The 288,358-nt window shown below is 40.8% G+C and overlaps 1 protein-coding gene across 1 annotated transcript; it reads right to left on the reverse strand.

Annotated features, from left to right (window-relative positions):
• Window positions 1–26,654: 26,654 nt before the first annotated feature.
• LOC124595991 (leukocyte elastase inhibitor-like) lies at window positions 26,655–157,016 on the reverse strand. The gene is made up of 9 exons (XM_047134938.1): window positions 156,834–157,016; window positions 156,512–156,621; window positions 145,187–145,366; window positions 139,093–139,300; window positions 130,480–130,694; window positions 104,941–105,126; window positions 97,213–97,351; window positions 37,524–37,658; window positions 26,655–26,767 (listed from the first exon to the last, which is right to left on the reverse strand). Exons 1-8 carry the CDS (start codon window positions 156,889–156,891, stop codon window positions 37,531–37,533), a joined length of 1,224 nt encoding a protein of 407 aa, XP_046990894.1. The 5' UTR covers window positions 156,892–157,016; the 3' UTR covers window positions 26,655–26,767; window positions 37,524–37,530.
• Window positions 157,017–288,358: the final 131,342 nt, after the last annotated feature.

Raw genomic sequence — 288,358 nt, forward strand, 5'->3', positions numbered from 1 at the left:
TCTGTGCTGTTTAGGATTAAGTATGGAAGATATTCTCTAAACTGAGGTGCAATATGTCTTTTGTGAATGACTAAGATTGCATGTGGTTTAATTAGGTTAAGTTTCAAACCTATGTTCTGTGCCCACTCTGATAAAGTGAGTAAGTCACCATTTATGGGATGGATGGCTGGCACAGGTTTGTAGAGCTTGCATATGGGATGGATGGCTGGCATAGGTTTGTAGAGCTTGCCCTTAGATATAACTGAAGGCCATCAGCATGTAAATGATGATTGCAGTGGTAGATGAGAGTTGAAACATTATCAACATAAAATGAGAAATAAATGAGCTCAGTACCAATTTTTGTGGGACAGCTGATACTACATTCCTCCATTGTGACCTCTTTGTTCTGATCATTACACCATGTTGGCAGGTAGTAAGTGGAATCACTGTACAGCACTTGGAAGAAAGGTTTTTACTTTTGAGTTTAGTGAGTACAATATCAAAGTTGGCAGTGTTGAAAGCTTTGCTGAAATCCAAAAAAAGTGTGTAATAGTCACAACTTTTTTGCCCATAGATTATTTCAATTCATCAGTCACATTTATACGAGGAGCCAACGTGCTGTGATTTTTTCAGAAACCAGACTGGTATTTATCCAGAAGGTCATGTGATGGTAAGTAGTTTGTAAGCTGCTCATAGACTATCCATCCCAAAGACTTAGATAGTGCTAGTAGAATGCAAATTGATCTGTAGACACAGGTTTCTGTGGCAAATTACTTTTTGGGTAGAGGTTTAATGAGTCCCAGCCTCCAGCTATTGGGAAGATGCTGGAGGTCAGGGAATGGCTAAGAATATCTGTGGTTATGGGGAGTAATGGGCCGATGAAGACACTTATCATTTGCATTGTAATATTGTTGTGTCCTGTAAATGCCAAATGTATTCATACAAATGACTTTATGACTGTGTTCACGCTTGCTGGCTGCAGAAATTTTTTTTTCATTTGTACCAACCACTGATGCCCCAAGAAAATCGATGATATGTGTCCTAGTGCATTGCTCGAGTAGATATACAGGCATGGCAAAATACTGATTTAGATCCTCAATAGGAACTAGAGGTTCAGCAGTAGATTTGGGTTTGCTGATTACTAGGCCTCCTAGATTTTTTCCACAAGACAGAGGCCCTGTGAAAGTACAGTACTCAGTTAATGAATGGGTGTAACTGAATTCTGATTTTCTCAAAGACTGACTGACTCGGTTGTGTAGTAGCTTGTAGGTGAAATGATTCTCAGAAGTGGGGTGCTGTTTATATTTACAGTGTGCTGCATCTCTGATCCTCATAAGGTGTTTGTGTTGACTGGTGTAGGTTTTCTCCTGATTCTTACAGTCTTTATTGGAGCATGTTTATTGCATGAGTTATTGAGTCTCTCAGTGAAATTAGATAGTTCATAATTTACGTCAAAGTTATTTCCTGCCATTGCCTGCCAAGAAATGTTGTAGATGTCTCAAATGCTTCAAAGAAAAGAAAGTGTGTTATTCTGCTTTTAACCAACACTATGATGACTCTGTTGAAGATGAAAAGTAATATGAGAAACCTTCTGTAGTTACTCACAATAATGAGACTAAAGCAAAGCAGGTGTAGACATCAGTTGTATACTGAAAAGACAATACAGCTTGCAGGCGGCCTCCAACTGCCATCTGGTACACACCTTGAGAGTGACAAATTATGTATTTAATTGCTTCTGTGTTTTCTTAGTAGCATTTTTCTTAAATTCTGTGCATGGTTTTTTTTTCTATTTAAGAGATGTAATATCTTGTTTTTTGTATTTGTAAAGTGTGGTGAAGCAGTACATAGTGCAGTTTTCATTTCTGCTAAACAGCCAGCTACACAGCTTACAGGACATCAGCCTCCATTTGTGACATGTCAGGATGTTAGCAGGTTGCATGTTGAGTTTCCTGTCTGTGCTTTTATAGTCAGCACTTAAGTTCATACTACTGGGATTGGTAGGATGTGTGCACACTGTGTGTGGACACAGAAGAAGTGGCCACAGTTTGCAAACAGCTGATTGTGCTTTAGGCTATGGCCACTTGTCTTCAGGCTGCTGCCTTGGGGTTTACTGATGGTGGAGAATCTGGCACATTGCATGAGACACTTCAGGAGTAATTTGTTTTGCTGATAGGCTCTGCTGCCTAGACATCTCCCAGTGTACCTCATGCAGTGGATCCTCCCTTGCAGGAAGATGAGTGGTGGGTGGTAATGCATTCATATCACTCGAGGCAAAGGGCCATTGTGGACTCTGGCTGTCTGGCCTCACCCATTCACCCTGTGAGTGGATGGGTGGCCATTCCTTCAGCAGGGTTCAAGCAGGCACATGGGGGAGGGGTTTACTAGTTGTCAGGAGCTTGAACGTTAGGCATGTTATGGAGCCCCGTAGGTAGATATCATTTATGGGCAGGAAAGAAAGCCAGTGTGCACTTGGTATGTCTGCTGGGAGGCCTAATCCAAGATGGGAAGAGGCATTGCCTGCAGCTACTGAGTGTACAAGGTGTGGTCGCCTGCAAATTGTGGCTCACGTTGGCATCAATGATGCCTGTCACTTGGATTCTAAGGCCATCCTCAGTTCATGCAAGGAGGTGGCAGAGATGATGAAGGCAGCTGGCCTCATGTATGGGGTGTAAGCAGGGCTCACAATTTGCACCATTGTTCCCAGAGCAGTCAAGGTCCTTTGGTTTGGAGCTGAGAGGAGGGTCACAAACAAAGACTTGGTTGACTCTGTGATGGTCTTGGCTGCAGATTTCTGGACCTGTGTTATCATGTGGGGACAGGTCAGTTGCGCATGTACAAAAGAAGCAGCTACTTCGATAGTGGAGCACTTGTGGAGTACACATGGGGGTTTCGTAGGCTAGGCGGTAGGTTGAGATTCTCTGATGAACACAAACCAGACAACTTTCAAATAACAAAATTAGACCATATTCAGAGTACAGACATTTCAACCATCAAAATTTTATAAAAATTGTCAAAGTATTCATAATAAAGTTCGCAAATTTATTGCCCTCCAGGAAACTTCTTGCATTAACATTATTCTTGGGACTGAGAGCTGGCTGGTACCTGAAGTAGAAAGCTCCGAGATACTTAGCAATTCACAGAACATATATCAAAAAGACAGATTAGACATCATAGGATGGGTGTGTCCATGACAGTTGACAAAAATGTTGTTTCTTTTGAGGTTGGCTTTGAGTGTGACTGAATTTATCTAGTTGCGTCTTACAGGTTTAGGCAAAATCAGGATAATTATCAGAGGTTTTTACCAGCCATCCGTTTCCACTGTGACAGTTTTAGAATCATTGAGGGAAAGTCTATGCTCAGTGTCGCGCATATGTCTATATCATGCAACACTAGTTGGAGACGATTTTAACCTACCTGGTATAAACATTGGATGTCTATGGATTCATTACATGGGGTACAGAGAGGCAGTCTTGTGAAGTTATTTTGAACATATTTTCCAAAAACAGGCAGCTAGTTTGACAGCCCACATGCAATGCAAATATTTTAGACCTTGTAGCTACAAACAGACAGCTACAAACTGACATAACCAATGATGTCAGTATAGAGACAAATTTCATCATGCTGAATTTGGTTACTAAAGTTAATAAATCAGTCAAGAAGGTTAGGAGTCTTTCTACTAGAAAGAGCAGACAGACAGTTCTTAGAATCCCACTTAGATAATGAATTGACATCTTTTAGTTCCAGTATAATGGATGTAGGGGAATTATGGGCAAAGTTTAAATGGACTGTAAATCATACTCGGGAGAAGTATGTGCCTAGTAAGTGGATTAAGAACAGAAAAGACCCACCACAGTTTAACAATGGAATTCAAAAACTTGTGAGGAAGCAAAGGATGTTGCACTCTGTGTTCAAAAGAGAACACACTGTTGGCAACAGGCAGAGGTTTGGTAGAGATTTGTGTGTGTATGAAAAGATCCATGTGCAAAGCATACAACTACCACTGAAATAACTTAGTGAAAGATCTGGCCAAGAATCCGAGAAAATTCTGGTCCCATGTAAAATCACTAAAGGGATTAAAGGCTTTCATTGAGTCACTCATTGATTAGTCTGTGTGGCAGTTGAACATGGCAAAAGGAAAGCTTAACTTTTAAATTTCACATTTAAGAAAATGTTCACACAGGAGAATCAAAAATGGCTCTGAGCACTATCGGACTTAACATCTGAGGTCATTAGTCCCTTAAGACTTAGAACTACTTAAACGTAACCAACCTAAGGACATCACACACATCCATGTCCGAGGCAGGATTTGAACCTGCAACCGCAGCAGCAGCGCGGTTTCGGACTGAAGCGCCTAGAACTGCTCGGCCACAGTGGCTGTCCACAGGAGAATCATACAAACATACTGCCGTTTGACCATTGCATAGACTACCATATAGACAATGTGGTAATAAGTATCCCTAGTGTTGAGAAACAACTGAAAGATTTGAAAGCAAATAAATCACCAGGTCCTGATGGAATACCAATTTGTTTTTACAAAGAGTACTCTACAGCATTGGCCCCTTACTTAGCTTGCATTTATCGCAAATCCCTCCCCCAGTGCAAAGTCTCAAGTGACTGAAAAAAGTGCAGTGACTTCTGTATATAAGAAGGGTAAAAGAATGGATCCTCAAAATTACAGACCAATATTCCTAATATCAGTTTGCCGCAGAATACTGGAACATGTTCTCAATTCAAATATAATAAATTTCCTTGAGATGGGAAAGTTTCTGTCCACAGATCAGCACAGTTTTAGAAAGCATTGCTCATACAAAATTCAGCTTGCCCTTTTCTCACATAATATACTGGCCACTTTGAATGAAGGCTAACAGTCACATTCCATATTCTCAGATTTGTAAAGCATTTGACATTGTGCCACACTGTCAACTGTTAACAAAAGTACAAGCATTTGGAATAGGTTCCCAGATATGTGAGTGGCTTGAAGACTTCTTAAGTAACAGAACCCACTATGTTTTCCTCAATGGCGAGCGTTCATCAGAGACAAGAGTACAGTCAGAAGTGCTCCCGGGAAGTGTGCTAAGACCTCTGTTATTTTCAATGTACATAAATGATCTGGCAGACAGGATAAGCAGCAGTCTACAAGCTGTTTGCTGATGATTCTGCCTGTATGGGAATGTTCCTTTGTTGAGTGACTGTAAGAAGATACAAGATGATTTATACAGAATTTCTAATTGATGTGATGAATGGCTGCTAGCTCCAAATGCAGAAAAAAGTAAGTTAATGCAGATGAGTAGAAAAAAAACAAACCATAATGTTCAAATACAGCATTAGTAGCGTGCTGCTTGATACAATCATATTGATTAAATATCTAGGCATAATGATTAAATAGCTATGTGTAACATTGCAAAGCAGTGTGAAATGGAATGAGCATGTGAGGATTGTTGTAGGGAAGGTGAAATCAATAGTCCACAGCCTCTTTTTGTTTAAAATATATTTATGATGATAAAGATACAAAGTATTCCAAAACTGAGTCAAGAGAGCTGTTAAAAAGCCAGAAACTGAGTACTTTTGGAAAATGCTCAAAGACATGAACCAGAGCCACGTTTACACTACTTATGAGATGTATAAAAAATATAACACATTTTTTAACAATATTCTTATCTTGTATTAGTACTGTTTTCCCTCAAAAGTAGCTCAGATTAGGCCAAACTGGAAAAAAATATATAAGTAGACAAAAAGGATAGTGTACTTCTAGTCAATAACAGCTCTATTTTATCTGTAGCTTGATAGAAGGTGTACTGTGGAACACTGAATCAGCATAAATAATGCATTAAAGTGGATGTAACATTAAGAGTGCGTGTTGAGACTAGGCAACAAAATGAAGACAAAATTGTACATGGTGGAAGTGGAGATAAGGACAAGCGTTATGAAAGTTAATTGAGAGTGTTGTTCTCATTTAGTAATTTTTTTGTTATTTTTGAAGTCATACATTTGACATAGGAATTGTTACAGATTCACACAATTATTTGTAAGTAAAGTTTCTACATAATGTGTAATATTAGTAGGAAACAAGGGTGTCAATAAGAAGGTTCAGCATTAAGTTTTCATCCTTCATCTGACAGGGAATTAAAGACATTATTGTCCCAGAAAGACCCTTACTTTTGGTTGTGAATATTAATGATTTTATAGCAGTAACATCCGTAGATGTTGAATCTGTTTTGATTGCAGATGAAAAAAGGATGATGATGATGAGTAGAAAATCGAGTGCAATTTTTGTAAGAGCTATTAAATAATTGGTTTTCAATCAATTCATTGTAATTCAATTTACTAAAAACTCACTGTTTGCAGTTTAGAACCTGCAACAGGTTTCCATGTATCATATGCATAAAATACGACCACATGCAGGTATAAAGGTCAAAGTCATTGATAAATTTCTGGGATTATGACGTGTAACAAAATCAATTGGAGAAGCATCCAACAAAACTACTGAAACATCTCAATAAATTTTCATTAGCTGTGTTGATATTTTTAAATATGCTGTAGTTGCAAAAATGAAGGGAAAAGCTGGCATACTAAATTTACATCTGTACTACGGAAGCCATCTTACAGTGTGTGGTGGAAGGTTCCTCTGGTACCAATATCATTTTCCTCTCCTCCATGTTCCATTTGCAAATAGTTGATGGGAAAAATGACTGTCAATAAGGATCTGTTTAAGTTCGAATTTCTCTGATCATCTCATTGTGGCCATTTTGTGGGGCATATGTGGGTAAAAAAATCTTTGTTTGTATCAAAATTCCAAGTACATACACTCTTTGAATTAAAATAGCAGCCCCCTCCATGATACACAATGCCTCCCTTGTAGCAACTGCTAGTGGAGTCTGTTGCACATTTTGATAATTTTCTTGTGCTTACTTAGTTTCTTCAGTATCTCCATGAGACACTCCCATGGGTCAAACAAAACTGTACATTTTGTGCTTTCCTCCTTTGTGTACATCAATATCACCTGTTAATCCTATTTGGTATGGGTCCCAAAAACTTGAGAAATATTCTAAGATGGGTCACACAAGTGTTTTGTAAGCAATCTCCTTTGCACAGTGGTTGCATTTCCCTTGTACTCTACCAGTGAACCAATGTCTGCCACCTGCTTTACATATGGTGGAGTCTGTGTGGTCCTTCTGTTTCTGGTTCCAACAAATAGTTACACTCAGGTATTTGGATGAGTTTGTTTATCCCAATTGTGACCCATTGATGATACAATTGTAGTACACTATGTTTCTGTATTTTTGAAGTGCATAATTTTATATTTCAGAACGTTTAAAGAAAGTCCCCAATCTTTACACAACTTTGAAATTTTATCAAGCACTAAATATTTGTGCACTGTTTTTCCAGACTGTGCTTTACTGTAGATAACTGCTTCATCTGTGAAGTGTCTGAGGTTACTGTTAATATTATCTGCAAGGTCATTAATATACAACATGAACAGTACAGGTCCCACCACACTTCCCTGAGGAACACATGAATCTACAGCTAGATGTGTTAATGACTCACCCTCCAAGGTAACATGCCACCCCTTCCCTACCAAGAAATTCTTAATCCATCACAAATTTTGCTTGATATGCCATACTTTTGATACATTGCCAATAGTAACATGTATTTTGGCTACTACCAGTTTTGCTGCTTAATTGGTTTTTTATGACTTGCAGATGTGCCCAGGAGCACACTAAGATTCCCTTCATATCTCTCAGTTTTATGACACTTGTTTGTATTATGATTTCTTGATAGAGAAACATGGAAAAAAATGTTGTGTTTGTTACTCAGTGTGTGGCACTATTCACAACGTATTTCTCCTAACCTGTGACTCACAGTGTACATTGGTACATTTTCACAAACACATGTCCAATGTCATATCTGACTCCAGCACATCTTTAGCATGATAATCAACATGTGTAGGTAAGCACTGAAAATGATTTCTGTTTATGATGTTTGGCTACAATAGGGTAGCACTTGCCTTATGTACTTTAGAGAGAGAATATTTATGTCTTCATAATAAGTTTTATATTAATTTGAAAATGGAAGAAGGTTTACAATCTTTGACATCATCCACAGCCTTGAGGCCTATTTAACTTAGGATCTGAGGGAGCAAAATTAGCATATAAATTCTTATGTCAACGTATAATTTTGTTCTTGTGGCACATTCCACACCTTATGGCTATCCTCACTGTGCACCTATGGAACAAAAAATGTATCTAATCTAACACAATGTGATCTAATGTTAATATTGTTCTTCCTGTTACCACTGGATTCTGCAGATATGTTCAGGACAAAGGCCACATACAGTCATAAACTGAACCACGCCTTGACTGAGTGAAATATGGTTTAGTTTAGTCAATGTTATTGTGTTCAGTGGTGCAGTGTTGTGTGTATGGTCAACGATAACAAATGAGCCACAGCTGTCAAAACAGATTCTGTGCCAACCATTTTTATGTTCACTTGTGTTGTTTATTCTTTTGCATGGGAATTTTTAAACAATTTTGTATGTTCCATGTTTTTATGTTCCATTCTTGACTCAGTCACTCAAGAATTTGGTGCCAACAGCCATTTTTTCTCACTTGCCTGTTCGTGAGTTATATGCATGTTCAGGATGTTTCACCTATGAGTTAAACATTCGAAATTGTACTCAACTTGGAAAGTAACTACTTGCTCAATCTGTTCGGCAGACACTGTTACCACCATAAAGAATTTTGTTCCATTTGAAAACTCCAGATTCATTTTGTTCACACTAAGCAAGGATCAGTTTGCCCAAATAGTGCTAATCATGACAAGTGGTAACATCCATGTGACCTGGGCTGAAGAAGAAGGTTTGAGCAACGCAAGAAGTATGGCTGACTTGACAAAATTGGCTCTTGCTCTGAGCGCCAACTTGAATATCGCTATGCTGCAGAGATACAAGACGTGATCACAGCATGAAAATTCTTATGAAAAGCTTAAATTGGAATTAATCCAAAGAGTCGCTGTGTTGCATGAAGAGTGGGTCAGACAGGTACTGAGAAGATATCAGTGATTGTCAGCCATCCCAATACCTGCATCATCTGTGTAGCCAAGTTGATAAGAGTTAACATCCCTGACAAGCTACTACATACCTTGTGGAGCAGCTGACTATTTCCACAAGTCAAACCAATCATGGCATTGCAGAGGGAAATGTCATTTGACATGGTCGCAGAGCTCGCAGATCAGATTCAAAAGGACATCGCACCCACACACGTTAGTGCAGTGATGGTGCCATGGAGTAGTATGACAGTAGCACCCATGGAATTTGACTCAGTGGTAGCAAAAGTGGACACGCTATGCACATAGACTGGTGTGTTACTGTCTCAGAGCAGTGATTTGAACAGTTGAGGATATATTCACCAGAGATCCAGAAGCCAATCATCAACCAATGCTGCGTTATCGAACACAGAACGCCCTATATCCTGGTACCACTGTAGGTTCAGTGAACACTTATGTAAGTATACAGCACCGTGTTTGTACTGAAATACCAGAGGCAACTGGTAATAGGTGCAACTAACTGCTCAACACAGTCATGCCACCTTGCCTGTCTGTTAGTGATAGGAGATCCGGTCAGAAGTACTTAACAGACTCAGATTTAAGCATCCTGCCAAGAACTTCAGTCCACTGCTGGGACCACTGGCAGCATTCCATTTACCCTCTGTGAACAACTCTTCCATCTCTCTGTATGGAATGCAGTGGATAAAAGTTACATTTGATAGCCAACACCAAATTGGTTGACAGCATTACCAGACTGACAGCAGTGTTTTGGTCTGGCCAGAGTAAACACACAGGCCAAAGTATACTCACAGATAACTGTGGCAGAAGAGGGGATCTCCAAGACAGTGGTAATCACTCCATTAAGACTCTGAGGGCAAATTTATGGCATTTGGGTAACGGAATGCTGCACAAACCTGACAGAAGTTCATTCACTCTGTTCAACAGGGACTGCCATTTTGCTTTGCATACCTGGATGACATATTCATGTTTTTTGCCACCAGGGAGCAATGTCACCAGCATCTACAAGAAGTGTCCAACCATCTAGAACAACTGGTGTGATGTGGTGTGAAATGTGATCAAGAGTGTGTTTGGACAGCCTGAGGTGATGTTCCTAGGCCACCACATTTCATTTACAGGCTCCCTACCACTAACTAAGAAGATCAGAGCAACCTTGCAGATACCACAACCCACAATATGTCAGTTTTTAGGCATGCTAAACTGTTACCATCAAAACTTACCTTCCACATTGAATGCTGCAGTTTCTGGTCACAAGGTAGTACTCCAGTGCAGTGGACTAAAACAATGTGCTCCACTTTAAAGGCTGCAAAAAACAGCATAGCAAATGCACCACTGATCACACACCCTACTCTGGATGCACCTTTGGCATTAGTGACAGACACGAGTCAACCTGCTGTCAGCGCAGTACTGCAACAATGCTCAGAAGATTTGTGGCAACTGCTAATACATTTCTCCTCCAGGTTGTTGCCATCTCAGCATAAGTAGAGTACATATGGCCACAAACTCCCAGCTGTGTATGAGGCAATTATATACTAATACTTCTACTAATATTCACAATACACATGGATTACAAACTACATTTCCGACATTGATATTGTAGTGGCTGGCTGTATTTTGTGTGTCATAGCCATAGTGAGACCTATTGACTTTTTGAAACTGGCAAGTGCACATCAGGATGACTAAGAGCTCTGCATGTACATCAATGATGTAACATCTGAAATGCAGCTGCAGTTTGTTGACGTTCTGGGGGAAGATGCCACACTATATTGTGACGTCTCCCAAGGAAGACCACACCATTTTCTCCTGTCAGTTTTCCGACAGTGTCCACAATCCAAGTCACCCTGGAGCCGTCCCACCTTTTGCCTCATGTCGCAGCACTTCATTTGGCCAGATTTAGAGGGGGATTGCCAAGACTGGATGCAGACATGCCTTCAATGTCAGCTTTGCAAAGTATCCTATCATGTGCACATACCAGTGGGCAACATCTCAGATGCAGCCTCCCATTTCACTCACCCTACACGTTGATGTTGTGGGATAGCTTTTCCTGTAGAGTGGGCAGCAATATCTCCTTACAATGATCGACCAATTTACATGCTGGCTGGAGGCAAAACTTATAGACAACATCACTGTGGTAAACTTAGCCTCTGCCTTCACATCACCTTTGCCAGCTAGGTTTGGCCTTCTGCTCCACGTAACTACCAATCGAGGCAGGCAATTTGAGTCTTAATTGTTTGCCCAGCTGGTTAGATTCTGCATGTGTGAACATCATAAAAATACTAGCTAGCACCCATTAGTAACAACATGATCTAAGATGGCACCATTCCCTGAAGGCAGCGTGCATGTGTCATGGTGCATCCTGGACTTCCACCTTTTTGATAGTTCTCCTGAGCCTAAGGATGACTTGGCTGCAGAATTAGCCTACGGTGAACCACTGCATCTTCCCAGGGAATTTGTCGAAGCCAGCTCACTACAATCACCTACTCAAAATCAGTCAGAATTCCTTCAACAATTAAAGGACCATGTCACATGTATATGATTCACTGCAGTCTCCAGACACGGTACACCAACCACTTATATGCACAGCAACTTGGAAAGCTGCGTGCATGTGATGCTTTGAATGGGCTGTGTTAAGACACCACCGCAACTGCCATACACTAGCCTATATAATGTCCTACTAAGAAGAACACAGACTTTAGACATTGTGTCAAACAGCAAGCCTACGATTGTTGCCATTAACCACATCAACCCTCCATATGTATTCAAAGAAGGGCTGCGACCTGCAGCACTGAGACTACAGCAACATTCAGTACCAGTGTCACAATCCCTACTGCAGGATTAGTGAGCAGCTAAGGTCAACTGATGACAAGAGCACGTGACTCATTTTGGTAGCCACGTATACTTCCTGGCCCAGTTCCATAATAATGCTCCGCTTCTATCACTGGGGCTGATGTAATGTCTGGTACATAGGCTTGCGCCAACCAGCAATGTTTTGTGTCCAGCGGTGCGGTGGTGTGGTGTGGTGTGTGTGGACTGTGATAACAAATGAGTCGCAACTGTCTAACAGCTTCCACCCCAATATGTTTCTACATTCACTTGTCTTGTTTAGGCTTTGGTGTGTAAATATTATATGATTTTATATGTTCGTTGTTTTTATGTTCCTGTCTTGATTCAGTACACAGGGATATAGTGTCAACAGCCCATCTTTTGTCACTCACCTCAGAAAGTTATATGCACGTTCAGAATTTTCAGCTGTGAGATTAATGTTCTGAATCATACTCATCTTGGAAAGTAACCACTTGTTCAATCCGTTTGGCAGACACTGTACCACAATAAAAAATTTTGTTCCGTTGAAACCTCCAGATTCAGTTTTGTTCACTCCAAGCAAAGATTGGTTAGCCCATAGCATGTTAATTGCGACAGTAACATTATATTCAGAAATGTGACTCCTAAGGATATTATAAAATTCATAAGGTCACTAAAAAGTAGTAATTCTGCTGGCTATGATGGTGCTTTTATCAGGCTATAAAAATCTTGTGTTCACTTTATACGATTACTCATGAGTTAGTCAGTCAGTTTTATGCTCCATGGATCATTTGCACAATTAATCATGATCTGGAATGAGTCATTTTATTTTTATTTTTTTATTTATTTTATTATCCATCTTTAGGCATTAAAAAATGCAATTGATGTCATCATTTGTATACATATACAGTTTACATAACTAACAGAAATGGTGTAATATATTGTAGATCATTATTATACAATAAGATACAAAAATTTGTCCTTGATGCTGCACAAGGTATTTGCATTATATTTACATGTATAAGTTTAATCTAAGTGAAACTATATTAGTACCAGTACTTAGATCATCTTTAGTGCACATTATAAACTCTTCTATTGTATAAAAAGCTTTTTCTCTAAGCCATTTCTTAGTGATACTTTTAAACTCGTTCACTGACACATTATGTGCCTCTATTGGCAACATGTTAAATAGTTTTACTCCCATGTACCTGTAACTATCATGAGTTTTCTTTAGTCTAGCAACTGGGATGTCAATTTGCTGTTTTATACGTGTCATGGTGATGGATAGATTGTCATAGTTTGTGACTGTGTTGGTTTTCTTTTGTGCGTATCAGATAACTTAGTATAAAGAGGGCTGCAACTGTTAGTATTTTTAGATTTTTGAAATATGGTCTACAAGACTCGTTATTTCTGACTCCATGGATGCATCTGACTGCCTTCCTTTGCCAAATGAAAACTTGTTTTGCTCCGGGTGAGTTTCCCTACAATAAAGTGGCATATGTTAAATGGGTCTGGAAAAAGGCATAGTATGCATTGAGTAATAACTTACCACTAACACATGACCTTAGTTTACCTAACAAATATGTCACACGTGCTAACTTAGTACAAATATAATCGGTATGACTCTTCCATGTTAATTTTGAGTCAAGATGGATCCCAAGTAGTTTAGCTGAGACACAATCAATCTTTTCACTCTTAATACACAAGCTAAAGAGAATATTTACAGTTTTATCATGATTTATATGCAAGTCATTGAGTTGGAACCACTTGATGGCTGCTCTGAGATGAGCCTCACTTTCCTCATTTAATTTTCCTAAATCTTTCCCTGCTGTAACAAAAGTTGTATTATCTGCATAGAGTGTGGATTTACATAACATGGTGCTGGGCAAGTCATTTACATATATTATAAAAAGTAAAGGTTTAAACACAGAGCCTTGTGGTACACCCTGCATGATATCCAAGACATTTGACCTCATATTGTTAAAATGCACAGTTTGTTTTCTGTCCCTCAGATAGGATCTGATCAGAGATAGTTCTGAGCCCCTAATACCATAGCAGTTCAGTTTTTCTAGTAGTATCCTGTGACTGACAGAGTCAAATGCCTCGCTGAGGTCCACAAGAGTGGCATTAACTGATAATCCTGATTCGAATGATGACAATATATATGAAACAACATCTTCAACTGCTTTTGCCGTTGACAGGTTGTACCTGAAGCCATACTGAAAGTCACTGAGAATATTATTCACAGACAGATGTTGACTGATTTGGAGCTGTATGCAATGATGGGTACAAGGGAGATTGGACGGTAATTATTAGGACAAGACTTGTCACCTTTCTTGTGCAGTGGAGTAACGACTGCCATTTTTAAGGATGAAGGGAAACAGCCACTGACAAACAGCAGGTTCATAAGAGAACAGAGTGGATGTGCTATTACATCTGCTATTTTTTTTATTACAAAATTGGAGAGACCATAAATGTCTTCTGATTTTGAGTAACTTAATTCTGCTATTGCAGTTTTAATATCTGTTACTTTTACTTCTTTCCATTTAAACACAGGAACTATATCCTCAAAATTTTCTATTTTTTGAGATATGGTTGTTGTCACATTTATGGATATGTTCATTTGCAGCACTGTTATTCATACTGGCAGCATTAATGAAGAAGGTGTTGAAATCATCCAGTGTGATACAAGCATCACATGAATTATTTTTGTTAACATCTTTATTTCTACCCAGATGAGTCTTTATAACAGCCCAGGCTGCTTTGCATTTATTTTGAGACTTATTAATATAATCATCATTTGCCTTGCACTTGCTTAACCTAATTTCTGCCTTGTATTTGTTCCTCAAACTTATGTAGTTTGCTTTTTCAGCTTCACTATTTTTTGATTTGTCATAGGAAATCATTAACAGAGTTCTGAGCCTTTGTAGGTCAGGTGTGAACGAACCAGTTATGCACCGCTGTGAGACCATGTTTCCTCATAGTTCCCTTATTTTTTCTCATTACTTTAGGGCAGCAAGTTTTAAATGTATCTGACAATGCACTAATGAATAATGTAAACACTTTTTCAATATGATTACTTTTCAGCAGAATGTAATTCCAATTTGTCATCTTTATTTGTGTTCTGTAGTTATCAATGTTCTCTTCATTCAAAAGCCTAATGTACTTAATTCATATTAAAACACTCATATGTAAATATGGCTGCATGCTGATTGTTTACAGGGGTGTTTTGTTTTTGTTTTATATGTAAACAGAGATGTGAATTAGTAATTTCTGCTCACCACATTTTACACACTCATGAATGGAAATTCTTCTACACAATAGAAGAAGTTGTCAAGGATAAACTTTTCAGTTTGTTTTCAAATTTAACTTTGGTGCCTGTTGGGCATTTAATATCATTGGGAAAGTGATAAAAATTTTGATTGCAGCATTGTGCATCCCTTTTTATGCTAAAGACAATCTTAATGTGGAATAATGAATGTCATTTTTTTCCTTCTGGTATTGTAATTATGTACATAATTATCCTTTTTGAACTGCAGTGAGTTATTTACAACAAACTTCATGAGGGAACAAATACACTGTGAAGCAGTAGTCAAAATGCTTTACACCTTAAATGGATGTTTGCAAGGTGACTGTTGTTGAGCACTAGATATTATTCTTGTATTAGGTTTTTGAGCAATGAAAACTTCCTTTCTTGAAGATGACTTACTCCAGAATTCTATCCCATACAGTGCTAATCATCATCATCATCTTTGACAGTTTCAAGCCCTAGACTGGGTCTGTTTGGAAGATAAGATAAGCCTTGTCGTCTAGTCCCATCTTCCCACCACCTTTCTTTGTTCACACTGATCTAGTCCTCACCTCTTTTTTCAACATACTCCTCCACACCTTTCAGCCATCTATCCCTTGGTTTTCATCTTGATTGTTTCCTTTGCATCACCATTTCATGTTTTTTCTTAGGAATCCTCTTGTTTTCCATTCTCTTTAAGTGCCTGTACCATCTTGATGTTTCTATCCTGCTCTGCAAGTGTTCCTCACTCACTATCTAACTTACCATTTCATTCCTTATCCTGTCCCTCCTTGTTACTCCTATCCTACTTCTGAGGAACTTCATTTCACATGCCTGTAATCTGCTTACGCCTCTTTCCTTCATTGCTCATGTTTCAGATGCATAGGTCAGTATTGTGATGTAGTAACTTTTATATATTACTTCTCTGCTTTCTTTTGTCGGACGTCTTTGTTCCAAACAAGGCTCCTAACATTTCACAGAATACTTCTGTCTGTCTGCCACATTCACTGATCTCTTTCTCAGTTCTTCCATTTCCTTCTACCACACTTCCCAAGTAACTGACACTTTCCACCTTCTTCAATTGTTCACCTCCAGACCTTATTCTTGGTTTATCTTTCTTTTTCACATTTGTTTACATTAAATTTAATTCCATATTGCCTGGCAGTTTCTTCACAAACATTGAGCTCTTCCTGAATCTCCCCCTTCCTGTTTCCCCACATCATCAGGTGATCCGTGAACACCATTGCTTTCATCTTGTCTTCTCCAGTTTTTTCTCCCATCTTAGTCATCATCTCATCCAAGACCAATGCATTGCCCTGTTTCACACCACTTTTTTGGCTGGAACCAATCTGTCCTTTCATTTCCCACTTTCATATAACTCAAACTTCCAGAGTACATATCCTCTACTCTGCCTGTTGGCCCTTTTTTCCACTCCCTTCTTTTCTAGTACTTCCCAAACCTTTCTTCTACAGACTCTCTGAAATGCCTTTTCTATATCCAGATTGGCCTTTATGAGGTCTTCCCAAAATTCACAGTAGTGTTCCTGGAGCTGCCTCACTGCCCTTTGAAGCCATGCTGTTCCTCTCTTGATTTGTTCTTGACCCTTGTTCAGATTCCACTCTCCAGAATCTTATCATATACCTCGCCATAGTATGGTATCAGTGCGACTCCCCTGTACGTTCTACAATCCTCCTTACTCCTTTTCTTGAATATAGGGACTACTGGTGCCCTCTTCAAATCTTCTAGAGTCTTCTTCTCATTCTCTACCATCCTCTTGACACGATATAGCCACTGTTTCCCAACCTCCTCTGCTGCCTTCACCATTTCAATATTTACTTTGTCCACATCTAGTCCACAGTGTATGGGCTGTTGTCCCATCTTGCTCAAACAATAACACATTTAGATGGCAATGTCCCTGCAGCAGTGAAATGAAGAAATTGTTAATTACGGCCATATAGTACTTAGAATTGACAAACAAAATAAAAAGGTGGACTGCCCAACAGCATTCTAGATGATGACCTTCAGGCTACCCTGAGTCTTTTCGTGAATGAGCTTTAGGTTTGTGTCAGAAGTTTTGTTTATTCAGAAACCCATTCAAATGAAACTTTGCCTCATCAGACATCAGACATCACAATATTTATCAGAAATGCACCATCAAGTAATGTTGTACCCATTTATCTCTCAGGCATAACAGTTGAACCACTTGCAGCTTGAAACGATGAAACTTTAAATCCTGTTTCCCAATTGTCTGCAAAGACTATGTGATAGATTTGTAATGTTCTGGAGCTGCAACAGGCAGGTAGCTGTGGGCTTGGATACTTTCCTGTCTGAACTGTCATTTAAGGTCCCTTATGCAAATTTCTGCACACAGGTCATGCAATTTCCATAAATTATGGGCTTGTGGTTTGGGGTGCACAGCTATCGCCTGATAGCTGTGGCGTGTTTCATCGGGTTCAGACTTGGTGACCAAGATATCAATGTGAGTTTACTAATATGCTCCTCAAATCATTGCAGCACAATTCTGCTGAAGGTACCATCGCTGTCAGGGAAGATATCAAGTGTGAATGATTCAGGTCATCCACAATGATGTTCACTTAGTTCAGAGCTGTTTTAGTGTTTTCAATTCCTATAACCGGTCTCGTGCAAGGATATAGCGTAATGCAAGGCTATAGCACAGCACTGCCTCCAGCAGCCTATATCTGTGGCGCACCACATGTTTTGAGCAGCACTTCTCCTGGATGATGGCATATCCAAATTTGACCATCCACTTTGTGTACCACAGAATATGATTCATTGACCACACAAAAAGTTTCCATTGACCCATGGTTCAGCCTCCCACTGAAGTCATAACTGACATTGTCATTGGGTCAGTGTGGAAACACGTATGGTTGTATGCTATGGAGCGCCGTGCTCAACAATGTGCTCCAGAACATTTTTTCCAGCAATGTATCCTGTCATCAGACCTGCCACAGACCACTACCTATCCTGCTCTACACAGTGGCAAGCATCAACCCTCCACATTCTGTGACGAGGCATGGGAATCCAATACCATGTCGCCTACTCTTTGTTTCACCATGCTTCAAACACTTTCCATAGTTGCTCATGACAGAGGCACATGAACAGTCAACCAACTGACAGCTGTCCAGCTTGGCTGTTTCTGAATTGCTTGTTCCCAAGCTATAAAAAATGTTACCTTTGTCACAGCTGCTTATGGGACTTCACCCGTTGCAGCCTGTATCATTGCTAAAATGATTCACCATTTGTTTTTGTTCCACTTATATAATTTCCTTACTGCACAACATGCCCCCATCATCACCAGGAGGCATACAGTCACATGGTGAGTGGCATTCAGAATGTTTTGTCTTATCAGTGTTTTTCCCAATAGATTTACTGCTCAATACTTACTGTTGCTGATGGTAAAAATAATTTTCAACTGTACTGTGATTTGCACAATCACAACAGAGGATGAAAAGCAATTTTCTTGTAGAGTCTTTTACTTCCTTGTTTAGAATTCAAAGTGGAGTTATTATGTACTCTTGTGCACATGTGTTCAACAAGCCCCCATCTAACATTAAGTCACAAATTGGGAATCATGACTTATTTCAAAAAATTAACAACATACATCCTTAACAATTCCTACAAATTATCTATTTATCTACAGTCAGGGATTGAAAATTCCTGTTAGTTACATAGCAAGTAAAAGTGATATTATCAAGTTGCAACAAGTGTTATTATGTTATAAACAAGCTTTTGTTGTAACACATGTACGTAACTGTTTTATTTGAAAAACATCAATGAAATAAAGTAAATTTCAAGGCACCAATAGAAAATAAAAAGCAAATACTTAATACAAATGAGGTAGCAACAGCTTTTTTTCAGTATAGTGGCTTTGTCCCTTATTTATTACTTTATGTTTAGCTGGCATAATCACAAATACAGATCATTTATTGTTAATGTAGTATATAGCTTACATTTCTATGATTTGGCATGTCATTTGTTAGTTGCATCAAGACTTGCACCAAGTGACCAGTCTACCCAACGGGAGACCCTAGCCAAATGACATTTCATTTTCAACAGAGCTGTAGTATATTCTGTTAAAGTGACACATTTATTTTGGCTCCAGAGCCTTTAGAAACAGAGGATGAAAGTACGGGTGCAGTGTCAGGTGCTCTCAATGAAAGAGAGGACCTCTATTTGTGCTGCAGAAGAAGGTGAGCACACCACTAGTTTGCGAATTATATTTTGAGTATTGAAAGCTGATACAGTTTCTCATAAGAAGTGACCTATTTTAAAATTCGCCAATGTTTTTAGTTTCAGCTCTATATTTTGTGTGTATTTATTTATCAGCCTCAGTTCTGCACTTTATTAACAGTGTATTAACAGCCCTCCCATTGGCCCCTCGGACAGTCTATTGCTGCTGGCCACACCTGGAAATGTCCTCCCACTTAAACACAGGTGAGGCTTCACCCTCTGTGCGGGCAGTAGCTGGAGTGGCCACAGTAGTGGACCAATCGGGGTTACATGACTCATGCTGGACGTCCCTCAGATCACCCCACAGTGACGCCCTTTGACAACAGCCACAAGCTATGTGACCAAAGCCAACACTGCTTGGAATTGTGAGTAAAGGGTCACCCACTTGGCTCACATCTGAACATAGCAATCACAGTTCCTACCCATATTAAAGACAACGTGATAAATACACAGACACACATGAAATATAGGAGTTGAAGCTAAAGAACACAGACGAAATGTAAAGTGTATCACTTTTTATGACAAACTGCGTCAACTGACTGTTCTCTAAAGTGCTGCTGCTATGAGAGCTTTTATCGACTGGAAGATCTAACTACTACATATGACTCTTGAAACAAAAAAGTGTGATACAAACAGCGGATCTATGCACTACACTTTCAGAAAGACCACAGTTCATAATAACTGGTGGAAAGTTATTGAGTAAAACAGAAGTAATATCTGGCATTTCCCAAGGAAGTTTTCTAGGTCCTCTGTTATTCCTGAACCTACAAAAAGATTTAGGAGACAATCTCAGCAGTCCACTTACATTCTGTTGCTTACCATCATGTAATGTCATCAAATGATCAAAATGAATTGCAAAATGATGCAGAGAAGATATCTGTGTGGTGCAAAAACTGGCAATTGACTTAAATCACGAAAAGTGTGATAGCATCCACATGAGCACGAAAAAGAATCAACTAAATTTCTGTTACACAATAAATCACACAAATCTAAAGGCTGTAAACTAAAGTAAATACTCCGTCAATCCTACCTGGTAAGGATCCCACACCGCGCAGCAATATTCTAACAGAGGACAAACGAGTGTAGTGTAAGGTGTCGCTTTAGTGGACTTGTTGCATCTTCTAAGTGTCCTGCCAATGAAACGCAACCTTTGGCTCGCCTTCCCCACAATATTATCTATGTGGTCTTTCCAACTGAAGTTGTTCATAATTTTTACACCCAGGTACTTAGTTGAATTGACATCCTTGAGAATTGTATTATTTATCGAGTAATCGAATTCCAACAGATTTCTTTTGGAACTCATGTGGATCACCTCACACTTTTTGTTATTTAGCGTCAACTGCCACCTGCCACATCATACAGCAATCTTTTCTAAATTGCTTTGCAACTGATACTGGTCTTCAGATGACCTTACTAGACGGTAAATTACAGCATCATCTGAGGACAACCTAAGAGAACTGCTCAGATTGTTACCCAGGTCATTTATAAAGATCAGGAACAGCAGAGGTCCCAGGACGCTTCCCTGGGGAACACCTGATATCACTTCAGTTTTACTCGATGATTTGCCGTCTATTACTACGAACTGCGACCTTCCTGACAGGAAATCACGAACGCAGTCACACAACTGAGACAATACCCCATAGGCCCGCAGCTTGATTAGAAGTCGCTTGTGAGGAATGGTGTCAAAAGCTTTCCGGAAATCTAGAAATACGGAATCAACTTGAGATCCCCTGTCGATAGCGGCCATTACTTCGTGTGAATAAAGAGCTAGCTGCATTGCACAAGAACAGTGCTTTCTGAAACCATGCTGATTACGTATCAATAGATCGTTTCCTTCGAGGTGATTCATAATGTTTGAATACAGTATATGCTCCAAAACCCTACTGCAAACCGACATCAATGATAGAGGTCTGTAGTTCGATGGATTACTCCTACTACCCTTCTTAAACACTGGTGCGACCTGCGCAATTTTCCAATCTGTAGGTACAGATCTATCGGTGAGTGAGCGGTTGTATACGATTGCTAAGTAGGGAACTAATGTATCAGCGTAACCTGAAAGGAACCTAATTGGTATACAATCTGGACCTGAAGACTTGCTGGATCAAGCGATTTGAGTTGCTTCGCAACCCCTAAGGTATCTACTTCTAAGAAACTCATGCTAGCACCTTTTCGTGTTTCAAATTCTGGAATATTCCATTCGTCTTCCCTGGTGAAGGAATTTCAGAAAACTGCGTTCAATAACTCCGCTTTAGCGGCACAGTCATCGGTAACAGTACCATCGGCACTGTGCAGCGAAGGTATTGACTGCGTCTTGTCGCTTGTGTACTTTACATATGACCAGAATTTCTTCGGATTTTCTACCAAATTTCGAGACAATGTTTCGTTGTGGAACCTATTAAAGGCATCTCGCATTGAAGTCCGTGCCAAATTTCGCACGTCTGTAAATTTTAGCCAATCTTCGGGATTTCGCGTTCTTCTGAACTTCGCATGCTTTTTTCCGTTGCCTCTGCAACAGTGTTCGGACCTGTTTTGTGTACCATGGGGAATCAGTTCCATCTCTTACCAATTTATGAGGTATGAATATCTCAATTTCTGTTGCTACAATATCTTTGAATTTGAGCCACATCTAGTCTACATTTGCATAGTCAGTTCGGAAGGAAAGGAGATTGTCTCTTAGGAAGGCTTCTAGTGACACTTTATCCGCTTTTTTAAATAAAATTATTTTGCGTTTGTTTCTGGCGGATTTGGAAGAAACGGTATTGAGCCTAGCTACAACGACCTTGTGATCACTAATCCCTGTAGCAGTCATGATGCTCTCTATTAGCTCTGGATTGTTTGTGGCACCCACTTAAATAGGGAGAAATTATCACCATAATAAAATAAGAGAAATCAGAGCTCACACAGAAATATTTAAGTGTTCATTTTTCATGCTCTCTGTTCAAAAGCGGAACAGTAAAGTAGTAGCTTGAAGGTGACTCGAGGAACCCCTCTGCCAGGCACTTAATTGTGAAGTACAGAGTGATCATGTAGGTGCAGATTATGGAAGTGCTTGCATGTAGTATTGAGACAGTTCAAAATTTTTTTACTTGCTGTTCAAAAAAGTTTAGATTTTGCAAAATGAATGGCTTGAGAACATTATATGTGATTTGGGACCTACAAATCCTAAACAACAGCTGTGTATGCCTGCAAAAATATTTAACAATCAATTCAACAGCTATTGGATCAAAATTCAACCAACTATCAAGATGGTGTGACACTAGGGGACGTCAAATATTGTTAAAAGATCTAAGAAAGCACAAAAAAGTTTGACAGTAAGGATGCCATAGACCAAGAGGTATTTATACATGGAAAACCTCAGCTGGAGAAGTATGAGAAAGAAAATCAAATCAGCATGGCCTTCAAAGGATGGGTTTAGCAAAGATTGAGTCCAGAACATGTAAGTATATGCAGGTGAAATGACTGGAACTTAGGGATGGAAAGGTGGTGGTGGTGGTGGTGATGGTGGTGGTGGTGTAGGGACGGATTAGTGGAGCAGATAAGATCTATAGTGAGAGTGAAGTTCCCATGGGGGCAGGGATGTGGTGTACAGTACGAACAGAAGTGAGAATTGAGGCAGGAGGAGTACAGAAAAAAGAAAAAGATGAATAGGTGTCAGCTATAATAAATGAAGCAAGTGAAGGTTATGAAAGTGATCCAGAAGATGATGATACAGTTGTGACACAGCAACTGAAAATGAGTCAAGTTCAAGTACATGGAGTTAATCCCCTGATGAAAAGCACGCAGCTGCTTCCAGCACGATTGTTACAGCAAAAAGCTATAGGGAATATATTACCATGCCTCAGTACAAAATATAGTGAATTTTTGTGAAGGTTTGACTCATGAAAGCTTGACTTCTAGTGTGTCAGAATCTTTGAAAAAGTTTATAACTCCCGAAATAATGAAGATTATCGTGGACTATACAAACCAAGAAGCTCATAATAAAAACTTAAAACGTACAACCAAAGAAGAAGTGTATGCCTTCATTGGTATTTTGCTAATGATCGACAGAAAAAATGACACTAGACTGCCTCTTGAGGACTTATGGGGTAAAGTACTGGGAAATAATATCTACATAGCTACAATGAGTCATTCGATGTTGAGAACTTCTGTTGTTGATTAGATTTGATGATAAAGAAACAAGAACTGAAAGACGAAAGCAGGAAAGTTTTCCCCCCTACGAGAAGTTTTCGACAAAATTAGCGAAATGTTTGTGAAATACTACATACCAAGTGCAAATCTAACAATCAATGAAATGCTCTCCCTATTTTGAGGAAGATGTCCCTTTAAGGTCTTTATGAAGGACAAGCCTGGGAAGTATGGCATACTAATTAGAATGTTATCAGATGCACACACCCTGTATGTTCTAAAATTGGGGGTCTGTGCAGTGAAGGACGAACGATCTGCCGAGAAATGGAGTGCAAAAGCAGTTGTTAGATGCTTAGTGAATCCGCTGGCAAGAAGTGGAAGAAATATAACAACAGATTGTTATTATACATCCATAGACCTAGCCGAGGAGCTTTACACTGATGACAAGTTAACTTTGGTGGGAACATTGAAGAGTAACAAAAACACATACCAGAACAGCTAAAGATGATGCAGGGTCGAGAGCAGCTATTTTCCTCTACGTTCTTATTCACAGATCCAAAAACAGGCAACACACCAGTTACCTTGGTTTCATTCATCTCCAAACTGAAGCCTACTAAACATCTCCTACTTCTTTCCACACAACACAATGATAACAAGGTGGATGAATCAACAGAGGAAAAAAAAGACAAACATCAGTCTCTACTACAATGAAACGAAAGGGGGCATAGACAGCATCGATCAAATGATGTGACATTATTCAGTAAAACGAGGGACAAGAAGGTGGCCATTATCTCTCATTTTCACCTTGATAGATATTACCTGTCTCAATGCTGGAACAATTTTCATGATAAACAACTTAAACTGGAATAAGAAGAAGCATAACGTAAGCAGGCTGTATCTGCTAGAATTAGGTCAACAGCTCGTAAGGCCAGCTGTGGAAGAGAGAGCAAAGAATATCCTTGGTTTACAAAAGCCAATATCTCTGCAACGGAAAGTGTTCTAGGGAAAATGCTGCCCAGCACTGCTGCAACTGTTCAATCTGTTGAATTTTATTCAAGAGGAAGATGTCACATCTGTCTGAAGAGTAAAAACTCTAAAAAGGTAAAAGACAAGGTGACAAAAGTGTTTATAGTTTGTTGCAGGTGTTCCAAGTATGTGTGTTCCACTCATTCTGCAAAAAGAATCATATGCAAAGGTTGTGAAATTGAAAGTGAGTAGGAAGGAAAAACTCAATTGTAATTTCTGGCTTTGATTTTATGTTTTCTTATTTGTGGTTTGCTATTGTACATTCTTTTATGTTTTCTTAATATAAATCTGATGTATATGAAAGTGTTAGTTTCATGAAAAAAATATTATGATATTTCACATATTCATTACTTTATTTATTGTATTTGTAAATGCTATAATGTTCCTGATAACTATGGAAAGTATGTTGCAACCTGGTAAAGAAATTCCTAGTTCATTAAATAATCAAAACAAAACAAACAAACAAAAAATGTTAATAAGTGAAAAGAATGTGAGGGCAATTTTTGCCACCTGCCTGCTCCCCCTTCCTCCCTCCCCTCTTCCCACCCTTAGGCATCCATGTGAAAGATCCGAGCTTAGTGGTGCTAGGGTTAATAGACTGAATACCCAAAGGAAATTGACCAGGAGAATGCATTTGCAATCCCAGATTGTCATGGCTATAAAGTTACCAGCAGACAAACATTTATTAGCTTCCACCAATATTCACTCATCCACCACTCCATATTAGCGTTCTTCAATCTGAGGGTATAATGGTAGACAAAAGTCTCATCATACATATTGATTTTTGCCAAAAAAGCATCACCTCCTCCCAGTTGCTCATGAGAATTGGCCAAGAAATTGTAATTTGTGCAGATTTCTGCTCTTCATTCAGCGAATTAGGAGAAACCAATGAGCTGACACATTCTGGAATCTCAACTCATTCTGAATGATTGAACAATTTTCATACCTCATTTGAAATTTCCTAAGGATTTCAAACAAATTTAAGAGACTATCACTTTAGAAAAGTTCAGAAATAGCCTTATGTTCTGCAGTGTGGTACCGGTGCGAGAATGGCACAAGTATGTCTTTTTCAACACAATTTAGTCCTTTCTTACTTCCCCATACTGTGGGAGTAAAAGGACAAACATTTCAGCAGAATTAACATCCTCACACATGAAAAACTTGATTATGAAGTTATATGCAGTAGTAAGTGCAACCCCCTTTTGCTCATTGCAACAGCTACTGAACACAGGGAAAATGAAGAAGCATCCCAATGCCAGTGTTCCCAGCTAACCAGGTCTCCTCCTGTTGCGCATTCAGTAGGTGTGCAATTCAAAAAGCTTGTTTATATTTCATCCATCCCCGCATGTTAGTTAACTTATCCAAATCCTAGGTTTGGGAGTGGAGAAGCCCCTGTATTAACACACTGACTGTCATGAGGCCAGTAACAACCACAGCGAAGTCTTACCATTGACGTGTGCACACCAAGAGGCCTGAAGTTATGCGTGCAGCAATCAACATGTTAAGCAAAGTTAAGCTAAATGTCTGAATTACCTGTAGCTTACATAATTATACAATATTTAAGAATTGTGAAACTCTAAATCAAGGGTGCTATAAAAATAAAACCCGACCTGGCGAGTATTCCTGAAATGATTAGAGGTGCCATACATTGCTGTGTCTGAAAAAATCTCGCTTCACTTACTATCTTTCAAATTATTTATTCAAATTTTGAAAATAGGAGTTACGAATAAGAATGGAGAGAGAGAGAGAGAGAGAATAGACCCTGTTGGTAGAGAGAAGACAGGAGGGATGTCGGTTATTTAACTGCAGTACATATATTGCTCTTTGCACATACAATAATTTTTTTTACACATTATCAAAATAATTTATGAAGTAACAAACTAGACGACACAAACACTCTTGACTGTGTGCCCTTGCAAGTACTAAGCACGCGCGCGCGCACACACACACGCGCGCGCGCGCGCGCACACACACACACACACCCGCGCGCGCGCGCGCGCGCGCGCGCACACACACACACACGCGCGCGCGCGCGCGCGCACACACACACACACACACGCGCGCGCGCACACACACGCGCGCGCGCACACACCCGCGCGCACACACACACACACTCACGCGCGCGCGCGCACACACACACACACACACTCTTTCTTCAATTTGGTAAATGTTTTGATAATCGGGTAACTATATGAGAGCTTCTGCTGTGAACCTTTATTCAGTGCCAGGTAGCAGCTGTAGGAAATGAAAAACAAAAATGACATTAGTTTTCTTACAGCACATGACCAACAAGAAAGAACACAAAATAAATAATGATAGTCACAGACGAATGTTAAATGGTGAAAATGCTAAATGACAGTATGTACGTTTCACTAAGACTGTTTTGTGGAAAAAGAGACAGCAAACAGCATTTTGGAGAAGTTTCTACACAAAGACTGACACATATTACCACAGAAAAAAAACAACTGAAAATTAATATTACCCTTTACTACTCAATTTCTGTTTATCTTTTCTGAGTTACCACACTCTCAAAGCAGTTCACTCAAATTTATTCACTTTCTCATCCTTTTTATATCTTATTTGCTCTCCCAACAGATTGTTGAAATAAGAGATTGTACCAACTGTGTCAAATTTCAGTCTGTTACATTTTCATGCATAACTCTGGTATATACCGATATTATGAAAAGGGAAGTTGCCATTCACCATATAGCGGGAATGCTGAGTCGCAGATAGGAACAACAAAAAGACTGCCACAGATAAAGCTTTTGGATATTAAGGCCTTTGTCAACAATAGATGTAGACACACACACACACACACACACACACACACACACACACACACACACACGACAGCAGTTTCACGCAACTGAAACCACACTGCAAGCAACAGGATCAGTGCATGATGGGAGTGGCGACTGGGTGGGGGTAAGGAGAGGCTGGGGCAGGGAGGGGGAGGGATAGTAGGGTAGGAGAGCTATAAGTTCTTGAAAGGAATTGAAGTTTATATGTCTGTTATGTGATGAACTTCTCAGTAAGGTATGTTCAATATCAGACTAGTGCTTTGTGGTTCCACTACCATTTCTGTCAGTGTATTTATTACATTATGCCCATACAAGAACATCATATGTGCTGATAGTGAGGGGAAGAGGTCAGAGAAGTGGAATGGGAAGTTCACACAATTCCATAAAATTCTGCTGCTTCTGTTGTATTGCATAGAATTTTAAGTACTGGTGCTCCTATTCAACTGTGCTAACGTTTGGGGATAAGCAGTCACAATTCAGGAAATACATAAATGAAAATTCAAAAACATGTCACTTTTGTATGATTGTGCCTTTAATTTGTGCATGGAATAAAGAAGGTATTGTAATCATGATTATTCTTAAGAACAGTCAGAGGTCCGACACTCGGTGCTCAAACTGAAGATAAATGGGAGGGGCAGTTCCCTCACAACAGGTTTCTGAGAAAATATGGACATCAAGATTTCATAGAAAAATTGCACATATAGTTTACAATACGATTCTGACACATTGTCTGTTGATATACAGAACAATAGTACACAGTTTTTTCAAACACAGTAGTGGTTGGGTTACAAAGACATCCGCAAAAGAGCGTTTTGATCGAAAGTTCTTGATAACTTGCCGCGTCAAATTCAAATAAAATCTAAAGTTTTCAGTGATTGCCTCTTCCATCATCATCAGGCCTGACTTATGAAACTGGTGAGGCTCCCACTTTTATGCTCAGAGAATGGCATCTAATTGGCTAGATTATGTCACAGAGATGGCACACTCCACACCACCACCACTACTTACATTAGGTGGCAAACTATGAGAAGTCTTCCAGTGTGCTCTTTCTGTATCACGTGCAAGTTTCCAAACACACTGCGAAATGCATACCCAGTGCCTCTATAAAAGTTGTTGTCTCCTCACCCAGTTTCCACTGCTTCCTGAATCACGTAGTCCCAATAATTTGATGTGTTAACCACCATTATTGTATGTTCAAATATATTATTGTGTTTTATGTAACAGGCTGTGATTGGCCACCATACATTTTTTTCCAAAATCCTATATTTAAGGTGACCCTGATGTTCAACACAGTGACTGGTAATAGTCCATATAGACAGCACTATGTTAACTGCTGCCACCTTCACACGGATATTGTACGTTCCTGGTATGCTCAGGGAGAGATTACCTTCAACAGGTTGTGACCCATCTTTAATTTTCCTGCATGGCTGGAAGACCGGTCTGATTTCTTGCCTGTAAAGGACTCTACCTATCTTGCTGGTTGTTTCACTGCACAATGACAGCCATGCTATGTTTGGTCCTCCTAGCTTGGTTGAACAGCATCACATCTTTGTTTCCTCAACAGCATTGATTGCATATTGCTGACAGAATACCTGTGTACTTCTGAATACCATCACCAGATGATTATTTATCCAAAATAGTGCATTAGAGTGTTTAGCATCGCTCTCTTTTGAGCCAGATGACAAAAACTACAACTGTTGAGATATTAGGTCCACATGCATTGGTTTTTAATACACAGAATGGCTGTGTCATTCATCTGCTTCCCATTCAACACACACATCTAGGGAGGCCAACTTCCCATCCTCCTCCATTTCTGCTGTAAGCCTTACATTTGGATGTATCTCATTCATATGGCTGATAAACTGCTGCAGCATTTCATTGCCTTGCAGCCAGACTAAAATTGTATCATCAGCATATGTGAAGAAACTCATTCTTCAAATTATCCATGGAAAAAATCAGCTATGGTCAATGACAGTGGCACACCCATGGCTGTTTCATCAGTCATTTCATAATAATTTCCACCATTCAAAAATATGTTGAAGTTAAGGTGTGCCTAACAATTTTACAATTTTCAGAGGAGAAATGAGAGGCCAATTGTTTACTTTTTACCAGTAACTTCATAAAAAAGGAGACCACGACTCACCATGACTTCGCTTGGGCATATACTCATCTGCTTTTTAATGTCTGCAAACATTTATAAGTTCTTAGTATTGTCTCTGCAATGGCCTGTTAGTTAAATATTTTGCCAGCTTGTATATAGGAGAGCCAATAATACTCCCAGAGGTATATCATCTTTGTGTATTTTACACAGGCCATACAATCTAGCGTTGCTGCTCTTGGTCCTAAATTCTTCACAAGTTTGTCAGTGAGGCCAAGGTTTTTTATCAGCTGCCCTGTCTTCCTGTTAAGTGTCGATGCAGCATCCCATTCAAGAATCCAGTATGTGCTACCTTCCAATAATACACACATCCTTGTAACCTGTAGCATTGAGATTAAACATAGCATTCTTGTCAGCTGGTAAACTTTATCCTCCTTCAACAATTTAGGTGCTTATCTGTTTAGTCATCGAAAGTTTGGGACTTTATCCAAATTTCGGGGGGAAAATTAGCTCTTAATCCAAAGACTCCATGGCGAAATGCTTTGTAGCCATGTTAGTTTCTTCGATAGAGATAACATAACATTCAGCATCCATCAGCCTTAGAAGTTGTGCATAAGCAAACACAGCTCCTGAGTAATCTGACTCTTCATACCAAATTTTGCAGTGGTCAGGCATCATATAAGAGCTGCTGCAGTGAACAGAATTTTATTGAAGTCAAACTATGCTATCAACAAAAAGAGGTCATGTCTTATGAGGTATGAACTTGATGCCAATGCCTGTTCCTTATTTAGTTGCCATCTATTTTTGTCAGCAGCTCCCACCATGGAATTGGGAATGGGTATATATGACTTTGGCTGCACATAAACACTATAATTTAACCAATACAAGGGGGAAACAGGCTGATAAATTTTAGCATTTCAACCCTCAACTAGTATCAGATGTCTGTGAAACATCTATCGAATTTCCTGATGGTCATCCCCTCCCCTTCTTGTGTCATTTCACCTTTTCTCTCCGTAGACCTTGCAGTTGGAGTGTTGGTTTCTACAGTGAAAATAATGTGCTGTTTGTTGTATTTTATCTTCAGTAAATGCCCAGTAAATCACCAAGACATCTCACAGATGTACAACACCAGTTGCACGATTATCATCAGTCGGATGTATTTACCATTATTTCATGTTTATTGTGATAATTATGATGTGAGACATTATAGTTATTACTGACAGTGTCTCTTGATTAATTCACACAAAATGTATGCACAACTAAGTCCTTCTACCCTTCAAAACAACTTGAACAGACTGGTTATTCTCACTGAGTTCCAAGAGTAAATGAACCAAACTTCGGACTGCATTTGAAACTGCTTCACCAGGAGAAAAGGATAACCACCAACTAATATAAAAACCAGACAGCGTAACATTGTATTGCAGATTCCTGGTTTGCAACCTAGGGCTAATGCCTCAGGTAGAAATCCAGATGTTTAACAAGTATGAGGTCTACTTTTCACTTAAGACATTTTAGACGAGATCCTGCACTGGTTGAACAATGAAACTGGTAGAACTGGAATAAAGTGCTCTTGAAAGAACCTATCTTTCATACGTGACATTAATGTTCTTGAACTGAAAGCTTTCATATGATTACTCGTATTCATAGCACTCTTCAAATCCAGTAATGAATCTGCAGGTAAGCTTTCCTCAGCAAATGGAACCAGCCATGATTTTTTCATGGTCCTATGACCAAGGAAAGGTTCTTTGTTTATTGACAGCTCTTCAGTTCAGCAATCCAGGTAACAGGGGAAAAAAGGATGATGCAACTGTAACAGTGTAAACATTTTTAATATATTTACTGAGAACTGTCTTCAGTGTTATTCTCCAGGTTTTACTGTGTGTATTGATGAAATGGTTTTGAATTTTGACAGTCAATGTAGGTTTTAAAAGTAAATGCAAAGAAAACCAGTAAAATATGGGTTAAAGATTATTTATATGACATACAGCAGGACCCAGTACTTATACTACACCCACATTTATTCAATGACATGCAGTGCTGAACAAAGTCTCTCTGCAAGGTAACAGAAACTGAGCATTCCCACACAATTGGTACTGAAGCTCACCAGACCAATCCAAAAGATACCCTAAAATATCACTTTGAACATTTGTTCAGCTCTACTGAACTTGTCAACGAACTTCTGAAAATAGAACCAGTGTGTGGGAGCTGTGATGAAAAATAAGAAAGATACCACCACAGTTTCAACCAAGTAAGAAACATGCAGAGTAGTGTACTACTTATGGCTTCACAGAGAACATTATTTTCTTATGTACTTAAAATGTAAAAAGCAATGATTTTTCCACCCACACACCACTCCATGACTGATGATTTGGACATACGTAAGTCAGACTTTTTTTTTAATAATTTAACTAAAGATGGTGCTATGAGGCTAGATCAGAAGAACATGAACTACCCAGCCAGCAGAAGAGCTCATTTGCCAGAAATGGTACTATTTTTACAATTATTGATGTGGGATGTGGTTCCAGTGTTCTCATTCTTCACCAATTCTATTCTGATGTTTAGAAAATGGCCAAACTTGATTTTATGATAACACTTGGAAAGTTGTGGGTGTACACACATATACGTCAAAGCTCTAATGAGCTGAAAAGTCTTTCACGTGAGCTAACATTCTACTTGAGGAGAATTGTAAAGATGGATGAGGAAAGAAAGAGACATGAACATACTGTGGTTTTTTTTTTTTTTTAGAATTGTAAAATGTGCTAGTATTGCAGGCCCAAACTGAAGAGAACAAAATATCCATGCCAGAACTGTGTGAAACTGATCTGTTTGGATGCACCAAAACAATATGTGGAAAGTGTTTTGCTGATAACTGACAACAAAACACGTGTATTTTCATAAATTTTTGATGTGTATGTCATAGATTTTTATATTTGGAAAATGTTAGCTACTGCTGTTACACATAACATTGAAACTATAAGGAAAAAACTGTAGCATATTATGCAATGAAGAAAACTATATGGTCTCTAACAAGATACCAGTTACATTACAAGATTGTGTGATACTAGTTAAGGGTTAACTGTAAAGAAGGTACTACTGAGACTATCGCTGTTCACTGTACTATCATCAACGTCTCCACCAGGAACTTGACAAAGCCACTATTTCAGTTCTCAGCAAAGACCTGAATTTTGCTCCACCTCTATTAACACTACAAGTTGCTGAAATTACCAGTGGAGTGGAATAAGCAGTGTGTCTTCTCTCTTAGGAAGTGGCAGCTGAGATGAGGCTTGCCACCCCTGCCCCCAGAAAAAGTTCAGTATTAGCAAGGTGGGGAAACAAGAACTGGCATCACTGGAGAAGGATAAAAATTAGTTGTTTTACTGGCTGACAAGGGGAATGCAATGCTACAGTCAACCTCAATGCTACAGATTATCATAATGCTACAGATAATCGTAAGAAAGCATGTTTATTGATGGAAGACAGCGCATACTTGACTCTTAAATGAGATCCCACATTGACTCTTAACAGGACAACAGGGGGGCTACAAAATAACTCTGGCCTCTCTGATGAACTTGTGAATAATTTAAGGCCAAGTGCACCTAGGCCACCCATGTGGTATGGTTTCCTTAAGACACACAAATATGGTATACCACTGAGAGCAAATGTTAGTGCTGTCGGCTCTCTTGCATAAAAGGTGGAAAGTATTTAAGTAATTGGCACCTGTAATTGGGCACATAGACACCATATTAACACACTCAGGAAGGATTTGAGTTTACTCATGTTTCGTGCCCCGTTGGTTGCAGACGAATCATGAGATACCTTTGTTTACTACACACTGCCTGTAGACTTCATCTAGTTAGGTGTTTACACCCATAGGCAACATAGCAAATGTGATTCCTTTCATGTAGATTTTTCTTATTTGGCACTGTGAGTGTATTTTGGTATTTCAAATAGTTACTATTTCCATCAAAGTTCCTCCTGCCTTTAGCAATTGTCCTATTCAGAAAATGGAAAGGGATGAATGAATCTGAAACAATTTTGGAGGCTTTTACCAACAGGCGTTCACATGTTCCTGGTGGGAATGAATATCCAGTTGACTGTGTGAAGGAAGGAATTTGTGGTTTTGAGTACAGTTCCAGTGGCATTTTTAAACCTGTAAAAAAACATAGAGTAGCTATAAAAAAACATAGAGTAGCTATGTTGTAAAGTGCAACTGTTTGAAGGTCATTCTGGGGTCATTAAATTTCCAACACAAAGTGACTGTAGACTCTGTGATAAGCCTGATGCTTGGCAATTTCTTGTTTGAATTGTTTTGCAAGGAGTTGTGCACCTACCATGATCGGATCTCAGTAAAATGTAAAACTTCGCCTAATGCATTCAATTGGTCTCCCATTACACAAAGAGGCAAGAAGAAATTCCTTGGTCTAATGCTTCTAATAGGACACATAAGAAAAGACAGAAGCAAAGATTACTTGTCAACAGACCCCTAATAGCTATCCCAATATTTTCACAGACTAAGTAGCAATAGATCTGAACAGATTTTGACATTCTGCACTTTAATAACAATGCAAAATAGAACAACAGCTCTGGGAGACTCTTCACAGTTGAACCTGTGCTGGATTATTTCCTCGATAAATTCAGGACACTTTACAAACTAAAGAAACATTTGTCTTTGGAAAGGGGTGGGGGGGATGATTATTCATTGGAGAGAATACTTGTTAGGATTGTGTGTGTGAGTAACATGCCATGTCCACAATATGGATATTTATGTTGAAGAAGAGAAGAAATCTCAGCCCTCCTGGTATGTGGCACCAGTATAATTATTATAACAGTACCTCTTCTGCATAGATACTACTGAAAAACAAAATCAGTGTCTGTGGTATTATGGGGTGAACAGAGGTTCACTGCAAACTCTGAAAACTAAAGCATCAAGAGTGAAGAAAAGTGGCACAGTTTTTTGCAGAAATGTGACACTCTAGTCCTCATATGGAATTCCAGAATGATATCACCAATTTATAAGGCCTCTGTCTCATATACAGGGATGAAAAATAGAAGAACCAGAGAGGATATATTCAAGCCTGTGTGTGTGTAAATCAATACAGTGTGCATGTATAAAGAGTTGGCTGTGCAGATCAGTGCCTTTCATACTACCTGTTCTAAGAAAATTCATGAAATTGAAAAAAGTCATCCTTTTTAAATACCTGGAATCCAGAGAAGAAATACTGTATAACCAGTTTCTCCTTTTGGTGCAAAACACTGAATCCCTGACAATGATGATGGAGATTCTCCGCACCCAGGGAGAGAGATGTCCAGCCCATCCCCTAATCGAAAAGGAAGACCACCATGTAAACATCCATCTGGAAGGCTATCAGGTGAAAGGAAGTAACATAAACCAGTGTCTATTTCAAACAATGGGAAGAAGAAATTTCCTAGCCTGCAGAGTTAGTGCTGCCAGTGGAAAAAGAAGTGGAACAAGATATATTTGCAAATTTTGTACAGTTCTATTTCATTGAGATAAATGTTTTATGTAGTATAGTACATTAGAAAAGTATTAGGAACCTTTGTTCATATATAGCCTCTAACCTAAAAACAATATATGAAATAATAGTAACTGTAAAGGATAAGGTCACCTCGCCCTCGCCCAGTGGGGGCGCTGTCTTGTCACAACGTTTCGATGGGTTTTGTACCCATCACCTTAAAGCTTGAAGGTAATGGGTATGAAACTCATTGAAACATTGCAACATGATGAGGCCATCACTCAGCTGATCACCTCAGAATATTTCGTCAGTAGTAAATATTATAACAAAGGAACAGATCAACAAATGGGCATTGCAGAATTTGTGTGATTAATGCATTTATTGTTGTGTACAATAAGACAGTGGATTATGATGATTACTTTTAAATGTGGTTTACAATTACATCACAATTATAATTTACAAAAAGTGGTACTTTACTGCATTCATTAAAAATTATTGTTTCGTGATGTGGAGAAATATTTAATGTTCAAACACTGAACGTTTAAAATAGAAATGATGCAATGTTGATGAGATGTGAATTTATTTATGGTTACATGCAAACACAAAACAGTTAGCCAAAAAAGTACTGTTTTGTGTAGTCAAATGACTGCACCAAAAGGGGATTAGAGAACCTGCAAGACAGTTATGTTGTCTGAGCTGCATGAAACTCAGGCAGCACATAATGCCTGGCCACTGTGATAAGTTGGAATAAAATATCTGGTCCTTAATGTGTTAAAGAACTCATAAATGTAAGTAGACATCACAAAGCAAATGGAGCTATGTCTAAGTGAAGTTATGTCTCCCTTCTGTATGAACGTATCAGTAGAAGATAAAACTGATGCTTGCTCATTTCTCCCCTGAAAATTGTAAAATTATTTTGACACATAAATTATTATGAAATGACTGATGGAACAGCCATGAGTTCGTCACTCTCTCCAGCCTTATCTATTTTTTTCCAGGGAGGAATTCAAAGAACAAGTGTGAACAGTGCCTCCCTCCAAACATCCCACTTCTTCAGCTATGTTGACAATACATTCTTAATCTGACTGCACGGCAGTGAGGTGCTTCAGCAGATCACTGGCCACTTGAAAAGTATTCAGCTAAACTTAAGATTTACAACAGAGATGAAGAAGGAGGGGGAATTGATCTTTTTAAATGTGCTGCTCGATCAGAAAGCATATGGATGACTCACCCATTCTGTGTATTGAAAACCAATGCATATGGACCTGACCTATATCTCAATGGGTGTAGTTTTTATCATGGAGCTCAGAAGATAAGTGTGCTGAATATTCTAACACACAGGGCCAGGATTATTTCTATCAAAGATCACCTCAGCTTAAAGATTAATCATTTAATGATGCTCTTCAGCAGGAATGGGTATTCTGTATGTGAAATTAGGTCAACTGTCAAGGAAACCAAAACACAATGCCACTCAAATGAGCTCGGATGAGCAACACATGGCACAGCTTCCATTTTACAGTATAACAACTAGTAACATAGGTAGAGTCTTAAACAGGCAAGGAATCAGAACATTACTTGGGGCACTGTGTACAGACTACAGCTGATCACTGTGTTGAACATCAGTGTCACCTTAAATACAGTATATATGAAAAACACACAGTGGTCAAGGACAGCCTTTTAAAAATAAACACAAGATTATGTTTGGACATATGAGAACTTTTGTGTTAAAATATTGGGACTCTGTAACTAAAAAAGAAGAGGAAATTACACTATGTGACAACAGCTTTAGACACCAGATATGTCCTCAGCTATGTGTGGATGGCATGAACTTGTTAAAGCAAGAGTGCAGAGGATGACTTCTCTTAGTTTACCACATGATGTACATTGTGGTGATGTAAGCAATGCTGAACAGTGAGTGCAAATGTAATCTATGGAAATAAAGGATCCCATCTCAGCACATTTCATTTCTGTGACATAATGTAGCCAATCAAATGTCATCCTTGAGCATGAAAATGGGATCCTCACCAGCTTCATGACAGTCAGACTTAGTCCCTGATGATAACAATGGAAGCAATCTTTAAAAGATTGAATTTTATTTTAATTTGATGTGACAAGTTAACTGAGAATTTTTTATCCATAACCCTGGTCTGTTTGCAAGCTCAAGGAAGTAGTATTTTTCTGTTCCATTAAACTGCAATAATATATCCCACACTTCATGTTTTCATTAATACTAACATCAGCTGATAAACAAAATTCTTAAACAATTGGGGAGGGGGATACTTAGAAGTTGATCTTTGTTCACCACATAATATGACTATCTCCAGCATATAAAGTAATTATAACTTCTGTGTGACAAGTATACTATGAATAAGTCAATTGCATCATGCTAAATTCATTTTGCAGCCACACTTCCTCCTTCCTGCCAATACACACACACACACACACACACACACACACACACACACACACACGCACACGCGCACGCGCCCACACACACACACACACACACACACACACACACACACACACACACACACACACACACTTGAAAGCATGACAGTGTAAAAATCAACAATGTTAAATTTGCACAGTTCTATATTTTAATGCATTTTACATACCATGAAATCACAGTGTCATTACATGTCCCATGAAGAGAATGGTCCAGGTTGTTTTGTTAACTATCATAAACATGAATGGATGATCAGCCTTGAACACTTCCGGCATTGATAGAAACCGTGGCTCTAAAGACACTCCTATGAGAAAGAGAGATTCATTTTAATGTAAACCTCTTTGCTATTGTAAGTACAATTGTGATAGTATATGTAACTATAAATCCAATTGAGTTCTCCACAAGAAACAGTCATGTCTTGGGACTGGCATATACACTAAATAAAGGAAGTACTCTTTATGTATTAAAATATTGCTGCTGGCTCAAACCATGTTAACTGACACTTAGACTGACCATCTGTGAAATTGTCTATTCAGTCACAAACTGTGATGTGGTGCTGACTATGTTCATCACTATGACAGAATCCAGAGTGCATGAAGTACACCTCTTTTCTACAGCTACAAATGCATTCTGCAAACCACTATGAAATGCGATGCATGGGGTACTTTCTATTGTACAACATTGCACAGCAGGTACCATTAAATTATAAGTGTTGTAATCATGATTGAAACAGAGAGTGTGGTTTATGTAGAATTAGGTAACAATAATTAGGATAAAGGGCAAATAAAGAAAGACAGATACAGTGCATCCCACTATTTGTTTTATATATATATATGGTTTAGCAATAACTCTTTCATTGTAATTAAATTTAACATAGCACCCATTAGTGTTCTACATCTATCACTGCCCCACCAATATCTTCAGTCTTAGTGTTTTTTCACTAGCCATTGGGGGAAACACTGAACAGTGAAGATGAACTCTCAATCACCTACTTCAAATTGATAGAATGAAAAATAATGTTAGTCAGTGGGCACAACTACTTGAGTCACTAGAACTCATTTCAACACCTGACAGAGGTTCTGCCTAGAAACAGCTGATTGTTATTTGTTGTCCAATTGATTGATTAATTTTTTAAAAACAGTAATTCCTTTGTGAGACTATTGAGGTACAGTTTTCAGTTCCAATTACGTTCATAGTCACCCATAATAATCAAAACACTGAATTATTAGCATGCAACTTTCAATGAGTAATATGTATCAAATATAATTACACATTAGAAACAAACACTCATTATGGGTAATAGTTAGGTTAGGTTAGTGGTGTTTAACGTCCCGTCGACAACGAGGTCATTAGAGACGGAGCGCAAGCTCGGGTTAGGGAAGGATGGGGAAGGAAATCGGCCGTGCCCTTTCAAAGGAACCATCCCGGCATTTACCTGAAACGATTTAGGGAAATCACGGAAAACCTAAATCAGGATGGCCGGAGACGGGATTGAACCGTCGTCCTCCCGAATGCGTGGGTAATAGTCACATGTATTGGAATAAGTTCTTGTAAGATTATTTGTAAATAAAAAATGTAACTAACTGTTTCTACAGCATCTGTTTATGGACTTTAGAATAATTGTGTGCCATATGTCATGAGTTACATTGTACTTTGAGTTAAAAATGTGCAACAAATTGTCAAAAATAACTACTGTTTCATTGCTCCTAAAGTGATCACACCTTTCATGCTTTTTAGGTAAAATGTATAATTGCCAAGTTTCCAGGTTTGCAGCTGATTTAAAATGATCAATTTCCTTCACAATATTTTTACAATTTTCCTTTTTGTCTTCATTTGGTTTTGATCACAGATTTCACTGCTGTCTGTCTGGATTCCTAATCAGAAGTGATCACTTCATGGCTCTTTTCTTCTTCTTCAAAACAGTTGAATGAATACGTAAGCCAATGTTTAAATATCAACATTACACTGTATTACTGCACATTTCAATAAAAAAACTTTCTATAAAACATAAAAAATGAACTACTGCCATTACAAACTGCTTCTTTATGCTTACAGTTACAATGTTAATGTGATTTTTATCGACAGCATTAGTTGTTTCTTCTTCTGCTGCTATTCCTCCTGCATCATCATCTTCAAAGCGTAAACAACAACAAATCAAACAGTTATTCAATAAGTACGATCAACACTACTTTGAAGAAAGGTCCTTTTCAGTTATACTATATGTTGCTTTTGCCCTTCTATCATGTACTTTGTTAGTCAACTTATCAAAGGAAAACAAATGGCTACATATTATGGGAGAGGAGCCTTTTTATGCTGAAATGCAAATTGGGATCCACAGTCTACATAATGCATACACTGATGAGCTAAAACATTATGACCACCTGCTTAATAGCTTGTTTGTCTACCTCTGGAATGAAATACATCACTGATCTGCATATCAGGGATCCAACAGCTTGTTGGTAGGTTTGTGGAAGTATGTCTACGCACAGGTCATGTAATTACATAAATAACGGTCCAAAAGACCATTGTAGCATGGCTCTTGCTCTGAGAGACAGATAATTACACTGCAGAAAGATGACATCATCATCATCATCATCATCAGGGAAGACTTCAAGCATGAAGGGATGCAGTTGGTTCGCAGCTGTCAATGTGTCATCGATTACTACCACAGGTCCCATCCAAGTGGAGGAGAATGACTCACATAGCATAATCAGGGTTGCCACAAGTTCTGGAGATCAGGGAATGTCAGGGAATTTTGAATGTGTCAGGGAAATACCAGGGAAACTTGGGAAAAATAGAACTGGAAAAATCTTGTTTTTGTCTCAGTAGATGAAATGGTTAATCCAGGATGGAACGTAACAATATTATGGAAAGGAAAGTTGCTACTCACCATATAAGGGAGATGCTGAGTCGCAAATAGGCACAACAAAAAAGACTGTCACAAATAAAGCTTTCGGCCAGTAACAGTAAGGCCTTCATCATAAACAAACACACACACACACACACACACACACACACACACACACACATGTACATTCACACGTGCAGTCTCAGGGTACTGAGCCCACACACTGTGAGCAGCAGCACCAGTGAATGATGGGAGTGGCGACAGGATAGGAGTAAGGGGGAGGCCAGGGTGGGGAGGGGAAGGGATAATAAGGTAGGGGTGGTGGACAGTGAAGTGCTGCAGGTTAGATGGAAGGTAGGCGAGAGGTTGGGGGGGGGGGGGGGGGAGAGGGTAGTGGAAAAGGAGAGAAGTAAAAAGACTGGGTGTGATGGTGGGGCTGGAAGAGGAACAAGGAAGGTGCTGGATATGTGAGGACCTTCCTTAGTCAATGTCCTCACCCATCAAGCCCTTTCCCCATTCTCATTCCAGCATCATTCCACCATCATACTCAGTGTATTTACTTCTCTCTTTTTCTGCTACTCCCTTCTTACCCCCCACCCAGTCGCCAATCCAATCATGCATTGGTGCCACAGCTCGCAGTGTGACTTCAGTTACCTGAGACTGCAGTCGTGTGTGTGTGTGTGTGTGTGTGTGTGTGTGTGTGGGTGGGCATGCGGGTCTGTCATCTATTTTTGATGAAGGTCTTACTGGCCAAAAGCTTTATTTGTGACAATCTTTTTGTTGTGACTCTGCATCTCCGCTATATGGTCAGTAGCAACTTTCCCTTTCATAATATTGTTAGATGAAATGGTTTGTTCACTGAGATGTCATCCATCGTCGCTGGCTGGGTGCAGCTGAGTACGTGTGCAACTTCCCTACTCCCTCGTTCCTACTGCATCTCCCCTTTGTACCACTGCCTTCAGCTTGCAGTCCATGCTGCCACCACTTCTTGCCACTAGCCTAACAGCTACCAACGAGAGGCTGGGAAGTGTGAGGAGTGGTTTGTTTGGATTTGATTTTCAAAGACTGCTGATGCAGTGGCCGGAGACGGTGTGTGAGTTGTGTCTGAGTGATTTGCGCAAGTTATCTGTTGCATGTATTGATCACAGTGGTCTCATTTCATCAGCATGGTGTCTGTGACATGTGAATGGCTGGCCACACCATTGGATTTCCATGATGGGCCAAAACCGCAGGCCATTTCTGTAGGTATATCTAAAAGATCAGGCCTGCCAATCTGAAGCTTGTCATTTCCCAGTAAGGTGCAAGTCCTGCCCGTCGGATCTAGTCTCATCAATCTGTCCACAGGCTGGGTCTCTTTGTGTGTGGCATAATGCGGCAGAATTTTTGGTCTATCCAGGTACCCAAGACTGCAGTGTTCCTCGGCAGGCCACGGGTGATGGATTTCAGGAATTGCAACTGCCTCACCACAAGTACATTGTACAATGTTGTGTTGTAGCATTTTATTTGTTGTAGTACATTTTGGCACTTCAAAAGTAGTTTATATATTAGAAAGTATGGACAGTAGAAAGAAGAAAACTGTGGCAGTCACTGGCAGTTTGTATGCTATGTACTCACATATTTCTCGAAAGAAAAATCACATGATACCTGTAAATAATAGGCGTAACAGTAATAGCTGACAATAACGAACACATTAGAACCAATATTTTATTGGTGGTCACCGATAGTGTTGGTTTACACAACTCTTCCTTGCCATATACACTTCTTTCAAGAAGCCTACTTTTTTCTGAGGTTATTTCTGAAAACAGTGAAGGTATTTTAAATCTGTCTTGCACCTCCAAGGAAATGTGTATTATTGTCAGCAAACGTGTTTCATTTTATTGAAATAAAATAACAACAGCGGTCTTTATGAAACACACATACGATTTGGCTTGCTTTCCCCATCAAAAAATAGTTCATTACAAAAGATGTTGATACCAGTACTTAAGATTTTTGCTCACACGAGGGAGAAATACAGAAGTCTTTACATATTTTTCAGATCTCAAAATCTGTCAGGAAAAAAAGATAAAACCTGTCTGGAAATCAGTGAAATATCAGGGAATTTCACTTGGGGGAAACTTCTGGCAACCCTGATATTACAGCTCCCACCAGGCTGTGTACATGGTGTGCTGTACATTTCAAGCTGCTACTTACCTCAATGAAGGCTTCTGTGGAGACGACCATCGACCTAGTGTAGTGATTCACCTGAAGAGCTGACACGTTTCCATTGATCAACAGTCGAATCCCAATGGTCCCGTGCCCACTGCAATTGTAATTGATGATATCAATGGGTCAACATGTGAAAATGTAGGGGTGGTCTGCTGCTGAGCTCCATGTTCAAAAATGTACAATGGACGGTGTGCTCTGAAACACTTCTGCAGGCACCAGCATTGTGCTCTTTCGGCAGAGATGCTACACATCACCATCTATCCTATTTAACAGAACAGACAAGCCTTGAAACCTCACATTCTTTGAAGAGCCGTGGACATCCAACCATTTCACGCCTACTGGTGATGTCCACTATCTTCACCATTTTTGAGATGCTCATTCACAGACTCCGCCTAAAAATAATCTCCGCTACTGTGTCACATGCTTGCAATGCCACCAGACAGCACCCAATGTCCCGGTGTGCATTGGTCATAATGTTTTGGCTGATCAGTGTATACAGAAGGTACTGCTGAACAGCAGTACTCTTAGCTAATTTTTAAATTTCTGGTGACAGCGAACAGTCTGTCCTATCTTCATAGCCAATTTGTTTTAGATAGCTGGACCAGAAGAGATAACTTCATAAAAATAAAGACAGATACATGGCATCTCATTATTCATTTTACTTTATTGTTCATATATGCAAATTACACTCTAAGAAGAAGAAACAATGACACACCATGAAGGAATTATCTGAATGACGCAGAAATTGGTAGGTGTGAAGTACACATAAAGCCAAACAAATGATTAAAGTTTCAGAAAAATTGGATGATTTATTCTAGAAAAAGAACTTCACAAACTGACCAAGTCACTAATGTATTTGTCCACCTCTGGTCGTTATGCGAACAGTTATTCAGCTTGGCATTGATTGATAGTTATTGGATGTCCACGTGAGGGCTATCAAGCTAAATTCTGCCAAATTCGTGCTTAGATCATCAAAATCCTCGAACTAATTGATGGCCCTATCCATAATGCTCCAAATATTCTAAATTGGGAAGTGATCTGGCAACCTTGCTGGCCAAGGTAGTGTCTACCAAGGGCCAAGGTAGGGTCTAGTAAGAACAAAACAAGCAGTAGAAACTCTCACAGTGTGCAGTGGACATTATCTTGTTGAAATGTAAGCCCACGATGACTTGCCGTGAAGGGCAACAAAAAAGGATGTAGAGTATCATCTACATAATGTTATGCTGTAAGGGTGCTGTAAGAGGTCCTGTTATCAAAAGAAATGGCACTCCAGGCCATCATTCCTGGTTGTTGGGCCGTATGGCAGCAACAATCAGGTTGGTATCCCACCACTGTCTGGGACATCTCCATACACACTTTCACTGGTCACTGGGGCTCAGTTTGAAGTGGAACTCATCACTGAAGACAATTCCACTCAAGTGAATAAGATTCCAGGCTGAAGATGTGTGTGTCTTCATGTTTGCCAAACCCTAGTTTGCCCAGCAAGGGTGTATGATCTTTCCCCACTTGAGAAAGTTTGGGGCATTATGGGAAGGGCCCCCCCAACAGGATTTTGATGCTCCAATGGGCCATCTAGACACAACTTGGCAAGATATCCCTCAGTAGGACATCCAACTACTCTAGAAATTAATGCCACCCCAAATAACTGCTTGGCCAATGTGTTACTGACTTGCTCAGTTTGTGGAGCTCTTTCTCTTGAATCAGTCATCCAGTTTTTATGAGACTGTAATCATCTGTTTGTCTGTACATGTATATCACATTTACCAATTTCCATACCATTTGGATAATTCATTTGTGGTGTGTGTGTGTGTGTGTGTGTGTGTGTGTGTGTGTGTGTGTGAGAGAGAGAGAGAGAGAGAGAGAGAGAGAGAAAGAGAGAGAGAGATTTGTCTTAGAGTGTATGTGAAAATTTTTGAACATTTTGTGTGTTGCTTGTGCATTTTAAATTTCACTTGCCATCACTAGCATAAGAGCATGTGAGAAAAGAATAGCTGCTCATTGATGATCAACTTCCTATTTTAATCTTGTGTTGATCAATTTCTGTCAGTCACTTTATGAGTCTCTCTTCACTGTCTGTGTTATGTGGAAAGTGGACAACAGTAGCCATTTGCCAAATTTTCTGAGTGTAGACAGAAAATTGCTTACTTGGGTGTGAGGGATTTTGATGTAGAGGAAGATGGCACCAACAATGATGAGTAGGGATCCAGGTGGTAAAGGGGTGGCCCATTGTAGCTGGTTATTGTGCTCTCATAGAATGAATTTCCCCTCTTGTCCATCAACACCTGCAACCAATTGCCCGAAGCCTAGCCTCTCACATCAGAGATACTAACCACTTCTTTAAACAACTCTTGGGCGTTATGGAGGATTCAGGATCGAGTGTCTTGGCTCTGAGTCTAGCTCATGGAGATATCATCATTAAACCTGAACCAGACAATTGTTTCTTGGCCGCCGCCACCCCTTTAGCACCTGGATCCCTACTCAACACTGTTGATGCCACCTCCCTACACACGAACATTGATGATGCCCATGGCCTTGTCCCTATCAAACAGTACTTCTCAACTGACTGACTGAGGGGGAGGGGGGGGGGGGGTATGGGACTAAAAAGCAGTCACCAGTCCCACAATTCTAAAATTACTTGTGTAAGATAGAGGGTTCACTAAGAGTGAGCGGATCCAGTCAGAGAGGTCAAACTATAAAGTGAGGAACTCTTCCAATGTCCTACATATTCCAGACTCATTACCTCATCCCTTACACATCTTTTCAACCATATCCAGTCACACAGCTTCACCTTTGAGGAGAAGACATACAAACAATTCTGTGACACTGCCATGGGCAAGTCCATGGCACCATCCTATGCCAACCTCTTTATGGGTCATCTAGAGGAAACTTCACTAATCTCCCAAAGCACTTGTCTGGTTCAGGTTTACTGATCATATCTCCATGATCTACACAGCCTATTCTCATTCCTCCACAACCTGAATGCCTTCTCTCCCATCTGCTTCACCTGGTCCTCCTAAATCCAACATGCCACATTCCCGGACATCAACCTCCACCTATCTGAAGGTCCCATCCACACCTCTGTCCATATTCCTGCATTCTGTCAGCTGTCACCTCTTCCACACCAAACAATCATTCTGATACATTCTGGCCACCTGTGGACAGCATATCTGAGTGACAAGAATTCTCTCAGCTACAAAGTAACATCCTCCTCACCACCCAGTATCATCCTGGCTGGAGAAACTGAACCATATCCTTAACGAGGGCTTTGATTATCTATCACCATGCCCAGAAATGAGGACATTCTACCAAAGAAACTTCTCACCCCTCCTGAAATGGTATTCTGTTGCCCACTTAATCTACACCACATCGTTGTCCATTCCCATGCCACTCCCACTCCCAACCCTTTGCCACAGGGGCCATATATTCCTGTGAAAGACATAGGCACAAGACATTCCCAATTCACCCACCCATCATTTCCCACTCCAGTTCTGCTACAGGCTTATTCTACCCATCAGAGGCAGGGTCACCTGTATAAGCAGTCATGTGATGCACCAACTCTGTGCTACCACTGCACAGCTTTTTATATTAGCAAGACAACAAACAACTGTCCACCAGAATATACAGCAACTGTGGCCAAGAAAAAAGTTGACCACACAGTGGCATGATGTGCTTCTGACCGCAACATGTTCAAGTGCCATTGCTGTTACACAACCTGTGCTATCTGGATCCTTTGCTCCATCAACAGCTTCATGGATGGGAGTTATCCCAGCCACACAGCCTTCACTCCTGTAATCTTCCTGGCGTCCATCTCCACTAACCCACTCTTCTTACACAGTCTACCCAGTAGTCCTGTCACACTCTCCCAGTCCACACTTCCACGTCATCACCATGCGCCACAACTTACCAGCTCTGGTATCCACATATCACAGGACTAGCCCACCACCCCTCCCTTCCACATTCCTAGCCAGCACACCTGCTGCCTGCCTCTGAGCTGCTAGCTATCCATTTCCAACCCCTGTTCTGGCTGCCCACCTCTTCCTCCCCTACCCATGCTGCACCCCACCATGGGCCACATGCCAAACTGTAATATTCCACCTGCTAAACCGTAATCCTGGCAATGCATATCTATCTGGCACAACATAGGTGTGTGTGTGTGTGTGTGTGTGTGTGTGTGTGTGTGTGTGTGTGTGTGTGAGAGAGAGAGAGAGAGAGAGAGAGAGAGAGAGAGAGAGAGAGTATTTGTACTCTAGCTCGGCAAATGCTTTATTCTGATTCATTCTCCTTTGTGTGTGCGCCTGTGAACATCTCAACTCTTTACCCAAAAATCTGAGAGAGTTAATATAAGACGCAACAATTTTTTAATACAAACATTTTCTTAGTATAATTATTGTAAGCTATTATTTCTGATATTATCAAAATTCATAATTTTGATGGCTTCTTGCAAAGAAAATGTAAATAAATAAGTAAGTAAGTAAATAAATAAATGAAACAATGAAAATTCCATGTAAGAATATCAACAGATATATCCAGCCAGAATGAAACTGTGTAATGTTGAATGAAGCAGCAGTCCAGAGTGGGGTGGGGCAGTGGGAGGGATGGCAGAGTATGTATGGGTGTGAGGAGAGAAGTCAGTGCACCTTGTCAGATCATGCAGAGACTAGATGATGACAGAATAAGGCTGCCAGATGTAGGATTGGGAAACTGTGGGGGATGGGAGGGAGGAGGGACTGGTGAGCAGAAAAGGAGAGGAGCAGAGAAGTGGAATAGGCTGCTGGATGCATTGGCAGAGAGCAGTGCAGGGGATGTGACTTTGGAGTAGGTGATAGGGCAGAGGGGGCAGAAACTGTTGGGTGGAGGGTGTGGGAAAAGGAGGTTACCGTAGGTTGAGGCCAGGATGATTTCAGGAACGGAGAATGTGTTGTACAGGTAACTTCCACCTGTGCACTTCAGAAAAGCTGGTGGTGGAAGAGAGGAACAAGATGGCCCAGGTTTTGAAACAGCCACTGAAATCAAGCATGTTATATTTGCCCACATGTTGTGTTGTGGCTTGGCAAGACAGCCAAGCCACTATGAGGAAGCCGAAAGGCACGTGTTTAAGCTCACGCAGGCTGGCGTGAGGTCTGGAACAGGACAAGGTAATTAATATAGCCAATAACATAAGTAGCTGCTGGAATACTTAACTTTAATCCACAATTGATGAACATCGCTCGTGACGGTACATGTTTTACAGCATCAATAGTAACTGGTAATGGCGCCTTGCTAGGTCGTTGCAAATGACGTAGCTGAAGGCTTTACTAACTATCGTCTCGGCAAATGAGAGCGTAATTTGTCAGTGAACCATCGCTAGCAAAGTCGGCTGTACAACTAGGGCGAGTGCTAGGAAGTGTCTCTAGACCTGCCGTGTGGCGGCGCTCGGTCTGCAATCACTGATAGTGGTGACACGCGGGTCCGGCGTATACTAACGGACCGCGGCCGATTTAAAGGCTACCACCTAGCAAGTGTGGTGTCTGGCGGTGACACCACATGTTGTGCCACAGGGCAGCCCACTTTGCTCTTAGCCACAGTTTGGCGGTGGTCACTCATCCTGGTAGACAGATGGTTAGTACCCTTTTTTAGATTAGGGTCAGGAATTTGGCATCCTGTTGTGAAAGAAGATGAAACAACAGAAGAGCACCACAAGATACTTAAGTACGCACAGTGATCATGAGAGTATTAGAGAATTGAGTAATAAAGTAGGGGAGCTCCTTGTGTATCTGGAAAATTTAGAGGGCTCTGAAAAAGATAGATATACTGGGCCTATCTGAGTATCATATATCCACAGGGTTAGAGAAGTTAAATATAAAAGTTTACACTCTAGCATCTTAATCATCTGTGCCTAATATGGGAGGAGGAGGAGTTGTTATGTATTTTAAGACAGAACAAAAGTTGAAAAACACTGAAAGAATTAGATTTTGTAGCAGTCAGCACACAGAAGTATGAGCTTGTGAATTAATACTGAGAAATAGTTCACTTTGAATTGTTATTGTACACAGAACCCCAATGGACAATTTTGAACTGTTTATGAGGCATATGGATTCCGTACTGTATTATCTAGGAACGAAAAGTCTGGGTTGAAATACAAACAGTATTATGAAAAGGATAGATTGCTACTCATAGTAAAGATGACTTGTTGAATCACAGACACATATGACAAGAAGACTGTGACATATAAGCTTTCAGAAAAGAGAAATCCACACACATTCACATGAGCAATCACACCTCACAAGCACAACTGCTACCTCTAGACAGTTATGAATCTTGACTAGTGCTTCACTCTTAAAGTTTTTTTATAAATAATCTGGTGCAGTTCAAAAGTCACAATGATGTATGTAAGTATTATACCAGAAGAAAAAAAAATCTGTTATCATTTACTCAATGATTTAAAATGTTTGGTAGGCAGCAAAGCTAAATTTGAAAAATAGCTGCAAAAGTTTATCCTTAACAACTCCTTCTATACCAAAGAAGAATTTCTGTTTTTGTTATGTACAACAAATGTGGTGGTAGGAATTACTAACTCATAACTGTATTAAAACATAAAAAAGTTGTAAATAGTCAGCACGTAGCCATATTTCCATATGAATTTGTAATGTATATGTAAAATGACTCATTCCACATCATCACAATTCATCATGCAAATGATCCATGGATCATGGAACATGAAACTTACTAACTAATGTATTGTAGTTATTCTGAAGCTCTGCCTTCCACGAAGATTCACCTTAAGAAAAAGACCTGATATGAATAATGGAAAAAAAATGCACCAAATAATTCAAGGCTATTTTTTCCCCTTTTATGTGTGTCATCACATTCTATACCAGGGTTTAGCCTACTTCTCACTGTGCCCTGAAATGAGAAACAGCCTCCCTACTATCCTCCTCCTCCCTCCCACAGTGGTATTCTGCCACCTGCTTAACCTATGTGATATACTTGTCCATCCCTATTCCACCCCTGTTCCCAACTCTTTGCCTTATGGGAAATATCCTTGCAATAGATCTAGGTGCAAGACTTGTCCCATACATGCTCCCACCACCACCTGCTCCAGTCCTGTCACAGTCATCTACATCTACAGACATGTTTCACAAGTTATGATGCATGGCATTGTATGGGGTATGGCACTCCTGTTCCTGTCAAAATAGAAGGAAGGAAAATTGGACTGTCTATGTGTCTCTGTCTTCTCTTTGTGGTCCTACCTGAGCAAAGGCAGGGGCACCTGTGAAAGCAGCCATGTGCTCTAACTTAGTTGCAACCACTGCCACATTTTACACGGGCATGACAACTACCAGCTGTCTGTCTGCATAACTGGCCACCACCAAACTGTGGCCAAGAGACAGCTGGACCACTCAATTGCTGAGCACATTGTCCAACATCATGTGCTTGACTTCAGCTGCTGCTTCACTGCCTGTGCCACCTGTATTCTCCCCATCAACACCAACCTTTCCCATATTGTGGAAGTGGGAACTATCCCTGCAACATATCCTTCATTTCCGTAATGCCAGCCTCAAGTTTTGCTCATTGCTGTCTTCCACCTGACTCTATCCTCTTTCCTACTCTCACTCCAGCCTCACATACACCTTCTATACCCCAATGTAAACCACAAGTCTCTTTCTCGCTCTCTGCTTTTCTCTTCTACCTCTTTTATCCCCACAGTACAGCCTCTTATTGCATTATAGCAGCTGACCACTGCATGCACATGTGTGGAGATGACAGAGGCCATGTGTGTACAAGTTGTACTTGTGTGAGAGCTTTGCTCTGTCTACATCTGATGAAGAACTAAGCCAAATGGCTGAATAATATCTAACCGTCTTTCTAAATGAATCTGTGTGGCACTTAATGCTTTCTCTGTTGTTGTTGTGTTCTTTAGTCCAGAGACTGGTTTGATGCAGCTCTCCATGCTGCTCTATCCTGTGCAAGCCTCTTCATCTCCGAATAACTGTTCCAACCTACATCCTTCTCAATCTGCTTAGTGTATTCACTCCCTCTAAGATTTTTACCCTCCAATACTAAATTGGTGATCACCTCAGAATGTGTCCTACCAAATGATCCCTTCTTCTAGTCAAGTTGTGCCACAAATGCGTCTTCTCCCCAATTCTGTACAGTATCCCCTCATTAGTTACGTGATCCATGCATCTAATCTTTAGCATTCTTCTGTAGCACCACATTTTAAAAGCTTCTATTCTCTTCTTGTCTAAACTGTTTATCATCCATGTTTCACTTCCATACATTGCTACACTACATACAAATACTTTCAGGAAAGACTTTCTGACACTTAAATCTATACCTGATAACAAATTTCTCTTCTTCAGAAATGCTTTCCTTGCCATAGTTAGTCTACATTTTATATTCTCTCCGCTTCAACCATCATCAGTTATTTTGCTCCCCAAATAGTAAAACTCATTAACTACTTTAAGTGTTTCATTTCCTAATTTAATTCCCTCAGCATCACCTGATTCAATTTGACTACATTCCATTATCATCGTTTTGCTTTTATTGATGTTCATCTTATATGCTCCTTTCAAGACACTGTCCATTCTGTTCAGCTGCTCTTCCAGGTCCTTTGCTGTCTCTGACAATTACAATGTCATTGGCAAACCTCAAAGTTTTTATTTCTTCTCCATGGATTTTAATACCTACTCCGAATTTTTCTTTTGTTTCCTTTACTGCGTGCTCAATATATAGATTGAATAACATTGGGGAGAGGCTACAACCCTGCCTCATTCCCTTCCCAACCACTGCTTCCCTTTCATACCCCTCGACTCTTATAACTGCCATCTGGTTTCTGTAGAAATTGTAAATAGCCTTTCGCTCCCTGTATTTTACCCCTGCCACCTTCAGAATTTGTAAGAGAGTATTCCAGTCAACATTGTCAAAAGCTTTCTCTAAGTCTACAAATGCTACAAACGTAGGTTTGCCTTTCCTTAATCTTTCTTCTAAGATAAGTCATAAGGTCAGTACTGCCTCACGTGTTCCAATATTTCTACGGAATCCAAACTGATCTTCCCCTAGGTTGGCTTCTGCCAGCTTTTCCATTTGTCTGTAAAGAATTTGCGTTAGTATTTTGCAGCCGTGACTTATTAAACTGATAGTTTGGTAATTTTCACATCTGTCAACACCTGCTTTCTTTGGGATTGGAATTATTATATTCTTCTTGAAGTCTGAGGGTACTTCGCCTGTCTCATACATGTTGCTCACCAGATGGTAGAGTTTTGTCAGGACAGGCTCTCCCAAGGCCGTCAGTAGTTATAATGGAATGTTGTCTACCCCTGGGGCCTTGTTTTGACTCAGGTCTTTCAGTGCTCTGTCAAACTCTTCACGCAGTATCGTATCTCCCATTTCATCTTCATCTACATCCTCTTCCATTTCCATAATATTGTCCTCAAGTACATTGCCCTTGTATAGACCCTCTATATACTCCTTCCACCTTTCTGCTTTCCCTTCTTTGGTTAGGACTGGGTTTCCATCTGAGCTCTTGTTACTCATACAAGTGATTCTCTTTTCTCCAAAGGTCTCTCTAATTTTCCTGTAGGCAGTATCCATCTTACCCCTAGTGAGATAAGCCTCTACATCCTTACATTTGTCCTCTAGCCATCCCTGCTTAGCCATTTTGCACTTCCTGTCGATCTCATTTTTGAGACGTTTGTATTCCTTTTTGCCTGCTTCATTTACTGTGTTTTTATGTTTCCTCCTTTCATCAATTAAATTCAATATTTCTTCTGTTACCCAAGGATTTCTACTAGCCCTCATCTTTTTACCTACATGATCCTCTGCTGCCTTCACTACTTCATCCCTCAGAGCTACCCATTCTTCTTCTACTGTATTTCTTTCCCCCATTCCTGTCAATTGTTCCCTTATGCTCTCCCTGAAACACTGTACAACCTCTGGTTTAGTCAGTTTATCCAGGTCCCATCTCCTTAAATTCCCACCTTTTTGCAGTTTCTTCAATTTTAATCTGCAGTTCATAACCAACAGATTGTGGTCAGAGTCGACATCTGCCCCTGGAAATGTCTTACAATATAAAACCTGGTTCCTAAATCTCTGTCTTACCATTATATAATCTATCTGATACCTTTTAGTATCCCCGGGATTCTTCCATGTATACAACCTTCTTTTATGATTCTTGAACCAAGTGTTAGCTATGATTAAGTTATGCTCTGTGCAAAATTCTAATAGACGGCTTCCTCTTTCATTTCTTACGCCCAATCCATATTCACCTACTATGTTTCCTTCTCTCCCTTTTCCTACACTCGAATTCCAGTCACCCATGACTATTAAATTTTTGTCTCCCTTCACTATCTGAATAATTTCTTTTATCTCATCATACATTTCTTCAATTTCTTCATCATCTGCAGAGCTAGTTGGCATATAAATTTGCACTACTGTAGTAGGCGTGGGCTTCGTGTCTATCTTGGCCACAATAATGCATTCACTATGCTGTTGGTAATAGCTTACCCGCACTCCTATTTTTTATTCATTATTAAACCTATTCCTGCATTACCCCTATTTGATTTTGTATTTATAACCCTGTATTCACCTGACCAAAAGCCTTGTTCCTCCTGCCAACGAACTTCACTAATTCCCACTATATCTAACTTTAACCTATCCATTTCCCTTTTTAAATTTTCTAACCTGCCTGCTCGATTAAGGGATCTGACATTCCACACTCCGATCCGTAGAATGCCAGTTTTCTTTCTCCTGATAACAACGTCCTCTTGAGTAGTCCCCGCCCGGAGATCCGAATGGGGGACTATTTTACCTCCGAAATATTTTACCCGAGAGGACGCCATCATCATTTAACCATACAGTAAAGCTGTATGCCCTCGGGAAAAATTACGGCTGTAGTTTCCCCTTGCTTCCAGCTGTTCGCAGTACCAGCACAGCAAGGCCGTTTTGGTTATTGTTACAAGGCCAGATCAGTCGATCATCCAGACTGTTGCCCGTGAAACTACTGAAAAGGCTGCTGCCCCTCTTCAGCAACCACACGTTTGTCTGGCCTCTCAACAGATACCCCTCTGTTGTGGTTGCACCTACGGTACGGCCATCTGTATCGCTGAGGCACTCTTTCCATTTTCCCTTCTTTGCTTAGGACTGGGTTTCCATCTGAGCTCTTGATTTCCATACAGGCAGTTCTCTTTCCTTCAAAGGTCTCTTTAATTTTCCAGTAGGCAGTATCTATCTTACCCCTAGTGAGATAAGCCTCTACATCCTTACATTTGTCCTCTAGCCATCCCTGCTTAGTCATTTTGCACTTCCTGTCAATCTCATTTTTGAGACTATTGTATTTCTTTTCACCTGCTTCATTTACTGCATTTTTATATTTTCTCCTTTCATCAGTTAAATTCAATATCTCTTCTATTACCCACAGATTTCCACTAGCCCTCATCTTTTTACCTACTTGGTCTTCTGCTGTCTTCACTATTTCATCTCTTAAAGCTACCCATTCTTCTTCTACTGTATTTCTTTGCCCTGTTCTTGTCAACTGTTCCCTAACACTCTCTCTGAAACACTCTACAACCTCTGGCTCTTTCAGTTTATCCATATCCCATCATCTGCTTTAAGTCCTACCTTTTTGCAGTTTCTTCAGTTTTAATCTACAGTTCATAACCAATAAATTGTGGTCTGAGTGCACATCTGCCCCTGGAAATGTCTTACAGTTTAAAACTTGGTTACTAAATCTCTGTCATACCATTATATAATCTATCTGAAACCTTTCAGTGCATCCAGGTTTCTTCCACATATACAACCTTCTTTCGTAATTTTCAAACCAAGTATTAGCTATGATTAACTTACGCTCTGTGCACAATTCTACCAGGCGACTTCCTCTTTCATTCCTTACCCCAGTCTGTATTCACCTACTATTTTTTCTTCTCTCCCTTTTCCTACAGTTGAATTCCAGTCCCCAAGGCCTATTAAATTTTTGCCACCCTTAACTATTTGAATAATTTCTTTTATAGCATCATACATTTTTCCAATCTCTTTATCATCTGTGGAGCTAGTTGGCACATAAACTTGTACTGCTGTGGTAGGCATGGGTGTCGTGTCTATCTTGGCTACAATATGTGTTCACTATGGTGTTTGTAGTAGCTTATCTATGTTCCCATATTTTTTTCCTTTATTCCACCTACTCCTGCATTACTGTTATTTGATTTTGTATTTATGACCCTGTATTCACCTAACCTGAAGTCTTGTTCCTCCTGCCACCAAGCTTCACTAATTCCCACTATACCTAGCTTTAACCTATCCATTTCCATTTTTAAATTTTCTAACCTGCCTCCTGATTAAGGGATCTGACATCCCATGCTCCAATCTCTAGAATGGCAGTTTTGTTTCTCCTAATAACAACGTCCTCCTGAGTAGACTCCACCCGGAGATCCAAAAGGGGGGGACTATTTTACCTTTGGAATATTTTACCCAAGAAGATGCCATCATCATTTAACCATGCAGTAACGCTGCATTTCCTCAGGAAAAATTACGGCTGTAGTTTCCCCTTGCTTTCAGCCGTTTGCAGTATCAGCTTAGCAAAACCGTTTTAGTTGATGTTACTAGGCCAGGTCAGCCAGTCATCCAGATTGTTGCCCCTGCAACTACTGGAAAGGCTGCTGCCACTCTCCAGGAACCACACGTTTGTGTGGCCTCTCAAGAGATACCCCTCCATTGTGGTTGCACCTACGGTACGGCTATTTGTATTGCTGAGGCATGCAAGCCTCCCCTCCAACTGCAAGGTCCATGGTTCATTTAAACCATTATATTAATATCATATTATTGTTATATTGTATATACCTGTGAGTATGGTAATATTCCAGGTACACTCAGAAGGAATTTCTTAATCTGGTTAGTTCTTTCCTGTAGCTCCATTTGAATATTCAACAAAATACTTCATCTAGTGCTTCTCATGCTGCTCATTGAGTGATGGTACCTTCATGTTACATGAATTTCCCATGTGATACATTAGTAATATCATCTAATGCTGTATACTTGATACTATAATCTGAACTATTTTCTGTTACTAAGTAATTAAACAATATCTTTCTTGCTTAACCAAAATGTTTAGATCATGAATAAGATTGATGATGCTGCATTTGACTTAAGACTATTGGTTCCCTGGTGTTCACTACCCAAGGAAATTTCTCCCAGTAATACACTTCTCATAACGGTGCCCACCAGCGGATCATTGAGGATTTCTTGCATTCCTTCACTTGAACTGTCAGATAATAACTTATCTCACTGGATTTCCTCTGTTGTTGTTTTTTATTTTCATCTCCAAAATGCTGTAAATGTTACACACATCAAGATTGGAGGTAGCAGTCTTCATATGGAATGAGAGGAATAGGAGAGCCACTAAACTGCTGTGGCAAGTATGAGGGTGTCAAATGAAAACCTAGAATTTGTAATAACAAATCGAAATTTCATGCCGGTATCCTGTAAGTTGGTAAGCGTGCTACAAACAGTGTGCAGAATGGCCTGTAGGTGGCTGCATAGTGCAGATGCATACATACCAACACAGTATCAGTATAAAGATGGCCACCCCACTTGCGACTTGCGACAGGGAAGAACACCGTTCTCTTATTCCGTTTTTGCATAGTGAAGGTGTGAAACCTACTGAAATTCATTGACGAATGAAGGTTCAAGACAGTGATGCATGTTTATCACAGCAGCAAGTCTACGAATGGAGTAGGAATATCGCAAATGGTGTGACTTCAGTGGAATATGCTCCACGTCCAGGTCAGGCACAACGAGTTGTGACTCCACAGAACATTGCAGCAGTTGAAGCCATAGTGAAGGAAAACCGCTGAGTGACACTGAATGACATTGCAGCATGTTTACAGGTTAGTCATGGGTCAGCACACCACATTGTGCATGATGTGCTCCAGTTTCACAAAGTGTCTGCAAGATGGGTGCCACAGCAGCTGACTCCTGAAGTGAGAGAACGACGTGTTGATGCTTGTGAAGAAATTCTTCAGTGCTTTGAACGAGAAGGTGATGGCTTCCTTGCAAGAATCGTTACTGGGGACGAAACCTGGGTTCACTTCCACCAACCAGAAATGAAGACAGCGAGCATGAATGGCCCCATGGCTCATCACAAAAGCCAAAGTAGTTTCGAACAGAACCATCAGCAGGGAAGGTTATGCTGACTCTGTTTTGGGACGAAAAAGCCATTAGTATTACATGCCTAGAGGGACCACTGTCACCAGTGCATCATACACAGATCTCCTGAAAAATCATCTGCAGCCTGTAATCAAATCAAAGCGACGTGGATGTCCAGGGTTGAGAGGGACACACCTATTGCAGGTACATGCCCCCAACTTTCCACTTGAGTGACCTGCCCCTCCTTTTTTGTTTTTGCCAATGAACTATTCCTTTACTCCTTGAAGAAATAACATATAAGTTCCAAACAAGGATCAGTATTTCCTATTTAAAGTGTTCTGTCCAGTTGTCATAAGAATTTCACCATCTAATGGTAAATACTAACGAGTCATTTGATATTCATGTAATTTGAAAGTTCTGACTTATGTGACCAAAGGTTGATCAAAAATCAGTCATTGGCTTTCAGCTGCCCAACTGACTGAAACTAGCATCTTTGTGTAACATCCATAGGCCACATCAGTATACATGACTTAGCCTATTTACTGTGTTACTTAAAGCATTTGCAGAACATATGGCAACATATAATTATAAAACTTGAAGCTACTGGCAGGATGTTGCCCTTTTACACAGTGATTTTCTTCTCCTACTCTGCACACCCGACTTTAGTCTTCAAATGGACTTCGAATCAGTACACAATTTGAGTAACTGTAGTATTTCTGCTCTCCCCCACACTCATTCTATTTCAGTGTAACTTAGTCTTTCCTAACAATGCAAATGAAATTATGACTTTCAGTCATTTCTTAATTTCATACACGCAAGGAATAAAGCAATCACCATGGCATTTAAATTACTTTTTAATCACACTTTAGCAGTAAGGGAAAAAGTATTTGTACAAATGTAAAAAAGCACATCAAGATTGGAAGTTTTCAAATATTATGTAATCATTAAAGGAACACATGATTATTAGAAGATTCATAACACTGTTTGGAATAAAGCAGCAGCACAAATTTTGGCTGAAGATGTGAGCATAAATGCAAATCATTGTTAACAATATCTGAACAAACTTTTAGTTATGAAGATAATGTTTACACATAAGGTCATTGTGCTCCATATACAATCATTCATTATTGGGTGTTCCACAGTAATTATGTATGAAAATGCTTAATCCGAGGATACAAGAAAGTACTCAACAAAAACGTTGATTATCAGTAATAAATATCTGTTAGCTTGACAAGAGATTTGCACAGAAGATCACAAGAGAATTCACCATAACCAGAGGTAACTGAAAAGAGAAACCAGTCATGCATGAAGCAGGTGATATATCCTTTGACGTTTCCGCTACCTACATAGTGAAAGCACAGATTTGTAAAGATTCTCTTCAAACATTTTAGACTGTGTGACAAAGACCAACAATATTTAAAAGCAATCCTGCACCAATAAAGAAAGTAGAAAACAATGTGTGGCTCCAGGAAATCAGGGGCTGCATGTTTTCAGTGACTCTACAGACATAAAATAGTGAATGTAGAAAACTGGCAGACAAAAATAGCAACTGGTTTGTACAAACAGGATAGAAAAGAAATGTGTATATGGTGAAACCAAAGAAAATTGTTTTACCCTGTTGCCTGTCAAGCAGGCACAAAATATTTTTGAAGAAACAGATGATAATGAAACACTTACTCAACTCAGAGAGATGATGTCAAGATAATCATCACAACGGCTTCCCTCTTGCACAAATCTTCCTTATGCTGTTAGCTGCAAGGGATCACAGATTTTCTACTGCCCTGTATTGAAAAAACACTGACTTTTCAATGCCAAATGGTGGTTCTGTCTTCACAATATTTACTAAGCTAACTCACTAGTTAGACATTAATTTATTAAAACGCCAATTTAAAATAGTAAGTATAGGAAGTACATAATGTGAATAGCATTTTTTCTGTTTGCTAATAAGTAAAACAAAATACCTTATCAGGGAACTGTATATTTATCAGCATCTTTTGTAACTTTAGTGTGTTCACTGTTTTACATAGTTCATATAAAACATGTTACATAGAAGATATACTATAGAATGTGATCACAGATATTAATGAGTAAATACAATGAATTAATAACTTAACAACATTAAAAATATTTCCCACAGTATATTTAGGTTATTAGTTCCCAATATTAAGCTTAATGATTCAGTTAACATAAACATAATGTAATTAAAATTGTTAAGGCTTTCGTGGCCACTTGTTGACAAACTGCCTATTGGCTTCTGTCTCGGGTTCTTCGGCCGACGTTCATCTAATGATTTTTCTGATGTTTTGCCAGCACGAGTGGCTGGCATTGTCAAAGCTTCACCCTCCATTGCCGGTGGTGAACTGGAGGCGAGCTCGCGGCTGCAGACTATATGTACCTGGCGCGCCAACGTCCGAGGGCTTCTCCGTGGTCATTTCCAGTGCGGTTCTCCTCTTGCTACCTCCGACGGTCGTTCGCTGCAGTACGGGCAGCCAGGATCCGTTTACCTTAAGGCTTTCCTCTTTCTTGTTGAAACTGTTCATGTGTTTTTGATTTCTACAGCTTCTCTGAACAAGCGTGTGGTAGTGCTTCTCTACAGCCAGAACTTCCGTGTCGGCGAATTTTGTTACGTGGTCGGTCTCATTCAGTGCATGCTCTGCCACGGCCGATTTCTCCACCTGCCCCAACCTGCAATGTCGCTTATGCTCTTTGATCCTGGTGTTAATTGATCGTCCAGTCATTCCGACATAAACTTTTCCGCATGTGCTTGGTATACAGTATATTCCCGACATTGCAAGTGGGTCTCTTTTCTCCTTCGCCGATCTAAGACACTCTGATCTTCCTTGTCGGTTTGAAAATCGTCTTTACGCCGTGTTTGCGCAATGTACGGCCGATTCTGTCTGTCACTCTGGGAATGTATGGCAGAAAGGCCGCACCCGACATTTCTTTTTCTGGTTCCTTACTTCGCCGAGTGTTTGGCTCTGTTACACTTCTAATGTAATTTGTGGAGTACCCATTGCTCCGCAGAACAGTTTCCAGGTGTTGCATTTCTCGTTTGAGGTGTTGAGGCTCACATATTCGTCCTGCTCTCGTTACGAGCATACTAATCATGCCTCTTTTCTGGCTCGGGTGGTGGTTTGACAGATTGTGCAGGTATCGGTCCGTGTGTATCTGTTTCCGATACACGCTGTGTCCCAGGTTTTCGCCGTCCCTTGTGACCAGCACATCTAGAAATGGCAGTTTCTTGTCCTTTTCTACTTCCTTGGTAAATATTATGTTGGCATGGAGGCTGTTCAAGTGTCTCAGGAATTCACCGAGCTGTTCTTTACCATGGCTCTACACCACGAAAGTATCATTGACGTACCTGGATCACACCTTAGGTTTGCAAGTCGCCGAGTCCAGTGCCTGTGCTTCGAATTGTTCCATGAAGAAAAACCACCAGCTTGCAACCTGAAGAAAGAAGAGGTACAAGCCATTAAGAATCTCAATGCCGACAAGAGTATATTGGTACTGCCTGCCGATAAGGGGAATGCGACCGTCGTAATGAAGACCGAAGATTATGAGCAAAAGATCCGAGACCTATTAGATCCGACGATGTACCGAAAACTAAGCGCAGATCCGATGCAGCGTATCACTCGGAATACGATTCGATTAATCAAGGCGTCTTCTCTGCCGGCGGACATACAGAGAAACCTGCGCAACACAGAAGCCCTACCGCCTTGGCTGTATGGATTACCCAAGATCCATAAGAACAACGTTCCACTGAGACCGATCGTTAGAACTCCTGGCTCACCAACGTATAAACTGGCGAAACACTTGGCCTCTCTGCTCCAGCCACACGTGGGGAAGACCAACACATACATTAAGGACTCAGGACATTTCATTGAGAAGCTGAAGAAACTGAAACTTGCGCCAAATGACATCCTGGTCAGTTTTGATGTTGTTTCATTATTTACGAAAGTGCCACTCAATGACGCTCTGGAGCACATTGGTTCCATGTTCCTGCAAGACATCAAAAAGCTCTTCCATGCATGTCTCACCACGAGCTATTTCACGTGGAATGGCGATTTCTACGAACAGCTGGAAGGTGTCGCCATGGGTAGTCCTCTCAGTCCAGTGGTGGCCAACTTCTTCATGGAACAATTCGAAGCACAGGCACTGGACTCGGCGACTTGCAAACCTAAGGTGTGGTACAGGTACGTCGATGATACTTTCGTGGTGTGGAGCCATGGTGAAGAACAGCTCGGTGAATTCCTGAGACACTTGAACAGCCTCCATGCCAACATAACATTTACCATGGAAGTAGAAAAGGACAAGAAACAGCCATTTCTAGATGTGCTGGTCACAAGGGACGGCGAAAACCTGGGACACAGCGTGTATCGGAAACCGACACACATGGACCGACACCTGCACAATCTGTCAAACCACCACCCGAGCTAGAAAAGAGGCATGATTAGTATGCTCGTAACGAGAGCAGGACAAATATGTGAGCCTCAACACCTCAAACGAGAAATGCAACACCTGGAAACTGTTTTGAGGAGCAATGGGTACTCCACAAATTACATTAGAAGTGTAACAGAGCCAAACACTCAGCGAAGTAAGGAACCAGAAAAAGAAATGTCGGGTGCAGCCTTTCTGCCATACATTCCCAGTGACGGACAGAATCGGCCGTATATTGCGCAAACATGGCATAAAGGCAATTTTCAAACCAACAAGGATGATCAAAGAGTGTCTTAGATCGGCGAAGGAGAAAAGAGACCCACTTGCAATGTCGGGAATATACCGTATACCATGCACATGCAGAAAAGTTTATGTCGGAATGACTGGACGATCAATTAACACCAGGATCAAAGAGCATAAGCGACATTGCAGTTTGGGGCAGGTGGAGAAATCGGCCGTGGCAGAGCATGCACTGAATGAGACCGACCACGTAACAAAATTTGGCGACACGGAAGTTCTGGCTGTAGAGAAGCACTATCACACGCGCTTGTTCAGAGAAGCTGTAGAAATCCAAAAACACGCTAACAGTTTCAACAAGAAAGAGGAAAGCCTTAAGGTAAACGGATCCTGGCTGCCCGTACTGCAGCGAATGACCGTCGCAGGTAGCAAGAGGAGAATCGCACCGGAAATGACCGCGGAGAAGCCCTCGGACGTTGGCGCACCAGGTACATATAGTCTGCGGCCGCGAGCTCGCCTCCAGTTCACCACTGGCAAAAAACGTCAGAAAAATCATTAGATGAACGTCGGCCGAAGAACTCGAGACAGAAGCCAATAGGCAGTTTGTCATAATGAATTGGATACATAAGAAAATCCTCTCACAAAGTGGTAGCAGAAGAACGTACGTATAGAAGGTATTAAAGTTTGCAACCTTTCAGAGCCAGTGCTCCTCCTTCTGATGGAAGGGTTGAAGGGGAAGGGAGAGGGGTGAAGAAAAAGGACTTGTGAGGTTTGGGAAAAGGGGTAGAGTTTGGAAAAGTCACCCAGAAGCTTGGGTCAGGGGAAACTTACCAGATGGAATGAGAAGACTGATTTCTGGGGACTGCACTAGATGAGCCTTGAAAACCTGAGAGCTAAAAGGTGGGAGACAGGGTAATACACAACACAGAGATTACTGCCAAAATATTGTGAATGAATTAATAAGAGTGAAAAGATAAGTTCATTGTATATGATAGAGGGGGCAGTGAAAAATGGAGAGGTCAGAAAATGAAAAATGTAGGTAACTAAAAGGGAATGAAGGAAAGAATAGTTACTGTGAAGAAATGCTGAGACCGAAGAAATTAACCTAAATTAAGGATATGTCGGTGGTGAGAACCAACATCATGATGTAACACCAGTTTCCACCTGTAGAGTTCCGAGAAACTGGTGTCTGGGGAAGCATCTAGATGGCATCTGGTAAAACCCAGTACCATCGTCAACAAACAATCTCTCCTTCTCATCCCATCCGGTAAGTCTCCCCTGACCTGGGGTTATTGGGGACTGGGGATTTTTCTGGACTCTACCTCTTTTCCTAAATCTCAACAGTCCTTTTGCTTCAGCCCCTTTCCTTTCCCTTCAACCTTTCTACCAGAAGAAGGAACCACTGGCTATGAAAGCTTGAAAACTTTAATACCTTTTATATTGTGATCTCCACAGTTTAGTGAGTATATTTTTTTATCTATACAGTTACATTACATTTTCATAAATTGATTATTTAAGTTAACATGAACAGTTAGAACATAGTAACAATGTTTACTATTATGACACATAAAATTTGTGTTTTTACCACTGAAATTAATTTCTTTTACCTTGGCATTATGCGGCTATTATTACCCGAAACATTTGTTAGTTCTGAAAAAATTATTAAATGCTATACTTTTGATCACATGTTATGTAAATATTTCATAGTATGAATACGGCAACCAATAGAAACTGTGTTCATTTAATATTGATACTTAAGTAAGGTATGTCAGTGAAAATGTGACTCAACTAAATCGACCAATTCTGCTAATCATTATTTCATTACCAAACTGAAATTACAACTGTAAATCACTCATAAGTATTTATGAACAAAATAAGAAATTTTCTAGATTTAAATGTGACGAATTTAGCCTCTCAGCTGTGTAATGTATGTGATTTCCTAAGGGACCAAACTGCCAAGGTCATCGGTCCCTATCAGCCATGTAATGCTGCTACATTCGCATGCTGCTACATTCGCCTAATGTCCACAAGTTCTCTGCTCATCTCACCAGAAGCTAAGTTACTTTCTACTAATTATTAATTGCTGTAGTGGAATTGTTTGTAGTGTAATTTGTATTGTTTGTTTGTAGTGTAAGTTGTATTGTTTAATCTGCCATCATGTGTGACAAATGCGGATGCTGTTGTAGCTTAGTGAGCACAGGAGTGAAATGTCAGGATTGTGTGTTGGTGTTTCACTGGGGTAATTGTGGTGGGGAAGCTGTTATAGTGCCAAATGAGGCTCACCAATGGAGTTGTAGATTATGTAGCCATGACAAGAAAATTTTGGAACATGGAAAAAGATTTGTGCCCTTCAGGCTGAACTAGAAATGGTATACTTCAAATTAGACAGGTTGAAGGGGGTAAGAGACAATGGGAGCTGTGCACAGGTAACAAGTCGCAGTCAGAAGGAGAAAACCCCAGAAATCACTCTTCAGATTCGAGTGAGCAATCAGTTTCATTTGTTACCTAAAGTAGAAGAGCCTCAAACAGTTTTTGGTTTTTGGGCAAAGTATGGTGCAGTGGACTTGTAGTAACAATTAATGCTAGGTCAGGAGTAAAGTCAAGCAGAAAAAAAAAGAGTCCTGCTGTTAGGTAGCAGTCATGGGAGAGGTGTAAGCCAGTTGCCACAGCATAGGCTAGGAGTTGAGTACCAGGTCACAAGCATTGTAAAACCTAGTGCTAAGCTTAGCCAGGTTACAGAAAACCTAGGGGCCTTGTGCAAAGATTTTGATGGTGAGGACCATGTTCATAAGTAGGAGGAGCAGGAAACAGCCTGACTAGCAATTCGGAATATAGTATTAGGTGCGACCTGGATGTAATAGGAGCAGCAACAGCTCACACTCGTATTGGGTTTGTGGCTGTTTTGCAGCACCATGACCAGCCCTGGGTTAATACAGCTATCAACCATGTTAACAGAGAGCTGGGGGGGGGGGGGGGGTTTACTGTTGGCAGAAACTAGTTCTCATAGCTTTGCTGTGTATATTGATGGAATTTGGAGGTGGAGTTACACTAGTCATGGCCTGCCCCTGAATAGGAGGGGGAAGGATAGATTAGTTGATCTTGCAGAAAATGTAAGGGGGGGGGGGGGGGGGCCACAAGCACACAAGACAAAATACCTGTGATTACTGGAGTCAGGGGGACACATTTTTTAGGTTAGAGTCAGGTTACAGACAGAGAGTATTGAAAGAGATTAAAATAGGAAAGTGCCATAATGTCAGTGTGTTTCATCAGAACATTAGAGGATTTGAAAATAAGATAGATGAGCTTCTTGTATGCCTAGAAAGTGGGGTAAATTCTGGAAGTATAGATGTTTTGTCTCTCTCTGAACACCTTGTAACCGCAGGGATGGAGAAGTTAAATTTAAGGGATTACAGATTAGTAGCTTATTCATGTAGAGTTAGCATGGAAAAAGGAGGAGTTGCTACTTACATAAAAATTGGGCACAAAGTCAAAAATATTGAAACAAATAGTTTTTGTGTAGATCAGATCCTTGAAGCATGGGCTTGTGAACTGCTACTGCAATATACTTCTATAGTAATTGTAACAATCTACATATCCTCTCAAGATAACTTTCAGCTACTCTGCACTCATTTAGACTTTTCAGCTTCATGGTGACCAAATCAAGAGCGGTGTTACTTAAGAGAGACTACATGAGAATTAGGTCAGTATCACTACGAAGTGTCTTAGCCATAGACCCAACCCATTTAATAGACCTATACTGAGCAAATGAGACAAGAATACTATACCAAGTTATTAATTTTTAATTCTCTTATTATGACAATAAAATTCTGTTACTCATTGAAAAGTAGTTTGCAAATTTTAATAAAGCTTAATCAGGTAAGATTTTGATTCCTTCAACCTCCTGTTGTTTACTCATCATTTCTCACACACCAGTTGAAATTGTCATAACTTGTGATGCCCTTCTCTTTACTCTAGCATTTTGTAGGCAGTTTCTTCCCTAGGTGATAAGTATGTTTCAAGTATGAATCAAACAACATTACCTGCACCTCTCCCCCAGTACATCTTGTTATTCTCACACAGCTACTCGCACTAGTAGGTGTCAAGTCTTGCCGATAATGGCTAAACAGAGCACAAACAATTCAACTATGTGCAAAACTGCAACAAATTCTTTAGCCACAAGTATGAATCACATCACTGATCTAAAAATAGTTATGGTAGCAGCTTTGGTTCTTAAAAACAGCTGTTGACCAAGGGACCAGCTGTCTTATGGCAGTTCAGTTCAAACAGCAGATGTTTAAAGCATAAGCCATTTTATGAAACACAGACTTCATTTCATTTGTAGGATATTTGTAAAATGCAGTTGGTCTACAAATTAGCTTCAAAAATGCAGTAGCCACCAGAAAGATCGCGGGAGGCGCACATCGGCACGGTGCGTCACGGATGGTAGTTGCCGCAAGTAGAGTCCCGTCCACCAGAGGGCACACGAGAATTCGGACGCGACCTCTGCCGGTGTAACAACAACAACAAGAACTCAGGCAGCACGGGCCACGCCCAGTCAGTTAACATCGGGCATGCCTAGGACACAGCCCCGGTCTACGCTAAGTGAAGTGCGACGTAAACGTGAACAGTGTTACTACACAATTGGCGACGAGTAGGGTCGTTCTTTCGTGTGTTGTGTTGTTGTTCAGGTTTCGCAGCTTCTCCACGGCATGGAGGATTTAGTGCGGGTTTTGGTTGAGCAGCAGATGGAGCTCATGGCCACCATGAAACAAGTGCTTCCGGCGTTGCTCTCCACGCCGTCTGCTCCAGCGCCGTTCCCTCCTCCCTTTCCCCCGTATGACGAGACAGCGGAGGATTGGGATGCATATGAACATTGTCTTCGACAGCATTTCCAGGCGTTTCATGTTGCTGATGCGGAGGTATGTCGTGCTCTCTTCTTGTCTTGGATATCTCCCTCGCTGTATCAAGTTTTGCGGCAGCTAGTGCCGTTGCAGAAACCCTCGTCCTTGTCTTTTGACGCATTGTGTTCATTGCTGTCTTCATATTATCGCCGCCGCACGCATGTTGTGGCGGCTAGGGTCGAGTTCTATCAATGCAGGAAACAGCCCCATCAGTCTTACCGGGCGTGGGCCGCTACCCTGCATGGTCTTAGTCGCAAGTGTCATTTTGTCACGGAACAGTCGCGAGAGTCGTATGCCCACGTTATGGTACGCGACGTCATTGTTCGTTCGGCCCCTGATAGGGAGGTCCGGCAACGGGCCCTGCAGTTAGAAAACCCTTCCCTTGACGAAGTCCTGTCCATTGCTCAATCGTATGAAGTCTCTCACACCGCAGGTCAACAGCTGGAAGCGTGGTGTGACGTCGCGGCAGTTCAGGGCGGCGCAGCCGTGTCCACTGTGTTCGGGGTGGACAACGTGCGAGTGGTACAATCTGGCCGTTACGGCCGCTCCCGCACGGTGCGTAAACAGAATTCTGGCCGCCGGCCCCTGTTGCCGTCCTGTGCGTCGTGCTATATACATCATGATCGGTCAGAGTGCCCCCAGCATTGGGCCGTTTGTTGCAAATGTAATAAAAAAGGTCACATTGCTGAAGTTTGCCGCTCAGCCTCAAAAGACTCGAAGGAAGCAGGTACAGAGGACATGGACGTTGCCATTCAGGAAGTTTCACCGGGCCAGGCTCCCGACGCATCGGCACGCAAACTCTTTATCGAGGTGTCGGTTCGGTCGCGCCGGTTACAACTGCAAGTAGATATGGGCGCGGCAGTTTCATTGTTGAATGCACAAACTTATTCCGACCTTGGATCGCCCCTGTTGGCGCCAGTTTACCAGCGTCTACGCGGTTATGGTAAACAGTTCATTCCCCTACTGGGTCAATTCACTACCGACATGACTTACAAATCAGTCACTCGGCCTATTACTTTTATTGTTGTCAGTGATGCGAGCTCCGCTAACCTTTTTGGCCTGGGTGCCTTTCAAGCTTTCGGTTTTTCTATCGCTGACACCATACAGTTGGTCTCCGAAGACGTTCCCTATCAATCATTGGAATCTTTGATCTCAGACTTTCCAGATATCTTTGAGGAGGGCCTGGGGCGTGTTTCAGATTTTGAAGCTCACTTAACGTTGAAGGCGTCGGCTCGCCCGCGTTTTCTACATGCGAGACAGATGTCCTCGGCTCTCCGCCCTCAGGTAAAGGAAGAGCTAGACCGGCTGACAGCCCTAGGGGTCGTTCTTCCCATTTCTTCTAGTAAGTGGGCTTTGCCCCTCATTATTGTATGGAAGCCCTTGGGAAAATTATGTCTTTGTGGTGATTTCAAGGCCACCAATAATTCCCAATTGGTGGTGGACACCTATCCTTTGCCTCGTGCTGATGAATTGTTCTCCGCCGTGGTGGGAGGCCAATATTTTTCGAAAATCGATCTTTTGGAGGCTTATCATCAGATACCACTTGATGAGGACTCCAAACGGCTGGCAGTCGTCAACACCCCGTTTGGCATTTACCAATACCAGCGGTCGGCCTTCGGATTATCCAGTGCCCCGGTGATATTCCAGCGTTATCTTGAGCACGTCACGTCAACAATCCCTCATTGTATTAATTACCTGGATGACATAATTGTCACAGGCCGCAGCACGAAGGAACACTTGCACAACCTTCACACCCTCTTTCTTACATTCAGGTCTGTGGGCTTGTGCTGCAACCTGCATAAGTCAAACTTCTTCCAACCGTCCATTGAGTATGTGGGCTACACTATCTCTCGGCACAGCGTCCAGCCACTAGGAAGTTTGGTCCAAGGTATCATCGACCTTCCTCAACCCGCTTCGCTGAAAGAGTTACAAGCTTTTTTAGGCAAGATAGCCTATTACCACCAGTTCATTCCCAGGGCTTCCACCATAGCCCGCCCCCTGTACTGGCTTCTGCGCAAGGGTGTTCCTTTTGATTGGTCGCCTGCATGCGAGTGGGCATTCACCTTGTTGAAGGGCCTCCTCACGTCAGCGCCTTGTTTGGCTACTTTTGACCCCATAAGCCGTTGGTCCTGGCTACAGATGCTTCGCAGTATGGGGTGGGGGCGGTCCTGGCCCATCGCAACACAGATGGTTCCGAGCAACCACTGGCGTTTGCCTCTAAAACTCTTAGCCCCATGCAGGCCCATTACTCCCAGGTGGAAAAAGAGGCTTTGGCCATTGTCTACGCTGTTACCAAGTTTCACACTTTCTTGTATGGCACGAAGTTTCAGTTAATCACTGACCATAAGCCGTTAATATCATTATTTGGCCCCGCCTCTCAGATTCCGGATAGGGCGGCCCACAGATTACAGCGCTGGGCCTTGTTCCTCTGTAAGTACCATTATGACATTCATTTTCACCCTACCGGACAGCATGCCAATGCCGACGCTCTTTCCCGTCTTCTGGTGGGCCCGGATCCTATGTTTGATCGAGAGGAGATTATGTGTTTTCATTTGGATGTGGTGTCCCGCCATGCGTTTGATGGCTTCCCGATCACTAGTTCTTGAGTCGCCAGGGAAACGGCAGCTGACCCGGTTCTCCGGCAAGTAGTTCACCTCATTCAGCAGGGGTGGTTATCCCGCCCTCCAGGCCGGGCCTCGGACCCTCTTAGTAATTATTTTATTCTACGAAACCGCCTCTCAGTCTTGGAAGGAGTTCTCCTTCTGGCTACTGATGATACAGCTCCTCGCGTGGTTGTTCCTGCAAGTTTACGAAGGGAGGTCCTCACGTTATTACATGCGGGGCACTGGGGTGTTTCCCGTACTAAAACCTTGGCTCGCAGACATGTGTACTGGCCCGGTATTGACAGAGAAATTTAGCACTTGGTGGCCACCTGTTCCCAGTGTGTGAGCCAACAGGCATCTCCCAGGGCAGCGTTCTCTTCATGGCCTCCGGCAACCCAAGCATGGGAACGTGTTCACATCGATTTTGTGGGCCCGTTTCTCAATGGCTTTTGGCTCATTGTCATTGATGCTTATTCCCGATTCCCATATGTGGTTCGTTGCTCCTCAATCACTTCAGAAGTTGCAATCCAGGCACTAGCAAAAATATTTTCTGTGGAAGGTCTGCCAATCACCCTGGTCTCGGACAATGGACCGAAGTTTATTTCACAGACCTTCCAGGATTTTTGTAGGCGCTTCGGTAATCGGCATGTTTGCTCTCCCCCCTTCCATCCACAATCGAATGGGGAAGCCGAGCGCATGGTGTGCACATTTAAGACGCAGATGAAAAAGTATGTGCACCAATTTCCTGCGGCGGAGGCACTGACATTTTTCCTGACGGCATACCGGATCACACCAATGGGAGAATGCAGCCCCGCAAGGGTTGGCAGATCCCCTCGACTCCGGCCTTTTAATGGATGTGGAGGTCATCGCTCCTGCCCGACGCTCCACCTTCTGACGCAGTGGATCACAGTGGCTTCACCCCACGAAGGAGGAGGAGTGCAGTAGCCACTAGAAAGATTGCGGGAGGCGCACATCGGCACGGCGCGTCACGGACGGTAGTTGCCGCAAGTAGAGTCCCGTCCACCAGAGGGCACACGAGAAGTCGGACGCGACCTCTGCCGGCGTAACAACAACAACAAGAACTCAGGCAGCACGGGCCGTGCGACGTAAACGTGAACAGTGTTACTACAAAAAACACTCAGTGCAACCCATCCAAGAATGCTGTTCAAGCGCATAGGACCCACATAAAATATATCTAACTGAGGATATGGAATGAATATATATATATATATATATATATATATATATATATATATGATGTGACTTACCAAATGAAAGTGCTGGCAGGTCGACAGACACACAAACACACACACAAAATTCATGTTGTATGTTTGTGTTTGTGTGTCTGTCAACCTGCCAGCACTTTCATTTGGTAAGTCACATCATCTTTGTTTTTAGATATATATTTCCTACATGGAATGTTTCCCTCTATTATAACCATATATATATATATATATATATATATATATATATATATATATATATATATATATAAAAAAAACAAAGATGCTGAGACTTACCAAACGAGAAAGAGCTGGTAGATAGACACAATAAAAAACACACACACACACACACAAATTTCAAGCTTTCGTAACCCAAGGTTGCTTCATCAGGAAAGAGGGAAGGCAAGGGATAGACGAAAGGATGTGGGATTTAAGGGAGAGGATAAGGAGTCATTCCAATCCCGGGAGCGGAAAGACTTACCTTAGAGGGGAAAAAGGACAGATATACACTCGCACACACGTGTGTGGTTGGAGAGCCAGAAGGATGTGGCATTTCACCAGGAACTGAGCTACTGTCTCTAAAGATTTCCAAGATGGGGATGGTTCATTCCATAAAAGAAAACTGTGAGTTAATCTGATATAGCCAATGCAGACATGACATAGGATGGTGGAATCCTTCTGAGAGGAACATAGGGAGGAATGCCATGCAGCTGTAGTCTCTTTGATAGTGTTGAGTTTACTAGAGGGTGCGATAGCTTACTAGAGGATGCTCCACCTCCAAGTTAAATGAGGTCCTATTTTCCCCATATAATTGCACTTGGGATCATGTAAGCGAATGTTGGGAAAGTATTCACTACTGTAGTACATTCTCTGTGATACCCGCATCACTTCAGACCCACAGAGGGACAACTGGGCAAGCAATGCGACTTAGGTCAGAGTGGAGAAGAGTCATAAATAGCAGGTATCACAAGGTGACAAGAGCAATATCAATCAACAGCCTGAAGGCTGCTCATAAAGTCATTACAAATTAGAACACGGTCAGGAATAGCCCATTTCATAACACTTACTGTTCTGTTAACAACTACCAGTGCCATCACAAAAACACTACACATTCCAGGCAATAGATGTTTCTTTTGACTCACAGGAGATGTAAAAGCATATCTCATCCTGTTCCATAAAATTTCAGGTGTGCAGCTGCATAAATTCACCTTCTTCTTCTTCTTCTTCTTCTAATATTTCAGTTGAATGTTGTCCATCCATCTTCAGAGTGAGCCGAGCTGACTGGGTCAGTCACCTCAGCTCACTCTGAAAATATTACAAGAAGAAGTTGAATTTGTGTGGCTGCATGCCAGAAATTTTGTGGAACAGTCTTTGTGCTGTGAAAATAGGAAGATACATATCCCATCCTATCCACAGTTTTAGAGCTGTCAGAGTGAATGATGATGGCATCCTGATACTCCTAAAGAACTCAGAGGAACTGGTGCTGAAAGGTTATGGGGCAACTAAGACATTAGGTACGTGAAAGAGATCAGTCCTATTTCGTGGTTTGGGTACTAAGCAAGGTGGCTGGGGGAGGGGGGGGGGGTGGAGGAGGGAAATATGGGGAGTACATTCCAAAGAAGTTAGGCAGATGTCCCAGCAGAAGCCCTTGAGGCGCATTCCAACTGGTAATCCCATTTGGGGGTATGTGTCATGGGGTCAATGCTCCTGGTGTGCAAAAAGAATTTGTCTAGTTGGATGAGGATGAAATTGTGGTGATTGCATAACTGAGCAAGAGTCGGAAATACTGGAAATGAAGAGAGGAAGATCTCTGCTTTGGCAAGGGTACTGTACATAGCAAGGGTTGGAACTTAAATAGTGGAAACTATTTATTGACAATCGATACAAAAGAGTTACTTCTTTGGACCTGTTACTGTCCTTCAAAGTAGTCACCAGCATTGTGTAGAACCCATTGTCAGCGATGTATAACATTAGCAGAGCCTGTTCTCTTGATGGTGTGAATGGAGCGTTCTACTGCCTGTCAAATCTCTGGAACAGTTCTGAAGCGAATGCCACAAAGTGGTTCCTTCATCTTCAGAATCAAATCAAAGTCACAAAGACTTCAGTCCAGGGAGTATGGTGGATGGTACAGTACTTTCCATTTCCGTTGACCAAACAGAGCAGCAACAGCTTGCACTGTATGTTCCTACGCATTGTCATGCAAAATGATGGGTGGGTTGCACAGAAAGTGCCGCCGCTTCTTTCGCAAAGCTGGTTGCTGGTGATGCTCCAAAAACGAACAGTAATACTGTGCATTGATGGTCTGCCATGGAGAAACGTAATGCATTGGGATAACACCATCACAGTTGTACACAAGAACTTTCACCAAACTGGGGCTCTGACACACTTTCGACTTTTGTGGCAACCCACAATAATGCCATTCGTTGGATTGCCATTTCAGTTTCGGCTCATATGATGTATCCCATGTCTCATCCAGTGTTACAATACGGCATAAGAAAGCCTCTCCTTCGCACTCGTAGTGCTCCAAGTGCACCTGAGCAGCGTTTTAACGCATCCATTTCTGCATTTCTGTGAAGCCATGCCGAACCCATCAAGATGCAATCTTTTGCATGCCCAGGCATTCCTTCAGGATGCAAAGCACAGTCATATGCTCTAATCCGGTTTTGTAGGCAAGCTCACAAATTGTATGGCGTCCACTAATGCGGCAACAGATTGCACGTCTTCTTCAGAGACACTAGGACGACCTGCCCGATGCATATCTGCCACAGTTTGCTGCCTTTGTTGAAGGCTTTTACCCAATGTGTCACTGTTCTGTACGCAATGCCAATTCCCCACATGCCTCTTGAATACCTTGGGCCTGTCATGCTGTACGACCTCTGGCACATTCAATCTTGATCCAAATCTGTTGTTCCTGCTTCAAAAACATAGTGACACCATTATGTTAGACCACTTGCTCACAAGTGACTGTGTTTCCCTAGATTGTGTGCATGCCGGTGATTTGGGATGGGCAAGTCCATTTGCTCGGAGGTAAGGCAGGTATGTCAACAATGTGAGCTATAAGCGGCAGTGGTAGATTCCATTGTGTAGTGTCTCCACACCATTGTTGCCGCTATTTAAGTTCCAACGTACGTATGATTAATTCGGAAGGTGCCAGTGGCCAGTCTTATTCCACAATGATGGAGTGAGTCCAATAATTTCAAAGGTGAAGTGCCACTGAGCCATAAACCTGGCAGCCATAGTCCAATCAAGATGACATCAGGGCCCAGTAAATACAGAGGCAAGTAATGCGATCTACACTACAACAGTTTTTGCATGGAGTTAGTCTTTAGTTGATGAATATGGAGCAACCATGTCAGCTTTTTATCAAATAGAGGTCCCAAAAATTGGAACTGTGCAACAAGTGCTGGGTACCCAAGTACAGTTTCCAGTCAGGACGGACCATGCTACAACAGAAATGCATTACTTGCATTTTCGCAGGAGAGCACTGGAAGCATGGGAAAGGGTCCAAGTGGATGCCCTCCAATGGCACCTTGGAGCTGTCAATTAGCTAATGCTATAGATTGGGAGATATTCCAAACACAAAAGTTCTGGAAATACAGTGTGGGGATGAACAGTGACCCGAAGGAGGCCACTAGCCCATTGATGACAACGAGGAAGAGTGTAACACTCACCACAGAGGCCTGTGGGATGCAATTCTCTTGGATCCATGATGAGCTGAGTGATGTACCACATCTAACATAAAATAACTGGTGGAATAAAAAGTGACAAGTTAAAATTGTTAGGGAACCCTGAAAACCCCCATCATGGAGGGTAAGTAAAATGTGATGGCACCAAGCAGTGTTGTATGCCTTATGGAGGACAAAAGAGACTACAGTGAGGTGTTAGTGTTTAGAAAAGCTTGTTGTAGTGTTATTTACAATCTAACCAGATGGCTGGTTGTGGACTGTCCCTCCTGGAAACCACACTTACAGGGGGACAAATGGCTCCATGAATTAAGAACCAAGAGTAATTGTCAGGCTACAGTACTTCACGAAGACTGCAGAGCACATTGGAGAGGCTAACTGGTTCATAGTTGTCAATGCATGTTGCGTTTTTGCTCAGTTTAAAGATTGTGTTTATGATTCTCATCTCTTTGAAGGGAAAACACCTAGCCAAATGTGGCTGAATCATTTGACTATAAATCAGTTCAGGCCTTAGCCCACAGTGCTTGAAGAGTGAAGAGTCACAAGCAGTTCCCTTTCAGTGAAAGGTCCATTATGTAGTTTGGCATGATGGACGGGAGGTGGCACATAATGTGATGTCTTCAACTTGTCCTTTATGCATTAGACGTGAATGCTGTCACAAAGTAGGTCACAAGTTGTTCACCAAGGACTCACACATCAGTACAAGTATCATAATTAAGGAAGAGACCCAGAAAAGTTGTCGATATTTAGTGGCCCAAAAGACTACAGAGCTTGACCCACACATGGGATTATGTATACATTCTCAAGGAGACAGTGCTCCAGCATTCCTCCTTATTGTTTTAATTAAATAATGGGCTTTAGCATGAAGTTACTTGAAAGTTGGGCAGGTGGTCTAAGGGTGGTCTAAGAAGAGACTTTGCAGGAGCATTGAACGATCCTGAGTAGCTTTTACAATGTTTTTGGTCCACCATGTCACCAGTCAGCAGTAGAGATGGCCTGTGGAAAAGGGAATAACAGTTCCAACAGACCAAGTGATCAGAGGTGTTTCTGACAATATCATTAATGAAAACAGATAAAAAGGTGCAAAGGTGACAACACTGTTATACAACAGTCAAAACAGCTCAACATGGTAATCTGTCCGTCTGGAGGCAATAAGTGACAGCATCATCAGGAAGTGGTCACTGTCACAAAGACCACTGTGTAGCAACCATTGTAAAAAAGCCACAAGATCGGGGGACAAGGTTGTAAGGTCAACAGCTGGAAAGATACCAAGGGCAGCACTGAAGAGGGTAAAATACTGTCACTGAGGAGCAACAGATTAAGATCAGAACGAATTCGGTCAATTAGAAGGCACATATCAGACAAAGTGGTACTTCTCCACAGCTGGTGGTGGTGGTGGTGGTGGTGGTGGACACTGAAATCCCCAAATAGGAGAAATGAGATGGAGAGTTGTTGGATTAACATTGTAATCTCAAAGTAAGTAAGCGCTCTGCTTGGACATAAATAAACATTACAAAAGGTGAATAATCGGGTCGTTTGCACTTGCACTGCTATTGCTTCTGATGTGCTACAAAGGATAATCCACTCACTGACGACATCTGTGTGAACCAAGTTACAGACCCCTCCAAATGCTCTCTTGGACCCAGTACAATTCCGACAGAATGCATGGTGACCTTGAAGAGTTGGGGAAGGTCATCAGTGATGTGCATTTGTTGTAGAACAACAGAGATTGCAGAACAAAAGGAAATTAGTTGGTCTGGTGTGGGATAGTAGTATCCACTGCACTTCCATTGGATCGTGTTGAGAGTGTGAAAGGGCAGGAGAGATCATGCACAGGATCACTGACTGTCACTGGTGGGGAAAGAACAACAACAAAAAATGTCAGTTCAGAGTCTGAAGGCACAAAGGAAATCTGGTGCCTCTGGGGTCAGTGGAGCAGCCTTCTTCCAACGTTTCTGCTCCTCCTCCTAATCTTTCAATGCTTTCAACAGTTAAGATTCTAGGGAGGCCTTACCTACTGCGGGTGCAAAGTAGGCAGTCCTAGGATCCACAGTTTATGGCTCTTTCGGCCACTGGCTTGAGTCATGTCTCTGATAGGTAGATTTCTGAGGAGAACATTCCTGTAAGGGATGATGGAGGAGGATTCTGATTCTCCTGCTGGGGATGGGGAGTGCTCCCTGTACAGGGTGCTTCAGGAACCGTGAGAGATTAGGGCCTGTCACCCCCATGGTCAAGTTTATTTGCAGAATGACTGGATGTCAAAAAAGAGGGATTAAATATAACACATCCTGCTGATGATCTAGCCACAGTAGTGGCCAATGTTGATACCACTGAAACTAGACACAAATGATTATATTTTTTCTGAGCTTCAAAATATGAGAGGTAATCTATGACTGTCAGTTACTGGATTGTGCATTCCTTGAGAAGGTTAGCACACTTCAAGGGTCATGGAAGGGTGGTGGTTGTTGCAATTGACACACATGCACTATGTGATCAAAAGTTTCCAGGCACTCCCGAAAACATACGTTTTTCATATTAGGTGGATTGTGCTGCCACCTACTGCCAGGTACTCCATATCAGCGACCTCAGTAGTCATTAGACATCGTGAGAGAGCAGAACGGGGCACTCCACGGAACTCATGGGCTTTGAACGTAGTCAGGTGATTGGATGTCACTTGTGTCATTCGTCCACATGCAAGATTTCCACACTCCTAAATATCCCTAGGTACACTGTTTCTGATGTGACAGTGAAGTGGAAATGTGAGGGGACACATACAGCACAAAAGTGTACAGGCCGACCTTGTCTCCCAATCTTTTGACTGACAGAGACCGCCGACAGTTGGAGGAGGTCGTAATGTGTAATAGGCAAACATCTATCCAGACCATCACACAGAAATTCCACATTGCATCAGGATCCAATGCAAGTGCTATAACAGTTACACTGGAGGTGAGAAAACTTGGATTTCATGGTCGATTGGCAGCTCACAAGCCACACATCATGCCGGTAAATGCCAAACGACACCTCACTTGGTGTAAGGAGCTTGAACATTGGACGATTGAACAGGGCAAAAATGTTGTGTGGAGTGATGAATAATGGTACACAATGTGATCCAGTGGCAGGGTGTGGGTATGGAGAATGCCCAGTGAACGTCATCTGCCAGCGTGTGTAGTGCCAACAGTAAAATTCGTAGGTGGTGGTGTTATGGTATGGTTGTGTTTTTCATGGCGGGGATTTGCACCCATTGTTGTTTTGTGTGGCACTATTGCAGCACAGGTCTACTTGATGTTTTAAGCACCTTCTTGCATCCCACGTTTGAAGAGCAATTCGAGGATGGTGACTGCATCTTTCAACATGATCGAGCACCTGTTCATAATGCACACCCTGTGGTAGAGCGGTTACACGACAATAACATCCCTGTAATGGACTGGCCTGCACAGAGTCCTGACCTGAATCCTATAGAACACCTTTGGGATGTTTTGGAACACTGACTTAGTGCCACACCTCACCATCCAACAACAATACCTCTCCTCAGTGCAGCACTATGTGAAGGATGGGCTGCCATTCTCCAAGAAACCTTCCAGCACCTGATTGAACATATGCCTGTGAGAGTGGAAGCCGTCATCAAGGCTATGGGTGGGCCAACACCATATTGAATTCCAGCATTACTGATGGAGGGCACCATGAACTTTTAAGTCATTTTCAGCCAGGTGTCCACATACCTTTGATCACATAGTGGTGTGGTAGTGAACATGTGTAATTATCTTTAAGTGGCTGACCACATTCTCCATAAATTGGGTCATATGGTCGTATGCACACAGGAGAGACAAATCCCCAAAGCACTAGCATTTAAAACACCACACCCAGGGGTGGGGAATGTAACTCCAGATTGCAGCAGTAACACATGATTTTTTTTTACATTTTCTGGAAATGAGCATATCCCCCCCCCCCCCCCCCCCCAAATCAAGTTGTTGTTGAACATGCTTGTGTTAACCTTGCCTAGTGGGCTTCAACGAACATGATGTAATAAGTGGATCTCTCACCTCTCTAAGTTTTCATGTAATTCTTTGTCTATCTGCAGGGTTAGGTCCCAGAGAAAAATTAATCCCTGTATCATGTTTAGGTACTTATGATGTGTGATGGTAACAGGTAAATCATAAAATTGTTTAAAAGAGATTAACACCCACGAATGGGTAGGTTATGCCACCTAAGTTAAGATGATACCACTCTGTACGAGAGCTCACCAAATACAGGGAATCAACAAAGCTATCAGAACATCTAAAGCACAACACATTACCACACCTAACAGAGTACAGAAAATTGTTGGCATCCAAAACAATTTCCAGTCAGCTCAGAATGGATAAATAGAAGTCCTGCATGGTTTTCACGAAATCTTACACCATTCTTTCTGCAAAATAATTGCAAGTAACGATGACTGACAGGTTAGCGATCTCACACCCTCTCTCCAAAGTAGACCATAAAAGCTCACAAAACCAGTCCTGAACAATGCAAGCTGTGTGAACAGGGCCATGTCATCTTGGAACACAGCCCGACCATTCTGGACCAGCCAAAATATTCATACAACCTTGAAGAGTGCTAATCCAAGGAGTAATACAGTATGGCTGCTAAACCACCACTGATCCCCTACGCCCTTAGGATGTAAACTTGGCCAAAAGTTGGAAACAGTGTGTAACAAGGCTCATCCAACCAAATGACCACCTTTCATTGCTCTGTAATCCAGTTTTCATGGCTTTGGCACCATGTTTCTCTGTTATGGGCATTTGCATCACTGATGAATGGTTTCGGAGCTCCAGCTCACCCGAAATCCCATCAAGTTATGGTACCGACAGAGTTTGTGGGTGCAACATCCAGTTCTGCAATGATTTTTTGCAGCTGTTATCCTTTTATTTTTTGACCTACTCCTCTTCGGTGACCATCAGTCACAACCACTGAACATGCACTTTTGTTCACATTTTGATTTAGTGACAATGTTTTTTCTGCTTTCTCTGAATGCAGTATAAATCTCTGATACGGTGCATCTTGAAACACCAAACACTTTGGCTACCTTGATTACCGAAGCAACTATCATTCACTTAGCTCCTATATAATGCGCTCCCAACTACACATAACAGTGTTCCAATCATGACTGACACTATGTATTGAGGATATTGCTCAGGTGTTGTACTGGTATCTCACCAGGTCCAGTGGCCTTTTCTGTATAGAGTGATTTCAGTTGCTTTTCCACCCCTTCTTCACTTATTTCAATATCTATCAATTTGTTACTCATTCGGTGAGTAACAGATGGAAAAGATGTTTAATATTTTGGCATTTTCTGCATAATCCTCCATTTCAGTGCCATTATTGTCAAAGTGTCTTGACAGATTTGAACCAGTGATTTCAGCTCTCTGAGACTGCAGACGTGTGTGCAAGTTGCGTTTACGTGTGTGTGTGTGTGTGTGTGTGTGTGTGTGTGTGTGTGTGTGTGTGTGTGTGTGTGTGTTCGTGTTCTCTTGGTTTTCATATTTTTGTGTAATCCATTTATCTTTTCAAGATTTTTCACAAAGAACATTGGCTTAGTAGAGAGACTGTTCAGATACAATCCACAAACTGACAGTAGTAAATGTCTGCAAGTTGCTTGGTTGTTTTCCTCTCATGGCATGGTCAAGTATCTGTCTGAAAATACTCCTGAAGCTTTGCAGCCACTGCATTTCATGGCGTGAGATATCTCATGATTTATGTCTACATCTACACTTCTAAACCTATCTTCACATGTGGCAGAGGGTACCTTATGTACCCATGTCACTTTCCCCCTTTCCTGTACCAGTCTTGTATGCTTCTCGGGAAAAATGACTGCTTGTATGTCTGTGTGGGCTCAAATCTCTCCAATTTTATCTTCACTGTCTTTCGATATACACGTACTCCCTTTGTCAGAAAAGTTCCAGCACAGGATTTATTTTATTTTTTATTTATTTATTTTTTTAATTTCTGAGTTTGCAGTACCAAAAAGGAATAAATGTTTTTATGTTCCCTGGTAAGTGTGTGTTCTTGAAATGACCTTGGTCATGTTTCCACTAAACTCCCTAGGTGGCATGGTTGTGCGTAGCAACATACTGTTTTGGTTCTTGGCAAATTAGTTATAAAGACACAATGGATGCTGATTGTGAGCAAAGAATGAACATTGAGTTTTGCGTTAAGCTCAGAAGAACCTCTAATGAAACATGAACAATTATTAAGCAAGCATACGCAGACAAGTTACTTTCAAGAAATTGTGTTCTCGGGAGACACAAAAGATTTTAAGAAGGCAGAGATTCAGTGCAACATGGTCCTAGAGCTGGTAGCCCATCTACAGCATATACCTATGTGAATGTTGAGCATGTAAGGCAGTTATTGGTAGAAGACCATTATGCAACTGTGCATGTGATATCAGAACAACTTAATTTGAATTGTGATGCATTTAATAAGATTTTATGCGAAAATTTAGGGAAATGGAAAATTAATGCAAAACTTGCAACTCACATGCTAACAGATGGACAGAAAGAGGAAAGATTTAGAATTTCTGCTGAACTTCTGGATAGAGGCAGATGTGATTTCACATTTCTGTCAAAGATTATAGCTGGGGATGAAAGTTGGTGCTACCAGTATGACCCTCACATGAAGTGTCAGAGTGCTGAATGTCAGTCCTGGATCACCAGTCTCAAGAGAGACCCCGCACTGCTTTATCTGTTACTGAGTATCTGGCCAGACATTCTGTTAATACCGTCCCACATCGGCCATATTTTCCGACCACCTTGTTTCCGATCTTGTTTCCCCGAATGAAAAGGTGACTGAAAGGAAAGCTTTAACAAGATATTGCAGACATTCAATGAGCTGTGCAAATGAGCTTACAAGCATCACAGTTGAAAATTTCCATACTTGCTTCCAAGACCTCCAGAAACATTCACAACTGTGTATAAATAGCCAAGGGGACCACTTTAATAGGAGCTGGAATCGTTACTTGGTAAGCGCACGTTTTAAATTTTTTTAACTGTCCTGGAGCTTTTCTGACAAACAGAGTGTAAACAATACATTACATTTGTTTATGCTGAGAGTCAGTTATCACACGCTACACCAAGTGTCGATCCTCTGCAAGTCTTCCTCCATTTCACCAAAAGTTTCTAGCACTGTGACTTCCCTGTATACAAAATCGCCTGTGAAGAGCCTCAGGGAACTTATGATGTTATCTACTACATCATTTGTATGTACTGTGAAAAGTAATGCTCTTGTAACACTCCCTATGAGTATGTCCAAAGTTACTTTCACTACCGAAGACTTTTTTCCATTGAGAATGGCATCTGCATTCTGTTTGCTAGAAACTCTTCCAAACTAATCTGAGAGTTGGTTTGATACTCCATATGCTTGTATTTTATTCATTAGGCAGCAGTGCATAACTGTATTGAATGCCTTTTGGAAGTCAAAGAACATGGCATCTACCTGTGTGCTTGTATCTACTGCTCTCTGGGTCTCGTAGATGAACAGAGCGAGCTGGCTTTCACGTGAACATTGTTTTCTGCACCCATTTTGATTCCTACAGAGATTTTTGATCTCCAAAAACATCATATGATGTGAGCACAATATCCAAAATTTTACAACAGACCGATATTAGGGATATATACCTGAAGTTGTGTGTATGTTTGATGATTCTTCTTGACAACGAGAATGATCTGTGCTGTTTTACAACCATCAGGCATGCTTGTTTCCTCCAGGTACCTACATACTCAATGTAAAACTGTACTGATATCTCATCAGGTCCAGTGGCCTTTTTCTCTATAGAGTGATTTCAGTTGTTTTTCCATCCCTTCTTCACTTATTTCAATATCTATCAATGTGTTACTCATTCTGTGAGTAACAGATGGAAAAGATGTTTAATATTTTGGCATTTTTTATGTAAACCTCCATTTCAGTGCCATTATTGTCAAGGTGTCTTGACAGGTGGGTTTGAACCAGTGGTTTCAGCTCTCTGAGACTGCAGACGTGTGCCTATTGCAACACAGCATCTCCACTATATGGTGAGTAGCAACTTTCCTTCTCTGGTATTATTAGTTAGCTGTGGTGAGAGATGGTGCTAGTGTGGGGTTGGCAAGAAGTTGCTGTACTGTTGTGTAATGTCATAATCTGAGTTTCAGATGAAAGTGTGCTGCATCATAACAACAAGAATTAAGTGCTCTATGTGCCTGCGACAAATTATTTTGTGTACATATTTTGAACAAAATACTTGAACATCCTCCTGCAAGCAGAGCAATACTGTAAGTTCTTCAGCCAACCAAGACATCAAAATACGTACAATGAAGACAGTAAGTTAAGTAACGAAAATTACTAAATTAATTTTTATTGCAATCTTTGATTTATTAATTATTTAACCTGCATTCCTATTTTTTTCTCAAGGCAGAACATATTACATAAACTTAAGCAAAGACATTAATACCAAGACTTGCAATTAAAAAAAAAAGGTTAGATATCATAGTTAAAGGTACACAGGTATGAACCCCATAGTGGCAGTCCAAAAACGTGCATCCAAAATGCTCACAGAATTATCTGAATCTTCAGTTTAAGGCTTGCATTAAGCTCCAAACAAGAGGACCACAATTGGTTCTGGGAACTATGCTACGAAACGCTAGCTCTGCTTTTACCCTGCAAGCAAGGCTAGTTGTCTTCTACGAAGTAGCCAGCCATCTGTAGGAAGTGAGGATGGCTTCTGAATGCAGGTGGTGGGCACCATTCATGCTGACATGAGCCACAATTTGCAGCCAGGTGCATCCAGTGCACTTAATCACTCCAAGCAGAGTCTCCACCACATCTCTGAAGACCCCTCCCCCCACTCCTGGCTAACAAACTGAGTTGAACTGATATCTTTTTCTGACCTGCCCACTATTTCGCTGAAGGGCTCTGTCACCTGCCTAACTTTGGAGCTCCCAATTACAAGCAATCCCACCCTCTGGACTTGTCCAGACCACTCAGGAAGATAGACCACAGTCCCAACTGTCTTCTGCTGGCTCATATGTACTTTCAACAGCAAGCAATATCTGAAACTTGTTTTTAAGAAGTAAGGGAACAGGTGTGCAGGTAGTACCCATTTTCACTTTCCACTCAGAGATTTGCAGCTCCACCACTGTTCGCAGCTTGCTGTCAGTTAATTGTCGACTGGCCGGAACTTGTGAATCGGAAGGCATCAAGGATCTCACCACTGCGGTCCCAGGCAGCAGCCTACAACCTGTCAATGTGACCAACACAGCTTCCAGCTATTTATGGACAGTGATTAATTGCCTCTGCATCTCTACACAAGAAGCGTAGTCCCTATCCATCCTTAATTTTTGTGTTCATCACAAGTAATGTAACACTAACCGAAGAAGTTGATGTGTGTAATCTAAGATCTCCTGTTACACTACTTCTAGTTTATACTATACTCCATGATCCTGCCTGCTCCAAATGACGGCTCTCTCATGGGTGCCACCCAGCCAGAGCAAAGCCCTCCAGGTATGATGGCCAGTGCCTGGAGTCCTGGTGCCTCCAGACAGACAAGCACCCACTCCTCAACATATGCAGGGAGGTGAAAGCTTGGGAGTAACTAAGTAATTTGGGTTTGATAAAATGTGGAGGTCTTTGAAAAATGGGGCAGGGGCAGGGGCAGGGGCAGGGGCAGGGGCAGGGGCAGGGGCAGGGGCAGGGGCAGGGGCAGGGGCAGGGGCAGGGGCAGGGGCAGGGGCAGGGGCAGGGGCAGAACATGAGTTGGTCAGTTGTGCTGTTTTCGATTCCTGAACACACAACAATTCCTTGTGGTGGCTTTGAATAATATTTCTGTGGCATTGACTGAAGTATAAAATGCAGCAGGGCAAAATCTGTTTGAGTTCTGCATTAATTCTCCTTTGCAGCATTTTAATTATTTTGAAAATGGTCGAATAAATGGTTTTGGTAGTTCTGTTGGCTGTGTTACCAAATAGAGGATATGAACTCTACCTATTTTTCTGTAACAGCCATGAATACAACAGTTTTAAGCCAGTGGTGTCTGTTTTCCTTAGAAACACCCTCCGCACTTATTAGCTACAATGGGATAATCCTCTGTCATAGCCTCTGTCATTAGTAGTGTTTAATGTGTTTCTTCAGATATGCTACTATCCTTTTATTATTGTAGTAGTGCTAGATCACAAGTATAATTATGTTCGGATGAAAATCAGTTCTGCTGCTGTACGAGGGGGTACCCAAGAGAAAACAGACTGTTTTAACCTTACAAACCTTCAATCCCCTAATTCCATCTTTCAAAACATAGTTTAAACTCATCTTTTGTGATATGTGACACCAACTCCATCAGCTTTTTGTTCATCTCAGCAGCATCAGCAAAACACTTCCCTTTCATCATGTGTCTTTTCATTCTAGGGAACAAAAATTGGGGCGGGGGGGGGGGGGGGGGTAAACTGCCACAGAGACAGGGCTGTGTGAGCAGGGGCATTGTCATGATGGAAAAACCAGTCACACAACAGCCACATATCAGGCCACTTTTGCCACACACTGTTGCATAATATTTTCAAAGCTTTCACATAGAAAGCCTGATTAAATGTCTGACCCTGTGGAACAAATTCTGAATGGACAACTCCTCTCATATTGAAAAAGCAAATCAACATTGTTTTACTGTTTGATTCCACCTGTCAGGCATTCCTGGGGTGAGGCAAACCTGAAGTCTCCCACTGACTTGATTGCTGCTTTTATTCAGGATTGTGAGTGTAGCACCAAGTTTCATCATGTGCAGTAATTTTTGAAAAAGTTGGGTCACTTTGGGCCTCTTCTTTCAAAGCACAGCATGCTTCGTGACTGTTTTTTGTTCAGCAGTTAGCAGTTGTAGCACAAATTTAGCAGCCACCCTTTTCATTCCCAAATCGTGTCACTATTTGCTGTCATTGCAGTACAGGCCACGCCTGACAGCTGCACAATTTCTTCAACGGTCCGTTGTCAATCTCTATTGAGGATTGCATGAACAGTTTCAACATTTTCATGTGTTTGGGCCATGGAAGGATGACCAGAACAAAGTTTGGCATCAATTGACATTTTACTATTTTTTAAATGTGAAGACCACGCAAATACTTGACTTTTTCTCCATAGCATTGTCCTTGGACACCATTTTTAACATTTCAAGAGTTTCTGTACCACATTTTTGGAGCAAAAAGAAGAATTTCAACACTACACACTGTTCACAAAATCAGACATTGCAAAAATGAGTCAGGCAAAACAGTTGCCACTATAAACACAACTGAGACTATGTTCTGACTTTCTTCAGTGACTGTACTCTGCTTATTGACTCTGGAATGTTTATTCTATGTGCCCCTTGCGGCAAAACACTGTACTACAAAAGCTCTTCTCACGAAAAAATTAGTTCAGTTTCTTTTGAGTATTCCCTCATATTCTGTTGACTTTTTTTACATAATTTTGTTTGGACAAAGGAAACATGGAAGCAATAAAAAGTGAACACAAAACTGAAGAGTAATCATGTGGAAATGCTAGAAATGTGAAAGTATATACAATTTTTTGGCACAGTAATCAAATAACAAGCATGAACATGCTGGATTGAAATGACGGACATTTTTATATTACTTAGTTAGATATTTCATAATATAAATGTTCACAACCTTTACCAACTCCTCTTGATTCAATTTGTTAACATGTCAACCTGTAAAGACCAGTAACTTGCTTACACTGTGAATTTAAGAGAAAATAATTTATTTGAATTACATTTCACTCTTCTCAGCAGCTGTTATTTGGAATGTAGTTCTTTTACAATACAGTTTCATTACCGAGACAGCAAACTACAGTATCAATAAGTAAACAAAAATGACTCTATTCCTACTATACTCCTATTAAAAGCTGCCATTACAAATGTATTTCATAGGCATCCCCATTTGATGTACATTACCTAATTACTTCTCAAACAACGCCACATACACTTTATCAAGTTTCAGTTGACACATGATACAGTACATTACTTATAAAATGGTTATCATAATAAATGAAATCATGAAAGTTAGTGCCACATGCACAGATCTATGCTTTGTACAGGGCATAGACAACATCTTTGGCTTTCTACTCTAAAGAAACAGTGGACAATTTAAACAAATTTTGTCTTGGTAATGCTTATTTATCTCACATAGAATTTTTTTTGGTTGTGTGTTCGAAATTGTGCGTTCTTGTTTGAGGAAACATTTTAGTTAGTAATGTGGAAGAAACCTTTTTGATATTTGAGAACCCTTTAACACATACCAAAAGAACATATTACACATCATTACTGATTTACTTTCTAATGAGATGCAGGAGTGAGAGAGTTCCTGATGTCGAAACACACAACCAATGTCCCTGAACTTCCTCTGATAGGAGGGAGGAGGAATTAGTATTTAACATCCCGTCGACAACGAGGTCATTAGAGCACAAACTCAGATTAGGGAAGGATGGGAAAGGAAATCAGTTGTGCCCTTTCAAAGGAGCCATCTCAGCATTTGCCTCAAGCAATTAAGGGAAATCATGAAAAGCGTAAATCAAGGTGGCCAGATGTGTGTTTGTACCGTCACCCTCCCAAATACGAATCGAGTGTGCTACCCCTTGCTCATTTCCTCTGATAGCTTGTTACACTATATATTTCTTGACTTCACAGATACTTGACTGATAATCATTTACATTTCCTCTACTTTTCTAAAAGGAACTTGTAAACCAAATACATATGTAATACTGGACAGTGACAGACACTTACAGTTATTACTATGAAGTGGCTGTGACATCCCCAAGACAAGACAAAAACTGCATTGATGTGTATTTAAACACTAAACACTCTCCTGTGCTTATTTGAGATGAGATGCACTTACAATGGATTCAGCATTAACAAAGGCACTTATGAAATTGGTATTTAACACATTTCTCTCACTTCTATATTACTATAGTTCATCTCGTAATAGATAGTTTGGTCGTTGTGTGGCATCAACAATTCTCCCAAAGAACAAAATTACATCACATGTCTTATCAAAAATGAAGTAAGAAAATGGGTGGTCTGCTCTGAATATCTTCTCTTGTTCCAAACTTCTCCTCATCCTGATTGATGAAGCTGGCAGATGATCAAAAAAAATTACTAAAACCATGATACAATGAATTTCTATTTAATGGCTGGTAATTCTAAACTTTAGACAAACACTTGGAAACAGAATAAAACTGAAACCAACTTCCTGTAATTTCATAAGCAGAGATTTACAGTAATTCAGAAACAGAATTAATTTAAGTAGCATGTTTCCAATTAATCCACACAATTACTACTATCAGTTAAGCCATAATGACTATGGTCAGTATATGGCCCATTTCCTTACATGAGCCTTGTAAGTAAAACTATTGCCTTAGACAAGTGTATATTCAATTTGTGAATAAGCTACACAAGGAATAATTATGAACTGATAAATAATATGGTAAATTTAACATCAGAGCTATGCATTCTAGACATTTTATAATTCCTCTGACTTCTCTTTCAAATATAGAATACAGTTTAAGGTGACACTGTACTGGAACCATGTTTTTGTTACTTTTAATCTGATGGGGCATCACACATGGGATAGGTAAGCACTTTTAAAAATAACAGTGAAATTGCAGTATAGTGATACTTAGTGTCACTAAAACATACTAATTCTGCATATGATTAGCATATTGATCCAATATTTCCATCCAGATAAAATTTATGGAAGAGCATACATTCAAACAAAAATGTATTTAAAATGTTTTTAAATAAATAATTCATTTGAAGTAATGTAAGAATTTCTTTTTACTAAGAGAGAAAACATAGTTGTAAAATATTTGTAATGAAATAAAGGTCACATTTTAAATACAAGAAAAAAATCTGATTTTTTTCTTTTTTTTAATTTTCACCATGAAATATAACTAACACTTCATAAATTTTTCTGAGACTAGATAGAGATAATGTGACGTTAATCTCCAAGAAAGTATAATGGGTATTTAATAGCAAAAATTGTTAAATCAATATCAAAAAGACTGTGTGTAGTAATAGGGTATCATCTGGGTTAAGAAGAGTGACAATATTGTCTAGCTTATTTGTGGTGGACAATATTAAATGTGGGTGTGTGCAGTTTCAGCACACTCAGCCCCATTGGCATAGCTGTCATTTCAATTTATACCAGAGTCAAACTTTATCAAACTTAAACCATAGAAACTCCAGATTGGAATATCAGCAATGAAAGGAAAAGATAGATTACTACTTACTATAAAGATGACACTAAGCTGCAGACACACATAACTAAAAGACAAATTATATATAGAAACAAAGATGAGGTGACTTACCGAACAAAAGCGCTGGCAGGTCGATAGACACACAAACAAACACAAACATACACACAAAATTCAAGCTTTCGCAACAAACTGTTGCCTCATCAGGAAAGAGGGAAGGAGAGGGGAAGACGAAAGGAAGTGGGTTTTAAGGGAGAGGGTAAGGAGTCATTCCAATCCCGGGAGCGGAAAGACTTACCTTAGGGGGAAAAAAGGACAGGTATACACTCGCACACACGCACATATCCATCCACACATACAGACACAAGCAGACATATTTGGTCTTTAAATATTTGGTCTTGAAATATGTCTGCTTGTGTCTGTATGTGTGGATGGATATGTGCGTGTGTGCGAGTGTATACCTGTCCTTTTTTCCCCCTAAGGTAAGTCTTTCCGCTCCCGGGATTGGAATGACTCCTTACCCTCTCCCTTAAAACCCACTTCCTTTCATCTTCCCCTCTCCTTCCCTCTTTCCTGATGAGGCAACAGTTTGTTGCGAAAGCTTGAATTTTGTGTGTATGTTTGTGTGTCTATCGACCTGCCAGCGCTTTTGTTCGGTAAGTCACCTCATCTTTGTTTTTATATATAATTTTTCCCACGTGGAATGTTTCCTTCCATCATATTGATAACTAAAAGACACTTACACATCATCTTTCGGCCACACATGGCAGCAACCTCTAGCAGCTTGGACCAGAATGCAGCTGTGAAGTAGAATGGAAGCAGCAATCTGGAGGGGGCGGAGAAGGTGAAGAGAGAGTAGTGTACAGGTGTGGGGGGAGGGGGGAAGAACACTGCTGGAGTGAGCAGGCACTAGACTGCCACCAACAGGTGCAGTGTCGGGGTCAGGAGGCTGTGGGCAGGGAGCTGGAAGTGGGGCGGGGGGCAGGGGGCGGGGGGCGGGCGGTGGAATATGGAGTGAAAATGGAGAGGAGTGGGGAAAGATGGGAGGGGGGGGGGGGGAGGAGAATTGGCAGAGGGTGGCACATGAAGAAGATAGGAGACAAGAACAGGGAGAAGGTGATAGGGCGGAGGGGATGGAAACTGTTGGGCGGAGGGCATGGGGACAGTATGTTACTGCTGGTTGAGACTGGGATAATTTTGGGAGTGGAGACTGTGTTGTAAGGGTAACTCCCATTTGGGCAGTTCAGAAAAGCTGGTGGTGCAGGGAAGGATCCATGTAGACCACGTAGTGAAACAGCCATTTAAATCAAGTATGTTGAGCTCAGCTGCATGTTGGGCCTCAGTGTGCCCACTTTGCTCTTAGCCACAGTTTGGAAGTGGTTGTTCATCCTGGTGGACAGCTGGTTGGCAGTCATACCAATCTAAGAAGCTGTGCAACAACTTCAGCAGAGCTGGTATATGACATGGCTGCTTTCACATGTGGTCTGGGCTCTCCTGTCACAGTATTATCCTACCCCAACAGAGGCAAGACCACCTATAAGCAGCCATGTCGTATACCACCTCTGCTGCAATCATCGTGGACCTTTGATATTGGTACGTCTACCAATCAGTTGTCCACACTATGAATGGCCACAACCAAACTGTTTTGTCTCCTACCTTTTCCTTTTCCACTCCCAGTTCCTCCCCCCCCCCCCCCCCCCCCCCCCACCCACAGCCTTCGGGCACTGCACCTGTTGGCACCAGTTCTGGCACACTCCAGCAGGCAGCGCTCTTCTCTCCCCTCCTGTACATTCCAACCCCTTCACCTCCTGGCCACTCCAGATGACTGCTTCCATCGTATGTGACAGTTTTGTGTGTGTGTGTGTGTGTGTGTGTGTGCGTGTGTGTGTGTGTGTGTGTGTGTGTGTGTGTGTGTGCGTGCGTGTACGGATCTGTGTGTTTCCTTTTTTGATATGGGCTGTGGTCGAAAGCTGACGTGTGTCTTTTAGTTGTGCCTGTCTGCAACTTAATGTGTCATCTTTATGGTAAGTAGCAATCTATCCTTCCCTCACATTGTTTACTGAAATTAGGCATTTATTTATTTTCACTTTTTGTTACTTTTAAAATGGAAACTATGAGCGAACTGCAATAAATTTTATGATCACAAAGAATTTGGCAGTATGAACCCACATATCAGTATGGAGTGGATGCTTGTGCTGATTTGTTGTGAAGGGTGCCATGAAGCTGTTGTATCATATCCTGAGAGAATCTGGTCTACAGAAGTTGTAGCTGGTTCTTGCTCTCCTGAATACTGGAACTGGCATGGAGTAGACACCAGAGCTAGTTCCACGCATTCTATGGGGGAGAGACCTGGGAGCTTGCTGGACACAGGAATATCTAAACGTTACACAGACAGTTCACAGACACACATGCCATGTGTGAATGAGCACTGTCTTGTGAAAAATGGCACCATGATACTGTAGTACGAGAGTAACACATGAGGACAGAGGACATCTGTGATGTACTGTTGTGCCAACACAGTTCACTCAATTACTGCCAGCCATGACCTTAAGTTGTACGCTATGATTCCCATACCATAACACCAGAGGTAACACCACTGTGCCTCTCCCAAATATTGGAAGAATAGGACCTATTGAAAGCAGTTCCATCCAAATACTCACTGACCACAAATATTACTTTGTCTTTGGCTTAATTATGATTACCTGCTACACACACGAAGTAATACATCGTGTTTATTGTTCTATTCCTTATGTATTTTTGCCAATTTGCTAGAAGTTTGACTGAGACTTACAATGATAAGCCACAATAAAACAATTCTTGTGCTGTGTAACTGACGTGTTTGGTGCATGGGTGTGATAATTACCAGATTACTACTGCACTTAAGCTTATTCTATCACACTTCTATTTTGGCACACATAAGTCAGATCACTGCAATGTCTGATCCATTTTTTAAATGTGTATGCTTCATCCTCTATCTCTACTACCTAATTTTAGAGCTTTGGCCTCTCCATCTTTACTTCACTTCCTTATACCCATTCCCTTCATATGTTCTCCTTTTTCTTTCTACTATTACCTTAATCAGCCTATCCTAAACATCTCTTTCTAAATATGTTTATGAAATGTTGTATAAATTTTGTTAATAATGGAATTTTTGAGCAAGTTTCACCATTGCTGTGTCATTCTCGATTTTTTATTACTGTATTTCTTATTCTTATTTTTTTAATGTAATTTGGTTCTCACATGTTATGTTCCAAATTTTTCATCTTTGCCAAAGTCTTTTTCCCCTCAGCCTTGAGTAATTCCACACCTGGTAACGAAATTTTAATATTTCTGTGAATTATTGCACTTTTTGAATTATTCAGCAAGATTATTCATTCCCATTGTGCTTGGTATTAGTGGTGTAGTCAGTACTTGGTATTACTAACCTTATCCCAGCATGGCATTTTACATTTTTATGTGGTCACCAGAGTTTAAGATTTCATTTCTGCACATATTTTTACCACTTATCTAGCCTTTTTTATGTGTTGTGAACTATGGTTTCATGTGTGCTCACTGCTTGGACTCCAATCAGACTGTATGATATTGTTAATGCTGTCTTGATCACCTGTCCCAGATATACCAATTAACGTGCACCTGTTTTTAGCATCACCAACTGTACTCTGTGATACTTTCATCTTTTGTTGTTGTTGTTGTTGTTGTTGTGGTCTTCAGTCCTTTACTTTTAGCAAAGTTGTGCCACAAACTCCTCTTCTCCCCAATTCTATTCAATACCTCCTCATTAGTTATGTGATCTACCCATCTAATCTTCAGCATTCTTCTGTAGCACCACATTTTGAAGGCTTCTATTCTCTTCTTCTCCAAACTATTTATCGTCCATGTTTCACTTCCATACATGGCTACACTCCATACAAATACTTTCAGAAACGACTTCCTGACACTTAAATCTGTACTCGATGTTAACAAATTTCTCTTCTTCAGAAATGCTTTCCTTGCCATTGCCAGTCTACATTTTATATCCTCTCTACTTCAACCATCATCAGTTATTTTGCTCCCCAAATACCAAAACTCCTTTACTACGTTGAGTGTCTCATTTCCTAATCTAATTCCCTCAGCTTCACCCGACTTAATTTGACTACATTCCCATTATCCTCGTTTTGCTTTCATTGATGTTCATCTTTATCCTCCTTTGAAAGGAGACACTGTCCATTCTGTTCAACTGCTCTTCCAAGTCCTTTGCTGTCTCTGGCAGAACTACAATGTCATCAGCGAACCTCAAAGTTTTTATTTCTTCTTCATGGATTTTAATACCTACTCCGAATTTTTCTTTTGTTTCGTTTACTGGTTGCTCAATATACAGATTGAATAGCATCATGGAAAGGCTACAACCCTGACTCACTCCCTTCCCAACCACTGCTTCCCTTTCATGTCCCTTGAGTCTTATAACTGCCATCTGACTTCTGTACAAATTGTAAATAGCCTTTCACTGCCTGTATTTTACCCCTGCCACCTTCAGAATTTGTAAGAGAGTATTCCAGTCAACATTGTCAAAAGCTTTCTCTAAGTCTACAAATGCTAGAAACGTAGGTTTGCCTTTCCTTAATCTTTCTTCTAAGACAAGCCGAAGGGTCATTATTGCCTCACGTGTTCCAATATTTCTGCGGAATCCAAACTGATCTTACCCGAGGTCGCCTTCTACCAGTTTTTCCATTCATCTGTAAAGAATTTGTGTTAGTATTCTGCAGTTGTGACTTATTAAACTGATAGTTTGGGGTTTTCACATCTGTCAACACCTGCTTTCTTTGAGATTGGAATTATTATATTCTTCTTGAAGTCTGAGGCAATTTCGCCTGTCTCATACATCTTGCTCACCAGATGGTAGAGTTTGGTCAGGACAGGCTCTCCCAAGGTTGTCAGTAGTTCTAATGTAATGTTGTCTACTCCTGGGGCCTTGTTTCGACTCAGGTCTTTCAGTGCTCTGTCAAACTCTTCACGCAGTATCGTATCTCCCATTTCATCTTCATCTACATCCTCTTCCATTTCCATAATATTGTCCTCAAGTACATCACCATTGTATAGACCCTCTTTATACTCCTTCCACCTTTCTGCTTTCCCTTCTTCCTTAGAACTGGGTTTCCATCTGAGCTCTTGACATTCATACAAGTGGTTCTCTTTTCTCCAAAGATCTCATTAATTTTCCTGTAGGCAGTATCTATCTTACCCCTAGTGAGATAAGCCTCTACATCCTTACATTTGTCCTCTAGCCATCCCTGCTTAGCCATTTTGCACTTCCTGTTGATATTTTTGAGACATTTGTATTCATTTTTGCTTGCTTCATTTAATGCATTTTTGTATTTTCTCCTTTCATCAATTAAATTCAATATTTCTTCTGTTACCCAAGGATTTCTACTAGCCCTCATCTTTTTACCTACATGATCCTCTGCTGCCTTCACTACTTCATCCCTCAAAGCTACCCATTCTTCTTCTACTGTATTTCTTTCCCCCATTCCTGTCAATTGTTCCCTTATGCTCTCTCTGAAACACTGTACAACCTCTGGTTTAGTCAGTTTATCCAAGTCCCATCTCCTTAAATTCCCACCTTTTTCCAGTTTCCTCATTTTTAATATACAGTTCATAACCAACAGATTGTGGTCAGTGTCCACATCTGCCCCTGGAAATGTCTTACAATTTAAAACCTGGTTCCTAAATCTCTGTCTTACCATTATATAATCTATCTGAAACCTGTCAGTATCTCCAGGGTTCTTCCATGTATACAACCTTCTTTCATGATTCTTAAACCAAGTGTCAGCTATGATTATGTTGTGCTCTGTGCAAAATTCTACCAGGCGGCTTCCTCTTTCATTTCTTATCCCCAATCCATATTCACCTACTACGTTTCCCTCTCTCCGTTTTCCTACTATCGAATTCCAGTTACCCATGACTATTAAATTTTCATCTCCCTTCACTACCTGAATAATTTCTTTTATCTCATGATACATTTCATCAATCCCTTCATCATCTGTGGAGCTAGTTGGCATATAAACTTGTACTACAATAGTAGGCATGGGCTTCGTGTGATATCTTGCCCACAATAATGTGTTCACTATGCTGTTTGTAGTAGCTTACCCGCACTCCTATTTTTTCATTCATTATTAAACCTGCTCCTGCATTACCCCTATTTGATTTTGTATTTATAACTCTGTATTCACCTGATCAAAAGTCTTGTTCCTCCTGCCACCGAACTTCACTATTCCCACTATATATAACTTTAACCTATCCATTTCCCTTTTTAAATTTTCTAGCCTACCTGCCCGATTAAGGGATCTGACATTCCACGTTCCGATCCGTAGAACACCAGTTTTCTTTCTCCTGATAACGACTTCCTCTTGAGTAGAAGTTCTTTGGATCTGTACACTGACGAGTGAAATAGAATCTCCTCCAACATTAAAGCCAACTGTGGCATTTTGTGACAATATGGGAGCTACTAAACTTGCAAAAAATAATGACACCAGTGTAAGATCCAAATATATTGGCATAAGGCATCACTTTATAAGACATCAAGTGGAACAGGGAAATATAATCCTCAGTTATCAATGCACAGAAGAAATGTTATCTGATCTCCAAACCAAGCCTCTCAGTTAGGACAAATTTCAGAAGCTGGTGAAACATTATGGTTTAACCTGGGATGTATAATATGGAGTATCCAAAAAATATTTGTTCAAGGGGGAGTGTTGGGGATATGTGAACAAACATTTTCCAGTGTACATAATGGCGCACAAGATATGATGTGCAGAGTGCATTACACTCTGTGGAATATACATGTTCCATGTTTGTGTATGGTCAATGTAATATATTTGTGTAGCCAAATGTATTAATAGGTGTTGTGCGGATAAAGCAAAAGTGTATTTTGTCTCTTAAATAGTTGTTACTTGTCATTTAACTGCATTAATCTGCATAAACTACAACACAACTGACCCATCTACTGCAGTCCATCACAGTATTGTCCTATCCCATCAAACACAGGGCCACCTGTAAAAGCAGCTGTTTTATATACCAGCTCCACTGCAATTTCTGTACAGCAGTTTTCTGTGGGTATGACCACCAAACAGCTGTCCATCTGAATGGTTGAAACACTCCCAACTGTGGCCAAGAGTAGAGTAGTGGCAAAACATGTTGCTGAGCATAAAATGCTTCATTTCAATGGCTGCTTCACAATCCGTGCCATTTGGATCCTTCTGCCCAACAGCATTTTTTTCCCAACTACATTGATGGGAGTTGTTTCTGCAGTCCTCCTGGACTCAAACTGCTGTCTACTCCTCCACAACCATTACTACCCTGTCACAGGATTCAATCTTCACTCATCCTGCACACAACCACTTTCCCCACAGCCCCCCTTTCCTCTATTCTGTTACCCCCTCCCAATCCACATCATCACCATCATGTGCTGCACAAACTCAATGGTGCTGGTGCCCATCTCTCATTCCTATCAGGCACATCTTCCCCTCCTGCATTCCTACCCTGTGCACCTACTGCCTTCCTCTGAGCTCCCAGCCACCCCTTCCCAATGCTCCCTCCCACTTAACACCTCTTGTTCTCCTGCTCTTCCACTCTATCTGACAGTTCCTGACTCCCCAGTCAAGCTGCAGAGCGGCAGTCCTGGCATTGTCAAAAAAGTATTCTTCCAAAAGCTAGCAAATTGCAATCTTCTTTATGTGCCCGTCAATGACTCGACACCACTTCTGCTCAGCAAACTGTTACCCGAGCTTCTACCAGGACGTTTTATTGCCATACCTATATGCCCAACCAATATTTCACACAGTTTATTTATCTTATTTTAGCGTCATGGGGATTTCCCACAAAAAATCCTTGTCGTCAAATTTCTTCCTTTCACATTTTTTTCTTGAGGACTCATGCTTGCCTACTTATACTTATAAAATCAGTCTTTCTTCAGATACAATTGTTTGACACCAGTCATCTTCAAAATAGTCCTCTTCAGTCTCTACACACCTCTCACAACACTGTTACCATTGCTGGAAAGCCTCGTTTGGTATGGTATGCAGCTGCTCCGTCAAATTCTGCATAATGTCATCCCTGTTCTGAAGTCTGGTCCTTTTCAGAGTCTTTTCAGTTAAGGGAAAAGCCAGAAGTCACTTGGTGCAGGGTCACACGAACAGGGAGGCTGACAAACCACAGCCATGTAAATCCAGAACTCATCACCAGTGATCACTGTGTTAAGTTGGGATTACTGTTCACAGTATCCAGCATTTCCTGTGCAATTTCTGACAAGCTGCTCCTCCTCAGTTGTTAGCAATTTTGGCACAAATTTTGCTGAAAGACTCCTAAGGTCCAAATGTTCCATTAAATTGGAATAAACAGATTCAGCAATAATTTTAACCTCATCTGCAAGTTCTTTAACTGTGATTAATCTATCTTGCATCAGCAGGGTCCTCATGGGATCAGGAACCTCATTTCCAGATGCTGAGGGCTTACCTGAAGAGCAGCCATCTTTGAGGTGGTGGTACCACTCCTTTACCTCTGTGGTACTCACTGCTTTTTCCATAAACAGGTGTCAAATTTTGTGGATTGTTTCAACTTTATAATCGCCAAGCTTAGAACAAAATTTGATGGATAACATTGTTCCACCACTACAAAGTCCGACGAATACCATTTACATGTATTCGCTTGTCAAAAGCTAGCTGGTACGTGTATTCACTTGTCAAAAGCTAGCTGGTACGTGTATTCACTTGTCAAAAGCTAGCTGGTACGTGTATTCACTTGTCAAAAGCTAGCTGGTACGTGTATTCACTTGTCAAAAGCTAGCTGGTACGTGTATTCACTTGTCGAAAGCTAGCTGGTACGTGTATTCACTTGTCAAAAGCTAGCTGGTACATGTATTCACTTGTCAAAAGCTAGCTGGTACATGTATTCACTTGTCAAAAGCTAGCTGGTACATGTATTCACTTGTCAAAAGCTAGCCGGTGACTAGTTGTTTCTGCAGCCATGGAAAAAAAAAATCAGGCATGTGGAGTATGTATGCCTAAGAAAATAGAAAGTGCGGGCACCCCAATACCATTGTTGGTTTTAGCAGTAAAAAAATATGGTCAGACCTTTTTCAACAGTCTTCATGTATCATTTTTCTCCGGTGTTGTACTCATTCACCACATGAAATGAATCATTGGAGAAGAAACTGGTATCTTTCAAGAAAGAAAAATGAATATTATAGAAAGATAGGGCACATTACTCATCCACTTGCAATATTTAGACATTATGTAAGAGAAATAACTAAGTCATTGTAATGAGCATGTGGCACTGTCTTTATTTTTGATAGTGACAGTGATCAAACTACAATAAAAAAAACAGTTAAAGTAGCTACTTACTTGTTGAGGCAGCTGCTTCTGTGCCCTTTTCATTCACTTCAATGAAAGTTCTCTGCTTCACTTGGCTCACAAAGAGACCAGTATCAGAAATTCCACTGAAGTCTGCCAAGTTTCTGTCAAACATATCACTTAATCCCAACTGAAATAATCAATTATTTTATCTGAGTGTCCTGGTATGGATGGGAAGAATAAGAAAACAGTCCAAAGAAAGCAAAGTCTAGCAACAAAAATAAATAATGAAAGTCAGTCATATAAATAGGTGCATTATACAGTAATGTGGGAAAACAAGAATGAAATATTTATTCTGATTGAAAACTATGTAGTTACTAAACAATGATTTACCAAGAGGAAAAAAAACCTTCAACTCACTGAAGAAACAGTAGAAGGATATAATAGAGAAAGAAATCTGCTCTCATACCTGATGGATCACAACAATGATCACTTTATTGAGATCAAATTTAATATGTATGAAACATACTTTTTATCTTCTTCATAAAGGAGAAAGACTAAAGAGTTTAATGACTATCCTCATCTAATGTATCTAGTTCATAACTGTGACCTGAATTACTAACTAATGAAAACTGTATTATTATTAAGTCCTTCTAAAAGATACTTGCTGGAGGCTCTAAAATGAAAACTGCTGAGGGATATGGATATACATCCATATGATAGAGGGAGCATGTGAATGCACTGACTGTCGACAGCAGTCAGTAATGCTGAAAGCAGAGAAATGGACTCTTGAAAACAAGAGAAAAAGGATGCAGCACATTTTCTTACAGTGAAAAGAGTGCGGGAATGGAAATTCATTGATGAATAGCTGAAGTGTATGGACATCAATGAATGTCCATTGGAATTCCGATGCTCAATTCAGCCTGCAACTAAGGCTGCCATCATAGCTCTATTTTCAATAATGAGGGCATTTTCAATAATGAGGGCATTCACCTGTTGGACAAAAGTATCAGTAATGTGGTGTGGTGTACCACATTGTATGCCACTTGCCTGATGATATTTGTCCTTCCTTGAATTCCTTGTGCCATGGCTTGGGCTGTAGTTCAAGATGGTGGCCAGAGTGAAAGTTCCTAGAGTATAGTCACAAAAAAACTGAATTGGGCAGCAAAAAAGCACGTGTGGACAAAGTGCAAAACTGAAATTATCTCAAGTTTGCAATTCACTGTTGGCAAATTAAAAATGAATATCTATAAACTTCAGGGAGAAAAAATTGTGTTGTTGTTATAGCAAAATTCAGCAAATCTTCTGCAACACAGCTCAAGTGAACTAAGAAAAGCAGACGAAAGTGCCATATAAAAACAGAAGATGAAAACTACTGAAGACTGTGGCATACAAAAATTTAGTGAAAGACTTTTTTTTTCCAAATGCTTTCTAATGCTGATTGTAGAAAGTTGTGAACAGTGTGGAACCACATGGCAAGATCAAAGACTGCACAAGTAAGACAAGATAGTAAAGAATTTTACAACAGAAAAATAACCAACATAATGTGAATGTCAACAGTATTCATTTACCGACTATTAGAAATTTTTCTGACAAAAAGAATGGAGTAGAAAATGTGAATCTAGACAGCAATTTTCCCAAACAATTACATGTAAAACTGACATTTACACTAATAGCCAAGGGTGAGGAATAGCCTCTGAATTATGAAGTATGTGTAGACATGCATGGTAAATCCAAGCGCAGATTTCTCCAACATAACAGCAGTCACGAAAAAAATTCAAAACAATAGCGATTTTCATTTCTTTCTGGCAGGGACAAATGATGTAGGATGACACACACAAACACACACAGACACACACACACACACACACACACACACACACACACACACACACAGTGAGAAAAATTTTGTGCTTTCCCTTGAACAGTAACTGCACAAATTCAGAAATATAAATGTGATCGTTTTTTCTGCGCTGATCATCACGACCTACACAAATGGTCCTGTGTGAATGAGGAAGTGGTGAAAATAAATAAAGATGTGCAAAATGTACAGAGGGAATTTTCTACCATGACCAAGAGCAGTGACAAAAATGTTTGTTTACAGGAAGTAAACATTCCAGCAGTTCCAACTTGGACTGCTACATTGTTTCTAATTTGGATATGCACATACAGATGAGTGTTCACTTTAGAATGAAAGCAAAGTCTAACATTTTGAAAATTAGGTAAGACTGTACACTGAAACTTCCTGGCAGATTAAAACCGTGTGCCGGACCGAGACTCGAACTCGGACCTTTGCCTTTCGTGGGCAGGTGCTCTACCAACTGAGCTACACAAGCACGACTTACGCCCCATGCCTTATGCAGGCAAGTGCAGGAACAATATTAAAGAATATAGTATCAGGGAAACTTTAAATATTTAAGATTCTAGTTGTTCTCTTCCACTTTATGTGTATGATATTGAGTTTATTATTTAAGACTGTAGCTGCGCCTTGTAATCTGACTGCATTACTGTTATCTGTGTTGTACTACGAGTAGTGTGTAACGTTGACCCAAAAAAACAATGCTGTCCTCCATTCACTAAGGTCAAAATTTTGACAGTCGTAAATATGTCTTTGTCTGATTTATGTATGTTAAGAATAATACCACACATGTTATTTTGGACACTAGAATATATATCCAGACATCACTGGAAAAATGGATATTAACGTTCCTAGACACAGCCCGACAAAAAAAGTGATCAAAGTGAACTGTCTGAAGTTTGTCTGAACTGTCTTATTATGATCTGATCATGCCTCTCAACAATTTCAATTTGGTAGTTGGCAACCAATTCCACACTATGAAACATTGTTTTGATACACTTAACATTGAAATTCATATTAAGATTATGATTTAAAAACTGTATAACTGGTGAATATAAGTTAATTTGTGCATGTAATGTGAACATTAGTTTTAATATTTTTATTTCAACTGTAACACACTATCGCTGAGAAAAACTATTCTGCTGTTTGTGGACAATGGCATGTAAGGAATCTTAATCTGCCCTTTACAGTGGACATGCTCTGCTCTTCATACACCTGTGTTTTTCTCTGATGAATTTCTGTTTCCCACTCTCCTCCTGCTGGCAGGAAACTTGCCACAACCTTTGACGTTCTTTTGAAACCTCTCTTTCTCTGTTTTCAGCATAACTGAGTGCAGTGGATGATTGACGTGTGTAATTGCTCACTCTGTCATCACATGGGTGTGCACCCATATCCCTCTACAGCCAGTCTGGGGCCTCAGTGCTCTTACAGGGGCCACACATTCTTCCACAGGTAATGATTTTATGATTCCTTCAGCAGTTTTCATTCTACAGCCTCTGGCTGATTTCTCTATAAAGGACCCTAACAAGAAGTAATAAGAGCAATACATTTACTACCACATACTATTTATGCCTTGTTCATTTTCCTTGTTTGATTTTTGTAAACATATATGGTACCTTTTTGATAAAATCATTGTTTACTGTATAACTTCTCAAAGAACTATTGTTTTCATATTTGTGGAATACTGAGATCTTTTAATATGATGCCTCAAGTCTTGTATCTGCTTCCAACAAATCCAGCAATAAAGTAAAAGAAATGTGGAATATTATAAAAAGGGAAGAGGGGAAATCAAAGCTACACACACGAACATAGAAATCAAACTCAACAATGAATTTATATCTGACTGATGACCTCAGAAGTTAAGTCGCATAGTGCTCAGAGCCATTTTTGCTCAGAATCTATATCTAATCCCGAAGTTAGAGTGAGCTCTTTCAAACTATTCTTTACGAGCATAGCTGAAAAACTGGTCAAAAATAATCCCAACACAAACTACCAACCAGCAAACCAAAAATATCACACATGTTGCAGAATCAATTTTCATTACCAAAGTCACTGAAAATGATGATGCAAAGGCCCTCAGAGAGTTAAAAAATTCATATTCAGCTGGAATTGATGGTATCCCAGCAGCTGTCATCAAAAATTGTGTACACACAATTGCTGAACCATTAACTCACCTATGTGACTGTTATTTTCAGGTAAGTACTTTCCCTGAAGCTCTGAAACTTTCTAAACTAATTCCTGTCTTCAAAAAAGATGATGATAAAGATATGAATAACTACAGGCCTATCTCAATCTCATCCTGCTCTTCTAAAGTTTTTGAAAAAATAATGTACAAAAAACTGATTGACTTCATTGGAAAAAAATAGATTTACTAAGTTTAGCTCAACATGGGTTCAGTAGCAATGAATCTACTGAAACTGCAGTATATAACTGCATAAATACGCTGTTAGATCTGTTAGATAAAAAACAACCCATAACAGGCATATTTCTGGATCTGTCAAAGGCTTTTGACACTGTTGACCACAAAATATTGCTGGAAAAAATGGAACACTATGGTATCAGAGAAATTGTAAAGCAAGGTGTACCACAAGGCTCAGTATTGGGAAGTAAGGTGTACCACAAGACTCAGTATTGGGACCTCCACTTTTCCTCCTGTATATTAATGACTTGAGCCTGAATGTGGATTCACACAAAACAATAATATTTGCTGATGACACAACTGTACTCCTCAAAGGGGAGAATACAGAGGCTGTTCAGAAAGCTGTGACCTTGACCAAAATCAACAGATTAACTATCAACACCAAAAAGACAGCTTCCATGAACTTTCACACAACACAAAATGCAAATTAGGACTCAGCCACTTGTCACTGTAAATAACCAGCCAATAGATACTGACACTGTTTTCAAATTCCTGGATCTGTGGGTTCAAGATAACCTGAAATGGAATACACATACAGGAAAGATAAATGCCAGAATTAGTTCTGGCTGCTATGCATTGAGTGTACTGAAATCATGTGCTAGCCTGAAAACATTAACCAGTGCATACTACGCTTACATAGAAGCCCTCGTAAAATATGGTGTGATATTTTGGGGACATTCTCCAACTGCCCTGAGCGCATTCAAAATCCAGAAGAGAGCAATGAGGATTATTACCGGGAGCAAACCCAGAGACTCCTGCAAACCCATCTTCAGAAAGTTGGAAATCCTTTCACTGTCTTGCCTATACATTCCCAAGACTAAAATTTTTCAGAAACCACTTAGTGCCAACTGACTCCATACATAAACACAACACCAGGAAAAACTCAGATGTGCATGTTTTATGTACAAACACTCAACTGTGTAAAAATGGAGCTTTCCACAGGTGCCTTCAACTGTTCAACAGTCTTCCCACTAGTATTAAGTCCACTGAAGACTACATAAAATTTAGCAAAGCCGTGAAGTCATATTTGTTGTTTCACTGTTTTTACTCCATAAATGAATATCCAGAACAGTAATCTTGCTATTTATGTTAAACTGAAAACATTGAGCAATGGAGTGAAGTAAACTTAAACAATCTTTGCTATATAATACATTAGGATACTATATGTTAATATATGTTAACAATGTTAACTGATATTTTCTGACATCTGTAACACACTGTGTACCATCAGATCACATGGAATAAATAAATAAATAAATAAATAAACACCCTAATTCTTATACATTTGAAGATATAATTTCTTCAAAGAAAGTTCCCTGAAATAGTCATCCAAAAGGATACACTTTCCAGTCAGATGACTAAGGCAGTCATCACCTATGCTAGGCAAACAAGTGAAGATAGCAGAAGGCTGGCACTGAGGGAAGACAGGTCCAGTGATATGACCTTGTATTTAAATTAGGTATTGTTTGTTCTTTATAAGAACAACAATGCAGGAGAATAGGAAATAATGGAACTTTGAAGTTTTCCCAAAAGGGGGACCACATGGCTGAGCTGGTGGTTGGAATTCAATATTGGCTCAGCATTGAACTTCACAATCACAAGTTTATATGAAAGTGAAAAATTGCTGGAGTAATATGTTAATTAAAAGTTGATTTTATTCTGAATTCTGAGGCATGTGAAGGAAACAAATAAATTTCCTAGTTACTTTAATTTTTGTGGGATAACTAGTTTAGTATAATATGTCTGCCAGTGGCCTTATAGAGCCAGTATTCATCAAAGAAGTTGTATCAAGTGAATAATATAATACCTTATTGTTCAACTGAGCCATTTGTTCAGCTCTGCTGAAGTGTTTTCTCCACAGATTTTAACCACTACCACATTACCATTAAAATAAGTGGTCACTGCTGCACAGCATATTTGTTGGAAGATGGAAAGAACAGTAAGAAAGTGTTGCATATTTAACTGGATCCTTGTATGTATCATCATTACACTTACAAGGAGATGCCCTAGGGCAGGGATTGACTTTTGAAATTATCTATGTAGGTTATGGTCCTTAGTATCACACCTTTCAGTCATTCATGAAAGTGGGCTCTCATTTGTGAGTAATCAATGAGAAATGAATTCACATGATTCACTTCAGCCTTAAATATAAGAACACTGAGCAGAGTAGCAGTGTTGCATAGGAATCAAGGAATGTTCCTGATCTGCAGAAAGTTGCAGGTTTGAATAATGTCAGGTGCTTCATTATTTTTTACTTTTTAATTTTTATTGAAAAGGCTATTTTTATTCAACTGATTACTTTAAATGTAGCTTTTTAAAAATTTCTAATCCTTTGTTGCATCATTTTAATCCTCATATTAACTTTTCAAGTTGCTCTCATTTTTTTCCTTCCCAGTATTGTTTTTTATTTGGAATCTTTTTCCACATCATTTTAGTTACTGTCATATATTAACTCTGATTTAATTTCTTCCATTTTATCAGTTTATATTCACTGCTGTTCATTCACTATTTCTATTCCTCATTTTGCTTGAATTTTGCTTCATTTAAAATCCATTCTTTCCTATATATCTTCATCTGCATTATTTTGTCCTTAGTGCAACAAGACATATGGTTGAATTGTTTGTATGACAATATCCATGAAAAAAGTCTACATCTTGTGGGAGTGAAAAAGACAATTTTACACCCAGTATAGACACATTACTTTATCTTTTGTTTCTCAAGAGATAGATCAGTATTTTCAAACATTTAAATATTGTGACAGATACATAAAAATAATTATAATCATCTGGGCAAAGATTCCAAATGAAAAATGATAGGAAGAAAAAAGGGGGAAAATGGAGAAGTTAATACAATGATTAAAATGATGCAAAAAAGGACTAGAATTTAAACAGAGTACATTTAGATCAACTAACTGATTAAATGTAATGCTCAAAGTCATTTTGATACACATTTGAAAGTAAAGAACTACAAAGCAACTGACAGAATTTGAGCACATAATCTTTAGCATGTCAAGAACATATCTTACCCCTACATTACACAACCTCTGTGCATAATTACTAATTAACTTAGATTTAAGGCTCTAGAGTAGCCACAATATTCACTTTCATCTATTACTCGCAAATGATGGCCTACTTTCATGAATGACCATAAGGTAACTACAATAACCTACATGGCGGATGATTTCAAAAGCTCAATCCCACCTCTGGGGATCTCTCCTTGTTAGCTCTAGGAGAGTTAGCATGCACCCCAGAGCATCTAACATGTGACATATTGCCTATGAATCCATTCCTATAATATACTGTGTACTACTTCTCACTCTGATTTACAATAATAAGATTAGTTACTGTGGCTAACTATCATTTCAAATACATGTAATTTAGTAACTGTAATATAAATGAAAGTCTTAATCCTTGGTTATTGTGCCTTTGACAGTTAATATTAAAAAAGAACAAACAATTTGAGTCACGAATATGTGGACCTTAAAGTAAGAAACTACACTGACCTTAATAAGCGTAGGATTCAAATTTATGTCATTTTGTAGCATGAATCGAGGCAATGTAACTTCTACCTCAGCAGGATATATTGTTCTCAAAGCCTCTATAATATCTGCAACACGAAGTTGATTTTCCAGCATTCTCAAACCATCAATCTTGCGTGGCAACAAAATTACCATACTCAGGTTCCGCCCCTAAATGAGAAATTTTCAGTAAGTTCATTTTGTACATTAGTTTTACATAGAAAACTGAAAAACAAGACTAAACCAAACAATGAAAAATCCATGATGGAATGTAACAATATTATGAACAGGATAGTTGCTACTTACCACTAGTCGCTACTCAAACAGAAAGATTGTCAGAAAGTGAGCTTTCGACCAACAAGGCTTTTGTCAGAAACAGACAACACAGACATGCACATGTGCACGCGCACGCACACGCGCCCGCGCACGCACATGCTCAGTCTCTGACTGCTGAGGCCAGACTCAGAATCATATCTGTACAACAGGCATATGGCCAGACACAACAGCCAGAGACAGAGCCCGAAACTGTGGTTGTGTGTTAGTGCATGCGAGGGTGTGAGGGTGTGCGAGGGTGTGAGTGTTTGGTGTCTATTTGTGATGAAGGCCTTGCTGGCTGAAAGCTCACTTACTGAGAGTCTTTTTGTTGTGCCTATCTGTGACTTAGCATCTCTGCTATATGGTAAATAGCAACTATCCTTTTCATACTAATGAAAAGTAAGACTCCCACTTCTGAAAAATAACACAATGTCACTTATAGGCATTCCCCTACATTATTAACTCCTTAATGTTTTCCAAAAAATATTTTTTTTAATGTGATTGTTAAATACATGGTTTATTTTTCATGAGTAGTAAATACTTCCTTTAACCAAATAGTGGTTTGAGGATAACTGCTTTACTGGGCACAGTACTGTTTGAGATGATGTATCGTTGCCTCATCTAACCTAAGGACGAATAAACTCATCCAGTTAAGAAGTAGTGAATGGGACAGTATCCATGTTACAGGGCAATTTCATTCTCAAAAGCACACTGTCCTAGTAGTCCCCTGTTGTACACACTTTACCCAATTGATTTTCCAACAAGTCCACGAGTTCAGCTCATACTATAGACAAATGACATTGTTTCATATTGAAGTAGCATAAATGTCTAGCTCCTGAGTGCAGGCCCCGGACTTCCTGCAACAACTTAGTGACATGGGTGGCAAAACAGAAGGTTCTCTCAATGCAACAATGAGCCATGTAATCATTATGACATGACACTCAGTCCCCATGGAGCTGTGGCAAATGAGATCTTGGGTGGAGCTGTGCAGTTGGGACGCACAGTCAGGTACCTAGCTGTCACTTTCAAAAGGCGCCAAACTTGAACACCAAAATTTTGAAGAATTGTGTGTGAAAGTGACAGGAAGGCTGCACAAGATCTACCTACTGCTAAAGCTGCAGGACCTGGGATCTGTTCTGTACAAGATGCTGCTGCATCCAATTTTGGAATGTGCAGTAATAGTCTAGGAAACAAGAAATGATACATGTATCTATCACCCACAGGGGACGCAAAACTAAGTTCTTAAACTCACAATGCACCTGCCTCAGGCTCTCCTGACATCCAAACTCTACAATGTAAATACTTATGTCTGTGAAAAGTTCAGGTGATCAGAGAGTGACATCTACAGGAACTGTAGAATATCCTGGAACTGACACATCTCCAACCTGGTCATCTCAGTGCAATGCCACAATGCCCTTCAATTGTTGTATCCACTGGAGACATATTAGCATCCTTCAGGATACTAATACAACTTTTTTACATGTTTCAGATAGGCCCAAGAAAAAATTGTCAGAAAGAAAGCTTCTAGTATTGGATCAACAAAAATTTTTGAAGGAATAGCCCTGAGGACCTTAACAGGAGACAAGGAGCCTGTGTGATGTTACTGCCGCGGGATGGACAATCTACCAGGTCTGTTGTGGGCCAGTATGAATGTATGTTGGAATGCAAGCTGTCACATGGCTGTGACAGGCAAGCATAGCAGAAGTAAAGGTGGCTAGTAAGCCAGGAGGCCCAGCAGTCACCAGGGTTTTCCAGTCAGGAAGAGGGGTTTATTCCAGTGACATGGTCACAGGGCGAGCTAATATGGAGGCACCTGTAAGGTGAAATGTCGTCACTAATATGATTTTAAAGAAAATACATTACAACTCATTACAAGCATGCTAGAGAAAAACCAAGTAGAGAAAAACCAAGACAGTTTTGAAACCACGGCAGTGGGCCAAGCTCATTGAACATAAAGACATGTCTGAAGCTTTGTTAGAAAGTTATAGACACTACTACCATTATTTTTTATAGTAAATAGCAACAACTGAATTCACCCCAAAATTCGCACGCATGATACACCAGATGAAAGAGGATAATGCCTGCGATATAATTAACAGATTATTCTTCTAATCAGACAACTATAAAAAATGTTATAAACAGTTTAGTTTATTTAAGTAAGTAGTGCCATAACTATGAACTAGTCCACAGAGACGCAAGTTATCTTCTCAGCATGAGTTTCTTTCTTTAATATTCCAATAACTTTCAATGTGTATTCAATTGTACTTGCGATTTATACTTAGTGTTTTGACTAGTATAAAGTGTGATGATTTGTGTGTTTGATATTTGCTTAAAACTGTTAAAATAATGTACAAATGAATCTATTAAGAGACTAGAAAATGACTGCAAATATTTTCAAATGTTTCGTCATAAGCAATTATATAAAACTATAAGAAAATTATGAATGATGGTCAGGATGAAAGTATCTGCACTGAATCGAGGAGTGGTCAATAACCGAACGCTTGAAAAGCATGCGGGGCAGAGCTTATGGTCTTTTGAATGACGTCTTGTATCTGGAGTGTTGGTGAGCTGTTCCAGCTGGAGCTGGTAATGCTATGGGCAGTGTGTTTGCTGAAAATGTTATTTTCCTGTATTGGGACTTGTACATTGTGATTTAGTGCATACTGCTGGGCATAGCGCTAGATCTGCACAAAGTTATACCCGAATAATTTGCACTGGTGATAGACACTGTTCAGTTATTCAATGAGTTATTTCTCTGTGGCCACCATCCACATACTTGATGCTTTTTCAAAAAATTCGCTAAGGTCTCACTGCTACTATTAGGCTTTGGTATTAATATCATACTGTGTTGTTGGGCTAAACAGCGATGGTGTATGGCCTAACCCCTACTGCGTACAACAAGGCAAAAATCTCCATTAATGTATGAGTACAAAATAAATGCCCAGTCTTTGGAAGCAGTAACATCTGTCAAGTACCTGTGTGTGATTATTCGAAATGATCTTAAATGTAATGATCGGATTACACAAGTAACGGGCAAGGCGCACTCTAGATTGTAGTTTATTGGTAGAATCCTGAAGCGATGTAGTCCTTCAACAAAGGATACTGCTTACAATACGTTAGTTCATCCAGTCTTAGAGTATTGTTCGTCTGTATGGGACCCTTACCAGTTGGGTCTGATTCAAGAGATTGAGAAGGTCCAAAGAAGAGCGGCAAGATTCTTCACTGGTACATTTAGCGATCGCAAGAGCATTAAAAATCACACAGTAAGTCTGAAGTGGGACACACTTGCAGATAAGACGACATACTAAACGGAAGGGGCTGCTCACTAAATTCCAAAATCTGATCTTCGCCGAGGATGCACAGCATATATTATTACCAACAACTTTTAAATCGCACAATGATCACCATTCAAAGATAGGGAAATTAGAGCTCGTACTGAGGCGTTCAGACAATCATTTTTCCCCTCACGTGACCCACGAGTGGAACAGAGGGGGGGAAATATGACTTTGGCGTGAATTGTGCCCTCTGCCACACACCACTTGGTGGCTAGTAGCAGAGTACATATGTAGATGTAGATGTAGCTTTTACATTTGAGTGTTAGCCTATTTTCTCGTTCATGTCTTTAATTAGGAAGGGGGGCTCAGCATGCATATTAATTTTTTGATATCAGGACTTCTGAAATGATGCTCTTACATAAATACAGGAGGGCAAGCTAAACAAGAAATACCACAAAATGAATTTTTGAATGTGCCAGGATATAAGAGTGGTAAATGGAGAATTAGAATTAAGTAAATTAATACATTTGGAGAGGCCGTTAGTGGTGCTTACAGGAAGCTCTACAGTAAAGAGGAGACTTCCAAAACCACTGCAGTGGGAACTCATCCACAGCCCTACTGATTCTGTAGAAGAGTTCCTGGGTTTCATAAAATACATGGATACAGCTCCGTGTTACAGAACAAAATTTGTTGAGCAGGTAGATAGTGAAAGAAACCACGGCAGAGTTAAATACAGTAATAATTTCAAAGGAAATCTTAGGGATGGATGGAGAGATGATGAGTGGACATAATAATCACAGTAGGAATTTAAGAGATAGACAGCAAGGAGATAATGGGAATTATAATGAAAGAAGGGAAAATTTTGAGCAGAGTAGAGAGGACGTATGGCAAGGGCAAAGACTTCAGAGTGCACAGGGTGTAAGGCTTCAGGGCAGACCAGTGAAAAACTAATGGGAGCTTAACTGAAGGTCCACAGAGGGGTAATGCATATGCAAAGAATAGGACCAGACAAGTTACAATAGGGAAGAGAATTGTAGTGATAAACAAAGAAGAGAAATTGCTATATACAACATTGATGCAATAATAGGTAATTAAATTTGTGAATGGTTTAATAACTATAGTTACTGAAACAGGAGGAACAATATTAATAATACCACCAACATGAATAAATGTAACTTAAAATATAACTTCAAATTTAAAGTGGCAAGGAAAAGTGAAGAATTAAGAGTGAGCAGGATGCAAGGGAAATGGGCTGCTTTGGTGTTTTATCTGCTCTCTCTATCCATTATATGAACACTCTTACACATATCCCTTAAGGATCTGTTTAAGGAAGATGCAGATATAGAATATGGGGATATGTGTAAGAGTGTTCATATGATGAATAGGGAGAGCAGGAAAAACACTGAAGCAGATCCGTTGAAAGAGACTCAATTAAAAAAGTTGATTATTGAAAAATTTCAACCAATTATTAGTGTCACAGTGGGCAACGTAGAAAGTATTGCATTATCAGATTCTGGGTCTAGTGTGTCAGCTGTATCTGAATCATTTTGGCAACAGGTAACAAGCATAGATTTGGTGGGATTGGCTGTAAATGGGGTTAAAATAAAGACCACAACTGGGGGATGTAACAAGCCAGTAAAGATGAAGATTCTATTCGATTTTAATATTGAGGATCAGTCTTTCGATACTGACTGCTTTGTAGTGCCTGGCCTTGCTGTGACCATTATTCTCGGGACGAATTTTTTGGTAAGTATGGTTGCAGTATTATTGTAACAGAGTTCTGGAATTTAATGAAGGAGGTAGGAGGGCAAAAAGAAAAAGAAGAGTTAAATTTATAAATGAATTGATGGGAGGTAAAGTGATGGCTCACCTAAAAAGGGAGACTGCGTATAGTGAGGAGGCATATCCTTTAGAATAAATAAATGTAAAATAAAACATAAAACAAAAAAAACTGTCATAGGATCGAAGCTCTCAGCTCAAGGTACTAGTGAGTAAATGTATGTTTTCAGATAAGCCTGGGAAAGTAGTTGATTTTGAATATAATTTAGAGGTAATGCCCCATGAAATAATTAGTGTTAAACCTTTCACTATTGCTGTGGCAGACAAGGAAGCAGTAAGGTTCAGAATAAAGAAAATGCTAGACTGGAAGGTTATTGAGTTGTGCAGGAGTGAGTATAGTAATCCAATTGATACAGTAAAAAAGAGAGGTTGGTTGTGTTAGAGGCAAGGGGATTGAATTAAATAATTGTAAAGAGACTGACCAACCAGAAAACACAAATGAACTTTTGCAAAATTTTAACAATATACAGCTTGTGTCTAGTGTAGATTTAACTTGTGGTTTCTGGCAGGTGAGGTTTGCTGAAAACAATAGGAAGTATACTGCTTTGTTATTTGAAGGGAGAACATATATGTTTAAAGTGATTCTATTTGGATTAAGTATATCAGTGGTAGTGTTCATTAGGGCATTGAATCATGTTCTTGGGATGTGAGTTGTTGAGAAAACTTACTGTGTATGTTAATGACGTATTGATAACCAGCAGCTCATGGCAGGAACATTGCCAGATATTGGAGGAGGTGTTCAAAGCTATGTATAAAGTAGGGATGACTCTTAACCTGAATAAATGTGAATTTATGCAGGCATAATTGTCATTTTTTGGTCATCTGTTAACTTCTGAGGATACAGTTTCTAACTAGGAGAAGATAAAGCCTACTTCTGGGTTCAAGAGCAAATGAAGCCATTTATTGGGCTATGAATATTGTATTGGAAATTCATCTGTGATTATAATATGAATTCACCAAATATATGTAGACTGTTAAAAAAGAATGTCACCTGGAGCTGGTCTGCTGATTTAGATAAGGAATCTGAGGCTATCACAAATAGCTTAGTTAATAGTAAAGTATTATACTATCCAGGCATGTCATAACCTTTCTGCATTGCATCTGACAGTTCAATTATGGTATAGGATGAGTCCTGTTCCAGGAAAAAAATGATAGCTGGAAATCTACAGAAAAGAACTATAGCATTTGCAATTCAGATAGTATCTAAGCATGAACTAATCTATAGGATGTCAAAAAATGAGTTACTGGCTATAGAACTTGGCTTCCAAAAATTCAGGATTTATCTGGAAGGCAGGGAGGAATGTAAACTGTCGACCAGTCAGTTAAGGAGATGGGCGAAGTTTCTGCAGCAATTTAGATATCAAATTGAATATATAAAAGGAACAGAGAACAATATGGTACATTCCTCGTCCCAGGTACCAATCAAAAAGTGCAAGGAAGAAATGGAATCAGAGAAAGAATTCCAAATAATGTATATAAAAATGCAGAGGAAGAAAAGGAGATAAAAGCAATATGCCAAGATATGCACAGGCTCCAAAATGGGGATGCAACACTGAAATTCATTAAAGTTAATTTTGTGTGTAAAGGATATGAAAAAATTAAATAATATTATAAGGTTTATAATTGTCTACTATTTAGGCAAAAATAGTTTAGACAGTGAAGAATGTAAGCTGTGTTTTGCACAAGAACAGGTAGAAACATCAGTTAATTACATTCATTATGACCATGGGCACTAGAGAGCATGGAAGTGTTTAGAAATTATGCACTAATTGTCATATTTAATAACATGGTTAGAAGAGTAAGGAAACAGTTGGCTCATTGTGACCAATGTCAAAGGGTGAAGTTTAGCATAGTAGCTACACAGGGAGAAATGTAGATAATCATCCCCAATAGAGCAGTTTAGTTTCTGGTTATCAATTTGCTTGGACCCCTGCCAGCAGGTTGTGGTGGATTGAAATATACAAAGGACTACAAAGGACATTCAAAAAGTTTTGCACAGTCTCTCTATTTTTTTTTATTTTTTGCAGTAGAAGAGTGAAACCTTTTGTGAACATACTTGGAACATTTAGCTAAAAGTTGGTATATAAAAGTATTTTCTTTTATTTACAGGTGAGCCATAATGGACTGTGAAGCAGATGTCAGGTTGCGACAACGGTCTGTGAAGGAGTTCCTCTTCAAGACCAGCGATAACTCTGCCATGCTGATTCACAGGAAGTTGCTCCCTGTTTATGGGGAGGACACAGTGGATCACAGCAGTATCCAGTGGTGGTTGCAGAAGTTTAAAGAAGGTGATTTCTCTCTATTGGACAATTCACGATGCGGTAGACCATATGGCAGTGAGTGATGTGAATAAGGAGACCATTGATCAAATCATCCGAAATGACAGATGTATGACAACAGGACAGCTTGCTGAAATGACTCGTTTGTCATTGGGTAGTGTGGTATCACTGGTGCAGTCATTAGGATACAGAAAAATCTGTGCACGTTGGGTGCCTAGATTATTGACAAGAGAAATGAAAACGATGAGGAAGAATGTATTCGAGGGTCTCATGAAGACCTTTACTGAAGAGTGAAAACAGTGTTTTGATGGCATCTGTTTTTGTCAGAACCTGAGAGCAGAACCCAATCCATGGAGTTGCGTCATCAGGGTTCCCCTTGGAAGAAGATATCAAGACTTTCATGAACAGTAGGTTGAAAGGTGATGACCTCCTCCTTCTGGGATTAGTGTGGTGACATTTTTATTGACTTCTTGGAACCTGGCTCCATAATTAACTGGGATTGTTACTTTTTGTCATTGGACAAGCTGCAATGTACCATCAAGACCCACAGACCACAGCTTCAGGGTCAGCTCATCAGACTACACCATGACAATGCCAAAACCCTACATACAGCCCTTATGACACAGGAGAAAATCAGGAAAATAGGTTGGAAAATTGTTCCTCATCCTCTCTACAGTCTGGGCTTGGCTCTGTCTGACTTTTACCTCTTTGGTCACCTGAAGGCCTACTTGCATGGTAAAATACTTGATTGTGAGAAGGACCTTATTTCCTGTGTCAAGCGATGGTGTAAAAGTCAGTCCCCAGAATTTTACCAAAGCACATTTACATCATGGAAAGAAGGTTGGGCCAGATGTGTCACAGCTGATGCACAAAACTTTTTGAGCTCCCTTTGTATATTATTAGCAGTAGATGTAATCTCTAACCAATTCGCTTTCTACCCTCAACCCACAAGTAAGAGTGTAGTTAATAAACTAGAAAAGGACTGGATAGTGAACATGAAATTGCCTGAAAAGATTGTATCAGACAATGGTGCACAATTTACTTACCGAGTGTGGGACAATTTGTAGAAAGAGGAGGCATTAGACACACAAGGATATGGGTGTTCCACACAGCAAGTAATCCTGCAGAGAAATGCATATGGGAACTGGATAGGTTGTGCACAACTTACTGCAGAAAAAAACACACTACCTGGGTGTGGCATTTTACTGTCTTTGAAGATCTTATGAGTACAGTTAAAAGTAATGCCACTGGTTTCTTGCCATATGAAGTGACGATAGGAATAAAACCCAATAATTTGATAGCAGAGAATACTGAGTTTGCTTCAGATAACCTTTTAACCACAGTAGAGAGGGAGGCACTAGTTAATCAACATTTGCTAAAAATTGTTCTGAAAGAAAGAAGAGACATGATGGAAAATACAGGACTGTTAAATTTAAATGGGGAGATATAGTGTTGGTCAGAACTAAAGAAAAACTGAGTGAAATTTATGGGAAAACCAAAAAATTATTTGTACTGTATCATGGGCCATTTGAAGTAACATAGTGCCCACATCCTAAAGCCTATAGTCTGGGATACCCGATGTCAAAGAAACCTTTGGGTCTGCAAAATGTAACTGAGCTGAACAGGTATACTGAAAAGTGAATGAAGAGAATACAATGTGCTCAAGGGTATATGAAGCATATATTTATTATCATGTTGTATAGTTGTAAGTAATTTTGTGGGTTTCTAATTAAGTGTTTCTGCATGGTACATAAATGAAGAGTAACACTATTTTCTCAGCTGACACTGGTGGAACTGATGGCAGAAGTTTCATTTAGAAGAGGATTATAGGAATTTTACTCTTCATGAGAACACATGAATGGGTGTACTGTATAATAAAAAAAAATTAAGCGATTTGTTATCTGTATACATGTGGAAATGTAGAGAAATTTAGGTTTATATAATCATATGATTGTCACAAAGGTTATTGACATTATTACCATTATTGTTTATAGTAAATTGTAACAAGTGAGTCCACCACAAAAGTCATACTCTTGATATACCAGATGAAAGACGATAATGCCTGCAATATTTTTACAATCAAGTAACTATAAAAATGTTATGGCATTATTTATTAAATAAATTAAATTGTTCATAACTATGAACTCACCCACAGAGACACAAATCATCTTATCAACACGAGTCTTTCCTTAATATTCCAGTAACTTTCAACATGTACTGAATAGTACTTGTGATTTATAAAATAGTTCAAGTTAGTATTTTGCATGGTGCTGAATGTGACAATTTGTGTGTTTCAAATTCGTTTGAAATTGTTAAAATAATGTATAAATGAATTAGTTAAGAGACTGGAAAATGATTACAAAGATCTTTGTATGCTTTATCATAAGTAATTATACACTACTGGCCATTAAAATTGCTACACCAAGAAGAAATGCAGATGATAAACGGGTATTCATTGGAAAAATATATTAAACTAGAACTGACATGCGATCAAATTTTCACGCAATTTGGGTGCATAGATCCTGAGAAATCAGTACCCAGAACAACCACCTCTGGCCGTAATAACGGTCTTGATACGCCTGGGCATTGAGTCAAACAGAGATTGGATGGCATGTACAGGTACAACTGCCCATGCAGCTTCAACACGATACTACATTTCATCAAGAGTAGGGACTAGCGTATTGTGATGAGCCAGTTGCTCGGCCACCATTGACCAGACGTTTTCAGTTAGTGAGAGATCTGGAGAATATGCTGGCCAGGGCAGCAGTCGGATATTTTCTGTATCCAGAAAGGCCCGTACAGGACCTGCAACATGCGATCGTGCATTATCCTGGTGAAATGTAGGGTTTTGCAGGGATCAAATGAAGGATAGAACCACAGGTCATAACACATCTGAAATGTAATGTCCACAGTTCAAAGTGCCGTCAATGCGAACAAGAGGTGACAGACGTGTAACCAATGGCACCCCATACGATCGCGCCGGGTGATACACCAGTATGGCGATGATGAATACACGCTTCCAATGGGCATTCACCATGATGTCGCCAAACACAGATGCAACCATCATGATGCTGTAAACAGAACCTGGATTCATCTGAAAATATGACGTTTTGCCATTCGTGCACCCAGGTTCGTCGTCGAGTACACCATCACAGGCGCTACTGTCTGTGATGCAGCGTCAAGGGTAACCGCAGCCATGGTCTCTGAGCTGATAGTCCATGCTGCTGCAAACGTCATCTAACTGTTCATGCAGATGGCTGTTTTGCGAACGTCCTCATCTGTTGACTCAGGGATCGAGACATGGCTGCACGATCTGTTACAGCCATGAGGATAAGATGCCTGTCATCTCGACTGCTAGTGATACGAGGCTGTTGGGATCCAGCACAGCATTCCATATTACCCTCCTGAACCCACCGATTCCATATTCTGCTAACAGTCAGTGGATCTTGACCAACGCAAGCAGCAATGTCGTGATACGATAAACCGCAATCGCGATAGGCTACAATCCGACCTTTATCAAAGTCGGAAACGTGATGGTACGGATTTCACGTCCTTACACGAGGCATCACAACAACGTTTCACCAGCCAACGCCGGTCAACTGCTGTTTGTGTGTGAGAAATCTGTTGGAAACTTTCCTCATGCCAGTACGTTTTAGGTGTCGCCACCGGCGCCAACCTTGTGTGAATGCTCTGAAAAGCTAATCATTTGCATACCACAAATCTTCTTCCTGTCAGTTAAATTTCGCATCTGTAGCACATATTCGTGGTGTAGCAATTTTAATGGCCAGTAGTGTATGAAACTGTTATGAAAATTAAGAGTGGTGATCAGGGTCAAACATTGTTGTTTTGTCAGAACCTGAGCGCAGAACCTAATCCATGGAGTGACGTCATCAGGGTTCCCCTTGGAAGAAGATATCAACACTCATGAACAGTAGGTCAAAAGGTGATGACCTCCTCCTCCTGGGATCAAAGTATCTGCATTGAATCGAGGAGTGGTCATGTGACTGAACCTTTAAATAAGCATGTGGGGCAGAGCTCGTGGTCTTTTGCCTATCCTCTTGTATCTGGAGTGTTGGTGAGGCATTTCATCTGAAGCTGATAATTATCAGTGCTTATACTGTGAATTTTATTGCATGTATTGGGACTTGTACATTGTGATTTGTTTGGGCCACCATTCGCACACATTGTTCTTCTCTATAAAAATAATAAAAAGAGATTTATATAAAACTTAAAATCAATTGTTTCGAGCAATGTTGTTATCCTTTGGAATTTTGACCAACAGGTCCAACCTGAGTACATCTTTTATTAAATTATTCACTAATGTCTCACTGCTACTATTAGGCTTTGGTATTAATATCATTATACTGTGTTATTGGGCAAAATAGCGATGGTGTATGGCCTACCCCTATTGATGTTAGTGAGCCACACTCTAAGTTAATGGCCATACACAGCCCACACATGGGGGAACAGGAGAAAATGTCCTAGAGGACTCACAGTACGAAGATCCCACAGGGTAACTTCATCCTTTTCACCTCTCATGGAAATATCAGGCACTAAAACAGTTTTAAAAAATCTTTGTGTGGCACCAATGACTTGGTCTAAATTGTGATGAGGTATCACATGCTAACACAGAAATCAAAGACTTGATCTTGGGCAAGAATTATCAACATTAGCAAAATGTATTGCCACCATCTGACTGTTGGCCTTAGCTACAACTTTCAGCAAAGCAGCACCAGTAAAAGCAATAATTTTGTAAGAATACCACCAAATTGTGTTTTGTAAAGTGGATTTTTAAAATATAGTACACAAAAGAATTCTTTCAACAATCTGCACTTCATTTCTTTAACAATGTACCACAGATCGTCTACACTGAACAGCTATTCCATGACTTAACTGCCTATGACTATAAAGTAACGTAATACTTCACCAACAGATAACTGGAACACAAGTCTGTAAGACTGCACTTCCAATCTGTAATAATTAACTTCAGAATTAATTAATAAAATATATAATGCCACCTATTCCAATATTATGGTTACTTGCCAAACAATACTGTTTTTTATCGGAATAATGCGTTACAGTTCTCTGTTATTAGTATCTGATAGAAGCATGCCATCAAACTCTCCTAGTCAGCAAAAGCTTGCATCCTGTTTCACTACTACAACAAAAGAACACAATTCTCAACTGAGGAATGATTAGATAGGGCATCCACGAGTCGTCATGTCACAGGGGGAAAAGTTACGTCATCGTCGTCATCATCTAAGACTGATTATGCCTTTCAGCGTTCAGTCTGGAGCATAGCCCCCCTTATAAAATTCCTCCATGATCCCCTATTCAGTGCTAACATTGGTGCCTCTTCTGATGTTAAACCTATTACTTCAAAATCATTCTTAACCGAATCCAGGTACCTTCTCCTTGGTCTGCCCCGACTCCTCCTGCCCTTTACTGCTGAACCCATGAGTCTCTTGGGTAACCTTGCTTCTCCCATGCGTGTAACATGACCCCACCATCTAAGCCTGTTCGCCCTGACTGCTACATCTATAGAGTTCATTCCCAGTTTTTCTTTGATTTCCTCATTGTGGACACCCTCATGCCATTGTTCCCATCTACTAGTACCTACAATCATCCTAGCTACTTTCATATTCATAACCTCAACCTTGTTGATAAGGTAACCTGAATCCACCCAGCTTTCGCTCCCATACAACAAAGTTGGTCGAAAGATTGAACGGTGCACAGATAACTTAGTCTTGGTACTGACTTACTTCTTGCAGAAGAGAGTAGATCGTAGCTGAGTGCTCACTGCATTAGCTTTGCTACACCTCGCTTCCACTATGTTGCCATCCTGTGAGAATATGCATCCTAAGTACTTGAAACCGTCCACCTGTTCTAACTTTGTTCCTCCTATTTGGCACTCAATCCGTTTATATTTCTTTCCCACTGACATTACTTTCGTTTTAGAGATGCTAATCTTCATACCGTAGTCCTTACATTTCTGATCTAGCTCTGAAATATTACTCTGCAAACTTTCAATCGAATCTGCCATCACCACTAAGTCATCTGCATATGCAAGACTGCTTATTTTGTGTTCACATATCTTAATCTCACACAGCCAGTCTATTGTTTTCAACATATGATCCATAAATAATATGAACAACAGTGGAGACAGGTTGCAGCCTTGTCTTACCCCTGAAACTACTCTGAACCATGAACTCAATTTACCGTCAACTCTAAACTGCTGCCTGACTATCCATGCAAAGACCTTTAATTGCTTGCAAAAGTTTGCCTCCTATTCCATAATCTCGTAGAACGGACAATAACTTCCTCCTAGGAACCCAGTCATATGCCTTTTCTAGATCTATAAAGCATAGATACAATTCCCTGTTCCACTTCTCCATTATTTGCCGTAAGCTAAAGATCTGGTCCTGACAACTTCTAAGAGGCCTAAACCCACACTGATTTTCATCCAATTGGTCCTCAACTAATACTCGCACTTTCCTTTCACCAATACCTGAGAAGATTTTACCCACAACGCTGATTAAAGAGATACCTCTGTAGTTGTTACAATCTTTTCTGTTTCCATGTTTAAAGATTGGTGTGATTACTGCATTTTGTCCAGTCTGATGGAACCTGTCTCTACTCCCAGACCAATTCAGTTATCCTGTGTAGCCATTTAAGACCTGACATTCCACTGTATTTGATGAGTTCCGACTTAATTTCATCCACGCCAGCTGCTTTATTGCACTGCAATCTATTGACCATTTTCTCCACTTCCTCAAATGTGATCCTATTTCCATCATCATTCCTATCCCACTCTACCTCGAAATCTGAAACATTACTGATCGTATTTTCACCTACATTGAGCAACTCTTCAAAATATTCCCTCCATCTGCCCAAGGCATCCACAGGATTCACCAGCAGTTTTCCTGACCTGTAAAAAATACTTGTCATTTCCTTCTTACCTCCCTTTCGAAGACTGCTAATTACACTCCAGAATGGTTTTCCAGCAGCTTGACCCATAGTCTCCAATCTGTTTCCAAAGTCTTCCCAAGATTTCTTCTTGGATGCTGCAATTATCTGTTTGGCTTTGTTTCTTTCTTCAACATAACTTTCTCTGTCTACCTGAGTTCTAGTATGTAGCCATTTTTGATACGCCTTCTTTTTCCTTTTACAGGCTGCCCTGACTATGTCATTCCACCATGCTGTTTGCTTCATCCTACTTTTACACACTACTGTTCCAAGACATTCTTTAGCCACTTCTAGTACTGTGTCCCTGTACCTTGTCCATTCCTTTTCCAATGACTGTAATTGACTACATTCAACTAACTGGTACCTTTCTGAGATCGCTGTTATGTATTTGTGCCTGATTTCCTTATCCTGAAGTTCCTCCTCTCTTATCCTCCTACATACGGACCTGACCCCCTGCACTTTCGGCCTCACAATCCCAATTTCACTGCAGATTAAATAATGATCAGTGTCATCAAAGAATCCCCTGAATACACGTGTGTCCCTCACAGCCTTCCTGAATTCCTGATCTGTTGTTATATAGTCAATGACAGATCTGGTTCCCCTGCGTTCCCAAGTATACCGGTGAATGTTCTTATGTTTAAAAAAGGAGTTTGTGATTACTAAGCCCATACTGGCACAGAAATCCAAGAGTTGTTTCCCGTTTCTGTTGGCCTCCATATCCTCTCCAAATTTACCCATAACCTTTTCATACCCTTCTGTTCGATTTCCAATCCTGGCGTTAAAATCACCCAGGAGCAGAACACTGTCCTTGTCCTTTACTCTAACAACTACATCACTGAGTGCCTCATAAAAACTATCCATCTTATCTTGATCTGTCCCTTCACAATGCGAATATACTGACACAATCCTAATTTTCTTGCTAGACACTGTCAAATCTATCCACATCAGTCGTTCGTTTACATACCTTACTGCAAATACGCTGGGTGCCATTTCTTTCCTGATGTAAAGCCCTACACCCCATTGTGCTATTCCTGCTTTGACTCCTGACAGGTAGACCTTGTATTCTCCCACTTCCTCTTCTTTCTCACCCCTTACCCAAATGTCACGGACAGCTAAAACGTCCAGCCCCATCTTACTTGCAGCCTCTGCCAGCTCTACCTTCTTCCCAGAGTAGCCCCCATTGATATTAATAGCTCCCCATCTCATTACCATTTGTTTGCCAAGTCGTATCTTAGGAGTCCCTGGTTTGTCAGTTAGGGGTGGGACTCCGTCACCTCCAAAGGTCCGAGGCATTTTGCTCTGATTATTGCCAGCATCATATTTAAAGTACCAGGGGAGCAGGTTGCTAGCCTTACTTGCCCCGAGTCCCATTGGGTTTTACCCCTAACGGCTGAGGGACTAACTGGTGGATTTGGTAGTCTTTGCCGTATGAGCACAAAGGTGACCATGACTCAGAATATGTCCGAGATGCCCACCCTTATTCCAAAGTAACTGGTATCCCGACTGTCGGGACCACTTACTTGGCCACGCATACGTTACCCGTGGTTCATGAACTAGGACATGACTACAGGAACCCATACCATGAACCACAAAAATTACATATGTATAAATAATTTGGCAAGAAGATATTTTCATCTGCAGAAATATTTTCCTTCTTTGTCATAGAAGAGTGTTCATGGCAGTGGACACAAGTAGATATGAGGTAGAAGGTGATCATACTTCTTTGCAGGTCATATGATGGTGGTAAAATAATCAAATGAACAGAATCACAATACAGCAGTCTGTATTAATATTAAATCAAAGGCACAAACATGAAGTTGTTTCAAAAATAAGTAATAACACCTTTGTATATTTTCAGGGTATACAAAGGTGTTATTACTTATTTTTGAAACAACTTCATATTTATGCCTTTGATTCAATTTTAATACAGACTGTTGTATTGTGATTCTGTTCATTTGATTATTTTACCACTATCATATGACCTTCAAAGAAGTATGTTCACCTTCTATACCTCATATCTACTTGTGCCCACTGCCATGAACACTCTTCTATGAAAAAGAATTGTATATTTTCAGGGTCCCGTGTGGGGTTTGCTAGTCCCCCATCGGGCACCTCCCCAGGTGGCGGATAGGGGAATGCTCTCATAATGTATGGAGACTGCGGTCAGCGCCATGAATTTGGAACCGGTTTCTACACTCATAAAACAATAGATGACTCAGTAAGGGAGTTCAAACATGTTAATAACCGTACATCATACATAACTATTCAGACGCAGTGGTTAGACATTACATTTCTAAATGCACACGCACCCACAGAAAATAAGGATGACAACATGAAAGAAGAATTCTACAGCCAACTGGAACAAACGTACAACTTTTTAAGTAGGCACAATGTGAAAATAGTGTTAGGAGATTTTAACGCCGAAGTAGGAAAGGAAGAAATCTACAAACCAACCACTGGAAATTTTAGCTTACACGAGGAAAGTTCAGAGAACGGGGTTCGACTTATAAACTTTGCAGTGACAAATGGCCTCACGATAAGCAGTACAAAATTTCACGAGATGGAAAGGTAGTCAATCAAATAGATCATGTCGCTATCCAGAAATGATTCCAAAACAGCATTAAAGATGTCAGAACCTTTAGGGGAGCAGATTGCGACACAGACCACATGTTAATAATATCAAAAATGAAAGTGAAACTCAAAAGGAAAGTAAATAGAAATAGAGAAGAAATTACAAGATATAACATAGGAAATGTGGTGAAAGTAGATATAAAAGAAAATTTTGCAAAAGAAATTAAAAGCAACCTAACAAAACCAAGACTGACCAATGCAGGAACACAGGATGTCGAAATCAGATGGAGACACCTGAAGGGCTGTATTCAAGAAGCAGCTTCCAAAATCGTAGGTGAAAGAAAACGACCTAATAAAATTTGGTTTAACACAAAGTGTCAAGAAAAAGTGCTGGAAAGAAGAAATGCGAGGAATGTATGGATTAAAGAATGGGACAATGTGACATTGAAGGTAAGATACTATAAACTCCGCCATGAAACGCAAAGAACCCTAAGACATTAGAAAAGGGAATACTATAACAATATGATCAGAGAAGCAGAGGATGATTTCCATCACAGGACAAGACAGATTTATCAAAATATAAAAAAATCCTTTGGTAAATTCAATAAAAGGGAACAGTTTATAAAGGATCAATATGGAAAAATATTGACCAACAAAAGTGACATACAAAACAGATGGAAGACATACTTTTCACAACTTCTCAATTGCAATGACTCACACTCTTACTTTAAATTGGAAGAACCTGATACAATAGATACAGCTGATACAGTTACTACTCCGTCAGTAAATGAAATACAGCAAGCAATAAAGAAATTAAAGAGTAACAAGGCTTGTGGCGAGGACAAGATATACGCTGAGTTATTAAAGAATGGAGGCCCACAATTGGAATTAGAAATACAGGCGTTAACAGAAACAATTTGGGAGACGGAAACCATTCCTGCAGACTGGAAAACTGCAATTGTGTGCCCCATATTTAAGAAGAATGATCCACTAGTTTGTGATAACTACAGAGGAATTGCCTTACAGGATGTCACCTACAAAATCTTATCAAACTGCCTATTAAACAGGCTGATACCAATAACAGAAGAACTGGTTGGGGACTACCAATGCGGTTTCCGCAGAAACAGATCCACATTAGATCACTTACTCACTCTAAGACAAGTAACTGAGAAAGCATGGAAATTCAATGTAGATGTCCATATATTATTCATAGATTTTAAAAAGGCCTATGATAGCATACACTGACAGACACTCCTAAATATAATGAAGTAATTTAAAATACCATCAAAATTAATCAGATTAGTTAAAAGTGTATCACTGCAACTTTATGTCGCATAAAGACACCAGTGGGAGGAACTGAAGATTTTAAGGTGTACTCTGGACTGAGACAAGGGGATGCCATTTCACCTATTTTATTTAACCTTGTCCTAGAGAAGATTGATAAAGAATTTTCTAAAACCAGTTGACAAGGGATCCAGCTAAAGGATGTGAACATAACAAGACTTGCCTATGCAGATGATGTAGCACTAATAAGTAGTTCCTAAACAGAAGTAATCAGAACGATGCAAAATTACTACAAAATTGCTGAGAAAACAGGATTACATGTTAATGAAGAAAAGACAGAATACCTGCCCATAAGTAAGAAAACCAGAAAAGATGCACCACTGACTGGATTCAATTTCAAGACTGTTGACCACATCAAGTACCTAGGGAGTATTTTTAGTAATAACAACAGAACAGATATAGAAATAGATGCCCATTTATCAACAGCAAACAAGACACTTTTTAGTTTCATCAAAAGTCTAAGAAAAAGATCACTTAGCAGTAACTTCAAAATCCGCTTACATCAATCTACCATTATACCTTTGATGTTATACGGATGTGAAACATTAACATTTAGAAAGAAAGATGAAGAAAAACTGTTAATATTCGAAGGAAAAGTTGTTGTTGTTGTTGTGGTCTTCAGTCCTGAGACTGGTTTGATGCAGCTCTCCATGCCATACAGTAAAGCTGCATGCCCTCGGGAAAAATTACGGCTGTAGTTTCCCCTTGCTTTCAGCCGTTCGCAGTACCAGCACAGCAAGGCCGTTTTGGTTATTGTTACAAGGCCAGATCAGTCAATCATCCAGACTGTTGCCCTTGCAACTACTGAAAAGGCTGCTGCCCCTCTTCAGGAACCACACGTTTGTCTGGCCTCTCAACAGATACCCCTCCGTTGTGGTTGCACCTACGGTACGGCTATCTGTATCGCTGAGGCATGCAAGCCTCCCCGGGGAGGGGGGGGGGGGGGGGGGGGGGGAAGTACAAAGGAAAATTTTTGGACCTGTATACGATGAAAATAACATGTAATGGAGAATAAGAAGAAATGAAGAATTAAGAGGGCTGTACAAACACCGTAACATTGTCGAAGTGCTCAAGAGGAGAAGGTTGAATTGGGCAGGCCATATAGCAAGAATGACAGAGAATAGACTACCTAAAATGGCATTCAGCAGAACAATAGAAGGAACGAGGAGAAGAGCGAGAGCGAGAATCAGATGGAGGGATAACATTTGGGAGGACCCAAGCGCCTACGTCATAAGAACAAAAATTGCCGATATTAAAGTCATCAACCTCTACAAACCCCCAACTCAGTCATGGAATGACTCTGCTATTTCCAACATACAACATCCTACAGTGATAATGGGCGATTTCAACAGCCACAGTACTCAGTAGGGATATAACAACACCAATGAGGATGGAAAGGGAGTAATGAAATGGGCGGACATAGAAGACGTCTTCTTGATCCATGATCTAAAGGATAAAGGGACTTTCCACTCAGCTAGATGGAAAAGAGACTACAACCCCGATCTGTGCTTTGTTTCCAGAGACGCCAAAAAGCTACCATTACGCTGCAATAAACAGATCTTGCCTGGTTTTCCTCATAGCCAGCACAGGCCCGTCCTGCTACATGTCGGTATACAGATTCCAATAGTGAGATCTACACCTAAACCTCGATGGAATTTTGGCAAGCCAACTGGGAAGCCTTTACCGCCAAAATGGACCACAACATCCAATGGATCCCACCCGCATCTAGGTGAAAGCTCCATTAAAACCTGTATGGGTGGCAACATACACCCCAAAGAGGTAGCAAACAGAATAGTTAACCTTACGAGAAAAACACCACGCAGCAACAAGGATAAGACTATGAAAGTAAAGAAAGAACTGAGAACCAAGCTCCGACAATCCACACCCGACAACAATTTCTCAAAAACCTTTACCATCCTAGAGATCACAGAAGCACTGAAAGAAATGAAAATGGGTAAAGCAGCTGGTTTAGATGAGGTCTACCCCGAGTTCTTACGGCACCTAGGACCTCGAGCTCTACTGTGGCTAACTCAGTTTTACAATGACATCCAACGAACGGAAACACTACCACCACTATTTAAACAAACCAAGATTGTCGCCATTCTTAAGCCTGGCAAAGATGGAAAGCTCCCAGAGGACTATAGACCTATAGCTCTTCTAAGTGTATGCTACAAACTATTGGAGAGACTTATTCTCAACAGAATAAAACCCATTGCTGAGACTTTCATTCCTATTGAACAAGCCGGATTTAGACCCGGTTGGAGCTGCCGTGATCAAGTACTATCTCTTACCACACGTATTGAGAGTGGATTCCAAAGGAAGAAAAAGACAGTCGCCGTGTTCATAGATCTATCGTCAGCATATGACACAGTGTGGAGGGAGGCAATGATTCTTAAACTCCAACGCATTATTCCTTGCAAGAAAACGGCTACGCTAATCAACAATATGCTTTCAAATAGATTTTTTGAAGTACACCTAGATGGAGAGATACGCAAGAAATATAGGTTAAATGATGGCCTGCCCCAAGGATCCGTGCTAGCTCAATTACTTTTTAATATATATACATCAGACCTACCAGAGACATCTAAGAAGTTTATCTATCCAGACGATATTGCTCTCACATATCAACATCAAGACTTCCACAATTCCGAAAGAATCATTGAGGAAGACCTTATCAAAATGGATGAATATTTTGAAACATGGAGGCTCAGACCTAATACTTCTAAAACCCAAGTCTCCTGTTTCCACCTCAACAAGTCAGGCAAACTATGCACCCCACGTAGAGTTCAGAGGCCAGCTGCTTAACTACAATCCCCTCCCAAAGTATCTGGGAATTACATTGGACCGATCTCTGACATACAAGGAGCACTTATAAAAATGCGCAGCAAAAATCAAAACCAGAAATAATGTCCTACACAAACTCACTGGAAGTAGTTGGGGAGCAAGCGCCACATCTCAGAACATCTGCTCTTGCACTAGTATATTCGGTGGCTGAATACTGCGCTCTGGTCTGGCTAAATAGCACTCATACAGCAACGGTGGACACCCAGCTAAACGACACCATGAGGCTCATCTCAGGCACTATTAAACCGACGCCCCACCAATGGCTCCCGGTACTGGCTAACATAGCCCCACCTCATCTAAGGCGAAGATCTGCACTGAAAAGGGAATGGCAAAAGTGTGCTAACAACTGTGACCTACCCTTACACGAAGACTGCAAGAATCCCAGCCACAGGCTCAAGTCCCATAGGCCATCATGGAGATTAGGGCAACAGCTGATCGAGGACAATTATGATATCGACGAAGCCTGGCGTCGGGAATGGGATATGTCTAACCCTGATCACCTTAACTTAGTCTCGGACCCAACCGTACGGCCCGAGGGCTTCGGTCTTCCCAGAAAATCTTGGACAACTTTAAATCGTATCCGAACAGGCTATGGTAGGTGTAATTATTGGAAGCACAAATGGGGACAGACTGACTCACCCAACTGCGACTGTGGGAATCCACAAACTCTACATCATATCACACACAATTTGGAAAGATCTTTGACATGCAGTAACATTTAAGCTGCATACTTTTGTATTATTTAAAGTTGAATTCCACGAAGCACCGCATGTTACTTTCCAAAGCATCGAAATCAAGATTGTGGTGCGCCTTTGTAAGCCAGTCATACGTCATGCCATGTGGTCTCGCCAGCCGATGACAGTGGATATTCAGAGCATAGGACACGTGGTGTAGTCAGCCAATAGCAACATCACTTAAGTAGTGTGAACATACAAATAGGAAAAGTTAATGGTTTAAATTAATATACACAATGTTGCTACAAGAACAGCAAAGCTCTCACATATAATATTGGTTTCGGAGATTAATAAGCTGCAAGAGAAGCTAAGCTTTCACACATAATGTTGATCTTTTGCATACAAGATACATCACACAAATGTGCCAATAAAATTTTTAATAATGACATAAATGTCTGATCTTCTATGCTCGAAATCATCTAACTGGCACATCATCAAAGAGTTGATTTTGAAATGAGAGTCAAATGCTCTGTGATTCAAGAAATTCATCTTACATTCTCATACATAGTTCATCTTGCATAAAAGGGAATTTACTTTGAAAGTACCACTTTTCTAACCACCATTCACAATATTTTCCCGTGATCTGTTAGAAACAGGCTTGTTCCAGCAGTTGCCAGAGAGCGCCAGATAACAAGCATCACTGCGTTTGGTGCAGCTACAATGATGTAGGAAGCCTGTATGTTCATACACGTAAAACATTAAAAGATCTTACATTATGTCATAAAAGAAACAAGACATCAGAGGACACTCCGAAAGCATCAGAATTTTGTGAACGAAACTACAATGCATGATCCAGCTTAAAGTGCACATTCAGATGTCCAGATTCCCAATGAAATAGGCCTTGACCTGGTATTATGCTTTTCAGTGTGCTTTTCAGAATGTAAATTTTTTTGTAGTACCGGTATTGTATTATCTCATGTTTGGATCATTATTATGGCATAACCCTGTATGTACTAGAAGATGAAAATGTGCACTTGAAATGCTGCAAACAGTTGAAACTAGCCAATAGTGTGGAATTAAGCACTTCGTTTCAAATAAATTGACTGCCTCAGCGGAAAAGATTAATGAAAGCCAAATTTCTGTAGCAAGCCAACAGAAAAAACTTCATTGTTCTGAAAGGTGATTAATGCTAACAACACATTTTAGCCTCCCATAATTATGTGAACATATTTTATTCACTTGATAGCTACCGGCCACAGAAATCTGTTCTGTTTTTATTTGACATGAGAGCAGTAAACAAAGAGGAAGCAGTAAAATTACTAAACGTAAACACATGTCAGGTGGAGACTACCCACCTCCCCACTACAACTCAGACTGCTCTGCACATCAACCCCAGATTTACGATATTTCCAAACTGGGGCATCACTACATTCATGTTTTATTGCTCCAGTATTATTCTGCAGTAAAAGGATACAGTAATATTCCTTGTTAGAGTATTGGTTTTTACCAGTCAAAATTACAAAAATTTAACTGAAAACTGGAACAATGAAAAATTTCTGTAATTCCAAAAATTCCCATGTTTCTCCCTGTTTTCTCTTGGATGAAAAAATTACTGGGTTTTTCCCGCATCTTCTGGTTGTCCCGGATTGTATTGATTTTCTTTCCTTCACTCTGATATGAAATACAACATTTTTAGTATGGCATTACTAAATTTTAACAAGTTTACCCAACAATAATATTGCTCCTTGGCAGCACAATACAGGTTGTCCCAAAAAGAATGACCTGATTTTAAATAGAATTATTTATTAGGAAGAAGAGCTTAACACCAACAAATTGCATACTAAATTACTCAGGAAAGACAGAAGATCTTAATGTCACGAGGTAAGTGGGGAACATAAACACATTGTTTAACATATCCCCACAGGCAGAAATCACATGGTATTAAGATGGGGGACCTAGGAGCTCAAGAGTGTAAAGCCTGGTCTTGTGATCCTGAACACCCTATCTAACGTTGAGGCACATTGGCATTGAGAAAACAGCGCAGATTGTTGTGCCAGTGCAGTGGTGCTCCATCTTGCTGATAGATGAAATAGATGAATAACCAGTTCCATAGCATTGCAAGATATGATTGTCCTGTTACGGTTTCTTCCTCAAAAAAGTAGGGTCCATAAACCTTGCTTTGCGAAACAGCACAAAAAACATTCACTTTTGGTGAATCACGTACATGTTCAATTGTTTCATGAGGATTCTTGAGCCCTCATACACGCACATTATGACGGTGAACCTTACCGCTAATATGGAAAGTTGCCTCATTGCTGAATATTAACTGTGACATAAAAGCGTCATCTTCTATGTGCTCTAGACTAGCATTGCTAAAGTCCACTCGCTCCACTTTGTCAGTATCTCAAAGAGCTTGTACCAGTTGAAATTGGTACGGTTTGAGGGCTAAATGACGCTGTAACACACACCACACTGTCAGGTGCAGTAATGCAAGTTCCCGGCTAGCACGACGCGTAGACTTGCAGGGGCTCCGCTCAAATGCTCGTCGAATTTGCTCCACCGTTTGTTCAGGAACACATGATTGGCCAGGACTTTTGCCTTTACAGAGGCACCCTGTTTCTTCAAGCTGCTGCTTCCACTGCTGAATGTTCTTTGGCGACGGTGGTTTAGCACGAAATCGAATATGAAACACCCGCTGAACTGCGATCACTAATGGAGTATGACTAAATTCAATAACACAATACGTCTTCTGTTGCATGGACGCCATATTGCACGAGACTGGCTGGACGCTCCAAGTCAGTGCTCATAGCAACATCTAGCGGATTTTTTCTGAAACTCTAGACCATGCCAATTACAGCTAGTGCTGTTTCAGTTACCTAGTGACATTTGTCTGAATATTATTACAAGTTAAAATCAGGTCATTCTTTTTGGGACACCCAGTATAATAAATATACAGCATGGTCAGGAACAGTCTGAAAAGCTTGTAAGGGTGTCACAGGGAGGCTGTGCTGAGAAATAATTAAGGAAAAAATTCGATACATTGCACCATATACAATTAGCATTGAAGTTAGCCAATCAGGCCGATGCACATGTAAATTCAAGTGGCCCACCAGAGGTGGTGTCATCAAATGTGTTCTCCATTTGGTTTCCTAAAAACTGAACAAGAGAGCAATACAAAAACTGGATATGGGATGGTAGTACAAAGGCTGAGCAGTCTCATGTGCTAACCTTTATCTTATGGTAAGAACTGACTAGTTGTATCCGATAATTAACCCTGAAATGGCACAATGTATATTTTTTTCTTAATGATTTCTCACCACAATCTACTCTGCAGCACCCTTACAAGCTTTTCAGACCATTTCTGACTACCCTGTAGTCAATTATTACACCTGATTTGAAACTACCAGATAAACTTGCCTCATACTGTAATTCAAGAACATCACTGTCTATTTCATCAAGTTGACTATAGCCTAGACGTTTTTTCATATACATCATAGGAACATCTTTCTTCTGAGTTCGAGTAGTATAAAATGGCTCAATTGATGTCTGCTTCTTATTGAAAGGAATTTTCCATGGTGCTTTGAAATATATTGCATTTATAAGTATTAATTTTGTGAAAGGAGAGATACTGTCTGAAACAGAAAAAAAATAATTATTTATAAGTATTTGTAATTGATATAAACAGAAGAATTAATTATACTTAAATTGAACTGTTAAAATATTTTGACCACCAGAATGGTAACTCTTCCAACTTTCATACCTTTTAATTCATTCTCTTCAATAAACACAGAGTTTGACACAGTATACTCAATGGCATTCTAAATCGGAGAGAGGGGGAGGGGCAGGGGAGGAAAACAGAGAGAGAGAGAGAGAGAGAGAGAGAGAGAGAGAGAGAGAGAGAGAGAGAGAGTAAATTATGCCATTTAAAAGCTAACATTGGTCAGTGCAGTGACCATACAAATTACTCGCATGAACTTTCTGTAGCACAACCAAGAAGCCCAGAGACAACAGTGACCATGTGTTTGCATTTTTTTTCTGAATCTGCCAAAGGGCTTTGCCCAACAGTTTATAATATCTAACAGTTTTCTTTCAATGTTCCTGGCTGTCACACAATGCCTCCTCTATGTGGTGAGTAGCAATCCATTCTATTTCATTTCGCACTGTTATTATTCTGTCCAAGAACTTCCATTTTTTAATTATTTATTTTGTTTTACATAGTAACTGCTATTCTCTTTATACATGTGTAGCAAAACCAACCTAAATTAATGTCAGTTTGTGCTGCCACGGCAGATAAATCGCATATGGGATAAAACATCTTTCCACTGCAAACTATTTAGTAATTTCTTATCTAATTAACAAAGTAATGGCTATAAATCATACAGAGGTGTTTCTCCCACAATGTAAGTATCACATGCTGTTAGTCATTTGCAGTTGAGTGAAAGAGAAGTAACCTGCATAATGTTAATTATTCAGTAACAACTAGCGTTAAATAGTCTGTCTGTGCTAATTGAATATCATCACACTGGGCAAGTGTGGAAACAGCTCTAGAGTAGTGAGATATGGTTGAAAGTGTGAAAGTTGCCTACACTTTAATGTGGGAAGTGACTTTCTTGCAATGAGAGGTGGCTATAGTTTGGCAATACAGGATGATTTCACCTCAAATCGTACAGGTCATGTCAACTCATGGTCATGAATTTTTCAGAAAAAAATATATATTAGACCTCTATATCATGATTGTTAATAAATAAAGTATTTCCATTTTATCTTAATTTTTGTAAATGACAGAGCCCTTTGAAAAATGTATATTTTGTAAATAACTTTTACAACAGAGAACAAAAACAAAACACATAACTAATAAACCGAAAGTATTGGAGACCTGGTAGATGTTTAGCGTTAAAGCTCCCTTTTAGTGTGTTTAAGTTCATTTTACACTTGCGGCCTTCCTTTAAATTACAAATTTTAGATGAAAATACAAAATTTATGTTAATTTTTCCACTTAAAAATTTTTTTTTCTAATTTGGAAAGTCACCGAACACAATTTTTTCTGTCATATTTTCAGATACTGCTGATGTAGTTATAAACAGTATCTTCTCTGCTGCAGCTATCTGTATTATGTGATTACTTATTACTAAAAATGTAAAAATTGCATTTTTACAAGTTTTTACAAATTACTGTATTTACTCAAAAAAAACCATCCGAAAACTTTTGACATTACACAAAATATTGTTTGGTTAATATGTTAGCAGTCAGTGCAAACACAGTGGACAATATTTTACTGTGTAAAGTGTTAAAAATCTTTCAACATTCTGCATATTTTGCAACACTGAATTTCCAGTGCAAAATATGCATGTTGGCAACACTTTCCAGTACTCTTCTTTTTGTAACAAACAAGTGAGACCTTGCACATAAACCACTCTGCATCAAGTTTTTGGTTTGGTCTTAACTTTTTGTTAGATACAGAGTCAGTGAAGAAATACAGTAGTGAAAGAGTGAGGTATGTGAACTATGAAAGAAGACACAGGAATGTGGTGTTTAAGAAAAGGGAGAAACACTTCACAGTTGTTGGAAATCTGTCAGAGGTATTGCAGAAATGTCTTGGTCCTCAAGTAATGTTACTAGCATCACATCCATTGTGCAGGTATTGCTAGACTCACCACAAGAAGAAATTGTGACAACTCACCTGAACGATCACCATACCTCGAATGTGAAACTGAAGAAGACAGTGCAGTTGTTTATATTCCTGGGTGTGAAGTCGTTGATGCATTGGATGTTAGCATTTCTGCTGTAGCCCCTACTATATCCCCCCTTATATGTCCAGGAAAGATAAGAAGCACAAGAAGTAAACAGTATGTAAAAAGAAAAGTGGAAGAAATTGAAACTAGTTTTACACAAGCAACATCTTCAAAACTTTGTGAAGTGTATAATGTAGATGCACTTGGTGCAGAGCCCGAAGATAGTGATACATACCTGAAATGTGATGTGTGGTTCCGAAACCTAAATACTGCTATCTCAGTAGCCACTAATACTGAAAAAGTACAGTTACTGACACTGATTCCAGGTAGCTACTCTAAGCAGCAGATACAGAAATACATACCTAGTCCCCTGCATTATTTGATTTCAAATGCTTGCAAAATAAAGAATGAGAGCACTATTTGGGCATGTCCATATACTTATTGTGGGCATCTGTTGCAAGATGATATGCTTATTGTTGCTCTGGAATATTACTTAAGTGATGACAAAGATTGCATCAGGCAAAGTCCTAAACAGGCTGGCGTTATCTCTGTTAGTGAAAAAAAGACACGTGACAAGATCAATAAGAGAAGCACATCTCCTAATGAGAAAGGAGAACTCAAATTTAAAAATTGGTCTCTCTAAATTTTTACTCCTTATGACCAAAATGCGTAAAATGCCAGCCAGTGAAGGAAATATGCACATGTATTTCCTGCACTAATTTCAAACTTGTTTGTTCCACCATAAGCAGTGTCACAGGAAAGAAGTACACAGAGATGGACCTGATGCTTTTGTGTGTAAGTCAAGAGGTCAAGAGCCACAAGATAAGACATACCGTATTTACTCAAATCTAAGCCACACTTTTTTCCCGGTTTTTGTAATAAAAAAAACTGCCTGCGGCTTAGAATCGAGTGCAAAGTAAGCGGAAGCTCTGAAAAATGTTGGTAGGTGCCATCACAACTAATTTCTGCCGCTGAATATATGTAGCACCACACAGGCATGCTTTGCAGGCACAAAGATAAATACTGGCACCAAAACTTCTGCATCAGTAAATGAATTAAGAGAAAAGGTAGAAGAATGTAAACATTATGCCATGTATTCTTCCGCATTTGCTGCTATCTCATTTACAGAATGCCTAATGAACTACAAAACTAGAGTGAGACAACAGCAAATGCGGAAGAATATACATATCATGTCATGTTAATATTCGTGTTATTCTTATGCTGAATAGTGATTCAGTCAGAAATGAAGCACGGCAACTGACTAGATTTTTAAATCTAAGATGACTAATTTCTGTGCAGAATGTAATGTACTAAAGAGGCGTCTGCAAAGGTTTTCAAGCGGAGAAAAATTTTCGCTAAACTCTTGTTAAGAACATCTTCTATCATACGCAGTCTATTATTTGGTTCTTGTTGATCATTATCAAAGAAAGCAGCAGTGTAAGTAATAACAAATAGCAGTCTCTTGCCATTGTTTTGCTACTGAGACAATTCCTCTCATTTCTTTTATTGTAAGCAGCAGTAGTGCGCACAAAAGCAAGCCATGCCGCGAGCTGCGACAGGTCGTAAACACTCATTATCTGAATGTGACAAACAATGAATGACAGTACAATAATGCATTTTCAGCTTAGAGTGACATAAACACCTATAACAAAGAGAACGGCACTTATCAGATCAAAGCAAAATAAGCAATCGATTCAAACCAGACGAAGCACGTGAAAAAGTAAGGGTACCCGTACAATTAAGGACAGAGCGCCTGACACATAGCAATGGCTACTTGGTAAAGCTTAACTGTTAAGCTTACAACTTGAACCAAACTACTGTAGCTGTATCTTCATCCATTTGACCTAAATTGTGTCTCTTATTACAATGGACCAACTTTATTTCGATTTGGAAGTGCGGTCTAAAACTTTTATCTCCCCTTGAATTTCGAGTCTCAAATTTCAGATGAGGCTTAGATTCGAGTGTGGCTTATATTCGAGGAAATACGGTAGGTTGCAGGAGAGTGCAATGTGTCCTGGTGCTGAAGTGACGACTGTTGAAGCATTACATCTTCACGATACTGACAATGACGTAACCTATGCATTGTGGGAGGGAGGAGAGTTGGCAAAGAAGACAGTAGAGCCAGAGAAGTTTGTTACAAAGGTTAGGCATTGAGTCCTGAAAGGAACAGCTCACCATCATATCAAGAGGCTTCAGAGACAGGCCATAGCAGAAGTAAAATCAGCTACATCCCAGAACACTGACACGTTAGTTCCTTATTTTGACTCTGCTGAGAACTGCTCTGTTGCTTTGCAAAATGAAATTCAAAGTTACCACTGGTACACATCACAGGTAGCGATATTCACATGGCTGGCCGGGGTGTCCGAGCAGTTCTAGGCGCAACAGTCTGGAACCGCGCGACCGCTACGGTCGCAGGTTTGAATCCTGCCTCGGGCATGGATGTGTGTGATGTCCTTAGGTTAGTTAGGTTTACGTAGTTCTAAGTTCTAGGGGACTGATGACCTTAGAAGTTAAGTCCCATAGTGCTCAGAGCCATTTGAACCATTTTTGATATTCACATGTGTTGCTCACTTCCTTGGAACATCACAATGTTTTGCTGTTGTAAGTGATGATCTCATCCAGGACAGTGCACACACATGGTATGCTGCGGCATGATAATTGATGAGATAGCATCTAGAGGCCACACATTTCCTAAACATGTGTATGTGACTGATGGTGCAGCATCTCATTTTAAAAATTCCTTTCAGATTTATGAGCTTGATCAATACTGTAGTACAGGAATTAAGACAGAAAATGGGTATTTTCAGATGGAAAAAGTACGTGTGATGGAGTAGGAGGTCTCTGTAAACATCTTGTAACAAGATTTAATCTCCAGCATAAAGCTGTTGATGCTATAAGAGATGCTACTGGATTCGTATGCACCATACCAACGATATTGACAAACATAAAACTCTTAATTCTAAATGAAAGTACATTAAAGAAATTCCATTTAAAAATGAAAGAACAGTGATCTGCTATGAAGCCTGTGGTAGAAATTGAATCAAGTCACTATTGGGCTGCATCCTGGAGTAGCACATACATTGCAAGAACTGTTCCCCACAAAATGCAGCCTGTTACTATGTGTGAAATGCAGAGACCACAGTATACATTAGAAGACTTTGTAGTGAGCCACTTCATATCTTTTGTGTATGGCAGTCAGTGCTGGGTGGGACAGATAATAAGTGTGTCTCATGAGCTGCAAGATATAACCGTTGCCTTTATGATGTCTCATTGTCCTGTTAATCCTTTCAAATGACTGTCACCAAAAAATTAGTGTGCAGTTCCCCAAAAAATCAGTGTGCATTTCCCATTTCCCAAGTACTGCTCTTGTCAGATCATCCTTGTCTGTATGAAAATTTGTCTTTGCTATACAACTATACAAGAAGCAGATGAAAAATAAAAGATCACTAACAGTGCAGTGTTGGTTGTTATATTGTAGGCAGATTTAATTCCTGGAAAGTCATCAAGAAGTAAAATCACGACAGAAGACAATAATAATTTATGAATAATACCATAAAAATGAACAATGGGCATAAATATTCTATATTTCATTTTCATTATAAAATGCTTTCAAATAAAATAATGTTGTAAAGTAATTATTCCAATTCAGAAATACCAGTTTTGCAAGACATTTACTTAAAATCAGCGATCAGTTTAAATATTTAAGTGTCGATGATATTTTGACGTTGAGAGGTCTACCTAAAAAATTTCCCACATTTTGTACGGACAAGTATTGCACACTCTGAGTGTTCAGTCCTAACTAATGTACCATGAAATTTTTAGAACACTTAGGATGGGTATTTTGGAGAAAATAATTTCTAAATAGAAAAATTCAGATTAATTTATCTTTATGTACAAATACTTTGACAGTTTAAGAATTTCATGTGTTAATGTCATAACTGACAGTCAGCAGTCCTTTCACTTTATAATTTCTCAAGTCTCAAGACAGTCAACATCCTGTGACTATTCAAATTTTCAAAACATGTAATTTTGAAATTTGCAAAAAGTTACAAACATCCATAGTTTACTTATATATATATATATATATATATATATATATATATATATATATATATATATATATATATATATATATGAGGTGTGTATGTATTAATCATGTCTCACAGTATTGGGAACAATTAGAAAGGTCATTAGCATTTTAACAAATAGTCAGAAAATCAAAATATTGTAGTTCTGGAGAGGTAACCTGTTGAATTTCAACATACATTTTTTTTCCTGCAAACTTTGAAATAACGGTGTGACACATTCACTCTTGACCTGTATGATTTGAGATGAAATAGCCCTACAGTAGTTGTGCTTATTACATCTTGGTTATTGAGAAGGAGGAGCTGATATTTAAACTCTTAGCTCATCTGGCAACAGCACTGGAACAACTGAGAGCTGCAGCTGGCAGTAATAATAATAGGTAGAGGTATATGGCTGAAATGTGTTAAAGCTACCAAATCAAGCAATATATGCTGCAAGCTGCTAGCTTTGACCTAGTCATTTCTGGGGGCTTCAGTGCTCTAAAGACTGTGGGCAAAGTGTAAAGGCAAACCAAGGCATTCAAGAGGGGGGAATAAAAGTGCAAGCTAAGTCAAAGTGTTAAAAAGCCAGGAATGTCCTCCTGCAAGAGTGTAGTTCAAGAGGGTGATGTTAGAACTAGTACAGAATGGCACTCCGTTATCTTCAGTAATGAGAGTAAGTTCCAGCTGTACGTGAGTGATGGACACAAATGTGCATGTTGGTGAGCTGCCAATTCCAGAGCGCATTTTCCCACGACATACAGGTTGCATCCCAGGCTGTGTGTGTGTGTGTGTGTGTGTGTGTGTGTGTGTGTGTGTGTGTAGAGATGCATAAGGAAAACCAGTATTATAAGTGAAATGGAAAGAAATTAAACATGTAGGTTCACAGAGTAAAATGTAGCAGTGCACAGCGATTCAGGGCTGCAGGGAAGCTGAGGGCCTATTGGAGTTAGGATATCAGGGAATGATGCCACCTCTGCACTCACTCACTCCCTAATCCAGTGAGATGCATGCAGGCTCTAGATTTTACTGTAATACCCATTCCCTTAAAAACATAAATCTTTGTCAATAGCTGTTGTATTGTCAGCCTGCATTCAAGGTGGGGCATTTCTAATTTCAGTTTATGACATAGGTCAGTTAGGGTGATGGATTCTTTGAGTATAGGAAGTACCACCAACGGTGCTCCTCTGAGATAGCCCCTCTTGCTGCAAGGGATTCATGTGCAAATTTGGTGCAACCAATACGTATACAGCATATGACAACTATTGCTTTTAGAAAGGCCAGGAACAAATTTCACCACCCTTTTACTTCTGTTTTCCTTCATTCCAAGTTTGTTGGTATGTGCAGTATTTTGCCACTCTGTGTCCCATACCCAAAATACATAGTGTCTGAGACGTGAGCGAATCTTTGGAGGAGATTGGAGGATGGAGATGGAGAGGGAGAGAGAGGACAAAACCTAGTGCCAGGATAGCCTAGTCCTAGCACCAACAGGGTAAGTGAGGATAACATTCCCATCCAGATGGGCATATCACTATCAACAGTGGCACATGCTCTCAATCCATGAGACACTGCAGACAGGTTTCGAACTCAACCCAAGACACTGGTACAAAGTCTCATGATCAGGATCAGTACACTACTAACTCTTCTCCCTTTACTGGCCAAACACTGGTGTCTTCCATCAATAGAATTTGAATCGACTACTTCTAGTAAAGTATGTGTTAGCAATCTAAGCTAGCGAGTCAAGGAACTGCAATATAGAAAAATATTAAGTCATGTGATGTTAGGGGAAAGATTGATAAATGAACCTGGTACCCAACTTTAACACAGCTTGCTGATGTAGCAATGTCATGCTAAATTCTTCATTAACATACAAATTACACACATCTCAACTTAAAAAAAAAAAAACATGTTAGATGTTTAAGGGGCATCTAGTTTCAGTAATTTCGGAGGTTTTGAGGCAGAAGTATGAACAAAGAGCTAAGAACTTTGGTAGGTCATAAGGTTAAATAGTAGATGACATATCCCTACTGAACATCCTAATGTTTTCACTGTCTCATGATAAATGCAATGTGACATCGCCTCACAGTTGTATGAAGTAACAAAGAGATGAGATTATGTCTTCTCTGGACACAAATTAAGAAAAACATGTGAACATTAACACATCTATTTAAAAATAAAAAGACTCACTGTTACAAAAGTCTACATGCCTCAAAATTCAGTATGAAAAACATTACCTTCTGAAACCATGTTCTTTATCTTTCCATTTGTAGCTTGTTCCACCCATTTGTTTATCACACTTGCTGCTGTTTCTGCTTGAGAAAAATCAGTGTTCTGTGCAACGGAAGACAATGATTCACCAGCCAACTTGAACTCATTCTTCACTTCAAAATGTTTTTGAATAAACATGCCACTGGCAGACTCAAGAGTCACATTGTCTGCACTCTGAAAAATGAACAACAGACAAATAGGTGGGCTTTTTGCAGCTTTTGAAGACAATTTCTGGAAAAAAAGTGGATATATATGCAAAAACTACATCATTACTGATGCTTTGCTCTTATTTGCTTGGCACTTCCTCTCACAGTTCCTGCACTCCACATGCATTTTCTCACTTGCGTAATTTCTAACATACCATTTTAATTATATTATTATGAGTTTGCTTAAACAAATCACTAGAGATAATCACTACTTCCTCAATTTATTGTCAAATTATAGTTAGGGGTAAGAATCAAATCACCAAACTCATTGTAAAGAAAGTTAATGTACAGTCCTCTAATGGTGTTCTGCTCAAAGATAGCTAGTACAAGTACTACATTAAATTAAGTTATTGATAAGACTTTGCTAATCCTTAACAAAACAGTAGCCTTCCAACCTGATCTTGACCCCTGGCTACACTACATAGCAGTATGTAATCACATCTAAGATTCTGTATTCCCATTTGTTGACTTCCTCAACTCTCAACCAAACTGTCACTTTCCAACCTAACTTAACCTTGACCTCAGGAAAGGAGTTCCATCCCATGCCCAAACTAATAAACACCACAAGCAACTCACTATACTCTATCCACACTTGAAATTCAGAGTCTTACAGTTCCACATGCGCTCTCTCTCTCTCTCTCTCTCTCTCTCTCTCTCTCTCTCTCTCTACCTACCTACCTGTCTGTCTCAACCTGCTGCATTTCTCCACAATGAAGATGGTTATGTACATTTCAAATACCTGAACTTAATTTGCTTATTTGAGTGTTGATGAGACAGAAGCCAACATGCAATACAAGGTGTCATCTAAATGTAATGGGAATTTAATTCTGCGGGCTTTATATAGCCAACTTTCGAAACTTTGTTATGTTGTTGGTGCATGTGTTCTTGATGTATGTTTGCATTTTCAGTTGAATATTCATTTTATTATAGACAGTCAAAAACATTTTGTGTGTTTTCAAGCACTTGGTGAATTTTTACTTTCAAAAAAGATGGATAAAAGAATTTGCATTAAATTTTGCTTGAAAAATGGAATAAACTGCAGCACCACATTCAAAATGTGGACTGTGGCTTTTGGCAAATCTACTAGGATTAAGAGAAGAGATTACAAGTGGGAGAAACATTTCAAAGAGGGTCAAGAAGACACTGAAGATGAAAACTGCCCCAGAAGCCCTAGCACATCAGTTACTGACAACAATGTGGATGAAGTAAAGAAAATGGTTCTGGAAAATTGACGAATCACCAACAGAGAGGTTTCCGATGATATAGGCATATCCCTGGTTCATGCCAAGTAATTTTTTTCGGCTGTTTTGGGTATGAAATGCGCAACAGTAGAGTTAGTTCCGAAACTGTTGAATTTTGACCAAAAATGACACTGTGTAGAAGTCACTCAGGAACTGCCGAATGAAGTTTACAACCATCCAGAACTTCTAAAGAAGACTATAACAAGTGCCAAACATGGGTATATGGGCATGACATCAAAACCAAGGCTCAATCATCCCAATGGTAACTGCCTGAAGGGACAAGACTGGAAAAAAAAAATCTGTCAAGTTTGATCCCATGTGCAGGTTCTCCTCAGTTTTTCTCAATTACAATGGGGTAATGCATCATGAGTTCCTGACTTATAGCGATACAGTCAATAAGGAATACTACCTGGAAGTTATGCACCATTTGTGAGTGCCAATCAGAAGAGAACCCAGAATTGTGGCAAAACAACTTTTTGAAATTGCATCACAATAATGTTTGTGCCTCAAATCTCAATGCTTGTTCGTAATTTTTTGGCAAAAAAATATCAAACTGTTGTGTTTTCTCAGCCATTGTTTTCACTTGGCATGGCCCCCCTGCAACTTCTTTCTACTCCCCGAGGCTGAAGAGAACCATGAAAGAATATCATTTTACCACCTTTGATGAGATAAAAACAGAATCGCTGATGGAGCTGAACACCATAACGAAAAGTGAGTTCCTGATGATGATGATGATGATGATGATGATGATGTCAGCTCCATTAATGTTGACTTGGTGAAAATATTTCTTCTCTTAGCAACACATTATAAGGGCATCACTATTCACAATATTTCCACCATATTATTCTGCATGAAGGTCATTTTCATTAAAAATTGTGGACTGTGTAAATTTCAAAATAACACCAAGCTTTACTGCTCTCAGACCTTTATTCATAACTCAAGCTGACATACATTAATAGTAGTTGTTAGATGTACAATTTAAGTATATAAAACAATTTATCAATAAAGATGGCTTTCATCTCTGATAATAGAGATCAAGGGCAACTATCATTACGGATGTCCAGCTTTGGTTTGCTCTCCACAGTAACCTTCTCAGCAGCAGCATAGAAACAGTTACTGATACTTATTTCTATATTCAACTATCTTTCGTAACAACTGAGAGAACCAAACTAAATTGTTTACCTAATAATGGTGATCAAATGACAACTATGAACCATCCTCACCAATGTTGTTTAGCTAAGAAGGGAAAAAATACAGTTTCCTAAAACCATAAATGTGAACTGAGTCACACTAATAAGAGACAATTATCTAGATGAACTGTGGAAAGAATTTTACCAAGACAATACAGCAGACAATAAATTGAACTATATTCCTAGAATATTCTTTTAACCCAGTTATCCTTTAAATTGGTTTAGTGCCAATTACAGTGGAGTCTGAGAGAATGAATGGCAAACATCTGGTCTCTATGTATCTTGTACCACTAAGAGAACTTTATTTAATGCACATTACTAGCTTTAATCAAGACATAAAGGAACATTACAAGTTATATTGCTTATTTCTTTGTTGAGTCAGCAAAAAGCAAATACTGTACTCCACAAGTCAAAAATTTCAAATTCCAAGAACAAAGCAAAGACAACTGTGAACATTATTTGGACTGAAAATAATAAACTAGGTAAGGCAACTGGGCTTCAACACAATGATGACAATGTCTGCCAGATACACAGCATTAAATTCAACACTAAATTCAATGAACTCTTCCTATCACTAACTGAAAATGCATGAGAAAAATGGATCATTGGGAGGATGGTGTAATGAAAATTTTTTGTACAATCGATAACCAAACATCTTGCATAGGCCTCTTCAGGGACTTTCTGATTCTTATACTTAAGTGGCAGTAGTACTTTATGAGTAACAATATGAATGAATTTAGGATAAACTGTGTAATTCACAAACAATTATTGGAAATAAAAATGAATTCCATATCAGAAAGGAAATTTATATACTGGTGCAAGAAACTCTTCAACAGGTTGTCAGCAAACATACAGCAAAAAACTGAAAATTTCCAGATATTAAAAAATAAACAGAAACAATACTTATTGGTCAGTTGTTCTTTGGTTTATCTTAAGCACATTAATTCCAGTCAAGACAATACTAGGCTGCAACTCGCCACATGGAGGTAAACTACTTCCAGATGTACTTTTAAATATGTCTGTCACTCAATGCCTCCTGGTGAGTAACTATCTATCCTATTTCATACTGTTGTTATTCCATCACAGATTTTCCATTGTTTAATCAAAACTTATGTTTGACACTATCAGTATATAGACACCTGACAGTGTTGTGTAGAGTTATTAAAAAGCTTAGTTTGAAGTATTAAATAAAAGCAGTAGTTTTTTTTTTTACATTGTAATTACTCATATGCTTCTACATGTCACCTAGAAGTAATTCTGACAATTATAAATTTCAATAGCTTGGCACTGGTCATAACTGGCTGTCAGTATGCTTTACAAAAGTAGCTTTCAGTGGCTACTTCAGCCAATTAATTTATAAATTAACTAGTTCCATATCCCTGAAGGTTCTCTTTCATAGTGGGATTTATGGTACATCATGTGTGAACAAATGAATGCTGCTCCTGGTACTTCACACTGTTAAAGGTCTGTAGTTTCAGCTTATTGTGGATCCTGAGCACACAATGTATGGGTAAATGATCGTATATAAAATTTCTTCAAGTCTCTGAATTGGGGTCAACACATATTTACTTACTAGCCTTTTCCCCGCATTTTTACTTGTGTATTCATTCAAAACATATATTGCCCACATCTACTCCTCCCCCCTCTCTGTGCCCACCTTTTCTTCCTCTCCCGTCATTCTGTCCCTCTCATCCTCCCACCTCCTCCACCCCCTTCCCCCCTGTCCATCACCCCCCCCCCCCCCCCCCCATCTCTCTCTGTTCATCACCACTTCCTACTCCCCCCCTTTCTGTCAGTCTATCTCCTCCTCCCCCCTCTCTCACTACTCATCTGCTTTCTCCTATCTCTGCTCAGCCATGTCCATATGCATATGGATCCCCTGAAAGGCAAGTTCATACTACCCAAACCACAAGCAAGGTGTGACAAAGTTGTGAACATATGGATGGAAATGCCTCAATGTTGATTGCCAATAAAACAGACCACTGCTATTCCCATACTACTTGCCTGCCATGCAGGGCAACCTACATGACAGGGAAAAACTGTTTTTTGCTCACATCGGCACTTCTATGGGAGCTAGGAAGTTCTATTCCCCAAAATGCTGATTCTCATGGGACAAGTAGTATTCATACCAAGTTCAGTGAAATTAACCCAGTGGTTTGGGAGGACATGCTGGACATAAACACATACATTCTGTTTTATACATACTGATTTATCTTTCAACCAGACAGTACAAGGATGACCAGGAAACTTATCAAGAAGCCCAGTTCAGGAAGCTCTGTACTTGTACTGCCTTGAAGACTAATGTGTTAGCTTATTTTGGATACTTTCACTCTTGTGTTTCATAGCATTATCTTCAGGGGTCACTATAGCTAAACCAAATTATATATTCATTGAGCAAAGGCTAGCAATAATACATTGGTAAGCAGATAACCAAATGATCACTAATTTAGTCCATGATGTAATTTTTTGCTGACAAAAGCAATTTTGTTTGGCTCAATCACATGGTGGAAGTCTTTCAATTGGTCATCAATTTGGCAGAGAGAAAGACAAAGAGAGAGAGAGAGAGAGAGAGAGAGAGAGAGAGAGAGAGAGAGAGAGAGAGAGAGAGAGAGAGAGAGAGAGTGTGTGTGTGTCACATACCCCAGTTATCCAACTGGGGCACGTGGGCCTGCAATTTAACATGGAATTCAAACCACATGTCATTTCTGGTGATTCCTCACGTTGTTGAAAAGTGAAGATCAGATTAAAACACAGACTGAAAAATCTGTTGTCTGACCAGGATTCAATCCTGAGACCTCTCGGATGCCAGTAATTTACTGCTACAGCACAAGGCCTGACTGCTGACTTTATTCATTAATGTTTCAAATATGATTCTATGCAACCACATACCAAAGGCACAAAAATAATTTTCATATCCATTACAGGAGACAAATTAATGTGAATGAACTGAACTTAACTGAAAATGCTCCCATACTGAGCCTTCTCTAATCCCAGTCCACAGATGACCACTGGAAGCAATGATGACATCACATTTGCTGGCTTCACCAACTCACAATCAAATTGTTGCCTATGAAGCAAATTTATACCTCACGCAACAAATCTGTCTCTCACAACCTAAATTACAAAAAATTACACACAATAAGTGCTCTGCTAGTATTTCTGTTTGTGGACACATGACATCACAAACCACATCCTCTCAGGTCATAGTTGATGTCAAGAAATGGAGAATTCAATTGTTTTGCCTAGATCTCTGGTCAGATTGCTTTTTTCCTTTTGTTTTGTTTTGTTATAAATGTTTGAAACCAGTTACACAGTGCAGCAAAAATTACACACTTACCTCAACATTTTATTACCCATTATGAAAAAATGGGTTTGCAGGTATACAGGGCACTCACTAATAGCTCAATTTTCCACATATCTTACCTTCAGGACTTTGAGTAGGGAAAGGGCACTAGACATCACAGACTTTGGATCATTTGTTTTGTTGATGACACTAGCAATTTGTCTAGCTGTACTTCCTTTAGCTCCAATATAAGTGAGTGCCAGCACAATTTCCAAGCTGGCTGGAGAAGTAACAAGATTTCCATTTACATCTGCCAGTTTCTGGAAGTGAAAACATGGATTACAATTAGATTTAGGTTTAATTTATTATAAATGCAGTTCTTACCACAAAGGCATGTTGCTGATGAAGGTTGCATTCTTTCATGTGCAGTTACTACCTCCACTGCAGTTTGCGATACTTTCTGGCAGGGAAATTACTTTTTGCTACACTGCTTACAAGTTGAATGTAATGTACAAGATTATAGCCCCCCCCCCCCTCCTAGCTTAAAATATGCCTCAATAAATGTATTGCACAGTCTTACAGTTCAAATTTATTTGGGATTACTTTTAATCAAATGGATTAATCAGTGCATCAAAAATTCTGTAGAACAATGGTCAAATGATTGAGCTGCACTAAAAATCTGGAATAAATGTCAAGAAATATTCTTTAATAGATTCCACAGTTTATTTTGTGATGTGTGTAAGGTTTATTATAGCTTAAACACAAACATGTGAAATGTTCTCACACTCTCCTTGCTAAAATGAACATCCTTGACACATACCCATACGGCTATTGGTCCCCATCACGAACACAACAGAAACATACCACAGGGACCCCAAGATTTTTATTTATTTATGGATGGTTAATAGTGATGTATTGTTAAATATGACGGAAAAATTTGAAGCTGCAGCCATATGTTGTCAAAAGAGATACTAAAGTAGCTTCAGTATACCACCCTCAAAATCACAACTCCAACTTGTTTGTGGAGCTGCTAGAGAAACATACTCTTTCTACTTAAACACAAAGATTAAAGACGATTAATATTTGGTGATATCACTATAGACATTAGGTTGAAGTATAGAAGTATTAGCCATTTGCTAAATACATGAAGATCCCTTAGCTTCTGCTGAATAAATTACAAAATCTCAAGGCAGGCAGCACACCTAATAATGTAATATTTAATTTTCACCTTTTAAAACAATGTGATATGGACAGAATAGACATTTCTGATAAAGGACTGGCTCAGGAAAACTGTTAACAGTAAAATACTTCCATTGAACATTGAAGAATTATAAGATCAGTTAATGACTCACAGTTAAACTAGCTGATAATTTAATTTTTTTTGTCTGCTCTTGAAGCAAGTTATCCTAGAGGCCACAGTATGAGAAAACACCCAAGCGCAGTTGCTGCACTAAACCGCAATGTCTAAAAAGTTGGTGCACCCTGCATCTAAGTAGAATAAAAATCACGAGTTCAAAGGATAATAATACTCACAAGGAAACGTGTGTCAAAACTCTAAAGGTCTGAAATCAAGGCACCAAAGTCACTAAGCTAATGATTATATATTGAACTCGGTGAATAATTTAAAAGCAGCATGAGAAATTATTAACATAGAAATAAACTGTGGAGACGAAGTGTACCAGATAAATTTATTTGGTTAAAGCCAAAGTCCAGACAGATGACAATCAAGACAAATACGAGTAGAATAAAAGAAACTTCATGTGCAGTAAATAGGAGTAAAGCTAAGGGCAGTATCAACTTAAGTCATCAAAATATCAGGGGAATAAAAAATAAAGTAGATGAGTTATTATTGTGTTTAGATGATCTCAAAAATAAGAATGAGATTGATATACTCTGTCTGCCTGAACACCAAGTAACTGTGGGCATGGATAGTACCAGTATAAATGGGTATAATTTAGCATCTTACACTTTTAGATCTAGGATGGGTAAAGGAGAAGTTGCCATTTTCATAAAACAAGGGTATAAATGCAAAACTGTAGAAGCAAGCAAATTTTGTGTTGATCAGCACTTTGAGGTTTGTGCATGTGAACTTCAGCTAGATGATATTAGCAACAATATACAGGTCCTCATTAGGAGACTGGGAACTATTCATAAAAAAAGTTTGACTCCCTATTATGCTGTCTGTCAGACAAAAAGAAGAAGTTATTAATCTGTGGTAATTTCAATGTGAACTTTCTAAATAATTCTGAGAGGAAAAGTGAACTGGAAGTGTTATTAACAACATATAACTTAGAATAGAATCAGTGATCAATTTCCCTACATGTATAGCTCAAGACAGCAGCACACTAATAGATAATGTATTTGTACAGAAAGAGGATGTAAAACAAACACATGCTTTCCCTGTGGTAAATGGATTGTCAGACCGTGATGCAAAACTGATTAACTTACAAAACCTAACAGGGTGTACAGTTTGGAAACCATTACGTAAAAGTGTAAGGTTGCTCAGCCCCGTATCGATAGAGCACTTCAAAGAAAGCTTAAGAAATGTTAACTGGGGAGATGTATATAATGACCCAAATACTAACGATAAATGCAACATATTTCTTGATAAATTTATATCCCTTTTTGAACATTGTTTCTCAAAGAAAATTACTGAATGTAACACTACACACTTTTCAAAGAAACCGTGGATTACTACAGGTATAAAAGTGTCTTCAGAAAGAAAAAGAAAACTTTATGAGACAGCAAGAACTAGTAAAGATCCAGAGGTAGTTTTACACTATAGAAATTATTGTAACATGCTGAGAAAATTTGTAAGGAAATCAAGAAATATGTATATTAGAGAAGAAATTAACAACTCTGGCAATAAAATAAAATCAATATGGATTGCTGTTAGAAGGGAGACACGAAAAGTAACCACTGAGGTAGGTAGTATTACTATTAAGGAGAACACGACCATCCTAACCAACAGTACACAAGTAGCTGATCTATTTAACAACCATTTCTTAAGAGTAGGAGAAAAAATTGGTGAGAACAGTTCAAAAGAAAAAGCCAGGCAGTACATGGAAGAGTCTGTTTTGAACAAAAATTAGTCAGATTAAGTTTCACCTAACAACCTCTTGTGAAATAAGTAAAATTATTAAATCTTTGAAAAATAAATGTTTTGTTGGAGTGAATGATAGCTCAATAAGATATTAAAACAATGTGGAGCAATTGCAACTGATGATGTGAGTCACATATGTAATGCATCACTAATTCAAGGTATTTTCCCAGACAGGTTAAAGTACGCCATTGTCAGGCCACTCTACAAAAAGGGGGACACCACAGATGTCAATAATTATTGGCCAGTATCCTTGCTTACAGCATTTTCAAAAATCTTCGAGAAAGTAATGTACTCAAGAGTGGTTAGCCATCTCAACAGTAATGGGGTACTTAGTAAATCAGAGTTCAGATTTAAGAAATGCTGTGCTACTGAGACAGCAATATACAATTTCACTGTCTATATAATAGAGTCTTTAAATAGTAAAATGTCACCAATAGGAATTTTCTGTGACTTGTCCAAGGCATTTGATTGTGTGAACCATGGCATTATGTTACAGAAATTACAGTTCTGTGGTACAAATGGAATAGCATATGAGTGGTTTAAGTCGTACCTACAAAACAGGAAGCAAAAAGTTTCCTTATATGGGTCAAGTGATTTAAATAAGTTTGATACTGGGGTGAAATTAAATTAGGTGTTCCACAGGGTTCAGTCATGGGTCCCCTTCTGTTCTTGATATATGTGAACGACCTCCCGCCTATCTGAAACAGGAAGCTGAACTGGCACTGTTTGCTGATTATACAAGCATCATTATTAACCCAGTAAAAGAAACTCCAATTGAAAATGATACAAATAAGGTCTTTGGAAAAGTCATTAATTGGTTTTCTGCAAATAGGCTTGCTCTAAATTTTGAAAAACCACAGTACTTCCAATTTTCTGCTGCAAAAAGTACAGTTCCTTCAATAAATATAACACATCAACAGAAGTCAGTAGATAGGGTAGAGCATACTAAGATTTTGGGTGTACACATAGATGAGAAACTTAATTGGAAAATTCATATTATGGATCTTCTAAAGCGACTATATTCAGCAACTTTTGCAATCAGAATAATGGAGAATGTGGTCAATGAATCAATTGCTAAGTTCAGTAATTGCAGAGGAGAAGATTGCTATGATCTTTCACATTGTAATGCCACTGACTAAAATAACCAATAAAATCTTAAGGTAATTATCCAGAATGTTTGAAAATATCTGTCATCAAAGCAGTTTATAAGACAGGATGTTGGGAATTGGTGAACAAAATATTTGTTCCATTGGCAGTGAGTTTATGTGTACAGATCTCTCTGCTTGTTGTATATATTCTTAGATATATACAGCAGATTTTCTGTGATATATGTCTTATTGTACTATGCCTTTGTATAGTGCTGGGAACACATTAAATAAAGTAAAATATATGTTCCTAACAGCGTCCCTCCATCAACAATATTTTACAGTGCAAATATATGATCCAACAGGTTATGGACCCATGAAGATGGTACTGAATAAGTTAAATTAGTGAACAGTGGAAAACTACATACTGCTCAGTTTATAATTTACAGTAATTATATTGTAACTGAAGTGCAAAATGGCTAAGCAGAGGACAAATGTAAGAATCTAGAGGCTTATCTCGCTAGGGGTAAGATAGATACAGCCTACAGGAAAATTAAAGAGATCTTCAGAGAAAAGAGAAACACTTTTATGAATATCAAAAGCTCAGGTGGAAGCCCAGTTCTAAGCAAAGAAGGGAAAGCAGAAAGGTGGAAGGAGTATATAGAGGGTCTATACAAGGGCGATGTGCTTGAGGACAATATTATGGAAATGGAAGAGGATATAGATGAGGATGAAATGGGAGATATAATACTGCGTGAAGAGTTTGACAGAGCACTGAAAGGCCTGAGTCGGAACAACGCCCCAGGAGTAGACAACATTCCATTAGAACTACTGACAGCCTTGGGAGAGCCAGTCCTGACAAAACTCTACCATTTGGCGAGCAAGACGTATGAAACAGGCGAAATACCCTCAGACTTCAAGAAGAATATAATAATTGCAATCCCAAAGAAAGCAGGTGTTGACAAATGTGAAAATTACTGAAATATCAGTTTAATAAGTCACGGCTGCAAAATACTAATGCGAATTCTTTACAGACGAATGGAAAAAGTAGTAGAATCTGACTTCGGGGAAGATCAGTTTGGATTCCGTAGAAATGTTGGAACACGTGAGGCAATACTGACCTCACGACTTATCTTAGAAACTACATTAAGGAAAGGCAAACCCACATTTCTAGCATTTGTAGACTTAGAGAAAGCTTTTGACAATGTTGACTGGAACATGCTCTTTCAAATTCTGAAGGTGTCAGGGGCAAAACACAGGGAGCGAAAGGCTATTTACCATTTGTACAGAAAGAAGATGGCAGTTATAAGAGGTGAGGGACATGAAATGGAAGCAGTGGTTGGCAAGGGAGTGAGACAGGGTTGTAGTCTCTCCCTGATGTTATTCAATCTGTATATTGAGCAAACAGTGAAGGAAACAAAAGAAAAATTCGGAGTAGGTATTAAAATCCATGGAGAAGAAATAAAAACTTTGAGGTTCGCCGATGACATTGTAATTCTGTCAGAGACAGCAAAGGAAGAGCAGTTGAATGGAATGGATAGTGTCTTGAAAGGAGGGTATAAGATGAACATCAACAAAAATAAAACGAGGATAATGGAATGTAGTCGAATTAAGTTGGGTGATGATGAGGGAATTAGATTAGGAAATGAGACACTTAAAGTAGTAAAGGAGTTTTGCTATTTGGGGAGCAAAATAACTGATGATGGTCGAAGTAGAGAGGATATAAAATGTAGACTGGCAATGGCAAGGAAAGCGTTTCTGAAGAAGAGAAATTTGTTAACATCAAGTATAGGTTTAAGTGTCAGGAAGTCATTTCTGAAAGTATTCGTATGGAGTGTAGCCATGTATGGAAGTGAAACATGGACGATAAATAGTTCAGACAGGAGGAGAATAGAAGCTTTTGAAATGTGGTGCTACGAAGAATGCTGAAGATTAGCTGGGTAGATCACATAACTAATGAGGAAGCATTGAATAGGATTGGGGAGAAGAGAAGTTTGTGGCACAACTTGACTAGAAGAAGGGATCGGTTGGTAGGACATGTGTTGAGGCATCAAGGGATCACCAATTTAGTATTGGAGGGCAGCATGGAGGGTAAAAATCGTAGAGAGAGACCAAGAGATGAATACACTACGCAGATTCAGAAGGATGTAGGCTGCAGTATGTACTGGGAGATGAAGAAGCTTGCACAGGATAGAGTAGCATGGAGAGCTGCATCAAACCATTCTCAGGACTGAAGACCACAACAACAACAACAACAACAACAACATATTGTAACTGCGCAAATGGGTTCTGTCCTGATACCAAAGATCGAGAAGCTCATAGGTCGAGAGAATTATGCAACTTGGAAGTTTTTAATAGAAGCATATCTACTACTGGACAACCTTTGGGATGTCACTGATGAAACCTTAAAGTTCATGGATACAGATTTCCAGAACAAAGACTAAGGCAAATTCAAATTAATTCATCTAGTTGATCCAGTAAATTATGTCCATATAGAAAAGACCAGCATAGCAAAGGAAGTATGGGACAACCTAAGAAGAGCTTTTGAAGATGGAGGTGTAACTAGGAAGTGGCTTTGCTAAGAGAACTTATTGCCACCCATTTAGATGAATGTAAAAATGTTGACTACATAAACAAAGTCGTATTCACTTCAAATCGTATAAAGAATATCAGATTTGACATTGCTGAAGAATAGATTGGTAGTGTTACTAGACGGACTACCTAATAAGTAATCCCCCATGATAATGGGCTTAGAGAGTTCAGGGATACTAATTACACATGACAGTGTTAGAGTCAAGATCTTGAAAGATGTTAAGAATGTACAAGAATATCCTATTGATAATAAGGAAATGGCTTTATATTCAAAATACAAAAAGAATAAATGTGTTTGATGCTATACATGCCGAGACATGGGACATTTTGCATCACAGTGCATGAAAAATAGGTCAAGTTTCAAAAGGTCTAGAAAGGAATGCAAGCAATAAAGGTGTGGCACTTGCTGCTTATTATTCTTATGGTAAAACTGAAAGCAACAGTACAGAATAGTTCCTGGATTCTGGAGTTTCCATTTATATTTCCAAAGACCAATCAGTTTTACATGTTTCTCCAAGAACAAACACTGGTGTTTCAACAGTGGACGGTTCTCTGTTAACAATGTTAACTGCTTGGCAAGACAAACTTTAATTTGAATGTTAAAGGAGACTCACAGGATATTGTAGTACATAATTTACATCATGTGAAGAACATTGCTACAAATTTGCTTGCATTGAGATAGTGAATATGGGTAACAACGTAATTTTTGATTTAAATGGTGCAGAAAAAATTGATCAGAGTGGCAGTGTGATAGCCATAGCAGGTAAAGATGGGGTAATAGCTTAGATGTTCTTCAAGTTGGAAATATTTATCCAGTATATTCAGCCAAAAGTTCTTTTATGACTTCAAAGACTCAGTCATCTCAAAAGAAAATGTTTGGTCTTGTTAAAAGGTAAGGCAACAGGGGTACAGGAAAGTAATAGTTGTAACTTACCTTGTGAAATTAGTATACAAGGAAAGCAAGCCAGATTACTATTTAAACTAAGTAAAAATATATCTACTGAAATTTTGCAACTAGCTGACATATGCAGACATTTGTGGACCTATGGAAGAAGAATCTACAGGGAGCAGTTGTTATTTCCTTACCATTATTGATTATTTAAGATATACCCATGTTTATTTCCTTAAAACAAGGGCAAAGTATGTGAAATATATGCTAGTTTTCATGCCATTGTTGAAAGATATATTGGGAAGAAGATAAATGTTATCAGATCAGACCATGGCACTGAATATGTCAAACAATTTCAGCAAAAACTGAGTGAATTTGGAATCCGGCCTCAAACTACAGTTTGCTATGATTCTGCTTAAAAAGGAGTGACAGAACAATTGCAGAGAAAGCAAGGAGCATGTTAAAGGATGCAAAATTACCAAAATGTCACTGGGCAGAAGCAGTATCAATGACAAAAAGAGTATCTAAATAACAGATCGCCTACCGAAGCTGTACCAAACAAGATTCCATATGAAGTTTGGACCTGATCTTGATCATCTAAGAATTTTTGATTGTAAGGCCTTGGAACAAGTTCCCAAACAACTTGTAAGAAAATGGGACTCTGAATCTGAAAAATATATTTTAACTGAATACTGTGAAGATTACAAAGGTTGTGTGTTGATAAATCCTAAACAAATAGGGTAATAAGTTAGCAGAGATGTATAATCTGGTGGAAAGAAAACAAATTGTGAAAAAGTACATGTAAACAGAAGACTATATCCAAGAACATGTACGGGTACCAGTACATACAAAAACTAAAGGACCTAAAGAAGTTGTTTAGGAACAGTTAGACGTGTTTACTGAAAATGAAATGGATAATGAGATATAGAAAACTCCAGCAGCAGGAGACATAAATTTTTAGTATTCACCATTTACAATAAAACCTACGTTGTATCCAAACTGTGAGATTTCTGCGGCCACTCAAACATTCAATAATGAACCTCTTACAATTGAAGAAGCTTTCACCAGCTTGAATGCAGATAGCTGGAGGAAAGGTACAAAAAAAGAATTACAGTCTTTTTTCCAAGAATGATAAGGCTCCTCTCAGATAGAAGGTGTAGACTACAAAGAAACATTTGCACCTGCAGTGATAGATGATTCTTTAAGATCTCTCTTGTTCCTCGCAGTAAAAGAAAATTTATTGATCCACCACATGGACATGAAGACTGCATATCTCAATGGACAATTGGAGAAAGAAAGTTTTGTGATCCCACCCAAGGAAGCCAAGAACACTCTTCAAAAAATGAATAAAATTTGGTATCTGACAGGGAGCATGTATGGACAAAAATAGAGTGGATACGGTATGAATCAGTAAATGTAAAGCATTAACAAGGCTGCAAATGAGTCAGTCAGCAGCTAATCCTGGTATATATCACAGAATAAATGACAACAGAACTATAATTTTGGCTAAATGGGTTGATAGTTATTTTTATTTTGACAAAAAGTGAAAGTTCAATTTATGGTTCAAGAAACAACTTTAATCAGAAGTTGATCTGCTTGATGTTGGTCAAGTGAAGCAGAATTTGGGTATGAAGTTACAAAAGTGACAATTAGAATTGCCAACAGACCAATCAATGTACATAAAGAGAATACTAGAAAAAAATTGGCATGAATAATTGCAAGTCAGTTGCCACACCTATGGAACAGGATGTGCAATTGTCAGGGGCAGAAGAAGCTGAAATGTGTAAAAAGGAAGTAGCTACCTTATCTGGAGACAGTGGGAAGTATTTCATATTTACCTTACACTCCCACACCAGGCATTGCCTTTGCTACTAACGCTGTGAGCAAATTTTCCAAAGACATAGAATTAAACATTGGGCTGCAGTTATGAGAATATTTAGATATTTAAAAGGAACTGTTAATTACAAATTACGATACTGTACACCAAGAAATGGAAATCTGGAATGTTACAGTGATACAGACTGGGGCAATCAGCTGTATAACAGACATTCTACTACAGGTAGAACTATAATAGGTGAAATTGAGCCACATATGATTATTGAGCCAGCCGACGAGTTTTGTGTCAACATGGGAGCAATCAAGATAGCTCAGACCCAAATAACACGTGTGTAATCCAAGCATATTGACATTAGGCACCATTTTATTAGTCACCACATAAAACAGAAGGATATTACTAGAAACTATTTATGTACAGTGGAAATGCTTGTTGATTTATTGATCAAGCCTCTTAGAATAGACAAATTCCAGGAATTGGTAAAACTTTATGTTTTAACAACATAATGGTTCAAGCAAAGTGTTTTGAGATGATGTTAAACATTATTGTGAACACACAAATAGTTGTTCAGAGAGAGATGCTGGGATTTGGTGAACAAAATGTTTGTTGTGTTGTCAGTGAGTTTACGTGTATAGATTAAAATATGTGTTCCTAAGTAGTGTTTCTCCATAAGTATTATTTTGCTGTGCAAATATACAATCCAACACAGGAGATATAGCATCTCCAAATAACTATCAACTTTTATCACTTGTAGCTATAATACTGAAAATAGAAGAATACTGCACGCATAAACATGTAAGTCAGTATTTTGTATCTAATGATATACCTAGCTCCTTATAGTATGGTTTCAGATCCAGTCTTTCTAGAATGCATTGTGGTTAATGCAGTCTACAACTACCTTCTCTTTGTTAAAGAAAAGCTAAGTAAGTCTGACCAAAGGAGGACTGTTCATGACCATTACTTGAGGAGGGGACATACAATTAATGTGCCATATGCTAGGTTGGTGACTACCCATACCAGTCAAAACTATCTTGGTTTTGTCTACTTCATAAAATTACCTGAAAATGCCTGTACAGTGCCAATAAATAAATTAACAACTGGCCTTGTGAAATGCATGACAATAGAGTTTTACTATGCTATAGGGTTCCATGAGTTTGTGACAAAATCACCCACATCTCTTATGAGGACTGAACAATAAATAAACAACAGGCTTTATTTTGTAAACATATATGTTACACTATATGACTGTTTCGTTACTGTCTCATGTACCTTTTGTCATTTATTTGCTTAATTAATTCTTTGTCATTCACTTAACTGTATAGTACATTTATATTTTCACTGCTTTATTAATTATTTTTCCATTTACTTAATTATGCAACGTATTTTTATTATTATTATTTTATTTAACTTCGACAACACTCACTGCATGTAAAGATGCTCAAAGATAAGCAACGGATTTATTTTTGTGTAAAAGGAGAGTATGAAGACATGAGCAACAAACATTCCTTTCTCATAACAGAAGCACTTGGATAAAGTTTTATTTTAAGCCTCTTTGGTGTGCAATTTACATTGTATAAGAAACTGTGCAATACATCAATGAACCCACTAACATATCCTGTAGCTGCCTACACGCAAAGGGCTCCAATTGGTCAATAATAATAACGGAAGGGTTTCTTTTTTACTGACAGTGCAAAAACTCTTACATTCTTTTGACAGCAAGCCAAATTTTGCCTTGGGCTGGAAAACATTCCAATACACATTTCTGGGTTCCTGACATGTTTTGAACAACGTCTTTAAAACAAAATTACGTCTCCTGTAATAACCTGTTGCATCGATTTTTCTATGTACACACTAAATGGAATGATGGAAGATGGAATGTGATCGGTAATTTCCTATATATCTACGTATTCACTTTTCCATAAATCAACATTACACACTGTGCAAATAAAAGATCACACGTACCTTATACAAATCGAGTGAAAACTTAATGTTCCCTTTGTTTCCTTCGTTACCGTTAGTGGCTATTGACGAACCGCTTACTTCATTAACGACGACTACAAAAACCAACAGACCTACAAAGTACGTAATAATGAGTTAATTGACGCTGGCTTCAGCTGCATATTGTTTCTACAAGTAAACATAAACGGTACTACAAAAGTAATTCACTATCGCCGCGTAAGGGATCTGTTGTTTCTCGCCATATACACAAATACAACATAATGTGCGATACATAGCAGTATATTTGTAACATTTGTCGCTTATTTCTGCCGCGTAATTGACATACCGAAATAAAAACGACCTGTCCAACAGACAGACCAGATATCTGAAATACACGAGTGCATGCCGTTGGATGTCACTTGTCTGCGAGCATTTACTTTTCGAATTGAGCGGAACGAACCCGACGGAGTTAGCCAAACAGCGCTGATGACACTCGGGTAAACAGTAGCATGCAGATTACTAAACAGCATCCAATCTACTCAGGCAGCGGATGTCATTGGCTCTCCGAGCCAGGTGAGGCCAAACGGGAAACGAGGGAAATTTGAAAAGTTTATGTCCCTTGAAATCTATACTTACACGTTGGGCTAGAGAGTGCTATAGCACTGTGACTCAAGGAATCGTTCTACGCTGCGAACTAGCAGCGACTGACGAGCAAGTTGTTAACGTATGGCGAAGACCACGAGATTCAATAGAAACTGTGTTTTACGTCTTCGCTGTGTCCGCCTTACCGAGGTCGTCCGGCGCCCTTGGCAGAACCGCCTTAGCTGCGCGTCGATTCCTCACCCCGTAGAATCAACTTCCTACATTTTTGTTCCGTAGAAAATTTTATATCTTTGTAAGTAGCTTTAATAAAAATGAACCATCATTGAAAAAATACTTAAATGATATATATTGATGAGAAATATTGCGCACAACAGGTTAAATGTATGCTTGTAATAAATAAATTAGAAATTGTATAAACTTTACAAAAACTGAAAGTATAGCAAAAACTATACCTCAAGGGACATATTTTGTTTGCCTCTTATAAATTATTAATAGAGCATAAATTATCACGGTAACTAGAAATAAAAGAGAGGGCTATATTAAGCATTGAGAAAATAAGCCTTCCCAGGAATTATGATTTTATTATAATTTAGTTTGCATTTCCCTGCTCTGAGTGAAGCAATTCACTGATTATGATATTGCAGTGTCAGTGTCATATTCTATCGACAAGGAGGCTACATTAGAGTATGCTTTCACTTATACTCGACCTTATGTAATTTTTTATCGTCTTTAAATTGCTGAAGCTCATTTCACAAGATTCTGCAGCCAGTGGCAGTGTCATAACTGTCCACAAAGCTATTTCGATGTTTGTCTAAGCATCTCCTAACCCAAACCTTGAAGAAAAATAATAAAAAAAACAAGAGAGAGAGAATAAAATTCAGAATACCCAAACGGGAAACCCCATTAGTGCTCTAATCAGCATTTTTCACCCGGAACTGGAAAGCAGCTATTTCGTTAACTAGCTCCACTACATCAGTCCCTATTTAGTATTTGACACCGTATTCAGGTGCACATTGGAGCTTCCTTTTAAGGCGCCTCCCGAGAAGCAATAAAAGTCACATAAAATGATTTTGAATTTGTGCATTCTGTTCTCCATTTTACTTGTTATTCTATCACATACTCTGAACGTTTGAAGCACTCTAGCTCAAACAGTTTCTGGCACAGACAAAATGTGGCTCGCATTCTGCTATCTCTCCAGCCATTCTCTTCATCTTTCTTAGTCTTTAACAGCAAATTGTTTTGGATGAAGATATAATCACAAAAATATTTTACTTTAGCTGTGTTTCAGTTCTTTCTCTTCACAAATCGGTAACTGTTAAATAAATTTCATCAGTTCAGATACCAAACTCGATGCTGTATCACGGGTAGCACACGTCCTTTCATCGATTTATCAGCACAGTCCAGTTTCACAAATACATCAGTCCATATCTCTAAAAGGCAAACAAGTTTGTAAACAATTTCTGTTACAAGGATCATAATATCTATCGCTGTTTTAGTGGTCCATTTGACTCTAATGATCTACTCTGCATCATCTTCTGTAAAGACGCTAAGTTTTTCTGAAGAGCTGTCACAGCTTGGCACCCAGGACACCATCTTGTTCCGCAGTTTCTCTTGAGATCGCACCAACCGAGTCGGCAGAGGTGGCCGAGCGATTCTAGGCGCCACAGTCTGGAACTGCGCGACCGCTACGGTCGCAGGTTCAAATCCTGCTCGGGCATGGATGTGTGTGATATCTTTAGGTTAGTTAGGTTTAAGTAGTTCTAAGTACTAGGGGACTGATGAACTCAGAAGTTAAGTCCCATCGTGCTCAGAGCCACTTGAACCATTTTTTTGTACCAACCGAAAATTGGGAGCAGCTTAGTACTGTCTGTTGCGGTAAGTAAATTATACACATATCAAAGAACGTTTTGCATCACCTCAGTTCCGAGAGTTCCGGAACCTGTACAGAAAATTGGAATAGACACCAACATAAACATCATTTCCGCCCCTTTTATTGCTCATGAAAACCATACATTGCATGTTGTACACCTTCAGAGGTGGTGGTCTAGATTGCAGAACACACCGGTTCCTCCAATACCCAGTACCACGTCCTCTTGCACTGATGCATGCCTGTACTCCTCGTGACATACTATCTACAAGTTCATCAAAGCACTGTTGGTCCAGATTATCCCACCCCTCAACGGCGATTCTGCATAGTCCCTCAGAGTGGTTGGTGGGTCACGTCGTCCATAAACAGCCCTTTTCAGTCTATCTCAGGCATGTTCAATGGGGTTCATGTCTGAAGAACATGCTGGCCACTCTAGTCGAGCGATGTCGTTATCATGAAGGAAGTCATTACAAGATGTGTACGATGGGGGCGCGAATTGTCGTCCATGAAGACGAATGCCTCGCCAATATACTGCCGATATGGAAGGCACCATAACGGCTGTACGCTACGTGAATGTCGTCCTCTGACCGATAGTGCACGTCGGTCGGAGGACGGCAATCACGTATCGTACAGTCACGTGTCGTACAGCCGTTACGGCGCCTTCCATGACCACCAGTGGCATACGTCAGCCCCACATAATGTCACCCCAAAACGGCAGGGAACCTCCATCTTGCTGCACTCGCTGGACAATGTGTCTAAGGCATTCAGCCTGACCGGGTTGCCTCCAAACACGTCTCCGACGATTGTCTGGTTGAAGGCATATGCGACAATCATGAAGAGAACGTGATGCCAATCCTGAGCGGTCCATTCGGCATGTTGTTGTGTCCATCGGTACCGTGCTGCAGGTTCCTCCGAGGCATAATCCGTAGGTAGCGGTCATCCACTGTAGTAGGAGCCCTTGAGCGGTCTCAGCGGGGCGTCATCGACAGTTCCTGTCTCTCTGTATCTCATCCATGTCCGAACAACATCGCCTTGGTTCACTCCGAGACGCCTGGAGATTTCCCTTGTTGAGAGCCTTTCCTGGTACAAAGTAACAATGCGGACGCGATAGAACCGCGGTATTCACCGTCTAGGCGTGGTTGAACTACAGACAACACGAGCCGTGTACCTCCTTCCTGGCGGAATGATTGGAACTATCGGCTGTCGGACCCTCTCCGTATAAGAGGCGCTGCTCATGCATGGTAATTTACATCTTTCGGCGGGTTTAGTGACATCTCTGACCAGTCAAAGGGACTGTGTCTGTGATACAATATCCACAGTCAACGTCTGTCTTCAGGATTTCTGGGAAGCGGGGTGATGCAAAACTGTTTTTGATGTGTTTATATCCCCTCCAATCTCCGGCCAGCAAAAATCGGAGGTCTTTGGTCAAGTAGCATACCGCATTTACTTCAGCCAGCACTCTGTCACTGACCTTTTGAGGTCCTACAATACTGCAGAGAGGTAGCAGCAAGATCTTCATTGTCACCTTGGAAAATTGGGTTTTCTGCAGGTAATCCGCGTCGTATTTGCACAATATTTCGAACGCGTAACTCTCAAACTTCATTGGGTGCTCCCTGAGGCCTTATCGTGCAAGCACAACGCGGATTGCTCAGGGAGCTCCTGATGAAGTTAGCGAGTTACGCGATCGAAATACCGTGCGAGTAAGATACGGATTGCCCGCCCGGTTAGCTGTGCGGTCAAACGTACTGCTTTCCGGGCGGGAACGCGTGCCGGTCCCTGTTTTGGCCTGTTTAAAAGAGTATTCTGATACGGTGTTTCACGTGTCTTTCGCTGAATTTTAATGATGTACGTGATTTCAATATGAGCAAGTACTTACTTACTTTTATTATTACGGATTGATGTCTCGCACAAGTGGTGACATTGAAGAAATCCGTGGATCACAAGAAACATATTAAGTGTGAGAGTGTTGCCCAGGTTACAAAAGACGCCGTCTCGTCAGAACAATTATCGTGTAATTCGAAGAAAGTGTCTGTAAACCCTGCCCCTCCAGTGCTCCCAAATGACGAGCAGTTGCTGGATAATTTGCGTGACATGTAGCCCGCAGACAATTGACCAATAAGCTGTATCGCATCTTCCGCACCACGATGTAAAATCGTCGTTCCGCTGTACATTCCACAGCATCTGAAACTGTGGTTCAAACTACTGGAACTTTCGTCAGCAGCCTATACTGCATCTGATGACAATCTACAAGTCGTCGTTACTGCCAGTGCTTTAGACATCCAGACTTTTATGTTACTGTCACACATTGTTCGTAACATGCCCTCTGCATGCATGTACACACACCTTAAAGACCACGTGCTGTGCCGCGTTTACAAATCAAGAGACCTGCACATTCAACAATTTTTTAAAAGTAAGACTACTGGTGATAAATCTCCATCTAATTTCACCTAAGAATAATAGTGACTGAACCTGCAGTTTCCGAGGAAACATTAAAATAAGTGTGGTTCAATCAATTTCCTTTCACTATTAAAAGCGATGTAATTTCAAATAATACTGGTGATTTGACTCCTGAGTTACTGGTAGCTGACCAAACGTATAGTATTTTGGTTCATGACAATTCTTGTTAGGGCCCACAAACTGTTATGGCGTCACACACTTAATTGCTTCAGATGCCACTAGAGGCAACAGCTCTCACTATTTGAATGATTCTACTCGCTCCAATATTATTTGGCTGCTCTCCAACACCAAATGAAGCAAACTACGGAAGTAGCACCAATTCACGAAAGCCCACCACACGGCAGCCAGCACAACCCATGCCACGATGTCAGTGACCAGTTATGCAAATGGTGTTGGTATCATTTCCGATTCATACAAGAGGTAAGAAAATGCACAACTCCTTGCAGCTACTCAAACGACAACAGCAACTGGAAATACACACAAGCTGTTACTCTGAAATGAAGTGCCTAACTAGCAATGTCCAAGTACACAGTGGGTCTACTGTTTCGTAAGATCCGAAGTCAGCTTGTGAAAATCCGACTAAAGAAGATGGATTCCATCTCAGTATTGGTAATTTGAACTTCTCAGAAGTGCCAAATCGACAGTCTGCTATTAACAGTCTTGAAGAAGGCACTTGTGTTTCAAATGGTTCACATGGCTCTAAGCACTATGGAACTTAACATCTGAGGTCATCAGTCCCCTAGACTTAGAACTACTTCTACCTAACTAACCTAAGGACATCACACACATCCATTCCCTAGGCAGGATTCGAACCTGCAACCGTAGCAGCAGCGCGGTTCCGGACTGAAGCGACTAGAACCGCTCAGCCACAACGACCTGCACTTGTGTTTCGCGAAGAAAGTTAATTGATTCTGAATCATGTGCCAGTGTTCTGCCAGAAAGACTAGAAAAAGGATCTCCAGTTACCTCCTGGCTCACTGCAGTTAGTAACTCAAAATCTCCCACTTTTGGCAAATGCATCGAAGTGGTGAGCTTGGGTTTCAAGAAACATTTGCTGTGCACTTTCCTGACTGCCAAAGTCCAGAGCACTTTTTCGGTGCCGATTTCCTGCACCATTTTAATACTGATGTATCCATCCAGAAAGCTCAATTCTCCGTGGGCTATGAGATTGTTTATGGATATATAGGCTCTTCCAACAGCCCTCACACATTGAACTGCACCTTTGCTTCAGATGCAGAGACTGACTTGGATTCTATGATCTTGGCTGTCATCACCAAAGATTCATCGAGACAAGAACTTCATACAATAGTGTGCACTCACAGCAAATCACTTGACAAGTTATCATCTCATAGAGATGTTAAAACAAACTTCAGTAAAGAAAAATGTGAGAACAAACCGACGAGCTGCAGAAGACATGATATACTTTGGCAAAGAAAGAAATGAGGAATTATTAAGTGCTGTGGCACTATTGCGGTCCTCTGACAGCTCATGGGCTTCGCCGTTACACTTGGTAAAGATGAAGGATGGTTCCTGGTTGTGTTGCGAAGACTATCATGCTATGAATGTGCATACATCTCCAGACAATTAACCTGTTTCCACATACTGGACTTTACAGGAGCTGTGGAAAGTTCACAGATATTCAACGTGACTGATTTCAAGAAGATCTACCACCAGATTCTGGTGGCAACTGCAGACATACCAAAAACCGGTCACAATCACACCATTTACATCACTTGAGAACATCAGGATGCCATTTGGTCTCAAGAATGCTGCCCAGAGGTGGCAACATTTCATCAACGAATCGCTCAGCAGTCTGTCCTACTGTTTTGCATATTTAGATAACATGTTAGTTTTCTCAAAATCGCTGTCAGAACATGACAGGTATCTGCAAATTAATTTTAGTAGACTGCCAAAGAATGGGTTGTAGATTTACTAGGAAAAATATGTTTCCAGGTATAGAGAAGCAGAATTGTTCGACTATTTAGCTACACCTTTCGGCATCACTCTTTTACAGTGTCAAGTTGACATGATTCAGTCTGTACTTACTCCAGATACCTTCCAGCAGCTGCGCTATTTTCTGCACTTGGAAAACTTCTACACACGTCATCTTCTTCACACAGTGGCCTCACAGGTGCCCCTCACTGTCACGCTGTAGGGACAGAATTCAGAACAATACTCCACACTTAATCTTACAGCCATTTGACAAGGTCAAATCCAGTTTAAGGGATTCCGTCTTTTTAGCATGCTCTGCCCATTTGGCCTTTCTCCATGATGGTAGATGTTAGCCAGGCAGCAACTGGGGTGGCACTTCACCAAAAATAATAGGGTATGTGGAGACTGCTTGGCTTGTTTTTCTGTTGACTGACTGATTTGCAAAATATAAATGGAGTACCTGTGACAACGAACTATTAACTGTGTATGAAGCCATTAGGCATTCCAGTCTGCAGTTGGAGGCAGGCTCCATCACAATTTTCACTGATCATTAACCTGTTTCTTTTGCTTTCAGAACTCCATGTGAATCGTCACAGTTCTACCAATCGGAATTCATTAGTCAATTTACTACTGATATCCACTATGTAGTGGGGAACAATAATGTTGTGGCTGACTAGTTTTCCCGAATTAATGCGGTTTCTTTGCACTCTGATTACAAGCAGCTGGTGATGGTACAAGACACTGATGTGCAATTACAAGAATTTATCAGCGACCCAGCTGGTCTACAGCTAGAGAAATTTACAAGTGATATTTCCCTAGTGTGGTGTGATATTTCCAAAAAGCAGTTTCACCCTCATGTTACGCCGATTTTTCAGAAACAGGTGTTTGGTTTTATCCATGGACTCACACATTCTGGGGCTAACTGCACAATGCCAATGACTGATATACTGCGTGATCAAAAAGTCAGTGTAAATTTGAAAACTGAAGAAATAATGAAATAATGTAAATAGAGAGGCACAAATTGACACACATACTTGGAATGACATGGGGTTTTATTAGAACCAAAAAAATACAAAATTTCAAAAAATGTCCGACAGATGGCGCTTCATCTGATCAGAATAGCAATAATTAGCATAACAAAATAAGACAAAGCAAATATGATGTTCTTTACAGGAAATGCTCAATATGTCCACCATCATTCCTCAAAAATAGCTGTAGTCGAGGAATAATGTTGCGAACAGCACTGTAAAGCATGTCCGGAGTTATGGTGAGGCATTGGCGTCGGATGTTGTGCTTCAGCATCCCTAGAGATGTCGGTCGATCACGATACACTTGCGACTTCAGGTAACCCCAAAGCCAATAATCGCACGGACTGAGGTCTGGGGACCTGGGATGCCAAGCATGACGAAAGTGGCGGCTGAGCACACGATCATCACCAAACGACGCGCGCAAGAGATCTTTCACACGTCTAGCAATACTTTTTTTTTGTTTTTTGGTTCTAATAAAAACCAATGTCATTCCAAGCATGTGTGTCAATTTTTACCTCTCTATCTACATTATTCCGTGGTTTATTAAGTTTTCAAATTTATACTGACTTTTTGCTCACCCGTTATATTTATATATCTAGGCATCAACCGTAACTGCAGATCATGGGTAAACATTTACTTGGCTTGCCAAATATCTAAGATAGAGTGCCAAGTTCGAAAACCTATTGGTTGTTTTAACGAGCCTACATAGCGTTTTGCAAGCACCTATGTCGACTTGGTGGAACCTTTCAGTCCCACACAAGGATTTAAATACCTTTTTTTCAGCTGTCGACAGGTTTACACCCTGGATGGAAGCAGTGAATATTACAGACATTTCTGCAGGAACAGTGGTGCAGAATTCTCTAAACACTTGAAGCTCTTGATTTGGATGTCCCACCAACATCACAACTGAACAAGAACGTCAATTTGAGTCCAAGTTTTTCCATGAGCTGACAAACTTACGTGATTTTAAACATCACCATACTACAACTATCGTCCAGCCAGCAATGGGGTGATGGAACAATAGCATCATATTTCAAAATATTCTGTAATGTGCCATTGCTCTTTTTGGCTATCTGCCCTATCACTATTGTGCAATCGAATACGATATTGGAGCTTCTGCTGCAGTGTTCATGTATGGCGAACTGCCCAGACTTCCCTCAGAATTTTTGAACAATGTAAGAGTTATGCGCTGCCTGCGATATAGAATCGCTGACCAGAGAGCAGTGTTGACTGCAGTACGAACTGTGTAACTGTAGCAGTTAGTTGTTGCTAGTCGCTTGTCTGAGGTTGTCTGCGCTTGTCTGCAGTATGCTCTGGTCGGGAATTTGGAAATGGAGTATTATTGCATAAGGTAAAGAAGCAGTAATGTATCTGAACTGTCATCCAAATGTTTTAAAAATGTCCTAATAATAATTTTGGTAGTATAAAGTATTTTTTTTTTAAAAAAAGCATTCATTTAAAAAAAATCAGTTGCTTCCTTTCACAAATCACAAATGTATAAGCCAGCATTGCACGGAGCTGTGCCGAAAACATTTTTAGGTTAGAGCAGATATATTCGCCGTTTTTATTGAGGTAAGAATTTTTGTTTTTTTATTCAGAATAATCTTACACGGCCATGACGCAGCACTGCTGTCGTCCAAATTTTACCAGGATACTGAATTTTTTTTATTATGAGGTTTAAGAATTTTTCTGTTTCGTGCTTACATTAAATGAGAAAAGAATTTTGTGCGTACATTAAATGTGAATGCATTTCTGAACGGAGATTATAAATGGGAAACAAATTTTGTGTGGAGGTTAAATGTGAATGGATTTCTGTAGAGAGGTTACACTAAATCAGAATCACATTCATTATTCATTAAATTATTTTGTGGGGAGGTTACACTTGGCGACATCTGGCCAGGGTCGTATTTCTTCGTGAATCTCTGAGAAGTAGTCATATATCTGCTCTTATTTACTTAAATGTAGTTTGCATCTGGCGCAACGCATTTACTAATTTGTCACTCTTTCTTTCACAGATCATCGGCAATTTATTGCTCTTTGTTGTAATTGTTTGCTCCATTTTTTTTTGCTTCGTCTTTATTTCATTTTGTGTTTAATTTTGATTAGTGAAAATGCCGCGAAAAACTGTTAACACTACATCGCAATGTGCAATGAGTGAAATAGTCCACTCGAATAATTTGACCGATAATACTCGCGACATTCAGTGTAATAATGATGATCCCCTAATTACAGATAATCAGTGCCTGCCGACCACTAGTAATGATTTTGATCCTAATGATGAACAAACAAATTCAATTGTGTCCTCTGTTAATTCAACGACAATTGATGACGCGGCACGTTCCGTTACAATGAACGCTGTCCAGTTTGACACGCCTAATTTGAAAAATTTACGTAGCGAACAGGTAAATTTTTCTCACGAACGTGAACAATGTGTCAAAATACGACAGATTTATTTGATTCCGAGGTAGTGACTAACAATGCACATTCAATTGGCGAACCTTTTCAAGAATCAGAAAATGACCAAATGATTAGACAAAATGTGATAAAGGCACATACACCATCACACAGCATAGAAAATAGAGTCGCTACTTCTGGCATGGATCAAGTTATGGCAGTATTGCTACAACTTGATGAAAAACTCAGACAGACGAGTGAAAAACAAGACAACAATCACAAACAACTTAGTGAAAATCTCAAACAACAAATTAATGAAATTAATGAAAGACTAGACAACAATTCCAAACAGTTGAATGAAAAACAAGACAACAATTTCAAAGAGCGTAGTGGACAGATTACAGCCGTTGCCGTGCAATGTCATGATACTAAAGAACAATTAAGTGAGGAAATTAAGGCTTGTGCTAGGAACAGTAGTGAAGAAATTGGATCTGTGGCACAAGAATTTAATAATACACATGCAGCTACAACTAAATTACTTAGAGACGAAATTAGTGCAGTCGGTAAACAATGCTCTGAAAACGCAACACAGTTATGCGACGAGTTTAAATTAATGTCAGCAGAACTTTCGCGCACACTGGATGCAAAAGTAGACGTGAAATTTGACCAACACAACAACCAAATTGACGAACGCTTTAATCACCACCTACAAAACAGTGAAACGCGTTACCGTAAATTTATACAGGAACAGAATAAAGTAAAGCGACAAGTCATGGAAACAATTACTGCACAGAGACAGGAAGATAAACGTAAATTGTTTACGAAAGCAAAAACATATGTAGACAACAATATTGCTACAGTATCAGACGAAATTAATGCTATCAAACAGTTGAACACCGAATTACATTATGAAATCTCTGATCTTAAAACAAAAACAGACACACACACAATAGACTTTCAGACAGTGACCGACATACTTGAACAATTAGAACTAATTCAGGATTCCGATGCCATCAAAGCAGACGTTAAAAAATTGAATGAAACCACGCGTAAAATACAAAAACAAATTAATGCTTGTGATAATAAAAACGATGATCAGGTAAAAGCACTGACTGAAAAATATGATGAATTGGCCAGTCGTGTTGATGTTATCGAAAGTAATAATGATACCAAATCAGACGATACGTCACCAGTTTTGTTTAATCAAACACCCGAATTCCAAAATTTACAGCAGACAATCAGTGAGATAGGTTCGTCTAATAATACATTACGTAGAAAATTGTCAACTTTACAGCAAGAAGTGACAGAGATGAAAAATGTTTCAGTCACTAATATGTCACAGCATACGCTACTTTGCGAACATTTGCCAAACTCACACAGCCAGTATAATTTAGGTAATTTACAGAGAGTACGTGACTTAGATTCCGAACAGTCACAGACAAATAGATTTTCATATAATCCTGAACCTGTTCAGACATACAGAGACGATAATTTTGATTACAAGCATTTTCTATCCGTGAGAAAATTTAAAGTATTTAAAAATGACAGAACACAGATTCACCCATTGGATTGGATACAACAATGTAGCTTTGCTTTTCCACCGGCTTGGCCCATAACACATAAACTTGAATTTATTTGCAGTTTTTTGGAAGGCGAACCGGCAACTCGTATGAGACCAATCGCGAGACAATGCTATTCGGTAGAAGAATTTCAGAATGCTTTTCTGTCAGCGTATTGGTCGAAGACGACACAGCGCGGAATCAAGGATCAGTTAATTAGTTTACCGAATTATGAGAACTCAAATTTTTCCACTGTCACGCAGTTTTTTGAACACATGGTGCAACAAAACCAGTACTTAAGTGAACCATACAGTAAATCTTCACTTATTCAATTATGTATTTCTAAATTACAACGATCATTAAGAGCATCACTTTCAACGGGTCAGCAGAAAGAAAATATTTCATCATTCAGAGATCTGTTACAGCTTTTGGAAGTTCAGCAATCAGATTATTCCTTCATAAACAAAAATTTTTCATATAATAACCAAGGTCAACAAGGATACAGCAATTACGATCAGTCACGCTATTTCAATAGCAAAGCTAATAGACGCTTCAGGAACGACAACCACCAGAACTTGAGTAACAAACAAAATTTTAGTCATCAGTATCGTCAAAATTTTCAGCAATCGCAGACACATTTTAGTAACAATAGAGTTTTTTCCCAACAACAGCAACAAAACCAACCGCTTAGCATACCTAACCAACAATGCAGTCTGCAAGGTCAACCAAGCTTTAATGTTTCGTCGCCTACACGTATAGCGTCAGCTCCAACAAATAGTAACGCACAGCAACAAATAAATAACTACGTACAGAAAAACACCATTTCAGCTCATATCGCAATGCACCGTATAGAAATGACTATCATGACAGACGTAAAAGTAATGAGCACAATTTTCAGCGTACGTTTAATAACAGTCGGTCTTATCAGCAGCAAAATCATCCGCAACAACATATTATCATGAATGAACCAGACAGTAGATATCATCCCGAACGTAATACGTCAGGAAGAAATAACAGAACAGTACAAATAGTTGAAATGCCACAGCATCCTCCCGAAAATAATAGCACGTCAGATAGAATTTGACTAGATACAGTACAGGTTGGATCTTCCAGCAACGCAAGCAATGCTTTTGACACGCAGAATCTTGTTCACGAAAATGTTATTACTTTTGACGACATCCGAGACACTCTTTTGCAGGAAAGACCAGTTAGTCAAAAAACCATTTCACACCCTGTCATTGAAGTAAAGATTGGATCATCCAAATTTTCAGCAGTAATCGATTCTGGATCACCTATGTCAGTTATAAATGAGGAAACTTTCAACGAATGTAACAAAGAGAATACCTATCCTACAGTACCATTAGGCGAAACTAAAGTAAAAGGAGCAGTATCTGGTAAAGGAGTAGATGTAAAATTACAGACACATTTATCATTTTGTATTGCAGGTCATACATTTCACTCAAATTTTTGGATTGTTCCCTTATTGACGACAGACGTTATTTTAGGTACGAATTTTCTGGTACAACACGACGCAGTTATTGACTTTCAAAACTCCTATTTAATGTTAAAGGATGAAAATGTACAACTGGCTTTAGAATTTCAGCACTCTTTATCTGCAGAAGAACAAACAATTAATCGTACAGAGGTCATTTCCGCATCACGTGACATAGACTGTCATTCCACATTGTTCACAGATACGTACGTACACAACTATAATACTCCAGACGAAGCTGACTATGACGTTATACAGATGATTTCTGATAAAGTTAAACAGAGCAGTGCAAATACAGGCGACGAACGCACGCAACTACGCAAAATTCTTTTACAGCAAGCTCCAGTTTTTGACAAAGTTCCTGGTACTATGTCCGGTTTTATGTATGAATTTCAAGTTAAACAGCACGACACATTTAAAGCCAAACATTATCCCATTCCGTATATACACAGAGAACAAGTTAAGAAAGAATTGCAAGCTATGCTTGACCAAGGAATTATTGAACCGGCAGTTAGTCCGTACATAAACCCGCTCCATATTGTTAAGAAAAAGGATGGTCCACTTCGTCTCGTACTTGATTCGCGTCACATCAACGACATTATTGTTAATGAAACAGATAGCCCACGGACACTAGAAGAATTTCTACAGAAATTTCATGGTACTGCTATTTATTCCACATTAGATTTGAAATCGGGATTTTGGCAAATTCAACTCCATCCGGACTGCAGAAAGTACACGGCTTTTCTCTGTTTTGGTGACTGTTATCAATTTTGTAAATTACCGTTCGGTTTAACTATTTCTTCAGCAGCATTTATTCGCGGTTTGAATACTATACTCCCGACAGAACTTAAAGACAGAATCACAACGTACGTAGACGACATTCTTATTGCAGAAGCTAACTGGTCTGAACACAATCTGATTCTTGAACAATTGTTGCAAACTTTTCGTGCACAAGGACTCACAGTTAATCTCAGTAAATCGCACTTTGGCAAAACTTCTATAAAATTTCTTGGAGATTTGATTTCAGCAGAAGGCATTGCGCCTGACCCGGAAAAACTTCAAGCTTTACGTGACATTACTGTTCCTACGACGAAGAAATAACTACGCAGCTTTTTGGGATTAATTAACTTTTTTCGTAAATTTATTCATTACTCTGCTTTAGACACCCCTAGATTATGTCAATTAACGGGTAAAAACATTATTTGGTCCTGGGATAGCCAAGCACATTCTGAATTTGTGAACCTGAAAGAAGCTTTGTTGAACGCACCACTTTTATCACACCCAGATCTTACTAGAAATTTTTCCATTGCCACCGACAGTTCTAACACCGCTTTCGGCGTACACATTTTTCAGGAAATTGAAGAAGATGACGCTACAGTAATTAAAAACATCGCATTTGCAAGTCGCATTCCGTCAGCTGCTGAACGCAATTATTCTGTTACAGAACTTGAAACATTATGTGTTGTTTGGGCATTTACGAGATTTCGGCATTTTCTTTATGGAAGACACACTAACGTTTACACAGATTATAGAGCTATACAGTTTTTACTTTCCGCTAAATTTACACACGACAGATTAAGCAGATGGAAACTTTATTTACAGGAATTTAATTTTACAATTGTTCACATTCCCGGCACACAAAATATTGTAGCAGACGCACTATCCCGTTCTCTCAGCAACAATCAGCAAGACATCCCAACCAACTTCTGCAAGGCAAATTTCAGCGTCATGTACATTCAACAAGTTGCATTTGAAAATTTCATTTCGTCGTCATTACAAGACATAGCACAAGAGCAGAGTAAAGACAACGTATGGAAAGAAATTAAATACCTTTGGCAAGATAGGAATAACGTTACCATTAGAAACCATTACACTGTACGGCTGTACGGAATAATATTGTTTCGCCGCTCTCACCCTGACAGCAACAATTGGTTATTATGTATTCCTGATGAGCTTGTTAACAAATTAATTTGGTATACTCATTTAAGTTACGCACATTACGGAGCCAGAAAATGTTTTCTTATGCTGAGACAGAACTGTTATTTTACCAACATGGAGAAACGTATTCGACGAGTTTTAGCGCCATGTAAAATCTGCCAGAAAGCTAAGTCAGATACGACTTCACATATTCCTCCGTTACATCCCATTGTATCTGTTAAATTGAGACACATGGCTGCTGTAGATATTTTTGGTCCGATTCCCAGAACTAATAGAGGTTTTTGCTACATCTTTGTCGCTGTTGAACTCACTTCAGAATTTGTTACCTTCACTCCGTTACGCAAAGCTACTGCTAAATCTGTTTCGAAAGCATTTGTAAAACATTTTCTCTTTCACGTAGGGCATGTATTGAAAGTAATTTCCGACAATGGATCACAGTTTCGATCTGCTATATGGACACGTATGTTACGAGCTAGAAACATTTCTCCGATCGATATATCCAGGTACCATGCTTCTTCGAACCCTTGTGAACGACTAATGAAAGAAATTGGCAAACTATGTAGAATATACTGCCATAAAAAACATATTGATTGGGACACACACATACTCTCATTCCAAGATGTAATTAATTCCATACCAAATGAATCTACTATGCTATCTCCGACTGTCATACTGAAAAATGTTGAACCACCTAACAAAATTAAAGAATTAGTAACCTTTCCTACATCTCGTCGACTACAACACCATGAAATAATTGACACTTCGCTGAACAACATCAAACGTGCCGCAGAGTGCAGGAGAAGACAGCAAAATCAGATTTGTACACGCCGTGACTTTCACATTGGACAGAAGATATTAGTACGCACACATTATTTATCCAACAGAGGAAAGAATATGTGTAGTAAATTTGAGCTTCTATACGCAGGTCCATATCGAATCCGCAGCATTCCTCACCCCAATGTAGTACACGTCGAAACTTTGAGAACCAGAAAAAGTAAAGGCAATCACCCTGTCTCCAATATTAAACCCTTTATTAAATGAATATACTTTATGATTTATCAGATTGCAATGCTATTTCCTGATTTTTATATGACCAATGATGCAATTATATTTATGTGACTACTTACTGATGATTATCGTATTTTTTTCTTGGCAAGTGCCCGGCAAGGTAAGGTTAGCAGGTCGCTTTTCTTGTCGTTACACATCAGACCGTGCACATTTTTCCAGATAAGCTTACATATTTTATGACCAATTACGCAATTCTATCTAGTGGCGTATTAATTTTATCAAATTCTTTCTCCATTAAAGTCTTCAACTCTCGCCTCTATCAACTACACAACATACAAGCTGAACAAAGAAAGGCATTTCTTGTCGTTACACATCAGACTGTGCACATTTTCCATTCTTCATGTATGTATGATTGTTTTCCTGTTTTGTTTGTATGCACTATGAAATCTTTAAGATATAACAAACACCAGTTGACTTTGACACTTTGCCTTATGATATCTCAACATCGTGACTATTTTACATTTTTTTTTTTTTTTTTTGCTGCTACATTGTGATGCTCTGTGTACATTTTTGCACCTGCACACTGTCTTATGTTTTTGACATATTACGTTTTCTGTCATGGTATGCTGTATGCTCAATTATATCACTAGAAACCAGTTTTTATTTAATGGGTATATGATTTAAATGCAAGACATTAATCATTGTTCATCATTTTCAGAAAGCAATAACGTGTAAAAGAAATAAATTAAACAAACCACAGTGATTACTATGAAATGGGAATTTCACCTGCAGAATGAACGAAAGAAGATACAATACCTTGTCACGAAGAGTAAATGGATCAGAATTAACAAGCCTTAACAAGAATACACTATACACATCGTATGATAGCGGTCTTACCTAATTTTTTCTTTCAGAATGCGAGGCGATTGATGCAGGCTGTCAGACAGAACTACATATCTTAGTTTTAGTGATGAAATATGCTAGAAATAAGAAACTCTATACTATGAATAGTTGTATGAAGTAAATGGTAATATGAATACTGAATAATGAAGTGCCCTTTTGCAGATGATAATGAATGGTGATCAATAGTGATGAAGAATATGGTAATATGAATAATGAAGTTTTTCTTTACAGGTGATGATAATAATGAAGCTATGGTGATATGAATAATGAAGTTTTTGTTTACAGGTGTTGATAGTGATAAACTTTATATGGCCACTAAACAAACCACTTTTAAGTTTTTCTTTGCAGATGAGAATAATGATGAAGTTTATATACTTACTGTTAGTTAAGAAATGCTGTGTGGTTATTTAAGTATTTGTTGCAGTTCGTTTTGACAGTATGTCTTATGTCGCATGGTATAATGAGTGAAGGTTTTGGAAAGGACAGCTAGAGTACATATATTTAATACACCTTTCATTACCTGTTATTCGATGTTCACTACTTTTCAGCATAATATGCGTTTCTTCTTTCAGCTTAATAATCCATTTTGTATTTTTTCCAGGAGAAGCTATTTATGAAATTAATGTGCTATAAGCAGTTGGTCATTAAACCTGTTCTAGTACTTGCATTTTTTTACCCATTTGTGTGTGTCATTCATGAATGTGATCACATATACTCTATTTGTTTCATAACCTTGCTACAGCTGACTCATGACGAATGGCGTTACCTATCCTCACTTGCAGCAATAAGTCAAGAGTAAATATTGTTATGCCCCAGCAATTAATTATCGATCCCAACGCAATGCATTGCTAGTATAAAAAAATGTATTACCAGTCTCAAATAATGCTGCCAGTTTAAGACAGTTCTGAGTAATACTGAATTGATGTTTTCTAGTCACAGATCTTGAGTAATAGTTACAGTGTGTTACATTTTAAATATGTCGTATGTCACTTGAATGCCTGTTTGAAGGATGACTTCTGATGATTTGTAACTGGCCAATGAGTACCAATAATTATTTTAAATATGTCATATGTCACTTGAATGATGAAAAATGTTTTGTAATATTTAATACTTGCTATATGTTTAGTAACTGGCCAATGAATGCCACTGTTTCTTATATTTGTATTATGTCACTTACATGCTATATATATGAATACTAGTAGCTTGATGCTACACTCTTTAACTCCTGTTTTGAAGGATGACTTCTGATTGTTTGTAACTGGCCAATGAGTGCCAATGATTACTATAACTAGCTGAATTATGTAAATAGTATGCCATTAATTAACTCTGGTTTTGAATGATCACTTTTGAATAAGGCATAAAATGGTTTGTAACCGGGCAATGAGGGCCAATGTTCACTATAATCAGAACATTATTCTGTAATACTTTATACATAGTACAGAAATGTTCAGTAACTAGGCGATGAGTGCCACCAATTACTCAAATCAGTTGATAGACTAGTGTAAATCTCAATGATGACTGGCATAAGACTTAATGTCCTTCACCTTCTGACCTAATTACCAGAAATTACTGCAATATCCGTTTGTCCTGTCTATCCTCATGATCATGGAGCACTATATTTGGTTTTGCACTAATTCTACGTTGGTATACCTTACAAGAACGTGGTGTTGACACGACATGCTGTCCACCACCTTGAGCGATGGAGATGTTATTATGGTCCCACTGTTTGGTGTACCTAATATACTACCAAAATGATAACATTGAATATTGATACGACATTTCAGTGTCTTGGCTACACTGATTAATACTTCAGGGAAGAGAACTTCAGATTGTCTCACTTGGTGTTGTGCTTCTGTAGAAAGATATGGACTTTCAGTGCAGCTACGTGCAACTTACTGTGCTACAACCATGATGCAATCCTTCCCTTTCCTATCCTAGTTCTTGTAAAATTGTAAAAAAATACTACAGTGTGTATGCACTTTATGTCATTTGTTAATATGTTTTGTACTCATTGCGTATACATTTTGTCATTACCTGATATGTTCTGTACTACAGTGCGTATGCAGTTTATGTCATTTGTTAATATGTTTTGTACTCATTGTGTATACATTTTGTCATTGCTTGATATGTTCTGTACTCAGTGCATGTGCACTATATTTTATTTCATGTTCTGCACTTATATATATATGTATATATTCTGTGACTATAAACTTAGTTAATTAAGAAAAATTTGTTGCTCATGGCAAGTCCAATTGACTCACCACCGCTGCCAAATTTTTGCCCCCCCAGTGGAGGGTTCTGTAAGAGGTATGCGCTGCCTGCGATTTAGAATCGCTGACCAGAGAACAGTGTTGACTGCAGTACGAACTGTGTAACTGTAGCAGTTAGTTGTTGCTAGTCGCTTGTCTGAGGTTGTCTGCGCTTGTCTGCAGTCTGCTCTGGTCGGGAATCTGGAGACGGAGTATTATTGTATAAGGTAAAGAAGCAGCGTCGCGCATATCTAGTAATGTATCTGAACTGTCATCCAAATGTTTTAATAATGTCCTAATAATAATTTTGGTAATATAAAGTACTTTTTTTTAAAAAAAAGCATTCAGTTAAAAAAAATCAGTTGCTTCCTTTCACAAATCACAAATGTATAAGCCAGCATTGCACGGAGCTGTGCCAAAAAATTTTTTAGGTAAGAGCAGATATATTCGCCGTTTTTATTGAGGTAAGAATTTTTGTTTTTTAATTCAGAATGATCTTACAGGGCCATGACGCAGCACTGCTGTCGTCCAAATTTTACCAGGTTACTGAATTTTTTTTATTATGAGGTTTAAGAATTTTTCTGTTTCGTGCTTACATTAAATGAGAAAAGAATTTTGTGCATACATTAAATGTGAATGCATTTCTGCACACAGATTATAAATGGGAAACAAATTTTGTGTGGAGGTTAAATGTGAATGGATTTCTGTAGAGAAGTTACACTAAATCAGAATCACATTCATTATTCATTAAATTATTCTGTGGGGACGTTAAAACAACAACGCATATATCTGCTGCAAGAGCTTCCATTCCTACTGCAACAAGTCAATAATTGCACCTCCAAATTTCGTCAGTCTCTGGCATCCCAGCACATGGACCCTAGTAGCTTCATACACATTATGTTACATACTGACTCTGTCAAAGCTCTTTTGTAGATACCTTACATGGGTGGATCAAAGAGAAAATGAGCACAGCCTGCATTGTTGGTAGATTTTCTCCTCCCTCCCTCTCCCCCCTTTTGGCCAATTTTGTGGCTAAAACGTGATGGGAAGATCAAAGGCGTATTGTCATATTGGTTGGGGAAACGAACAGAGCCTGCATGGTTGCCACATTTATCTCACTTGTCTAGGCCTTCTATTAGTTCTCTCCCTCCATTTTCTAGGCCAATTGTGTGAGTGTTGTCACTCGTCTTCTGTATACTGTAGTGAAAGGATTGGCCATCACCCCCCTTCCCCCAATGGGAAAGTCTAAATTTCATGTAGTGTATACAGTCAGACATGACACAGGAGGCATGTCTTACACTGTTAACGGTCCAAAAATAATTAAAAATGCAAGCTAGCCCACTGATTTTTAAAATAAGCGTCTACAGTCAAACATATAGCAACGTCTTCACACACACACACACACACACACACACACACAAAACTCTGTATAACGTATTAGATACAAATAGTCTTCACGGGTTTCCCACCGGATGATGGTGTGCAAATTCCACAATATTTCCTCGGAGCAACTGTCCGACGTCTTCAGGTGGTTGTACATTGCTGGCGGCTGGGTATGACTGGCGGTATCCGCACATCGATGGCCTGTGTATAAAACACGCACATGAAGAATGCACAGGGGCGGAAATCAAGCATATGCAATGATTTGCAGATAGATGGGGTCATACTCAAACGCCCTCTGCCGAAAGTCGCAGAAAGGCCCTCCTGCGTGTACGCTGTACACTAACAGTGCGACACACGTCACTAACTTTTAAAAAAAGAAAAAAAGACCATACGAGACCAATGTTATAACGGGTGCGTTATCGAAAAAAATCTTGATTTTCTCATCGTGATTTAATAGCAACCAGAGCAGGGTTCCAGGCTGTTCTCAGTTGAAATCCTACATCCCTGTTGATGAGATTATCAGCTGTGCGGATGTGTATTGCTTCCTTAATGATGCAATCCCAGAAAGACAACGCCGGGTATAAAACTTCCGTCCTTTCATAAATCATGCGTTGCCCTGTATTCAGTCAGTGATCTGCAGTTGCCGACTTTTCCAGTCATCAAGAACTGGAAGAGTACTCGGAAGATATGACACTAAGTGTGTTTTTCGACTATCTGCAAAACAGAGGAACTTGGTTAAGAATGATCTTGGCCTAAGGAAACGCGGGGTGTCAATGTGGGATGGCATATCAAGGTTAGACATGTCGCTCAGGAGTATAACGCTGCGATGAACATCAGCGACATACACGTCTACGCCAACTGGAAAAGTCTTCAATTGCAGAACACTCTCTGAATACAGGACATCGCATGATTTATGATAAGACGGAAGTTTTATACCCGGCGTCATCTTTCTGGGATCACGTCATTAAGGAAGCAATACGTCTCAGCACAGCTGATAATCTCATCAACAGGGATGTAGGATTTCAACTGAGAACAGCCTGGAACCCTGTATCGGCTGCTATTAAATCACGACGAGAAAATTAAGATTTTTTTCGATAACAGATCAGTCATGACATTGATCCAGATTTTTTTTTTAAGTGAGTGACGTCTGGCCGCACTGTTAGTAAACATGGGGTACAGCGCATACGCAGGAAGGCCGTGCTGCGACTTTCCGCAGACGATGTTTGAGTATGACGCCATCTATATGCAAATCATTGCGCGTGCGTGATTTCCGCGCCTGCGCATTCTTCACGAGAGTGTTCTGTATACAGAGCGTCCATGTGCGGATACCGCCAGTCGTGCCTAGCCACCAGCAAGGTACAACCACTGAAGATGTCGGACTGTTGCTCCAAGGGAATATTGTGGCATTTGCACGTCATCTGTGAAGACTGTTCACAACATATCCTCCGGAAAAGCTTGAAAAGTCACATGTTAGATACACTACAGAAGTCGCTCTGCACCATCAGATGTGGTAGGAAGGAAAGAATGGGTCAGATACGATGATTTTATTAGAAAACAATAACAGGACAACTGCCGGTCTTCAGGGCTGCCGGACCACGAGTAACTGTTGCACTCACAAGTGGACAGCTGGGCCTCTTGACTGAGGCCCATTGCGCCCACCCCGAGTGACTGGAGTGTGAAGAGGCATGCACGCCACCTGGAGGAAGCATGAGGCAGAATGAAATTGCACGACTGATGTAGGGCCCCACTTGGCGGAACTTCATGGTGTCTCCCCCACTTCCAGCATCCACATGATAAAAAAAAAATACTGATCCACAGCTAGCATCCTCCATACTGGTCCCATCAGCAGGTGTGGGCTCGTCTGCTACCCCATGTAAATCTATCTGACACTGAATGCTGATTTTACAGAGATTAAATACCCATGACACTATAACCGATACCAGATCATGCTTATACAGAGTTCCCAAGTCATAATACATCACTCTAATGGTTTCAAGTAATTATTTTCCAATAATAACCATGTTCACTGTCACCACAATTTATTAAGGTTTTCATAATTTTTCACTTTAGAAGTTTGCTATAGTGTTCATAATTTACTGCCCCCCCCCCCCCCCCCCACCATGTTCAGAATGATCAAATTCTTCCCTTTTATGATTTTCCAGGAAACAAGTAAGCTTACACCATAATTCATTAAGGGTCCTATAATGTGTCACTTAATCGATTTTTCCGAGAAGTGTGCTCCCAGAAGTTGGGTGCAGAAGAGCAGGCATCTGCAGCCATGCTCGCAGGTACCAGCTTACGGTACTCCTTCTCCCAGCCACAGCTGTCACTGGACCTCACCCCCAGCGTGGCCGCTGCCTCATGACACTCGTATTCCCTTGTGGGGCCGCTAATAGTACGAGAGAGCAGAGTATAATGACAAAATTAATTGGAGATGAACTTTCGCGAAATTCTATTAAAGTACAGATAAGTGAACTTCAATGGTTGCAAATTCGATTGTTTCCTCTGCACACTACTTTTCTAAGTGCACCTATAAATCACTGTAATAGTACTAGAGGACTCTGACATATTGAGTGTGTGACATTTTAGGGATTTTGATTGAGATAAACTTAGGCTGCACTGTTCTCCGGCGCGCCGATATAGAAGTGTGCACAGAATCAGCTAAGTGAAAAACCATGCAACACACACTTCTGTTTACACCTATAAAAGCCAACACAGCAATTTTACCTTGTGTGAGACAGCTTGTACAAGATCGGGTGTCGATTAGAGTTCTACATTTGCATATTTTAATGCTCGCGTCGCTTCTTCTATGTAATCTTTCACTGATTGTATCAAAACCTGTTTGTATTGTGACATATTGTGAAATTTCGAACATTCGCGAGTGCTGCGATAAACTAGTTTTGTTATTCGCAATTGTAGTCTTAAACTAAATTGCGCTTTTTTAAAATTTTTAAGGACATAGACATATCCTCGCTCAAAACAATCATTCACTAATTTCATTTTCCAATTACGTGAGAAATAGGTTAGTTTCAGAATTTTCGGACTCTTACAAAACTGTATTTTCGCAAGTTAGTGGAACGAATGTTTTGGATGCATTTAATTCATGGCGTCTGTGGTTCACAGTTCAGCCAAAGTACATGGTGTTTATAAATGAATATCGGGGTTTTAACGCTTTATAATATTTATGACATTAAACTTACAGTTATAAATGATATGTCAAATGAAACAGCAACTCAAACAGTTTTACCAAGAACCTAATAAATGTTCAATGTGAGCATCATTTGTCACACGGCACACATCAAGGCTGTAGCCCAAGCGCTGGATAGGTCGCAAGGGACCCAATGGCAGGGTTTGCTTTACATGGCCTCCACGTTCTCCCGACCTAACGCCATTCGATTTTTTCCTTTAGGGCTTCATCAAGGATGAAGCCTCCGCTACCAGCAGACCTCCCTGAATTAAGAAATCGGATTGAAGCAGATGTTGCTACAATCACTGAAGACCCACTTATCAACGTTTGGGAAGAACTCGGCTATAGACTTGGTGAGTGCCCTGCGTGCCGTGTGCCAAACGATGCTCACATTGCACATTTATAAGGTTCTTGGTAAAACTGTGTGAGATGCTCTTTTATTTGACATATCGTTTATAACTGTAAGTTTAATGCAGTAAATATTATAAAGCGTTAAAACCACGATATTCATTTATAAACACCTTGTATACATCACCCCTGAATTTCATTGTACATCATCGCAAATAAAGGTGCATTTTTGAGAATTATCGGAAGCTACCATTGTCCTTTGCATAATCTACGAGCAATTTGGGGTTTGTGATTTAGTTACTGTAGCATATTTTTAACTAGAGTTTTGTGTTACATCTAGTTTCCCTTAAAGGGGAGTAGCCCTTTATATTACTTGCATTTATTGTAAATTAACTCAGTTTCGTGTTGCTAATAGCTATAATTAACATCAAAACGTTTTAGGAAACTAGTAATTTCTGCTACAGGTTTTTGTGTTGCCTTAATAGAAATCTGTTTCAATTCTTATAGGGAATTAGCAATTTTGTAGCTCAACAGGTTAAAAGATAACCAGCAGGTTTAATTTAAAGTCCTTTGTTCACTGATTTGTAATACATTGCAGCAGCTAAACTGCAGTCCCACCGTGAATGCTGTTCTCCAACACGTGATGAGTTGGTTGAGGTTCGGAAATAACTAGAAATCGCCTTGACTGTTGTCAAACGATTGACAGCTGCTGCGAATCAGTGTGTTGGAAGAGCTCCCGAGAGTTGTGTTCCTGTGATACCTGTGCCAGAGGTACCTCAAGAACTGTCCTCTCCTGTGGATCCTGTCTCCTCTGCAGAAAGTACAGGATCTGTCATTACCCGTCCACTTGACTGCGTGTGGCGTCTCAATGGTCGATCTAGGCGTCCTGTAGAGAGTGGACAGGGACCAGGGAGAAATGGGGGTGTTGGACCGATCCCCCTAAACAACAAGTTTGTGGTGCTGTCTTTCATCGAAACTGAAACTGAGCCAGTGGGACTCACTTCACGTGTTTTGGGGAAACCTGTTTTGTCCAGTATCAGGAGGAGGCAAAAGCAAAAGGGAAGGGGTCTATTCATAGTCGACAGTTCAAACGTACAGTCAGTGATGGTACGGCTCAGGGAACTGGCAGCAAGGGACAGGAAAGGACACCAGGTGAACTCAGTGCGTATGCCTGGAGGCCTCATTTAACATATTGAAGAGGAGCCATTGAGGGAACAGTGTGAAACCAACTGCAGATTGTGGCGCACGTTGGAACAAATGATGTCTGTCTGCTGGGCTCCGAAGTCATTCTTGAGTCATTCCAGTGACTGGCAGAGAAGGTTGAGAAGACTAGCCTTGCGCATGGAGTTTCAGCCAAGTTCATTGTCCCCAGAACTGATCATGAGTGGCCCTTTGGTTCTGAATCGAGTGGAAGAACTGAAACGGAGACTTCGAAAGTTCTGTGACAACCTAGGCTGCGACTTCCTGAACTTCGCCATAGTGTTGAGAACTGTAGGGTCCCCTTAAACATGTCAGGAGTGCACTACACATCAGAGGCTGCTACTCAGATAGCTGACTGTGTGTGGGGTGCACACAAGGGTTTTTTAGATTAGGTGACTCTCCATCCAATCCAAGTAACGATGGTTTAGGAAACCCAGAAGTATCAGTGTATGATCAAAAGAAATGCCTCTCGCAGATGAGAGTATTAAAATCCTAATGGTAAACGGCGGAAGCATTCGTAGCAGAGCTTGAAGAGCTCAGGAAAATCTGTGAAGTTCACATAATACGAGGTACAGAAAAAGTTCACATAATACTCGGTACAGAAAGGTGGTTGAAACTTGAAACTGATAGCAGAGAGATTTTTGGGGAAAATTTTAGTTTATATCGAAAGGATAGGCAAAAACGGAAATGGAGGTGGTGTATTTGTCGCAGTAGACAAAAAGCTCAAATCCACTGAGGTAGAAATTGAAGCTGCATGTGAGACTGTTTGGGTAAGATTCAGTATCAGGGGTGGCCATAAAATGATAATTGGACCCTCTATCGTCCACCAGACTCATCTCCTGCTGTACCCGAAAATTTCTGAGAAACCCTCAGTTCACATGTACATAAGTTCCCCAATCATACTTTAATCATCATTGGATACTTTAATCATCCAACAGTTAATTGAGAAAATTACAGTTTTATTAGTGTTGGACATGATAAGACATCGTTCTAGGCGCGCAGTCCGGTACCGCGCGACTGCTACGGTCGCAGGTTCGAATCCTGCCTCCGGCATGGATGTGTGTGATGTCCTTAGGTTAGTTAGGTTTAAGTAGTTCTAAGTTCTAGGGGACTGATGACCACAGCTGTTAAGTCCCATAGTGCTCAGAGCCATTTTTTTGATAAGACATCCTGCGAAACTTTACTGTATGCCTTCTCTGAAAACTACCTAGAACATATAGTTAGGAACCCCACTCATGATGAAAATATATTGGATGTAATTGCAACAAATAGATCTGACCTTTTTGAGGATGTCCACATCGAAACTGATAACAGTGACCATGACGTGGTTGTGGCAACAATGATTACCAAAGTGCTAAGGACAACTAAAACAATCTGAAAGATATATATATATATTCATTAAACTAGATAAAAAAATCAGTAGTTTCATGTCTCAGTGAGGAACCTGAAACTTTCAGCACAGGTCAGGAGCATGTAGAGGAACTCTGGCTCAAGTTTAAAATAGTAGTTGATCATGCACTGGATAGATGCATAGCCAGTGGAACAGTACATAATGGGAGAGAACCTCCATGGTATATAGTCACTGTAAAGAAACTTCTAAAGGAACAGAGATTACTGCATAATAGGCTTAACAAAAGCGTAAGGTTATAGATAGAGAGATACTGAATAAGAAGAGTTTGGCTGTCAAGAGAGCAACGCGTGATGCCTTCAGTCAGCAGAATATTTTCAAATGATAGTTTAAGAAATCCAAAGAAATTCTAGACGTATGTGAGGGCTGTTAGTGACACTAAAGTTAGTGTCCAGTCCCTAGTGAATGAGATAGGAACTGAAACTGGGGGTAGTAAAGCAAAAGCTGAAATGCTGAACTCCGTTTTCCAATGTTCGTTTCCAAATGAAAACCCAGGCAATTGTCGAAATTTAATCCTTGTACCGCTGAAAATATGAATGAAATAAGTATTAATGTCAGTGGTGTCGAGAAACTGCTGAAATCGTTAAAACTGAACAAATCTCCAGGCCCTGATGGAATCCCTGTAAGATTCTATACTGAATTTGTGGCTGAGTTAGCCCCTCTGCTCACTATAATCTATAGCAGATTCCTCGAACAAAAGACCTTGCCCAGTTCTTGGAAAAAGGCACAGGTAACGCCCATCTACAACAAGGGTAGCAGAAGTGATCCACAAAACTACGACCCATATCCTTGATATCGATTTGTTGTAGAATCTTAGAACGTATTCTGAGCTCAAACACAATGAAGTATCTCGAACAGAATAACTTTGTCAATGCCAACCAGCATGGTTTTCGGAAACATCGATCATGTGAAACCCAACTCGTACTTTTCTCACTTGACATCCTGAAAGCTTTGGATCAAGGCAACTAGGTAGGTGCAGTGCTTCTTGATTACCGAAAACCATTTGACTCAGTACCGCACCTAAGGCTGTTGTCAGAAGTACGGTGAGGTATCAAGTGAAATTTGTGACTGGATTGCGGACTTTTTAGTAGGGAGGACACAGCATGCTATCTTTGATGGAGAGTTATCGTCAGATATGGAAATAACTTCGGGTTTGCACCTGGGAAGTGTGTTGGGACTCTTGCTGCTCATTTCGTATGTCAATGACCATGCAGACAATATTAATAGTAACCTCAAACTTTTTGCAGATGATGCAGTTTTCTATGATGAAGTACTGCCTGAAAGAAGCTGCATAAATAGTCATTCAGATCTTGATAAGATTTCAAAATGGTGCAAAGATTGGCAACTTGCTTTAAATGTTCAGAAATGTAAAATTGTTCACTTCACAAAACGAAGAAATGATTATAATATCAACGAATCGCTGTTGGAAACGGCCAACTCATGCAAATACCTGGCTGTAACACTTTGCAGGGATATGAAATGGAATAATCACATAGTTTCAGTCGTGAGTAAAGCAGGTGGTTGATTTCGTTTTATTGGTAGTATACTGGGAAGTGCAATCAGGCTACAAAAGAGATTGCTTACAAATCACTCGTGCGATCTATCCTAGAATGTTGTCAAGTGTGTGGGGCACGTACCAGATAGCACTAACATGGGATGTTGAACGTATACGGAGGAGGGCAGCACGAATGGTTACAGATTTCTTTAGTTATTGGAAATTTGTGGTAAGTTTCTGTGGGACCAAACTGCTGAGGTCATCAGTCCCTAGGCTTACACACTACTTAATCTAATTTAAACTAACTTACGCTAGGGACAACGCACACACCCTTGCCCGAGGGAGGACTCGAACCTCCGTTGGGGGAGCCGCGCAAACCGTGGCAAGGGGCCTCAGACCGCGAGGCTACCCCGTGCGGTCAATTTGTTTATTCCATGGGAGGTTGTCATAGAGATACCGAAAGAACTGAAATGGTAGACTCTTGAAGACAGATATGAACTATCCTGAGAATGTCTACTAACAAAGTTTCAAGAACAGGCTTTAAAATGGTACACTACGGATATACTACTGCACCCTACATACCGCTCACACAGGGATCGTGAGCATAAGATTAGAATCATAACTGCATGCACAAAAGGCATTCAAACAATAATTCCTCCCACGTGAATGGAACAGGAAGAAACCCCAATAACTGGTATAATGAGACATACTCTCTGCCATGAACCTCATGGTGCTTTGCAGAGTATACAGAGTGTTACAGAAGTGATGGTCAATATTCAGGCATATGACACGAATGGTCATTCGAAACAAAAAAGTCAAGTAAACCTGAGCTCTAAAACGCATACCTTAAGAGCTATGAGCAATTCTTGATATTCGAATGTGAAACAAATCTATTCTATTGCAAGCTCTTTGCTTTCCATATTTTGAGAAGTGGTAGTATGGACCGCAACAAGAAAAAAATGTCCAATAAACATGTGCTCTATAATGCATACCTTAAAAGTTATGAGCACTTGTTCATTAGAAGAGTTGTGCTTAAAAGTAACGAAGTGAACAAGTGCTGACGTGTTCCACATTTATAGATATTTATCCACTTTCTCCATATTACATATGTAATTGTACAAGTTTATATGTGCTGTTTTTGGTTAAATAATCAGGTATGGCTTGCCATTTTTTTATACCGACCAACTTTGAAGCAGAGTACCATCCACCCAGGGTATCTACTTATTCCTCCAAATGTTAACACTACGTGCCAAACCCAATGTTAAAACACACACACCCACGCACCCACCCACCCACCCACCCACGCATACACACACACACACACACACGCACACACACACACACACACACACACACACACACACACACTCGCACACACACATGCACACACGTGGATTGCTGTGAGGGTAGAGTGTTGATGTTATTCACTTGTAAACACATATAGTATAATCATGCTATTTGGTGTTGGTTTTCGGCAAGTCTCACCACTCTTCCCTCCACTGATGTCAGAAGCGACAGGAGCGGCAGTGGGTGGTGGGTTTGGTGGAGGCTGGTGGCAGGGGGTGGTGGCAGCAGTGCTGATGTTATAACATTTCAGTGCAGGTATGTGGTATTTCATATTCCAGAGATCGCAGTATTTCTCTGCTAACGTTAGAAGCACTTATGCAGGCAACCACCAACAAGCAGCGGTCGTGAGCCAGTGGTGGCTCAGTGGCTGAGCTGTCACCACTGCTATCTCTGTGTACTACCCACTCAAGTCAAAGAACACCAATGCGTCCAGCCTCGTCTAGCTACTGCTGCTGATATCCAGCTTCTGTCTGGAGTGAAACGTCGACAGATATTCTTAGTCTGTGACCTTACGGCAACAGTATGTCCCGTATAAATTAACTATAGTCAATTTTCTCTTGCAGTTTAGCAAAAGTGCCCTGATCCCATCCGTAGCATATCACACGGACATACCAGCTATATCGCACGCCGCAGCTACATAGACTTATTCAGAGCGCAGAAAACAACTAAAAATAACCGCGCACGGTTTATATAGTGGAAATTACAAACGGAAGTAGCAGCGTTAAACCCTCTTTGATTTCCTGGAAGCGTTACTTTGCAGCGGGCGATATTCTGATGAGAGATTATATTTATCGATAATTTTAATTAAAACTTTTTCAGTGCTATTAATTATTTCCGATATTATCGATCACCTTTCCCCTATATGAAAATAAGTCTGTCGTCGTAACTGCCGTCTGCTTCACATCTCCTGTGCAGCAAGCTACATAAATTTAAGTGTTAACTGTGTTTTTCTCACTTCTCACGTCTTTGTCCGTGTGTTTTTGCTTTTAGGAAGCTTTAATTTTCGAGTACTAGTAATAATGTTCCATTGATTTCGTGTTTGTTTTGAATACAGTCCAGAGTCAGTGCTTATTTTCATTGTTTCCAACAAGAAGTGTCTAGTAACCACAGTTTAGTCAGCTATCAGCCGCCTTTAGTGAATTAGCAGTCTACTTAAAAGTTGATTACTTTACTCTCTACAGTAAATTGTTGATTTCTTAGGATGGATAGGATGTGTGACTGCTGTGTACGGGCGCACGAGGAGGTGGCCACTGTTCACGAACAGCTGAACGTGCTGATGGCCGCGGTCAGCCGTCTTCAGGCTGTTGGCTCGGAGTGTGGCGGCAGTGGGGGGTCTGGTGCGTCGCATGGTACACCCCAGGTGTTACAAATGGTTCAAATGGCTCTGAGCACTATGGGACTTATCTGCTGAGGTCATCAGTCCCCTAGAACTTAGAACTACTTAAACCTAACTAATCTAAGGACATCACACACATCCATGCCCGAGACAGGATTCGAACCTGCGACCGTAGCGGTCATGCGGTTCCAGACTGTAGCGCCTAGACCCGCTCGGCCACCCTGGCCGGCCCAGGTGTTACAGGCTTCACCTACGGTCCCTGCTGTTGAGACATCTTCGCGGGTACCGGGCGCGGTTGGACCACCCTCTCCCCAAGGGGAGTGGCGGGTTCAACGGCGTTCGCATCGCACGAGGCGGGCGGTCAATGTGGAGACTGGCCGTGTGGCATCGCTCGCTCGGCCTGTGAGTGGACATGCGGCCGCTCCTTCAGCAAGGTCCGAGCAGGCACACGGGGGGAGGGGTTTATTAGTCATTGGGAGCTCCAACGTTAGGCGGGTGATGGAGCCCCTTAGGGAAATAGCGGAAAGGTCGGGGAAGAAGGCTAGTGTTCACTCTGTCTGCTTGCCGGGGGATCTCATCCGAGATGTGGAGGAGGCGGCGATAGAGAGCACTGGGTGCACCCGACTGCAAATTGTTGCTCATTTCGGCACCAATGACTCCTGCTGTTTAGCTTCAGAGGTCATCCTTAGTTCATACAGGCGGTTGGTGGAGTTGGTGAAGGCGGAAAGCCTCGCTCGCGGGGTGGAATTTGGGCCATCTATCTGCAGTGTCGTTCCCAGAACCGATCATGGTCCTGGATGTAACACTTTGCAGGGATATGAAATGGAATAATCACATAGTTTCAGTCGTGAGTAAAGCAGGTGGTAGATTTCGTTTTATTGGTAGTATACTGGAAAGTGCAATCAGGCTACAAAAGAGATTGCTTACAAATCACTCGTGCGACCTATCCTAGAATGTTGTCAAGTGTGTGGGGCACGTATCAGATAGCACTAACATGGAATGTTGAACGTATACGGAGGAGGGCAGCACGAATGGTTACAGATTTCTTTAGTTTTTGGAAATTTGTGGTAAGTTTCTGTGGGACCAAACTGCTGAGGTCATCAGTCCCTAGGCTTACACACTACTTAATCTAATTTAAACTATCTTACGCTAAAGGCCAACACACACACCCTTGCCCGAGGGAGGACTCGAACCTCCGTCGGGGGAGCCGCGCAAACCGTGGCAAGGGGCCTCAGACCGCGAGGCTACCCCGTGCGCTCAATTTGTTTATTCCATGGGAGATTGTCATAGAGATACCAAAAGAACTGAAATGGTAGACTCTTGAAGACAGATATGAACTATCCTGAAAAAGTCTACTAACAAAGTTTCAAGAACAGGCTTTAAAATGGTACACTACGGATATACTACTGCACCCTACATACCGCTCACACAGGGATCGTGAGCATAAGATTAGAATCATAACTGCATGCACAAAAGGCATTCAAACAATAATTCTTCCCACGCTCCATACGTGAATGGAACAGGAAGAAATCCCAATAACTGGTATAATGAGACATACTCTCTGCCATGAACCTCATGGTGCTTTGCAGAGTATACAGAGTGTTACAGAAGTGATGGTCAATATTCAGGCATATGACACGAATGGTCATTCGAAACAAAAAAGTCAAATAAACCTGAGCTCTAAAACGCATACCTTAAGAGCTATCAGCAATTCTTGATATTCGAATGTGAAACAAGTCTATTCTATTGCAAGCTCTTTGCTTTCCATATTTTGGGAAGTGGTAGTATGGACCGCAACAAGAAAAAAATGTACAGTAAACATGTGCTCTATAATGCATAACTTAAAAGTTATGAGCACTTGTTCATTAGAAGAGTTGTGCTTAAAAGTAACGAAGTGAACAAGTGCTGACGTGTTCCACATTTATAGATATTTATCCATTTTCTCCATATTCCATATGTAACTGTACAAGTTTATATGTGCTGTTTTACGTTAAATAATCAGGTATGGCTTACCATTTTTTTATACCGACCAACTTTGAAGCAGAGTACCATCCACCCAGGGTATCTACTTATTCCTCCCAATGTTAACACTAAGTGCCAAAGCCAATGTTAAAACACACACACCCACGCACCCACCCACCCACCCACACACACAGACACACACACACACACACACACACACACACACACACACACACACACACTCGCACACACACATGCACACACATGGATTGCTGTGAGGGTAGAGTGTTGATGTTATTCACTTGTAAACACATATAGTATAATCATGCTATTTGGTGTTGGTTTTCGGCAAGTCTCACCACTCTTCCCTCCACTGATGTCAGAAGCGACAGGAGCGGCAGTGGGTGGTGGGTTTGGTGGAGGCTGGTGGCAGGGGGTGGTGGCAGCAGAGCTGATGTTATAACATTTCAGTGCAGGTATGTGGTATTTCATATTCCAGAGATCGCAGTATTTCTCTGCTAACGTTAGAAGCACTTATGCAGGCAATCACCAACAAGCAGCGGTCGTGAGCCAGTGGTGGCTCAGTGGCTGAGCTGTCACCACTGCTATCTGTGTGTACTACCCACTCAAGTCAAAGAACACCAATGCGTCCAGCCTCGTCTAGCTACTGCTGCTGATATCCAGCTTCTGTCTGGAGTGAACCGCCGACAGATATTCTTAGTCTGTGACCTTACGGCAACAGTATGTCCCGTATAAATTAACTATAGTCAATTTTCTCTTGCAGTTTAGCAAAAGTGCCCTGATCCCATCCGTAGCATATCACACGGACATACCAGCTATATCGCACGCCGCAGCTACATAGACTTATTCAGAGCGCAGAAAACAACTAAAAATACCCGCGCACGGTTTATATAGTGGAAATTACAAACGGAAGTAGCAGCGTTAAACCCTCTTTGATTTCCTGGAAGCGTTACTTTGCAGCGGGCGATATTCTGATGAGAGATTATATTTATCGATAATTTTAATTAAAACTTTTTCAGTGCTATTAATTATTTCCGATATTATCGATCACCTTTCCCCTATATGAAAATAAGTCTGTCGTCGTAACTGCCGTCTGCTTCACATCTCCTGTGCAGCAAGCTACATAAATTTAAGTGTTAACTGTGTTTTTCTTACTTCTCACGTCTTTGTCCGTGTGTTTTTGCTTTTAGGAAGCTTTAATTTTCGAGTACTAGTAATAATGTTCCATTGATTTCGTGTTTGTTTTGAATACAGTCCAGAGTCAGTTAGTGCTTATTTTCATTGTTTCCAACAAGAAGTGTCTAGTAACCACAGTTTAGTCAGCTATCAGCCGCCTTTAGTGAATTAGCAGTCTACTTAAAAGTTGATTACTTTACTCTCTACAGTAAATTGTTGATTTCTTAGGATGGATAGGATGTGTGACTGCTGTGTACGGGCGCACGAGGAGCTGGCCACGGTTCGCGAACAGCTGAACGTGCTGATGGCCGCGGTCAGCCGTCTTCAGGCTGCTGGCTCGGAGTGTGGCGGCAGTGGGGGGTCTGGCGCGTCGCATGGTACACCCCAGGTGTTACAAATGGTTCAAATGGCTCTGAGCACTATGGGACTTATCTGCTGAGGTCATCAGTCCCCTAGAACTTAGCACTACTTAAACCTAACTAATCTAAGGACATCACACACATCCATGTCCGAGACAGGATTCGAACCTGCGACCGTAGCGGTCATGCGGTTCCAGACTGTAGCGCCTAGAACCGCTCGGTCACCCTGGCCGGCCCAGGTGTTACAGGCTTCACCTACGGTCCCTGCTGTTGAGACATCTTCGCGGGTACCGGGCGCGGTTGGACCACCCTCTCCCCAAGGGGAGTGGCGGGTTCAACGGCGTTCGCATCGCACGAGGCGGGCGGTCAATGTGGAGACTGGCCGTGTGGCATCGCCCGCTCGGCCTGTGAGTGGACATGCGGCCGCTCCTTCAGCAAGGTCCGAGCAGGCACACGGGGGGAGGGGTTTATTAGTCATTGGGAGCTCCAACGTTAGGCGGGTGATGGAGCCCCTTAGGGAAATAGCGGAAAGGTCGGGGAAGAAGGCTAGTGTTCACTCTGTCTGCTTGCCGGGGGGTCTCATCCGAGATGTGGAGGAGGCGGCGATAGAGAGCACTGGGTGCACCCGACTGCAAATTGTTGCTCATTTCGGCACCAATGACTCCTGCTGTTTGGCTTCAGAGGTCATCCTTAGTTCTTACAGGCGGTTGGTGGAGTTGGTGAAGGCGGAAAGCCTCGCTCGCGGGGTGGAATTTGAGCCATCTATCTGCAGTGTCGTTCCTAGAACCGATCATGGTCCTCTGGTTTGGAGCTGAGTGGAAGGCTTAAACCAGAGGCTCAGACGATTCTGCGGAGATCTGGTGTGCAAATTTCTCGACCTCCGCTATTGGGTGGAGAAATGTAGGGTCCCGCTGAATAGGTCAGTCGTGCACTACACGCAGGATGCGGCTTCAAGTGTAGCGGAGTACGTGTGGAGTGCACATGTGGGTTTTTTCGGTTAGAGAATTCCCTCCCTAGGCACGACAAGACGCCTCCTGAGACGCAACAAGGTAGCACTAGGCAAAACGCAACAGGGAATGACAATATTAATGTGGTAATAGTAAACTGCAGGAGCGTCTATATTAAGGTCCCAGAACTTCTCTCATTAATAAACGGTCACAAAGCCCACATAGTACTAGGGACGGAAAGTTGGCTGTAACCAGATGTAAACAGTAATGAAATTCTAAACTCAGATTGGAATGTATACCGCAGAGACAGGGTGGACAGTGAAGAGGGAGGCGTGTTTATAGCGATAAAAATTGCAATAGTATCGAAGGAAACTGACGGAGATCCGAAATGTGAAATAATTTGGGTGAAGGTCACGGTTAAAGCAGGCTCAGACATGGTAATTGGATGTCTCTATAGGCCCCCAGGCTCAGCAGTTGTTGTGGCAGAACTCCTGAAGGAAAATTTGGAAAATATTTCGAGTAGATTTCCCGACGATGTTATAGTTTTGGGTGGAGATTTTAATTTACCATATATAGACTGGGAGACTCAACGTTTATAACGGGTGGCAGGGACAAAGAATCCAGTGAAATTTTTTTAAGTGCATTATCTGAAAACTACCTTGAGCAGTTAAACAGAGAACCGACTCGTGGCGATAACATATTAGACCTTCTGGTGACAAACAGACCCTAAATATTTGAAACAGTTAATGCAGAACAGGGAATAAGCGATCATAAAGCGGTTACAGCATCGGTGATTTCAGCCGTAAATAGAAATATTAAAAAAGGTAGGAAGATTTTTCTGTTTAGCAAAAGTGACAAAAAGCAGATTTCAGAGTACTTGACGGCTCAACACAAAAGTTTTATCTCAAGTACAGACAGTGTTGAGGACCAGTGGACAAAGTTCAAAACCATCGTACAATATGCATTAGATGAGTATGTGCCAAGCAAGATCGTAAGAGATGGAAAACAGCCACCGTGGTACAGAAACCGAGTTAGAAAACTGCTACGGAATCAAAGGAAACTTTACAAAAAACATAAACATAGCCAAACCCTTGCAGACAAACAAACATTACGCGAAGCGAAATGTAATGTGAGAAGGGCTATGCAAGAGGCGTTCAACGAATTCGAAAGTAAAGTTCTATGTACTGACTTGGCAGAAAATTTGGTCTTATGTCAAAGCGGTAGGTGGATCAAAACAAAATTTCCAGACACTCTGTGACCAAAAAGGTACCGAAACAAAGGATGACAGACTAAAGGTCGAAATACTGTCTTTTTCCAAAGTTGTTTCACAGAGGAAGACTGCACTGTAGTTCCTTCTCTAGATTGTCGCACAAATGACAAAATGGTAGATATCGAAATAGATGACAGAGGGATAGAAAAACAATTAAAATCGCCCAAAAGAGGAAAGGCCACTGGACCTAATGGGATACCAGTTCGAATTTACGCAGAGTACGTTAAGGAACTTGCCTCCCTTCTTGCAGCGGTGTACCGTAGATCTCTAGAAGAACGTAGCTTTCCAAAAGATTGGAAAAAGGGCACAGGTCATCCCCGTTTTCAAGAAAGGACGTCGAACAGATGTGCAGAACTATAGACCTATACCTCTAACGTCGATAAGTTGTAGAATTTTGGAACACGTATTATGTTCGAGTATAATGACTTTTCTGGAGACTAGAAATCTACTCTGCAGTAATCAGCATGGATTTCGAAAAAGACGATCGCGTGAAACCCAGCTCGCGCTATTCGTCCACGAGACTCAGAGGGTCATAGACACCGGTTCCCAGGTAGATGCCGTGTTTCTTGACCTCCGCAAGGCGTTTGATACAGTTCCCCACAGTCGTTTAATGAACAAAGTAAGAGCATATGGACTATCAGACCAATTGTGTGATTGAATTGAAGAGTTCCTAGATAACAGAATGCAGCATGTCATTCTCAATTGAGAGAAGTCTTCCGAAGTAAGAGTGATTTTAGGTGTGCCGCAGGGGAGTGTCGTGAGACCGTTGCTATACACAATATATATAAATGATCTTGTGGATAACATTGTAAGTTCACTGAGGCTTTTGCGGATGATGCTGTGGTATATCGGGAGGTTGTGACAATGGAAAATTGTACTGAAATGCAAGAGGATCTGCAACGAATTGACGCATGGTGCAGGGAATGGCAATTGAATCTCAATGTAAACAAGTGTAATGTGCTGCGAATACATAGAAAGAAAGATCCTTTATCATTTAGCTACAATATAGCAGGTTAGCAACTGGAACCAGTTAATTCTATGAATTATCTGGGAGTAGGCATTAGGAGTGATTTAAAATGGAATGACCATATAAAGTTAATCGTCGGTAAAGCAGATGCTAGACTGAGATTCATTGGAATAATCCTAAGGAAATGCAGTCCGAAAACAAAGGAAGTAGGTTACAGTACACTTGTTCGCCCACTGCTTGAATACTGCTCACCGGTATGGGATCCATACCAGATAGGATTGATAGGAGAGATAGAGAAGATCCAACGGAGAGAAGCGCGCTTCGTTACAGGATCATTTCGTAATGACGAAAGCTTTACGGAGATGATAGATAAACTCCAGTGGAAGACTCTGCAAGAGAGACGTTCAGTAGCTCGGTACGGGCTTTTGTTGAAGTTTCGAGAACATACCTTCACCAGTCAAGCAGTATATTGCTCCCTCCGCGAAGAGACCATGAGGATAAAATCAGAGAGATTAGAGCCCACATGGAGGCATACCGACAATCTTTCTTTCCACGAACAACACGAGACTGGAATAGAAGGGAAAACCGATAGAGGCACCATCCGCCATACACAGTCAGGTGGCTTGCGGAGTATGGATGTAGATGTAGATGTAGAACATTGTTCTCAATTGAAAGAGCGGTTATAAAAAGTATCTTTGTGTATGTAAGTTTCTAATTGTTATTATTAAAGCATCTCGGAACATAAAGTTACAAAAAAAAGTGACGTCGAAAAGTATTATACACTGCTAGTCCTCTAACATTGTAACCAAGGACATAGCGTACCAAAATATTACGAATAAATGAAGAAAATTTGTTGCTCTATTTCCTTGTTGTTACAAACCACACCTTCAGTCCCAAAACTCATTCAAATTAAAGAAAAAGGCTGTTCTACTGAATGAAAAATGTATAAAAGCCTGAGGCACCTGACAGGACTGCAGGCAGAACACCAGTGAGGAAGTTGATTAGTAAGACCAAGTGGGTGGCGTGGGAAAATCCTTTTTTGTAATAAATTATTATAATTAGGTAAAAATTATAGCAATAACATGACAGGTCATTAATTAAAGTGATAGGTCAAGTCACACAATTGCCAAAGTGAGGCACAGCCATTGTTTTTTAACTTCCCGCCATTTTTAATTCATACTATTGCCTCAGAATGACTGTTGTTGCTGCTTCATGATCTTCTCACCACAGCGTACAGAACACAGGTGAGGTACAATTGGCCTAGAGTGGGGAGAGGACTGAGAGAAGGGGGTTGACCTTGAACTAAGTCGCACAACTGCCTCAGAATAGAGGACACCGACCATTGAGAACATTTACCTTTGACCTTGTTAATAAAGAGAACAATGGACATTTTGTTCCAGACACAGTAATGATCCACTACTGCTTACCTGTTAAATTTACATCTCCTGTGTCCATAACCTATTCACAAAGACATCTCTTGACTTTTTCTAGTAGTTGTGTGGATAAATCAGTGATGAGCAAAACTCCTGTCACCACAGCTCTTTGGACCATTTGATATGCTATTACAAAACTGGTCTTCCATTATTTTCTTTTCATTATGAGCATAACTTCTTACCTTTTGGATTTCACGTCATGCTTCCTCGTTTTGGTTCGTAATTGACGGAATTTGGAGGCAACACTATGTCGAGCTAGTGAGAGGTAAATATAAATAGAATACACTTTCTTGGAAAAACACGTCAATCGACGACTATTTGTCTCATTATGTAGGAGTTAGAGGAAACGATAGCGTCGTCTACTGAGGAAAAATAATTTCAGTTGGTATACTAAACTTCATCGAAAGCAAATAAATAAGCAAATAAATATCTTATTAACTAATTCTTTTTCGTCTAATGTAGTTTAAAAGTACAACCTACTTACAAAGTACCAAGCACCACAGTTAAGTGAAAATTCTAAGAATTACAGCTTCCTATATACCGATCCCATAGGGATGACGAAGACGAGATTAGATAAATTACAGCGCACACAAAGACATTTTAGCATTGATTCTCCTTGCTCCCCATACGTGAATAGAAAGGCAAGCATCGCTAAGACGCGGTACAATGAACTTCACAATGGTCTACAGACTATTGATGCAAATGTAATTGTGGAGGTGTATCAAGTTAGCCCCTTGGAGTCCTTGTTGTCGAGTAGCTTTACAGAGCTGTACAAACAACGTCTCAAACACTGAAGGAAAACTAAGGTTCACTTACATCGACAGAGTCATACAAACCGCTCAAGTGAAGCTCTGAAGAAATGGAAATCAAATAGATGAGAGATTTTAAACATTTCGACGAACACTTTAGAACCACTAGAGACTTAGCCTCAAATCTGTACTTCCATCTGCGCAGCAGACAGTCTAACAGATATTCCAACATGATATATGATCCTTAAGTAATCATGTATAAAACACAGGCAACGAAAATTCACCCAAGACATGTGAAGAAACCAGACTGCAGTAATAAGAGTAGAAGGACATGAAAGGAAACAGTAGTTAAATATGGAATGAGACAAGGTTGTAGCCAGTCTGCGATATAACTCAAAGCGTACATCGAGCAAGCAGTAAAAGACCCAAGCAAAAAGTGAATTAAAGTTCGTGGAAAAGACACAAAAACTTTACGATTTGCAAATAACGCTGTAAGCTTATCACAGAAGGCAAAGGGCCGGGAAGGTCAGTTGAACGTAAGGTATAACGTTTTGAAAAGACGTTTTAAGACGAACCCATTAAAACTGAAACAATTGTTACGGAATTTAACAGAATTAATTCCTGTAGTAGACAAGTATTTCTATTGGAGAAGCAGAATAACTAAAGGTGGTCGAAGTACAAAGACTGGCAATAGCAAGCAATTTTTTTCTGCAAAAGGAAGTATGTAAGGTCGAGTGTAAATTCAAATTGAAGGAATTATTTCTAGATGTATTCTCTGAAGTGTACTTTTATATGAAAGTATAACCTGAACGCTAAAACTTATAGATAAGAAGAGAGCAGAACTTTTGAAGTGAGGTATTACAAAAGAGTACAGAATAGTATATGAGTAGATCGGATAACCAATGGGAAAGAACTGAATCGACATGAAGAGAAAAGAGTTTTATGACACATCTTGATTAAAAGTTGGGTTAGATTGATAGGACACATCAAGCAATAGTTAATTTAGCAACGAAGTGAAGTTGTGTGGCAGAGAGGCTATTAAAATTATAGAGAAAATCAAGGCATAAATACAATAAACTGGTTGAAATGGCTGAAGCTTCCAGTAGTTACTCAGAGACGAAGAAATGTGAAGAGGTTGGACCAATGTGGAGAGGTGCATCGAACAAGGCTTCGAAATAAATACTACGAAGATCACTCAAAACTAATTCGAACTACAGTCATGGCTCTCAATTTTGAGGCAGTTGAATAGATAACTCCATCTAAAAGTCTTCCACACTGCACACAGTAACGCTGTTAACAAGAATGAAGGTGTTTGAAACTATCTTGGTAACCGAGATCTGTGCTTTTGTTAGCATTAACTTACCACATATTCGGAGAACTGTTGCTGGAAAGAATGAAAAAAAACAACAGGTACTCTACTTATAACCATTTAGTCAAGATGCTGCTTCTCAGACTGTGGTACAGTTTCTTACACGTTCGCTGTCACGTTATTTGGCTGTTACATATAATGTTTCATCAACACAAAGCAGGCGCGCAATACGAAGACAGTCAAATATTGTAACCTTTAATAGACCATCTCCATATTAGTTTTTTATGGTCGAAAGCCTTATCTACAAGCAAAGTGATACTTCAATTCTGTTTCTTAGGATCTGCTTCCGATACTCGTGGCGTACAAGGCAAAGGATAGCTCTATGGCAATTAAATTTTGTTGTAATAATGTATGCTAGAACTACTGGATCGTGTTTCAGGGGGGTTGGTCTGTAGTTTTGTAGAATTTTTGAACAACTGTTTAGGAAATAGATGACTTTTGTGATCTTCCAGGATGAGTACAAGTAGGGTAATGCAAGTATGTTGCAGTTGATTTCTGAGCATTGGGAAAGTGGTTACTGCCCTTGGAAACTTCCCTGAAGGCTGGATGTGAGTAATTCTTCGATGCTGTGGGACACATTTTTTTTGATTTGTTAATGAAGTAACGAATACGCATGTATGCATGCCTGAAGAAGATTGCCTCGTACTTCTTACAAACACAAGCACTGCAATATTGTATTTATCCACCGATAACAAGCTAGCGACTTTCGATTAAATGTCTCCCCATGTACGGCAATTACAGAAAGTATACGAGTACAGGTTAATGAGACGTGGACAATGACATATGGAAGTGCGGGTCTAGCTATGAAGCGTGCATAGGTAGACGAAGTGGTAATGCGACAGCTTGCGACAAGTGGAAATTAGAGTCTGAATCCTGCCTGGTCTGGCACAAATTTTCATTGTCGTCATTCCATTATACAGTTGGAGGCTGCCCATATTCACAACTGTAAATACACTTCCTGAATAGTAAAGAGGAGACTGACACTATTCAAATCTTACTTTTATATTAGGAAACAGTCTTAACTGACTTAAACAAACGAATTGGTGATTCTGAACTTCATCAAAGGAGTACCTCAGGTATCTGTGCTAATGCCAGTTTTGGTCATTATTTGTGTGAATGATGTCTACATTTCAATGCATTTATATATGTTCATGATACCATCTATATTACTTCTCATACTGACACAAATTTTATGGAGCAAATGAATGATCTTGTGATGGAGAAGGCATCTTGCTGCTCTTAGGCAAATGAGTTAGAATCAAACAACAACGAAACTGAGACACAGTGTTCTCTCTGAAAGCTGTGAGCAATGATTATAATAGCAAACACTCTGTAAAATTACTATGTTTCCTCACTGACGCCAAACTGAACTGAAACACATTAATTCATTGTTCTATATTTTCCAAAGTATTACACGTGAAAGAATGACTGATACATGAACAGAACCGTAAACTCACCCAGTTTTTATTGTTTCTACCACTTGGCGTTACAAGTACATTTGCAATACGTTGACAAAATGGCGACAAAGCAAGAAAAGAACTTTCGTGTGCCGGAATATACAATATTTATGTCTGTTTCAACAGCTGACTTTACTCCTATAGGAACAGGTAAAAGAACTCCTTAAATATTTCCTGTACCATAAAACAAAAATTGAAAAAAGTTTGGGAAAAAAGAGGGACACACTTTTTAGCCCTCTAGTTACTAACTAAAAGTAGTAGTTCTGCTAGCTGTAAACAACTGTTTAAAGTCTTGTTATCCTTACTGCGTCAAGTGAGTACATCTAGCAGTCTGATGTATATATGAGGGAAATCATTATTTAGTATTTCACTAGTAGTTCTATACATAACAATGGAGCAAGAGCAGTTTGGACCTACCTTTACTAAAAACACAAACAAAAACTCAAAATGGCATTTTCTATCAGGAAATTGTATAATAAATTGCCCAAGGATATTAAAAATGTTATTAAAATCTATTTGTTTAAAAAGGAAGCTATAACATTACTCATAAGTAATGTATATTACACTCTTACACAGTCGAAGATTACTTAGAGGACTCAATGTATTGGTTAGTAATGGAAGGTGATATTGCTGTATCCCCAAGCTATTGCCTGCGATGACAGTTACACCAACGCAGGCACGTCCAGTAGGCTGCCAAAGCTCTGACCCACTGGCGTGAAGATCGAATGTAAACTCTCTGGACGATAATGCCAACGCATCGGTTTGATGTCGAGAGAACCTTCTGCAGCCACCATGAAAAAGTGAGGCTCTCGATTTGCCACAAGAGGCGCCAGCCTCACCACCAGTGGAGTGAGAATTGCTGTCACCATGGTGCAATCGTTGGCACTTCTTTGCAACGCGAATCACATGTGCACTAAGTCCTGAGCAGATATCCTTCCGCCATGTGTATTTAGGACGCCACCCGGCCGCTCTGTAGCCAGATCAGTTAGCAGAGCCAACCAAGGATCTCATCGCAATTCCCAAGCAGCTAAGAAATTCCAGCAACCACATTAACCTGGACATCACGCCTTCATAGTCGCAACGAGCAGCTAGCCATCAAAAACGAGCCTCACACTCAACGAAATTGGCCTCCATGCACTCTGAAACCAGGGCTTGTTATCCACTGGTCTACTGTCTTTAGTGACTGCGATTACAGACAGACGTCATCTTGTGGTTCGTCTGCACTTCTTTTCATGCTCAACAGTGATTGTTGTCCGCACTGCCATAAATTCAAGAGATATTTCGTTCAAGAAGATCTTCTCGTTCCGTTATCAGATAATTAACTGCATCAGTGGGTTTTATGTGAATAAATACTTTTATTTTTTTCAGATAATGTGGATCTTGTTTTACGTCAACCTACGAGGTTTGTCTTGCTTTTGCAACTTTGTCAGATCACAACAATAACTTTAATACCTTGTCACATTATAAAACACTAAGGTCACAAAAGTCATGGGAAACCTCCTAATACAGTGTTGGACCTCCTTATGCCCGGTGTAGTCCGGCAACTCGACGTGACATGTACTCAACAAGCCGTTGGAAGTCCCTGCAGCAATATTGAGCAATGTTGTCTCTATGCAAAAGTGTCTACGGTACAATTATATCCCATGTAGAGTGAACGGCGTGACCAAATCAATCACTTTAATTGTCCAGAATGCTCTTCAAACCAACTACGAACAACTGTCATCCATAGAAATTCCGTCGTCGTTTTGGAACATAAAGTCTGTGAATGGCTGCAAATGGTCTCCAAGTATAGCCGAACATAGAATTCCGTCAATGATTGGTTCAGATGGACCAGAGGACTCAGTCTGTTCCATGTAAACACAGCCCACACCATTATGGAATCACTACCAGCTTGCCCAGTTGGTCCCTGACTTCGTGGGGTCTGCGCCATACTCGAACTTTATCATCAGCTCTTACCAACTGAAATGGGTACACATCTGACCAGGCCACGGTTTTACAGTCGTCAAGGGTCCAACCGCAATGGTCATGAGCCCAGGAGAGGTGCTGCAGGCGGTGTCCCGCCGTTAGCAAAGGCATTCGCGTCGATCGTCAGTTGCCATAGCCCATTAACGCCACATTTCGCCGCGATACGTTCGTCGTACATTCCACATTGATTTCTGTAGTTATTTCAAGTAGTGTTACTTGTCTGTTAGCACTGACAACTCTATGCAAGCACCGCAACTCTCGGTCGTTAAGTGAAGGCAATCGGCGATCGCGTCGTCTACGGAGAGATGCAATGCCTGAAATTTGGTATTCTAGGCACACTCCTGACACTGTGGATCTCGGAATACTGAATTCGCTAACGATTTCCGAGATGAAATGTCCCATGCGTATAGCTCCAACTACCATTCTACTTTCAGTCTGTTAACTCCGTCGTCTGGCCATAATCACGCAGGAAACCTTTTCACAAAGATCACCTGAGTACAAATGACAGCTCCACCAATGTGCTGCCCTTTTATACCTCGTGAATGCGACACTACCGCCATTTGAGTGTGTTTATCGCTATCGCATAACTTTTGTCACCTGAGTGTACTGTAATGCTTTTACCAGAAAAACCATGTGTCAAGATCTATAGCGTATGATAGTAATGTGTTATAATTCTCTTGAGTTCAACAGATCAGGCATCATGGGAGGATGCTGACTCAGTTTTTCAGGTGGATGGAGGGAAGCGAATGAAAACATGCATGGAGCGTAATTGAAAGTTTGTAGGCCTAGAGTAATTTTTCCGAGCAGACTGGAGTTAATACAAGGGCCTAGCAGGATGTTCATGGTTCAGCGCTTCTATGAAGAGCAAAATTATGTTTCGTGCCTGAGATATCATCGGTTAATCTATGACTTACCACACCATATATGGGTTATTTATGGATAGCTGCAGTTCCAGATCAGGTCAACCTGCTTCTGTCAAGCTGTGTTCACATCAGGTACTTCTGAATGTTTACTGGTGCCGTGGGATTTCCCGAAAAACCGTGTTCACATCAAAATTTGTGCATGCAGGACCAGAACTCGAGACCGAATTTCGCGCTTTTCGTGTGTGCTCATCTTTATCACTTCGGCTATCTGCGCCTTCAGAAACGATACAAACTTACATATGTCACGTCTCTTATGCTCGCATAATTCGTGGTTCCTGCACAAGGAGGCAAACATTATATTGTCATTTTAGCCCGTCGAGGCATCAATGCGTCGTTGATGGTTACAGTGGCCTTTACACAGTGTCTGTATCTTCACAGTAAAATGTTCTTGAGACAATTCATCCATATCTGAAGGAACAGACACTGTCATTGACGATTGCAGCTGTACAGGAACCTCGAATAGTGCGAACATAAGGGACATAACTATGTGACATATGGAAGTCTGGATGAGTCCTGAGTGCTCAGATAGTTGAAGTGTCCACTCATGATTAGCGGCACATTTGGGTTTGAGCTTCAGTCCGCCATAAATATTCATGTGTCAGAAACAGCTGACTTCAGTGTATAGTCGCAGAATATTAAACTATTTCTTAATGTCTACCACAGCTATAAACACCAGTGGCAGTGTCTGATCCTTCAGAGACGCGTGCATGTCTGAAAAACATTGTGATGTGAAGATACAGACATTGTATAAACATAAACATTGTAACCATCAATGATGCTCTGTTATTGGTAGCAGGTAGAGTGAGACTGTGATTTCCTAGCTATACACTCGTCCACGTTGACAATCCATCACACGAGCTATTGAAAAGATCCTTTACTAAAAAGAGCTCGTAAGTTTCTGGAATTCATGGCCATATGAGCAGGTTAGTTGAGAAATTTGGGAATATTATATTGGGAAATTGGGAATATTATACTGGGAATTTTATATTGAAATATCCTTTGGATCCTTTGCGGTGAAAGTTGTCTTGACGCTCTCTCCTCCCAGGATCCACACCTTTCGGAATATTCTGTAGGTTTTGGATGAAGCTCTTGGAAATGCAAATGCATCGTAGGATCATGATGTTATAAAAGAGTATAGACTATGAACATTTTCCTTTGTTTTGTCACTGGTTTCACTGGTGTGGCGACAATATGTTAGGCTTTTGCATGATGTGCATTCTCGGGTAGCATGGTATCTTATTCCTTGGAGCTGTAACAATCCGTACTGCGGCCAAAGGTGAGGCTGTTGTTGTTATCCACCTGAGGATGATATTTTCGCGACTACTAAATTTTTACGCTTTTATACTTGCATCCATGTCGTTCCCAATCCGCCTTCACTAATCGAACTGCAGTCTGCCACGAGGATGCAAGTCAGAAAAGTTACCTAATAAGAAAGGGGTGATTCAACCAGAGACAAGTATCTTTAGCTGTTGGCCTGCAGGTTAGCAACCTGCCAACCATTTCTCTCAGAGAACCATGCGTAGATATTGCCACAGTAGTGGTCCCCTAATTCAATCTGTATCCTGCACTAGGCAGGTTGTTAGAGCCTTCAGGCTCCAGTCGCCTGACTAGAGTTTTCTCTAGTGTCTCCACTCAGGCTCGAAACGACACCAGAGATTCCCAGGTTATAAGCCTGTTAGAGCCAACCATAAAAGCCCAGGGTCCAGAATGTGCATGATGTTATCACTGGCACCTCCCAGAATATTGCACGTTGTGCCCGTTGTGTCCATAATTGGCTAATCAGTCCCAGAGCTCACAGACAAAATTGTCTGCCCGTCACCTCATTCCCCTGCATCAGAAGGCTTGGAGAAAGAGCAGGGGTAAAGAAACTGGTTACTGTAACTTCATAAACTTTTGTGGGGCCTTCCAGTCAGAATAATTCAAGATGACGTGCTTAAGGATAACGGGACAACTCGCATGGTTGCCAGATTTCCTGGGATTTCCCCAGCACTATGACACCAAAATTCAATATTGCACACCTGATGGATAATAAGAAAAAGTGCATAGTTGTCAGGTAACTCGTGGGAAGTATAAATCCAAGATGGCATACCTGAGGCTCATGGACGCTCTGCATAGATTCCATACCACTTTTGCTAAGTTTAGAATCAGATTCTAACTTTAAAATGGCGGGAAATAAAAAAAATTGCAGGCATTTCCCACTCCTAAGACTTAAAATTCACTTGTACTAAGAGTCCACTTGCCATAAATTTTAAAATAGGGTAGCTAATGGGTGCAGCCTGCATGATTTAACAATTTCCTGCAACCCTCTGATGTGATAGTTCACTGATGTATACAGCCCTCTCAGACGCCCAGACACTCTACCACCAATACAGTGCTGTGTAGATGGGATACCATTTATCGAATGCATTTTGAGACTGACTAGATCAAGTATACCACGTGCTGGTGTAAATTGCATCAGAACAGAACATTAGCTCATTCTGATCTCTCTCTCACAATAACTGTCAAGGAAGTGGCTACAAAAATGTGCACATACCGCTGACAGAGATACAAATTTTGACACTTCATAAAATCGGTAAGATGTGTCAGAGAAACGATGTACTTCGTATCACCCATCATATTCTTCATTTGACAGACTCCAAGGTCAGTAGGGGGTGCAAACTAATTCTTAAATTTTTTGTCGAAATCAAGGAATTTGGCGTCGAATAAAATTTTCCAACGGTTTGGATCGCTTTTGATCCAACTTGAAACAATTACAGTCCAGATAATCGCATTTATATTTCTAAGACCACAGAATGTAGCTTGGCAGACGTAGCATGTAAGCCTCATACCTGCAAGTGCTGCAAAAAGTTTTAGATGTGGCAGAGTAACACACTGGTTGGTAAAAGTTCTGACTTGTACTTACCAGATGAACAATGACAAATATCACTGATTTTCAACCGAAATAATTGTCAGCACAGTACACCCATTCTGAAGTGTTGCAGGAGACATGCAGCGAGTTACCTATCAGGCATAGACAATACATATTTCCACAGGATTCCTAAATCATTTCTGGTGAAATTATATTTGGTTCTTTCAATATGGCGCTTGCGTGAAATGTCTTTCGCTGATCAAGTTCTGAATGCTCATTCAGCAGATCAAGCTAGCAAAGGTGTGCTGCAGCAGGTTCGTACAGGTTTTTGGCAGCGCATTTTTATATTTCCTGTAATCTGTAGGTGCACAAGTGACGTCCAGTAGCGTCCCACATGCTTTCAGATGAGACGAGTTTGAAGATCAAGACATTGATATGAGTGCTCTTCAAGCCACTGCAGCACAGTCTGGACCTTACACCACATATGGAAAGGGTGTTTGTGTGGGAACTCTTTTGCTGGTCGAGGTTACGGACACTTATGATAGCAAATGTTGGGATACGACATGAGAAATGGCCGTGTATTTGGACTTGTGGGAAATTCTGCAAGTCTTCTAAGCTGTGGAGCATTAAAATATGCACTTCTGTAGTTAGAATTAAATGTGACTCGCGTTGAGTTTTCTAATATTGGAACTAATAAATGCAGCGGATTGAAAATGCTAACATACGCTACTACACTGTGAAGACTTCACAACACTTCAACCCATACAGTGACATGTTACAGCAAGCTTGTAAAAACTATACATGTTACAGCAAAAGTGTAACCAAACACCCATCATACTACAAAATTATAACTAAAATACCCCATGTTACAGCAAAAAGTAGCAAATTATACTATATTACAGCAAAATTGTAACAAATTTTTCTTACAATAAGTTAGTTTAAATACTGTGTAAGTCTGTGGACCTATGACCTCAGCAGTTAGGAATTCACACACACACACCTCCTGTACGTCCTCAGAAGCCACATAGAAGAACATCTCCTTCTTCCAGCTCATTTACATCACTATAAAAGAAGGTCGATTTCTGATCGACAGGCAGAGTGGCTCTGTTAGAATTCTCGACTGGCATGTATGAGGTCTTGGTTTTGACTCCTGGCTGACGCAGATTTTCATGTTCTACTAGCCTAAAATACATAAAGATGGAAGAATGTGCCTGGCCTTGTACGGTCGTCAAGGGTCCAACTGCAATGTTCATGAGCCCAGGAGAGGTGTTGCAGGCGGTGTCCCTCCCCGTCCCCAGGGCCCCCTTTTCTCTCCCCCCACCTTCTCCCAGAGCGGATTTCTCTCCTTCGCCGTGAGTCCCTGCACCCTCTCCTTGGCTGTTTTCCTCTCCTGTCACTTCCCTACCCAGTCCTCCTCCGGCGTGCCCCAACTTCATCCCCCTTCCTCTCCCCTCCTTTTCGCCTCATTTTGCCTTCTCCCTTGTCCCCCCAGCAGATCCTCCCAGGCTTTTATTCATTATCAAGTGTGCTTCGTTTATGTTGTGTTTGGTGCCGTTATACAGGGTTACTACAAAAGATTGAAGCGATTTCACAGCGCTACAATAACTTTATTATTTGAGATATTTTCACAATGCTTTGCACACACATACAAAAACTCAAAAAGTTTTTTTAGGCATTCACAAATGTTCGATATGTGCCCCTTTAGTGATTCGGCAGACATCAAGCCGATAATCAAGTTCCTCCCACACTCGCCGCAGCATGTCCCCATCAATGAGTTCGAAAGCATCGTTGATGCGAGCTCGCAGTTCTGGCACCTTTCTTGGTAGAGGAGGTTTAAACACTGAATCTTTCACATAACCCCATAGAAAGGAATCGCATGGGGTTAAGTCGGGAGAGCGTGGAGGCCATGACATGAATTGCTGATCATGATCTCCACTACGACAGATCCATCGGTTTTCCAATCTCCTGTTTAAGAAATGCCGAACATCATGATGGAAGTGCGGTGGAGCACCATCCTGTTGAAAGATGAAGTCGGCGCTGTCGGTCTCCAGTTGTGACATGAGCCAATTTTCCAGCATGTCCAGATACATGTGTCCTGTAACGTTTTTTTCGCAGAAGAAAAAGTGGCCGTAAACTTTAAACTGTGAGATTGCACAAAACACGTTAACTTTTGGTGAATTGTGAATTTGCTGCACAAATGCGTGAGGATTCTCTACCGCCCAGATTCGCACATTGTGTCTGTTCACTTCACCATTAAGAAAAAATGTTGCTTCATCACTGAAAACAAGTTTCGCACTGAACGCATCCTGTTCCACGAGCTGTTGCAACCGCGCCGAAAATTCAAAGCGTTTGACTTTGTCATCGGGTGTCAGGGCTTGTAGTAATTGCAAACGGTAAGGCTTCTGCTTTAGCCTTTTCCGTAAGATTTTCCAAACCGTCGGCTGTGGTACGTTTCGCTCCCTGCTTGCTTTATTTGTCGACTTCCGCGGGCTACGCGTGAAACTTGCCCGCACGCGTTCAACCGTTTCTTCGCTCACTGCAGGCCGACCCATTGATTTCCCCTTACAGAGGCATCCAGAAGCTTTAAACTGCGCATACCATCGCCGAACGGAGTTAGCAGTTGGTGGATCTTTGTTGAACTTCGTCCTGAAATGTCGTTGCACTGTTATGACTGACTGATGTGAGTGCATTTCAAGCACGACATACGCTTTCTCGGCTCCTGCCACCATTTTGTCTCACTGCGCTCTCGAGCGCTCTGGTGGCAGAAACCTGAAGTGCGGCCTCAGCCGAACAAAACTTTATGAGTTTTTCTACGTATCTGTTGTGTGTCGTGACCATATGTCAATGAATGGAGCTACAGTGAATTTATGAAATCGCTTCAATCATTTGTAATAGCCCTGTACAGTGTCATCAAGTGACGTGGTTTTAATTGTGTGCTCGACCTGTTTATAGTTCATGATTGTTTGTGTGCTTTTTATACTGTGGTCGACTTTTAACTTGTTTTTGCCTCCAGTGTTTTTTAAGTGCACTACTCACTGCCAGCTGTATTTTGCAGTTTTGTAAAATATCATGTGCAAAGTTTAGATCAAAATCTTTTGTTTTTCTCAAACTGATTATTGGATTAATGGAATTTAGTATTTTATGCCAAATAACTAATGAACACAAACACTTAAATTATTTAATACAATTTGATAAACCTATTGCCTCATCTCTTATCAAATTACCAGTTTCTTGATTTTCATAAATGCATAGCAAGGCATTGCATACATATCTCAACTGAAATGCCAAAGGCCTTAAGGCCTCTATCCTACTCTCCTTTCTAGCCTCATTCAATGGTTTCAGAGTTAAACTGTGAACATGCTTTAAAAGTATTTCCTATCAAAAAATAGCTGTTGTAAAAGAGAAATACAGTTTTTGGACAATGCTGAAGAAATTAGCGCTTTTCAAGGAAGATCTTGCTGCATCATTTACAAAAAGATTGGGAAAGTGTTTATTATGCAGATATAGAATTCTCACAAAATATGTTGTTTAATTCCAGATTGCACTCCTTCTGTATCACCACTTATATTGCACCCATTGTTGTATCCCTACCCTCTGATATCCTGACAATTTAAACCCAAGTCATAAAGTTGTCCAGTTGTAATATTAGACTTTTGCTTTTCCATAGATCTTTTGACTCATAAGAAACCTAATTAATTTCAACAGAAATTTTTTGATTGAAACATATCTTATTAAAAAGGTGATCTTCTTTGCCTCACTAATGTTAGGAAAAGTATGTGGATTTTTTAAAATTTCATCAATAATGTGAGCCTTTACACTTTGAAGTAGCAGACCTATTATCTCGTTTTGTCTATTTTCCCAAGATAGTGAGCTTTAGTTTCTTCTTTCTTTAGCACTCTATGGATGTACTCTTATTTAATGCGATCAAATATAGATAGAAACTCAACTGTATTTAGCAAATTACCATTCCTGTAACAGAAAAACTTATCTAGTGTGCCTTGAAAAGCCAGACCACTTTTACTAAGTATTTTAGTAATTTCTGCAATTCTTAGAAGCACCAAGTTCTAATGATTTGTTTCAGCATTAGTAACTCTTTGAGTGGCCTCATTTATAGTTTTAGAACACTTTATCCTTTTGGTTCATTTCAAACCATAATTTTAGTACCTGAATGGGATTTTAGGAAATTTCATGCTCTTTTAAAATTTTACCAAGGTACTTCCAGTTTTAAAACTCTCCTTTGAAAGAGAAACGACTATATACCCAGAAATTTTGCAACAGGATTAGTAAAAGAGTTTTGTGAGAGCGAGTACATTATCCAGTTAGTAAAAATTGCCCTCCACTGCATTGGAATTATATTTGTAATTATCCAATGGTTTAGGTGAACCATGCCTTACAAAAAAAAAAACTTCTCTCAGCGTCTTCTTAAATTCTTAGCCACAATGCTAGATCTGTATTCTAAGTCTGTAGAACGCTTTCTGTGGGCGTCAAGCTAGTCTCAACTTTTTTTCAGTGCTTTCGTCTGGTGGTGACAGTCAGAGCTTCGTCAGTTCCAACTGATTTAGAAACTTTGTGCATTTGTTTGCCGTTATCATCATTTGCTAGTTCCTTATTTTCTTATAGTTGATGTTGGATTTTTAGAGTTATCGTTTCGTTTGGTACAACCCTAGATATAATTTGTAACACACAAACTTGTTTTTGAATTCCTTTTCTAGTCGTCTTTCCTTTGAATTGGTAGCCACACTGTTCTTTTGACTGCTAGATATTCTGGAGAAGGCATTTGCATATCTCAAAATAAACTATGTAAACTATAAAAAATACAATAAAATGAAGATCTATCCTTGTTCTGAATAAGCTAAAACTGTAATTAACTTCAAAATCATATACTGTCAGTCAACATAAAAAGTATTTATAGTCTACACTAAATATTTTTTTGTATCCTGTGAATTTGAAGAAACTCTAGTGTTGTTATATATTAGATTTATAACAACAAATATTTCAGAAAGTCGTAAATAGTCATTAAAAACAATTTTAATATTCTTGATTTTGAGATTTCATTCAGTTCAATTATTCAAATATATTATTATAAAACGCGTTTTATCGAAGCAAAAATATAAATAATTATACCTATAGCAAGCACTCAAATTTGATCAAACATTTTATTGGTTCTATAAACAGCCCTTTATGATAAATAAAAAGCTTATTTTATTTAAAAAGTTTTCATTATTTCGATTTGACTATCGATTGCGATAAACTAATATCTATCAAACGAAATAATAGCTTAAATACGCATGTTCTTACCTTTCAAAACACAGGGAAAGTGTGAGCAGGAATCGTACTCTGAGGATTTTGTATCGTGAATGGCGCATGACTGCCACTCACTTTATTGTGAGCCACATAACAGCTGCGACATTGGTATCTTGAAGTGAGTGGAGAACCTTTGACATTGCAGAAAGTGGTGAAGATCAGACATTCTCGATCACGCAGTAACAGGCTGCGCAGCGAGTGACATCATCATAATAACGAAAATGTCAATAACTGACGTAACATAGGTCATTTGCATGACTACAGTTTCTAATTTATGTCTGCAGGCAGTAATATATTGTTGTTAATGAGTATTTAACACATCAGTATGTTTCTCACACTTATAGCCAAAATGGCATCGCTAACTTTAGGCGACCCAAACGAATGTCCAAGTTTTCCATCTCTAGAGAGGGCCCTGCATTCAGCTATACTGCCACGGAAACCTGACATGGAAGGCAAGAACTCTACTGAATCGGTAGGTGTCTCTTCACATATAGTTCTTTGCTTGCCTGTTTATTGCTTGAAGTATCATTAACTGCAGTAAAGTCTCTATACCCTTATTTCTCGACATATACCTAAAGATATAAAAAGAAGTAGAACACCGAACCAATAACAATGTATTTACCTCAATATTTCTGTTGATGAACATTGTAAGTCACCACTTTGCATAATGTATATTGTTAGAAAGCCATATTTCGATAGGCTGAATATTGCATGCTTATGTCAAATGGATGGTTTTAACCTGCATAGCAAACTGAGTACATCCGTTCCTCTCTGAGGAAGGATTTAGTCTTACACTGAACGACTGAAAACATTAGGGTATAAATGACATCAGCAAGCAGAACCTATAAACTGAACATGTGATTATATTGTATAGGTCACTGGGCTGTTACCTCTACCTTACAATAAATAAATTAAGGCTAGCAATTGTTTATATACGATTGTTATGGACTGTTTTGGTATCACTCCTTTTTGTTTTGAAATTTGTGTACTGTCTTTGTATTCAGTTCACTATCGCATTTATCGTTGTAGTACATTAGGCGCTATGTCTGCAGTCACAAGTAACGAATGTAGTATGAGACAACTTCACTGAAGAATAATCGTGAAAGAACGGTTGATGTCCTGTTGAAAAGAGACTGATGGACAAAGTTAAATTGTCAGAATGTAGCAGGTATTTTTAATTCACAATAGCAAAGTTGCCTATTTATTTAATTCTACTCTTTCGTTGACATAAATGTAACACAAAATCAGCACAAAAATATAGTGACTTGAATGATTGAATGATGATCGTTTTGTAGACATCTAGTCTTCGTTGGTGAGACTTTCCGTAGAAAACTGAGAAGTAGTTACATGCATCACCTGGAAAAGGAAAGTTGATAGTTACGGAAAGTGGACTGACAGTCCAAAATACCTGTGTATTATTAAAGTAGAAAGTTTTCCCGCCAGGAATTTTGTCCCAGGAACATTCAGCACACGTAGAAACAGCTTAGCATATGTCAAGAAATGTTGTTGACTGACTTCTGACCGTTATGTAGTTCGTATTCATTGCTGAACACGTGCATATGATCGAACAAAAGACACAGCTAATTAGGGTTCCCACCTGACAACAAATAAATAAGGGACACAAGCTTATAAGTAGGGGATTTCACAAAAATAAGAGACATGCTCAGAAATGTTAAAGAACTGTCAACAATATGCTTAGATATTCACCAAAAATCGTAATTTTACATCATAATTTTATCACTATAATGTAAACAAGCTTATAAGTAGGGGATTTCACAAAAATAAGAGACATGCTCAGAAACGTTAAAGAACTGTCAACAATATGCTTAGATATTCACCAAAAATCGTAATTTTACATCATAATTTTATCAGTATAATGTAACAAAATAATAACGGAAAATTTATCTTAAGGGGACTTGTACATGAGTAACTGCCAAAAAACCAATTTTTTAAATTTTCGTCTTAAAAAATTCCCTCTAGTTTCCTGAACGAGAAAAAGTTTACTTCCAGGAAAATGTACCACATTAAGTAACAACATTAGAGGACTTTATAAGTGGCTGCACGCACCACGACGACCCCATGGCACAGTCAGCTGTGTTCAAAATAAAGTTATGCTCTCATTTGTTTCGTTTTTGTGACTTTTTAGCCCCTTAGGTAGGCTAACCCGCGCAAGCTTAAAGTTGCTTATCTTTCGTTTATACAGAGTTTAGTCATTGTTTGCTGTTGTTTTGGCGCGAATATTTTGCTTACAGTAAAGTAATTGTCTGCTTGAGTTTCTTATTATGTGTGTGAGTTTTTTATTTCACTTTAAAGCAAAGGGAAGAATTAAGTTCGGTGATAAACAACGTAAATTTTATGGAGATCTGTGCACCAAACGGATTAACTCTGCTAATGCTGAAATACAGTATGATACAACACTTGAATTAGCTTCAACTACTCCACGAAGCGAAAACTGAAATATTTGGACGATGGGTTTGCCAGTATTAATGCTGATAATATAGAGACGCCAACTATTTATTCAGGTTGTGTTATTGTTGAACTCTCTCTCTATCTGAACTAATAAATAGGCTTGCAGTGTAAGGAATGTGACAATAGTGGTGTGAAGGTAGTTGAGGAGAAAGTGGACGTGGTCGGCTCACAGACGAAGAAATAAACATGTTGCAGTATTATTATGGAAAAGCTATAAAACAAAATAAAAATGATCTTGGGAGAATGAAAAAGGTAGTATGGGCTACCTTCTTTCATAAATCCTCCACTGATGACAACCCCTGTCATGCACTCGGCCCACCTGGCAGTGATTCATCATATGGCTACCGGAGGGCTGTTACTCAAGGTGAGACATACAACCATAAACATTCTTTGCCATTTACTATAATGGAAGTTCAAAACCTGCTCATAGGAATCTTAGTGACACAAGGTTATTAGAGAAATGTTTGCATGCTAGGACTCAACATCGAAATGAAAATTTCAACAATTGTATATGGGAACAGATACCAAAAACTCTTCTAGTAGGACTAAGTACTTTGAAAATAGGTGTGCTAGATGCTGTTCTATGTTTCAGTGATGATGCAGTGTCAAGGCTTGATGTTATGGAATTGATGGGAGTGCCTGATGGACTAAATACGGAACTCAAATACCCATTGACTGAAGGAAACTCTTTGAAGGAGAAAAATGAGTGTTGGAAGCCACCAAAGAAGCAAGAATAAGAGGAAGTGTGAAGAAGAGTAGGGAGGAAGAACAACACAGGGAACAAGATGAATGTGAACCTGGGATGCATTTGTTTAACAGAGAAAGCAAGTTTTACCTTTAATTAAAATTTCCCAAAAGTTAAATTATTTCATGTTCTGGTACACTATAACTAAGAACTATTAAAGATAGAGAGTCGAAATTTTGTATACTGTCTTAAAATAAGCTTAACTAAACAGTAGACTACTCTTGTGACTTAACTTTTAAAATAAAATGCTTTTTTGAAAAAACCCTGAATTCATTTCCAAAATTTTTGATAATCATAATTTTTTTGTACCACAATTTATGACAGCACCATCTTTTCAATAGCCTGCTTTAAAGGTAACGGTACAATCAACTTGCAGGAAAAAATAAACCTTCTACTTTGTTTCTATTTTGAGTAATGTGTACCTATGAGGTACATAAATAATTAGCATGGTTTATTTCACTTGCAACAAAAAATACAATTAAAAAAAGTGTGAGAGCTAAAGCTATAGTTCCCAAAAGATGTCTGAAAAGACGTTAAGCATTATATGGGCTTAGAAATCTTATTCTCTGAGTAACACTGTTTAGGAAACAATTTTTTCAAGGTTTCCCCTGATATTCGCTGACTAGTCCCCTTAAAACATATGTTTTCTTCCTCAAGTGGGTAACTATGAATTGATAAATGTCCCCAAGGATATAACATTTCAGGTTTAGCTGCTTCCAAGAGTGCAACATCGTTTTTCTGCACATTGTAGAATTCTTTGCGAATTTTTCAGCACATAGTAGACTTCTTTGCGAGACATATTATTATTAACGCTAAACATAAGCTCACTCTTAGTAACAATCCATTTTTCTACCAAACTTTGTTCACATCCACAAATATTATGTAAATCACCTTTACAGATGCAAAACTCTTCGTATAATTCTTCCATAATGAGATCATGTGTCAGAGGAAACTGTTCCACTACTCGTTCCAACAATTATGAAATTGTATTTTACTTTTCCAGTTAATTATTCGTAGGGTTTTGGCAACATTACTTGCAGAAAAATCATAAGCAACTGGGAGGTACTGTGTGGGTTTAATGGTTTTAGCATAGAACTGCAAGAATTTTTTCCGTTTTATTTCTGCCAGACGTATTCTTGTTTCTAACTGAGACACCAAAAAAATTATTTTCTCTGTTCAGATTTATGCTTTAATGCTGACATTCATTTATATGCTTCAACAATGGGGGTAAAAATCTTTTTCCAAGATCTCAAAAAAATCAACAAAATTTTTTGCAATATTTCTGAAGTAAAAGAAATACACTTCTACTGTTGTATCCTTCGTATCATTTTCAGAATCGAAATGTTTCTGCAAAATTGCAGGGTATTCCATCCCAAATTACTTGAAATAACTTTTAACAGGCCATTTATGAAGTAATCTATCACGGCAGTATCCAAAGAAAGCCAGAAAATTGGTATATGCCTTACAGTCTCTCTCTATCCAACACCCACAGACTCGTATTACCCTTTCAACTCTTCTCTTTTCTCAGCAGATACAGATAAATGGCTAAACAGTTTCACAACAAGAGATTCCACATTAACATCTAGACAGCACATGTCGTTGTATTATGCACGATATGTACACAACAACTAAATGCCAAAAGCTTTCCATTTGTACATTTAAGAAAGTCAAAGGCAGATATCTGACTGCAGAATATGAAGACAGACATGCTTAACTTAGTCTGATTATTTATAGTTGTAATATTTTCATGAATATAATTAGCTGAAGTATTAATGCTTTTGTAAGAGTAAAGCAATTTGTTTTCTATCTCATTTTCTACTGAGAAATATCTTACGCATAATGGAAACATTTTATGAGTATCTTCATTAATGGTGTCACTTGCAATCGAAAAGTAGAGTTCTTCATGGTTCAGTATTTCCAAATATCTGTGATACATCTGAGGGATAACGCATTTATAATAAAGCTTACCGATTTGGATCTATCACATGAAACTTGTTTGCAGTTTTCGAATCGTTAAATATATCAATCATTAACTTATTGTTACAATTCAAGGTTGAATAGTTCAGATTATGTGAAACACAGTGGCTAATTCTACAACAGAAGTGAGATTACTTTCAGGCGCTTTAATCTGCGAAGAAAATGTCCTTTTTCTTTAGACTGAAGTTATGTACGCAGGTTTATTTCTTCAGTCCTAGTGTGCTGCTTCAAATCTGATTGACCTTCATGAGTGATGGATATAATTCTGTTGCATATCGTGCACGTTGTTTAAATTTATTGCCATGCAGAAACATTACCCAAGAAAAAGATGCCTCCCAAGGCGTCTGATGACAAGTCATTCATTTGCACTTCTACATTTTTGGTGAAATCGAGACGCTTTCAGTTTCATCAAAATCACACATATCAAACATAAGTCGAACAACAGTCGACTGCTGTTTAATCAAAAACACTTCAAATGAGGCGATTTTATTTAGTTCCAGAGGTTTAGGTATTCATCTACAGACTTCATAATAGTATTAAATAGTATGAGCACTCTGCAAAATACTGAATAGGTCGCTGAGGAAAATATCATTGACTGGATGCACCTGACTTTATTATTTCAGTACTATGCGTTTTGGACATTGCCATCATTTGATATCCTGGAACATCATGTTGAACATCGATGCAAAACTTACATATCGTATTAGTAACGATCGTAAGCTGGTCTCCTCAAGATCCTTACTGCTACAATGTGCAACTTTTGTATCTTTGGGCGACATGATGTACCAGGATAACTGATGATGGCCATTTCGCAACGCGTAAATCTGGGATTATAGAATCAGCTTGCATCCATTTTCCTCAGATACCTATTCAGTATTCTGCAGATTCCATATATTTTTCAACATGGTTGCATATCCCCTTCGTGACTTTATGTCGTAGCTATGTAAGTATTAAACAGAATGCTGTGATTTACCAGTTGACAGTAGCACCAACTTACATGAAACGTTTCATACAAATCCCGTGTTTAGCTAATTTAAGTGACAAAGGCATATAAAACGGGGCACAAATATCTGTCCTAAAATATGGGGCATCCTGTAAAAAACGGGACAGGTGACAACCTTACACGCAACACCCACTAAAATTAGCTTAAAACACAGTTTCTAGATGTACATTTACATACATTTACCATAAGGCACCAAATGATGCATAATACTCTGTACTTTTATTAATCATTCCATTTCCTTTGAGGTCAAGGAGTATTTCCGTAATACGCGCATGTTTGTTGAGTAATAATTCCACATTTGTACAATGGGTATGTTGAAAGTGCTAGAACGATAACTGGCGCTAGACTTTTCTCTCGAGAAGATCTCCTGGGATCGCGCTCATGGAATTAAGTCTACTAGGTAATGACTCTTCAAACAGCTGCAGGATAAGAAATGTTGGACCTAGCCTCCGCATTTGCCATGTAAATATTGAAGTACTAAGCAGACCAAAAGCTGAAAATCTGTCTTGAATTCGACCTGAGTGGAACATCGATATGATTGTTCTGCAAGAGATTCACGTAGACAGTATGTCTGATCTTAAGGCAAGAGGCAGAGTACCAGGGTATGAGATACTAGGTGCTACATACCATCATGCACACAGTTGTGCCACTTATATTCGCAGCAATATAAGAAATGCCGAGATACTGTCCTCTGGCGCTGACAATGGAATTCATAGTGTCACTACAAAAGTCAAAGAGATTTCAGTAGTTAATGTTTACAAGCCTCCAATTGCCCATTGGCCTCATGAGGTACTATCCACCCATGTCTCTAAGTGCCCACACCAGTCTCTAAGTGGGACATTTCACCAGTCATCATACTATGTGTTAATATAACACCAATGACCTGAATGGCCTTGTGCGCATATAGACTGGATGGAGGAAAACAGCTTAAGTCTCAAATTTGATGCAAACGATGGAGGAACTTTCAGATCAGTAGTGTGGGGTGGAGCCTCTGCTTCTCAACCTAGAATCAAATCAGCGAAGCAGTAAGCACATCCAGAATGGTCCTATTAGAGTTCCCACGCAGTCAACATCGCCCAGTCATGTGTGAAGTAGGCATGCAGGTCCCAGTGATCCGGTCCATCCCAAGACCTAGACGAAATTTCCAAAAGACAAACTGGGAACAGTTCTCCTGATAACTTAACAAGATTGTAAGATGGATCCCAGAAATATGTAAAAATGACAACAGATTCGTAGGTGCAGTGATTGCAACAGCAAAAAGTAAATGCCATGCAGGTACCGCAAAGAATACATTCTGGGATCGAACAAGGCTGTAAAGAACTTATCGAAACCTACATAAGGAATGGTGATCCGGATGTAGATGAAACTGCTACAGAGACTGGACGAAGCACAATGAAAAAATAGATTAAGACAACTACTAACATGAGTTCTAAAAAATCTAGCAGGCAAGCGTAGAGCTTACTGAAGACGTTCGGTGGACGGCAGGTGGACGGGGAGGGAGAGGGGGGGGGGGGGGAGAGCAGCCACCAGTCAACGTAATTTGTCCTTTATCACCAGACCAGATAGCAAGCAGAATTATATCAGTATTTAGAGAACCACGAGACAAATATCACACATAACAAAAAAATGGTTCAAATGGGTCTGAGCACTATGGCACTTAACTTCTGAGGTCATCAGTCGCCTAGAACTTAGAACTACTTAAACCTAACTAACCTAAGTACATCACACACACCCATTCCCGAGGCAGGATTCTCGCGGTTCCAGGCTGTAGCGCCTGAACCTTTCGACCAACACCGTCGGCCACACACAACAAGTAAAAAGGAAATATAGAAATACACAACAAGCAATACCACAGGAAACTGAGTACTCTCAGAGCTGAAGAACCAGGAGTGACTCGCAGCGATGTTAAAATCGGTAAGCCACCTGTTTTGGTGGGATGCACCCTGAATTCCTGACTCGGTTTGGGAAGGAAACGAAGAAATAACTGACCAAATTTTACTTTCACATGCTAACGTAGGGTTGTCTGCCAAAAGATTTTTAAATTAATAAAGTAATTGCAGTGCTGCAATCATACAAAGCATCGGTTAAAGTGGAAAGCTACCTCCTGATAGCCCCCTTTCAGCTGCTGCTACAAACGTCTTAAAAGACTACTTTGAACAGTATGGGTCCACGACCCATAGAAGTTATCTCACCAGAACAGGCAGGTTTCAGATAAAATGGGAGTTGTACAGACTAGGTTTGAGCCTGACCAGAGACACTGAGGCAGGTTTCCAAGAACAAAATAAAGACAGCTGTAGCTTTCATAGATGTAACAGCTGCCCATAAGACTGTGTGAAAAGAAGGGCTTGTACACAATCTGATAAAAGTAATCCCCTGCTGAACCACACTGATCCAAAATGCTTTTGGATAGATGTTTCCAGGTCATACAGGTTGATAACACAAGTAAAACGAGGAAACTGGATAACGAACTACCTCAAGAATCAATGTTAGTCCCGTTGCTTCTTAACCTCTTAATCTCTGACCTGCTGGAACCATGTGAAGGAAGTTCAGATATGCTTATTATATGGCTCTGGCTATCCAAAGGAAACAGTTAGAAGAAGCTGAAAACATTATTACTGCTGATCTAAATAAAATATAGGAGTATTTTACTAAATGGAGGCTAATAATAAGTCTCACCAAGACTGTGGTCAGCTGTTTTCATTGAACCAAATGGCGGGATATGCGCTGAAGGTTAATATAAATAACATGAACTCATACAATGAAGGCTTTCACGACCAGATGGTACAGTTGTTGATAATTCTTCCGGGTTACATGGCCGTGGTCCATGGAATACTTCTATTCCTAACGTGTCGTCCAATACTACGTTGGACATTTTCAGAGGTATGGCTGGTCCTGTTGAGTTGGTCAACAGGACCAGCCATACCTCTGAGTATGTCCAACGTAGTATTGGACGAAACGTTAGGAATAGAAGTATTCCATGGACCACGGCCATGTAACCCGGAAGAATTATCAACAACACTGAACTCACCTGTCAGCAATATCTAAAGTACTTGGGAGTTACTCTGCATAGGACCTTATCCTCCAATAGACATCTCGAAAATGCATCTGTAAAATAAGTCAACGCAACAATCTCATTCAGAGGCCCTGCAGCACTAACTGGGGAGCGTCAGCATGTACATTATGAACCTCTGTACTTGACATAGTGGTCTCTGCAGCTGAGTACTGTTCACCAAAGTTATTAGTCGGCAGGCATGTAATGAAGGTGGGCACCATCTAAACGCTGCTATGAGTATTACAACTGTATGTATAAAGACTGCTCCACTACATTGGTTCCCAACACTTAGCCATGTACCCTCATGTTGCCTGTGGAGATAGAAAGCTCTGGTGAAGGAATATCCGTGGGTGATAAATAATCATCTGCTTTTCACCCAAGACGATGCCTCAATTCTGAAAACAACTCGACTTCGCACTAGACACCCCTCTCTGAGAGTGGGCGAAGAACTGGTAGCTACTAACTTCAGCAGGCATACTAAATGTCATAGGTCCTCTCCCGAAGAATAGTGACCATATCAGTCCACTAGAAAAACCTAAGGGCTTTGAACTTTCATGACAGATATGGGAAAGCCGGCTGGGCGGCCGAGCGGTTCTAGGCGCTTCAGTCTGGAACCGTACGACCGCTACGGTCGCAGGTTCGAATGCTGCCTCGGGCATGGATGTGTGTGATGTCCTTAGGTGGGTTAGGTTTAAGTAGTTCTAAGTTCTATGGGACTGATGACCTCAGATATTAAGTCCCATAGTGCTCAGAGCTATTTTTGAACAGATATGGGAAAGCCTAAACAGACTCTGAACGGCACATAGAACATGTGCACGCAATCTTCACAAGTGGGAAAATCTACCCAGCCCTAGCTGTGAGTGTCGGGTTCCAAGTCAAACAGTCCAACACGTCAGCCAGGACTGTGAACTAAGAGGCTATTAGGGTAGCCTGACTGACTTCTTCAAAGCCACAACGTCCTTCCTCGAATGGGTACCCAATCTAGATGCCAGAATATGAAGATATATGTTACGCAATTTGTCTGTTGTGATATTATGTTCTCCTTATTGTCTTATGTTGTTCTGTATTTTATCTCATTTTATCTTGTTTTATTCTGTATCCTTCACTGATGTATTTTATCATTGATCACATAACCAATGTAAACCATATATGCATTACCATACGCTAAGTAAGTACAATCGAACCTACTGGTAACAAATCTAACAGCATTCCTCTGAATTGCTTCGATGTCTCTATTTAAACGGAGCTAAACGGATCAGTACTGAAGATTGGATCGCACAAATATTCTGTCATCAGTCTCCTTTACAGATGAGCTAAAAAAATGGCTCTGAGCACTATGGGACTCAACTGCTGAGGTCATTAGTCCCCTAGAACTTAGAACTAGTTAAACCTAACTAACCTAAGGACATCACAAACATCCATGCCCGAGGCAGGATTCGAACCTGCGACCGTAGCGGTCTTGCGGTTCCAGACTGCAGCACCTTTAAGCGCACGGCCACTTCGGCCGGCACAGATGAGCTATATTTTTCCTAGGATTCACCTCATAAACCGAAATCCAACATTGGTCTTCCCTAGAACCGACTTTATGTCTCCATTCAGTTTCATGTAACTTTGCAACGTTATGCCTACATGTTTAATCGACGTGACAGTGTAAAGCAGCACAACAATAATACACTACTCCAACATTGCCTGATTATTTTCCTACTCACGTGCATTAACTTACATTTTTCTACGCTCAGAGCAAGCTGCTATTCATCAGAAAAAGTATAAATTCTGTCTAAGTCATTCTGTATCGTCCTAGAGTCACTCACTTATGATAGTTACCCACTCATCTATGATACTTACTCGTATACTATGGCGTCAAGAGCAAATATTTCCAGATTAATACTCACCCAATCTGTCGTATTGTTTGTGTATATACAGGACAAGAGCGATCCTATCACACTTTCCTGGGGCACCTATGATGATACCCTTGTCTCTGATGAACGCACGCCATCCAGGACAACGAACTCAGTTCTATCACTTAAAATGTCTTTGAGCCATTCACATCTGAGAACCTACTCCGTATGCTCGGATCTACATTAATCGTCTGCAGTGGGGCGCTGTGGTAACTGCTTTCCAGAAATCTAGGAATAAGGAATCTGCCTGTTGCCCATCATCCACGGTTCATAAGATACTGTGTGAGTAAAGGGAGAGCTGAGTTTTGCACGAGTAGTACTTTCTAAACCTGTGCTGATTTGTACACAGAAGCTTTTCTGTCTGAAGCAAACTTATTATATTCGAACTTACAATACTGTTGCGCTGCAGAAAGATATCCAGGGCAGTTGCAAAATTATCTTAAAGTTTTCTCCAGCCAGTGCTACGCCAAGTCAAACCAGGCCAGGACGCTGTGTAGCAGTCAGAGTGATATACAGGCAGAGAGGCAATACTGCAAACAATCTGAAGCAGTGGAAGCAACTGTTGTGATATCGAGGCGCGCCGAAGAATGCTTGTGGGTCCAGAAAACGGACCACATGCTGTCATCTTTGCAAAGACATATCGTAATTGCCTGACACGGACAGCGGTAAATACTCAGGCTTCCAGTCCGATGTGCTATTCAGTTGCAGTGAGCCAGCTGTGGTGCAGACTCTGTGAAGTGCTGCCTACCGTTCACCTTCGTGTTTGCTGCCCACCTGGCCTGCCGACCCTGGTCGCAGTGAGCTGCCAAATTGTCATCCACTGATGTGAAATCTTGGTTTACTGCGAGCTGAACTGATGGTATTTGGAGCATTGTCAGCCTGTCGCTGATTCTGGGAGGCATGTTGAACGTTGCTGCCCCTGACTTGCATCTGTCAGTAGACGACGGCATCCGTAGACTACATTTGGTGGCGAGGCCATGGTGTCACTGTGCACTACCATCTAAATCCTGTGCAGACCTGCTGGAGTTTACTCTGTCACACCCCTTCGATGTCGACAAGGGTGCTCTAGTAAGAAGCAGTCGACCGTCTGGTGGTCAACGTCGCTGTATGAGCTGCACCAGCTGCCCTGCAGAGCAGCCTTGATGGAGACAACAGCTTCAAGGATCTGCTGACATGGCCGAGTCAGCGCATTGCAAGGTTGCATGCTGTGTCCACCACCCTTGTCATTGCTGTGGAGAAGATAATTCAGTTGTAACATGTACATCAAATTAATGTATGTTTGCTAATGCTATTTCATGAGCACACAGAGCGCCAACTGTCCTTCACTACCAAAGTCCACACTTCACCATCCTGCAACTGTAACTGTCTCAGCCCACGTCCTTACAATATTCTACGAAATAGTGCAGCAAACTTATTTTAAGAATACTGTCTGTAATTTGCAGGTCTGTTCTTTTACTCTTCTTATACGAAGGAGTCAAAAAATGGTTCAAATGGCTCTGAGCACTATAGGACTCAACATCTGAGGTCATAAGTCCCCTAGAACTTAGAACTACTTAAACCGAACTAACCTAAGGACATCACACACACCCATGCCCGAGGCAGGATTCGAACCTGCGACCGTAGCAGCCTCGCGGTTCCGGACTGCAGCGCCAGAGCCGCACGGCCACCGCGGCCGGCTACGAAGGAGTCACCTGCACTTTGTTCCAGCTGTTTGGGGCTTGCTGCTGGGCAAGAGAATCGCGACAAATGCAAGCTAAGTAAGGTGTCAATGTCGAAGAGTACTTTCTATAAAGCCAAACTGTGATTCCGTCCAGACCTGGCGTCTTAGTTGTTTTCAACTCTTTGAACTGTTTCGCAACGCCAGGGATGCCCATTCTTAAGTCCTCCATACGGGAGTCTGTGCGAGAGACGAATGATGGTATGGTTGTGCGATCCTTCTGCGTGAACGATTTTTGAAGTGCGGAATTTAAAACTTCAGCTTTTTCTTTTTCTGCCTTCTATAGCCACACCAGACTGATTGACGAGTGACTAAAGAAGCTTTCGATCCATTTAGCGAATTTTCGTAGGACCAGAATTTTCTCGGGTTCTCGGGAAGATCTTTTGCTAACATACGACACTATAATTTGTTTGCTTCGCGCGTCGATCTTTTTATAAACTACTAATTTTTGCTTGTCGACGTTTTTACGTTGTTGTTTTTTTAAACCGAGAGAGCGACAATCTCCGTTTTCTAGGCACTTTACGGATTTCATTAATTAGTTACATGTACCATAGATCAGTTCAACGATACTTTTATCGAAATGTGAAACGAGTCAGTTTGCAGGATATGTAAACGCTACCGGAGTTAACATAAACGAACACATTATTATTTTATTTTTGCTCATGCAACTTCACATAAAACAAGTATGATTTTTTTTGCTCGCTACCTGTTTTAAGTAGACATTCGTCAATGGAACAGGAGGAGTTGTGCAGGAGAAATGATTTTAATTTAGATTTAAAACTTGCTTTGCTACCTGTCAGACATTTTATGTTTTGGGTAAATGATCGAAGATTTCTTGTTGCTGCAGACTGAACTCCTATCTGAGCCGTTGACAGCTTTAATAATGGTTAATAATGGTCATTTTTTCCTCTAATGTTGCAGGTATGAACATCGCTGTTCTTCTCAAATCTTGATGGATGATTTATAACGAATTTCATTAGTGGATGTATGTATTGTGATGGCACTTTTAAAATGCCTCTCATGACGCCTGCAGGTGATCACCACATATTATTCTTATTGCTCACTTTTGTGCAATCAACACTTTCTTTTTACGCGATGCGTTACCTCCGAAAATTATTCCATAAGACATTATTGAGTGGAAATATGCAGAATATGTTAAGAGGTTGATCCGCTTGTTTCCGAGATTGTGTGTGTGTGTGTGTGTGTGTGTGTGTGTTTGTGGAACCATCTCCTTCCATGTCCCATTACAGCTACATTCTCCTGATGCATATGCACACCTAACTAAAAAATAACACATATAATACATATATTGTCTATGTTATCTCCACCTAGTTGTTAGCTACTTATAATTAAAATTGTATGCAGACAGAACATAGTTTATAGCCTTTCCTTGGTCATGATTCATAGCACTTCTACACCAGAAGCTTTCGTTTGTCCTTATTGCTGCTGAATGACAATAATGTGGCACATGGTTGGTGATGGTCGGTGATCAGTGTAGGCATTGGCTGTTAGCTGTTAGGCATTATGTATCATGTGTTACTATAGCCATTATTAGGTGACAGGTGTTAGATGTTTGGTGTTACTGGGTGGAGATCTAGGGGAATGTTGACATCTTGGGGGAATGGGGACCACAAAAAGGGTGGAATGGTACCCATCCAAAGGGGCAACGGTAGCCAGCCTGTGAGAAAAAGATAATGATTACTTGGGATGAGAGAGAAATGATTACTTTTACTTTTAGCGAGAGAGGTATTTAAGGATTATAGTATTTGTCATATGAAATACAGACATATATGTGTGTGTATGTATATAAAGCATATCTTTGACATTGGAGTCATTGTAATGTTACACCACAGATACTGACTTTGGATTCACTTTAATATTAAACCAGAGATACATGACTTTCACAGACCTAATGGCTATACCTTTCAGTTTAAACTGAGGGTTTGGTAATTCTTTTTACTGCATATCTGGATCACTAATTTTCGACTAACAAGCACAATTGAAATGTTTACCCAGTCTTGGATTTTTTTATACTGCACTATTACTTGTGGTAGGTGGTGCTGTGCCACTTCATGCATTGGAATTGTGTTTCCAGTTTGAAGCGATGAACCCATGTTTCATTGCCTCTGACGATGTTCGACAAAAATGTGTCACGATCAACCTCATAACGTGCAACCAATTCGTTTTCTGTTAGGCTGTGAGGAACCCAGTGGTCACACTTTTGAGTACTGCGACTGGTGGACGAGTGTGTCAGCACTACGAACTGTTGTGCACCGAGGTGTTCGAGTGTGATGCGTCGATCGCCTCGAATGAGAGTGTCCACACGTTCCAACATCGGAGGAGTCACAGCTGTGTGTGGCCACAGGAGACTGGATAGGTTTGCGCGACCTTGTTCTCATGATGACAGATGAGTCGCCCCATGACTCACGAAGCGTTTGTTCACTGCCATGTCTCTGTAGACATTATAAAAGATTAGGGAGACCAGACGTCCGGATTAATCCAGACAAGTCCTCCTTTTTAGCTCTTTGTCCGCAGTTCGGGCGGATTTTTACAGTGTCCGGCTTTTTCGCAAAGTTGAGCGTAATACAGTTAAATTTACAATTCGTCCCATTCTATTGCTCTTTTCTTAAATACTTTAACTATTGGCACAGCCTTCGTGATAAACATGCACGAAGGCGGTGTTAGTAGGTGGCACCAGGATCGTCGATGTTATCGTTGATCTACCTAAAAGCGAATGAAAATATTGATTATTTAAAATTTTCGTTTCGTATCTTCGCTTTGTATTGGCTTGGCTTCCTGTAGTGCACGTGTGATTTGTGAGTGTAATTTTTAACCGAGTGAGTTATGTAAAATATTTGGCTATGCCTAAACAAAAGGGTACATGTTCTGATGTCCTTCCCTGCAAATATCCGGCTTTAAGAAAGGGAGAAATTAATTTAAAGCGGAATGTAAGATATGTGGAGCTGGAACGTACGTCTTAGTGGCCAATACAGGTAAGAAATAACTCGACGGATTAACTGTCATGGTTTTATTTCATTGTTTCATAGTCATTCAATTTATTTGTATTCGGAAGGTTAAAGTGCAGTTTACATGTCGTCAGCTGCTGCTTGAATTGTAGATGTTGGTAGCGATGCGTCAAATGAAGGGAGGTGAACGGTCTTACGTTTTTCGCTTTGTAAACAATTCCGTGTTGTTGAGATAACAAAACAATTGACGCCACACTGTCACCGCAATCAATGTTTTAAATTTTTTTTATATTGCTCAGTTAACCACCACCTGACCATCAGTAACAATTAACTACTAGCAAAATATCCACGGGTGTACTGCCGGTCTACAGTGTCCAACGAGCACAATATTTCGGCGATCATACATGTCGCCATCATCAGGTGAACTGACGGACTGAGCTCCTGTGAACGTGCAGGTACGGAGATCCGTACGCTATGGCTGCTCAGGGGGAACTGGCGTCGGTCGCGGCGGCGGCCGATTTAAATACCCTCCGCCCGCGGCGCACTCCCTCCGCCGTCCGCGCCCCGCGCCACGGTCAGGCGATGGAACAGATTGCGACGGCGTCTGAGATGACGTCGGTGTGATGAATCTGTTCGCCGTGGTTGTCACAACTATACGTTTGCTCGATTTACTCTTGATTAACCCAATCACTGGTTCCCAAGCCTTGCTAAGATTATAGCCACAGTCACGGTTTATGAGGTCGTCATTGGTGCGAATTTCGATGGCCTCTCTAACAACGCTGTCCCAGTATCTCGACGTCTGTACCAGAATCCTCATGCGTTCATACTCCATAGCGTAATTTTCCGACAAACAATGTTCAGCGACCGCCGACTTGCTCGGATACATCAGTCGAGTGTGCCTCTGGTGTTCACGGCTCGATCCTAGACGGTACGCATCGTCTGAGCAATATACGACTTGCCACATTTACACGGAATCTGGTGCACGCCGGCCTTCCTCAGACCGAGGTCATCTTTGGCGCTCCGCACCAGTGCACGAGTTTTATTCGGAGAACGAAACACAGTTCCGACCCGGTGTTTCTTCAAAATGCGGGCGATTTTCCCCGAGAGTGCGCCTGTATATGGAATAAACGCAGTGCCTACCTCCTCCCTCGTGATTTCATCCATCTCCACAGGTTGTGCTGTAGTGGTTGGGCGGAGAGCACGTTGAATCTGCCACTCTGAGTACCCATTTTTTCGAAATACAGTTCTCAGATGTTACAATTCCTGGGGTAGACACTCTGCGTCAGAGATAGTGCGCGCCCTATGTACTAGAGTCTTAAGTACCCCATTCCTCTGTGAAGGGTGGTGGCAGCTGTCTGCGTGCAAATACAGATCAGTGTGCGTTGTCTTCCGATACACCCCACGACCTAGGGTGCCGTCAGCCCTTCTCTTGACCAAGACGTCAAGGAAAGGTAATTTACCATCCGTTCAGTCTCCATAGTGAATTTGATGTTGGGGTGTATGGAGTTTAGATGTGTAAGGAAGGAGTTTATCCATACCATGTGGCCAGATGACGAACGTGTCGTCCACGTAACGGACCGTGGCGCGGGACGCGGACGGCGGAGGGAGTGCGCCGCGGGCGGAGGGCATTTAAATCGGCCGCCGCCGCGACCGAAGCCAGTTCCCCCTGAGCAGCCATAGCGTACGGATCTCCGTGCCGGCACGTTCACAGGAGCTCAGTCCGTCAGTTCACCTGATGATGACGACATGTATGATCGCCGAAATATTGTGCCCGTTGGACGCTGTAGACCGGCAGTACACCCGTGGACATTTTGATTATCAAATACGCCGGGAGGAACTTAAGAAGCAATTAACTACTAGTTTTACAGGTAATTTCCGGCTGTCACGTGAGTTGTCCAAAGCTGACGGTGGTATCCTCATCTGCAGTTGACCCGTTTGATGTGTCCTCTTTTTTCTTCCTCTGTCCTCCACTTTGAAGCTGTTTGTCCTCCTTTTTAGACAGTTCCATCTGGTCACCTATCCAAGATTCTATGAATGTCTGCGATGCTTTGGTTTTCCGCCAAAAGAAACTCAACGATAGCTTTGTGTTTGAAACGCAACTCCGTTACAGACGCCATTTTGAAGGCTACGTATACCACCGCCACCTATCGGAACCTCAGGAAACTATGGAGCCCGAAGCGGGAGTATTCCACGATGCCCCGCGATAAAAACCGTATTTTTTCAACCGAAATTGGCTGAGAATGAAATGTGTTGCATTGTTTACTGATCGCCCCTCGTCCTGCTGCTGCTACTGCTGGTACCTCCATATCATCGGGCTCTTCCTTGTCCTCGGTCGACGGCGTCTCGTTCTCGCCTCCGCCCCCCTCCTCGCCGTCCCCCGCCGCTTCGGGCCTCTCGCCCTCCTCTTCGTCGCCGCTCCCATCCTCTCCCTCGCCCTCGTCGTGCAGGTTGAGGAACTTGGAGCCGGCGGGCACGCGGAACGGCCTCCAGAAGGGGGCGCGGATGTCGCGCCAGCGCAGCAGCAGCGACAGCGCGGGCGGCCGGTGCCCCGTGCAGGCCAGGATGGTGTCCTGCAGCTCGGGCAGGTGCTCCTGCGCCGTCGCGATCCCGGCCAGCTGGCGCGTCTGCTCCAGAGCGCCCACCGTGGCCGCGTCGTGCGCCCCGCTCGCCACCTCCTCGTAGTACAGCGTGAACGCCTGCACCAGGTGCTGCTCCGCCTCCGTCGCGTAGTCCTGCCCACACGCACTTTCTCAACGTCTAGTCACTGCAAGGTGTCACGGAACGGAACACGTACCTAAGGACACAACAACTTCCTTCAAATGGCTCTGAGCACTATGGGACTCAACAGCTGAGGTCATAAGTCCCCTAGAACTTAGAACTACTTAAACCTAACTAACCTAAGGACATCACACACATCCATGTCCGAGGCAGGATTCCAACCTGCGACCGTAGCAGTCACGCGGTTCCAGACTGAAGCGCCTAGAACCGCTCGGCCACCATGGCCGGCTTCCTTTTAGCAGAGTTGCACAGATTGTCTAAACTCGACAGCCCACCCTATGCTTCGTGTTAGACCTGTTTCACACGTATGCGGTTCCATTCAGTTCGGTTCGTTTTCACTTGCAACCGAAAGCGAATGAAACCATTTCACACATACTCAGTTCTCACAAGTTCTGATTAGGTCTTGTGATTTCTTCTGTCCGTAGTGTCAGTAGTGATCATGGACTGAAGGCAGGTTTCCAGAATGAGATTTTTACTCTGTAGCGGAGAGTGCGCTGATATGAAACTTCCTGGCAGATTAAAACTGTGTGCCAGACCGAGACTCGAACTCGGGACGCGTTTCGTCACAGGGTTATTTGGTAAGCGTGATAGCGTTACGGAAATGTTTAGCGAACTCAAGTGGCAGACTCTGCAAGAGGGGCGCTCTGCATCGCCGTGTAGCCTGCTGTCCAGGTTTCGACAGGGTGCGTTTCTGGATGAGGTATCGAATATATTGCTTCCTTCTACTTATACCTCCCGAGAAGATCACGAATGTAAAATTAGAGAGATTTGAGCGTGCACGGAGGCTTTCCGGCAGTCGTTCTTCCCGCGAACCATACGCGACTGGAACAGGAAAGGGAGGTAATGACAGTGGCACGTAAAGTGCCCTCCGCCACACACCGTTGGGTGGCTTGCGGAGTATAAATGTAGATGCCTTTCGCGGGCAAGTGCTCTACCAACTGAGCTACCCAAACACGACTCACGCCCCGTCCTCACAGCCTTACTTCTGCCAGTACTTCGTCTCCTACCTTCCAAACTTTACAGACGAGGTACTGGCAGAAGTAAAGCTGCGAGGACAGGGCGTGAGTCATGCTTGGGTAGCTCAGTTAGTAGAGCACCTGCCCGCGAAAGGCAAAGGTCCCGAGTTCGAGTCTCGATCTGGCACACAGTTTTAATCTGTCAGGAAGTTTCAGAAGGTAAGTTGTCGGCCGCGCGGTTTGAGGCGCCATGTCACGGACTGGGCGGCCCCTCCCGCCAGAGGTTCGAGTCCTCCCTCTGGCTTGGGTGTGTGTGTTGTTCTTAGCATAAGTTAGTTTAAGTAGTGTGTAAGTCTAGGGACTGATAACCTAAGCGGTTTGGTCCCTTAGAAATGCACACACATTTGAACATTTTTGCAAGTTTTTTCCATGTTGTCAATTTCATAAGAGACCGCGATGGATTTAAAATGGGAAACACGTCGTCCACCTTAGGTTCCGAACAGGTGAAATGAGGAGAAGTCAGGCAACTCGTATGTTAGCCAGAAGTGTAAGAGGTGTGCTGGAAGATTGCTTCACGACTGAAGTGGGTTCAGTGAGAAGGCAATTTTCTAAAATCTGACTTACCTTAATACTTATCACAAAAAATAGTTTAGTCTATAATAATTTTATATGTATTTTAAATAAATGTCTTTGGTTATTCTCTTAATTTTCAAATCATTTCCTTTTAAAGTTCCTCAAAATCGCAGTGAGTTTACCAGTTGTCCTGCAGTACTATGTCTATGTCTTATAACGGGAGATCCTTTTCTAGAATTACTTTTCCTCGACGGTAGTTGTCGATACCAGTATTATTCTTCGGATTTCGGAAAGGTCAGTATTATCTCAGTTACTTTTCTGAAAACTTTCATATAATTTTATACACAGTATCTTATATTAGAAGCAAAATTTTATGAAAAGGAATTAATTTATAAAATATTTTAATTTCGATGTTATAATAGATAAGTACTAGTTCTGAACGTACAGTTAAAATTAGTTTTTTGGAAACATCTGAAATTATGAATTATTTGGCACACTTAAAACTTCTATTATTAATTACGTAATCTAATACTCTTTATTATGTATATTTCTGGGTTCATTTATGAAATAATAATCTAAACTAATAGAAATTCATTTGTCAAGAAAAATTGTAAACCCTTTGGAATATTGTCATTACCCGTAGTGAGGTAGTAGTAAGGATGCCTCTGATGTGATTGGACGTATTTTTGTATTTTGGACGAAAAATGTGATTTCGGCATTGTTAATGTGAAAATTGAAAAGACTATATGATATACTAAAATGAGACATAATATATTAACGTAACAACAGAAATTCTGCAACAACAATCTTCAAATTCATTTATATCAGTTCAACCATAAGGACCTAAAATGTGAGAATTTCAGCTTCAGGAATCAGACCCCCAGACACGAAGAACTGGAGCCAGTTCTACACGAAAAGCTCAGTAAACTGGAAAGTTTATTATAATCTTAGCTCCTCTCAATTTTTTCACAAAAGACTTTGCTTATTGTAGACAGTAACTGGAATTAAGAAGGAGGGGGGAGATTAGTCTCTTATTCAACGAAAATGAATTTTTCAATACTTAACCATTCTATTTTTTTAAGGACGTCAAAGTCGTGGAAAATTTTAACACAAACGTCTTTTCATGCATTCTGCGTCTTAAATTTATCCTAATATTTTTCGCAAGTTTTGTCCCAAAGCTGTAGTTTCGATTTCAGTGCAGGAATCAGCCGATGCGCATCAACCGCTCATTTTATCAGAAAAATGCGACAGCAGTTTTCAAAAAATAGTAACAAGAGATAATTTTTAAAGAGATCCACTCGCTATCGGCTTAAAAAGAAACTGAACTGTGCGTGTGTAAACGCCTTGATTGTTTTCTGTTCCCTGAACACGAGTTGGCACCTAATAGAAAACTGATGAAACCTGTTCGTGTCGAGGGAGTATTCGGTGATCTACTGTTTCTATTAGATAACGAATAGAAGCCGATGCACCGTTTCACATTTGTCGGCAGCGACCGAAAAAGAGAATCGAACTGAAAGGAATCGCAAACGTGTGAATCAGGTCTTAGGAATGGGAAAAACCGAACAGTTAAAATTGATACCGGTATTTTTGTTCTAAATAACCGGTATTTTTCGGTATTTTTTGGTCTGGTTATAACAGGTGCTGTTTTTTACTTTTGACCAATAACTGGGTAAAAAAACCGAAGCATCAGTTAGCCATAGCAGCGGTTCTATTTTCTTTCCTTTTTAAATCAACCTTTTTCTTTTTTTAAAAAAACGAGTAATTTTTATTCGTAAAATCTGCATTGTCTTAAAATATTGCGTTTTTAGAGAAAATGGGAAAGGCGATCAGCGCTGTTTTAATAACAATGCTGACAGAAACAAACAGAAAACTTATGGCGTAAGAACTGGTAAAACATCGCTGAGGCAATAATGCACATGTTACAATGCGGCGTGGCCTATTAGATAGTATTGTGTACATTCAGTGTGAAAGGCTAACGACTTCTGGTCTATATGGCAGTTTACCACTGTCGTCACCGTACGTCCTTTGTATATCAGAATGGCACCAACTTTAGTGTGGAAATACAGAGTGTTTCAAAAATAATGACCTGATTTCAAAACTCCATATATATAGATGAAAACGTACTAGAAACATGGGATGGATTGCAAAATGCTCACAAAATCTTGAAGTTTTAGGTGCGCTATCACAAAAGCTTTATGTGACCAGCAGCAGCAGCAAAAACAACATCTTTTTGCAGTTTTTCCATGTCTAATTTCAACGATGAAGCAACATTTCTCGTTAGCGGTAACGTGCATGTTTGAGGATCCAGAACACCCATGACATTATTGAACACGAAACAGACTAACATAAAGTGTACAGTCCATTATTTTCTGAGAGAAACAAAGTAACAGAGATGAGCCGTCTTCCAATGCTATTCCACAATTTCAGGAGGACTTCGATGACTTCATTTTCCAACAGGATGGAGACTGGCACAACAACGCACACCACTTTCTCAATGACACTCTGTCTCAATGCTGGATAAAGCACACGGGACCGCGTGACACTCCCATGCATTCCTGGCCTCCAAGATCGCCAGGCATGGCCCCGTGCAACTTTTTACTGTGGGGATATGTGAAGGAAATTGTGTTTATCTCCTCTTTACCTCTTGACGTAGAAGACGTGAAGAACAGAATGACACCTGCCACAACTTCTGCAAAAACAGATACACTGTGTAACGTTTATGACGAATTTAGCTATCGTCTAGATGTTATTCGTGGTGCTTCTGGTTGACTTGTAATAGCATAGCTAAAACTTTCAGATTTTTTGAATATTTTGCAATTCATCCCATGTTTGCGGTATGTTTATATCAATAAATATGGAGCCTTGAAATTAGGTTATTCTTTTTGAAACACCCTGCATTTTACGAAGTGACAATACTTCATTTGCCTGCCATTTCTATGAAGTAATATAAAAGGAAGCAAATTAGGGTAACAGTTGGAAATGAAATGAAGTCCCATGCTTCTTGACAGAGAGCAGGGGAACGATGCGGGAGACCCGCACCGCCGTACTGGGCAAGGTGCTAATGGAGGTGGTTTGTCTTCCTCAGACCGTAATGGGGATGAATGAAGAAGACGACACAACAACACCCAGTCATCGCGCGGTAGGTGAAAATCCCTGACTCCACCGGGAATCTAACCTGGGACCACATGCTCGGGAAGGGAGAACGCTACCGTGAGACCACGAGCTGCGGACAGTGTAACAGTAATAAATTAGAAACTTGATAACAATATTGTATGGAGGTCATACAATACACAGCTGTGGCGGTATATCATATTAGAGACGATCGAGTTCGGTCTAGAACAGACAATCATTTGATTCAAAAACTGTCTCAGCTATATATTTGCTGATTACTCTTATTCCAATTACACAAATGCATAGCCGAGATGGTTTTTGGACCAGATGATGATCTTATCGTAGACCGAAATCGATAGTCTCTTCCAATAAAATACGTCATTACTTCTGTGCATTGCATAATGCTGTTCTTATAATTAACAACAATTCATCCAAAGTGCACAATAAAAATAGAAAGGAGTTGATTTGTTGCCAGTGTCTAAATAATATGCCTTTATCTGCTTGTAGCCCTTGAAAACGGAGAAATTAACGCGAGAAGTGGAGTTCTTCAATCTTAGTTTTCACCCTTTAGCACTGAATATTTATAATGCTCGGATAGTTATATGATCATCGATTAAAACATGATTTTTGAGCAGAGTTTAAAAAACTTAGAATCAATAGGAGAATACGTGCAATTTTTTCTAGTATTCAGCTACTTATCACTTTCCGAGAAAAGCAAAGAGCGGTGGACGGACTAACTATTCTTTCATCTGCTTGTTTAATTTAATATTTATTTGTATTGAAACTATGGGACTCAAAATTTTTCAATATTTGTTATTTCTACGTTTATTACAGGAAATAATAGGAATAAAATACTGAAAATCAGTTAGGTTATTTGATATCAGAAAGCGGTTATTTGAGCGATTTTAACAGTCAGATTAAAAAAAACGATATAACCGAAAACCCTTTGTTTCAGCGATAACCGCCACAGCTACTTCATGTGACACCGTACTGAAAGAAAACCTGCATCCGTGCGTGAAAGCACCTACAGTGATATACGACCGTTGCCGACAGAAGCCGAAGCATTCACTTACGGGTGCGTCTTCGAGCGGAGTAGACCGGTGCCGGATTAACCCATCTTGGGGCCCGTAGCAAACGTTAAGAACAGACTGTTGCTTTGCTTTAGGCCTCAGTTTAGAATATAGAATAAGATAGCACTTTAGAAAACAACGTTTCTCGATTTAATTGGGTCAGATTTAGAGGTCAAATCACTGTCTCTAAGCAAATCACGAGCTCATTTCCAATGCGCTTCAATGTTCAAAAAAACGTTCTCCACCGCAATTCGTGATCGTCAAAGACAATTAAAAGCGTAAGACTATTTCTGTATTTTGGAAACACTATTCTAACGAATTTACCCTTCGAAGTTCACACTCAAGTGACAAAAATCATATGATACCTCCTTTTGCCAGTCGTAGTGCAACAAATCGACGTGGCATGGGCTCAAGAAGTTGTTTGAGGCCCTCAGCAGAAACATTGGGTCATGATGCCTCTACAGCCGTCTATAATTGCGGAAGTGTGCCGGTGCAGAACTTTGTGCACGAACTGATCTCTCGATTATTCCCATAAATGTTCGATGGCATTCATGTCGGGAGATCTTGGTGGCCAAGTAATTCTCTCGAATTACCCAGAATTTTCTTGAACCTATTCGCGAACAACTGTAGCCCAATGACACGGTGCATAGCGATCCATAATAAACCCACTGCTGTTTGAAAACATGAAGCCATGAATGCCCGCAAATGGTCTCCAGGTAGCCAAAGACAACCATTAACAGTCAACGATCGGCTCAGTTGGACCAGAGCACCCAGCGCTTATTCCATGTAAACACAGACCACTTCACTATGGAGCCATGTCCAGCTTGCACAGAACCTTCATTGACAACTTGGGTCCATGGCTTCTTGGGGTCTTCGCCACCTCGAATTCCATCATCAGCTCTTACTAGCTAAAATCGGGACTTATCTTACTAAGTCACGGATTTCCAGTCGACTGGGGTCCAAACATATTGTCACGAGCCTAAGAAAGGCGCGTCGCTCGTTTGCTGCCTCAGCCCATTAACGCCAAACTTCGCTGCTCTGGCCTGATAGATACATCCCATATTTCACGCAGTGTTACTTGTCTGTTAGCACTGAAAATTCCACGCAAAATTCACTGCTCTCGGTCGTTAAGTGAAGGCCGTCGACCTCTGTGTTCCCTGTGAAGAGAAATAATGCTCGAAATATATTTTTCTCGGCACACTCTTGACGCTATGGATCTCGGAATATTGAATTTCCTAACTATTTCCGAAATGGGATGACCCGTGCGTCTAGCTTCAACTACTATTCCGCTTTCAAAGTCTATTATTTCCCATCGTGCGTCCATAATAACATCAGAAACCTTTTCACATAACTCACCTGAGTACAAATGACAGATCTTCCAGTGCACTGTCCTTTTATACCTTGCGTACGCGATATTACCGCCATCTGTATATGTGTCTAATGCTGTCCCATGACTTGTCACCTCAGTTTATATTCATTAAGGCGAGGTCGTTAGACGTTCTTGTGCTTTGTTGTTTCTTAACTCATTTCTAATGCGTTTCACCGAGCGAGGAGGCGCAGTGGTTAGCACAATGGGCCAGTATTCGGGAGGACGATCGTTCAAACCCGCGTTCGAACATCCATATTTAGGTTTCCCGTGATTTTCCTAAAATGCTCCAGGCAAATGCTGAGATAGTCCCTTTGAAGGGACACTGGTACTGCCTACTTCCTTCCCCATCCTTGACGCAACCTGAGATTGTGATCCGTCTCTAATGATCTCGATTATAACGGGATGTTAAACCGAATCTTCCTTCCTTCTAATGCTCTTTAATTTTGAAACAGAACCTTCTCTATTACAACTGGTGATCATCAAAGACAAGTAAATGCGTAGAACTATTTCTACATTTGAGAAATACGATTCCAGTGAACTTTCCATTTAAATTTTAAAAAACTTCCTTCCCTGGCGCTCGTGCGTTTTGCTGTCAGTAGCAGGAGGCACATATGTTTTGAGCAGCTCAGCGAGCTGCACTAGTCCGTCTCCTAGGCTTTCTTCCAAATCGTCTGGGTAAGCAATGACAGTAATTGGAATTCTTTTCAAGATCTTTTTTGCTAATAAATACTTAAATTGTCGAGATATTCTAAATACACTAGTTACTTAACGGTACCCTCCAGCGTTTAGACAGTAAATTATCGGTTATGACAATAAATATCTGAATTTCAGTGTCCATGTGTTTCATTTCCTCCAATTTCATCGACTGTAGCAGAGCCACTGAAATGGTCGTATTTTGTACTCGTATTTCGCTTTCGTTTCACAGCCTCCCAGCGCGTTGTCTTTTGCTTCAGTATCTGAAAATGTGGACCGCATTACTTGGACGTAGCGGTATAATGAGTTATAAAGGGCGTATCGAAAGCGTTCTAAGATTTCGTTCCAAGCGGTAGTCACTATTACTGTACTAGGAAGTAAACGAACTATAACGATATAATTTTATTATAAGATCAAACAGCCATAATTGATACATACATTGTTATATACGTTGCACGTGGGATCTATTTGCTTCTTTTTTAACTTGGTTCCGTATATAAACAAAATATATAATCTTAACTTACTCTTCGGTGCCTCTCAGTTTCCTGTCAGCGAATTTTCCAATCACTAGGTAAAATTATATTTTACTCTCCGAATGCCTTGTACTGTTGTTAAACGGTGGTATTGTATGCTATTAGTCCACACCGACCGGCAAATAAACGACACAAAGGTAAGCAGGAATCGTGAAACCACAACACAGTGGCGGCTCGTAGGTATAGGTGTTCACAAATTTTTAAATTCAGATAAATATGAAAATTAATAGCATTTGCTGTATAACAGCTATGCTTATCAACATATTCATGCAGCTTCAGCTGCTGTCAACATAATAATAATAATAATAACAATAATAATAATAATAATAATCCAGTGTGGGGTTTGTCAACCCCCATCTGGCGCGTCCCCGGATGGTGGATAGGGAAATGTTCCGTAGATATGCCGCGTAGGTGGGAAATAAAATACCACCCGTGGACCAAAATAACAACCAAAATCCATGTTGCGTATGACTTGGAGCAAGCGGCGGTATGGTCGGCGTCTGTTCACCAGGAGTTCTGCTGTAAACATGCTCCAGGAACTCCCAATATCTGATTCTACACAACTAGCAAAGCTAGACAATTAATGGCAAGCAAACATGACTCGTACAAGTGATGACAAAATTACCCCAGGTTGCTATTCCAAAGTGGCACCCAAGCTTTCGGATTCTGGGTAGCTCGGACTTATACGAGAGGGTAAATCAGAGTGGTCTAGTAAACATCCCCAAAAAACACATACGTATATGGGCACTTTCAATATTCAGACACTTACTCAAGCAGGAAAATTACACACTCTCACAACAGAACTCGCGAAGCAGAAAATTTAAATTATCGCCTTGCAAGAAACACACTGTACAGATTCAGAAACGACAGACTACAATAATTACAGAATCTTCAAAAGTGGAACAAACAAGAAAATTGGCAAAGGAGCTGCGCTATTTGGAATGGCCTTTACTGTAGACAAAAAAGTGCTGGACTCAGTAGCAGATATGAAACCCATCAACAATCGACTCATGAGCCTAAGAATCAAACACACAAACAAAAATTACACCTTTATTGATGTACATGCACCAACAAATGGTGAAACTATCCAGCACGCAAATACACCGATAGAAACGGGTACACGCCTTATTGAATTATGCCAACAAAACAACCTAAAAATTATGTCAACTTCACGTCGAAAATACCACAAAAAACAAAAAACGTGGCTATCATCCATCCATCATTTGGGAAAATTTCAGATTGTGTGCGTGTGTGAATTCTTGAGGGACCAAACTGCTGAGGTCATCGGTTCCTAGACTTACACATTACTTAAAGTAACTTATGCTACGAACAACACACACACCCATGCCCGAGGGAGGACATGAACCTCCGGTGGGTGAGGCCACGCAATCCGTGACATGGTGTCCAAGACCGCGCGGCCACTCCGCGCGGCTATTTCAGATTGATCATGTTATAATATCATATAACTACCAAAAAGAAATTGACGATGTGCAAGTACGCAGAGGTGCAAATATCGATTCGAATTATTATTTAACTAGGATATAAATTAAATTCACACTCAACAGGAATTTCAAAGAAAGACACCGCTGATCCCAAAATGTGATCTACACAGAATCAAAGACTCCAAAATTACTGAAAAATGGAAAGAAAAACACTCAGAAGATTGGGAGAAACTTCAAACTAAAATCATCAGAACAGCAAAAGATCTGATCCTTCTTCACATAAAACCAAAACGCCCTTGATAGAATCGAGTGAACGCACTAGAAGAAAGAAGAAAGGCATTTCAGAATTACAATTGCAACAAATCAGAAGAAATTTTTCGAAATGAGCAAAAACACGTCTAAGATTTTAAGACAAATCAAACGAAAATATGTCAGTGAGCAACTGCTGTCAATCGAAGAAAACTTCAAAAACTACAACACACGCGATTTCTATAAGAGCTCCGCAATCCAGAACAAAGAGTACTCACCACAAATCCTTTGCTTTCTACAACAAGATGGTAAACTGGCCCTGACAAATAAAGAAAGTTGCCAAGTACTAGCCACATATTTTTCACAGCTTTTAAATTGTCCAGAACCCAAAGAGAGATTCCCGAAATTGCAGCCAGAAACCTCACTACAGAACTCGTCACCAGCAACACAAGAAGAAATTTATGCACGCTTGAAGCAACTTAAAAGAAATAAAGCATTAGGGGAGGATGGCATTGTAGAAAACTCTTGAAAAATTTAGGCCCAAATTCACTCAAAGAAATTACTCAAATAATCCAAAAATCTGGCAAAACGAAAAAATCCCAGATGACTGGAAGATTGCTCTGATTCATCCACTAGATAAATAAGGTAATAAATCAGGAGTACACAACTATAGGTGGACCTCTCTGTTACCAGTCGTCTAAAAAATTCTATTAGCTTATCTCTAGAATAGAACACAGCAACAATTAGAACCCAAAGTGGCAGAATATCAAGCAGGATTCAGACCGAACAGATCATGTCCGGAGCAAATTTTCAACATCAAAACTTTACTCAAAATGCGAGCTCTCAGACAAAAACCTGTAGTATGCACATTTGCAGAAGTCAGAAATGCATACGATTCAATAGACAGGCCCTCACTATTCCAGATTTTAGAAGAGAGGGTATTAGATTCCAAAACACAAGAAATCATAAAACAAACACTAACTGGCACGAAATCTAAAGTAAAATGTATGGGGGAGGTCTCAGAACCCTTCGACATTCAAAACGGTGTGCGATAGGGTGATGGATTCTCTTCTTTTCTGTTCAACGTAGTTCTAGACAAAGTTATGGAAGAATGGGAGAAATAACTCAAGAAATGTGGGGTTTTGAAGACAATCCGACTGGGCGTTGCCAAAAACAGCCGCTACATACCATATCTTACATCTGCGTACGACCTGGCGATGCTAACAGAGGATGCGGAGACGGTAGTCAAACAGCTGGAAATACTCAAAGAATGTGCAGAAAAAGTAGGTTTAGAAATTTCATTCGAGAAAACTGAATTCTTTTGTTCAAAAACAGTAATAGCAAACTCAAAAACAAAATATGGTAAAATTAACAGGATCCCATAATTTAAATACCTTGGAGAATTCATCGAACTGACAGGTATTGAAAAAATCTCACAGCAACATTGCCTCCAAAAAATTAAAAAAGGGTTAAGGTTAAAGCAAACCTCTACAACAAAAAGCAATGTCAAGAGGGGCAAAAATTCGACACTGCAATACTGTCATAAAACCAGCAATCCTCTACGCAAGTGAAACACTAACCTTTAACAGAAAACAACAACTTGAACACACCAAAAAAGAAGAGAGAAAGATCATCAGGAAAATTCTAGGCGGGAGACATACCCAAGATGGTTATAGGCTACAATCAATTAAAACAACAGAAAAGTTTTCAAACATCGAAATCGATAGGAAAAGGCGAATGAAATTCTTTGCTCATCTCAGCCGACTACCAGAAAATCTATTGACGCAGAGAAAAATACACTCCTGGAAATTGAAATAAGAACACCGTGAATTCATTGTCCCAGGAAGGGGAAACTTTATTGACACATTCCTGGGGTCAGATACATCACATGATCACACTGACAGAACCACAGGCACATAGACACAGGCAACAGAGCATGCACAATGTCGGCACTAGTACAGTGTATATCCACCTTTCGCAGCAATGCAGGCTGCTATTCTCCCATGGAGACGATCGTAGAGATGCTGGATGTAGTCCTGTGGAACGGCTTGCCATGCCATTTCCACCTGGCGCCTCAGTTGGACCAGCGTTCGTGCTGGACGTGCAGACCGCGTGAGACGACGCTTCATCCAGTCCCAAACATGCTCAATGGGGGACAGATCCGGAGATCTTGCTGGCCAGGGTAGTTGACTTACACCTTCTAGACCACGTTGGGTGGCACGGGATACATGCGGACGTGCATTATCCTGTTGGAACAGCAAGTTCCCTTGCCGGTCTAGGAATGGTAGAACGATGGGTTCGATGACGGTTTGGATGTACCGTGCACTATTCAGTGTCCCCTCGACGATCACCAGTGGTGTACGGCCAGTGTAGGAGATCGCTCCCCACACCATGATGCCGGGTGTTAGCCCTGTGTGCCTTGGTCGTATGCAGTCCTGATTGTGGCGCTCACGTGCACGGCGCCAAACAGGCATACGACCATCATTGGCACCAAGGCAGAAGCGACTCTCATCGCTGAAGACGACACGTCTCCATTCGTCCCTCCATTCACGCCTGTCGCGACACCACTGGAGGCGGGCTGCACGATGTTGGGGCGTGAGCGGAAGACGGCCTAACGGTGTGCGGGACCGTAGCCCAGCTTCATGGAGACGGTTGCGAATGGTCCTCGCCGATACCCCAGGAGCAACAGTGTCCCTAATTTGCTGGGAAGTGGCGGTGCGGTTCCCTACGGCACTGCGTAGGATCCTACGGTCTTGGCGTGCATCCGTGCGTCGCTGCGGTCCGGTCCCAGGTCGACGGGCACGTGCACCTTCCGCCGACCACTGGCGACAACATCGATGTACTGTGGAGACCTCACGCCCCAAGTGTTGAGCAATTCGGCGGTACGTCCACCCGGCCTCCCGCATGCCCACTATACGCCCTCGCTCAAAGTCCGTCAACTGCACATACGGTTCACGTCCACGCTGTCGCGGCATGCTACCAGTGTTAAAGACTGCGATGGAGCTCCGTATGCTACGGCAAACTGGCCGACACTGACGGCGGCGGTGCACAAATGCTGCGCAGCTAGCGCCATTCGACGGCCATCACCGCGGTTCCTGGTGTGTCCGCTGTGCCGTGCGTGTGATCATTGCTTGTACAGCCCTCTCGCAGTGTCCGGAGCAAGTATGGTGGGTCTGACACACCGGTGTCAATGTGTTCTTTTTTCCATTTCCAGGAGTGTAGATTATGTAACCGCACTTAAGAATGCCACAGCTTGGCTAGATGAAATTTGAATGGACCTAATAATGCAAACATAAGACAAGCCGACATTCTGAAAGAGACACCTTCAGACACAAAGTAGACAAATGGGAAGTTATATCAGAGCAACCAAAAGAAAAACAGTTCAGAGCAAAGTGGTCGTATGAGCGTAAGCAGGCCTTTTCGTAAAGAATGAAAGCCTATTGGAAGAACAAGAAGAAGTCAAAGAAAAATTGATCAAGTTATTTGCTTAACGTCTTCCATTTCTGGGGAGAATTCGCCAATAATAATAATAATAATAATAATAACAGTAAGAACAATAACAATAAAAATAATAATATGCATAATTTATCTGAAAAAGAAAGAACTGCTTTTGTGGAATTCTGTTGTTTTGTACGCAATTAAATACAGTTTATTGTAAGAACGAAATAATGTTTAAGTTTTCGCTAACCTCCGTTTCGCATTTTTCTGTAAGTGGACGTTTTCGTTCTTTCTTTATTTTGTCGGACAAATGTACAAGATCCCTCATTCGTATATTAGTTAACGATTTAACTTCTGAGCTAAAAAATTAAGCATTCTTACGTTGTACCCACGCAAGAATTTATGCTTTTTATACACTCTTTGTTGTGTGTTCGCTTGTAGTTAACGCTTATTTGATGTCGTCACTTTCTCAGACAACGGATATGGTCTGGAATGCCCTAGTTTCTTTGCGGCTAACTTTTCTTGGTAATTTTCTTTTCTGTTAGCGTTTAATACAGGTTCAACATAGTTCATGTTGACACTCCACAGGAAAGCCCATTCCCGCACAGTAGACAACCAACTCAAAACGCAAACTGCCGTTTACGGAAATGATTAAATTCTGGTAGTGCTATCTACCAACAAGTTCACGTGACTAGAATACAAATGAGGCGCGGAGAGCTATGTATAAGGGCCAACAGCACACACTGTCATCGACCCCCCATATTTAAATGAATATCAGAGAAATCAGTGAAGCTGTTTTTCGTGAATGTTCAGATATACATACAATGAGAGCCTACAGTACAGATAAACCTGACCCACCATAAGATCAACAGACGTCAGAAGCATGAATAAATGCTACAGCTACGAAACAGGGAGACACTTACAGATTCTCAGTCGCTGCTGCAAAGATCGACAGTTGACCCTCAGTGTAAATAAATGTGATACAATGCTCGTAAATAGACAGAAAGAATCGAAATCATTTGACTACGTGGTGACCAGTCACTTGAATCCTGTCTAGTACGTAGAACCAACCACCCGGAGGGATTTGAGGTCGAACGATCTCGCAAATTTAGTTGTGGAGAAGACAGATTAAAATTTGGTGAAATAAAACGAGGAGAGTGTAATGCACACACGAAAGAAGTCGCTTGCAAAATAATAGTTCCAGAAATTCTTGAGAGTGAGTAAGTGAGAGAGAGAGAGAGAGAGAGAGAGAGAGAGAGGGAGAGAGGGAGGTGGGGGGGGGGGACAGACACACGAGCATATTCAAATATAAACTACGGTGTTCGTGACAGGACAGTTTAGTCAGTTCATCAGTTCATCTAACATAAAAGGCCCAAGAAGTGCAGACTGAGATGCTATACCTACAACTGCATCTATGTGGATACTCTGCCTATCACAGTTAAGTGGACGGCATAGGGTTCATCCAGCCATCTTCGCAATAATTCTCTGTTATTGCACTCTCGAACAGCACGCGAAAAAAAACCTACATGTTTCATTGCGAGCTCCGGTTTTCCTTTGTTTTATTATGATGATCGTTTCTCTCTATGCAGGTCAGGGTCAACCAAACATTTTCGCATTCGGAGGAGAAAGTTAGTGATCGAAATTTTGTGAGAAGTTCCCTTCTTAGAACTTTGTCGATGTACTCTGTTAATCCCAACTGGTAAGCATCCCACTCTACGCAGCAGTACTCCAAAAGAAAACGGACAATCCCACTGAAGGTAGTCTCTTTAGTAGATCTGATGCATCGTCTAGATGTCATGACTACAAAACGCAGGTTTTGGTTCGTCTTCCCCACAACATTTTCTGTTGGTTCTTTCTAGTTTCAGTTGTTTGTAATCGTAATTCCTCGTTATTTAGTTGAATTTATGGCCTTTGTATTTGATTGATTTATCTTGTAACCGAGGTTTATCCGATTCCTTTTAGCACTCATGTGGATGACCTTAAACTTTTCATTACTTAGGACCAATTGCCAATTTTTGTACCATACATATAACTTTTATAAGTCGTTTTGCAATTAATTTTGATTTTCTGAAGACGTTTTTTACTAGGCGCTAAACACCAGCGTCATCTGAAAACAACCTAAGACTGCTGTTCAGTTTGTCTCCTAAATCGCTTACATAGGTAAGAAACAGCAGAAGGCGTATAACACTCCCTTGGGGAACTCCATAAATCACTTTTGTTTTACATGACGAGTTTTCGTCAATTACTACGAACTAAGACCTGTCTGACAGGAAAACACGGAACCAGTCACATAACTGAAACGATATTCCATAAGAACGCAACGTGATTACATGCCGCTTGTGAAATACAGTGTCGCAAGCCTTGTGGAAATCGAGACATTCGGAATCAATTTGGAATCCCTTGTCGATAGCACTCAACACTTCGTGTGATAAAGAGCTAGTTGTGTTTCATAAGAACGATGTTTTCTAAATCCCTGTTGACTGTGTGTCACGAGTCTGTTCTCTTCAAGCAAATTTACAATGTTCTAACACAATATCTATTGCAAAATTCTGCTGCATATCGACGTTAATGATATAGGCCTGTAATTTATTGGATTACTCCTACTGCCTTCGTTGAATATAGGTGTGATCTGTGCAGCTTTCCAGTTTTTGGGTACGGATCTTTCATCGACCCAACGGTTGTATATGACCGTTAGGTATGGAACTATTGCATCACCATACTCTGAAAGGAACTGATTTGTATACAGTATGGACCGGAACACTTGCTTTTGTCAAGAGGTTTAAGCTGCTTCACTTCTCCGATGACATTTACTACCAAGTTACTCGTGCTGGCAGCTGTTGTTGAATCGAATTCTGGAACATTCACTTCGTCTTCTTTGATGAAGGAATTTCGGAAAGTTGTGTTTGGTAACTCGGCTTTGGCAGCACTGGCATCGATAGTGTTTCCCTTGCTACCGCGCAGGAACGCATTGCTTGTTTCTTGCCACTAGCATACTATACGTACGACCAGAATCTCTTTGAATTGTCAAGTTTCGAGGCAAGGTTTTGTTGTGGAATCTATTGTAAGTATCTCGTATTGAAGTCCATGCTATAAATTTCGAGCTTCTGTTAAAGATCCCTAATGTTGGGGATTTTGCTTTCGTTTAAATTTGGCATGCTTTTTTCGTTGTTTTTGCAACAGTTTTCTGACCTGTTTTATGTACTATGGGGACAGTTCCCTCGTTTGTTGGTTTATTCGTATATTTGTGTATCGCGTAGAACTTTACTGCTAGATGTGTGAGCTCCCAAGTCCTCAAACTGTGCCAGAAGGCATATTATTTCCTCACACAATAAACACGCTGACGTAATTAGACAATTTCTCGCTTATAGATGGTCAGTAGAGTATTATTCGCGTATTATCCGTGATTGTAATAGACGGGGAGAAAATGGCAGCGCTGCATTACTCACTCTCCGCCACACACCGTAAGGCAGCACAACTGTGACGCAGAGTAGGGAAAGGGTGTTTCCGTCAGCTTGACATGCTGACTACGCAATCGAAATGCGAATTTAGCGGCTTTATTAGAAGCTACCTACCAACTTATCGAAATAGAGCGCACACACACACAAAATAGACTGCTGTAATAGCTTACGTTAGGATTAAATTGCAACATATAAACTGAGTTCAGGGATCAACCTAGATATGACACTAACAGGTTCGTTTAGTCACAGCGAATGAATACGTCACTAAGTTGCTCGTCCGACTCCAGTGGCGGATGCTACATGCAGTCGTTTACACTTGAAATTCCGTACTAGAAAAGTCAACCAATATATTGGTTCTTCCATCGCATATCTTGCCAGGAGATCCTGATGGGAAATTGGTGAGATTAGATTCTGGATGGTGGAGTATCTATAATCGTTCTTCCCGTGCACCGTTCGTGACTGGAGCAGGAAAAGGGTGAAGTGTGAATAATACTCGACGTACCCTCCCCCTTACACAATGAGGTGGATTCCTGAGTGTAGATGTAGATGTGGATGTAGCTGCAGATGTAGAAATTACACAGACTGTAAGGTCGATCAAGCATACGAGGTGTGGCTAGAAAAAAACCGGACTAGTACTGGTGAAACAATAAAACGAATGCAATAAGGCTGAAAGTCGCGTGGCCTGTCACGTGACTCTCGCTCCGCCTACTGCTCGAGATTCATCTGCCTCCTGCACTCAGTCTGCCCGTGGCGTCTGTTTTAAGCAGTTGACGTTTTGTCTGTGCGTCGGAAAATGTTGAGTGTACTCAAAGAACAGCGTGTTAACATCAAATTTTGTTTCAAACTAGGAAAATCTGCAAGTGAAACGTTTGTAATGTTACAACAAGTGTACGGCGATGATTGTTTATCGCGAACACGAGTGTTTGAGTGGTTTAAACGATTTAAAGATGCCCGCGAAGACACCAGTGATGACACTCGCACTGGCAGACCATTGTCAGCAAAAACTGATGCAAACATTGAAAAAATCGGTAAACTTGTTCGACAAGATCGCCGTTTAACAATCAGAGCAGTGTCTGAGTTAACAGGAGTTGACAAGGAAAGTGTTAGGCAGATTCTTCATGAAAGTTTCAACATGAACAAAGTGTGTTCAAAAATGGTTCCAAAGTGTCTCACAATTGAACAGAAGGAACGCCGAAGAATGATTTGTTCTGACATCCTGGAAAACATTGAGAGTGATCCCACCTTCTTACAAAATGTTATTACTTGCGATGACTCGTGGTTTTTTACTTACGATCCCGAAACTAAACGCCAATCGATGCATTGGAAAACTCCTGGTTCTCCACGACAAAAAAAAGCACGAATGTCAAAATCGAAATTCAAGGCAATGATGATTGTTTTTTTTGACATCAAAGGGATTGTGCACATTGATTGGGTACCAGAGGGACAGACAGTGAATCAGCATTACTACATTAGCGTCCTGGCTACCCTACGTGAGCGAGTACGGAGAAAACGGAACGATTTGTGGAGAAAAAAGTCATGGATCCTTCACCAAGACAATGCCCCAGCTCACAGTGAGTTGTCAGTGAAGACGTTTTTGGCAAAACACAACATTCACATCTTAGATCATCCACCCTACTCACCTGATTTGGCCCCCTGTGACTTTTTTCTTTTCCCTAAAGTCAAGCCAGCTTTGAAAGGAACTAGATTTGAGACTGTTGAAGCAGTAAAAGAAAAAGCGACGGATGTAATGTATGGACTTACCGAAAATGATCTGCAGCATTGCTATGAACAGTGGAAAATTCGTATGGAGCGGTGTAGAGACCGAGGAGGAGAGTACATTGAAGGAGATAACATGAAATTGTAAATAATTGTAAATAAATGTTTTTTCCAACATCAGTCCGGTATTTTTCTAGCCGCACCTCGTACATCGATAGGTCCTCTGTAGATTCTTCTCAATGCTTCCTAGGAAATTAAATAAATTTACTTCCATATTTGAACGATATTTTAAATAATACAGAACAACGTCAGGAAAGAAACCTAGCTGGTGTTTCAGAAAACCACAACATTACCAACTCTTACTTACGAAAATGTAGCGTCTAAAACAATAAGACGCCCAAAAGTACAACACCAGCTGAATAATTTAGGCTTCGAAAGAGAAAGACGCAGGTGCAACAACATACCTCAAAAGGAAATGAAGATTTGTAGAAAAAAAGAACGAAAAACAAAACAAAAGGAAATGGAAGAAACGTGCAGACCGTGCGAATGGAGAAAGATTCCCGGTAAAGGCTCACAATTAAGAATTTACTGGAATAAGTCTGGGATCCTGCCCACTCGTCTAATAGAGCGTGCCTAGGTATCTATTTTCTCAGATAGCTACACAATATTCAGTCAAATCGTATTAATGGGGTTTATTACAGTAAACCGAATTGGCGACGTGCAAATCATCAATTCGATGTACAGGGTGAGTCACTAACTATTGCCTCTTAGAATAACTCCGAAAGTATGATAGTAGCTGAAAAGTTTGTGGGACAAATTTTGCATGGGACAACGGGGACCATAATATGACTTTGGCTTTTTGTTGGTAGGTGGGGTCGTGTCAGACATATGGTCAACCTTGTTTTTTTTTAAATGGGGTGCTATAGTTTGGTACTTATTTCTGATAGCGGCTATCGAGACGAATCCAATGATGTGTAACAGTAAGGTCTTTGAAGGTCAACGAAGGTCAAATTGGCGGCATGAACGTCCATTTATAGAAGGTGTTCGAGGTGATGACCATTGGTATCAATTCAGTGCTGCAATTTTCTTATCACGGACTGAGTGGTATTCCTTATCACTTCGGCACTTATCGAAGCACATGCTCTGACAATTCTCCCTCTTGTGTCGTGCAAAGAATAAATATTCGCCGAATACGGCGTATCCATCTAACGTGTTATTGACATGTAAACACCGTTCGACGGTTTCGCAATGCAACACTAATAGGAACGGTAAGACGAGTATCGTCGCATCAAGGGAATGTGGATGATGTATTCCTCCGAAGAACAAGTCGATATGCTTCTCATTTATGGAGAATGCCAACGACATTCAGTGAGAGCTAGAGACTTACCCGCTGAAAGATATCACCACGTAGGCCTACTCATTCTACATGTCGTACATTTAACTACGTCTATGATAAGTTGAGAACAACGGGATCTTTAACGCATCGGAAACATATCCGGCAAAGGAAAGTTACTAACGAGGAAACGTAAGTTGGTACTCTTGTCACTGTGGCTCGAGACCCTTCTGTTAGTTCGCGTTAAATCGCAAGGGAATCTGGCATGAGCCAGAGTAGTCTTGTTCGTGTTCTGCATAGCCATAAATATCATACTTACCATATCAGTCTCCACTAAGAATTAACTGAGACGGATTGTATCCGTCGCATTGAATTCTGTCGATGGGCTCAACTTCATATTCGGAGGGATGACACACTTATTAATTACCGAGCGAGGTGGCGCAGTGGTTAGACACTGGACTCGGGAGAACGACGGTTCAATCCCGCGTCCGGCCATCCTGATTTAGGTTTTCCGTGATTTCCCTAAATCGCTCCAGGCAAATGCCGGGATGGTTCCTTTGAAAGGGCACGGCCGACTTCGTTCCCCGTCCTTCCCTAATCCGATGAGACCGATGACCTCGCTGTCTGGTCTCCTTCCCCAAACAACCTAACCCCAACTTATTAATTTGATTTTATTTACTGACGAGGCTACATTAACGAAGCATGGAAATGTTAATTAGCTTAACACGCATTATTGGGCAATTGAAAATCGATGTTGGCTGCGGCAAGTTGCACACCAAAAGCCGTGGTCGTTGAATGTATGGTGTGGGAGTCTGGAGGATAGAATTACGTGCCCCTGCTTCATCGAAGGAAATTTTAATGGTAGGAAGTACACCACATTTCTGCAAGAGCTATAAGGTTTGTTACTGAACGAAATACCTTTAGGAACAAGGATCAGAATGTGGTATCAACACGATGGGTGTCCGGCACATTTTTCGGTGATCGCTAGAAATGAGCTCCAGAGACAATTCCCAAATTGTTTGATTGGGCGCGAAGGAGATGTGTCCTGGCCGGCTCGTTGGCCAGACTTGACGCCTCTGGATTTTTTCTTGTGCGGGGGGGGGGGTTCGTAAAAGACATTGCTTGTAAAGACGTCCCAACTACACCTGAGGACATGCGAGAGAGAATTATCAGAGCATGTGCTTCGATAAGTGCCGATGTGATAAGGAATACCACTCAATCCACGATAAGAAGATTGCAACACTGCGTTTATACCAATGACCATCACTTCGAACACCTTCTATAAATGGACGTTCATGCCACCTTTTTGACCTTCGTTGACCGTCAAAGACCTTACTGTTACACATCATTGGATTTGTCTCGATAGCCGCTATCAGAAAATAAATACCAAATTATAGCATCCCATTCAAAAAAAGGAAGTTGACCTTCATATCTCTGAAGCGACCGTACCTAGCAACAAGAAACCAACGTAATATTAAGGCCCCAGTTGTCCCATGCAACTTTTGTCACACAAACTTTTCAGCTCCTATCATACTTTCTGAGTTATTCTTGGTTGCAGTAGTTAGTGACTCACTCTGTACAATGAAGCGGCCGCCGAGAAAGCTAGCACTGCTGATTTCCTTCCAGCACTCGACGCCACGACAGCTCGCTATCTGAACGTGTCTAATCACGCCCGACTTCTCGTGTTCGCTGTAGCACTCGCTTTGTTGTGCTGTTGTGCACTTTAAGGAACGTGCAAACGGACACTTCGGTGGTGTGGTTAAGTTAAAAAAAAAAGGTCTGAGTGCTGGTGTAGAAGAGGAAAGAAGCAGAGAGGTATGCACATGCCGGAAAAGGACTTGCAGAGCCAGAAGAACTCTATGTTCGTGGCCCAGTTGAATACAACCCAGACGGAGGCCGGCGAGAGGCTGGCACCAGGCAAGACCGTTCATCACTCTATGGTGCGCGCATGTCAAGCATTTCATGTAAATTACTCGCCGTTGATTTGTGAGCACTGAGATGGCTCCCAATAGCCTCCGAGTTGTATTCCATCACGTTCAGGTTAGGCGATTTGGTGTCCGAGACATCATGCTCCGCAAACCTCTGTAGCTCCATTCTGGTCTTGTGAGATGGAAAGTTATCCCACTGGCGAATGCCATTGGCGTTGGGGAAGACACCGAGCCTAAAGCCGTCGGCACACAGACCGTGCGTCCGAACGTTGAGCGTTGGGCGTGCCGAGTTTCTGACGTCATAGCGTGGAATAGCACGATCGGGAGTCTTTCCGAACGTGCAGAGCAATATCTGGCATGTCAGATATTCTGAGCGTGCGTCTGAGCGTTGACCAATGAGATGGCACAATGCAACCTACGTCACAAGCACGCCGTCTCCCTTCAGTACAGAGTTGTGACGCGCCATATTGGCATTCATTTCAAGCATATATGTATATATGCCGCTTCTGAGCACCAGCAAATTGAGAATCACTGGGAAACCCGTTGTTAACTGTGTGATTCGTTCCAATAAAATAATGAGAAACATCATATTCGTGGCAAAAGAATTATTGTAACTTGCGTATTATGAGAGTAGGCTATTTGAAGGAGCGACACACTGAAGATCCACTCAAAACGTATTGTTCTTGGTACAATTTGTTATAATTAAATTTTAATTAGTAACATATCTACAATTAAGGATTTCAGCAAGGGTAACATAACATGATTAGTTGTAGGAGTTGTGATGCTGGTTTAGCTAATGAGTGAAGTCACTGACCTATGTAGAGTTTTATGGTGGGGCAGTGGTTCACATCTTGACCCTTTCAAATTTTTTTTCCTAACATTCACGTTTTCATTAGGTTCTGATACTTTATTATTAGTTTAATATAAGCATATACTATAATAATTGATGTTATGTAAATATAAGGGGGGTGACTTTGTTGGAGTGGCTTGATCTACAGACAGCTTGCGCTACTTGTATAAAGATATTTTGCTCCTTTTTCTTTTACGCCTCGTAATTCACATGTTGCAAAGATTCTGCTACTGCGTAGGAACAGTGGTCAAGTACGACTGACCTTGGGGTTTTAATAAAATGTGGAAATGATGAAATAATGTTTATCTCATGCGGAGAAGTATTCCAAATTTGTAATGCACTGTTTGTAATGGAACTTTTATAAGCCTGTGTCCTTATTAATTGGACATGGTACTTTCCTTTTCGTGAACTATGGAGGAAATGTGCGTTTCAATAGAATTAGCGTGGGAATTTTACGCGCGCTGCCGGCCGCGGTGGCCGGGCGGTTCTAGGCGCTGCAGTCCGGAACCGCGGGACTGCTACGGTGGCAGGTTCGAATCCTGCCTCGGGCATGGATGTGTGTGATGTCCTTAGGTTAGTTAGGTTTAAGTAGTTCTAAGTTCTAGGGGACTAATGACCTAAGATGTTAAGTCCCATAGCGCTCAGAGCCATTTGAACCATTTACGCGTGCTCGTTGAGTAAACAGTGTGATTACGAGCTAGAAGCATCCCTCAACTGCCACTGGAGTGCGTTGCGATCGCGTATACCACGTTGGGGCCCACGTACCGTATGCACAAGTCGCATAGTTCCTGAGCGTTCAGCAGCACGTTGAACTTGGCACGCTCAACGTTAACGTTCGACAGCAAGGTCCGTGTGCCGACGGCTTAAGCGGATACAAGTGGTCTGTAAAAAAGAACGCGTTGTCAATATCTGTCATGCTGTACTCGATTGTTACCACAGAAGCCATGGAAGCCCAAGTGTAAGCCCGCCTAAATCATACTTCTGCTCCCATCAGCCTGTGACTGTAGCGCAGTACAAGTTTCGAGCAGCCATTTGCCTGGATGACGATGTAACCGAACATGATCATTAACCTGATGTAACAAGAAACGTGATTATCCGACTGGGAGAGACTTTTCCACTGAACCAGGGTCCCATGTCGACTGCCCAGTGCCCACTGTAATCGTAACTGATGACGATGATGTTGGGTCAACATGTAGGGGACGTCTACTGTGGAACCCAATGTGCACTGAATGGTATGCTCCGAAACAGTTGTGCCTGCACTGAAATTATACAGGGTGATTCAAAAAGAATACCACAACTTTAAAAATGTGTATTTAATGAAAGAAACATAATATAACCTTCTGTTATACATCATTACAAAGAGTATTTAAAAAGGTTTTTCTTTCACTCAAAAACAAGTTCAGAGATGTTCAATATGGCCCCCTCCAGACACACGAGCAATATCAACCCGGCCGGCCGAAGTGGCCGTGCGGTTAAAGGCGCTGCAGTCTGGAACCGCAAGACCGCTACGGTCGCAGGTTCGAATCCTGCCTCGGGCATGGATGTTTGTGATGTCCTTAGGTTAGTTAGATTTAACTAGTTCTAAGTTCTAGGGGACTAATGACCTCAGCAGTTGAGTCCCATAGTGCTCAGAGCCATTTGAACCAATATCAACCCGATACTCCAACTCGTTCCACACTCTCTGTCAGGCGTAACAGTTTGAATAGCTGCTGTTATTTCTCGTTTCAAATCATCAATGGTGGCTGGGAGAGGTGGCCGAAACACCATATCCTTAACATACCCCCATAAGAAAAAATCGCAGGGGGTAAGATCAGGGCTTCTTGGAGGCCAGTGATGAAGTGCTCTGTCACGGGCTGCCTGGCGGCCGATACCGTTTATACCAACGTTTAATACACCACCTATCAGGAGGTTTAACACCATACTTCGTTCGAAATGCAGGCTGAACAACTGTCGTCGATTCACTTCTGCCGTACTCAATAACACAAAAAGCTTTCTGTTGAGCGGTCGCCATCTTAGCATCAACTGACGCTGACGCCTAGTCAACAGCGCCTCAAGCGAACAAATGTACTACTAAATGAAACTTTATAGCTCCCTTAATTCGCCGACAGATAGTGCTTAGCTCTGGCTTTTGTCGTTGCAGAGTTTTAAATTCCTAAAGTTGTGGTATTCTTTTTGAATCACCCTGTACTATGTCGTTAGATCTGCCACGAGTCGCAACCAATTCTACTTTACTTAACAACCAAGCCTCCGACTTCCACGTTCAGTGATGACGTGTGGACGACCAAAACCTTGTCGCCTACTCGTGGTTTCACTGTCCTCCAGCCACTTTCCACAGACTGACACGACAGTAGCAAGCGAAGAGCCAACCAGCTTCGCCATTTCTGTGATGCTCGATTTCAGATGCGGGGCCATAACGATCTGTCCCTAGTCAAAGTCGTTTATATCCGTGGATTTACGGCTCGTATAGCCGCTAGAATGATTCCTCATTCGCCTCTGATCTGCTTAGATGCTTTCACAGCCGCGTCATGTGCCTGCAATGCCACCAGGCGTCATTTAGTCTCGCGTTGCACGGTGATCATAACGTTTTGGCTCGTTAGTGTACAACGTAGCACAATGGCTAGTGTTAGTGATCAACAGCTGAAGACTGGCAATCTAACGTGCAGTAATAGTAGCACCCTCTGTTGCATAAGATAATCTAGTATGTGAACTGCTCCCTGACGAGCAAGAAGGGCCATTGTGATCTTCATGAGACTGAAATGGCTGACAAATTAGTGAAAAAAAGAGCTACCATGAGCAGTCAGGAATACGATAAGTTCCTGTGCTCAGTTTGTTTACTACGAGCACAAGTAAAAAAACGAAGTTAATTTCTTAAAAAATAATTTTTTATTAGGTAAACTATTTTTCAAGTAACATCATTTCTCCATATATTCTTCTCAACCTCTATGCACTTGGTCTGTTTCCTGAGAAACTTCCTAATTTCGTATTGGAAGAAGCTTTATGGTATCGTGTGTATCCATTCTCTTAACACCTCCACAACCTTAACATCCAATGAAAACTTGGATTCAGGCAGATGCTCCTTCATCGGATTCAGAGGTTGAAATTCTCTTGGAGCTATGTCAGGACTGTTCGGTTGGTTTTCCAATGCCTCAAAATTAAGATCTTGAATGCACTAAATTGTTTTTGCAATTGTATGAGAGCGGTCATTACCTTATAGCAAAATTACACCTTTCGAAAGCTTTCCACAGTTCTTAGTTTTGTTTTGAGTTTCATATCTCGCAGTAGCTCATTGCACCTCTCAATATTCGCAGTTTAACTAGCAGTGCACCTTCCTTATCCCAAAGCAATGTCAGAATCAGCTTTCTTGCAGAATCTTGGCTGTAGAATTTTTTTTTAACTGCACACAAATATGGATGTTTCCACGCCAAGTTCTACTGCTTACTCTGCCGTTCATAATGATGGTCCCACGTCTCGTCAGTGGTTATTCGTTCTATGCGACTGAAAAATTCCTCTCCCTGCTCATCAGAGATGTGATTTCGATGTTTCCAAACGTTCCTCCATCTGTGTGTCAGGTGATGTGGTATCTGATGAGCACAGAGTATTCGACAATTTATAGTATCATGGACGATTAAAAATGCTGAACTGTGTCTAATGTTAAATTCATGCATTATCTTGTCATTTCTGGCATGACGATCATTTCAAATCATTCGCTCATCAGCTGTGATGTTTCTGTCAGTTTCTGAAATGGATGTCTAATCTGAAAGCTCTTCATTGCAAACAGATACAAGTCCACTCTTAGCTTCATTCAGTAAGAAAGCTATCACCATATGACAGCTGCAACCTGCTGCATTATCTCCACAGCTTTAGCTCCTACAGGATACAGAAAAAGACTGAGTTCCCTTATTTTTTCTCTAGTGTATACAAACAATGGGGTACTCATAATTAAGTTCTCCTAAATAGCTATGAAAAGAGCTGGTCGCTGAACTAACAAAGCTAACGCATAAAAACAAAAGTTGGGTTAAGATATGTTGTTGTCGACTCAATGCTGTTAACCTATGGAGCGGCGCGTATGGCAAAACAGAGGCACACAGCCATGTACAAACAGGTGCGGCTTTCTAATGAGATTCATTCAAGTGTGGCAGCTCTCCTGGACGATGGGGCGTGTCACACCACCAGCTACACCCAGCAGCAGATGGGGCGTCAGTGTTCCAGTCCACGGCGGATCATTGGTTCGACCCTCTCAGGTCAACGCAGGGTCCATAGGCAGCCAGCTAGTGACGAGCCACTCTTCGGCTCACTACCATGGGTAGTCTTCTGGGCTCCAACACTCACCGGTGGCATCCGGGTCAAGGGTTACAGATTCAGCTGCGGATAGTGAGCGCTTGTTGTCCCCACGACCTAAGCCATGCCGGCGTGGGAACACGGTGCGGACTATCTTGCGGTTGTCAATGGGCCGCTTGGCGCCTCCTCGGAACGACTCTGAGGCAATGAGGATGGGAACAGCTGAGCCGGCAGTTGGTGCATCCTGATGCCATCAGAACTCCGCAGATGTCCAAGGACAGCTCGACACAGTGTTGCATTTGCATGGGCCACTGGGGTGCTTCCTCAGCATTGCGGGGCCCTGTGATGCAGACGAGGTGTATGAAGGCACTGTGGTTGGAAACAATAAATCATTTGGAAAGCTCGGACGAATCTTAATACGGTGCCTTCTACCTCTTCCCGCTACATTTGGTCATCCTGATACATTAGGTGGCCGAAGTTGCCACTACAGAGCATCAAAAACTGCTTTAACTTATTGACTTCCCTTTGTGTAGTTCAATGAAGCGTTAAGAAACAAATGGGACTGTGAATTGAAAAGATGTAGCACTATCAGACGACATAATTACACTGAAATACATCCATATTTACGTGTATACGGTTGGTATATTAAACAAACCGTACCAGGAAGCTTTTACATACCAATCTCAAGTCAAGAATTCAATGAAGGACTCTTTAAACAACTTCTACAACAAACTGGGAGAATGGATACGCTATTAATCATGCCTTTAAATCATTATGCCCACCTGTGAACAAAGGAAATACGTAACGGACATCCCAGTCGGTAAGTTTCTGAAGATGGGGTACAGGGCACCTCAGTGCATCATAATGCTTCTGGCTACCGCAGAAGTCAGGGTCCTTTAAACTGCTGTCGAACACCCTAACTGCAAAGGATGTGGAGATATGACAACCAGGCCTTGAAACAAAAGAAAAAACGTATCTCTAAAGACCTATAAATACGAAGTGTAGCATTAACAGCTGGAATGTCAGTGTGTGTTTGTTTCGTGTGTGCGTGGGGGGGGGGGGGGGAGGGGAGGCATGCTGTGGATTTGGGGGGGGGGGGGGGCAGGAGGAGCGTGTACGTCGGAAAGAGTGTGGTCGTTGAAAGAAAATTCTGTAAATGTGTGTTGCAAACTGTGGTGGTAACTGTATAATATGAGGCACGACTCTGTGATTGTCAAATCGGCGGAGAACAAGGTGACCCCTGCCTTAGGTTACTGCATAATATTTTTTCAACATAACAAAAGCAACGATAAGATAGTGGAGTTGTTTGGGAGGACGACGGCTCGTGTGCCTGTCCTGCCATCCAGATTTAGGTTTTCCGTGATTTCTGTCTAAATCGTTTAGAAGGACTGCCTGGATGATTCCTCTGAAAGGACTGTTTATTTCCTTTCCCATCGTTCCCCACTTCGAACGTGTGCTCTGTCTCTAATGATCTCGTCTTCAACTGGACGTTTAACACTAATCTTCCTCCCTTCATTCATTGAGTCAACGTAACAAAAACGAAGTTCCATTAATAACACACAGCCATATCAACCATCTGGGCAATTTCACATAAAACAATCGGCGGAGATCGGAAGCAGTCAGCAGGGAAACCATCTATAGGAGGATCTGGCACTCACTCTAACGCTAACGTTATTCCTTATGTGCCAACTACTCTAAACATCAATTCTGAACTATCCGTTAATGTGGCAAGCTTAATAAAAATCAGTTCTCGATTTATAAAAATCTTGTTCATCTATGCCGTAATTAGCGCCAGGCACTGAGAGCAAATAAATACGACTGACCCATACTCCGTGTAGCCCCAAGTCTTCCAATAATAATCTGTTTATTTGTCTCTTTTCTGCGGACACTTGAATGTGCCGCGGCAACCAACTCACCTAATAAGGAATTCCAAGCAAAGATCTCACAGGTTGGTGATGTTAAATCAGCATGAAAAATTCCTCTCTATGACAGGCGCGGAGCAAATATGACAGACTGCGACACTACTCCCAAGATCTGAAACGAGCTAAGTGTGGCTTGAAAAGCAAAATACAGTAGTAGTTAAGTGTTCAATGCAAGGATCTGCATCTCACGTACCTCGTACTCGAACACGAGGTATCTATTTTTATAGTGGCCATACCTGGCTGATGTAGAAGCAGTGTAGCACCTGGTTGAACATAGGCGTATATTTTTATAATATCTGCACCTGACTGAGGTAGAGTCTGTGTACCTTTTGACTGAACACAGGCATTTATTTCTGCCATTGCCGTACCTGGCTGAGGTAGAACTCGCCAATGTAGCGGTGGCCGGCCGCCACCATTTCGTCCAGTCCGTACATCGTGGCGTCTTCCAGAAACCTCTCCAGCCACGTCTCCGTCAGTTTAGCATTTCCTAATCTGGAAGCAAATAAAAGCATCGAATTTCTCATACACAAACGTTACTACTTTTATAATGTTACAGACAAATGGCTTTTGGCTGCAACAAATACAGTTAGTGTTAATGGGTAACTAATACATAGAAACAAAATGAACTGAGTACTACAACGGTTTGTTTGCCACCAAAGCTCCACATCAGTTACAAGATAACCCATTTCAGTCTGTGTGGCCATCTTTAGTACGGTTTGTAGTGTTTCGAGAATTTCTGCGTAAAATCTAGAACCACTCAGCCTTCTACCGTTTCGAACACACGTTATTTTAGATGTGAGTGTGGGATGACAGAATCCTGCCTACTGCACGTCACATGTCTGTGTGTGCAGGTTTAAATTCAGTCTCGAGAAGAATGTAGACGGGGCGGGCGAACGGCAACGACAAGTACTTGTAGGGCGATCCATGGAAGTTTTAGTGGAAGTGTACGGAAGAACCATGGAGCTTCTATGTTATTCTGTGCTAATTGTGTAAGTGACCACTGTTGTAATAACGAGAACAGTTGATAAGGTGCTCTTGAAAAAAAAGCTTTTATCTTAGCCTTGTTGAAGAGAAGATGTATTATGGTTCATGTTGATTCTGGACATGGTGTTTAAACCACCTTTCTCTTATATGTAAATTAGTTTGTTTCTGACATTTGGGAACACGAGAGACTTACTAAACAGTATATTATTAGAGTGAAGAGTGGGTTATGTAATATGTCTAAGGTTTTAATATACGTCGTTAGTTAACACAAATGAAACTTTGTACGTCTACTAATTTTTATAAGTAGAAAGAGTCTTAAGGAATTCCTGTACCTAGCAGCATACTTCGGAGAAGTGAAAGAGAGTTAGCAGCAGGAGGCTAACCAGCAAGGAAGGTCGGCCGAGCATCTCAAGTAAGTCATCTCGGAAATGAAGTGGGAGTTAGTATATCTACTTCACACTTAAATCGTCGTCCAAAGCCGTTAGAGGTTCTCCTCACAAACTGGTCCACTAAAGTGGAACTAAAGTAACGTATCACACTGTCACCACTACATAACCACATCTACATCTACATGGATACTCTGGACATCATATTTAAGTTCTTAGCAGAGGGTTCATCGAACGTCTGAAGATGATCGCAGGGAACAAAATCGGTCATGCTGTAATTGACGTACCTGTGTGAGGTGCAATAAAGTAAATGAATTAAATTCACTCATGCAAAATGAACAGAATGGACGAAGCTGAATCTTATAACATTGTATTCTTACGAAATGAGGCGTTCTGTGGGTCGATGAATTAACTGAAACCGAAATCAGTCAGTAATCCTTATATAGTACGCTATCACGTCATTTATTCTGAAACCACAAATTTCTCTTATGTGTGACTTAAATTTAGTCAACGTTTGAGAGTTTGAAATGAATAAGAAAACTATTTCAAACCTCTGATGCTCTGTATCTTGATCTCAAATATACTTCAGTTACGTCGTTCTTCACAGGACGCCTCAGTTGTGTCGGGGAAGTACACTCACTAACTGCTCAGCTCAAGATTAGTGAGTATGTAGTGACTTAACAAAAACCGAGCCAGACTGGGACTCGATTCCAAGCTGTCTGCTTTTCGTGAGCAGTTGCAGTAGCTGATGTGTATTCCATCCAGTCTCCAGTGCCGTCACAGTCTTTTTACTGCCACTGACATTTCCACCTATGACATCAGAAGAATCACAAGTTGCTCTCCATCTTGGGATAGGGCAACTTAAAGAACGAATAAACTACGTAATTAAAAGTATCCAGACACGAGTATGTAATGAGGAACTGACCACTAGATGTCAAGAGTGGTAAACATGCTAGTATAAAAGGAGGCGGCGAGTATCGTGTTGTCAGTAGAGAAGCATCAACAGCAGAATGGGCCGATCAGGAGACACCAGTGATTCTAACGTGGACCCGTCATTGCTAGTAAACTGAGCAACACGTTCATCAGGGTCATTTCAACCCTTCCAAATCTGTCCAACTCAACTGTTCGCGATGTGATTGTGAAGTGGAAACGGGAAGGAACAACCACACCTAAACCAAGACCGAGAAGAAACTGTCGGACAGGGACAGTTGCGCATTGCGGGGGATGGTTGTAAAATATCGCATGAAATCAACAGAAGGAATCAATCGTGAGTTCGAAAGTGTTGCCAGCAGTCCAAGCTAGTACAATGACCGTGCGTAGGGAGTTAACCAGTTCCGCCCCAAGAAGGTTTGCCATTGAACTCTTTTACGAACTCCTGTTTAAATCTTATGTTTGGAGTGTAGATAAACCATAAATAACAACTTTCATTATTGTAACAATATATTTAGTACAAAAAATGGGACAGTGAGAATGGGAGCGTACAGGTACAGTGCATATAACACTGTGAGAAACGAATGTAAATTTTTGATGTTTATGTTTGTTATTCTCACTATTTTATACAGCTCATTCACAGATTATACAAAATGTGGATGTATAACCAAATAAGGAATAAACAAGATTACACTGTCTTTTAGTGAGTTCAGTTTCTGCTTCAGTTTGTATGAAACAATTTGCATGCATAGGAATTTTACATTTCTTACATTGTTTTGTTGTGCCCTTTTGCACTGGCCACATCTTAGTTATTTGCCTATTGGTACAATCAGATGATCCTGTCCATCGTAGCGTACATCATTGAGCACCCTTTTATGTAAGGCTTTTGGATTTCGCGCTGGATGGGCAGGTGACTGTCATGAGCTGTACTTTTGAAAGCAGCAGTTGACCACATACCTTGTGAAGCCAAGAAGATCGAGTGCATTGCCCTTATACTGTATTGTTTATCTATACAGCAACCAAGCATTGTTTATTGATGCGTTTAGCGGAAAAGCAAGAAGTGGGGAGTACCATTTCTTCGTTCTGAAATTAATCCTGTATTTTCCAGTATTTTCATCAAGTCTGTTCACTCCTCCTATGTAAGTGTTGTAGCTAACAACTGCAGCAGCAGTGATTATATCAATAAACTTTCTCTCACTCCTACTGTATCGTTTGGATTATCCAGTTGGTTGAACTCCACTTCTGTTTGAGGCGATGGTATCAATGTTGTTGTCATAGTAGCGAATCAGAGTCAATCCAGATTTATTATCGGTTACTTGATCATTTGTTCTTCTCGGAGTTTTTTCCATTTTTGGAAGGTCTTGAAGAGAAGCACCCTCTGTTCTATTTGAGCCAATTGTTCCTGTTCAAGTGCAACTCTTTTCTTTTAGTGCATCCAAGAGTGGCAATTAAGTAAAAAAGTTATCAAAAAAGAAATTGTATGTCTGTTCATTCTCAAATGCAAGTTTTGCTACTGGGTCTAACACAACTGGACCACTTACACCAAGCTCAAGACTTCTGTTTCCTGTTGCAGCACCCTGGTATGGTTCAGCTTGAACTAGGTACCCTAGTCTTGTGCAAAGACACCAAACTTTATAACCAAACCTAATCTATTTACCTGCCATGTGTTGCTTTATTCCATGTCTACCATAATACGGAATTATGGCAAGCAGGCTTTCGTTATTGAAAGCTCTTAGCCACCTATCATTGAAGAATTTCCAATGGGGCCTGACTTTTGGAAATCTGTCATTTTTGGATAAGCTGTTGTTATCACAGGCATGTACATATTTCACAATTTTTTCAAATCTTCCCCTTCATGTTCCGTCTGACACAGCTAGATTATGGCAATCCTCGCTCATTTCCCAGTACATTCTATATCTTGGTAAAAGGTTGTAACCTGTCAGAAGAAATATGGCCAATAGTACTCTTATTTCTGCACTTGACACATTGAATGTTGTATCTCCCTGCTGATGAGCGTAAATATTTGTGTAATTGGCTAGGATATGCACAATAATATCATAATAAAAAAATTCAGATAGCTGTACTGGTGACATTTATTCTGATGTAACTCTTCAGGCTTTTCCGGCGAGACCTTGACATGTGGAATAATCGGGTCTACTGCCGGATGTTTGGTTCGCTCTGGCACAATATTTCGGCCACGTAACTCGTTGCCTTGTTCAGGTGCTACCTGAGACTGCCGTATTGGAGGATCTTGTCCAGTATTTATGCCCAGAGGGCGCTGGGCGCTCTGTTTGCCATCCGCGCCTGCGTGGCGATGGCGGCGACAGCTGCCACGACCACAGATGGTGGACGACCCGGGCGCAGACGTCCGTGGAAGCACCAGAGAAGGGCTCTACGCTACGCAAATTCACATCTGGGCGGCCGCGTAAAAACGATGCGCCACCTGCCGGATAGAGATGGGGGATGCGCTCTTGAACTAATTCATAGAGTTGAATCTTTCAAAGGAGTGAACAATCAGTGATTCAGAAAAAAAGAACGGTAGCTCCAAACGTTTCTCACAGCAGAGAGAGAGAGAGAGAGAGAGAGAGAGAGAGAGAGAGAGAGAGAGACGGAGCATATCAGCGGGGCCTTTGCTGGTCAGAGCACACTGAACGCCACACAACACAGCCAGCGCCGGCCTCTGCCCTGCTTCTACCTTGGCTGCCTGCATTGTGCAGTGCCCCATTGGATTTTGTGTTTCACATATGCCGTGCCGTCGATGTGCGTCGTCTGCCGCGCGCAGTGTCTGGCGCAGCTTAACTTCGCATCGCACTCTGTCGGCGATCGTTTCAGTCGCACGTCCTGCCCTCTGGGCAGTTGATGCGAGCAACAGGACAGAGAGCCACCTAGCGGATAACATAGGAACTACTTGCAACAACCTGCTCGCAAGAGAACAGACGATTTGTTTCGGAGCGGGTGAGTTCACCGCTCCCCCCACCCTCGGAACTCGACCGCTCAACGCTCACCCCACCGTCTCGACTCTAGCCAGAGCGTTGAGCAAAGCGACTCAGGTGTCACTCTGCTCTCTGCGGTCTTAGCTCACGCAGTAATACAGCTCGCGGCTCGACCCGCTCGACTCAGCGCCTCTGCATCGGAGTTCGTCCCTACTGGATATTGTTCTTCGTAGTAATACCGCTATGTATATTACATTATTATGTTATGTATACATCAATTGTTTTTATTTTATTTTTATTTGTTTAAACTGATTAGATTAGGTTCCTGATGACTCCTCTTACTATAGGATTTTTATTATGGACACTTGAATTTACGCTTTAATTACGAGCGAACCGATAAACGTATCGCAAAATGTGATACACCAATATTTTCCTTGTTTTATTCTGCGTAAGGCTATATGCAGCACTTTCGTTTTACAGTCAAATTTATATTTTTTTTTCTTATTCTGGTACGGATTTTGCGATTTTAGGCATCTTCGGAAGGAAACGTTCACTTTAAAAATATATGGCTTGCGATGAATTTGTATGAGGTTAATGAAATTTTAATACATTATAGCCAAATATATTGTTAATGTAAATCTCAAGTTACAACATTTTCCGATCACCCAAAAAACCACGATAGTGCAAAATAAATCAATAATCAAAAACTTTGTCATATCGTGGAAATTTCAATAAACAATACAAAATTCTTACTCATTATCTGTGTTACTTAAAAATAGGATCAAATAAGATCAAAATACAGGTGTAGTACTGGAATAAACCAAGTTTAAAGGACAATGTGCCTTCCATTTATTTTCTATTGTAAATGAGTGGTGAGTCATGAAAAAGAGCTAATTCATTTCAGGGAGTGAACAGTTCTGATCCAATCTCTGAAAAGAACAGTTTTGCCCATCTCTACTGCCGGAATCTGTGTTTGAGGAGCGGGACTCCTGCTACTCTGTGGAGTTCTCCAGTGCTGGGTTGAGAAGGGCCAAAACCTCAGGAGTAGCACCAGGCGGGCGCGGACCGCAAACGGAACGCCCGACACAGCACGGGCCTCAGAGAGCTGCCACAGATGGTGACCATGTCGGGCGCGGACGTCCGAGGGAGCACCGGGGAAGAGACAACACCATAAAAGCAGCGCCAGGCGGGCGCGGACGGCAAACAGAGCGTCCAGCGCTCTCTGGGCATTAATACTGGACAAGATCCTCCAATACGGCAGTCTCAGGCAGCACCTGAACAAGGCAACGAGTTACGTGGCCGAAATATTGTGCCAGAGCGACCCAAACATCCGGCAGTAGACCCGATTATTCCACATGACATTTATTCTCTCAAAAATTCTGGATGGGTCCATGTCTTCATCTGTACTTCATCTATATCGTTCTGAGTCCATATCCTATCAACCCTCTTTCTTCTGCCGGTAACAGGAATAGTATTTGATGTAGAACATTCCAGACTGAGAACTATGAAGTTGGGTGGCACCAGAAGTTGAACATGATGACTCATTAGACTCCCTAGGACCTATCTATCATACAAAACATCAACTTTCTAGAAATCATAAATAATATCTACATAGTCACAGATAAATAATTTAGAAAAATCTAATAAGCATATATCCTAATCAAAATGTCCAATTCATAGTATTGTCTAATATTTACCTCTTGGGTAACAATTTCCCCATCACAATATTTTGTAACTTTTGCTTCTGCAACAAGTCTTAGATGGTTGCCACTTAGACGATTTATATTACTTTCACACTTACCACCTGAACCTTCATCTGACTGGCATGGGTCATCCTTGGGATTAATTTATATATCAGAATGAGAAACATCAGTATCCTCTTCCAATAATGCTGTAATTTCATTGTCAGTCGCTGGTCGGGGTGGCCGAGCGGGTCTAGGCGCTACAGTCTGGAACCGCGCGACCGCTACGGTCGCAGGTTTGAATCCTGCCTCGGGCATGGATGTGTGTGGTGTCCTTAGGTTAGTTCGGTTTAAGTAGTTCTAAGTTCTAGGAGATTGATGACCTCCGAAGTTAAGTCCCATAGTGCTCAGAGCCACTTGAACCATTTTCATTGGCAGTCAACTAAAATGTAAGTGCTTTACTGTTATTTCAATGCAACCATTGAATTCCACTGTTCAAAAAAATGGAACACTCAGCTATAATGCATTACAACCCATTGTTGAGAACAGATATGAACAAATAACACACACACATTATGATTTCGTATTCATACGTCATATTTAGAAACTATAACATCGTTATCCACTGTCAAATATAGTAAAAGTTACTTACCCTTTCCTTGTAGTCATTTTTGCATAAACAGCAATTACTACAGCACCAACAATGTTGCTATGCAGATGCCAGATGCTCGCAGCACAACTGACAGTTTTGAGTAAAAAAAAAAAAAAAAAAAAAAAAAAAAGAGAGCATGTAGAAGGCCAGCAGTGTGACAAACTTACCAAAAACCAAAATCCCTGTGAAAAAAAATTGTAAATTTTTGTTCCAAAAATGTATCAGTGGGATAAAATGGGCTAAAAAAAAAAAAAAAAGACAGAGGTGCAGTGGTGAAGCAACTCCTCAGAAGCCACGAATTTCTATAGCAAATGCTGAGCGACACTTGAGGTGGCGTAAGGAACGACGCCATTGGACAGTGGATGACGGAAAACGGGTGATTTGGAGTGAGGAATCACCCTGTGCCAGTCCGACGGAATGGCGAATGCCTATAGTCTGTTCATCATAAAAATAAACCTGATGTAAACATTACGCCATGTATTCTTCTGCGTTTGCTTGAATCTCATTGGATTTTGTTTCACGTGGAGCGGAAGCCAAGTTGTGACCCGTGCAGTCAAGTACGATCATAAGGATACGTTTTATGCTGTGTTACACGCACTTAGACAGAGCGATGATGCGGGACAACAGCTTTGCTGGCGCATTATACTTGGAAAGCACTGGCCAGCCAACAGTCCAACTAACCTGCAATGATGTGAGCAGTTGCAATTCAGATGTAAAAAGAGACAAGCAAAGAAACAATATAGCTTCGAATGTCATTTAATTTTTACAGAGAATTAAATAACATTCGGAAAAACTCCAGCACTACTGCGCGCTTCTTAGGTGACCAGACGGAAAGCATAAAATGCTCTCGTTCTCACCTAACATAGTATTCTAATTACAAACAAGAGTCAAAATTCCTAACTCTAACACAGGGTAATTTTTCTGAGCGAGCTATGTGTGATGCAAAAGCATAGTACAGGGATTTCACCGTACTGTTGAATGCTGAAGCCACTAAAGTTATTAATTACAGTCAGTCGTCAGGTAGTCTCTTAGCTCCTACCTTATCCGAATCCGAGAAATACATTTCAGTTCTCGAACCGTCGTCTGCTACGTTGATAACGAGCCGAGCAACAACAGAATGCACGAAGCCAATCAGGTGCCGCATTTTCTCCTATTCTTTCATGAGCCGCACGCGGTAACCGCGTGGTCTACGTCGCCTTGCCACGGTTCGCGCGGTGCCCCCTCGTGGGAGGTTCGCTTCCTACTTCGGGCATGGGTACGTGTGTTGTCCTTAACGTAAGTTAGTTCAAGTTAGATTAAGTAGTGTATAAGCCTAGGTAGAGACCGATGACCTCAGCAGTTTGGTCCCACAGGAACTTACCACCCCCCATTAAGACGCGCCGTTCTATATCCCGCCAGCGTTCGGCAGTGACATGTGAAAAAGCTGTGTGCGTCAGATCCAGTACGACTGGCAGCTTAACAGTCCTGTTATTTCTCGGCCAAATTCCTTAACTTGGCTCCAATCACTTCATATTGTAATGGTACAATAGCGAATGCAAAAGTGCAGAATTTGTATGGTGTGCTCGATGCTCTGAAAGTGATTGTTTTTCATGTTTCTACAACCCTTATCTACATTGTGGTAGAAAACAATGGGCATACTCCAAATAAAGAGTATTTGGTTTTCCATTTTTGCTTTAAGAATTAAATTGTTATGTTTTCTTAATTTAAGCATCCTTCATTAACGCTCTTTCATAAAATACTGTAAATTAAGAATTCATATTTGAATTTAGAACAGAAATTTCGAATGTAGAATGTAATTAGAAACAGTAAGACGGGCATTAATCAGAAAAAATGATGATTAATTTTACAATTACGAGGTGTAGGTATTTCTAATTGAACGAGAAAAAAAAACATGACTAAAGCGAGACTCGAACCAGTGATCCATGAAACTGCTACTCTACTAACTCCGCTATGCATCCAACGAGTATGTATGCCTCAGTTGTATCTAATTAACACCCTCAGAAAACTTCAAAGATGACCATCTCTGTAAATTTATGAAAAACTTTAAGAACAGCCTCTTTCTCGGCACTTTTTAACCGTGTTCCACACGCGTGTTTCACTACGGAACAGGAAGAAGCAGACTCATCCATTTTCATACTGCGTATTAATAGCGCGACGATCAGAGCACAGCAGTGCAGAGGCTGTGACTGTATACGATTTTTGAAATAAAAACAACATAGCTAAAGCGTGATTGTTCATACATTTCAGTATCTGAAAGTTTCATTTAATGTGACTTAGTAATAATATATCTTATACATAAGTAGGACCTACTTCCAAGAGTGTAACAACAGGAGTGTAAGTGTGCTACGGCCCCTAATCAATCATCTCGTTTGTGTTTGATTACATCAGGTTTATCCTTATGACGAACGGAGTATAGAAAACGTTACCTGGCATCATTTACAGTGCCAACAGTGAAGTTCGGAGGTGGTGTTAGGGTATGGAGGTGTTTTCGCGTGGTTAGGGTGCTTAAGAGAACGCAAATGCGGACTAATACGAAGACATTTTAAAGAACTGTGTAGACCATACAGTAGAAGGACAGCTCGGAAACGATGAGTTGCTGTGTCAGTATGACAATGCACCCTGTCAGAAAGCTGTATTTGTGAGGCAATATCTAATTGATGCGTGAATAGTTCGTCTCCTAACCATTGCCTATTCCATCTGCCTGATGTTTTTCGTTGCGAATCTTAAAAGTATTTTCATATAAGTAATAAATTTTCAAAACTATGCGTATGGTCATACAATACCGCCTTTCACGGTCGGTATTTTCTTCACTTACGATGTTAGGAATCTGTATGCAGCTAGCAGAAATTTTTTATCCTTTTTAGTCCGAGCTAAAAACATGTAATATAAAAATTTATTTTTATTTAAATAATTATTTTCTGTTTCTTAGCCTTGTGAGCGTGAAATTTCTCAATCGATGTTAAACACTATTGTAAATTTGAGATTGTATGAGAGACATGAGTAACATTTCAGGTTTATTTAAATGTTACTTTTGAATACATAATGGGAGTGACAGTGATCAATGTGTTACAAATATTTATTATAAAAAAACAGTCTTGATCACAATTTATTTACTATGGTGACCAGTTTCGACCACTACTGTGGCCATCTTCAGACCAATGAGTAAGAACCTTTCTGATGGAGAATCACTACTATTCTCCAGCAGAAGGAGGTTCTTACTCATTGGTCTGAAGATGACCACAGAAGTGGTCGAAACAGGTCACCATAATAAATACATTGTGATCAAGACTTTTTCATAGTAAATATTTATTTAAATGTATTTTCATCTGATCATATGTAAAGTAATACCTATTAGTAATACAGTAAAGCCATATATTTAGTTGATATTTTCTTATAAAATGAAATTAAGAAGTAACTAAAATTTTTGTAAGATTTTAATTTCAATGCTAGCTTTGTACCTGTACCTTTGCCCTTTTATGGACATGTCACACATATTACACACATCTTCCTCTTGGCCTTCTCTCTTTCTGCCTTCTCCTCCCCCTCTTTCTTTCTGTCTCCTCCTCCCCCCTCCCTGCATCCATCTCCTCCTCTCTCTGTCCATCTCGTCCCACCTCTCTTTGTTCATCGCCTTCTCCTCCCTCTCTCTGTCCACTGTATCCTCCCCTCAATCTGACTATCTCCCATCCCTCTTTTTCTGCCTATCCACTCCTCCCTCTATCTTTCTGTCCATCTCTTCCTACTCACTCTCTCTCCCTCCTGCTCTTCCTTACCCCCCTCTCTGTCGACCTTCTCATCCCACTCTCTCCGTCCATCACCTCGTCCCTAAACTCTCTGACGATCCCCACCTCCTCTCCCTCCCTTTCCCCAACTCCTTCTCTCACCTCCTCCTCCATTCTGCCTCTGTCCACCTCGTCCTCCCCCTCTCACAATCTAATCTCCTCCTCCCCCTTCTACCTGCTCAGCTGTGCCCATCCACAAGTATACCCACTGAAATGCTTTCTGATACTGTCCCGGAGGGGTAACGCAAGAAAAAGTATCAATATTTTAAAAAGTCCCATACTGTCGCGCACATCTCCCTCGGTGGCATACAGGTCAGCAAGCAGCGTGAACATAGTGCAAGCAGTAAGTGTTGAGGTGGTGGAGGTGACGGTCTTGGGATTGACTGAATGCCTCCAGAGCGAATCCCCCCAGTTGTCTGCCTACCTGAGGTGGCAGATGGCGGCGATGAGGCTGGCTGTGCAGCGGCCGGCGGCGTCCGCCTCTGCGTCGGCGACCTCTGGTCGAGTGGTGCTGGCCTGCCGCTCCGGCTGCGGGGGTGGCGGGGCGGGCCCGGCGAGGGCGGCGTAGCGGTGCAGCGCCGACAGCGCCTCCCGCGGGTCGCCCCACACCTCCAGGCTGACCGCCAGCTCCAGCAGCGCCTCGCACTCCTGCCGGCGCCAGCCGCGGCCCTTCACGCGCCGCACCGCCACCTTGCTGCTCTCATCACACATAGCACCTTCTTCACTTTAGATATAATGTCTCTCAGAAGGCCTGCGAGGAAGCAGTAGTATATGGCATGTTCAGAATCTACACTACTGGTCATTAAAATTGCTACACCACGAAGATGACGTGCTACAGACGCGAAATTTAAGCGACACGAAGAAGATGCTGAGATATGCAAATGATTCGCTTTTCAGAGCATTCACAGAAGGCTGGCGCCGGTGGCGACACCTGCAACGTGCTGACATGAGGAAAGTTTCCAACCGATTTCTCATGCACAAACAGCAGTCGACCGGCGTTGCCTGGTGAAACGATGTTGAGATGCCTCGTGTAACGAGGAGAAATGCGTACCGTCACGTTTCCGACTTTGATAAAGGACGGATTGTAGCCTATTGTGAATGCGGTTTATCGTATCGCGACATTGCTGCTCGCGTTGGTCGAGATCCAATGACTGTTAGCAGAATATGGAATCGGTGGGTTCAGGAGGGTAATACGGAACGCCGTGCTGGATCCCATCACTAGCAGTCGAGATGACAGGCATTTTATCCGCATGGCTGGAGCGGATCGTGCAGCCACGTCTCGATCCCCGAGTCAACAGATGGGGACGTTTGGAAGACAACAACCATCTGCACGAACAGTTCGACGACGTTTGCAGCAGCATGGACTATCAGCTCGGAAACCATGGCTGCGTTTACCCTTGACGCTGCGATGGTGTACTCAACGACGAACCTGGGTGCACGAATGGCAAAATGTCATTTTTTGGATGAATCCAGGTTCTGTCTACAGCATCATGATGGTCGAGTCCGTGTTTGGCGGCGTCGCGGTGAACGCACATTGGAAGCGTGTGATGGTATGAGGTGCCATTGGTTACACGTCTCGGTCACCTCTTGTTCGCATTGACGGCACTTTGAACAGTGGACGTTACATTTCAGATGTGTTACGACCCGTGGCTCTACCATTCATTCGATCCCTGCGAAACCCTATATTTCAGCAGGATAATGCACGACCGCATGTTGCAGGTCCTGTACGGGCCTTTCTGGATACAGAAAATGTCCGATTGCTGCCCTGGCCAGCACATTCTCCAGATCTCTCACCAATTGAAAACGTCTGGTTAACGGTGGCCTAGGAACTGGCTCGTCACAATACGCCAGTCACTACTCTTGATGAACTGTGGTATCGTGTTGAAGCTGCATGGGCAGCTGTACCTGTACACGCCATCCAAGCTCTGTTTGACTCAGTGCCCAGGCGTATCAAGGCCGTTATTACGGCCAGAGGTGGTTGTTCTGGGTACTGATGTTTCGGGATCTATGCCCCCAAATTGCGTGAAAATGTAATCACAAGTCAGTTGTAGTATAATACATTTGTCCAATGAATACCCGTTTATCATCGCATTTCTTCTTGGTGTAGCAATTTTAATGGCCAGTAGTGTACATCTACACGGTGTTCGGAAATTACCCTTACGGACGCCTAGGACTTGTAGAGGGGAGTGAGTTCACAATATTTTGAATAGGAACTCATGTCCGGTAAAAACATGTTTGCTAGGTACGTATGCAACATGTTAGTCATGGTGAGGGTGGTTGCGCCGTATCGCTGACGTCATTTGACGTGGATCCTATCTCTCTGATCTGGTTCGAGCCTCATTCACGTTTCTGTGAGTGTTAGAGCACCGTGGTTGAGTACACGCTTTCAGAATACACCGACATGATCTTTTTGAATAGCGAAGCTCACGGTAATGGGAGAGCTGCTCGTCGCCTTCATCAAGATGGTTCTCCACAACATCTGACTCCATCGGATACCGTTTTCGCCACAATTGCGCAACGGCTTCGTGAAAGGGATACCTTCACCTTCAGGAGGCGTGACTGTTGTGTTCCAAGCAGACGCCGCACTCCCGAACTGGAAGAGGCCACAATGTCTCACATTGAAGAGAACCCACCAACGAGCACGCGAGCAATTTCTTTCGCTATTAACGAATAGAACTGTCAGACAAGTGATGTACTGGGTCATGACTAATCAATTTCTTGTAAAACTAGTAGCGTTGCCAACATGTTGGCAAATGGTCGTAGCACGGAAACGGAACGTTTCCGGACATGGTTGCCAGTTCAAAATATTATCTACTTATTCCAGCCTACAAGCCCTAGAAGTCCGTAAAGGGAGTTTTCGAGTACCCTGGATATCTGCACTCCTCAATGCAAATTAGTTCTTTGCCTGAGGTATTTTTACTGCCACTAAACTTTCCCCCCTTCTCTGTTTCATTCGCGAATGACGCGTAGGAAGAATAACAGCTGTAATGTCTCAGATTTTCTCGTTGTGGTCATTTCGCGAGACGTAAATCGGCTGGAAGAAATATGTTGCTCAACTCATCCCGGAACGTACTCTGTCTGAATTCCAATAGCAAACTTCTCTTCCCCTAGACCAGCATCTCTGTAACGCTCTCGTTCCGACTGAACGGCCCTGTGACTAAGCGGGGCACTCTTCGCTGGATCTTCTCTTTCTCTTCTATTAATCCGACCTGCTGTTAATATAACCTGAAGAGTACTCAAGAATCGGTCGATAAAGTGTCGTGTAAGCGACTTCTTACATGGATCAATTACATTTCTTCAAGATTCCTCCAATCAATCTCAACCTTGCATCTGCTTCTTACAATTTGTTTTATGAGATTGTTCCACCTAATGTCGCTCCGGACACTTACTCCGAGGTATTTTATGGCAGTTACTGTTACCAGTGATTTACCATCAACAATGTAATCGTGCTCTTTTGGATCTCTGCAACTATTTACGTTCAGCAGTTTCCAGTCTCTGTACCCATCACCAATCCGCTGCAAATCATCCTGCACTTACAAGGGGAGGCCGCCAATTGTGAAATTCAGATTCGATTCATACTGCGCATAATAAAAGCTCATGGCCAGAGGTGTAATGTGGCAAAGCACCAAGATGCACCTCTCAGCCGTTGTCGAGAAAATCGACAGTTAAAAGAAACCGTTGCGGTGAAATACTCTCTACGAATAGTAATATTCTACAGCGTCGTGGTGCAGCGGTACGCGCTCGGGTTCGTAATCCGAAGGTCGCCGGGGTGGCCGAGCGGTTCTAGGCGCTACAGTCTGGAACCGCGTGACCGTTACGGTCGCAGGTTCCAATCCTGCCTCGGGCGTGGATGTGTGTGATGTCCTTAGGTTAGTTAGGTTTAAGTAGTTCTAAGTTCTAGGGGACTGATGACCTCAGCAGTTGTCCCATAGTGCTCAGAGCCATTTCAACCTTTGTTACACTCGGTTTGGCACTGAGAGGAGGAAAAATCTGGCATCGAGAATTAATAGAGCATTTCGAATGTTGGTTAAAGCTAGAAATGATGACTAAAACCGTCATGAAATCAATTACGCGTCATTGCGGTAAACAGACGGAAATCAATGGTATTCCTGTATTACAGGATGTCGTTTCTTTAGATACCATGCTTAAATTAATTAAATTTTAAATGTGGCTGTCAGTAGCTTCGTTACCCATATCACCAATAAAGTAACATCTCACTCAGTTGAGGAATACAAATATTATAGGACCATAAGACAAGTTTTGGCAATATGTTAAAAATAATAGCTCATAGGCAAAGAATAGATTAGTCTATCTATCTATACAGCGTGATTCGGCTGCCCCTAGCCTGCAATATTTTGATATTCTGTCACTGGTTACGCACAAACTGCTAGTCCTATAGAAAAAATGAACAGGGCTTTCTTTCTAGTAAATTTAATGGAGTGTAGTTAAATTTTATACTGGGATACATTCTCGCTAGAGGCCGTACTGTAGTCGTCGATTTATTCCAGAAAAACGTACAAAAGCGACCATCAAACGCATTTTTCTTGTATAACTCGAAAATTGTGGCCTCCAGCGAAAACGTATTCCAATATAAAATTTAACTACATTAAAATTCCTATTAAAAAGTCCTGTAGGACTAATAGTCTGCCATTAGTGAGCAAGAGAACAAGAAAATCTCACTCGTAGTTTTCGAAGGTGTAGCGGGTCACATAAAATATATCAGTAGTGGCAGCTGAATGTGTTTTACCGGGTGGTTATAATTAAACTTTCCCTGTTTAACACATTATAATACGGAAACTAATCACCGTAAGAGTGCCAGACTTGGTAGCATTAATGTCCAGAGTATGATTTCCATGCACCACAGCACCACCGTCCAGTTCCAACTATGGCCACCAGGTGCCGTGATCAGTCATCGTGATTCATAATCTCACACACCTGTCCAGTCGCAGTGCTCTTGTTGATGTGTCAACATGAGCTTAGACAAAAGAAGCAGGGCGTTATTGATGAAGCTCTGTTATCAAAACAACAGTGATACCGCAACTGTACTACGACAATATCGCCTGCTGAAAAGATTACGGAAGTGTCTTCTTTCTCCACCTGCTGCGCGGAGCATGATGAAGAAGTTCGAATCAGCTGGAGAACTGGGCGTCGCTCCGGGAAGTTGCCGACGACCGGTTGCACCGCAGGTGGTTGATGAAATCGCTGTTGCTATGGCAGGCAAAGCTGTACGCAGTCCCCAATCGTCAGGCAGTACGCGTGCTGTGTCATGACAGTTGAACATCCCGTGGTCCACTGTACGGAAGGTGCTTCAAACCATTCTCAAATGGTATCCGTACAAGATTCATATCGTACTGCAGCTTGCACCACAGGACGCATATTGCCGTGTTGATTTCGCTCTCCACTTCCTCGCAAGGAATGAAGGTGACGACGGCTGGCCCTGGACCATCCTATGGACAAACGAAGCTCATTTTTCTCTGACGGGTGAGGAGAATACACAGAATTGTCGAGTTTTGGGATCTTCACATCCAGTCACTGTGCATGAAGTTCCTCTGTATGGTGAACGTGCCACCGTATGGCGTGGCTTCACGTCAACGTTCTTCTTTGGCCCATTCTTTTTCGAACAGGTTGGCGCTGAAGGACCAAATATGTGCATTGCAAGTGATCACCGTTACTGCGATATGCTTCGTCAGCATGTCATACCATCCCTACAGAAGAGAGACGCATTGAACTCAACAGTTTTCAGGCAAGATGGGGTCCAACCGCACGTCGCCCGTAAAGTTCACCTGCTTCTCCGAAACACATTTGGAAACGATCGAATTATCAGCTGATCTTTCCCAAATGCTTGGCCGGGACGATCACCTTATCTCACTCCCTGTCATTTCTGGTTGTGGGGCTACCTGAAGGACAGGGTTTGCCAGGGGAACATCCACACATGTGCTGACCTGGAGCGCAGCATATGAAGAGAAGTAGCCAGCCAGCATACTTACGCAAATGCTTCGTTCTGCTGCGCAGAATGCAATGGGAGCCATATTGAGCCCCTTTTGTAGCTGTAATGGTACCTGTATGTAATGGTATGATGTAGCGTAGCAGCACTTCAAAAGCATTTCAGTTGAATTGATTCTGCATTATTTCTCTTCTCCATGTCCTTGACATTAATGCTACCAAGGTAGGCCCTCATATGGTGATTAGTTTCCGTGTTATAACGTGTTAAATACGAAAAATTAATTACAACCAACAGGTATATAAAGGGTGTCTCCCCTAAGACTCATCATGTGCATTTTCTCTGGTAGTTCAGGAGCAATTTGTAATGTCGTTTTTGCATTGTATACCTGGTGTCAGCCGAAACAAACACTGCTTATCAGATCTTTCATGCAGCGCCCAGTGTCGACGGAAAGGCTCGGTTTGTTTCCTATTACAAACAAAATGATTTTTAAAGCGGAGTTTTACGTGCCATTCGATCCAGTCGCCCAGATAAATCTAGTGTGATATTTGTTTTATCGTTATGTATTAACAGGGACAGCAAAAATCGACAAATAACCAATACTACAGCAGCAACAGCATTGTCCTTGACTGTGCTGACTCGTACCGACAAGCATGCAGCGCTAGCAACAAGGCAATGGCCCAGCCTGACATGTCGAAACGTGCCCTGAAAATTTGTATACAGGAAGAATAACCGAAAGGAAGGCCTTGTCAAAATTTTAGTTGCTAAGATGCCATGCAAGTACTTTAAAAAATGTTGAAAATTGCCAATTCAAAGCCCACCAGGTGGCTGGAGAGTTCTTCACCTCTATCGGACCTGTAGCAGACTGCGGATCTGCAGCATGGCAGGCACATATCCCTAGCTGACGGCGCATCGTTAAACAGGTAACACGACTTGGCGCTGTAGTAATTTGTATAGCGAATTTTAGTTTTCGTTGATAGTTTCTCCGAAACGATTAACCGTAGTTGCTGTTCTCTTAAATTTGCAACTCATTTAATATGCATAACAATTACCAGTTGCTTTTGCGGTAGCGTAAGTGTTGGCAATGGAAAAGAAAACTGAATTAATATTCATTATGTTTAATGATTAATGCAAAGCTGTGTGCAAACCCAGGACTGCTTTGTAAAATCTGGCTGTGGTCTTTGTAAATGGAAGAAAGACATCACGAAATAATGAATGGATGCTAAAATGAAACTCGCGAAACAGTGAAGGGAAAACTATCCGAAAGACTTACTGTCCCTTTACCTCCTAGTAATAACCAAGAAAAACCCCTAAGCGAATAAATAACATGAAAAACAGTTCTTTAGAGGAATTTTCTTCGGATATGAAACATGTAGAGCAGCTCGTGAGTGACAGTGCACCATTACCAATGGAAGTTTACGCGACTGGGCCCTCAAAATCGCAAATGAGATGAACGTTGCTGATTTCAGGTCATTTGGATCTGATTAAGCAGATTCAAGAAGTCACACAGCACAGGACGTTGCGTGACAACGAAGCTTACTCCATATAAACTGTAGAGGAGATGCCACTAATTCCTAGCTGACGTGAAAACGAAGCCTGCTATTGTCCGCAGATCAGCCATGTCTAACGCCGATCAGTCAGGTTTCATGAGAGAACTGCAGCAAACGGCACTTTATCATTTTGAGGAGGAAAAAGATATAGTCTGATGTGCAATCGATTAATGCAATGACACATCAGTATACCATAATTGATAAGTATGAATGGATTACTGTTACCTCAGCTTTATATCTGCTTTCGGGGACTCAAGGCACATTGAGATCAAAAACTAAAAATGAACTGTTTAGTGGCAAATATCTTATAATCGACCTATCAAACCTGGAAAAACTGGAAAGAATAATATTTAAGATTTCATTCAAAAGGGTTTGTAACCAGTTGCAGAAATTAATTCATTGTTTTGGCCTGGACATAACGATATTTCTGTCTTCCAGGAGGTCGGCGAAAAGACTGTTGACATAATTCAGATTCCACTCGGAACGACCAATGTGACTATCGATAAGGGATTTGTTCGACTGTGGAAAGTATTTTAAGGAAGTTTTCGGACAATAAAATTTCCTGTTGTTCCGTGTCAATTGAGTTTTATCAGGATTCCAGTATTCTTAAAGTTCAGTCATTCGTGTTTTATCAGTTTGCGTCGGCACAATTTACAAATTTATTTAACTATGCCCGGTACGCAGCGCATTTAGCAGTGCAGCAGGCAGGACCATTTCTTGTTCCACAGAAATTCTGTCCAAACAAAGCTAGTAACTGCTGTGACGTAACGGAAAGCATTAAGTTTTCTTTCGTCAAGTGCGCCTAGTGTAAGGAAAATGTTTGCTTCCATTATTCAAATGACACTTCGCATTATAGTGACGACTATGGATAATAAATAAGGAACTGTTCAATTTTATTAAAGTATACATTATTAAAAAATTATCACAAGAACTGTGCTACAGGAACTGTTATAGGATGATGTGTGAGTAAGAAATAGTTCATTTCAATAAGTAATGTCGCGATAGATGGAACTCGTCTGTAATAATTATATCATCATATATTGCCTTTATTTGTGTTTCTCTGGTGGTCACCTTTGTAAGAATCACATATACAACAGTCTAGCTGTCGATACGAACTGACTCTTATTCAAAATATTAATGATAAGTGACATATTTTGATGGTTTAGGTGGTTAAATTTTGTTTGTATCACTCCAGACACTAGAATTATGCAGCGCTACACTGTCTCGTCACGGCCGACCTCGCGTTAGACAGGAAGGGCTGTACAAATTGTTGTCACAAGCGATTCTTCGTGCAACAAAAACGTGTAACTTCGACAGATTTTAATAAATACTTCCAGTTCGTCATAGTAGCTAAAAGTTTTACAGTGCCATTCTTTCTTTGTTATCTTCCTGCATAAAAAATTCGGGATGGGTTTCAACATGCTGGATGGGACCATTCCCTTGTGAGTCGCTGTTCGATTGCTGTTTATTCATCATGTTGTATTGTCCCTGTTAATACATATTGTCCCTGTTAATATATGTCGATAAAATAAATATCACCCCAATCTGGAACCGCTCTACGAAATGGGAACGTAAAATTCCGTTAAAAAATAGTTTTGCTTGTAATGGGAAAAAAACCAACATTGCCCTTCGACGCTGGGCATCTCGTGAAAGAATGGTGAACACTATGTCTTTGGGCTGACTTTAACTTCACAATGCAAAAAAAGAAATTACAACTTTCTGTTGAAATACCACAGGAATTTGTCTGATGACTCATAGGATAGATACCCTCTATAAAGCAGAGAGTGTGTATATAGGTCTGGGATCTCCTCCCAAACCCCTGAATCTATTTCACCCAAGTTTGGAACACACACACCAAGCCTGATGAGTATTAGCACGACAGGCATGTTGTCAAATAAAACTCCTTTGCAGGGCAGCCTACTTGTTTGGGCCAGGAAACGGTGTTCCAGGCCACAATATAGAGACTGTCCTGCGTAACAGGCAAGTTGTGTTGAAGTACAGTCTACCTGCTGTATCAAGCTGCAATGCATGTTGGCTTGTTATGTCAGGAGCAAGCAAGGAATTTTCAAGCCCCTGATGTGTTGCCTGCCTTTACTGACACACGTGTTGTGTGAATAGTACCAGGATGCTTCATTGAACTGTAGTGCAGGGGCTTCAATTGCTGACAGTATGGCTGGGGATAGGTTGAGGTGGATAGAGGAGGGGACAGATAGAGTGAGGAGGAATTGGACAGAGAGAAATGACAAGGGGAATATGTATGCTGCAGGTCGAAGGTGTAGATAGGTAGTGGGCAAATGGAAAAGGAAGAGGAGGAGGTGAAGATGGAAGAGAGAGGGGTAGAAGTATATGGTCTGAGAGAGAGGGCAGGAAAACATGACCAGAGAGAGAGGGATTGGAGGAAATGGACAAAGAGAGGTGGAGGAGAAACTGGAAAATTGACAAAGAAATACAGAGGAGGAGAGGTAGAGAGAGAAAAAATGAGAAGAAGGAGATATATAGGAGGAGGAGAAAGTGTGTTCAGTATGTATATATACATACATGGGAAAGGATAGTCTATCTATATCTGTCATTATAAACCTGAGCATGTGTGTATGAGTAAGAACTGCTTCCAGGCAGAGCTAGAGACCTGTGTGTTTTTGAAGCCCCTTCCATGTAGGCTGCCTTGCCCAACAGGTGTGTCATGTTGGGATAGTATCTATCTGTCTTGTTGGCCTATGTTTCAGGGCAGCCTAAATGTCAGGCCAAGAAATAATTTTCAGCCACCAACATGTAGGGTGCCCAACACAATAGGCATGTTGTGTTAGATCATGGCAGCCTATGTGTCATGGGAAAAAAGTGTTTCAAATTCCATGGCACATAGACTGTGCTGCACTAGATGCATGTTGTGGGAGCATTACCAGATTGCTTCATCAGCCTCTTTTACAGGGCTGGCTACATGTGTGGATGGGTGTGCCTGGGGAAAGGTTGAGATGAATAGAGGAGGAGATGGAGAGAGAGGGGAGACTGGGTACAGATAGGGAGAGAGTGGACAGGAGGGGATGTGAAGACAGAGAGGAAGGGGGAGAAAGAGAGGGACAGAGATAAAGGGGATGGAGGAGATGGATAGAAAAAGGGCAGGAAAGAGGATATCGGCTGAGGGGTGAGAGTAGGAAATGTACAGATAGGGAGGTAGGGAGATGATGGGCAGAAAGGTGAAAGGAGGAGATTGACAGGTAGGGAGGTGAGGAGGTCATTGGCAGAGATGGGAAGAAAAGATAGAGAGGGGGAGAGGATGTAATGGAAAGGAAGACAAGAACATGGACAGGGAGAGCGGGGAAGGGGAGACAGATAGAAAGGGGGAGGATGTGGTGGACACAGAGAGGGGGAGGCAAATATATGTGCAATATAAACGTATGTGCAAGGGAAGCTGTGGTAAATGGACTAGCATCTATAAAAAGCTGAGCATATTTATGTATGAGTAAGAACTTCTCCCACACCCCTGGACCAGTATAAGCCAAATTTGACACACAAACTCCAGACCCAAAGAGGATCAACATAGGTAATTTACAATGCCCTAGCTCTTAATTTTTACAGTGTGCTGCATGACAAGTGTGTTGAGTGAAAATGGTGTCAACCTGCTTTATCGGCTTTCTTTGCAGAGGAGTCTACATGTCAGGGGCAAGAAATGATTTTCCAGCTCCAAATATGTAGGATACAGCATAACAGGTGTGTTAGACTAGTAGTGGCCTGCTTTGCATGGCAGCCTATGAGTGCAGATGGTCATGCCTAGGGAAAAGTTTTAGATGGATAGAGCTGGAAATTCAGACAGCAAAGGGGCAGGAGGGGATCTAAAGACACAGTGGGAGACTGAGGAGGAGTTGTAGAGAGAGAAGTCGACTTGGAGGAGATGGACAGAAAGAAGGAGGAAAGAGGAGATGGGCTGAGAGGTGGGAGGAGAAGATGGACAGATAGGGAGGGGAGGAGGTGATAGGCAGAGATGGGGGAGGAGGAGATGGGCAGAGAGATGTGTGCACAATACATGAATACATGTAGTGTATAATATGTAGGCAGGCAAAGCTACAGGGAAAAGGCTATATATACATATATATATATATATATATTTCTGCAAGGTTTGCAGGAGAGCTTGTGTAAAGTTTGGAAGGTGGGAGACGAGGTACTGACAGAAGTATAGCTGTGAGGACAGGGCGTGAGTTGTGCTTGGGTGGCTCAGTTGGTAGAGCACTTACCCGGAAAAGGCTAATGTCCCGAGGTCAAGTCCCGGTCCGGCACACAGTTTTGATCTGCCAGGAAGTTTCATATCAGTGCACACTCCGCTGCAGAGTGAAAATCTCATTCTGGAACAGCCTGGCTTAAAATGTAGAACTGACACATGAAGCAGACAAGCTCCACATATGAGCAGCACATTTTATCACAGATGCAATGTGCACGACAATGTGTTTTGTTGTTGAAATTCTTTGTACATGCATTCCTTGAAGAGTCATCCACTATATTGTTCTCTGATATGTAAACCTTGTGAAAAGACCATGAACGTAGAATTAGAGAGATTTGAGCTCATTCAGAGGTTGTCACAGTCATTCTTTTGCAGAATACCATTTGCGGCTGGAACAGAAAAGGGGGATTTGGGTGGTAGTGACAGTGGCACACAAAGTACCATCCATCACACTCCAATGAAGTGGCTTGCAGATATAAATTTATATGTGTATGTAAAATGATAGTATGTACGAATTAATTTTTGTTTCCATATTTTATTAATGCAGATCCATCGGCAATACGTATTTCGACATTTTAGGTATTTATTTGCTGTATATATTTCACAGCGAAAATTGAACTGTCAAGTTTCCAAGTATCACGTGATGCTTTTTGACATGATTTGGAGAAACAGTCACACAGAATGTTTATTTTCAATGTTTTTATACTTACATTTGTTGACGATGTGTGCGCAATGAAGACCAAACAACTTGGAGGAATTTCGGCATGGGCCACCAATAAGACAGGTTCTCGCTGTATGAAGTTCAAACTGCGTCACCAAGTCATGACAGAGAGCGTCATGTGTTTTTTGGACCCGGCCATAGTGGCCGAATGGTTCTAGGCGCTTCAGTCTGGAACCGTGCGACCGCTACGGTCGCAGGTTCGAATCCTGCCTCGGGCATGGATGTGTCTGATGTCCTTAGGTTAGTTAGGTGTTAAGTCCCATAGTGCTCAGAGCCATTTGAACCATTTGTTTTTTGGAAACTGTGGCGAAGAATCTTTCACTCTGAAAAAAGTTGTCGTTAAAGGTCTTCAGTCCGAAGACTGGTTTGATGCAGCTCTACATGCTAGTCTATCCTGTAGAGCTCTCTTCGTCTTTGCATTCCTACTGCAATCGTAATTCATTTGAACCTGATTTCTGGGTTCATGTCTAGGTTTCCCTCTATAGTTTCTGCCCCCTCTCATTCCTCCTTTACAAAACTAAATATTCCCAGATGTGCCCTATCAAGCAATCCCTTTCTTTAGTCGAGTTCACCGAGCGAGGTGGCACAGTGGTTACCACTGGAAGGACGACGATTCAAACCCGCATGCGGCCATCCGGATTTAGGATTTCCGTGATTTCTCTAAATCGCTCCAGGAAAATGCCGGGATGATTCCCTTCAAAGAGCACAGCCGATATCCTTCCCCTTCCCTGACACTGTCTGAACTTATCCTTCGTCTCTAATGAATCTGATATCGACAGGACGTTAACACAATCCTCCTCCTTCCTTTTTAGTGAAGTTCAACCATAAATTTGTTATACATTAAATGTATTTGTAATTGCGAATAGGGACAACCATTAGCTGTACAATGAAATAACGAGAGTGAAAAATTTGTGGCCGAACACCGATTTCCCGCTTATCGCAGAGCGGTCGCTTTACCATTAGCCCATGCGAGCACCACCATATATCCTCAACAATGTGGCTACAACCTGCGTTCGTACATCTATTGTATATATTCATTCAGGCGAGACTTTTACTTGAAAGGCGCTTGCCTGGTGCCGGCGAATAATTACGATATTGTAGTGCCGGTGTTATTCCGAATTACACGGCAATGGACGTTAGTGTTCCATCACCCCGGTTCCCAGAACTCCTGAAGGTAGACCTTGACTGTGGATATTGTATCACACAGTCCCTTTGACTGTTCAGAGATGTCACTAAACCCGCCCAAAGATAACAAACATGCATCAGCAGCGCCTATTAGACGCAGGGGGTCCGACAGCCGATCAGTTCCTGTCATTCCACCACGAAGGAGGTACACGGCTCGTGTTGTCTGTAGTTCAACCACGCCTGGACAGTCAATACCGCGGTTCGATCGCGTCTACATTGTTACTTTGTGCCAGGAAGGGCCCTCAACAAGGGATGTGTCCAGGCGTCTCGGAGTGAACCAAAGCGATGCTGTTCGGACGTGGAGGAGACACAGAGAGACAGGAACTGTCGATCACATGGCTCGCTCAGGCCGCCCAAGGGCTACTACTGCATTGGATGGCCGCTACCTATGGATTATGGCTCGGATGAACCCTGACAGGAACGCCATCATGTTGAATAATGCTTTTCGTGCAGCCACAGGATGTCGTGTTACGACTCAAAATGTGCTCAATAGGCTGCATGATGCAACTTCACTCCAGACGTCCATGGCGAGGTCCGTCTTTGCAACCACGACACCATGCAGCACGGTACAGATGGTCCCAACAACATGCGGAATGGACCGCTCAGGATTGGTATCATGTTCTCCTTACCGATGAGTGTCGCATATGCCTTCAACCAGACAATCGTCGGAGACATGTTTGGAGGCAACCCGGTCAGGCTGACCGCCTTAGACACACTGTCCAGTGAGTGCAGCAAGGTAGAGGTTCCCTGCTGTTTTGTGGTGGGAATATGTGGGGCCGACGTACGCCGCCGAAAGGAAGGCGCCGAAATGGCTGTACAATACGTGAATGCCATCCTCCGACCGATAGTGCAACCATATCGGCAGCGTATTGGCGAGGCATTCGTCTTCATGGACGACAATTCACGCTTCCATCGTGCATATCTCGTGAATGACTTCTTTCAGGATAACGATATCCCTCGACTAGAGTGGCCAGCATGTTCTCCAGACATAAACCTTATCGTACATGCCCGGGACATATTGAAAAGGGCTGTTTATGGACGACGTGACCCACCAACCACTCTGAGGGATCTACGCCGAATCGCCCTTGAGGAGTGGGGCAATCTGGACCAATAGTGCATTGATGAACTTGCGGATAGTATGCCAGGGTGGATACAGGCATGCATCAATGCAAGAGGACGTGCTACTGGGTATTGGAAGTACTGGTGTGTACAGCAATCTGGACCACCACCTCTGAAGGTCTCGCTGTATTGTGGTACAACATGCAATGTGTCGTTTTCATAAGCAATAAAAAGGGAGGAAATGATGCCTATGATCATCTCTACTCGAATTTTCTGTAGAGGTTCCAGAACTCTTGGAACCGAGGTGATGAAAAACATTTTTTGTTGTGTGTATACACTACTGAAAAAAAGTAGAGTGACAACATTTTAAACACCTGCATTATTTTTTCAGGAACTTTTGGAGTTAAACAGACTTTTGTTCTGGAAAATGAAACCTTTATTTACGCGAAATATACATGTTCCGTTCTCTTCCCATCATACATATTGGTACTATGACCAGGACTTCAACATAACGCCGTAAACGAAGGAGGAACCTCCTTCACTTAAGTCACATAAGACAGAAAAAGAAACGTTTCAATATTTCATCGGCCACCCAAGTGCCCGTATTACTGCCTCTCTTCTTCCGAGGCACGCTTCTGACAAGTCAACGAACATTTTCTTCTAGAATGTTTTCCCACACCTTAGTAAGGTAGTTTGGTCCCTTCCCCTCTCTTTTAAACCAACCAACCAACCTTAGTAAGGACCTCTGCAAGTTGTTCAAGTGTCTGAGGTACTACAGGACGGGACCGAAGTTGTCTGTCCAGAGTGTCCCATAAATGCTGAATATAATTGATGTCTGGACTCAGAGCAGGACAGTCTTATGTTTGAACCGCGAAGTCCTGTAACGTTTCCACGGTGGCTACTGCTGAATGCGCGTTCGCATTGTCTTGTTGCAGCATAAGAAGGGCATTCATCGCAACTGGCCCAGTACAATCTTGTTGATGTACCTAAGTCGGTCTCTGAGTATTTGAAGGTACGTCGGTCATCAACTGTGATGCAACTCCACATCATGACTGAGCCGCAGCAAAATTTGTCCATTTCCTGGACTGCTGCTTCACTACGACGTTCACTATGATGGCGATATACGCGTATACGTAAGTCGCACCGTATTAGACGAAAACGGGACTCGTTTGTAAACAATACAGTGCGCCTATGATGTAGCTCCCAGTGCCTATGTTCCTCATAAAACCGAAGTCGATCTCTCATGTCCCGAGCAGTTAAAAGAGGGACGCGATGAGTTCTCCTTGGGCTTAAACCGTCTCTCGGAGTCTGTTGTGTATTGTGTGGTCACTGACATTGCAAGGAGTTACTGCTCTTAGACCAGTCTGTAGGTCCCAGGCCATCGCAGTGCGCCGGCGGAGAGAACAGTTACCCACTTATCGGTCGCCTCCCTTGCCCGTAGTCGGCCGAAGTGGCCGAGCGGTTAAAGGCGCTACAGTCTGGAACCGCACGACCGCTACGGTCGCAGGTTCGAATCCTGCTTCGGGCATGGATGTGTGTGATGTCCTTAGGTTAGTTAGGTTTAAGTAGTTCTAAGTTCTAGGGGACTTATGACCACAGCAGTTGAGTCCCATAGTACTCAGAGCCAGCCTTGCGCGTATTTTTCTTGTATATGTACCAGGTTCATCACGAAATCGTTTCCAAACCTTCCCAACAACAGGTGAAGTCACATTCAAGTCCGTAGACACTTCACTGTAGTAATGTCACTGCCCGCACACGTTCTGCCTCAGTCAGATGCCTCATGTTGATTCACGTTCACAAAGAATATAGAGACGCACTCGTTCTTTACGCTCATTAGATGGCAGAGCGAGACGTTGCTCGTCCATTTCACTCTTACGTATAGCATAATACATTTGAATACTTCCATTAAGCCAGGGCTTTCGGACTATTGTGGAGGATTTTTCTCACAATTAAAACATATCGGAAGACTAAGAGCAACAATACACAGGGTGCCAATGACTAAAGTTCCAGTTTCAAAACGCTGTACAAAGAGAACCACTGCTCGGAATGACATAAAATTTGAAAAGAATGTTACTGACACAAGGGAAAACGTCACGTAAAAAAAAATAATGTAAAGGAAATTTTACCAATAGATGACGCTGTAAGCGTTTTAACATAAATGGGTTCGCCTACAAATTACAGATGAATCGCAATACAACGGCTATGGCTTGAGTTGACCATTACACCATCTGCACTATTCAATGTGCATAACAGCACAAGTTCAGCAGTCAAGAGTTGTGGCACTGTTAGTTAGGTAAGCCCATCCACTGCGGCAACTTCGTACCACATTGGATGCGAAAATCGGTTTTTAATGGTCCTGAGACGAAACATCGCATAAAAAGCAAAATGACAGCGGTTTCTAATGCTCGCGGGACTGGCCCAAGGCATGTTCAATATGCTACCCACCGATTTCTGCCGGCCAGAGCGGCCGAGCGGTTCTAGGCGCTTCAGTTTGGAACCGCGCGACCGCTACGGTCGCAGTTAAGAATCCTGCCTCGGGCATGGATGTGTGTGATGTCCTTAGGTTAGTTAGGGTTAACTAGTTTTAAGTTCTAGGGGACTGATGACCTCAGATGTTAAGTCCCATAGTGCTCAGAGCATTTTGAACCATTTGACCTGATTTCTACCACAAGTTGAAACCGAAAAGCATCATGTTCCACAACAGATCGGAGAGCCTCGGTGGTTATGTTCAGAATGCGTTGCGCAATGCGTGCCATCAGTTCAGCGAATTGAGATCAGGTAATCTGAACGGCCATACTGTACCGAAATGACGGCTGATAATTCTAGCACTTCCGGAATACCTCTGCAGCAGCCGCATCACTGACTGTGCTATGTGCGGAGCAGCGCATCTAGCATTAAAATGATCCTACCCACAAATTCATGCTGTTGAAGTTTTGGAATGACGTCGGTGAGCAGAAGACTCTCATAGCGTTCACCAGCGATGGTACAGGTAACAGGAGCAGCAGGACTCATATCCTCGAAAAGATGTGGCTCTACTATAAACAATGCCTTCAACCCGCACCACACAGTCACCTTAGGAGAATGGAGTGGTGCCGGTTCATGTGCGTGCGGATTTTCCGTTGCCCTTATGCTGCAATTCTGCGTATTGACATGTCCTTGCAGATGGAAATAGGCTTTGTCTGTCAACAGAATATGCCACGGCTCTTCGTTGTCCATTTCCATCCGAGCAAGTAATTTCAGAGCAAACGCTTGTCTTTCTGGCAGGTCAGCAGGAGCCAACTTCTGAAAATGGATGATTTTGTACGGGTAGTAGTGCAGGATGTTTCGTAGAATTTTAAAACACCTTGCTCGCAGGCACGTTCAATGTTCGGGCAATTTCCCATGCGCTGCAGGAAACACCTTCAACAGACGTCGGAACAACTGCTTTCCTCCATCTGCCACATTACACTTCAAAAGAACATGTATTTTAGAAATGTGTAATCATTTTCTCCAAATCCTTAGCTGACATCGGACCAGTGAGCTTTCTCATACCCTTAGCATCTGGAACTTCTGCAGGGGTGCTAGCGTGCAGGAGTCCTAACAGAAATTGTTTCGTCTGCCACAGACGGCCCCTGCGAGGCAGACTACACTCAAGACACCCCTGTGTACCACATAACAGGCGCAACCAAGAGGAAAACAATTCTTCAAAACAAACAGAACTTGATAGTTACTAATGCAAACCTTTTTCTGCAGAGGGCGCCTCACAGATAAAGGGAAAGTTGGAGTACTCCGCCGGCCTCTGCCAGCTTCATAAGGCGATCACAGCAGCAGTGCAGCCAGTTCCTCGCCGAGCTAGGACCAGCTCCGACGGACCTCACCAATGCTCTTGAAGAATGGTCGTCTACAAGTTATTTGTTTTTTGTGTGTATATAGTGCTTGTTCGAGAAGTGTAGTTCAGTTTCAATAAACGACATTATACTGTGTGTTCTACAATACTGAGTATTCTCCAGAAATTACTTATTTGCTTTCAACTGTTTCAGTTGTTTCTCTACACCAGGGATGATTGATTATTACTATGCCGCTCTTACAGAGTTTGTGCAATGGTCAGACGATGGTATGTTTGTACGATTTTCCTGTGTGAACCATTTCGTGAACACGAAATTTAAAAGTTCGGCTTTTGTTTTGCTATCTTCAGTTACTACACCAGACTGGTCAACAGGAGACTGGGTGGAAGCCTTAGACCTGCTTAGCGATTTTACACAGGACCAGAATTTCCTCAGGTTCTCTGCCAGATCTTTTGCTAAGGTATGACGTTGGTAGTTGTATTCCTCACGCATAGATCTTTTCACAGATGTACCAATGTCTACTAACTTTTGCTTGTCGCCATTTGCGCGTTCTCCTTCGAACTGAGATTTGAACAGCCTCTGCTTCGTCAGCAACTTCCGAACTTCGTTATTAAACTACGGAGG

Source organism: Schistocerca americana, chromosome 2 (assembly GCF_021461395.2).
Source record: "Schistocerca americana isolate TAMUIC-IGC-003095 chromosome 2, iqSchAmer2.1, whole genome shotgun sequence".
NCBI lineage: Eukaryota > Metazoa > Arthropoda > Insecta > Orthoptera > Acrididae > Schistocerca > Schistocerca americana.

Bases quoted from the DNA above. Each gene is read 5' to 3' on its own strand.
- LOC124595991 (XM_047134938.1), bottom strand. From the start codon at position 156,891: ATGCACTCGTGTATTTCAGATATCTGGTCTGTCTGTTGGACAGGTCGT. The intron at 156,622-156,833 runs GTATGTCAATTA...CGTACTTTGTAG, and splicing joins GACAGGTCGTTTTTATTTCG to GTCTGTTGGTTTTTGTAGTC. The intron at 105,127-130,479 runs GCAAGTTTATCT...TTTCTCATTTAG, and splicing joins TTCTTGAATTACAGTATGAG to GGGCGGAACCTGAGTATGGT.